General features: G+C 41.7%; 2 protein-coding genes and 1 long non-coding RNA gene across 9 annotated transcripts; 2 read left to right on the forward strand and 1 right to left on the reverse strand.

Annotated features, from left to right (window-relative positions):
- The first annotated feature begins 40,070 nt into the window (after positions 1 to 40,070).
- On the forward strand, positions 40,071 to 71,490 carry tp63 (tumor protein p63). 4 transcript variants are annotated; one of them, XM_079460926.1, is made up of 12 exons: positions 40,071 to 40,248; positions 49,661 to 49,909; positions 59,637 to 59,823; positions 59,923 to 60,038; positions 60,192 to 60,301; positions 60,398 to 60,522; positions 60,809 to 60,891; positions 64,607 to 64,731; positions 68,610 to 68,752; positions 68,891 to 69,041; positions 69,139 to 69,232; positions 69,450 to 71,490. In XM_079460926.1, the coding sequence occupies exons 1-12, from the start codon at positions 40,207 to 40,209 to the stop codon at positions 69,750 to 69,752; spliced, it is 1,728 nt and encodes a 575-aa protein (XP_079317052.1). In that variant the 5' UTR covers positions 40,071 to 40,206; the 3' UTR covers positions 69,753 to 71,490. The 4 variants fall into 4 exon arrangements, with proteins under 4 accessions (XP_079317052.1, XP_079317051.1, XP_079317053.1 ...); XM_079460925.1 differs by having other exon boundaries at positions 60,398 to 60,534; positions 69,450 to 71,482; XM_079460927.1 differs by having other exon boundaries at positions 60,398 to 60,534; positions 69,461 to 71,482.
- A 136-nt stretch (positions 71,491 to 71,626) lies between these two features.
- tbc1d23 (TBC1 domain family, member 23) lies at positions 71,627 to 218,584 on the reverse strand. Of its 2 annotated transcripts, XM_079460923.1 has the most exons (19): positions 218,514 to 218,557; positions 218,364 to 218,396; positions 195,822 to 195,936; positions 188,011 to 188,116; positions 180,451 to 180,655; positions 174,247 to 174,370; positions 168,161 to 168,285; positions 168,022 to 168,065; positions 167,771 to 167,874; positions 156,354 to 156,476; positions 155,069 to 155,158; positions 130,871 to 131,041; positions 130,076 to 130,118; positions 119,690 to 119,796; positions 110,858 to 110,994; positions 106,187 to 106,275; positions 80,898 to 81,033; positions 80,357 to 80,551; positions 71,627 to 72,029 (listed from the first exon to the last, which is right to left on the reverse strand). In XM_079460923.1, the coding sequence occupies exons 1-19, from the start codon at positions 218,549 to 218,551 to the stop codon at positions 71,945 to 71,947; spliced, it is 2,070 nt and encodes a 689-aa protein (XP_079317049.1). In that variant the 5' UTR covers positions 218,552 to 218,557; the 3' UTR covers positions 71,627 to 71,944. The 2 variants fall into 2 exon arrangements, with proteins under 2 accessions (XP_079317049.1, XP_079317050.1); XM_079460924.1 differs by lacking the exon at positions 218,364 to 218,396 and having other exon boundaries at positions 218,514 to 218,584.
- A 1,275-nt stretch (positions 218,585 to 219,859) lies between these two features.
- Positions 219,860 to 221,614, forward strand: LOC306896746. 3 transcript variants are annotated; one of them, XR_013786953.1, is made up of 4 exons: positions 219,860 to 219,905; positions 219,988 to 220,047; positions 220,127 to 220,211; positions 220,838 to 221,614. It is a non-coding gene; the product is annotated as an uncharacterized lncRNA (long non-coding RNA). The 3 variants fall into 3 exon arrangements; XR_013786954.1 differs by having other exon boundaries at positions 219,866 to 219,905; positions 219,983 to 220,047; positions 220,290 to 221,157; XR_013786955.1 differs by having other exon boundaries at positions 219,878 to 219,905; positions 219,983 to 220,047; positions 220,838 to 221,157.
- The last annotated feature ends 66,744 nt before the right edge of the window (positions 221,615 to 288,358 follow it).

A 288,358-nucleotide genomic window follows, 5' to 3' on the forward strand; every position in this document is an offset into this window, starting at 1 on the left:
AAGAACGTCCAAAAACGTATCTCCTTGCAGACTCTTGGTTCCAATGCAAAGTCAATGCAAAGTCAATGAGGACTGTTGGATATGAATGGGAAAATCTTTGAGGTGTGTTGCATGTTGAGCTTCGATCGCACACGCCCAAGATTTACGTATGCCAATGGGGGGACATAGTCGCCTCGACGTGTGCTTTTTCGGGACCCTGGGGTCTTCTGGGGTCTTACCGAGCCCGCATGCAGTTTATTCCCATTAATCCTTTTTGTGGCCTACTCAATGGAAGCCCATTCATTTCAATGGAAACTCTTTCCGATTGCACGTGGGAGGCTCCCCGCGTGGCTACGCAGTATTCTTTCGGCCCGAACTCGACATATGTGTGGCGTCACTGTCCCGACATGCGACAGACAATGTCCCGTGCAGTTATGAATGCGTTAAAGGTCAAGAGGTCATTGAACAGACTCTTGAATAATGATCTGAAGTGGTACAATGACTAAGTGTGAATGGGAAGCATTTAGAGGTGTTGCATGTTGTGCTTTGGTCGCATGCACCCGAGATTTACGCATGTCGACGGGGGGACTGAGTCGCACCGACGTGTGCGTTTTTGTGACCCTGGGGTCTTCTGGGGTCTTACTGTGACGAGCCCACATGCAGTTTATTCCCATTAATACTTTTTGTGGCCTACTCAATGGAAGCCCATTCATTTCAATGGTCACTCTGTTTGATTGCACGTGGGACGCTCCCCGCGTGGCTACGCAGTATTCTTTCGGCCCGAACTCGACATATGTGTAGCGTCACTGACCCGACATGCGACAGACAATGTCCCGTGCAGTTGTGAATGCGTTAAAGGTCAAGAGGTCATTGAACAGACTCTTGAATAATGATCTGAAGTGGTAAAATGACTAAGTGTGAATGTAAGGGAAACAATCAAGCTGAAGAAGGAGTCCTATCGGGCCTGGTTGGCTTGTGGGACTCCTGAGGCAGCTGACTTGTACCGGCAGGCCAAGCGGACGGGTGCCCGGGTGGTTGTGGAGGCAAAAACTCGGGCCTGGGAGGAGTTTGGTGAGGCCATGGAGAAGGACTATCGACTGGCCTCGAAGAGATTCTGGCAAACCGTCCGGCGCCTCAGGAGAGAAAAACAGTGCCCTACCAACGATGTTTACAGTGGAGGTGGGCAGCTGTTGACCTCAACTGGGGATGTCATCGGACAGTGGAAGGAGTACTTCGAGGATCTCCTTAATCCCTCCGTCACGTCTTCCATTGAGGAAGCAGAGGCTGAGGACTCAGAGGTGGACTCTTCCATCACCCAAGCTCAAGTCACTGAGGTAGTCAAGAAACTCCTCGGTGGCATGGCACAGGGGTGGATAAGTTCCCCCCTGATTACCTCCAGTCGCTGGATGTTGTGGGGCTGTCTTGGCTGACACGCCTCTGCAGCATCGCGTGGCGGTCGGGGACAGTGCCTCTTGTATGGCAAACCGGGGGGGTGTGTTCCAACTATAGGGGGAACACACTTCTCAGCCTATGGAAAGTCTATGCCAGATTAATGGAAAGGTTAATACGGCTGATAGTAGTACCTCGGATTCAGGAGGAACAGTGTGGTTTTCGTCCTGGCCGTGGAACGCTGGACCAGCTCTACACCCTATACAGGGTGCTGGAGGGTTCATGGGAGTTTGCCCAACAAATCCACATGTGTTTTGTGGATTTGGAGAAGGCATTCGACTGTGTCCCTCGCGGCATCCTGTGGAGGGTGCTTCGGGAGTATGGGGTCCGGGGTCCTTTGCTAAGGGCTGTCAGGTCCCTGTACGACCGAAGCAGGAGCTTGGTTCGCATTGCCGGCAGTAAATCGGACTTGTTCCAAGTGCATGTCGGACTCCGGCAGGGCTGCCCTTTGTCACCGGTTCTGTTTGTAATTTTTATGGACAGAATTTCTAGGCGCAGCCAAGGGCCGGAGGGTGTCAGGTTTGGGGACCACACGATCTCGTCTCTGCTCTTTGCGGATGATGTTGTCGTGTTGGCCCCTTCAAACCAGGACCTTCAGCATGCACTGGGACGGTTTACAACCGAGTGCGAAGCAGCTGGAATGAAAATCAGTACCTCCAAATCCGAGGCCATGGTCCTCAGTTGGAAAAGGGTGGCTTACCCACTTCAGGTTGGTGGAGAGTTCCTGCCTCAAATGGAGGAGTTCAAGTATCTTGGGGTCTTGTTCACGAGTGAGGGAAGGATGGAACGGGAGATTGACTGACGGATCGGTGCAGCTTCTGCAGTAATGCGGTCGATGTACCAGTCTGTCGTGGTGAAGAAAGAGCTGAGCCGCAAGGCGAAGCTCTCGATTTACCGGTCAATCTACGTTCCTACTCTCACCTATGGTCATGAGCTTTGGGTCATGACCGAAAGTACAAGATCCCGGATACAGGCGGCCGAAATGAGCTTCCTCCGCAGGGTGGCTGGGCGATCCCTTAGAGATAGGGTGAGAAGCTTGGTCACCCGGGAGGAGCTCGGAGTAGAGCCAGTGCTCCTCCACATCGAGAGGGGTCAGCTGAGGTGGCTTGGGCATCTGTTCTGGATGCCTACTGGACGCCTTCCCCAGAAGGTGTTCCGGGCCCGTCCGACCGGGAGGAGACCCCGGGGAAGACCTAGGACACGCTGGTGGGACTATGTCTCCCGGCTGGCCAAGAGTTTGCATGAGACTCTTGTATGAAACAGAAATCAGAGCTAAGAGATTTAGCATACAAAAAATAGCTTTACGTTTAACATCATTACGTAACCCTCGTGCGTTAATTGAGCAAACAGAAAGTTTAGGAAACATTAGAACAATAAAACACAAGAACTGTGACAACCTGTAAAAAGAGAATTATTCGTAAATAAACACGTTTGAGAGAGAGAGAAAGACAGAGAGAGATCAAGAGAGAACGAACAAAAAAAAGTTTTTTTCTAATAGACTGTTAATCTTTCAGTAATCATTAAAAAAATGTAGAGCTTTAACTTAAGTCAGAAACCATGACAAAAAAGGCAGAACAGTACCACTAGTAAATCCATCTAATTCAAATCATTCAAGCGACCTCCATGTCTTGCAAATGAAGTTCTTTGCCATCAACGTACGCCTTAGGTAAGTAAGCGTGTTGCCCTTGCTGACGGGCTCTCGACGAATGGCCAAAGTTTTACGCTGCATGCGATCCTCGGGGGACAAGTCTTCTGCGAAACGCAAATGATGCATATCAAGATAAGGAGAGTTCTTTGCAGCTTTCCAGAGAGCATCCCGAAAATAACGCATTGTGAACTGAAGAATAATTCCCCGAGGTCCTTTTGGACCAGAGGGCAGAGTTCCGTTTTTAAACTACATATATTCGTCCAGTGGGTGGCCTCCACCGTCACTAAAAGAGGTGGTTCTTCCACTGCCACTTATAGTGTGTTCACACCAAATGCGTATGAAGCATTATGCGCGAGTGATTTACATGTTAAGTCAGTGCAAAGATGCGATTACCTACTTGCGGTGCGATTCGTGCGAATGAGGCGAGAATCGCTCGAAAATCTGAACTTTTCTAATAAAGCGAATTTCACTCGTGAATGATGCGAGTAAACTCAAAATGTTCAAGTGTCTAACTACACGCGAATAGTGCGATTTACCGCGTTTGGTGTGAACACTCATAAGCCCTCGGACTCCTACTCACAGTCCTAATTACTTATACTGAAAATTCACACACTCGTACTCCCAATCCATGATAGGTACGGTATGATCTGTAGTTGTCTAGACAGTTTTTGCTCAATGCATAGGTCATTGTCCAGGTTGTGAGAAGAAACAGAAAACCACGGCCAGAATGGCTGGAACTTGTTCCAGTATCTGGTCTGCTTGTCCTGGTAGTCGTCTGGCATACCAATTTCGTGTCGGTTGTAGCACCACTCTCTCATTCCAGTGTTGGGGTTGGTTCATGAATAGTCTTCCTGCAGTGGAAGTCATTGTTTCTAAGGCAGCCTAATTTCCTTTCGTCATGTGATTGCTGCGTCCATGATGTAACTCTGAGCAGAAACTCTGTCGCTGAGAATCTGCAATCTTACTCTGGAACAACCCCTGTCTTGGGCTGTTTAATGAGTTGTGATAGCAGCAAGAGAGAGAGAGAGAGCGATGGACAGGAGAGAGATCCACATAATGCACATCCCTCTCATTAATGTCTGTCGCGTTCATAAATAAATGCCTATCAGTGTCTAACAGAATACAAGTATATTGCATGTCCCGAAAGGAAAAATGTCTTGGTTACGTATGTAACCTCAGTTCCCTGATGGAGGGAACGAGAAGTTGTGTCGACAGAATGGGGTTTGACTTGAGAACCTATCCTCTCTGACTGACTTGAAAAGGCCAATGAGAATGACATTTGCATGCCGGTCTCCACCCAGGACATATTAAAGGGAGCCGGCGTGCCGCATTCATTCACCTTTTGTGCTGAGGAGCCTGAGAATCGTGTCTCGACTGCTGCAGCAGGTGGCCAGCTTTGGAGAAGGGGAGAGCACGTGGGAGAACATGCGGACTACGAGGGAGTGCCGCGAGAAGGTGGAAGTTCACCTAGGAGAGGTCATGGGCCACCGTACGGGAGCCAATCATGAGGACACATCAGACGGAACCACCCTGGGGGGGTTACTATGTGTGGAGTTCTAGGCCCAGTTAGAGCCACCCGTGGGATGCTCAAGTAATCAGGCCTAAGGGGGCAGGGATGCTCCGCCCAGCCCGTCACCAAGGAGTCCTTAGTGATGGATGGAATGCCTACTCTTCGCCCAAATGGGGGAAGAAGAGAGGCTAAATAGCTCACTGACCCACCCCAGGGGGGGATGAAGCTTTCACAGGCGTACGGCCTGAGCCGGTGCCCTGGGTCGGTCTTTCCCTTGTGCAACTCTTTCAACACTTTGGCCTGGTGGACCTGCAGGATGGCTATAGCGTGAAGAGCCAAGGCATTGTAAGCCTTCGACACCAAGAATGCTGAAAACTTACAAGCCTTGGAAGGGAGCCTTGGTCGATCTCTCCAGGTGGCAGCCGTCTGCAGACACAAATGCAACGCGACGGCACGTTCCACCTGGGGCACATCGACATAGTCCTTGGCTGCCCCGTCGTCGAGGGAAGTGAGGGCGACCGAACTAGTCTGAGGTGCACGTGCCGAAAAGGGGGCGTTCCAGGTCTGACTAAGCTCTTCATGCACTTCCGGGAGAAATACCACCGGGGCCGACCGTGGCTTAGAGTCGCGAGAAACCAAGTATCCAACCACAAGTATTGGGGGATGAGACCGCGGACCTTACCTTGACGTCTTCCTCCGGGGGGCCACCTGAGGAGGGGGCGCCGGCCCGCTGCGGGGCTCACCAAACAGCCAACGTTGCGAGATGGGAGCATCTAGAAAGCGGACCTTCTCGGCGTCCCGCATCTGGGCAAGGTTGAGCCAGAGGTGCCTCTCCTGGACCACAATCGTGGACATCGTCCGACCCAGGGCCTGCGCCACCACCTTAGTCGCCCGGAGGGCGAGGTCGGTGGTGGCGCAGTGTTCCTGCATTACCTTTGGGTTGGTCTCCCCTCGTGTAACTCTTTCACTGATGGACGGCCATGGTGTGAAGAGCGGGGGCAGCCTGGTCCGCGGCACTGCAAGCTCCCGACACCGGGGTGCTGAGAACCCACAAGCCGTGGACGGGAGTCTAGATCGGCCCTCCCAGGTGGCCGGCGTTTGCAGCACAAGTGCACGCGATGGCACGCGCCACCCGGGGTACGTCGACGTAGCCCCTAGCTGCCCCCCCCATCGAGGGAAGAGAAAGTGACAGAGTCAGTCTGAGTGGGGGCGTTCCCAGTCTTACCGAGCTCCTCATGCACCTCGGGAAAAAAAGGCACCGGGGCTGGGCTTAGAGTCGAGTTTTCCGACATTTCGACGTCCGTTTCATCCCGAGCTCAACCTCCCGGGGGAGGGGTCTCCAAGGAATCATCCGGGTCGGAAGCCAGTACGTCACCCTCCGATGCTGCAAGGGACATCTCATTTTCATCACGCATCGTGTCCGAGTACGTTGGGAAGGAGCAAGACGGTGAGGTGCCGTCTTTTAGGGAGTAGCCAGACGAGCGAGACGGGGCATGAACGGTCCGCGAACCAGTGGCTGACGGATTAACGCTCACGGAAATCCCCATGTCACCCATGCTGCTCGGAGCCACCGCGGTCACAGGACGGGAAGTAAACGAGGTGGTGGCAGGCTTTTTAAAGAACACCTCCGGAACCGCTGAGTCGACACAACGTCGAGAGACCGACAGAAAGGGAACTACGGTTCTCAGGCAAATACTCAACCCGTCATGGACAGTTAAAATCAGTATAACCCACCAGTCCAACTTGGTTCCCCTAATTTCGGCAATAGCCCGGACGAAGATCCTATCTTCTTCATCGAATGATGTGAGGAGTATTTCGCTGTACGACCTTTAAAGAATAGTGACATTTTGGCTTCTTTAACTGCTGTACTTAAAAGGACTGCAAAAGATTGGTGGATGGCGGAGAAAGGGAATGTCCGTGATTAGAAACTGGAAATGGAGTTGGATAGCATTAAAAAACAGCCTTTATCACATCCTCAGGATTATATGAATTTCTGCGTCTTCCTTTTTGACTGAAAAATGCAGCAGCATCTTTTCAGAGACTCATGGAACATGTTTTGCGGGAGTTGAAAGGTAAATGTTGTATGGTTTACATCGTGGTGTATTCCAAAAATAGGCAAGACCATCTCCAACATCTCCAACAAGTTTCAATTGTTTCCCTAAAGCAGGTCTCACTCTCAACCTCAAAAAGTGTAATTTCATCCAACAATTTCTTACATTTCTAGGCCATGTTGTTTCAAGAGAAGGAATCAAAACCGTCTGCCGCCGCAGCTGGCCTTTTAGCCGCTGTCAGGCAGGAAGCAAATGGTGTCGCGGCCGTGTCCAATGAACACGGCCAGCCGTGACCGCAATACTGTTACCACGAACACTACTTTAGCACGCCGAAGCATGTGAGGTAGTTATTGTGCCTGTCTGTCTCGAGGATGGTGCGGTCGCACCCAAGACTACAACGGTGAAACATGCCTGGCGACATTTGCATGCTGCAGGAGAAATTGCTCTTTTAAAAATATGTTCTTTTAGACACCTCCGACCAGCTACTGAAAAACCCATGGGAATCGCAAACGCCAGGACGAGTTCCGCAGCTCTGCGTCGTAGATCCAGTAGGAAGAATCGAAGATCGCTCAGCATAAGCCTCGCAGGTTCTGAAGAACAAAAAGGTGAATGAATGGGCCCCATTCGCCAAGTTCATTGGCCTTTTCAAATAGTCGGAGATGACTGGTTCTCGAAACAACGAGATTCTGTCAGTCTCGACACAACGTCGAGAGACCGACAGAAAGGGAAATAAAAATTTGAGATATTTAACACACACAAACACATGCAAACATATAAGCTGCACAGATGCGTGAATGACAGCCACATCAAAATCTATAATTTTATTTTATTATTTGTTATCTTATCCTGATTTAAACCAAAGCGAATGTAAACCCTGTGTTTTAAAACTTGTCATTTGGCACCATCTAGTGGACTGCATATTAGTTCTTTAGGTTGTGCATTTTCTCAGACACTGTAAATCTATGGGATTTTCTCAAGCCAATGTAATTACAAAATGATCAAATAAAGCATGTTTTGTTATCCTTGGAGATTTTATTTGATAAAACATAAAATGTTCAATGTTAAAGTTATAGACAGAGTATGCAATTTCAGACAATACTTTAATCCATCCATTCAGCAATTTATATATTTTGCATTTATTTTATGGACGGTCACGTGTCAGGGTGGTGGTTACACTCTAAAAACTCCTGGGTCAAAAATAACCCATAATGGGTTATTTTTGACCCAAATCCTGGGTTAAAAAGGGACCAACTAATTTCTGGGTTATTTCAACCCAGAAAAATGGGTTATTCTTTTTGACCCAACTTCTGGGTTAAATACCTGACCCAAATGTTGGGTTATAATAACCCAACATTGTAGTTAAAATAACCCAACTTCTGGGTCAAAAGAACAACCCCAATATTTGGGTTGAAATAACCCAGAAATTAGTCCCTTTTTAACCAAAGGTCAAATATAACCCAACTTGGGTTACTATGCCAGTATCCCTTATTTCAGAAAATAAAACTTCAGACAATTACACTCTTCAAGCACTTTTACATTTTTATTGCATTCAATTAAATTCATTATAAAAAACACACACTTGGACCTATTCATTTTTAGGTCACACTGAAACAACACTAGAAAAAATAGAAAAATCAACAACTCTCAAACATTCTTAACTTATTCAAACACAGCTTAACACAATCAAACAGGTTTGCAATTAAGCAAGGCAGTCTTTAGAAACTTTACAGGTTTAGATTCCGATCCCTCAATCTTATAAACAACTTGCTGGAGAAACTCCCATGCGGGAGCACACTGCTTGGGGTAGTTGATATCAAGAACATAAAATGCCTTGAAGCACACGTCAACTGCCCCAAGCAGTGTGCTCTGAGGGAGTGCCTGACCAGCTAATATGACGAATGCCTGTGAAGCACATTGATGGGGATCTCCCAGCATCAGGACTGATGGGAATGGCTTTGCCTGCATGAGGTATTCCACCATATTTGTTCCAACCTAAAACAGACAGAGACAGAAAGATAGACAAAAGAAAGTGAATATTGTGTAGAAGGTGAATTGTAAGCAAGATAATAGACTACCAGTTTGTGTTATAATGCTGATACTAACTGTACAAGGAATTCAAATGAAATATGGTTCTTTGGTGTGTTCAATGTGTACAAGAACATGTGGATTGAGAACCACTCAGAGTAATAAAACTTAACATCTTTAACTTCACTTTCTAGTCAGATTGCTTACTTAGATCAGAAAAAAATTATATTGCATATTTGACTATTGAAGATTAATCCTATTAAACTAACAAAAGCTATTCAATCAAGAGCAGTGAGTGATGTCCTTGTCTTTTGATGTTTGACATTAAACAGACAGCAGTAAAGGCTAATGCCCCTTTAAGACCTAATGCACGAATATGCGTCATCTTTCTCGACTGTATAAAGTTCAATTAAGGCACATACAGACTATGCACCCGGTAGGGAGACACTGCCTTAGATGGCATCACCCAAAACTGAAATAAAAGAGAGAGGTACCTTGTTTTTTTTGTTTTTAAAAAAAAAACAGGATTCACCCTTTAGCTTTCACATGAAACGTGTCACTTGGTTTGCCTTCTTTCACCTGTACAGTATATTTAGAAAAAGAATATTCTCTCTCAGAGTGGTGCTGAGAAACTGGTCTATTGTACATACAGGCATTTGGTGTATAAACGCTGTCCGGGACTCTTCAGTGGAGTGCCGGATAGTCTTCTTCCCAACCCTGTAGACGGCCTGTGGCACCATGGTGGGTAGGAGTGTTAGCGCTAGTTCCCCTTTGGCATCTGTATGTTAACAATATTCTAGGTATCAGTATGTGTGTGGAAAAAAAAACGACTGTGTAGAAATATGTAAATGAACAGATATTTGTGTCTCAACAAACTGACAAATGTGTCCAAAAGGAAAGGAATCACAGGACCCTTGCCATAGAACACACAAAAGGTCAGTTTTAACTTACCCAGTGACATGTCCTCAACAGAAAGTGAAGGGAGTTTATTATCCTGCTTGGCCAAGTACAGGACCTTTTCAGCATATTCAGGGATCCAGGTCTCAAATAATTTAGGTGCAGCCTCACCATGCAGCACCTGAAAGTCCTGCACTATCTAAAAAAAACACAGGAAACAAAGGAAAATATTTGATATCCGCTCCTTCGATACAAAATGTAAATAAGATATTGCAACTATATGTTCCAGTGTAACCATACCATGCCCGGACTGGTGAGATGAGGGTACTCTGTGAGGAGTTCCAGTATGTTCTTGGAGCTATTAGCCCGGATCCAGTTGGCTCTGCATAACACTGTGTCCTTCATGTAGGACTGCACTTGGGTGAAAGGCTCTGAATTGTGTTTCAGCCATTCCTTCTGTTGGAGGGCCCTTTCTTCTGGAATGGTTGATTCTCCAGAGAAACACAAGAGATTACAAATAAATTTATGAGTTTTCTTCCTGTAGCCTGCGTTCAGACAGGGAAGCTAGCGACGGTTTTCAATTGATTTTAGTGGGGGTCGTGCATTTCACTGTTTCACTAGTTTCTCTGTTAAACTGATATATGGTATTGGCACAAGTTCAGTATGACAACTTTGAAAATCTTTTCAATATGCTTAGGGGGTGAGTGTCCAAAAATGCAAAGTGCCTGTTGTTGTGGCGTCAGCTATTTTCACTTTTTCTTTAGCTACCAAAATCAAGAAACAAACAACAGAGACGAACATACAAATCTGATCCTTTCACTCCTACATTGTATACATTTTCCGTCATTGATAATGTAAATAAACGACTTTTGGGAGTCTGTGTCACCTGGTATGTATGCCCTTCGTGAGTGGATGGCTTCAGGCATTTGTTGACTGGACCCACGGTTTGACCTCTTTCTAACGTTCCGTAGTCTTTCTTCGAGGAAGCCTGTGGCTGGGTAGTGGAACACTCCTCCCTCCTTTATTACCTTCCTGGCTTTTGTGTACCATATTTCCTGGAAAAAAAGATAGAACTTTCCTTATCCAAGAGGGACATTTTTAATCTTTTAACAAAGTTTTGCAGTAGAGATTACACACATCAGGTACAGATAAGGAACAATTAGGGGGTTAAAAGCAAAATTAACGGAAATGATACATGTACACATACAACATATTATGTATTGTATGACCCACTCATCTCATTAGACACCATTGTTTATTAAGTGCATTCATATGTTTGTAAAAAAAAAGTTTAAAGTTATAATTCAGCATCAATTTCCATATGAACCGAGATAATTAAACTCACATAGCCACTGTCTGATCCATCATTCAAGGTTGGGAATGTCTGCACCAATGATAGTGCCAGGGCGTTTTTTATGTTTGTGGATGGCCTGTAAATGTAAAAAAACACTTTAAATAAATAAACAAAGAATTGGCACATGAATGTACAGCCTCTAGATTTAAATATTTCCAGAAGAAAGACAATGTGAAAATATGAGGGACATTGACATTCAAATACTCAACCTAATAATGCAAGCACCGACAAAGATCCTGAACACAAAACAATTATGTTTACGTCTGTTGTCTAGCTTTAAAGGGGACCTATTGTGGTTTTCCTGTTTTTCAGACTTATAAATAAATTTCAGGCTGTGTTTTGTTGTCTGGGTCAGTTTCCGGGTTCAAGACGTACTGTTGTATGGATGAAGTCGACATTTTTTAAAGTAAACAAGCCAATTTTTGTACTTTTCATTTACTGGGTGTGACAACTTCCTTGAATGTGAGCAGAAGTGTCTCTCCCACCTCCCCCTGGGCTGCTGCATGCAGGGGTGAAGCACTAGATCTGAGTGCAAAGCAGGAAAGCGCCAGAATGGAGGAATACACATCTAGCTTCTATGCAATAGTAACAGAGTTTTTTGTTGATGTACATTTTCATGTGTGCTTCACTGAGGTCCAATACCATACTAAAAAGCCCATGAAATGAGCATAGTAGGGCCTCTTTAAGTTATACCAGATGTATGCCATATTTAACATACCTCTCTCCAAACCTCTCAATCAAGAAAGACACCAGAATTTGGGTCAGAGTGATCCTTTGTTTTCTATTGATGACTCCAGTGTCTTGAAGGTTATTCATTATTTCTGTGCCACTGGACACTGCAGATAGAACTTGTCGGATATCCTAAAATAAATGACAAGAATAGTTGTAGAGAATTCATTGCAATTTACCAATTTAACCCTGGCATACCAATTTTGGACAAAGTCACAAATAAAAACATGAATATTTGATATCCTGACCTGAAGTTTAAGGTAAAGGGGAAAAAGTACTAAAAGACTTGTAATGTATGCTTTAATAATGTATTAGTGCTTCATTCCATCCATCAACTTCAACTTGATCTGTAGTAAGGGCACATTTCCCCAGAACAATTAGCTACTGTGAGTGCCAATCTGTAAACAGAGAAAAAATAAACACTTACAAGTGGTGGAACTGCTTCTAACACCAACACTTGATTTGCCTGCGATTCTTCCAGGGGGCATATGGGGTCAGCATCATGGCTTCTGTATTCATTAGAAGTCGAAGGTTGAGGTGACGCAGCAGCTGGCGGAGCATTAGAACCCTTCTGAAGAAAAGAAAATATATAAATAATATTTTAATCTTTAATCTTTAGATTTAATGGGTTTGGCTACCAATGTACAGGCACAAAGTCAAAAAATATTATTTTGTCAGCAGTTGACTCTTGTCTTAAGTAACCAGTGCATCACAGATCAAGCTGAGTGTCATAGGGTTGTGTATAGTGTTTAGTTATAAAAAACAAAAAACCCACTTTTACTTACAGTCCAATTTATCCAATCTCAGTAGTCCAAGTAGTGTCCCCTCCAAGTTTGCCAAATATTTATGGCATTCATTGAGTGATTGGGGTGATACTAATCCTCTTTCACTGAGGTAGAAATACTTAAGACTAACTTAATTTGGTTGGTGTGTTCTCTCGTCAACAAAACAGTGGCAGTGGCCGTGTAAACTGCAGTCTAAAAAAGTCTGTAGCGCAGAGAGATGTAAGAAGTGTCATCATGTTGTCTATATGACTTGACTGCGTGTAATGGGTGATGATCAAGTAGCTCTTCCACATCAATAGCTAACAAATTCTTAGTGGGGGTCACACTGTACGCAAAAAGATGTTTTTCAAACCCCAGTGTTTCCCATTTCTGCACAACAAGCTTTATTCTCGACCTGCCCATTTGTTCCAGAACCAAAATGGTTTTTATTAGCCCAAACTGAGGGTCCCCATCTTTGTCATTGGACATAAACACCATCATGCCTGATCTATAAGTGGTACCCTTAACCGTGACCCTGGCCGGTACGTACAGCTCTGTGAAAAGTGGGAGCCCTATCAGACCACTTTGGATGTCTTTATAGCCTTCGAGGTTGGCTAGAAATGTTGTGTATCCTGGACCAATTTCTGTGTTGTGACTTAACAAAGACCCACACATGAAACTGTAGCACTGCATAATCTGGTGTCTATATGCCATTGTTTTACAGATGTTTCGGAAGTTGCAGGTGACATGACTGACACGTTTGAAGAATCCATGTTTGCCTTCAAAACGCATTGACCACAGCTGTATCAAGGGTCCGAGTTTTTGAAACACATTTGGATAATGGAGCATGAAATGATGTTTTGGCCGCAGATGTAAATGAGGATAGAGCTCTAAGAAAAGAGAGTGGTGGTCTTCAATGATTTTGCTCAGGTAACGTGTTGCTGCAAGAGTAACAGATGGTGAGAAGATGATCTCCATGGACATGAGTAAAAGTAGGAGAAGCTCCCATTCCTTACTATCAGTGGGGATGAGGTCACCTATCATTAAAGGCAGTAAACGAAGTAGGCACCACATCTGAGCTGCAGACTGTCGCAGAGGGCTGTCAATATTCTTGAGGTCACTCTTGCTTATTAACGATGGCTTGTTTCCCACATCAGAAAAGCCATAATCAAAGCTTGTAATGCGATAGTTAAGCTTATCTAGTGACATGTGCTTTTGCTCAATTAAAGATTTTAACACAAGCTTGACTTCGTATGCCCCTACCCCTTCCAGAATGTCATGCATTATATCCACAGCTACATTGTCTGTCACATGGTAGAAAGACAGGCTGTTAAGGACACTGTCCCTTTTAAGGCCAGTCTTAGAGGGGTTGTCTGTCTCCAAATCTGCCCTGTGAGTATTGGCATCACGCAAAAGGGCAAGATCTTCCTGTGTCTGTACTCTCAAGACATCTCTGTGTACTCTACACAGCCGACACACATGATTTCCACTGAAACTCTCACTATACCCAAGAATAGCATTTAAACCCAAATTGTCTCCGACTACCTGGACAACTGTGAATTTCACTACTCCTTGAAAGTCACGGGTGTTAACAGTGATGCCATCCTTCTCGAGACACTTTAATTCATCCACGATTGGGCGCAACACTGCATCAATGCCATAGGTCTTTGCGTCGTCTGATTTATAAACTGCTAGCAGGAAGTGTGACTGTAAATTGGACAGGAGATCTGTTGGCAAACTCTTCAGGATGAAATATATAAATCCTAACTTGTGAACTACAGTCTTGGACCCAAGAGGATTAACGGTTTCACAATCATCATTGTACAACAACAATGGCACAGACACCTCTTTCGAAAAGAGTGGATGTGATTTACAAAATTCTCCGTCAAACACATCCTGAAGACAATCCCTCTTTTTCCTTTGCCATTCCATCATTGCCTGTAAAATGCCAGGAAGTTCCAGAATCTTGACGAGGAGAGGCTTGAGCGGAATACGCTGATAGGTATCAGCCACAACAACTTGTCGGACACTGCCAGTGACTGAATCCCTCTGCTGAACATATGAGACGCTTGGTAAGACCTCCTCAACTGGCTGAATGAAGTTTCCAGAGTTTGTGAAATACTTTATCTGTTTGTAGTCTGTCTCCAATCCTTTGAAAGGCTCGGCTGCATCTGAAAACTCCTGCCGGAGCTCTTCTACCTGTGGGCTCTGATCGTGACCTAACCGACTAAACAGTGACATTGTCTTGGTTTTTAGTCTGTTCACAATGTCACCAATTAAACTTGAGGTGTGTGTAACCACATAGTTTATGTTAGTAAATGTCTGGGAAGACCTGGATCTTAGATGAGCTAGAAAAAGGGCTACTCTGTCTGTAATTCCCTCTTGCTCCAATTCATCCCAAACATCGTCTAACTGCTCTGCTTGTACAGCTTCAACTTGTTCTTGATTATCATCTTCATCAACATTAAAAACATTAGCAGGCTGATGCAATACATTGGCAGGCTGGGTCAGAGCCTGGTTCTCTTCGTGTTCCCTATGTAGGTGCCTTCTATATGAACGAATGAAGGAAAATGTTCTGTTACAACTGCTTTCACAACACTGAAAATATGTTGTTGAACTATTTACGTTGTGAACTGTGCGTAAATGTGATAAGAGAGACTTCATATCACCAGGGATTAGCCTTTTGCACTTAAAGCATGTATACGCCATCTGCCTGTTGATCAGCGGTGATGAAACCCCTTGCGCTCTAGTGGAGATAACTTACAAATTCTCTGAAGAGCTTTAGGAATTTAAGCCTGGGGCCAACTTTGGGGACAAGATGTTTTATAGTGTCCTCATCTAATAGAAGAAATGCCTCCTCATCTATGTCTTCACCTGAAAGACAGAAAACAAGACAACATGAGTATTGTTAACAAGTCGAGACAATTGTAAACCAATCATCAGACACTGTTTGATTATCAAGCTAACAAAATAATCAATTTTAAGGGAATGCTGTGGTTGTTGTTTTTTTAAACGTGGCCCAATTTGCTATTTAACTAATGTGGTTATTTGAAGCATTACACATTTTGTGTGAATGACAGTCTATACTGTCCATCTTTTCTTTCATTAACAGGTGTAATAATGACATTAATGCAAAGGTAAATATCTGGCAGATTATTATGAGGCGCCGTATAGGGTGTAAATCAAACTGCGCGTATGAATACATATATGAAAGCGTGCATACACACATATACATTGCTCACATATATATTATGTTAGTAATGCATGCATGTACACTTTTTCACGCATACATATAAACTCGATGCGTGTAAACACATCTATAAAACACTCGCACATACATATAAACTCTGGGTACACACACACACATCTATAAAACACTCGCACATACATACAAACTCGATGCGTGCAAACACACCTGTACAACACTCGCACATACATACAAACTCTGGGTACACACACACATTTTACATTTACATTTTTTCATTTGGCAGACGCTTTTATCTAAAGCGACTTACAAGTAGTTTTATACAGTGGCACATTACTGCAGAGCAATCAGGGGTAAGGTGCCTTGCTCAAGGGCCCTTCAGTCATGACCTGCTGGCACTGAGATTTGAACCGACAACCTTCTGATCACAAGACCAACGCTCTAACAACCAGGCAGTAAGAGTAAATGGCTCACCTCTAAAATTCTCAATCAGCTCAGACAGCCGCCACTCAGTAAGCTTATCAGCGACAAATAAGTCCATTTAAAATGACCTCGAGAAAACATAGCAAAATAGAGGTTAGCAACAATTTGAAGACATGACAGGCTTCTTTAAATCTCACTAGTTATACTAGTTATTCTCACTAGTTATTATACAGTGCCAGTAGAGCACTGTATAATATGATAAGAACAGCGCAGCTGGTTAACATTGTATTCCCTCGTCGCTCTAGCCGCGGCTAAAGGGTGTCGCCGTTAATTTCTATGAGTGTAAGTTACACACACCGGCGGCGCCATTCAGCGTCTGTCCGCGGCGCCCAGCAACGGCTAAGGACCTCGTTCAAAATCCTGCAGCGCCACAGAACGCCATGTACATAGTTTTATATTAAATGTACACTTATTTGTCTCAAATCGTCGTAAATGTATATACTGACTTCACCATGAGCTGCAATATATATTTAGTGATACATTAATTTACAGAAATCAGTTGTGCGAATGAAAATTGCTGATGCTATTGTATTTTCTGGTGATATTCTCAATTCATTCAGTTAACGGACGCTCTGAGGTAAAGTGTTCAGACTGCAGACTCATCAACGGTTGTATTTAATTATACAGTACAATCATAACATAGTAGCCTACTGACATTATCTTAATTCCGCAATGTCCTTAAACATAACAATATAGCTGGCCATAAACGGAGATACCTCGAGTAGGCGGCGCAGCGCGGCGCTTCTCGTCCGGTGTTCGACCCCCTTAGCGCGGCATGAAGTCGCTACTAGCTGCACTGTACTTATCGTATTACTACAAGTATTAGCCAAAGTAACGTATATCCATGTGTAAAAAGCATATTAACCATTTTGACAGCTAATTTTGTGAACTTATCTTTATTTTAATCATTCAAATTTGTCTGGGTGGTTAACAACAGTTTATTCTTTAGTGTAACAAACTCAAAACACATATTTATTTTGACTTTACACGGACTTTAAACTAGTTAGATGTTGTCGCGATATCCGCGGGCGGCTTATGCCGACCACTTTAAGTCATGGTCATTTTTTCAGCAAATGATGCCTAAACTAGCAACGGGGACATGTACACAGAAAAGTTAGGGTTACATCTACACTGAAAATACTTGCTTACCTTAAATACACGATGAAGTTGTCCTGAAGATTCCCAGGTCAAAACTATTCGAGCGGGAAGTGACGGTTATTTCAACCGTGAGAAAATTCCAGAACAACGGGGGGGGGAGGGAGGGAGGGGGGGGGGCTATTTGAAGCCGTGAACCCAGAATATGGGTTAATCCATGAAAAATAACCCAGAAACCTAAACAACCCAGGAATTGGGTCAAAATATTAGCCCTATAACCCAGAAAATGGTTACTATCTGAAAAAATAACCCATAATTTTAACCCAACACAAATAACCCAGAAAATGGGTTAAAGAAATAACCCAGGAGTTTTTAGAGTGTAGGATGGACAGAGGACCCAGGTGCAGACAGCGTGTAAGGGGTTAACACAAGACATTTAATAAATAAAAGCAAAACAAAAACCCACAAGGGGGTAAATAACAGAGGTATAAACATGACAGATGAACAGGAACATGGACTAACTAAACTAGACAGGACTAAATGTAACATTGACACAGGATATAATATTCTCTGCATCTATTTGTCATCTCTGTCTATCTCTGAATCTATTTATCAACTCTATGTATCTGAATCTATTTGTCATCTATCTGTCTGTCTCTGAATCTATTTGTGTCTGTCTCTTAATCTATTTATCATGTCACTGTCTGTCTCTGAATCTATTTGTCATCTCTTTCTGTCTCTGAATCTATTTATGATCCCTCTCTGTCTCTCTCTTTCTCTGAATCTATTTATCATCTCTCTCCTTCTGTCTCTGAATCTATACATCATCTTTGTCTGTCCCTGAATCTATTTGCTATCTCTGTCTGTCTCTGAATCTATTTGTGTCTGTCTCTGAATCTATTTATCATGTCACTGTCTGTCTCTGAATCTATTTGTCATCTCTTTCTGTCTCTGAATCTATTTATGATCCCTCTCTGTCTCTCTCTCTCTCTGAATCTATTTATCATCTCTCTCCTTCTGTCTCTGAATCTATACATCATCTTTGTCTGTCCCTGAATCTATTTGCTATCTCTGTCTGTCTCTGAATCTATTTGTGTCTGTCTCTGAATCTATTTATCATGTCACTGTCTGTCTCTGAATCTATTTGTCATCTCTTTCTGTCTCTGAATCTATTTATGATCCCTCTCTGTCTCTCTCTCTCTGAATCTATTTATCATCTCTCTCCTTCTGTCTCTGAATCTATACATCATCTTTGTCTGTCCCTGAATCTATTTGCTATCTCTGTCTGTCTCTGAATCTATTTATCATCTCTCTGACTGTATCTGAATCTATCTTTCAACTATATGTCTGTCTCTGAATCTACCTGTCATCACTTTTTGTCTCTGATTCTATTCATCATCTCTCTGTCTGTCTCTCAATCTATTTTTCATCTCTCCGTCTCTGAAATGTTTTATCATCTCTGTTTGTCTCTGAATCTATTTATCATCTCTTCCCTCTGTCTCTGAACCTATTTGTCATCTCATTCTGTCTCTGAATCTAATTTCAACTATATGTCTGTCTCTGAATCTATATGTCATCTCTTTTTGTCTCTGAATCTATTTATCATCTATGTCTGTCTCTGAATCTATTTATAATCTCATGAATAGATATGTCTCTGAATCTATTTGTCATATCTATGTCTGTCTCTGAATCTATTAATCATCTCTGTCTGTCTCTGAATCTATTTATCATCTCTACATCTGTCTCTGAATCTATTTATCATCTCTCTGTCTGTCTCTGAATCTATTTGTCACATCTCTATCTGTCTCTGAATCTATTCATCAACTCTATGTATGTCTCTATATCTGTAATATATTTTTGTCTCTAAATCGATTTATCATCTCTCTGTCTGTCTCTGAATCTATTCATCCTCTCTCTGTCTGACTCTGAATCTATTTGGCATCTCTTGCTGTCTCTGAATCAATTAATCATCTCTGTCTATCTCTGAATATTTTTATTACCTTTATGTATGTCTCTATATTTATTTGTCATCTCTTTCTGTCTCTGATTCTAACATTTAACTATTTGTCCGTCAACTCTATGTCTGTCTTTTTGTCTATCTGTCATCTCTCTGTCTGTCTCTGAATCTATTTTTCATCTCTCTGTCTGTCTCTGAATCTATTTTTCATCTCTCTGTCTGTCTCTGAATCTATCTATCAACTTTATGTCTGTCTCTGAATCTATTTGTCATCTCTCTGTCTGTCTCTGAATCTATTTGTCAACTCTCGGTCTCTGAATCTATCTATCAACATCTATTTCTGTCTCTGAATCTATTTGTCAACTCTTTGTATGTCTCTGAATCTATCAATCATCTCTTTCTGTCTATGAATCTATTGATCGTCTTTTTGTCTGTTTCTGAATCTATTCATCATCTTTCCCCCTGTCTCTAAATCTATTTATCATCTCTCTGTCTGTCTCTGAGTCTATTTATCACCTCTGTCTGTCTCTGAATCTATCTGTCATATATTTTTGGCTCTGAATCTATTTGTCATCTCTCCGTCTGTCTCTGAATCTATTTGTCAACTCTCGGTCTCTGAATCTATCTATCAACTCTATTTCTGTCTCTGAATCTATTTGTCAACTCTATTTCTGTCTCTGAATCTATTTGTCAACTCTTTGTATGTCTCTGAATCTATCAATCATCTCTTTCTGTCTATGAATCTATTGATCGTCTTTTTGTCTGTTTCTGAATCTATTCATCATCTTTCCCCCTGTCTCTAAATCTATTTACCATCTCTCTGTCTATCTCTGAATCTATTTATCATCTCTCCGTCTTTCTCTGAATCTATGTATTATCTCTCTGTCTGTCTCTTAATCTATTTATCACTTTTGTCTGTCTCTGAATCTATGTATTATCTCTCTGTCTGTCTCTTAATCTATTTATCACTTTTGTCTGTCTCTGAATCTATGTATTATCTCTCTGTCTGTCTCTTAATCTATTTCTCATATCTATGTCCAAGCCCGTAGGCAGGGGGGTTAGGGTGGTTCGAACGAACCCCCCTTCACTGCCAAAGGTCCAGAATTTAAGTACCACGAAACTCCCCGACAGCATGTCTCTCCTTCCTCCACCACTGTAACAAGTTCAATAAAAGGAAGGAAGAATGCTATTAATTAAATAAACAAACAATAAAACACAAAAGAACTGGTCCTCTGTCCCTAACGGTCCGGTCGCTCGTCCTCTTATGCTCCCAATCTCCTCCGTGATACGAGACCGGTAGCTGACGCTCGTTATGACTCACGCACCGGCCTTGAATCCCGGCTCGATCTGACGACTAAACCTTTGTTGAGGCAATGTAACCAGTTACGTTTGCCAAGTGGAAAAGTGAAATTCCTGGATTCCTTGTGACGTTACCAGCAAGGAACCGCAACGTTGTGACAATGTACCTATCAGGACAGGGTCACAATGTTATGGTTATTAACTGACAATGTCACAAAATTATGTTGTGGCAGTGAATTCAGGAATTTTTGTTTTCTAGTTATCAGAACGCTATGAGATTACATTGTCACAACGAAACTGTCAATGTCAGATAGTTATTCATATATAAATGAGGAATGCATACTCAAAATTAACATTATGTTTTGCTTCAACAACTGTCAAAAAATAAACAAATAAAAGCTTCTAGAAACGTGGAACAGGTTTATAACAATTAGCAGTAACTTGTAAAGAACAAACGCACTCACCGAGGAGGGGGACGGACTCGACGTCTGCCTCAGGTGTCTGGGTCTCTGGCACGCTGAGGCGGCATTCGTTGATATGTCATGCCCGCGCTGCGATTCGCTTTCGAGGGACACCAATTAATCCTGTAGTGAAAGCCGATGGAAAAACTTGGCGATTTCTTATTGGACTGAATTTCTTATGGTTTAGCTCCTCACTACTTAAGTGACCATCTCTTGTATTACAGTGCTTCACGTGCACTATGCTCTCAGGCGCCCGGTCAGTTTGTAATACCTAGGATTTCAAAATAAAGTGCAGGCGACAGATAATTTTCCTGTCTAGCACCTAAACTTTGGAACAGTCTTCCCCGCACTGTCCGGGAGGCAGACACACGCTGTGAGTTTAAATCTAGACTAAAGACGCATCTTTTTAATCTTGAGTACACTACACTTTCATAATATAAATATTATGAAGGTTTAGGCTGCACTAGTTAGATCAACCGGAATCAGGAAAACGTCTCGGTTTACGTATGTAACCTCCTTTCCCTTATGGAGGGAACGAGACGTTGTGTCGAACCGAAAGATGGGGTTTGCATTTTGAAAAGGCCAATGAAATTGGCATGCTGGACTTGGCTGGGATATCCGGGTATAAAAGGGATACGGCGTGCTCATTCATTCATCTTTTGTGCTGAGGAGCCTGAGAGCATCTCACGACTGCTGCAGCGGACGTCAAGTGTTGTGGTATGAAGGACACAACGTCTCGTTCCCTCCATCAGGGAACAGAGGCTATACACGTAACAGAGACGTTCCCTTTCTGTCTGTCTCTCAACGTTGTGTCGAACCGACAGATGTTTTTCCTACGGAAAACGCCACAGCACTATGCCGCATCACAATCTCTAGCGAAGTGATGCTGACTGGCCTGGGCGAGTCAGACGTGAGCGCTATCGCAGAATTGTAACCATCCAGTGGACAGGCAGGGGGTCCCAGAGCTTTGGCAAAGATGAACAGCCCCTGCTCGCAGCCACCACAGATGGAGGTCTTGTTTGATGTTGAACAATGCACAGATATGCAGCCGTTAATAACGTCAAAAGAACTTGAGTGGAGTGTAACTATTACATTTTGTTATGACTTATTTTAAAAGTTTGAAACCATAGAAGTCGACACAGATGAAACTATATCTGTTCAAAAAATTCTTGATTTGCTGAAACGCAAATACACTAGACTTGCATTTACACTCTGACGAGAGTCACTCTCACGAGCTTACTCTCTGGTCGCCACCATCCACCAGGGGCCGGAGCCTGCTTCGTCGGCCCAAAAAGGGATGAGCAGGGGGGCGCGGGAGCCAAAAGCGCACACCGCCTGCCAAAGGACGGAGCCTGCGTCCATCTGCCCAAGGGGACGGGGTCCCGCTACTGTCTCCCCACAAGAGGAGGAGCCAGCGCAAGGGGTCTAACCTTAGCAGAGGCGAGATCACTCCTGTGCTTCTGGAGAAGGGGGCAATCGAGCCTGTCCCTCTGGCCGAGATGTCTTGGGGTGACCCCTACTTCAACGTTCCAGAGTATGGTGGGAGCAGAGGCGCATCCTGGAGTCTGTCCGACACAAGGATTGGTTTGTGGTTATTGACCCGAAGGACACGTACTTCGTGTCTCGATTCTCCCCCGGCAGTCCACTTCTTTGGTTTTGCCCTCAATGGTTGAGCATACAAGTACAGCCTCCTCCCCCTCGGTCTGGCCCTGCCTCCCTGTTCCTCTACAAAGGTCACAGAGGCTGCCATCGCTTTCCCCGGGAACAGGGCATGCGTAGCTAACTATCTTGACGACTGACCTATCTTGGCTCACTTGTAGGATCTGTGGCCTACGCACAGGGACCTTGTGCCTGGAACCTCGTCTGATTGGACCTATCGGTCAACCAGGACAAGAGCTTGCTCTCCCCTGTCGGAGCACCTCTTTTCCCGGTATGGAACTAGACTCTGTTACCATGCAGCATACCTCACGAGAGCGTGCCCAGTTGATGCTGTGCTGCCTGGCCCTCATCAGTCAGCGGTCCCCCTGAAAGACTCAGAGGCTCCTGGGGCATATGGCATCCTCGTCGGCAGCCATGCCGCTCGGGTTGATGCATATGAGACTGCTTCAGCTTTGGCATCAGAGTCGGGTTCCCTGGAGAGCATGGCACAAGGCCTCCATGCTTGGCTAGGGTGTGGTGTGCAACGGGCAGGCAGTGTTCAATTCAGTGGCAATTTAATTGCCTGGAGTTGCTGACAGCTTGTCTTGCGATGTAGAGACCCACGCCACTCATTTGGCGCAAGTACATGCTGCAGACAGCATAGACGCCCTAGCGTACATCAACCGAAAGGTGGCATTCATTCATGGCAGTGTCTCGATGCAATGTCTAGAGACCGACAGAAAGGGAACTTCTCGGAAAGGATGTAACCTCAGTTCCCTGATGGGTGCCTCATAAGTTCCTCAGCTGAAAAAGGTGAATGAATGGGCACCATTCGCCAAGTTCATTGGCCTTTTCGCAGTATAATCGGAGATGATAGGTTCTCAAGTCAAACCCCATTCTGTCAGTCTCGACACAACAGACCTCCATCAGGGAACCGAGGTTACATCGGTAACCGAGACGTTTTGCATATAATTCTCAACCACTGTTAATGCAGAACTGGCAGTTAAATTTTAATACTGTGAGAAATTGGGAAACACCAACATGTGCCTGGATTTAACTGACAATTTTAAAACTAGTATATCTTAGAACTTATAAAAAAAAGCTTTTTCAAGGACCAATTTAATCCAACTAAAGCAGCAGTTTTACCGTTCTCTGCATATAAAGAGTTTTGACATAAACATGTCAAACACTGAACTTGTTCCTGAGGGCTTGCACCTTTGGTGAAAGTTTTTGTCTATCCCGGTTGAAGAATACCTTCTGGATTACCTCAAATGTAGCTTTGAGTTCTTGTGGGTAGCTGAGATTCAAGGCCTATGTACGTCCAAATAGCATGGCCACTGCTACACGATACCAATGTCCACAGGCCTATCCTCTGGTTGGTGCCCTTTGGGTCGGATGATATACTGTAGATCACCTGTCATTTATTACTCAGCCTCATGTCATGCCGTAAGACTTTCGTTTATCTTCGGATAACAAATGAAGAACTTTTTGATGAATTCTGAAAGCTTTATGTCCCTCAATAAACAGCTATGCAACTGAAACTTTAACACCTCAACAGATCATAAAACTATCTATATAAATCGAGCAAATTTTCTGAGACTCAATCGCTTTTTCTGATGAAGAGATTTAGGCTTTTACTCACCTACTGTCACGTTGAGTCAGAGACGTTTAGATCCAAATGCAGGGTTTATTAACAGAATGGTCAAACAGGCAGAGATCAACGACAGCGTAAGGTATGTAGGGGATATCCGAAATCATAAACAGTCACAAGCAGAGGTCAGGGCAGGCAGCAGAGAATCGTAGTCAATATCAAAGTCCAAAGTAATACACGGAAAGGATAAATACAGGAAAGGATAAATACAGGAAAGGATAAATACAGGAAAGGATAAATACAGGAAAGGATAAATACAGGAAAGGATAAATACAGGAAAGGATAAATACAGGAAAGGATAAATACAGGAAAGGATAAATACAGGAAAGGATAAATACAGGAAAGGATAAATACAGGAAAGGATAAATACAGGAAAGGATAAATACAGGAAACGCTCAGATATGTAGACTGGCTAAACAAGACTTTGCAGTGTTTGAATAAGTGAACATGGTATATATAGAGTGAGACTAACAGGGTGATGAGATACAGATGAATGTAATCAGTGATGATGAGTCCGGGAAGTGAGTTCTGGGAAATGTAGTGTGTGAGTGAGTGATGGTCTGATGTGGAGTGCCCTCTGGTGGTTCTCAATGGCACTCCAGCTGGTGATTGTTACACCTACAAACATTGATCAGCGAACATAAGCAGAAGCTCCGATTGTTTGAGTCTTCGAGAAGAGGTTTGTTCTTGTGCGTCATTCAGGTTCTGTTGAGCTTCTATATGTTCGATGATCAATGTTTATATGTGAACACAAGCCTAAATTAAATCTGTTCATCATATAAAGCAATTTAGTATCTTAAGAAAATTTGGAATAAGCTGAATTCATGTGGATTAGTTTTAAGATGTCTTTATGAACTTTATAACGCTTCAAAGTTGCTATTGCAAAGCTGTCTATGGAGGGACAGAATGCTGTCCGTTTTCATCAATAAGAATTTCAATTGTGTTCTGGAGATGAACAAATGTCTCACAGGCTTGGAACGACACGAAAGGGAGTAATCAATGATAGAATTTTTGGGGAGAACTTACCCTTGAAGTAATGAATTGACTGACCAACCAGTGAAATGGGTTGCATGATGTTTTTTATATTACAGTTTTTCTCAAATGCTAAAACTCAAAAGCCAATCCTCTAAACCAAATGTCCAGTTGTCTAAACACATTTACTAAATATAGCCATCATTTTCCAATATCATAAACACATTTTTTTTCCCGGGGTCGGTGCTCCGGCAGAGCTTCAACCAGATCCCGAGGGAGGCTGGAGACATTGAGTCCGAGTGGACCATGTTCTCCGCCTCCATTATCGAAGCGGCCACTCGGAGCTGTGGCCGTAAAGTCTCCGGTGCCTGTCGAGGCGGGAATCCCCGAACCCGGTGGTGGACACCGGAAGTAAGGGAAACCGTCAAGCTGAAGAAGGAGTCTTATCGGGCCTGGTTGGCTTGTGGGACTCCTGAGGCAGCTGACAGGTACGGGCAGGCCAAGCGGACTGCTGCCCGGGTGGTTGTGGAGGCAAAAACTCGGGCCTGGGAGGAGTTTGGTGAGGCCATGGAGAAGGACTATCGACTGGCCTCGAAGAGATTCTGGCAAACCGTCCGGCGCCTCATGAGAGGGAAACAGTGCCCTACCAATGCTGTTTACAGTGGAGGTGGGAGGCTGTTGACCTCAACTGGGGATGTCGTACTACGGTGGAAGGAGTACTTCGAGGATCTCCTCAATCCCACCGTCACATCCTCCATTGAGGAAGCAGAAGCTGAGGGCTCAGAGGTGGACTCGTCCATCACCCAAGCCGAAGTCACTGAGGTAGTCAAGAAACTACCCAGTGGCAAGGCACCGGGGGTGGATGAGATTCACCCTGAGTACCTCAAGTCTCTGGATGTTGTGGGGCTGTCTTGGCTGACACGCCTCTGCAGCATCGTGTGGCGGTCGGGGACAGTGCCTCTGGGATGGCAGACCGGGGTGGTGGTCCCTCTTTTTAAGAAGACTACAGGGGGGTCACACTTCTCAGCCTTCCCGGGAAAGTCTATGCCAGGGTACTGGAGAGGAGAATACGGCCGATAGTAGAACCTCGGATTCAGGAGGAACAGTGTGGTTTTCGTCCAGGCCGTGGAACGCTGGACCAGCTCTACACCCTCTACAGGGTGCTGGAGGGTTCATGGGAGTTTGATCAACCAATCCACATGTGTTTTGTGGATTTGGAGAAGGCATTCGACTGTGTCCCTCGTGGCATCCTGTGGAGGGTGCTTCGGGAGTATGGGGTCTGTGGTCCTTTGCTAAGGGCTGTCAGGTCCCTGTACAGCCGAAGCAGGAGCTTGGTTCGCATTGCCGGCAGTAAGTCGGACTTGTTCCCAGTGCATATCGGACTCCGGCAGGGCTGCCCTTTGTCACCGGTTCTGTTCGTAATTTTTATGGACAGAATTTCTAGGCGCAGCCAGGGGCCGGAGAGTGTCAGGTTTGGGGACGACACGATCTCGTCTCTGCTATTTGCGGATGATTTTGTTGTGTTGGCCCCTTCAAACCAGGACCTTCAGCATGCACTGGGATGGTTTACAGCAGAGTGTGAAGTGGCTGGAATGAAAATCAGTACCTCCAAATCCGAGGCCATGGTCCTCAGTCGGAAAAGGGTGCCCACTTCAGGTTGGTAGAGAGTTCCTTCCTCAAGTGGAGGAGTTTAAGTATCTCAGGGTCTTGTTCACGAGTGAGGGAAGGATGGAACGGGAGATTGACAGACGGATCGGTGCAGCTTCTGCAGTAATGCGGTCGATGTACCGGTCCGTCGTGGTGAAGAAAGAGCGGTCAATCTACGTTCCTACTCTCACCTATGGTCACCTATGGTCATGAGCTTTGGGTCATGACCGAAAGGACAAGATCCCGGATACAGGCGGCTGAAATGAGCTTCCTCCGCAGGGTGGCTGGGCGATCCCTTAGAGATAGGGTGAGAAGCTCGGTCACCCGGGAGGAGCTCGGAGTAGAGCCGCTGCTCCTCCACATCGAGAGGGGTCAGCTGAGGTGGCTTGGGCATCTGTTACGGATGCCTACTGGACGCCTTCCCCGGAAGGTGCTCCAGGCCCGTCCGACTGGGAGGAGACCCCGGGGAAGACCTAGGACACGCTGGTGGGATTATGTCTCCCGGCTGGCCTGGGAACGCCTCGGTGTCCCCCCGGAAGAGCTGGAGGAAGTGTCTAGGGTGAGGGATGTCTGGGCATCTCTGCTTAGACTGCTGTCCCCGCGACCCAGCCCCGGATAAGCGGTAGAAAATGGATGGATGGATGGATAAACACATTTCACATGAAGACACAATTCACAAAACACAATCCTCCATTCTCATAAATCTTAACACATTTTTCCTTGTTAAAACACAAGTTGCAACATAACTCTGCTCATATTCTCAGATGAAAGCTCATGTGATGCAAAATGCTTGCCACAGTCAGCAATATTTGAACACAATGAACACACCTGGCACCATTCATTACACACATCGACTCAAAATTTAAGACAATTGTTGCCAATGCTGTGACCACATGTATAAAAGCAAGTTCAGAGTGCACAGTTTGCTGAAGATTCGAGTCAGAGGAGGGAGAAGAGCTGGCTATGGAAGAAGAGGAGGAGGCCAACAAGGGAGAGGAGAAGGTCCAGGAGGAAGAGGAGGAGGCCAACAAGGGAGAGGAGAAGGTCCAGGAGGGAGAGCAAGACAACCTCGCACCATCATTACAGACAAGATGCGAGCAACAGTCATTGACCATGTCATTGTCCATGGCATGACAATGGCTGAAGCAGGACTAAGTGTCCGTCCAAACCTGAGTAGGTTCACCGTGGCCACCATTATCAGGGCATTCAGACAACACAACAGGTATTGTACTCTATTGCTTTCTTTGTCACAATACAATTTACAAGCCTGTGAAAGTAGTATATTTGTTTCAAATAAGTTGTTACTGTATTTGTAAAACATGTCAATTGACAACACATGTTTCTTTCTTTAGAGTTGAAAGAATGCCACATCGACACAAGAAACCCTCATTTTGGATATGGTTCGTGAGAACAACCTCATCAGACTCCGGGAGATCAGAGACAAAGTCACTGCCGATAATGTCAACTTTGAGAGCATTGATGTCAGCTTGGCCACAATAGACCGAGTTCTCTGGCGCCAAAAGATGCGGATGAAACAGGTCTATAGGGTTCCCTTTGAGCGCAAGTCTGCGCGACACAAAGACCTACGTTACGAGTATGTGCAAGTAAGTATACATCCATGTTCACAGTACAGTTAGTGGACATACTGTGTTACTCAGTGGCCTACATTGCTTCTGGACAATACTGTGCTACCTGATTGACTGTTGTTCTGAACACCTGTGCACTTTCACATTTTCACAGAGGATATTACAGTTGGACGCGATGGCCAGACCTCATGAGTACCTCTTCCTGGATGAGGCTGGCTTCAACCTGCAGAAACAAAGGCAAAGAGGCCGTAACATCATTGGCCAAAGAGCCATCACCTGAGGTTCCTGGCCAACATCATTGGCCAAAGAGCCATCACCTGAGGTTCCTGGCCAACGGGGGGTGGGTGGGGGGGTAATATCACTCTTTGTGCGGCCATGGGTTTGGAGGGGCTTGTCCACCGGCATTCTATCCTTTGGGTCTTACAACATCCAACGTCTCCTCACCTTCCTAGAGGAGCTAAAAGACATCCTCCTGGACCGCCCATCACATTTATGTGATCATTTGGGACAATGTAAGCTTCCACAGAACAAACCAAATCAGAGAGTGGTTTGTACAGTAACCACCTTTTAAACGTATGTCTGCCACCATACTCCGCTTTCCTGAATCCTATAGAGGAGCTCTTCTCATCGTGGAGATGGAAGGTTTATGACAGAGAACCATACACTAGATAGAACCACCTAAGGGCAATGGAGCTGGCCTGTGTTGACATCCCAGTGAAGGCCCTCCATGGATGGATTCGCCATTCCAGGGCGTTTTTCCCGCAGTGCCTGGCAAGAGACAATATAGCCTGCGATGTGGATGAGGGGATGTGGCCCGATGCAGCTCAGCGACATGATGCCGCACAGTGATTGTGGTGTGTGTGTGGTGTGGATAAAGTAAATAAAAAAACTTCACACCCTGATCATGTTTTCAAGAGTACTGTTGTGTGCAATAGATTCAGTTTTTGGATTGATTTGTGTTACAGTAGTGTACATGCAGAATTTACTATAGATTTATACTCTTCATATGAAACTCACAAATCTAAATGCCTAATGCTCTGCAGAGATCTAAGATCCATTACTGTAAAGTTTCTAAAAATATGCATTGGCAGTTATGAAACAAAGAACCTTCTCACAAATTGAGCATTGTGTTTTCAATTTCTTTGCTGTTGTGTGTAATGATGTGTATAGTGTTTACATTTTTGAAAGCTTGGAGCTGCTCTTTTGGTGTGAAAGTTTGAGTTTTGAAGTGAGAAGGTGTGGTTGTGTTTATGTAGCTTTAGAAAAGGGTGTTGTGTTTAGACATTGGGGAACATGGAGGAAACGTTTGTGAAATGTGTTTTAGCATTTGAGAAAAACTGTAATGGGACAGTGGAGATGGAATTTATCTGTTGAAATGAAAAAATCCGCACAAAATCAATATTGGGAGAGATTTACATGCATCAGGGAGCCGCTTTACTCCGTCACATGATCAGTGATCTCAGATTCTTGGTCCACTACTTATGATTCTACAGCTGACGTTTGATGAACTGGATGTAATTGTAGTGATCGTTATCCAACTGAATTAAAGGGTTTTTATTTATATAAAAACCTAAATGACAACAGAGGCATAATGTTAACATAGTGGTGTAATATTATAGGAAATCCCCATCAAGTTGGAACATTTCAGTGTTTTTTTGTGCAAGGTTCTCAGTAGAACAAGGATGCCCTTCAGGCAGGATCAACTTCCTGGCACCATTTATCAGTCTGAACAGAGAATATATTAAAAAACATATTACACATATAAGAATTAAGGCAATAAGTGCTTTTAAAATAAATGATTATTATTAATTTTGAAACAAAATAAGTTACATAGGGCACCTTGTTTCATAATTTTCTTCTTTAGAAAAAAACTTATTCTCAAAGTTATCTTGTAGTGTACAGCGTTTGAAAGTCACATCCTACTCAAGCCTCTGCACGCCTATGAGAAAATAATAATAACAATTTTAAGATTTGTTGCAATTTGGACAGGGAAAAAAGGACTTTATACTTACAGGCATGGACCGTGGAACGCATCTGAACAAGGGGGTTACTATAATTTGCAGTCATGCGGAGGGGGTGGGGCGCATATGCATTGAAACAGACAATATTACTGATATATTAAATAACGTTGCGGAGCACTTTATTTTATTCCGACACCACACAGTCACATCTACAGTACACACATGATGAACACGCACACATGCTTCCTCAGATTAACCCCTCTGATCCCACTCTAACATTCACACACAAGCCTATTTACACGTAAACGCACAGATGAAACTATGGCAAACACAAAGTACATCCAGTCTAGTCCACAACCACAACTCATCTTGCTGCCTTGAATCTAAATCAACATCATAATCATTATCATCACAAGTCAACACTCATATCAGATTGATATGCCGCACACACACACACCCAACAAAACAAGTCAAGTTTCCCGCTTGTTTCACACAATGTCAGGCAGTTAAACGTCTCGGTTACGTGTGTAACCTCTGTTCCCTGATTCGCCCTTGAGAACCAATCGTCTCTGACTATTTTGAAAAGGCCAATGAAATTGGTGAATGAAATTTGCATGCCGGGCTCCGCCCCCGGATATCCGGGTATAAAACGGGAGCCGGCGAGCTCATTCATTCACCTCCTCCCGCAGCACGGGGGGAAATCCTTTCCTCTGACCGAGGTTAAGAGGATGCCCCGAAACTTGGGCGGAGGTCTGGCAAACTGGATCGAGTAGCCGAGACGGATCGTGTTCTCCAGCCACCTTGACCCAGCAACCTAACCAAGCACTCAAAGACTGCGACAGGGGCACTAGAGGTACGATCTGCTTCATCGCCCCTGGGGAGGGCGGTTCGCTGGCTAGCGGTGCCGGCCCCACCTCGTGGGGGGGCTGGCTCCGCTGACTTACCTGCCTGGCGGTGGCGCAGCTCAACGCACCGTCGAGGTGAGAGTGCTGAGGGCTGCGCAATTTTATACTCGGCCTTGCGTGTCTCCACAACGCAACGTCGAGTTGCCGAACACCGTCCTGTGGAGGGTGAGTGCGGCTGAAAGAGGGACCCAGAGAGAGAGACTGCTCTTTTTGTGAGGAAGTGGGCGCTAGGCCCTGAAAAGGCTGCTGGGAGGCAGACGTTCCGCGGGACCTTTCGGCCGGGTCGCGGCGGGGCAGGATGTGCTTGATGGCCTCCGTCTGCTTCTGTACTGCCGAGACCTGCTTAGAGAAGTCCACGACAGTATCACCAAACAGCCCCCCTTGCGCGATGGGAGCATCGAGAAAGCGAACTTTCTCTGCTTCACGCATCTGCGCAAGGTTCAGCCAGAGGTGTCTCTCGTGGACCACTAGCGTGGACATCTTCCGACCCAAAGCTCGCGCTGTCACCTTCGTCGCCCGGAGGGCAAGGTCGGTGGCAGTGCGGAGCTCCTGCATGATCTTTGGGTCGGTCTTACCCTCGTGGAGCTCTTTCAGTGGCTTGGCCTGATGGACCTGCAGGATGGCCATGGCATGAAGAGCTGAGGCAGCTTGTCCAGCAGCATTATAGGATTTCGACACCAGCGATGCCGAAACCCTACACGGCTTAGACCGGAGTCTAGGTCGAGACCTCCAGGTGGCCGCCGTCTGCGGGCACAGGTGCACCGCGACTGCACGTTCAGCCTGGGGGACATCGACATAGCCCCTAGCTGCCCCACCATCGAGGGAAGAGAGGGCGACAGAGTCAGCTCGACGGGAACGAGCCGAAAAGGGGGCGTTCCAGGTCTTGCTGATCTCCTCATGCACCTCGGGGAAAAAAGGTACAGGGGGTGTGCGCGGCTTGGAGCCGTGCTCGGACCCGATGTACCAATTCTCCAGCCGCGAGCGCTGGGGCGTGGGCGGTGCGGTGCACTGCAGCCCGATGCTCGTGGCGGCCCGATAGAGCATGGCGGACATCTCGACATCTGCCTTTTCCTGAACTCTATCTCCGGACGGAGACGGCTCGAAGGAATCGTCAGGGTCGGATGCCAGAAGGTCGCCCTCCGATGCTGCGAGGGACATCTCATCGCCGTCACGCATCGAGCCCGATTGCGTGACGGAGGAGTAAGACGGTATGGAACCGCCTCCCTGGGAACGGTCAGACGAGCGAGACGGGGCGTGAACGGTCCGCGAGCCATCGGCTGACGGATTTACGGTCACGGAAATCCCAATGCCACCCAAGCTGCTCGCCGCCGCTGACGGCAGGGCCGTGGCCACCGCGGTCGCAGAGCGGGAAGCAGACGAGGTGGTGGCCGGCTCTCGAAAGAGCGCAGCCACCCGTGACCGCAACGTCTGTATAGCCATCCGCCCGCAGTGCGGGCAGGATGACTCCACGAAGGCTGCCTCAGCGTGTTGGACCCCCAAACACCTGACGTAAGCATCGTGTCCATCCCCCTCCTCAATGAGGGAACCGCAACCACGAGACCAGCGGGACATGCATCTTTTAGGAAATATCTCTTTCAGAAAACACCTCTGGAACTGCTGAAACGCCGGGGGGATGATCGCTGGAAGGGACAATCCGCTGCACCACGTCAAGAATTCAGCTCTAGTAGTCATTCGATGCGAAGGCTCCGAAGAACAAAAGGTGAATGAATGAGCTCGCCGGCTCCCCTTTTATACCCGGATATCCGGGGGCGGAGCCCGGCATGCAAATTTCATTCGCCTTTTCAAAATATTCAGAGACGATTGGTTCTCAAGGGCGAACCCCATCTGTCGGCTTCGACACAACGTCGAGAGACCGACAGAAAGGGAACCACTGATATTGAACTGATCTTGCTCGCTGTGAAGACCCAGTCCTCTGTACCCTTTTGGTCTTCATAAGCACAGCAGGGTCTGTTGTTGAGGCCAAAGTGGAAGCTGGAGTAGTTTGCTCATTTTGTTTTGCGGTCCCCCCCAGTTCTGCGGTTTATGGTTACAGGAACAAGTAACTTCACATATATTATGCTGCTATGTGAATGTATATCTTCAAAGTCAGCATCTGGACTGCCCCAATCAAGTAGCACACCAGTGGATAGGCATCTAACAGATCTGCATGCTCACCAATGACCAAATTTCTCAGATGTGATGCATTTTCTTCAAAAGCTCTAAAATGCTCTCTGTGCCAGCAACATAACTTCTTGCAAATTAAACTCAACTCCGCAAATACAGGGAGACCTGCGAGTAAACCATGAGCAAGAATCATTCCTGTTTTGTAACTAATTCCATTTGCATTGACAGACTGGGTCAGACTTGCATCTGGGTGTCACTGTTTGATGGTGCAAGCTATTTCCCTGTTCAACACATCAACTGGAATCAATTAATCATTTGTTACTTCAAATAATGGCTTCTTAAGGAAAGAGGAATGCAAAGGAAAAGCAATCATTAGCTGGTGCTTTGATGCTAGTGTGAGAGCTATGTTTTTAAAACAGTTGGTGTGACGAGCTATTGGTTTAAAGAAGCTATGCTTTGCTTCGAATCTCATCGTCCACATATTTTGGTGGTAAACCCTAGCAGCAACACTTATATGTGGGGGTGTTGATGTTTTTGGGAGGGTGTTTATGGATTTCCCCAGGTCATTCTAGAAAGTTTTGATTGAAAAAAGATGAAATAATATCTTTGTTCTGGTCCACTGTGTTAAATGTTATTTTTCTGATAATTGCATTTAGGCAGATGCTCTTATCCAAATCTTTATCCTGTACATTTTACATAGGTATCTGCAATCCCCTGGGATCGAACCCACAACCTTGCATTGTTAACACAATGCTATTACCACTGAGCTACAGGAAAGCAGGAATTGCCTAGTTTGCCCTGCTTAGCTACAGTGCTTGAGATCTATCTATACAGTAGTATTGTGTACATTTGTATTATAGATTCAAAATAATTTCAGAACAAAACGCTTTTGAGAAATATGTAAGACTAAAGTAAATGAATGAATTGTAAAGATAGAACAAAATTATAAGAAATCTACACAGCAGACTTTGGTGTAAGTTAGAGTTGTTTCTGTTTACAAAATTTGTTCCTACTCAAATTTATAAGAGTTTTCTCTTTTCTAGAGTTTAATCACACTTTAAAGTAGTTGTTATCTATTGATTCCTTTTTTAACTTCAAATTCCATCAACACATATTTTTCACATTGTTTATACACAACAGAACAGTGGTGGAAAGTAGCTGTGGCTAAGGCCTTGTAGAGTGTCTTTGCTCATGCAGGAGAATTAGGTCAGGTGTTGCCTCCCCTCCCAACAAAGGAATGCAGTTGTCCAGCTGTAAAGATGAGAGAAAAAAAGGAGAAATACTGAGCAACGCAGTGCCTCTCTGGCCTGAGGGATTATCTTTTCTCTTGATCTGGTGATTAATACCCCCTACACTTACAACACCACCCACCCCCATCATCTTCAGAGCAAAGATCGGGCGTGGTGCACTGCATGGCACGCTAACAACGCCGTCCTTTGCCAGCTAGTATTTTTGTTGATCAGAAAGCTAAGAACAATGGCAACCTGCCAATCACTATGGCAATGATGCTCATTAAAACCAGAATAGTTCATTTTAATGATAGACAATGGTATGTATAGTTGCCGATTACTTTTAACAACTGGCTTCTAAATAATAATAATAAAAACATGCTGTAGGATGAAAGAGGTGTGCCTTTATTATTCACTGGACTATATGTGTGATGTTGGGGGCCATAACCGTTTTCAATATTTGTATCACGCCACTTTTGAATGTTTTAATACGAATGCTCTTTCTTGGGGATGTGTGTTTTTTCTAGTGATTAATTGCGATGAATCGCACATAACTTTTATGTTTTAAATATACGTTTACATTCCAGTTTTTTCACATTTAATCTCCAAATTAATGTAGAAACAACAGATTTCTTTAACAGCATCGTTTTATGAACGAAAGCCAACATTCTGATATTAGTACTGCACTTGATGTCTCTTTTAAATGTTTATATTTTTTCTAACTGGTAGGAAATATGCAGAACTTAAATGAAGTTCTCAAACACTTTACAGTCTTTCATGCTAAATTCAACATTAGTGACAGGAGTCACAGCAACAGGTTTAATAATGTAGCCCCTTTAAGAGCTGCTGCTCTACCCAGATCTGATGCCTCTTCCATTTTCACAACTCTTTGCATTCATTGAAGATTTATTTTACATGTTGAAGTCTGTGCTTACGAAAATGGTAATTATCTCCTTGGATAAAAGCGTCTTCCAAATGAATAAGTCTAAAAAGTAATCTCGTGTAGAGATAGAGATCTTAATAATGGTGCACTGTCTAACAGATTCTTACAGATATTCACTGATGCAGCCTTTAGCCTGTGACTGTATACACCAGACGGAACCGCTGTCACGTTTTGCAGTGTCCCACAGCTAGAAGCTGTCCATCACAAACTGCTCCGAGACTCAAGGGTTGAAGATCTAAATGCAGCTTTAATCCACAAACGATACAGGCAATGGTTAGGGCAGGCAGAAAACAGACATAAATGATATAACAGGCAAGGTTGGGGCCGGCAGCAGAGGTTCTAAAACAATAATAAAATCCAGAAATCAAAACACAAGTAATCCAACAGAAGAATGCTCAGAAATGCATTGGGACACAAACAAGACTTTGCAATGACAGAAAGATTGAACCAGGGTTATATTGACAGAGGTAGATACACACAGGGGAGACCTCATTTTTCAGTGTTCGATGAGTCCGGGCAATGGGTTATGGGAAATGTATAATGAAATGTGAATAATGAAATGCGGGTGATGGGGAGAGTGCACTCTTGTGGAGCACGAGGGTGTCTACCTACACCGAACGCTTCAAAGCAACTGTTTCAAATTGAGCTGAAGTAGTTAAAAAGCCTTTACATGCCTAAGAGCGTGATTGTATAATTTAACGCTAGACAAACGATGACAAACAAACGAATGCTGTGTTAACTGCTTTAAAAAATTTTAATATGAAAATAATTAATTGCATGCGTTAACGCAACAATTTAGCATCTGCCACTCTGACCAACTAAGAGGCTGTTTACACGAGAGCGTTTTCAACTAAAACGGAAACCGTTTTATGTGCGTCTTAGCTGTTTATTTACACGACTGAAACAAAAACGACTGAAACAAAGACAGCGACGTCATATGCATGAGTATTACGTGTTCAGTCTGCAAGCATGCATGGGCATTCCCAAAACAATGGAGGTGTATGTTTTTGCGGCGTGACATCATCATTTCGCATTCAAAAAGTAGATTTACTGCATCACAACGACCAATGGAGGCATAGTATTTATATAAAAAAACTATAAACACACGCGACAAATGCACTTTTTGTTTAAAACAGGGTATGCGTATGTGCACAAGCACGTAGTGTTTCTTAATAGCGCAACATCACCATCCACTGGCCTGGCATACATAATACAGCGTTTTATTCATTTTTCCAGATCAGTGTAAATGCAGATCACTTTGATAACACTGTCGTGTGTATGTGAAACATATTTCAAGTAAGAAATATCAAGTCAGGTAGCATGGAGAGAGAAGGTATGTGTGTCCTAACATCAACAGCAAATAAATGTAAAATTAAAATAATTACATGTTGGAGCAGTTTCACAGCTACAGTAAAAGTGGTGAAGTCAAAACTAGTACGTATTTAGATGTGAAATACCCATGGAAGGGGAGACAATCATTTTAATATTGGGGTTATTTTTGCTATGCCTTTATTACTTGTGTAATTTCCTGAAAGCATAATAATTATGCATCTTTCTGGAAATAATGACAACTGTGAAGTTTTCAATGGATTGTAATGTTGTCTAGGTTTCATGGCTTTTTAGTAATTATTTTCTATTTACAGTCATTTGCTGAAAATGTTATTGTTCTACACATTAAGCCTCATTTGTGTTAGTTTCAGAAGTTTGTTGGAATACATCCAAGGTGGTGAGGCAATGTTTTGTTTGGACTGTGTTGTGTTCTAGCCCATGATTAGTCATTTGTAGTGTTCTTTTCAAGTAGAGCCTGACTCAGCATTAGGCAGGAACACATCGTTAAGGTGTGTTGTCTTACAGCTACCTTTCCAGTGTGTAACTGTTGTGTGTCTTATGTTTTATCCTAAAAGCTTCACGTTTTGTTTTAAGAAAGCTCTTGGTAGTTATTGGGGCGGCTTAAACTAATTTCAATGTTAGGAGTTAATATATCAGTGTGATTTTTTAGTCTTAAGATGCCCCCAGTGATGTTTGTTTGTGAAGTATGTTTAAAAAAATACTTAAATATCCTAATTTAACCAAGGCCTAGTCCTGGTTTAAGATAATACCTGTCCGGGAAACCACCCCATTGTGTTTTGGAAAGTGATATGTTTCCAATTCAGATCATCAGTTCATGCAGCTCTTTCTTCAACTCGAATTAAGATTTAACTTCACAATTAAGACTTGTAAATCACTGCTAAATTAGGGATAGCCCACCAGTTTGCTTCAAGCATGATGAAACTGCACTGCCCTAACAGACAAACTGCTCTACCGAGCGCGTTTCGCAAATATCTTATCTCCTTTGGCAAATAAGCTAAATTGTGACAACATCTCATGCCCTGCAGCCTCTGTAGTGCTTTGAAAGGAAGGGTGAGTGAGCTACTGGTTGCAATTCGCAATGAGTACATAAACATTATTGAAATTTCTATGTATCTTGCATGATTTTAGGACAAACCTAAGTTTATTTATTTAAACATTATTATTGCAGACAGCAGCAAAGTTAGATATTTTTAAATATTGTGTAAAAAAGTGGACTAAAGTAAACTACAATATTGTCTCCTTCTACATGAAAAATTTGTTCCAGAAAACAATACTGACAAAAATGCATGTTCACCTGTATTGCTCTTCTGTAAAAGGGGGTAATCCGGGGCACATTAGATCTCACAACAGGTGTCTTCTAAAACACTAACCACCTGACATATGATACCTCACTAATCCTGGAGTTCTAAACCAAAACAGTCCTTTAAGTATCCATATAGATCTAAGTGCAGCATCCTTTGTCTGAACCCCCTTCTTGCAGAAACTGCAATTTTAGCTAGTTTAACTGCCTAATTTAGTTATTTGTATTTCAATATGAATTACACATGTGTATATGTACACCTTAGAGGTAGGCGTAGAACTACTAAGTAGACAGAAAGGGCATGGCATTACTTTTTATCCAGTGCTAAATGTAAATATATATAATTTTGCAGATCATTCAATTTAAATATTTTGATATGGTCTTGAAAGTCGATGCCTCACTAAAGCAAATCCTTTTAGGAATTAATTTCTTCTGACTATGCAATAATTTGCGATTGGGATAATTTGGGATAGCCTCCAATTGTGACTGATTACACCTCTGACCCTAACATGACATAATATTTTTATTTAACCCCTCAGATGAACAAAAATATTTTGTGAGCTGATTAATAGAGCTTACTAAAAGCACATGGGGATATAAGAAATCATATGAAAGCCACACAAATATTCTGTAGGATATAAATGAAAATAAAACATCACTGATCATTCATTAAAATATCACTGATCTTGAGGTGTATAGTGAAAAGCTCCAGCCTTGCTGCTAGAATTTTTAAAATTTTATACATAAGAAAAAAGGTAGATATTTATCAGCTGCAATTTTAATGATTTTACACTTGTTTTTTTCATATTGTGTTTGGTATAAAATACCCTTAATTTACAAATGTAATTAATTAAAAAGTTAATTATATAAAAGCAGTAACCCAATGTTGTTGGATTTCAAGAGATTTATCCCCTGCTGTAGATTGTAGTCTATGTTTTAATAAAGTAATTGGATGCTAATTATTTAATGACATTTTTCGATTTTTTTCTTCTGAAGGAAAAATAAAAGGCATGTCTTTTTATAGTGGGCTGAGTTGGCTGGTTCTACCCTATCTGAAACATTAGTGTGTTCAAAACAAATCTACACCAGTTATCTAACCAGTTATCAGTTATATACAAGTTGTCGACTCTAGTCCTGTTGCTAGAGGCCCTCATGCTAGAGGCTCTTTGGGTGCTGGGGAGGGGCTCATTCTTATGCAAACAGGGGCTACAGTTCTTACTACAAAAGGTCATTTGCGCAGAGACATTGCAGAATTTAGGAATTATTCCAAAGCTACAGAGAAGTGTGTGTCTGTGGGCCCAGATATGTATAGTTGAAGTTCAACTAACATACAATTATTCATTTTATTTACTTTCCCGCCTGGGTTTGAAATGATCGAAAAATACAATTAAAATGGACTTTATGAATTGTATGTTTATTATAATAAAACAAATTTAAAGGTCAGTTGTACGATAAATATATTTTCAAAAAAGTATTTAGCCTTTAACTAAACATTTTGACAATCATCAAGTATCAGTTATGTTAGTAATAATCAAACTTGTTTAGGTGAATCAGTGTTCTTTCAATGATTAGTATGATTTATTCATGCATATTTTTTGAAAATTGAAAAATATAAAATGCTTTATTGCCATCTAAAAAGCTGAAATATATATAGCAAATAAACACATTCATTTTACAGCGCCTTAGTCTGAAGCACACTTTACAACTCCTTAGGGATAAATCTTAAAGGAAAAGCCAAAAGACGGGCAACACCTTCCTAAAAGTAGGGTGTGGTATCAGACGCAGGTATTGGACAGGTAATTCCTCAGGCCCTCCCTCTTCATTCTTGGTATATATGGCATTCCCATTGAATTTGTATAGAGACTTTAAGCCTGTCCCATTCACCTCTGTAGCCCACATCACGCTTTTTGGGCATAAAAGGAGAAAAACAAGGTTTAAGAATCCTGGAGCCTGTGGAGCAAACAGCGGCTGCACTTCTCAATCTCAGCGCCAATATGTTGTACCTGGAGAGCAATCCTCCCACATCGTACAGTGAGGTAAGGCCCTTGTGCTACCACTGCCCATCTGAAGAATAAGTTGGTCCCGTTCAATATTTTGGTACCTCAGGGAATAATTTGGAGCGTGGAAAAGTGGAAAGTTCTGCAAATGTTCTTCCAAATTTGACTAAAGAGAAAAAGTGGTAATTTTTTGTAGAGTAACTTTAATATTTGTCTGTGAGAAATCAGTAGTCAGAATGATGTGCTAAAAATCTATGTATTGCTAATATTGTATATTGGTTTGCCTGGTTGCTGTTTTGTCTGCAGTGTACTGCTGTTGGGGTGAGGCAAATAATGCATTTGTCTGTGGCTGTGAGACTGATCATTTTATTTGCATTGAACGATAGGCTGTGATTTAGTTTGCTCTGGGTAAAGTCAACAGAGTCTACTTTTCCTAGTATTAATATGACTGCTTATTTGATTATATGCTTAAATATTGTACTGTGTGAGTATTGATCGTTTTTAGAAGTTAAAATGATTTTTTTAAGCTTTATGCGTAGAATAACAATTCAATGACATCTCTTCAATATATAAATAAAGTAGAAGAAAATTTTATTAATCTTTAAAGCTAATATAATTGTGTTATTTTGTTAATTAAATAACGTTTCAACGATTATATTTTAAATTGCTCTAATGTCTATCTGTTTTGTAAGACTAATCCAAGAGTGATCCTACGTTTTTCACCATGTTGCTCCAATGCTTTTTTCTAAACAATTAATATCATTAAAATGCTCTCCTTTTCTCCTGAAAGAAAAATCATATCTATTTGGAGCAACAAAATGTTGTATTGGCAAATTAAGTTTTTAAGTCTGGTACAATCAAATGTACACATGTTACTGCCCTAATACTACGTTAAAGGTATAAATTACTAAAGCATCTTTTTTGTTTGGAAAGAGATGTGAAGATAAAATATTTACTAAAACAGTGCATTTTTGTATTAAATGGCAAAATTATATTGATTATGTGCTTATATAACACAGTTTTTTATGCGTTACATTTTTTTTTCATCTTAATGCGTGAATATTAATTTATTGACAATTCTTGCATATATAAGTAAAGCAGAAGAACATTACATTGATCTTCAAAGCTAATTTGTTATTTTGTTTAGTAAAATAAAGTTGCAACACTTATTTTTTAATTGTTCTAATGTCTAATACGTCTGTAGGTCTTTTTTTATAAACGAAGAGTAACTTATTTGCCAAAATACAATTCGATTTAATCTCTCAGCAAAAAAGTTTCTGCACAACTACAATTACATTTTGCCAGAAGACTTTTCAGTCATCCCTCAATGATTTCAATAAAATCTTACTAAAGCTCACTTAAAAGTATTTTTCTTTGAGCAAACACGACAAGCTGGATTGTTTGTTTTTTAAAGTCCCCCCCTTCCCCCCATTCCTTCTTTGCAGAATTTAGATCAGTGTGAGCCTTCAGAGCTTTTGTCAGCACAATTCTTTTTTACGCTTAGTGATTCATGTTGGAAAAAACTCTCCTTGTGTTTTAGAAAGCTAACCAATCAATTACCCACACGGTTTTGATGATTGCTTATAAAAACGGGGTTACTATACTAGGTGTTGTCTTTATACAAGCATGTTTTTTGTTGTAAGAGGAGTCATGAATTAAATAATTTGAGAGAATTATGTTTGTTTAAGTTTACTGCAGAAGTGTCAGAGAAGTTTTAAGACATACTGTTAAATTACCTGGTTGTAATTACCCCTTTAAGAAACTTAACTCAGATCAGTTGCATTTAATTTCATTTTCGTGGCCTTTTAGGTTTTGCTCTTGGTTTTCTTGTCATGTATCCTCACTGGTTAAATTTGGTTAAACTAGTTAAGCATCCCCCTCATCTAGTTATAATTTGTGAGGCCACTTTGAAAAATATCACCATCAAATTGATTTTGAGAAGTCTGGGAATTATTTTACATGAGGTGGATACAGATACAATCATCAACTCTGCCCATCCCACTGGGTATAAAGTGTAAAATATTCACACCCCTCCACCCTCCCTGAATTAGTACTTAATGCTTTCTACCCCTGTGGTCACTCATCAAGACCTCACAGATGTTTTCAACACCCAGCCCAAGTAACAGTCTGTCCAGGTCACTGGGACACACCCAGGAATTGCAACCATCCCCCCCACCACCAAGCGAGTTGGCAATACCAACTCCTGTCAGAACTGTTCAAACTAGAGCCCTTATTTTTTCAATTATTGTGGTCATTAGAATTCTTCAGAAAAACAAAGGTAGTGTTTTGAAAAAATCAGCCATACTCCTGCAGTTTAATTCCAAACCATTTTTGATTCTCTCAATGGTGGTTAAGATTTCTCAGTAAATACTAAAATTTCAAACATTTTATATCTGTTAAAATTTATAATACTGGGAATGTTAGGTTTCAGAGCGTATGTATCATATATATAAGACTTTTCATCAATTAAATCTTTAGTCCTCATTACTTCGCTATATTGATGAGGCTAGTGGCCTGTAGAAATAACGGGTGAGGATCTATTAATAACAAAGGGCAATGCACAGTTCCCATGACTCCTGTTGCCATGTTCCAAAGAAGGCAAGTAGAAATATAATAATGATTGTCATTTGAGAAAATAAAGAACATTCTGCATTTTCCTGACCTACTCCTTCAGTCACCTTTTCATTAATTTCCATTTATATCGACAAGATTAATAAATAAGGTGCCATTGTTTTATGGCTCTGTTACCTACACAAAGATTACCTCTGTTAATAACACCCTGTGTCCCTTGAAAAAATCAAGTAATCCATAAATTGGAATAATTCATACTTATCTTAAAAGAAACATGTAAAAAACAATTATTTTGTGCACACGAACACACACACACAGACACAAACAACTGAGAACGGGTAACTTCTCTGAACTAATATGCCGTGTATAATCAGTATATTTTTGGTCGGTGTGAGAAAAAACGCTTTTAAATCATTCTAAATGAAAGACAGTTTTGTAAGTGATGGTTGGGTTTTCTGTGATTAGGTTAGTATAAAAAACTCTCCATATAACATGGAAACCCAATGTGTGTGCGTGTGTGTGTGTGTGTGTGTTGGTTGGGTTTTCTGTGATTAGGTTAGTATAAAAAACTCTCCATATAACATGGAAACCCAATGTGTGTGCGTGTGTGTGTGTGTGTGTGTGCGTGTGTGTGCGTGTGTGTGTGTGTGTGTGTGTGTGCGTGTGTGTGTGTGCCACGAGTCTGCTCAGCCTGGAAACATTGAGTCTCAGGCTTTTAAGCACCTGTCAGAGGGAACAATAGACCAGGGAGCTAGGACTATGGAAGCATATTGTAAGTGCAGACACATATATGCACTCAAAGAGGTTCTAAACACTAGAGCTGTGCCCTGCAGCTTGAACAGGGCTCCTCAGACACATGTTTACTATGGAGCAATAAAGACATAATAGAATCTTTTAAAGACAGTAAGGGCAAACAATTCAACCAGTGCATCAGATCTCAGGTGTAGAGGAGTGTCCGTTCTACTTGCACTAAACCACATTAGAATTAATTTGAAATTAAAGCTTAAAGCAAGATGATCGAGCCCCAGTACCATCGCCAAGTAGTCAGGGACTTTAGGAACAGTGAACGGTTGGCATAATGCATTAAAGAAAGTATATCATAGCATGATATTTCGCCGCAAATTTGAGTGCAGCAAAACAATTGAACAAACCTCTGTTACTAATTCCAAACCGTCACGTGTTTAACATTAGTGCAGTGCTGATTCAGTGAAGTTATTAGTAAGAAATAATGGACAGCATGTGTGTGTGAATGAAAGACACTGTAAAAGCACATGCATCGTGAATGCATTATTCCCATTGCACTGCGGACGTTTCCGTTGTTTTTTTCGTTAATTGTGCTTGTTTACAGTAGCAAGTTCTCTCTCTCACTCTCTCTGTTTATATGGCAGGTCACAACCAACTTTCTCAGGTTCATATCGCCACCTACTGAACCAGCTGTGAATTGCAATACTGAGAGACACTGGCAAATGTGCGAGTTTTATTTCGTTTCATAACTTAATAGTTAGTTTAGTGGCGGAGTAATACAAACAGTGAAGCGGTTTCTGTGATAATACTGGTGTAATATTGCATGGCTCTCAGCCAGAAAGAACTGTTGTATAATAATATATTAGTTATTACCTTGGAATTAGGTTCTATCTGCCTAGTAGTTTTGAGATATTGAGCTTCAAAGTTTTTGCATTTCATATAGCAAAAATTATATGAGGAACAAATCTCTTTCATACGTGAAAAAGACAGGGACCCTAGATGTATTCTAAATGTACAATATCAAAATCCTCTAATATTTGTAAATGGGAATTTTTGGAACAGGTCAAACCCAGATTGAAACTTCTAATTTTGGAAAATCACTTTCTGCATAGAATTATAAGGTTCTATCTGCAAAACATTCACTAAAGCAATACGTTTTCAAGCAATACAAACAATTCACGTAGAATTTTTGTTAAAACATAAAATTAGTGTTGTAATAATGTGTTGAGATTGTAACATTTACAGGTGTTTATGGCACTTATTTCATATTTTAGGACACTTTTTTCTTGTACAAGGTAAGCATAAAAGGCGGTGCTAATTGTTTTGTCTTAAAGTTTTATCCACAGAAGGTGGGACAGGAACAATTACTTTCTAGAGTAAACTATGGCTGAAATAACAATAGTTAAAACTGTTGTGGCCTTTAGGGCTTAATATTGTATAACTGAAGGCATTAATTGCATTATGAAGGTGTACGTAAATATAGGAATTTGGAAGCTAGCGCTGCTGGCTAGTGTTGTGTCTATATATATATATATATATATATATATATATATATATATATATGTATAATGTATATATATATATATATATATATATGTGTGTGTGTGTGTATATATATGTATATATATATATATATATATATATATATATATATATATATATATATATATATATGTGTGTGTATATATATGTATATATATATATATATATATTTCTCCAGCAAAGTGTAGATTTACTTCACCAGTGCTATAAACACCAGCGGAGACCTAGAGCAAAATCTTAACACTCATTCACGGCGACGAAGGGTTTTTAAATGGCGCTTTTGGATCAGACCCGGGAGGACGAGTAGATGGTGGTACAACTTTGTCGATGGCGTTGTTGACGAGCTTCAATGGAAGGAAACCTTTCGAATGTCCAAACTTTTCGCCATCTTGTTTATGTGCGCACGCTTCTCTTCACTATGAATGAGGAGAAATGTAGCGCTCTGTATTATGGTCTCTTTAGCGACGGAGGTTAGTACTTGATCGCGGACTGTCATGATCGCGGGTGGTGAGACATGGACAGAGGACCCAGGTGCAGACATTTACACTTATTTATTTGGCAGACGCTTTTATCCAAAGTGACTTACAAGTAGTTTTTTACAGTGACACATTACTGCAGAGCAATCAGGGGTAAGGTGCCTTGCTCAAGGGCACTTCAGTCATGACCTGTTGGCACTGAGATTTCAACCGGCAACCCTCTAACCACTAGGCCATATATATATATATATATAGTATAATTACTTAATCAAAACTGCACTAGACTAGACTAGACTAGACTAGACTAGACTAGACTAGACTAGACTAGACTAGACTAGACTAGACTAGACTAGACTAGACTAGACTAGACTAGACTAGACTAGACTAGACTAGACACTTGAACTCACCACACAACCACAATGAACCAGCACAAGACAGAAGACACAAGCATTAAATAAGGGAATAATCAAGATGGGGACAGGTGCGGGGCATGAACTAATTAACAAGCAATAACGAGGAAACGAGAGGCCGGGAACAGAGACGAGACCGGAGAGAGCCTATGGCAAAGCAAATAAACCATAATCGCTTCTCTCCAGACAAAACAAGAGACTCTGTCATGATCCTGCCACTAAACCAAGAGAAACATGACATGATGCGGCAGAATCATGACACATCCGGCCCGCTGGGATGAAAATACACTCAACACATTCAAAATATATAAATCAGCAGGCCTTATCATACCTTCTGTTTATTTACACATCATCGTCATGTTCTGATATGTTTCTTACATATACGTTTCACAACTTAAGCACCCAAATAAAAGCACAGTGATGTGCAAACTATGATATTTTAAGCCATAAAGACATCTTCAATAAATTCATCTTCATCAGCGTTTTACAGAAACTATATGATCCATGCTTAATCCAATACAATTTATTTGTTATTAAATCTTGGTTCAGTGTAAAGCTGTTACAACCAGTTATTGGTGAAACTAGCAGTTGCATGAACGCAAACGGCACTGCAGATCGGTGTACATACAGTGATAAGGCAGTAATAAAGTCCTAAACATATTTCCAATGTGTTTTATAGTATCACACCTCTGATGTTTGATGAAATGACTTACACGCTTTAAAAATTACTCACAGGCGCAGTATCATCTGCTTGTGCTCATTACTTCTCTCTTCAACCCACTGACTGAATGGGACGTGTGAAATGGAAAGACCAGTTTACTGAAAAGAACATTTGTTTCGCGAACCAGCCATCACTATTTTTTATTTTTTACTTTAGCTGCTCTTATGCCTTGTGACTATATATGGCCATGCATCAGTTTCTGAGCAGATCAGATTCTCTTAAAAAGTCATCTGGTTTCTCTAAAAAGTTGCACTTGAACCTGAGATACTCGAAATACTGACACAGCAAAGTGTACTGTTCTACCCTTAGCAAAACTGTAACAGCTATCTTCGATCCCATGAGGCACTTTTGCCTTGTATTCAGTGCAAACTAAAGTATTGGATTGAGTATTCATTTTGAGGCACGACTTAACCTGCCCATGTTTGCTCTGACTTTGCTCAATGCTCTGGAATTGTAATGTGGTTCAGCCTTTGGCGAGTTGTAAAGGGACCCCTAATGTCGTCATCGACATGACGTCAAAATGACTGACAGAAAGGGAATGTCTCGGTTATGCAGGTTACGTTATGTCCCCTGCCACAGCGCTGAACTGACCGCACAAATCTGAGTGAATGAAGCATACCAGCTTCCTTAGCCGATATGGAAATTTCATTCACCAATTTCTCCTTGGCCTTTTTAAAAAAGAACAGAGGCGATTGGGTTCCATAGAACAACGCCCTAATGTTGTCAGGGACGGTTACATATGTTTCCAGGACATATACATGTTGATAGATGTAGAGAAAAGGTTTTTATTATTCACAGAAGAGATGTTTTAAGTTGTTTTTTAATGTTGTGAGAGATGGTTGACCAGACTGATTTAGGAAGAATGTTCCACCAACAAGGAGTTGTGAAGGAGACTGAATGGGAAAGCGATTTACTGCCCTTTTGAGAAGGAGATTGAGAACTGTTGATTCACGAGTTTGCCTTTGCAAATAAATACGTGGTACGTGTATTTCTCGTGTAGAAATATTACAATTCTTGTAACTTCGAAACAATTTACTAAGCATTGCATCTCATTAATCTTCTCCACTAACTAGGTAATATTTGTTGCATCTCAGGGCAGTTGTGGTGAAATGGTTAGAGAGACTTATAACCCAAAGGTTGCACGTTCTAATCCAAAAGTCTGGCAGGCCTGATTCCCAGGATAAGATTTACCATGTTATCTTGATCACTTTAATTAAGGGACATAATAAATGACATCAGACCTTCAAGGGTTTTTATACTATTTGTATTTCTTGATAACGTTTTTCTTATCCTGAGCCCCTACAGTATTGAAAGGCCTTTCTCCAAATGACAATTTGTTTTTAGTCTTTCAAGATTCTAGCTCATTTAACATTTGGAAAGCCCACAAAAAAGTGTCTTTGTCTGGGTGCCTATGTATATATTTTTGATACTGGTATAACACTTTAAATCTCTGCCTTTGTCACAGCAGACCTTTATCCTCTACTCCAAATTAATTATCATAGTGTACTGTTCTAAAAGTCATAAAACATGTTTTTCCAAAATTATGACAACTGTTACTACAACTGTAGTTTTCGACAATTAAAAGAGTCAGTTATCAGAAAACCAAATAAAGGTAAGGTTAAATCAGCATACACAATCAGCAATGAAATTAAATCCATATACACAATACGTATTTACTAAAATACTTCTTTAATAACATTTTAACTTTGAAAACTTTCCTGTTCGTTGACATCAAATAAAACATTGACCTAAAATATTTAGGAAAAATGTCAATGTTGCCTCAAAAATGAACTGTAGTAAGTTTAAAGCAGAAAAATTATAATAATAAACAAAAACTAAAATAAAAATGTATTAATCTTATATAGCAACATTAAAAATTAAACCAACGTATGAAATGCCAAAAATTGCTAAAACTTTAACTAAAGTTCTAAAAATAAAAGCTAATTTATAATATTAATAAAACAAAGTAAAACTAAAATCAAAATTATAATAACGCTGGTTAAAATAACTTTTGAAAACATCTCAGCAAATCTACACTTTATGTAACCAAGATAGCCATGAGTGTATATTTTAAATATTTAATACATATATTTTATCTCTATATTTAATTCAATAATTAATTTCTAGCGTTTATAGTTTATGGTGTCTTGTGAAATCTGTGATCCACTGATTAAAATTACCCTTTAAATTTGTTCTGGAACCGACATACCCAGAGTAAGAGAGGTTTGTTTTATCCAACGAGTACAGGGTTTAGCTGACAGTAATTTTACCGTGCTTTCTGGAATACCCCCCTCTTTATTTATTCCCAGTTCATCAGACCCATTGGATAGAAAAAGTTCCCGGTTCAATGTGTCAAAGTACTTTAAAAAACACCCATTGTCAGTTTTACGGATCATCAGGTCTAAGTTTGGAGTATGTTTTAAGTAACTGGGAAGCTTTTAATAAACAAAAGGGAAAAAATAATTATCACTTATCACATACCTTCTCTGGATCTGTTCCACATTTGTGGAATGATATGCCCGCTGCTACAAGATCAGCAGATTCTGTAGCCATCTTTAAGAATCGGCTGAAAACACATCTCTTCCGTCAGCACCTAACCGATTAGTTCAGACTCTTTTCTACTCTTTCTGTCCTTATATAAAATAAACCTTAGCTTTGTATACTGTGTAATGCTATATGAGACCAGTTTTAATGCACTTATGCTTTTTTTTGTCCTTATGTTGTGCCAATTGCTTCCATTGTTTACCTCATTTGTAAATCGCTTTGGATAAAAGCGTCTGCTAAATGACTAAATGTAAATGTGAACGGTTTGCCATTACATTATAGTTTTATGTATTAACACCAAAATAAGGCGTATTTGAGCTATTCAAACACATTCATGTATTGGGTAATATAACTTTTTTTATGCACATAAGGATACTAAATAAAATACTATAATAAATTAATATATATTTACTTCTTAATACTTGTTTTTCCTCTTTCCCTAGCCACAGTATACAAGTCTGGGGCTTCTGAACAGCATGGATCAAAATAATGGATCCACCTCCACTAGTCCCTACAACAACGAGCATGCTCAAAACAATGTAACAGCTCCATCACCCTATGCTCAGCCCAGTTCGACTTTTGAGGCCCTGTCTCCATCACCTGCTATCCCATCTAACACAGACTATGCTGGCCCACACACCTTTGATGTGTCTTTCCAGCAATCTAGCACAGCCAAATCAGCCACCTGGACGGTAAGACACAGCAGCTATGTTTATGTTTTATACAATGGGACTGTTTAATGCTTCATTCTGTTTGGCAAACCAAACATTCTAAGATGTGCCGGTTAGACTTAAAATCTATTAATAAATATGAAACAAATACAATAGGGGCATCTCAAATCGCGCACTTATGCACTATTTTGTAGTACAGTGGTTCTTAAACTGTGGTACGCTTACCACTAGTGGTACATGACACAACAGGAAATTAAAAACTCCATATTTTAATTTTGTGTTTTAAATACAATTTCAAATGTTATAAATGATCGATAAATAAGGAATACATCTCATATGTGCAATTTTAATATTCAAAATATTATTGTTTATTTATTATTGGTCAATGTAACTCAGGAGTAACAGGCAGCTCAAACACAGAGCGGGAAAGGACAGAGGCTTGTGAGACTCTCACTCTCTCTCTCTTCGGATGAGCTGCATGTAAATAAAGTTTTTTTGTATTTCTGCACTTGAACCGCTGTTTAAAGCTGTTGTTAATGCTGTAAAGGTTGTTCTAATCTCAGTGCCAGCAGGTCATGACTGAAGTGCCCTTGAGCAAGGCACCTTACCCCTGATTGCTCTGCAGTAATGTGCCACTGTAAAAAACTACTTGTAAGTCGCTTTGGATAAAAGCGTCTGCCAAATGAATAAATGTAAATGTAAATGTTTAGCAATAGCTGTAATGAAATCTGCTTTGGTTACCCCAGATTGGCAGTTCCATAAGCCAAGAAGAAAAGTAATTGAGGCAAATGTGGATGCATAAAGAGTGGAAGAGCGCAGAGTTTTAGCATTGCATTTTCTTCTACGTGATATAAGTGATTTACGAATTGTAGTGACAGTACGTATTTGAAAACACATAGTCAAAAGCGAAGAATAAGGAATATACAAGACACTTACAAAAGAAAATAGTTAAAGTGGGATACTCAAGTCATCGGTGTCTTTGGTCTTGACCCTTTTCGAACTTCACACGATGAGGCTGCCGCGACCGCTTATGCGGTGGTTAACCACACTTATATACCTGCCTGATTCAAGCAATTGAATACAGCAGGAAAACCTTCCAATATAACACAACAAACAAGGGAAAACAGCAAGAGACTAAACGAGGGTAAACGTGACTTCACCACGTGACACAGCGGTAGTAAACAAAGCAACGTTTCCTAGAAACGGACACTGAGGTAACATACAGTTTTGGCCAAGCGCCACAAAGTGGCTTGTATATAGGATTTAGAGAAATTTTCGATTGGCCAATCATTTATCGAAATCGACGGAGAGCATGCCAAAAAACTGATTTGATGCTGTATCTTCTCCAAATTGTTTCATGTTTGTGTATCAACACAAAATTTGGTATGTAGCAAATGGAGTGAAAAGGGTAATCAAAGTGTATCTTCACGACACTTTTGTGGACTGACACGAAACCTGGTATGTATAATGACTGGCACATCTTGTCTGCCTCTTAAACATTTATAGTCAGCGCCCCTAGTTTTAAAAAGTTCTAAATGCCTTTCCCTATGCCTTTAATCTTGTTGTTTAGAAACAACACATACATACACACATGCATAGAAGATTAAGAAAGAGAAAAAATCTATGTGAATATAAGTAAGATACATTTTGCTCATAAAACATCCGACTGACTGATCACATCTGCTGTGATACAGGAGATATCTGTAAATATAAGAATCTTGTTTCTCAGTGTTATACAGTATATCTGACAGAAGATATTGTCTTAAGTTATTGATATTGTAATAAGTGTTATCATAAAATGTTAGTTTAATGCAAATGGTTATCCGATGACAGACAGCAGTGCTCTTCTCTCATTTCAGGCTTGTGTCAAAAGCACCTACTGTCTGTGTGCATTTCAATTTCTCATATTTAAATTGACGTAATTTATATATATATATATATATATATTAAAGTTTTTACTTCTACTGATGGATAAAAAAACATCATAGTGAATATTTAAAAAAGGTTTGTAGAAACTATGACATTGGACATTTTTTATATACATCCACTGGCTAACATTTTAATGGGATAAATGCACTGGCGGATCTAGGGGTGGGGCCAGAGGGGCACTGGCCCCAGTTGAAATCTTGCTGACCCCTGAAGTGGCCCTGTCCTCTCAGCAGTGGCGGTTCTACATTGAATTGCACCCCGGGCGAGAACATCTTTGAGCGCCCCCCCCCCCCCCCCTCGAAAAAACTAAATTATGTCATATTTTTCTTGACCTAAACTACAGTGGTACAAATTGAATTTGTCATTAAAATGTAATTGTACCACTGTAGTTGAGGTCAAGAAAAGTATACATGACATTGTTATAAAACAATTTGACAGAGTATTAACACTTAATGATATTTTACTGACATTCAATTTGTACCACTGGAAAAAAAGTGGTCAGAAAAAGATTCATAACAGTTATAATGGCCTCATGACAGCCAATGTCAAAACCAATATGACAGTTAACCCAGCTGTAGTGGCCTTAATTCATTTATCTTCTTATTGGTTATTTGTAATCACGTGTTTTGTTGTGTTCACTTCCGTTTCCTTTATATCCGGTGTGTTATATTGTTTGTCGTGGTTGGTAGGGGGTGAGCGATGGGATGGCCAACTTTCTGTTGACCGTACAAGTAAAATGTTTGTTCTGTCAAATAAAACAACTGTGACGCGTACAGAAGTGTCCCCGTTTCTCAGTCTCTAAGGCAATATGGTTAGATGCCGAAACACCAGCTAAGTAGTGTCTTACATTCAATTATTAATCTGCTATGTTATGTTTTTATGACAATTATGACAGGTTAAGATGTATTGGTTAATGTAAAGTTGTCAACAAAGACCTCAAACAAACAATATTTGCATTAAAAATGTCATAATTGAGCGAATGACACTTAATGACAGTTGTCATAAACATGCATAAAACCTTCATATTCATGACATGTGTGATGTAGCAAATAAATAGCAAAGGTTATGTTCGTCTTAGAAACTAGCTACAGATTGGAAAATTCAGTTTGCTCATTACGGGACCTTACGTTAACCCAACTGATGGAAATAAATAATAATAACTGAACTTGTAACAGTTTTGTTGCAAAGCACAATATTATGGTGAAATTAGATCTCGTGTTTTTTGACTTAAAACCGAATTTGTTGTATAAGTGTTGTCGGTTCTACCTGCCCTGCGCGGGCCTCGAAACGGCGTCTGTCCGAATGAGAGTCGGGCGCTCTAACGACTAGGCTAAACACCGCAGTGTCATTTCACACAACATGGCAACATGGATACAGTAATCATAACACAGAGAGAACATTATAGTTGCATACCTTTATCTTTTCAGCATACAGGGGCGCCAATTTGCCAATTCCCCACACAATGAATGAATAGATAATAGATAACCGATTTGCGGCGGCCCAGAGTTTCTTTTACTACTCGTGCCGGTGCCGCCCCCCACGTGACATGAAAAAATGCCGCCCCGGGCGACTGCCCGGTTCGCCCGTGCCTAAAACCGCCACTGCCTCTCAGGGCTTCTGTAGCCTATACCTGATATGCGTTTTGGTCGATCTGATCACAAGTGGAAGTTGTTAAATACAGGTGTAAACGGGGTGCAAAAGGTTTTGAGCTTGTCAACTTTCTACCACTTTCAGAAGAAGTCTCAAACGCATTTGACAGGATTGTGTTTGTGATTTAGACGTTTATGCGGTTAAAGACGTTCGAGACCGCATATTCTCCGTGCGCTAGCCAGACAGGATTTAAACGAAACTAGTTAAAGACCTAAAAGGTTGGTTTTATAGACAAAAATACACAAAGCACAATGTTTTCTCACCATTCCATTCTAACACACACTTACAGTGTTCAGCGTGGCCTCGCGGCTGTAAAAGCACAAATAAAAAGCTTTCAGTACGTTTTTCCGTCATCTCCGGTCCGGTCGCGTTCATAGGTAAACTGCATGCGTTTATTTTGTTCATCAAGTTAGCGCTAACAATTTCTGCAAACAGCTGCTTAATAGCGGTATGTTTTTACTGTTGTCGTGCCCTTAAAAGTGAATACCTATTTAACACGTTAAAGTACAAAAAGCATGTGGTGGTTGCTGTCACTTAACTTCTCTTTGTCTAACATTTTTGCTACTTAAAACCTCTCTCTGGATAATTATTTGATCAGGCTGATCATCCATCCACGAACGGCCATGGTAGGTGATTGCATTTCTGGGGTCAGCCTCGGTAGTGTTTGGGCTGTTTGAGGCAGCAGTTGTGCGCCTGTCCAGGATTCCCGTAGCACGGAACACAATTTAGGGCACCCACAATAGATACTGGTGCTGCTAAAACAACTTTCCTCTTCTCAGGATGTTGGTCTTTTTTCTGTTTATTCACAGACGTTGTGCTCATATGTATTGGATAGGAAAAGCAGCGCATCTTTAACTTGACGCTTCACAGCCGACCACCCAGATTGTCAAACCGCTGTGCCATGACATGATGCTATGTATCTGTTTCTGATCATTTTTCTGCACATTTTATTAAACCTCATCAGTAGCAAGTTTAAAGTGTATCCCTAACTGAGAGACTTGGTCCCCCTCTGTAAGTTATAGCCCTTGCTTTAAAAAATACTCGATACTGGATACATGTGTATCAATGATTTTGGATCAGTTGATCTTTAGTGGATTTTAATGTGGTCTTAAAATCGAATTTTCTGTAATGCTATCTAACATCTTTGAGTAAACAAGTTGAGTGACGCTTAGATTGGTTTGCAAGACAATCCCTCAGTGTTCATTGGCTGCAGTGTAGTGTGGGATTGTGACATTTACCCTATTCCCACAACAGCCTTTGTCATCTTTACTCATTAATTTCGAAAACACAGCAGTTGACAGACACCTGACTGTACTTATAGAAGAGATCTGGGTGTGAGAAAAACACCACACCCCATTTAAAACATCCCTACTCATTCATAGCCCCATTTAAAACTAAGTTGTGTAGCCCCATTTAAAACATCCGCACTCATTCATATTTTTTATTTCTCAAAGCATTTTTTAAGAGCTTAAAAATACAATTGCAGTGTATTTTTGCCGTGTTCATTCTATTTTTCTATTTAGCAAAATGAGAGGTATCGTCTGTATAAAATACACTTAATAAAGCCACATTCTATGTGAATTTAGGGTCTTCCCTCAAAAGTGTTTTTTATACCTTAGCATTTTTTGGAAAACATGTATTACACAGATGTACTTTATATATCACTCATTCTGCATACAACTATGTTGGTTTAAATGCAACCAAATAAACCACTTATTTTGGTTACCCTAGCTGTCTGCTTGTGCAGTAGATCTGTTTGGAATATGTTTGCCACATTTAGGGATCATGTAAAAAGTACTTTCATAATCTGCAATCATATTCAATTTATTCAGGAAAATGAAAACATTAAAACATAGCCAGTGATGTTCCGTTTCCATGTTCTAAGGTTTTAAAGTAAATAGTAATGACTTTTTATACTGTGCATACTGTATGTTCTATCCCCTTACCCTCACCATACACCTAAACCTAACCATCACAGAAAACTTGCAAAAAAACAGCTTTTTGTATTTTCAAATTGACAATTTAGATTGATCTATTTGCTGGTTTTCTCTATTGTCTGTAGGGTTTACCAGGACCACACACACACACACTTCCTGGTATTGCATACTATCTATCCTCATTTTCAGAATTTTTTCTGTTGATGTCAAAGACAGACCATACATTACACCTATACATTACTTTAAGTACAAAAAACAGTCCACATATTCTGTCTAAGAAAAAAGGCTATGGATAATAACAATGGATTAAAAATACTTGTGTAAATACTCCATGCCTTTCACCAGAATCCTGCAGTTCTAAAGGGTTTACTCCACACTAAATAAATTATGTTTGTCGACTGCATCTCCCATAATGCCGCAGGACACAGAGATAGAACAAGCAGAGAGAAAAGGTAAGTAGGGGGAGGGGGAAGCTCTCAAAGACATAAACGAATGTTCCAGGGAAATGTTGGCAAGATGCAACTTGTCCTTAGAACATCTGCAGGCTCAACCCACACCCCTTAAGATGGAGCTGAGACTTGTTTGCGTCAAATAGCTTGTTAAGACCTGTCAGACACTGCCACGTAAAACTCTAAAACCGCAAGTAGAAGAACACAAAAAGAGGTTATTTTCTGGGGTGGAAATGGTTTCTAGGAAAGGCATTTCTGGAAAATGCCACTTCTCAGAAAGGTTCTGTTTAGATATAACATTGTTTTCCTACTTGTACATTTCAACAATAAAGGATTGACTTCACAATAAGGGGCCTTAAAAACGTCCATGAGAGAGATAAGTGGACTGAGTTTAAAGATTGGTCTGACAGCTCCTGAATACTAGTCATGCCTGCTTTAGATCATGTGCAATGTTGTAACCGTTCTCTTTTTCATTCAGTTGAGACACTATAGAACATTCTTCAATGGAATGTCCACATTCAGAGTATATTTTAATGAGACCAGAAATACAAACACCTTTATTTTCAACAGTAGAATTAATGTATTTGTGATAAGAATTTGGCAGTATTCAGGGCAACTAGTCAGGAAAATTAGGGAAAATCCAGTGTATTACACAAAAGCTTATCACTTGTTCTCTGGGAAAGATCACATTTCGAAGCATAAAATTTAATGGCAGGGCATTGACTAGTTCCAGGATGCATTGGGACATTTGTTTACATTAGTAGACAAAGTATGAATAGATTTGCAAAAAGAGGTCCCTACTAACACAGTGTTAACAGCATTGCTGGCTTTAAAACCAGTAGAATTTGTTATCAAAGATCTGAATACACCCATGACCTCATCAGTTTACCCACTAATGTTTTAAGACAGATTTAGTTTGCATGCTTAAACAAGCAGAACTAAACTGTAAATAATGTCCCTGTATTTTAACAGTAAGTTACTGGCAGCATGGTTGCCAACAAGTTACTCTATTTCAATTTACAATACCTGTACAGTATATATTTCCAATTCAATTCCCACCAAATCGCGATTTAATTGATGTGGCTATTGGGATTGTGAAATTGCAAAAACTGTGAATATGTTTTATGCTTAATTGTGAAGCCTTGTGATCAGTGGGAAATGCTGCTCCATCTGAGTCGCTTATAACGTGCATTTAAAAAAGCCCCGTCAAACATCATCATTATAAATTTACTTTATTGTCATGGAAATACCTGAGAAAGCTTGAAAAAAGTGCTAGAAAGATGAAAGATGCCAGATGCGACACAGATAGGAATACGCCACTTCCAGTTTAAACGCTTAATTCTTCTTCTGTGGAGCACTGGCATTTCTGCGCGAGAGCGCCCTCTGTCTTTCGACTGCCAAATAGTGTGCTGTTTCTTTTTGATTAATCGTGCAGCATTATTTTAAGGCACACAAAATATTACAGTATAGTTACAAAACAGTATTTTTTGTATTTATGTATTTGGGTCGATTGGGGGGCACGTTTTTACAGTACATATTACAGCAAAGGTTAGAGCAAGACCAAAATGTACTGTACATTTTCAAATTAAAATCAAATCACTTTTATTGTCACATCACCTCACTACAAGCATATTGGGGAGTTAAATTCTTGAGAGCGTGCTCCAGAAAGTGTAGAAACAATTTACATATAGACAGTACCATTTACATAATTATACAGATGACAATGTGCAATATATACACTGTGTACTATTAGACATACTTACAGTTATCAATGCACATAATTCTACATTAGCCTATGTACACATATTTACACACAAGCAAATTTCCGAAAATAACAGCAAATATTTGTTTTAATCTTTTCAACTGGACCAAAAACAGAAAATAGATTTCATTTTCTCTGCTAATGAAACCGGTTTAAGGAGAAGCAGCAGGCATGATGATACATGTCAGGTATGAGGTCAGACAAGACCAGAGGCGCCACAGTGTTGGGCCAACCCGTCCCACCATGCTGAGACAAGAATAAAGACTTAGCCCGTAGCCCTCTTCTGCTCAAACACACACTACAGTTACAAAGTTGTCACAATATGTGCAGTACTGTTTGTGTGTATGTGTGTGTGTGTGTGTGTGTGTGTGTGTGTGCGCGCACGCATGTGTGTGCATATCTGTGGTCCTTGTAAACCCTGCGAAATAAAAGCAGCACTTTCTGGACCGTTTGGGAAAGCTTATATGTCATACAAAATGAACAATTTATTTGAAAATGTAAAAAATATTTCTGTGATGGTTTTGTGTAGGGGTAGGGTTAAGGGATATAATAAACTGTTTATGCAATATAACAATAAATTTCTATGGAGAGTCCCCTTCGCTGTACTTTTAATTAAATATTGTGTTGTTAAAGTAAATGAAATAATTATTTTAAACAAATCACAAAATATATAGATACAAGGTTTCAGAAGGACAGCAGCAATATTATAAGGTTGTTTAATAAAGTGCACAGGAGTGTAACATTTTAAGGCAGGCAAAGAAGTATGCAGGAAGGAAAAGGTCTTATCATCTTGAAAGACATGCAACCGTATGTTCCTTGACATCTATCAAGCCAACCTTTCCAATGAGTTTCTGTAACATTTCCAGGTTGTGCAATACACATTGAAGCACATGACTGGGATATAATTACATGTTAACATCACTGGGCCCCTCCCTGTGTAAAAGCCAATGCATCCAATTTAATAGATCATTGTGTGGCCTCACCCTGTGTATGTTTTTTTCCCTACAAGCAGCAGCTCATGGTTGGCCAAACACGGCAGCCTTTAAACATATTCCTATTGTGGACCAGGCTGTAACGTATTATTTGTCTGCTGTACAGTTGGGCATTTTAACATGAGGGTTCTATGTAATTGACTCCCTTTTTGTTGGCTAGTCGATGAACTGCAGTGCAAGTCACTTCCTTATTGGTTTAATTTGAGAGACTGGAATGTTGCAGCTTGTTTTTTCATAAAGGGATATACAATTTTATTTTGTGTCCTATGTCATATATTTTGTCTATCATCAAATGCATATTGTGTAGGAAAGCATTTTCCTTTCATTTTTGGCCAAATAAACTTTGCTCTATCTTCAGGAAATGGCCATGATTTCTTTATATCTATGTGTTTGTTTTGTTAAGATTGTGTAATACTCTTAGTGCTTGGAAGCAGGTGTTGGGATTGATTTGAATACTTCTTGTCACAGGTTAATAGAAATGGAATTTAAAGTAGCATTGTTCTTTAGAACAGCCTTAGGCAACATTCACAGCTTTAATAATACTGTTTGAATGAATGTGGCAGGAAGAAAAATCTTATTTTCCCATGCACTTGTTTTTAATCTACGTATGCTCTTTTTGAAAGATGTGATGTGGAACCAGCCATTATAATGTATTCATTGTTGAGAAATGAACTTTTGATTTCTATTCGTCACAAGGTTATTGTGACTTTAAAGGAATAGTTCACCCAAAACTGAAATTAATGCCATACTTTATTTACCCTCATACCATTGTAGGGCAATGTCTTACTTTCTTCCAAATCTTGTCTCCCATTCCATCATCATAAAAGTAAACCGCACAATCCCATTTGTGAGTAAAAACAATTAATAGCATAGTATAGGATGTAAGCATTATACATGACTATACTCGCACAAAATGGCCACATGCAGGCTCCATGAATCTAAACTTTTAACTAGAATTTTCATTGTCTTGTGACCACAAGGACAAATGAGATTTAAAAATTCTCAATAATGTTGTCTTTTTCTCTAAAGTATTCCACAGAGCTAAAGAAGCTGTACTGTCAGATCGCCAAAACCTGTCCCATTCAAATCAAGGTTCTTACCAGTCCACCCCAGGGTGCAGTCATACGAGCCATGCCTGTTTATAAGAAAGCTGAGCATGTTACAGAGGTGGTCAAACGGTGCCCGAACCATGAACTAAGCAGAGAGTTCAATGATGGTTTGTAGAAATATAATTCAGTTAATTATATTGAATGCTAGTTTAAACTTGTGATGATAACTGTGATGTTATGATTAACTGACCTTTCTATTTATATAGGCCAAATAGCTCCACCCAGTCACCTGATTAGGGTTGAGGGGAACAGTCATGCCCAGTACATGGAGGATTCCATTACTGGGCGTCAGAGTGTGCTGGTACCTTATGAGCCCCCTCAGGTAAGTCTCACACCAATGCTTTCTGAAAAAGATTTCCTATGCCAGGGTTTAATTTAACATTCTTTAAATCTCAAGCTATCCTCAACAGATATTTCTCACAGCTCTATAAAAATCAAAGGCAGTAGTGTATCACACAGTTGTTCTGTTAAACAGGTGGGCACAGAGTTCACAACTATACTCTACAATTTCATGTGCAACTCCAGCTGTGTTGGTGGCATGAACAGACGGCCGATCCTCATTATCGTCACATTGGAAACTAGAGAGTAAGATAGATTAAAAAATACATGCAAAAGATAAAATAAATTGTTCCACACATGCAAAGTGGAAAAAGGGAGTAGAAACATGTATGTTCTTTACAGTGGCCAGGTTTTGGGCCGACGGTGTTTTGAGGCCCGTATCTGTGCATGTCCTGGACGTGACCGCAAAGCAGATGAAGATAGCATCCGCAAACAACATGTCAGTGACGGAACAAAGAGCAGTGAGGGTATGAAACGCCGTAAGTAATGCTGGAGGCTGGTGACTGGGCTTGGACTAACGCACACATACACACAGCCTTGCATTGAACATGCATAAACATAAATTAGGTTTAAACGATTTGACAATTGATGTACAATCGTAGAGAAAGTATCAAAAGAGAATTAGGGATATGCATAAACACAGACGCTGCTTTTACCGACACCTGAACTTTTCCTTCTGTACTGTGCTTCAGCTCTGTATGTCCTGTTAAAATCTCTCAGCTGCTTCAGTTCCTCCATGTATTTCTTCCATAGCTTTCCGCCAAGCATCTCACCTCTCCCAGATGTCATCAATTAAGAAGAGAAGATCCACTGATGAGGAAATTTTTTGTCTGCCTGTGAGTTTCTGCAGAAATCTAGCACCAGAGATCTATTATCAATTTTGACATGAATATATGTTAATTGCTATTGATAATAGGCCTCATTATGATCAATGATCGACAGTTGCAGTACATACAGTGGGAAGAAAAAGTATGTGAACCATTGTCAATTTCCTGGTTTTCTGCTTGAATGGGTCATGAAATGTGATCCGATTTTCACCAAAGTCACAGATATCAACAAACACAATATTTCTAAGCTGATTAAACACAAACAGTCATAATCTTTCATGACTCTGTCTCTAAAACCATTCTGTAGTAGATATTGCTTCAATGTTTAGGGTCATTATCATACTGCATCACCCATCTTCTTTTGAGCTTCAGCTTGCAGACAGCCACTTTAAGATTATCTTGAAGATATAAAACATTGGATGACCTATAATTTCCTTCTTTTAAATTCTAATAAAACAGAAATATTACTTATCGGACCTAAGACACACAAACCAAATATTTCTGATTATAAACTGCAAGTTGAAGGATGTACTGTTACTCCAACAAATACAGTAAAAGATCTAGGCGTTATATTAGACAGCAACCTGTCATTTCGAAATCACATCTCAAATGTCACAAAAACAGCCTTTTTCCACCTAAGAAATGTTGCCAAGTTACGAAATATTCTGTGTGTTGCTGACGCAGAGAAGCTTATTCATGCATTTATGACCTTAAGACTTGACTACTGTAATGCGCTACTTAGTGGTTGTCCTGCATCATCAATAAACAAACTACAGTTAGTTCAGAACGCAGCTGCCAGAGTTCTAACCAGGACCAGAAAATATGATCACATAACCCCAATGTTATCAACCCTTCACTGGCTACCCATTAAGTATCGTATTGACTTTAAAGTTCTTTTAATCACTTATAAAGCCTTAAAGGGTTTAGCCCCTACCTACCTAACAGAGCTTCTATCATACTACAACCCATCACGCTCTCTAAGATCTCAAAGCGCAGGACTTTTGATAATACCTAGAATAACTAAATCCACCAAAGGGGGTCGAGCTTTCTCATATGTAGCACCTAAACTCTGGAACAGCCTCCCTGATATTATTCGAGGATCAGACACACTCGCCCAATTTAAATCTAGATTAAAAACGCATCTTTTCAGCCAAGCATTCACTTAATGCAAATATGCTAAATAAACCACCAGGAGATGCTGACATTAGATATTATTTACTAGAATAATTGGATTTATTATATAAAACACCATGTAGTGTGTTTTACCCTTTCTTGGGTTTTTCGTTTTTCCCCTGTAAAGCTGCTTTGGAGCAATGCAAATTGTGAAAGGCGCTATATAAATAAAATTGAATTGAATTGAATTGAATTGAATTGTAGGATTTTCTTATTAAGTTGGGAATTCATTTTCTCCTCCACAATGGCATGCGGTCCAAGTCCACAGGCAGCAAAGCAGCCCAAATTATGATGCTACCTTCACCATACCATACTGTTGGGATGATGTTTTCAATTTTGTACGCTGTTTATTTAAATTCATACATAGCGCTGCTGGTATTCTATTTTTGTTTCATCTTTCCACAAGACATTTTCCCAGTAGTAATGTGGAGTGTCAATGTGATCTTTGGCAAACATTAGGCATGCTGCAATGTTTTGTTTGGAGAGCGACGACTTTTTGGTGCCCTTCGATAGAGACAATGCCTGTTTAATGTTTTACATATGGTTTACTCGTGAACGGAGATGTACAAGTCTTTAGCTGTTACTCTTGGGTTCTCTTTCTGCTCCTTGAGCATTCTGCGTTGTGCTTTTGGAGTCATCTTGGCTGGGCGCACACTTTTAAAGAGAGTAGCCACAGTAACATGATGAATATCTATGATGAAATCTTTGGAATTACTCTGTAACCTTATTCAGCTACAGACATATCGACAACTCTTAATCGTAGGTCTTCTACAATATTTTTTGAGGCATAGCTCACATTAGATAAAGCAGCTTGTGAATAGCACGCTGGCACTGTTTGGGTGTTTTAAGACACCTTTATTCTCCTTTCATTGATTGGACTTGAGTGACTTTTGCCACCATGACGTTGTATGTTTAACCCTTGTGCTGTGTACAAAACCCTATAACACTTGTGATGTTCCCGGGTCAAAATGAACTGGCTACCGAAGATATATTTTAAATCCCTTGTTATGTAATATCATCACCAGATATGGGATTAAATATTTTTGTCAACTTGATTTCTTTCATGTAATATAGATTTTGTGTTTCTTTGCCAAATAAGATTCATCGTAGACCTAGTTAATTTTCAGTCAAATATTGAGGGGTTTAAACTCAGAAGGATAATATTTTGACAATATTAAATCAAAAAAGATGAAAATTTGCATGGTTGTTCACACTAGCCTGCTTTAATGTTTAACCAGAAAGTTTGTTTTGAAATGCTTTTATTTCATACAGTATGGCACAGAATCACACTTGTGGTGTTCCCAGGTAAAAATGACCTATCTATCAAAGATTAATTATAAATCACTCGATATGCCATATTATCACCAAATATTGGATTCAATCTTTTTGTCAACTTGTTTTCTTTCATTTAGGACTTGTTTCGTGATCTCTTTTAAACTGATTAATCATAGGCGTCATTGAAAACGTAAAAATGACCAGCCATTGAAAGTGTGAGATCACAAAACTCAGGACCTTTATTTTGAAATCATTACATTTTCTGAATAAAGGTGTGAAGTAACAATTATGCTGTTTCTGTGTCAAATCTGACCATTGTGACATACAAGACAGAACACATTAACGCAGTGGATTTATTTATTATTTAATGAGATATTTTCAAAAGTATATACAAATACTTATACTTTTTCATGCATAACTATGGTGTGTAAACTCAGATCATTTAGGCCTTCGATTAATTAGTTAAAAAAAGAAAAACAAAACCAGTCCTAAATGAAAGAAAACAAGTTGCCAAAAAAATTGTATCCAATAATTGGTGATAACATTGCAAAACGTGTGATTTATAAGCGGAACAACACAATGTGGGGGAAAAATGCAACCAAAAAATATTTTTTTTTGTGAGAGGTTGTTATAGACTTTGTGATCAAAGTCACCAAATTCCAGTCCAATCCAATAACAGTAATTCAAATTTTGTTTCTATCAGTGTTAATGGGTTTGCTCAATAAAGACATGAAAGATCATGACTTTTTCTGTTATATTTGATTAGAAATAAAATTTTTGTTGATATTTGTGGATTTGGTGAAGATCAGATCACCAATTTAACCAAAAAACTATGAAAATGACAAATTTAAGCAGAAATCTAGGAAAATAAGTCAGTTGAATTTTAATAGAAATCTTTACATTTTCAACCTCAAGAATGTCACCCAACAGCAATGTGAAAGACTGCAAATACATGTGGAAGTTGTGAAAAATGTTGTATTCATTTTTTTAATTATCCAAAAATGCATAAATACGTAAAAAATAGTATTGTGTTGTTTGAACATTTGCACTTTGCAGGGTTTTCTTTGCAGTATTCAAGATCAATGCATATTTTTTTGTTATTTAGACCATTTTGTTCAAGTTTAATTTCAGCAAACATAACAAAATTGGAGTGGTCTCTTATTTTTTTCCACGGCTGAAACACAAATAAAACATAATTCATAATATTTATTTAAAATACAAATGAAGAATGTGAGAATCTGACATGCATATTTACCACTCTCTCTTTGTGCTCCAGATTAAGGGTCGTGAAATATATGAGATTTTGGTGAAAATCAAAGAGTCTTTGGAACTCATGCAGTTTCTCCCTCAGCACACTATTGAATCATACAGACAACAGCAACAGAACCTACTGCAAAAACAGTGAGTATATGCAAAAAGCTTTGCCAGTAAGTGAATAATAAAAAATGAGGATGTTTTTCCATACTTTCAAATTAATAGAAAAAAGATTGTTAGGGTCCCGGTACGGGCAGCACCCCGTGGTCGCTCAAGCTACCGGCACTGCCACTGACCCAGAACGGGGGGGGGGGGGGGAGTACTGTCATAGTCTCATCTGTACCCATGCCTGTGTCATCCTCCACGCTTCATCACCAGTTATAATCAAGCTGATTATAAAAAGGCCTTAAATAGCAACACACATCCGAGCGAAAACCAAGCCATGAGGTCAAAGGAACTCCCTGCAGAGCTCAGAGACAGGATTGATGTAGGGAACAGATCTGGGGAAAGCTACAACAAATTCTGCCACACTGAAGGTTTCCAAGAGCACAGGGACCTCCATAATTCTAAAATGGCCCAGCTAAGTGACAAAGAACTGATGATCATAGAGATCCTGTGTGGAGATGGAATTTTTTTCCAAAAGGACAACCACTGCAGCACAAAATCACTGCGCCAAATTACTGCATCCCTCCACCAATCTGGGCTTTGTGGCAGAGTGGCAAGATGGAAACCTCTATCAGTGCAAAACACATGAAAGCCTCTTGGAGTTTGCACAAAAGAATCGGAAGGATTCTCAGACTGTAAGGAATAAGATTATCTTGAGGAGAATTTCTGGAGGAAACCAGGCACCACTCATCACCTGCTCAATACCCTTCAAACAGTTAAGCGTGGTGGTGCTATGGGGTGTTTTTCAGCAGCAGTGTTGAGGGAAAGATGAATGGAGTAAAGTACTTTTCAGCGATATCCAATCTGTTCTGCAGTGCTGAGGACCTCAGACTGGGCCAAAGGTTCACCTTCATGCATGGCAATTACTCTGATCACACAGACAAGACAAAACAGTACTGGCTTAGGGACAATTTTGTGAATGTCTTAGAGTTACCCAGCTAAAACACTTACTTAAACCCTATCAAACATGTCTGGAGAGACCTCAAAATGGCTGTCCACTGACGTTCCTCATCCAACCTGACCAAATTTGAGAGTATTTGCAAAGAAGAATGGCAGAAAATCCCCAGTCCATGTGTGCAGAGTTTGTTATCCCTTATCAAAAATAAGTATACTTAAGTAAGGTTCAAGTATATTTTTACTTTATATATACGTTGTTATAAGTATACTAATATACTGTTAATGGACTAGAGGTATACTTGAAAGTAGGGCTTTGTTCAAAATATAGATACGGCGATACATAGTCATGTGCTCCTGACGATGCCGCATCAAAATACCTGCCTCCATACCGATTCTGCAGCACTTTTGAAATTAGCCAATTATAATGCAAAAATTTTGTATAACAATTATTAGTGTTGAAAAGTATCTGATCTGAGTTTATCTGGTTCCGTACGGATCGCCCATCAAGATTCTACTGTATAATGCATGTGACCTGCGGATTAACTGCAAAGTTTTACAATCCTAAAGTGAAAGTTTAAGAGCATGCTCTTTTACCTTATCTCTGCATCCGTAAGGGCATTATACATGAAAGCGCTTTCACATATCATTCACTTCAATGGTTGCATTTAAGGCAAAGTGTAAAGTTAGTGTCGTGTAGATGCTAATTCAACACACATGAACACAGCACTGCTTTTGCCATATACACTATAAAACTATTCATACAAAAACTTTATCCATATCGGGATATATATCGGATCATGGCCTTGTATCGGGATGCGTGAAGTTGTTTGTGATACACAACCCTACTTTAAATTGTACTATTTGAATACAGCTTGGGACTACATTGACCCACTTTTTAGTCTATAAAAGTATACTCTCAAGTGTACTTTAAGTGTAACAGTGGTAAACTTTTGAGAACACAACTAGTTTAAAATTAAGTTTTTCATTTGTACTACAACTATACCCCAAAGTAAACTGATACTGGTATACTGATAGTTAACAAGTTCAAAACTTTTAGCACAAGTTTAGAATGTGAAAGTACACTTTGAAGTAGTTTCCATACTGCAATGATACTTGTAGGTTTTCTTTAGGTGTACTGGTTGTTTATTAGTTCATTACTTGTAGCACAGTTGCCATTTATAAAAATACAATTTAAAGTTTACTCTCAGCTCAACTTATTTTAAGTATGCTTGTAAGCTTCCGTTAAGTGAACAGATATACTGATAGCTAACTAGATCAATACTTGTAGTACATTTGGAAGAACACTTCAAGGTTTATTCTTCCTAAACTACTTGTTCACCTATGTTTGTATTTTTATGAACACACTATTTAGATATAATTTTTGACCTTTATAAACATGTAATTTAACTAATGATTTTCAGTCACCTGTACATGAACAGTTAGTTACATTGTATTATAGTATTGTAAAGCTGGGAAAGTTGTGAATTAAGGTGTAGAAATACATTTGAATTGAAAAAAAAATTATTTACTTATGTTGGTTTAACTTACTTCACAATTAGGATGCTCCTAGTAGTTTTCCTAGTAGGGTGAACACCTATATGTTAAATTCATAAAATAAGTAGTAACAGAAGAATAAAACAGGGAATTATACAATAGATACAATAATAAATACAAAAAGTAATAACCAAAGAGAGTCAAACATTTTATTTTCTTCCAATCCAAATCAGACTTGATATTATGTAAACTTAACGGTGTAAATTATAAGACAGTTTGGAAAAACTAGATGGAAATGTGAAGATTCTGCGGTATATAAAACTCTAAAAAATAACTTTCTATGGCAAAACTTGGCACTCGGTCTAGGTGTTTCTAAGTGGTTGCTATGTTGCTGCCAAGACATTCTGAGTCATTGCAAATGTGTTTCAAAGGGGGTTGCTAGGGTGCTCTAAATCATTGCCAGGGCATGGCTCGATAGCATCATCAAGATCCTGTCTATAGGAATATTTGCCCACCAGACGAACATCATATGCACGATTACTATTTATAAAAGAATTACTGATACTGAATTTGGGATTTTCCTTAGTTGTTCGTCAGAATCACCCATTTTGAAGAAATAAACATTTGAAATGTATCAGTCTGTGTGTAAGGAATGAATATAATATACAAGTTTCCCTTTTTGAATGGAATTAGTGAAATAAATCAACTTTTTCATGATGTTCTAATTATGTGACCAGCACCTGCATATAATTAGAAAGTTCCAATCCTCTAAAATACACACCTGTCCAGTTTATAATAATATAAATTATGTAGAAACAGTGATTTATCTAAAATAAGGTCTCTAAAATAAGGTTTTTGTGTTTTTTTTTGGTCAGCAATAATCTGCAAAGTGTCTGTGAATTTATTGAAACTATTTAAGTTTGGAATGTGAATAGTTTAATGTATATTCTCCTTACATTTTGTGATCGTTAACAGGCTCAAATAATTTTCCACTTTCTTAAACACAGTTACACCTTTCGTGAAGTGTCCCAGACTTTTAGTTTAGGTTTTTAAATAGTTCAATATCATGTAATGTCCAAGTAGAACAATTATGTGTTGATAATGCCATATTTGCCTCTGGCTGCCATATTTACGTTTGTTAAACTATGGATAAGGACCAGAATTTTATGAAGTATACACAAGTTTGCATTTCCATATAATGAATTGAGAAAAGCTTGTGTATTGGGCGTGCTGTCCGAGGGGAGGGCTCAGAGTCTGGAATTTTTGCCCTGAGCTCAGGCCCTAGCCTGAACCCAATGGTTAGAAGTGCAAAAAGGGGGTGGTGGGGGATACTAGAAAGCTGTCGAAGAACAGAGAACAGGGGATTCAAAGGATGGTTAAATGATGTGCTCCTCCCGAACTATGTTTATAAAACATAATTCGGTATCTAGGGATCAGTATCACAACCTGTATCTTCCTCTCTCCCTCAGGAGCTCTCTGCCATCTCAACCTACCTTCGGTTCCAGCTCACCCACGCTCTGCAAAAACAAGCTCCCATCAGTCAGTCAGCTTATTAACCCCCAGCAACGCAACACACTCACCCCATCAAGCATGGCTGGAGGACTGGCTGATAGTAAGGGCTCTTTTTAATCATTTAGACTTAGGTTTTTACCACTGCCTAAATGTATTGACGATTATTACTATAAGAATTTTTAAGGAACCCTCAAAAAATTAAGGGTGTTAAAGTCTCAACTCTTTCGTCTCCCTTCAGTGACTCCCACCATGATGGGTGGCCCTGTTCCCATGAACACAGACATGAGCGTCCTAAGCCCAACCAACCCTATACAGCCTCAGTTGCAAATGGTGCCCTCATCTCACTGTACACCTCCACCACCCTACCCAATGGACAACAGCATTTCCAGGTAAACAAATCTAATGTGTTCACTTCAGAAATCAGAAATTACTAGTCAAATATAAACACATAATACTTCCCCCATATTTTAAATCTATCCATTGTAGCTTCCTGTTGAGACTGGGCTGCTCAGCTTGCTTGGACTATTTCACTGCTCAGGGTTTGACCAATATCTACCAGATTGAGAATTACAACTTGGAGGTGAGGGATTTGCCTTTTCCCTTAGCCTTTTAGAATGCATGTTTGAAAACATACAGATCCAGCTAAGCTTGTAGCTTTAGGCCAATGTATGTCTGAACTGACCTAGAATGTATCAAAATATAGAACTTCCAGTTAGGCATTGTGTCTCAGCATTGATGGAGAGAGATCAGAACAGTGGCTGCTGTTTTAATGAGCTCTGTGGTATACCTATCCACAGGACTTGTCCAGGCTGAAAATTCCCACAGAATTCCAGCACATCATCTGGAAAGGCATCATGGAGTTCCGACAGACCATGGAATTCTCTCCACCTCCCCACGTCTTGCGCACCTCTAGTGGAACATCCACTGTCAGTGTGGGATCCACTGAAGCGCGAGGTGAGCGTGTAATTGATGCTGTGCGTTTCACCCTCCGTCAGACCATTTCCTTCCCCCCTCGAGATGACTGGACTGATTTCTCCTTTGACCTAGCTCCTGATTCTCGCCGTAACAAGCAACAGCGCATCAAAGAGGAGGGTGAATGAACGTGATGCAATAGTTGTCAGCGCGTGTTTATTGTACACATTCCTTTAATTTTAACACACTTTGGTGTTGGTCCGAATCGTTTCACAGTTTTCCTCTGCAAGTGATAAAAAACTGTGAGCTTCATAGTGCTGTAGTTCACATAAAATTAAATATGCAGATCAAATGCACTTAAAATTCTCAGTTTCATTTTTCCTCTGGTGGATTTAGCTCTTCTTTTTGTTTCAAGTCTTTTTTAATAAATGTAAGCAGCTGTGGCCATGGGAAATGGTGCTTTGCTAATTCATCTTTACTCTTTCTTAAGACAAAGCACTTAAGAAGTAACTGTTACTACTTGCTAAATTAAACACTGAGCTTTTGGGAAAACTTTTTACAATAAAGTTTTTTTTGACATGGCCATTTTTTATATTTCCCTCCAGTATGAACTTTAGTGTTAAATATTTGTAATCTTGTTGTGATCATTCAGGCAGAATAGCCAACTGTAAAATGTTGACATTTGTCAGTTTTGATTATATACATTTCAAAGCACATGGATCTTTATTCTTACAAAAAGTGTTATTCATCCTTTTAAATTTGTGGTGTAATACTGTTGCCATGTAATATTGTAAACCCTTTCTTGTATCTATTAGTGGTACATCACAGTGTATTAAATTGCTCCTTATGGTTGTTAAAATGCATATCGCTGCTGTCCTTCAGAAACCTCTATATTTTGTGATTTTTCTTTCTTGCTATAAATCATTACAATTTATAGTCACCCTTTATGTTTATTAATAGGTTTTGCAAATACCTAACCAATTAAAAGTATTAAAAAGTGATTGTCAACGTTTTTACATGAATTTAATAAAGTCCTGTTTTTGTAATTTCCTGAAAATTTGGACATCAGATGGTTCAGAAGGACAGTGACAATATAAAGAAATGCTGTTCATTGGCCAAAGTCTAAAAGTGATTTACACTGGCCATTCCTTCAGTATTTGTTTTTACCACGTTTTCAAATCACATTATATTTGTTAGCAACGTGGCATTATTGTACAGTTTTTTACACTTTTTAATTTGACTTTTATTTGACAGTTGAGAAAAAAAATCTGAATTATACTTTAAATAAGGATTTTTTTTGTATATATTGCTTGTTTTGATATAAACCAAAATAAAAAAGTTGCATTGTTTCTGTGTTTGTAGGGAAAAATCATATTTTCAATAGTGACTTGAAACTATGTCTTTAAGTAACAAAAGCATTAGGCACAAGATTGCTAAAAAGATGTTTATAAGGGACTGTGCCGGTCTTAAAATGTAATGTTCAGAATCTGCGTAGTGAGACAAAAATTTTTTTTTTCTTCCAGTCAAAGTATGTAGCATGTGCCTAATGTTTTTCTGACATTCATTTGACATGTGTTGACATTTCGTACGGTTATCATTTATTATGGTAAATGGTCTGTGTACACATTTTTTTTATGTTAACCTGGTGTATGAATCTAGTCTCATCAGTATCAATACCTGTTACCCTCAATAAATGTTGGTACACTTTTGACACATTTAACAACTCTGTAATTTTTTTTAGAACACTTGGTAGAAAGATTTGTTAAATAAGAATGTTAAAAGAGACACTCACAAATCTGTACATACAACAACTGTTGTTTGGAAGTATTTGTCATATTGGTACTGCATCTTGTCTGCAAGCAATATGTAGAAAAGCATTCTGTCTCAATAATAAAGATAAATTGTACCTTTTACTCTGATACCTCTCACCTGTCTCCATGTAAATTAGCTCTGCTGGAAAACTGGTCTGATAAATAAGAAACTCTTTCCAGTTACAAATAATGCAGGAATATCTATCACATCTTCTAATGGCAAAAAGAAATAATAATAGTGGACATAAGTAAAGAGTTCTGAATCTTTTATAAAAAGTTACAGCTTGTCATTAAGGCATGATACAGAGAAATAATAAATCTAAACTTTGTTCAGTTCCCAAAATAGAGAAAACAAAAGCAAAATAGACAAACTAGGCTGATATTGACATATTCAAGTCCAAAGTCGTCATCCTGTCAAATGACATAGCAACAGGCCCAAAGAGTCATCACACGGAGATGTGCTTCAAGTGGGTGGGTGGTCAGCTGTGGGATTCTTCTTCCCTTTCAGGTTGATTTAGCTGTGGTTATGGCCAGGAGGAATACAATGAAGCATCTCTGATATTTCCTTTCTAAGAGCCCTCCATAGCATCCAGGACTTTCATAATTTGCTGTTTAATGGCCTTAGTGGCATCACCTGCATTGGGAATTAAATATCTGCAAAAGAGATGGAAAAATGTCAGAACACTATTTATAAAATCATTTATTTTGTTTGGCAATTAACCTGCTAAACTGCGGGCCATTTTTTGGATTTCGCCTGAATTTGGCATACCCAATTATACATACACACCATATCCACATACAGTGGTGTAAATACAAAATTTTGGTGTCATATTCCAGGAAACCCCTCCAAATTGTATAAAACACTGCTGAAAGTGATAAACGTTATTGTATTGTATGTCAGTCCTATGAAAAAGGCACAAAAATAAAGGCGCTTTTTTTCTAAAGTCTGTTTTAGTTATTACACCGGGCCCGAGGCCCAGGAACCTGCAGACAATTGTTCTAGATTCCAACAGGTCTCAAAAAATAGAGGGAAAAATAAAAAAAATTCTATCATGTGTTATGCAATTATTATTCTAAAGCACTCAAGTGGCCTTTGTTCGTAATTTCCACCTGAATTTGGCATACCCAATTTTAAATAGACTCCATAACCACATACAGTGGTATAAAGTTATTTCTCAACTGCTTGCTGTCTCACGTCACAGAACACACAAAATGCACAACATGTGATAATCCTTTCTCCCAAACATCATAAAATATAGACTGTGTCTGTCCCCCGGATTAGCAAACATAAAACCTCTCAAAGGTAATTTAATTAACATTAAACTAACTAAACATGAACAAAATACAGATAATCAACTGTTATGACTCGGATTACTAAATATTAGATCTCTCTCTAATAAAGCACTTTTTGTTAATGATATGATAACAGATCATAAAATAGACATGCTCTGTCTGACAGAAACATGACTAAAGCCAGATGATTAGATTACTTTAAATTAGTCTGTCCCCCAAGACTATTATTATAAACCTAAAAGGCAGAGGGGGGAGGTGTTGCTGCACTTTACCGTAACTCTTTTAGCATTTCCCAGAAGTCTAATCCTAAATGCAATTCTTTTGAAGTCATGGTACTTCATGTATCAACACCTAATACTAAGGAAAAAACATCTTTAAAATATATTCTGGCTATACTATATAGGCCTCCAGGGCTCCACACAGATTTTATAAAATAATTTGACAGAGTCCTTGTTGTTGGTGACTTTAACATCCATGTAGATTATGATACAAATGCTTTAGGAATGGCTTTTAAAGACACTCTTAACTCCATGGGCGTAAGACAAAATGTCAGAACCCACTCACCTTCGTAATCATATTTTAGATTTAATACTGTTTTGCGGTATAAATGTGAATGACGTAAAAATCCTTCAGCAGAGCGAAGACATCTCGGATCATTATCTGGTATCATGCTTGCTTCACTACCCTACGGCTGCAAATCAAACTCCTAGATACAAATATGGTAGAACAATACCTGACTACAAAAGGTGCATGGGTAATAACGTTGAAGATCTTAACTTTGCTATTGAAAATTTTTACGCCGCCACCTCGGAAATGCTAGACACAGTTGCTCCTCTGCGCTTAAAGAAGATAAAGAATTATGGCCCGACACTGTGGTATAATGAACACACTCAGACTCTAAAGAAACCGGCATCAAAAAAGGAGCGCAACTTTAATAAAACTAAATTAGAGGTATTTCGTACCGCAAGGAAGTATAGTACTCGAAATTACAGGAACCAAAAATAAATCGTCAGCAACTTCTGATTCTGTATACCAGCATAGCAGTGATGAATATATGAGCTATTTCATAAATACAATCCAAGATATTAGAGAAAAAAATATATAACTATGCAACCAGTGAAACCCGCTGAACACATGACTAACTACAGCGCCCCGAGCAGAAATTTTGATTATTTTCTACCACAGATCATGATGAACTATCTAAAATCATTACATCATCTAAATCAACTAAATGCATGCTAGAACTTATACCTACAAATCTACTGAAAGAGATGCTCCCGGAAATTATAGATCCTCTTCTTAGCATTATTAACTCATATCTGACACTAGAACATGTGCAAGCAGGGGTCAGCAACCCAAAATGTTGAAAGAGCCATATTGGACAAAAAAAAAAAACAGCTGTCTGGAGCCGCAAAAACTTAAAAGCCTTATGTAAGCCTTATAATTAAGGCAACACATGCTGTAAGTGTCTATATTAGCTTTATTACCCCCAGTATCAAAATGATAAGTAGGCTACAAATACATAATGAGCATTCATGATTAAATGTTTATTTTCCCCTGCATCGCATCCTGGAGAGAATGACGCACCACGTGACTACTATGCTGTACGATGGTGCTTTAGGTTTAACTTCCATTATAATTTTAATGTATTATGTTTCGTTGCATTGATGAAATTAAAGAAATACAATAAAGAAATCAGATTTTTGATGTCATTTTTACTTTAGGATTCGAAAAAACAACAAAATGTGCAACGTGCATATAGGCATCCTGTAATTTCATACATCCCCATGGAAATAAAATGCAGTCCTCTTCAATCCTCAACAATACAATAAAATCCTCTTCCCCCAAACAACCCCCCTCCCATCCCTTCCCTTATCTGGGCAACAGTTGAGTGCAGCCTTTTGAAACGAACTGGAAAAGTTTTTAAAACATGCATAAAACATGCATTAAAACAGTATGAAACACACTAAAAACATAAAAGCAGCCCAGTCATGCCCATGACAAAAATAATAGTTTAATTTCGATTTCAAGTAAGTCAGTGCAAGGGTAAAATGCAGCATCATCCTCTTCTCTTTTGACACGCACAATAATGCAGCTATCCTCGGACCTGAGCAACAAAACACAATAATATCCCTATGTGTCATTCCAACTATATACTGACAAAAATCAGAAATCACTTTATAAAAAAGCCACTTTGTTACTAAATATGTGCCTATGACAGGATTGTGTTCTTACCCATTTAATGTTTCTATAGATATAGTTAATGTTTTCGGACATCACTGGACGGCTTCTCAACATCGGGCATGTAAAATGTAACTTTAATCTTCACGCAGGACTGCAAGCTCTCATTTGTGAGGCGGGTGCGGTATTTGGATTTGATGTAATTCATGTTTGAGAATATCTGCTCGCACAGGTATGTTGATCCAAAGATGGATAATACTCCAAATGCATATTTCTTCATGTTCCTATAACTGTCAGGAAGAGCATGCCATGTTTAAACACAAGTTTCTCGATAGTTGGGAGGCTTTCAATTTCGCTCCATTTGTGGCTTTGGGCAAGCTTGGCTTTCTGGCGAGTGACGTCTTCAAGCTCGGCTGTCAGACTTTTGAACTTGGACACCCACAAATCTTTGTCAGCTATATCGGCCATTTCCATTTCAAGGTCAGCTTGAATTACTCCTGGGAATGTGGTCAACAAGGACGGGTCAATCTCCAGGGGAGTGACAGGGAAAGATAGTGTCATTTTTTCCTTTCGGAACTCGCTGAATCTGCTCCCAAATGCAGTTTGCATATCTACGATCGCACCTTGTAAATAATCACCGTTGAGTTTGTGATCGCGATGGGCTTCTTTGAACTCTCTCAGGGAGGGGAATTGAGAGAGCGTGCCTCGATGTACATCTCCGGCGAATACAGTCAGCTTGCGCTCGAATGACAAAACAGCTTCCAGCATTTGCAGTGCAGTGTTTCCCCGCCCCTGGAGACTTTTATTCAGCATGTTTAGGTGACTTGTGATATCCACCATAAAGTGCAGTTTTTCCAGCCACTCTGTCTCTTCCAGATGCGGGTAGTTCAGGTTTTTGCTTTTCAGGAATGTTTTCACATGTTCTAAACAAGCAACAAAGCGACGCAAAACCTCACCTCTGGACAGCCATCGGACTTTGTTGTGTAGCAGGAGATCGGAATATTCACTGTCAACTTCATCTAGCAATGCACGGAACTGACGGTGGTTTAATGCTTTTGCAATTATCTTGTTCACCATCTCGATGACAAGCTTCATCACCTCCATACACTCCGGTGGGAATGTTTGTGCACACAGTGCTTCTTGGTGCAAGAGACAGTGAAATGCAAGCAGATTTCGATCCAACGCTTTCTGTAATAGTGTCACAAACCCCTTTTGTGATCCCCTCATACTGGGCGCCCCATCTGTAGCCACTGAAATCAGGTGGTTGGTGTTTATTCCATTGTCATTTAAACACTTCAGCACAGCTTCACACATGTCCTCTCCGCGTGTTTGGCCTTTCAGTGGTATTAATTCGATCATCTCTTCTTGCAGCCCATCAGAGTTAACATACCTGCATAACAGCGCTGCCTGTTCAATATCGCTCACATCACACGACTCATCACAGGCAATTGAGTATGCTGGAGCTGAATTAATGTCCTTGATTTGCTGATTGGTGATGTTGCCTGCCATTTTAATGGCCCTTTCCTTCACTGTCTTTGCGGAGAGAGGCATATCTTTAATTTTCTGTATTATCTCGGTTTTGTTTTTGAAGTCTGAAAATAGGTGCTCTGACATTTTAATGAATGAATCCTTCATGTAGTCACCATCTGTGAACGGTTTCCCACACTTTATTATCTCCCGGGTTGCAACAAAACTAGCAGCAGTAGTGGAGTTTGGAGATGCAATCCACTTCTTAAATTTGTCTTTGCGCTCCTCTAATTTCTCCAGAAGTAATGCTATCGCACTTTTTCTCTCACTCCCAACTGGGTACTTGGCTGCAAATGTAGCATGCCTTCCCTGGAAATGTCTTTCCACATTACTCTTTTTGTTATTTGACAACTTCTCATTACAAAGCAAACATGCAGGCAATCCTTGCACATTGGCAATGAAAGCAAATGATTCGGTCCAAGAACTGTTGAATCCTCTGTTCTCCTCAACTATCTTTCTCTTTTTCCCTTTGGGATCCATGGTCACACCCGCCGGTTTGTTTGTTTGTCTGTCAGCCACCGGTCTGGCATCACGCGCGCCGCCGCCGATCTGACAGAAACGCGTGTCGCAGTATATGACGTAAATCTTCATTGACAGAAATGTTGAAATTAAATATTATACACATTTTTACAACGTTGAAAAACTTTAAGAATGTTTGTTATGTTTTTCCTCCTACAGAAATTATATTTAAATTTTCATATTTTTGAAAAAGCTCCAGGGAGCCACTAGGGTGGCGCTTAAGAGCCGCATGCAGCTCTAGAGCCGCGGGTTGCTGACCCCTGGCCTAAACCATATAATGTGGCTGTTATAAGGCTCTTTTAAAAAAAAAATCTCAACCATGGAGAACTAGTTAACTACAGACCTAATTCGAATCTACCTTTCTTATCTAAAGTTCTGGAAAAAGTAGTCTCAACTCAATTATAATCCTTCCTCCAAAGGAAAGATTTGCATTCTGGATTTAGACCAAGGTTGTATCTCCATATTGGTGCTGCTAGATCTTAGTGCTGCATTTGACACCATTGACCACAGCGCGCTCCTACATAGACATTTAGTCATTTAGCAGACGCTTTTATCCAAAGCGACTTACGAAGAGTTCGGGGAGCAATTAGCGATATGTCGTACAAAGTGCAATAGTACAATACAAAGTGCAATAGTACAATGAAAATGATGATAAACCTATCTATATGTACACCGTTATTGTACATATAGATATTCTATTAAAAAATCCGAAACTTCACTTAAACTTCACTACTAAAATGTTCAGGTTTGAGGGTTTGTTAACATTTTGGATTGACCAAGAGCACTGCAGTTGTACAATAACAAAAGTAATCCTCAAAAATAGAACTTGCCTAATAATTGTGCACACAGTGTATATGCATACATATGTTGCAAGAACAAAGTGAAATTATATCATTTACAGAAATATATCTGGGGAAAAAATGTAAAAGCTGTAAATGGTTTCCATACACATTAAGCGTTACTTTATAAATTATAAAAGCCTTTACAAATCTTTTTGTTATAATTGAAAAGGGAAAGGATCTGCCGCCTGCACTTGATTTAGAAATTCTAGGTATTAAGAATACAAGACAAGTTCACTCAAGTAGTGAGGAGCAATCACTTTATAGGCAATAAGCAAGATTTTAAAGTTAATGCGATGCTTTATAGGTAACCAGTGAATGGTGGACAGAACCGGTGTAATATGCTCATACTTTTTGGTATGTGTAAGAACTCGAGCTGTTGCATTTTGGACCAGTAGGAGTTTTTGTAATAAGCCTGCAGGGCAACCACCTAATAGTGCATTACAGTAATCTAGTCTTGATGTCATAAAGGCATGAATAAGCTTCTCTGCATCTGATGGTGACAGCATGTGACGTAGTTTAGATATATTTTTAAGATGGAAAAACACAATTTTACAGGTGTTAGGGACATGGTTCTCAAATGACAGAGTACAATCTTATAAAACACCAAGATTCTTTGCTGAAGATGAGGGTTTTATGGAACATCCATCAATAGTTAGTCCCACAGGACTGCCACATACTGGATGTTTTTTCCTTTTCACACCATTCTTTGTAAACCCTAGAAATGTGTGTGTGTGTGTGTGCGTGCGTGCGTGTGTGTTTGTGCATTGTTAGCTGTGACCTAGTGGCTAGAGCGTTGGGCTTGTGATCAGAAGATTGCCGGTTCGTATCTCAGTATATATAAAAATTACACTTAGATGTACATTTAATAAAAAAATAATTCATCATATACAGTGAGAGAGCAAGAAAAGCTGGGTAGTCTCCGGGTTGCTCATTGCTGGTAAGTTTATGCCTGGGTGGGCTTCGTCTGGGCTTCACCCTGTGAGCTGTGGTGCTGATCCCGCCACTGGGCTTCCCCGACTTATTTGCCCTACCTCTTGTGAAGTATTGGTCAATGCAAGGCCCCCCACTTATCTCTCTCAAGTTGCGTTAAGACTATAGCTCGAGCTGCAATGTTTCCTTGAATAACAGCGCTTTTACAGCAGGGGTTTTATTGTGTGTGAACGGATTTACTTGCTAGAGTGCATCTGTAGACTGCATCACATGGGGTTGCAGGGAGTATTTTTGACTTAAGGGACGAAAGGTGGTAAAGGAAAGATTAGGCGGAAAGCCCTAATATGGAGATTGAGTGAGTGTTTTATGCAAATGACAAAACTTGTGCACTCGGCCGCTCATTTTGAATACTCCAAATACACTACCATTAGGATGAGGTTAAGAACAAATGTTCTTAAATGTAAGCAAAGCCTTTACAGGATTAACAACAAATGTTCTTAACAAAATGCGTATGCACGTGTTGTAAATTAGGCGGAAACTTTAGCAAATTCTTCAAAAAACTGGACTTCTGCAGGCCACAACCTTACGAACACAACCTTCAATAATAAAATCAAGGTCCGCACCATTTAGCATCACAAACAACTTAATGTGAGATTAACCAAATATGATGTTAATTTTAGTAAAGCTCTAGGAGGAGTTTGGTTAAATATGACACCTGGAAAACGGTAAAATTGCACAGAACTTGAGTGGAAATTGAAAATAAATGTTTTTCTCGTGCGTTTAGAGCTTGAGATGATAGACAAGTAAGTTCCAGCACTACCCAATTGTGTTAGCAAAACAGTGATTGGTAGGCAATAAAATGAATGCAGGTGAAATGTATTAGGATTTTGTTATTTATTTATATGTGCCACATTCCCTGTTGCCAGCTTGTGGCGCTATGACTAAGTGAACAGACTCTTATCAAACATGTGAAGTTTGGGGCTGGTCGGACATTGTGTGCCTGAGCTACTTTAGCTTCCTGTTTCATGGCAAAACATCCAACTTTGTCAGGCTGCCACGGACATGCCCTTCAATGTAAAGTCAGGATCTTGCAACGTATCATCCCAAAGGTCTGAAGATCATTCTGGCCAAATATGACATTGTGATTAACTCTAGATCAGTGTAAAACATGCCACTTCCAGTTGCCCTCAGGTGGTGCTATAACTGTTAGTAAATATTACCATGTATATGTCTTCACACCAGGACTCTTATCAAACGTGAAGTCTGGGGCCTGTTGGACATTGTATGCCTGAGTTCCAATAGCTTACAGTTTCATAGTGAAACGTCAATCTTTAGCATGCCGCCCATTAACATTCTCCCACGAAAAGTCAGGATCTTCGCAATTTTGCACCACAAAGGCCTTTAGGTGAGAATGACCAAATATGATGTTGATCAGATCAAAACTCTAGGAGGAGTTTGTTAAATAATAATAATTTATTTCAGCAAATAAATGCGTGCTTTAGTCACAGTTTATTTGTTTCACCTATTTGAAAGCAGCCTTTTTGCTGAGTGTTCCACGACTCATGGAGGCATGCTGTGGTGTGTTCACGTGGGAAATTGATGTTAATGCATACCCTCTATACAGTACACTTGTATTTGGATTGATTTATACAAAGGTCACTTAGTGTTTTGGTGTTAAAGTAAACATACCTCTCTACAGCCACTATCCCCACCCCTGCAGCATTGTTTTTGCCAAACTTGAACGTGATAAGCTCTGGGTGCTTCTTCTTAGAAGTGATCTTCACCACAGAGTTTAAGGCCTGTCTGGACTGAATGTAAGCAAAGCCTTTACGGGATGCAACCTCTCTCAGACAGTATATGTGTGTTGCAGTGATAAGAAGATGACTGTGGAAGACAGAACGGTTCAATTACACACAAATAACAAGGTTTAGAAAATCTTAATTAAATCATAAGAATGTTTTTCTCACTTAAATAAATTAAATTCCACCATTGAATTCAGACAATATCACTTTATGTTTGTTTTATGCTTTATGTTTGCCATATTGTTTTATGTGATAACATTCTTCTCTTGTGTTATATCGCCAAGATAGAATATCAATGAACATCAAAACCGCAATGTATTAGCACAATTTAAGCATAAACATTGTCAACTTTGTTAAAATTCTTCATTAATTAAAAGCTTAGGTAGCTACATCAGTTCTATGTCTTATATTTAGGCAAGCAGCCTCACCTTGGGAACATGTGTCCAGTCTCCTTAACCTCGTTGCATGGAACATGATGCTTTACATCTGGTTTGTTTATCCAAGTCTGAATATTGACAATCTCTTTCTTGTCATCATCTGGAACTGATGTACTGTCAATGTCATCTAAAAAGTGGGAAAAAACAACAACAAAGAAAGTGAAATAAAGAGGCAAACCCTGAGGAACACAGGTTAACTTGACTGGAGACGAGGTCAAATGTCCAATTTTAACTAAATGCAGGCCCATATACTGTATCTAGCTAGAGAACATACTGTCGTCATGTTAACAGTTGTGAATATTGCACCAGATGCTAATGCTAGCTCGGCCATTGGATATTTACATGACACAATCAGTAATCAGCAGAGGTTTTATCCTGATGCGGTTCACATCAATGCAAGGGATTTTAACCATTCAAATTTATAGGCTCCCTAAATTTCACCAGCACATTAAGTGTGCTACCAGGGGAGCAAATACACTGGACAAGGTCTATTCTAACATTAAGTTGGGCTTTAGGGCCAAACCACTATCATATCTGGGCCTGTCAGACCATATGTCTGTGTACTTAATTCCAGCATATACCCCATCAGGAAAAGAGCTCCTACCATAAACAAAATTCTAAAAACCTGGCCTGAAGGTGCTTCCCAACAGCTGCAGGACTGCTTTGAGTCAACAGACTGGGAGGTTTTTGAACACCAGAACCTGGAGCAGTACACAGCAATGGTCTTGGGATACATCAAGCACTGCACAGACAATGTCACTGTGGACAAATATATCCGGGTCTATTCCAACATGAAGCCCTGGATGACAAAAAAGGTGCTGCGCCTGCTTAGGGAAAGGGACATAGCCTTCAGGTCTGACGATCAGGCATTATATAGTGCTGCTAGAGATGACCTGAAGAGAGGGATTAGGGATGCCAAGGCTGCCCAGAGGAGGAGGATCGAGGACTGCTTCTAGAGTAACAAGCCCAGGCAGATGTGGAAGGGTGTCCAGCACATGACCAACTACAGATCTTCCCTTTTTGGAGGTGGAGCCAATGGGGACAGCCAAAACACATCCACCAGCCCACAGCAGCCACATCCTCATGGTGGAGGAGCATGATGTGAGGAAAGCTACGGGTCCTGATGCTGTCTGTGGACAGGTGCTGAGGGACTGTGCAAGCCAGCTGGCAGGGGTCTTCAACAAGATCTTTAACCAGTGCCTCTCTCAGGCTGTCGCTCCATCCTGCCTAAAGACCTCCACAATCATCCCAATCCTGAAGAAGAACACCATTAGCTGTCTGAATGACTACCGTCCAGTTGCATCACACCTATCATTATAAAGCTCAATGATGACCTGACCTGGAGCACCAACACCACTGCTACCATCAAGAAGGCATATCAGAGACTGTACTTTTTGAGAGTTCTTGGGAACAATCAACTTGCACAGGAACTGTTAGTGTCCTTCTTCTGCTTCTATCACATATTGCATTTGTGTGTGGTTTTCAAGCTGCACAGTCGCAGAGAGGAAGGCGCTCCAGAGGGTTGTCAACACGGCCCAAAAGCTTATCCCCTCCTGGATGATCGGTATAGTTCCCACTGTCTCAGGAAGGCAAATAATATTCTCAGAGATCCATCTCATCCCGGACAGACTCACTTTGAACTGCTGTCCTCAGGCAGACGTCATAGATTAATGAAAACTATAGTTTCTACCCCAGGGACATAACTGCACTGAACACAACAAAGATTTAAATATTCAGTAATTATCTATAGTACAATTATTGTGCAATAATAGGGAAACGTGTAATGACTGGTAGAAATGTGAAAGTAATTGTGAATTATTACTATAATTTGTATTGCTTTTCTTCAATTTCATTGTACTCGTACAATGACAATAAAGATATTCAATACTGTACATGTGGTAGAATTGACAATAAAGCAGACTTTGACTTTGAAAACAACAGCAAAGGATACTGTGATCATGTGATGGAAATTTTCATGACGTGGGTTTCTTCACGCTAATCTCTGTAAAATTTGATTCAAGACTGTCTATCTTGTTGTTCTTAAATTCCTGAGAAATGTTTTGCTACGTGGCAGACCACTCAGCTCCTTTACCCTTGAGCAAAGACCAAGAGGTTCTGGTGAAGATAGGAGATGGCGACACATTTTTGTTACCAAAGATACGTTCTTGCTCAAGGGAGGGGAGAAGAAGGGGTGTCATGTTTGGATCTTATAAAAGCCCTGTAAGTTAGAAGGAGGGCACCTTCTCTCTGCACCATGCTTGTGATGCAGACTGAATGTCAATAAATATAAAATACCTTGCAAGGTAACTCATCCTCTCTGTGTGTTGCATTTGTCTAAAGTGTTTAAAAACTCACTTTGATTAAGGAATAAGAAAATTCCACAACAATTTGGCGACGAGGTATGGGATCACAAGGCTGACGGAGAACGGACTAGAGTTGACTGATCATCCTGGACATAGCAAATCCAGCTCTAACCCCATACAGGGATGAGAGAACTTTACTCCGGACTCCAAGCTGACGTGATCCCAAAAGAACTCAGTGCAAGGCACAAAAGTGAAAAACGGTGAGTCAAATACATATATTTTAAAGAGTCTGAAAAGAGAAGTGACTACTCTAAATCGAGATAGATTTTAAAGAGTCTGAAAAGAGAAGTGACTACTCTAAATCGAGATAGATTTTAAAGAGTCTGAAAAGAGAAGTGACTACTCTAAATCGAGATAGATTTTAAAGAGTCTGAAAAGAGAAGTGACTACTCTAAATCGAGATAGATTTTAAAGAGTCTGAAAAGAGAAGTGACTACTCTAAATCGAGATAGATTTTAAAGAGTCTGAAAGAAAAGGAGAAGTGACTACTCAGAAATTAAAAATGGGACAAGGAAGATCCCATATGGAGATGGATAAATCAACATACAGAGAAATGAGGAAAAGGTGGGGAACGGGAAGTTTACAAGGTCTACCCTATTTAATAGAAAAAGCTAACTTTCCAGAAAACGGTACATTTAGTACCACAAAATTAGGGAAAATAAGAGAACACATGGGGAAAAAATACATATTTAAAAAGTCTACAAAAGAAAGGGAAAAATATGACGCGGCGTGTAAATGTTTAGAATTATGGGAAAAGCAAGCAAATAGACGTGACCATGTTTTTAAAGAAAAGGCTTTGGAAGAACTTCCACCGCCGTGTCATACACCCCCACCGCCGCATGCTCCATTGTACCCTGTTTTGCCTGAGTATATTGATTTAACCCCTCCGTCTCCTTTACCCCCATCTATGACTTGTTACAAACACCAACCGGAGGATGATTGTGTCCCTCCTCACCGACATCTGAACCCGATCGAGGCAGCTCCAGTGCCCCCACCAGTGTCTCCACCTGCACCAGTGCCGTCTCCACCACAGCCCGTGGTGCATCAAAAGCAAGAAAGAGCGCGTCCAGCACCGACAGACAAAGAACTTTTGACATTTTGCAAAGAATTCTCACCCTCAATGAAAGAATTAGAGAGACTACTGAAAGTCAAACTGAAACCATCTGACCTAAGAAAGTTACAGGGTAAATGGCCTGTGGAGGACTATAGAAGGGAACATGTCAACTGGTCGCATGCAGACAATGCAGAGTACAGGAGAATTCTGGAAGAATTCTTAGAAGGACTAATAACTACGTTTCACAAATCTCTGAACCTGGACAAGATTGCTGCTTGTGTGCAAAAAACGGATGAAAGAGTGGAGGATTTCTTGGCCAGACTGGAGGAAGTATTTAAAGAACATTCTGGACTTCAACCTGATGCAGACGGACCAGACATTGGTCCGTTCGAAGGACATCTCAGATCCGCTTTTCTGCGGAACCTCAGAGAAGAGCTGAGATGAGAAGTGGAAAAATCATGCATCGAGCCAGATCGCAAGAGAATGAGTGAGATTGTCCGTCATGCTGTACACGCCGAAAGACAAACAGGCAAGAAAGAGCTTCAGAAGAAAAACACACAAGATAAAGAACTCCACATGGCTCTAATGAATATCGGAGGAGAACACGGAAGAATAGGAAGATGGCGAGGGAGAGGAGGTTTTAAACCCTCTAGTAATTATGATCCAGAGAAGTGTTTCAATTGTGGAAAGACGGAGCACTGGCGAAATGATTGTCCTGAGCCTATGAGACCACTGAGGTCAAAACCAAAGGTAGATGGAAGTGAGGAGGTGAGGCATCATTCCGAGGGTGGTGAGTATGATTTCCCTTAGCATATGCAATGAAGAAATGCTTTTTCCTACTGTATGCAATGAAGATCTGCTTAGCTCACATTCCATGATAAATGAAACCGCTTTCTGAACTTTGCTAAAATGCACAATGCTCGTGTGCAACAAACTGCTTGAATTTTTGATAGATTCAGGGGCAACAAATAGCCTACTGTGATTCACAAGAAGTGTTTAAATTTGCCAGAGTCTAAACTAGCTGTGTTTTCCCTAAATGCTAGTGGCTCTAATGTAAAATAACTTATGTCAAAAGTGTGCAATGCGAGTTGGGGAGTGTCAAATTTCAACACAGGTTTCTCATGTCTGACTGCTGCCCGATTCATTGGTTGGGCAGAGTCATAATGTGTATGATGACAGATTGAGCATGATACCAACACGACCCGAGTGCAGCGCTCGTACAGCTGTACGATGTAGTTTTGAATTACGTAAATATGATGTAGAAAGTGTAGCCTCACAGAACCTCATGACGTTGATTACAATGGTGTGGGGAGCTGTGGGTGTTTTGCTGACAAATATGCGCACGCCATAGAATGGGTTAAAAGGGATGACGTGCAATATTCAAATTTGTTGCATGCCCATCGTGAGAATCATGCCTGTCTGTCAGCAACAAGGGGACTTGAAGTGTTTTCACACACAAAAAGATTAATGAAGAAATTTTGGGAAAGGTGCCCTTTCAACTGTTGGTAACAGGAAAATATTATGTTGGGTTGATTAGGAACTGTGAGCCTGTTGTGATAACGCCCAAGGGTAATTTTCATCCACGCAAACAGCAATTCCCCCTCAAAACAGAGGCCTCAAACCATAAGGCCAATATTTAATGAGTTTAAAAAGATTAAAAAAATAAAAGCATAGTTGTGCCATGCCCAAATTCACCTGTGCGCACACCTTTTGTTTCCAGTTAAAAAGATCAGAGAAAAGGGAGCACCCGTTGAATGGCGGTTCGTGCAAGATTTGCAAGCAGTTAATGCCGCAGTACAGCCACGAGCACCAAACGTACCCAACCCGTATACCATTCTCAGTCAAATTCCGCCTGAGACGAAATGGTATACAGTGATTGATTTGTCAAACGCGTTTTTCAGTGTGCCAGTACACCCAGACTCACAATACTGGTTCGCCTTTTTATTTGATGGCAAGCCATATACATTCACACGTCTATGCCAAGGGTACTGCGAATCACCGACCATTTACAACGAGGCACTGCGACAATCACTGGAGCCATTCCATCTCCCGAAGGGGGTGGCATTGCTTCAGTATGTGGATTACATTCTTTTATGTGCACCCACCAAAGCGCAATGTGAAGAACACACTGTACGACTGCTCACTCATTTGGCACACGAAGGACACAAAGTGAATATCTCCAAAGTCCAGCTGGCAAAACAATTTGTTCGTTTTTTGGGTCACGAAATTACTGACCGTGGCAGACAGCTGTCCGCAAAGCGCGTGTCTGCAATTTCAGACATTGCACGCCCAAAAACAAAGAAGCAACTAATGACATTTTTAGGGATGACCTCTTACTGTAGGAATTTCATTTTGAGGTACACAGAGATGGAAAAACATCTCACGGTATTGATTCACGGGAAGCCCATGACTGCAAATGCGCAGATTGAATGGACTGATGCAGGGGTTGAGGCTTTTGGTAATCTCAAGCGAGCTCTGCAATCTGCGCCTGCGCTAGGTATCCCAAACCCAGACAAACCATTCACACAAATGGTAGACGAAAAAGACGGCACAATGCTCTCTGTGCTGCTCCAAAAATACGGAGACCAGCTGCGCCCCGTTGCTTATCTTTCATCCAGATTAGAAAGTGTGGCACAAGGTCTCCCACCGTGCCTGCGCGCAGTAGCAGCGGCAGAGAAAGCAGTGCTGGCCTCTAGGGAGTTTGTTGGTTATTCTCCCCTTACTGTGTTTGTTCCCCATGCAGTGGCCATGATTCTGTTAGAACAACGAGTGTCACATTTATCTACAGCGAGGTGGCTGAGATATAATCTGACGTTGTTGGAATTGCCAAACATCACGGTAAAGAGATGTTACACACTAAACCCAGCCACGTTGCTGCCACTTCCTGACAATGGAACACAACTGTGTTGCCACTTTAGAGCAAGTCTGCTCGCCACGTGTTGATCTCAGAGACGAACCTCTGCTAAATGCAGACTTGACTTTCTATGTAGATGGCAGTGCACGAAAAGATGAGGCGGGAAAGAATCACGTGGGGTTCGCTGTTGTGTCTGATTTTGAAACAGTACAGTCAGGCCGCCTGCCTGACCATTTCTCTGCTCAAACAGCAGAGCTCATTGCACTCACACGCGCATGCGAATTGGCAGAGGGTAAAAGTGTCAACATTCACACAGACAGTAGAAATGCATTTGGTGTAACTCATGATTTTGGCACACTGTGTAAACACAGAAACTTTTTAAAAGCTGATGGTAAAAACATTCTTAATCACACACAGGTTGCTGATATGCTATCTGCCATTCTTCTCCCATCAGTCATTGTTGTGTGTGACTATGCCACACACACTTTTGTATCTGAAACTATTTTTTGCAGGAAGCCGACGAGCTGACCTTGCAGCAAAGCAAGCAACATCGGAGCCACAGACAGATTTTCTCCAGAAATCACTAACAAAACTCTTTCTCTTGCAGAGATGCAAACATTTTGCAGAACCGGATAAGCGTGCACTCTGCAAGGAGTGCTCATGTAAATACACAGACAATGTAGGAAAGACATGCCTCCCACTGCAAAAAGGTGTCCAAGGAGTGGCAACTCCAACCGTAGGCCATCAAAATGGCATCCACAATGGCTCTTCGCAATGGTCGTGCAAGGAGTGCTCATGTAAATACACAGACAATGTTTGGGCCAAATGGCCTCACCTGTTTGCCAAAACATTTTTTCTCTGCTTTTGCGATTTTGACGCATGGCCTAGACCACGCGTCAAAAGGGGGGATGTTACAAGGCAATGTGTTTTTGTGTTTTTGCTCTCAAAATATTTGTGCAGGTCAAAGGAGCAGTAGCAAATGGAGCTGACAAATCATTACACAGCTTCCAGGAAGTCGTAGGAAAGACATGCCTCCCACTGCAAAAAGGTGTCCAAGGAGTGGCAACTCCAACCGTAGGCCATCAAAATGGCATCCACAATGGCTCTTCGCAATGGTCGTGCTGACTGAAGCGACAGGAGGGGCACTATTGGTGCTCGCAAAGGGAATCAACTGTTCGAGTCGGGGACACATCGAACCCCGAGAAATTAGAGATTATAGAATTTTGTTTCTGTGCAACACTATATTCAAAGTTTAATAAAATGGTATGGGGAGGGACAGTGTTACCCTAATTCTGCTAGGTACTGGGGAACAAATATGTATTTATGTAGAGGTACGTGTACCTCAGGTGATGTTGTGGATAAGGCAACAAAATTTGAAAATGTGGGCAATTATGTTCCCTGGGACGGCCAAATAAAAAGGAAAAAGACGGTTCAGATATCAGTGGAGCCAAGGAATTTTCAGGCAGAGCAGGCAGAAAAAGAGGCACAGGGAGTAAAGGCTAGGACATGGATAGATCCAGGAGAAACGAACGTAGATATAGAAAGGCAATAAGGCATGAGCATTGGCTCTGATGCAGAAGAAAGAGGTAGGAGTGAATGACAGTTGTTGGTGGTGTATGCAACTCGAGCAGGCTTGGAAAGTCAGTCCTCTGAAATTAGAGGATGAGAGAAGGCTGAAGGGTCAATTACCCTGCAAAGCCACTACCCTGTTGACAGTTGCAAACAGCACCAACGAAGCAGAGGCGGCACGAAAGACAGACTGCAAAGAACCAGGTGGTAAGTACAGTAACAGTTTTGACACCAGGCCTCTGAATATACACCCCAGGATAGGACATGTTTGCCTGTGTAGAGCGAAAGGGGGGCAACTCATAGGAACATCAGAATGCAAAAACATAGTGAAAACCAATGATAACCAACCAAATTGTTCATTTAATAGTTGGAATTTCACCTGCCCGTTCTCAGAGGACGAGGTAGGCCTAAGTGGCCTAGTATGGGTCTGTGGGGAAAGAGCATTCCACAGACTGCCCGTTAGATGGACAGGCTGCTGTTATCCAGCTCTCCTGTCCGTAGGAGCAGCTGCCTACGCACCTAGAAAAATCAGAGAAAAAAGAGATTTGCTCGACGTTGACAGCATGCCCAGTACCTATGAAGGGGCATGTCTGATGGACCCCTGGACGTCCCCACAGGGCACTGTCCTGTGGAATATTTTTGGAGGTCTTGGTGGAGCTATAAGCATGACAAAATTGGACAGATTGGCTTGGCAGGTTTTAGCATTGGCAAACTCGACTGAAAAAGCTTTGGGTCTATTGAGCGAGGAGATGGCACAGATGAGGGAAGTAGTTTTACAGAGTAGATTAGTTTTAGACATGCTTACGGCAGAGAAAGGCGGTGTGTGCAAAATGCTCGGGGTCAGTTGTTGTTTCTATATTCCGGATTATGCTGATAATGTCACAGACATTATAAAACACATGAAGAATGCAATCAGGGAACCGGATGATATGACTAACAGTCTGTTGAAATGGTGGAATAGCCAAGGTTGGGGGGCGTGGCTGATGCAGGTGGCATTACCCATTCTAGTGGGATTATTATTTCTTATAATTATGTTACCATGTTTAATTTACTGTTTTCAAAACTGTTTAAATAAAATACTATTAGGGAGCATGGCTGCAATTGAACAAAGGTTCATGATGCAGACCATCGATCTCACGGAAGGGGAATTTATTGAGTACGATGACAACGGCCTATGAAATCTGTAAGAGAAAGGGCAGTGCTCATCTTGCAGGTTGAGGCATAAAGATTTTGGTTATCATATATGATAAAAGATGGGAATGTGATGGAAATTTTCAAGACGTGGGTTTCTTCACGCTAATTTCTGTAAAATTTGATTCTAGACTGTCTATATTGTTGTTCTTAAATTCCGGAGAAATGTTTTGCTACGTGGCAGACCACTCAGCTCCTTTACCCTTGAGCAAAGACCAAGAGGTTCTGGTGAAGATAGGAGATGGCGACACATTTTTGTTACCAAAGATACGTTCTTGCTCAAGGGAGGGGAGAAGAAGGGGTGTCATGTTTGGATCTTATAAAAGCCCTGTAAGTGAGAAGGAGGGCACCTTCTCTCTGCACCATGCTTGTGATGCAGACTGAATGTCAATAAATATAAAATACCTTGCAAGGTAACTCATCCTCTCTGTGTGTTGCATTTGTCTAAAGTGTTTAAAAACTCACTTTGATTAAGGAATAAGAAAATTCCACAACAATCAACAAACAGCGGTAGGTAAAAATGATCTATTTACATAAAAAATACTATTTCTTCAGGGCTCCCTAAAGTGCGTGCCCTGCATGCCCGTCTGTTACGTCACTATTTCTCTTATTACAAGGTCTGCATATTCCACTCCACGTTTTCCATTTAATGCTTTTCAAAGTCTTTGTCCGCATTAGTCTTAATTTCACAAATGAAAGTAATGACGAAAAATATTTGTGAGCACTATTTTCCCAGGACAAAGATAGGACGAAAAGTAAGCCCATTAAACGATAATTAGGATTATTACACGGCTCGTAGGAATGCTTGATTCTGATTGTCCAGTCACGACATTTGCAGGTTCGTTATTGAGAGATAAAAACTTCGCAAAACTTAAAACACACAGTAACCTGGATGCAGCAAATCATTTTGACAGGCTTGTTTGGACAAATTAAATGTAAATATATCTTAACAACATACATGACACTATATTTACAAATTAATAAAACAAATTACCCGTTCGTAACATTTGAAAGTAAACGGCTTTTCCTCACGGAAGGTCTACATTCAATAATAATTTAATTAATAAAATTTCACATTTATGTCCAGTTTTTTTCTCATGTGGCAAGTAGCTGTGTAATAAGCGTGATCATTTTCAAGCAGTCGGTTGTTATTGTGAAATAAGCCCCTTCAGTGTGATACAAGAACCTAATCCTGATCACAATGTCAGGACTTATTTCTGCGATAATAGTATCCCTTATCAATATCAGCACGCAATATTGTTGACAAAAAAATATGAGACAAAAATGTAGATATAAATAAATAAAAAATACCCAAAAGCTCTTTTTAGTCTTTGTCGAAAGAAATAGAAGATAAATACAATTTTTTGTATTTTATTGTATATACAATACAATAAATACAACAAAGAGTGTCTGCTGTACAATGTTTGGGGTTGCCAGATCAGCTTTTTGGCAACCAATCAGCTTTTGGTTCAGTTTAAGGATATTCCCCCCTCTCCCACATGTCATACAAGGCCAACGTAAGGCAAAATTCCATTGGACAGCAATTAAGACCTACCGCCATTAAAACAGTAACGTCAGTAAATTAAGTGATTCTTCATTTTATTCCATACCAAACAGGGTTAAAAGGTTAAAAAATTTATCAAGTCAATAAACAAGAAAGAGTTTAGCGATCTCAAGCCGGTCTGTGTTCTCTCATGAACTGCTCGAGCAAAGTTGATCTCCACGAGAACTGAGTCCATTCGCGACGGTTATGTTTCAAGGGTACTTCTCGGTCAGTCGCTTTGTTTCTGGGGAATGGTCAATATTTTGCAGGAACCAGGAAGATGCTAGTAATTTGCGCAAGAACTTAAGGGAGCGGTTGGTTGTCTATGATTAGGTATATGCACTTATCAAACCTCTGAAATTCGGAAATACTTCTGGGATTAAGCTAGATGAAGTTGAATAAACTATGCACATTGTCACAGTGCTACATTGAGACTGTGACTATACACACACACACAGACCCATTTACCCACATACAAATATGGACTTGTGTTGTGTTGGTGTAATGAATATATGTTTAATGTCTGTAAATTGATTTACTTTGTTGCTTTGTGCCCATGTGATGTGTTTGCTGTTTTGTCTACCAGGTTCATACCTGTAAAAGTAATTTGTTAGTTTTTATATGCATATGTGTTGTATGGTTAGTTATATGTGAAAGTGTGTGTGTTTATTTTATTAGCTTGTATTTGGTTTAATAATTTAGAATGTTTGAATGTTATATGTACTTAGTATACCTACCTCCATTTTCTTGAACATGGTATGATCCAAGGGCGGGGCCTAGAATATAAAATGGCTCCCAAACACTCATTCAAGGTGGTGGATGAAGTATATTGGTGTTTATTGTAAAGACAGTTTGAACTGGAAACTATAGAAGCTGATCAGGTCCATAGGATTTAGCTGAACAAGCCTGTAGATATTGTACAGTTTATTTTTTTCTTTAGTTTTTTTGTCTCTGTGTTACACTGTTTTGCTGGATTCTTTTTGCACTTTGGAGAAGAGGAAACAATAAATCAATCTCTTTCCACCTCAAAAGCCTTTGGTCACTGTCCATACCCATTGCTCGGGTCATCCTGTTAACACACATGATTTGACACTCTATTGATTTGTGCTTATTGGTAGAGATAAGAGATACTTATAATGAAATTATAGTCATGGTACTTCATGCATCAACACCTAATACTAAGGATAAAAAATCTTTAAAATTTATTCTGGCTATTGTATATAGGCCTCCAGGGCACCACACAGATTTTATTAAAGAATTTGGTGGGTTCTTATCAGAACTAGTACTGGCTGCAGACAGAGTCATTGTTGTTGGTGACTTTAACATCCATGTAGATAATGATACAGATGCTTTAGGAATGGCTTTTAAAGACACTCTTAACTCCATGGGCGTTAGACAACATGTGTCAGGACCCACTCACCTTCGTAATCATACTTTAGAATTAATATTGTCTTACGGTATAAATGTGGACGACGTAAAAATCCTTCAGCAGAGCGAAGACATTTTGGATCGTTATCTGGTTTCATGCCTGCTTCACTACCCTATGGTGGCAAATCAAACTCCAAGTTACAAATATGGTTGAACAATAACTTCGACTACCAAAGGTGCGTTTCGCCTCAAATCTCTAGCATGAGTAATAACGTTGAAGATCTTGACTTTACCATTGAAAATTTGAATGCCACCTTCTCGGAAACGCTAGACATAGTTGCTCCTCTGCGCTTAAAGAAGATTAAAAATGACAGCCCGACACCTTGGAATAACAAACACACTCAGGCTCTAAAGAAAGTGGCACGAAAAATGGAACTTTAAGAAAACTAAATTAGAGGTATTTCGTACTGCCTGGAAGGATAGTATTAGAAAATACAGGAAAGACCTAAAAACGTCTAGATCCACCTACCATTCATCACTATTAGAAGAAAACCAGCATAACCCTAAGTTTTTATTTTCATACAGTGGCTAAATTAACCAAAAATAAATCGGCAGCGACTTCTGATTCTGTATACCAGCATAGCAGTGATGAATTTATAAACTATTTCACAAATAAAATCCAAGATATTTGTAATGGAAATTTTCTAGTCTAGCTTCTTGATGTGTCTATCTATATGTTTATGAAGTTTTTATCTATGTTTTCTTCTCTATGTTATCATGTTTTTCTCTATACGCGTCATACCACTCTGCCTTTGCCCTCGAGCAGAGGCCAAGATGTTCTGTTTGGAATAACGGGCATCACTTCTCGGAAACCAGCTCGGGATTCTGGCTAGGGGGCAAAGGGAGGGGGTTTCACGTAATCATATATATACTCTGGGTGTAGGAGGAAAGAGGGCCTTTGCTCTGCACCATGCTCATTGCTTATGATGCAGATTAAACGACAATAAAATACTTTGCAAAGTACCTGATGTCTCTGTGTGTTGCGTTTGTCAAAATTGACTCACCTTGATTAAGGAATAAGAAAATTCCACAACATATTAGAGAAAAAATTATAACTATGCAACCAGAAGTGAAACCTGCAGAACAAACGACTAACTACAACGCCCCTAAGGAGAAATTGCGACTATTTTCTACTATAGATCAAAATTAACTCTAAGATCCTTAGATCGTCTAAATCAACTGCATGCATCCTAGACCCTATACCTACAAATCTACTGAAAGAGATGCTCCGAGAAATTATAGATCCTCTACTAAGCATTATAAACTCATCTCTGACATTAGGACATGTGCCTAAAGCATATAAAAAAACGCATCTCGACCCTGGAACTACAGACCTATTTCGAATCTACCTTTCTTATCTAAAGTTCCTCCAAAGGGATGAGATTAATGAAGATTTCCAGTCTGGATTTAGAGCACATCACAGTACAGAGACTGCTCTGATTAGAGTTACAAATGATCTGCTTATGGCGTCTGACCGAGGTTGTATCACCTTATTGGTGCTGCTAGATCTTAGTGCTGCATTCGACACCATTGACCACAGCACGCTCCTACATAGACTCGAAATTTATTTCGGTATTTAAGAAATAGCTTTGAAATGGCTTAGATCTTATTTATGCGACCATTTTCAATATGTAGCAATAAACAATGAGGTATCACTCAAATTGCCGGCTCAGTCTTCGGGCCTATGCTCCTCGCATTATACATGCTACCTCTAGGCGATATAATAAAGCGACACAGAGTAAGCGTTCACTGTTATGCTGATGATACGCAACTTTATATTTCCTCGAAGCTTCATGAAACACAGCAATTCCATCGAATAGTGGAATGCATAGTCGATATAAAAAAGTGGATGAGTAGCATTTTTTTATTACTGAAAACTGTATTACTAAGTATTACTTATTGGACCGAAAACCGCCATACGTAACAACCAAGAATACTGCTTAACTATTGATTGATGTTCCATAAAACCCTAATCTTCAGCAAAGAATCTTGGTGTTTTATTCGATAGTACTCTGTCATTTGAGAACCAGGTCGCCAACACCTGTAAAATTGCGTTATTCCATCTTAAAAATATATCTAAACTACGTCATATGCTGTCACCATCAGATGCAGAGAAGCTTATTCATGCCTTTATGACATCAAGACTAGATTACTGTAATGCACTATTAGGTGGTTGCCCTGCAGGCCTATTGTAAAAACTCCAACTGGTCCAAAATGCGGCAGCTTACACGTACAAAAAAGTATGAGCATATTAGCCTGGTTCTGTCAACCTTGCACTGGTTACCTATAAATCATTGCATTAACTTTAAAATCTTGCTTATTACCTATAAAGCCCGGCTTGGTTTAGCTCCTCACTACTTGAGTGAACTTCTCACGTATTACAGTCCCATCACGTGCACTGCGCTCTCATGCGTCAGGTCAGTTGGTAATGCCTAGAATTTCAAAATCAAGTGCTGGAGGCAGATCCTTTTTTCTTATCTTGCACCTAAACTTTGGAACAGTCTTCCCTGCACTGTCCGGGAGGCAGACACACTCTGTCAGTTTAAATCTAGACTAAAGACGCATCTTTTTAATCTTGCATACACTACACTATCATAATATATATATTTCAAAGATCTAGGCTGCACTAGGTAGATCAACCGGAACCAGGGACACTTCCAATAACAACTGATGCATTTGTTGCATCAAAGAGTGCAGAACAGCACTCTACTCTCAGCCAGTCTTGTCTCATTGTTCCAAGGTTACCAGAGCGGGCAGGATGCAGTCCAAGGTTACCGGAGCGGGCAATCTATTCCCAGACCTGACAAATGATGGACGAAGGACGTGGCGACTCTACAAAACTTCAGTCGCTATTAGATTATTAATGATAATTTTAAATCTAACTTTTTTATTTTGCCTTGTTGTGCAAGCACTGTTGAGATTGTGCAGAGGCAACAGTTTTTGCCAGAGGGGAACTGGAATCCCCTGGTTAGGCCTGGTTTCCCTCTGAGTTTTTTTTTTCTCCTCCAATGGAGTTTTGGGTTCCTCGCCACCGTTTGCATACTGTTTTGCACTGTTTGCCTGGCCGGGGGGCTGCTAGAATTTGATAGTCTTATTTAATTAACACTGCATATAGGAATTTATTGTGTCAGTTTAAATCTAGACTACAGACGCATCTTTTTCGATCAGACTGACTCTGTCACTTTCTCTTCCCTCGATGGGGGGGCAGCTAGGGGCTACGTCGACGTAACCCGGGTGGCGTGTGCCGTCACGGTGCACTTGTGCTGCAGACGCCGGCCACCTGGGGGGCGATCTAGACTCCCGTCCACGTCTTCTGGGTTCTCGGCACCCCGTTGTCGGGAGCTTGCAGGACCAGGCTGCCTCCGCTTTTCACACCATGGCCGTCCTGCAGGTCCATCAGTGAAAGTTACACGAGGAGAGACCGACCCAAAGGTAATGCGGGCCCTGGGTCGGACTATGTCCAAGATTGTGGTCCAGGAGAGGCACCTCTGGCTCAACCTTGCCCAGATGCGAGATGCCGAAAAGATCCGCTTTCTTGATGCTCCCATCTCGCAGGGTGGGCTGTTTGGTGTGCCCCGCCGCGGGCCGGCCGCCTTCCCGCTGTCGAGGTCCCATTTGGGGTCTGCTCCTAAACAGCCCTGGCCGCCTTAGGCGGCCCCTCTCCTCAGGCGCCCCCGGAGGAATACGTCGAGGAAAGGTCCGCAGTCTCATCAGCAGCTGCCGCAGAAGCACAAGCGCTCTTGATGAGGTGAACCCAAGGAGAACAAGATTGGGCTGGGATGGTTCCTGCGCCGTCCCAACATCTGCTGGGTCCCTTTGGGGACCTGGTGCCCACATGTTCACAAGAGCTTTCGTTCCCCCTGGGTCTTTCTGACAGCTGCTCTCACCCTCTGCGGACGGTGTTCTGTGACTCGACATTGCGTCACGGTGACGTGCAGTGCAGAGTATAAACATAGCCAGCCCTCAGCACTCTCACCTTGACGGTGCAGGTTTTACAGCCCGTACTTCGTCGTCGCCAAGAAAGACGGAGGGTTGCGCCCTATTCTCCATCTGCGTACCTAAAACAAGCACCTGCAGAAGCTGCCGTTCAGGATGCTCACGCAGAGGCGCATCTTGACGTCTGGCAGACGTCAGGATTGGTTCGTAGCCACCGACCTGAAGGACGCATACTTTCATGTCTCGATTCTCCCTCGTCATCGGCCATTCCTACGGTTCGCTTTGAGGGACGGGCATATCAGTACAGGGTCTCCCATTCGGCCTGTCCCTGTCTCCACGGGCCTTTAAGAAGGTCGTGGAAGCCGCCCTCGCTCCCCTCAGGGAGAGCGGTGTGCGGGTACTCAACTATCTCGACGACTGGCTTATTTTGGCACACTCGCGAGATCGGTTGTGTACACACAGGGACTTGGTGCTCCGGCACCTCGACCGATTGGGATTACGGGTCAACCGAGAGAAGAGCCAGCTCTCCCCGGTGCAGAGCTCCCTTTTTTCTCGGTATGGAACTCGACTCTGTCTCCATGACGGCACGACTCACCCTAGAGCGTCAGTGCTGAACTGTTTGAGCCTTCTCAGACAGCAACCAGCGGTCCCCCTGAAATTATTTCAGAGGCTCCTGGGGCATATGGCATCCTCGGCGGGGGTGGTCCCTCTCGGGTTAATGCACATGAGACCGCTCCAGCACTGGCTACAGAGACGAGTTCCCTGGAGAGTGTGGCACACAGGCAGCAGGCGTATCGTCATCACGCCTCTCTGCCATCACATCCTAACCCCCTGGTCTTCAATTACCTTTTTTTACGGGCCGGAGTCCCCCTCGGGCAGGTCTCGAGGCGAGTCATGGTGTCAACAGACGCCGCCTCGCAGGGGATGTGGTGTGCAACGGGCACGCAGTATCGGGTCGGTGGACGGGCCCCCGCCTGCGCTGGCATTCAATTGCCAAGAGTTGTTAGCTGTTCTACTTGCACCCCTGGTGCAGGGCCAGTAGGTGCTGGTCAGGTCGGACAATACTACTGCCGTAGGGACCGCCAGGGTGGCGTTCGCTCACGGCAGTTAACGCAACACTCCAGACGCCTCCTCCTGTGGAGTCAACAGGTGACGAAGTCCCTGCGAGCCACACACATCTCGGGTGACCTGAACCAGACAGCCGATGCGCGCTGTCGTCAGTCAATTTCTCCACCCCCGCGCAGTTCAGCTCATTTGGGTGCGGTTCGGGCAGGCGCAGGTGGACCTGTTTGCCTCTCTGGACACCACCCATTGCCCGCTTTGGTACTCCCTGACCGAGGGCCCCCTCGGCACGGATACCCTAGTGCACAGCTGGCTTCTGGATGGGATGAGTGGTCTGCCCCCTGCGGTGGTAGAGACCATTACACAGGCGAGGGCCACGGCCACGAGGCGGCTGTACGCCTTTAAGTGGCGCCTCTTCTCGTCCTGGTGTTCTTCTCGCGGAGAAGACCCACGGAAATGCTCAATCGGGTACGTGTTGTCCTTCCTACAGGAGAGGCTGGAGAGAAAACTCTCCCCGTCCACACTGAAAGTCTATGTAGCCGCAATTGCCGCTCATCACAAACCAGTTGCTGGCAAGTCCCTGGGGCAGCATGACCTGGTCAGTAGGTTCCTGAGGGGTGCGAGAAGGCTGAATCCGGCCTGTCCGCGCTCCGTTCCCTCTTGGGACCTCAATGTGGTCCTGGCAGGCCTTCAAAGGCCCCACTTCAAGCCCCTAATAGGCCGCTCTTCCTCACCTCTTGATGAAGACGGTCCTCCTGCTGGGGCTCGCTTCCATCAAGAGGATAGGAGGACCTACAAGCATTTTCCGTATCCCCAGATTGTCTTAAATTTGGGCCCAGTAACTCTCACGTGATCCTGAGACCCCGGCCTGGCTACGTGCCCAAAGTTCCCACCACTCCCTTTCGGGACCAGGTGGTAAACTTGCAGGCGCTCCCCACTGGGGAGGAAGACCCAACCCTGTCTGTGTTGTGTCCGGTACGTGTGTTGCGTCTCTACCTAAACTGCACGCAGAGCTTCAGAGCTCTGAGCAACTCTATGTTTCTTGCATGGTGCCAGCACGTGAGACCGGCGGCCGGTAGGGTGTACGCCTGCGAAAGTTGTTGTTTTTGACCCATCATGTTATATGTGGCCTGTATCACGAAGCGAGGTGAACAAACACGGAGTTGCAGAGAAAGTTTTGACAAAACCAGACAAAGCCTCCCCCCCTTTCCGGGCGGGTCAGTGCGCTAATTCTGCCTCACTTCTTTCCCCTCGGGGGAAGAACGGGCATTCCGAAGAGTTTTGCTGAGAGTTTACTGCGAGCGCGTGGTTTGAGCGCATTCAAATCTAATACATCGTCTATGCTTGTTATATCTTGAAGAATTGTGTCTTAAATTGTTATTAAGCGAGGGTGAAACCTATCCTTAAGTATATCATAAACAACAATCGTTATTAAACGTACTGATAAATTTTTTTTATCGGATCTGTCTGTGTTAGCCTTTAGGCTGCTAGCATTACCAGCCTGCATAGTGCTTAACTCGCTGTTCTCATTATTACATCACTAATAATGGCTAATGCTAATGCTTCAGACCTGTTTGTACCTTCGAGTGCGGATGAGGAAACGCTTGCGCTTCAGTCGGAATTGGAGGCTGTGGAGAAGTGAACAACGTCAGGATGCGGCAGTCGGACTTCAGGAGTCTGATCAAGACGGTACGCAACGCATCGCAGCGAGGATCATCGTATCAGGACCGCTTTCTACCTACCGACGATGGAATGAAAAGTTCAGTAGACTTTTTTCGCTTAATCAATGGTTGATGTCATGGTGTATTGAACAGAAGCTGCTCTTTGTTAATAATTTTGATCTGTTCTGGGAGCGACCTAGGCTCTTCCGCCCCGACAGCCTGCACCCCAGCAGCATCGGAGCGGCTGTCCTGTCCGACAACATCTCGGAGACGCTACGCACCTGTTGACTATGTCTCCCTCAGGTAAGTCTCCCTCAAGTAAGTCAAAACTTTAACCATAGTCTGTGCTCCTCAACTGCTATAAATGTTACTGTTTCCAAATATATAGAGACCGTATGTGTTCCCCGAATAATACTACAAAGTAAATATTTTGGTAAAAGTCAGAGAAAAAATCTGATCGTGATTAAACCTGAAGACAATGTAATAAACAACCAAGACCAATTCATAAAGTTCGGCCTACTTAATATTAGATCACTAAATTCAAAGGCATTTATTCTAAATGATGATCACGGACAACAGTTTTGATATACTCTGTTTTACCGAGACCTGGCTTAAACCAAATGATTATTTCGGTCTAAATGAGTGTACCCCACCAAGCTACTGTTATATGCATGAGCCACGTCCGGTCGGTCGGGGTGGCAGTGTCGCTACAATATTTAGAAACTTTCTTACTGTAACTAAGATAACAGAGCATAAATTTAAATCATTCGAAGTGCTTGCGTTGAACATAAGTATTCCTACTAAAAGTAAAAAAACATTGATTTCTTTTACATTGGCTATGGTGTATAGACCCCTTGGTCCCTATACTGATTTTCTGAAAGAGTTTGCGGACTTCTTATCGGACCTATTGGTTAACGTTGATAAAATACTAATTGTCGGAGATTTTAATATCCACGTAGATAGCGCTAACGATGCATTAGCACTGGTGTTTACAGAACTACTACAATCTTTTGGGGTAATACAACACATTAAAGGACCCACTCATCGATTTAATCATACACTAGACCTGATTATATCTCACGGAGCCGATCTAACCAATATACAAATTGTTATAAAAAGGCACTAAAGGCAGCAAAGGCTGAGCACCTCCGTAACCTCATAGAAACCAACAAAAACAACCCAAGGTTTTTATTTGGCACAGTCGCTAAATTAACAAATAAACAGACTCCACCTGACCTGGCTATTCCGCCGCACCTCGGTAGAAATGAATTCATGATATTTTTTACAGAGAAAATCGAAAACATTTGTGGCAAAATAGTTAAAACTCAACCTCCAAATCTGTCCTATGAATTAGCACCAACCATCGCTCCAAAAGAAAGGCTACAGCGTTTTTCACCTATAAAACAGGAACATTTAATTAAACTTATTGCAACATCTAAACCAACAACTTGCTTATTAGACCCCATACCAACTAAATTATTAAAAGAGCTACTACCTGTTGCAATTGAGCCCATTTATAACATTATCATCTCGTCAATTAATCTAGGCCATGTCCCAGGACCCTTTAAAGCTTTATTTATATAGCACTTTTTACAATTTTCATTGTTACAAAGCAGCTGTACCAGAAAACATTGACTATAAGTAAAACATAAAAGGTTATGGAAGTCAAAACACAGGTCAAATATCAGACACACTATAAATTCCTATATGCAGTGTTAATTAAATAAGACTATCAAATTCCAGTAACCAGTGGCGGTTTTAGGCACGGGCGAACCGGGCAGTCGCCCGGGGTGGCATTTTTTCAAGTCACGTGGGGGCGGCACCTGCACGAGCAGTAAAAAAAACTGGGCCGCCGCAAATCGGTTATCTATTATCTATCATTCATTCATTGTGTGGGGAATTGGCAAATTGGCGCCCCTGCATGCTGAAAAGATAAAGGTATGCAACTATAATGTTCTCTCTGTGTTATGATTACTGTATCCATGTTGTCATCTGAAGGGCTAATTTTCGTTTATCGTAATTACCGTTTATTAGCCTTTTTGCAGTGTGACAAGACGCTGCGGTTTTTAGCTTAGTCGTTAGAGCGCCCGACTCACATTCGGACAGACGCCGGTTCGAGGCCCGTGCAGGGCAGGTAGAACTGACAACACTTATACAACAAATTTGGTTTTAAGTCAACAAACACGAGATCTAATTTCACCATAATATTGTGCTTTGCAACAAAACTGTTACAAGTTCAGTTATTATTATTTATTTCTATCAGTTGGGTTAACGTAAGGTCCCGTAATGAGCAAACTGAATTTTCCAATCTGTAGCTAGTTTCTAAGACGAACATAACCTTTGCTATTTATTTGCTACATCACACATGTCATGAATATGAAGGTTTTATGCATGTTTATGACAACTGTCATTAAGTGTCATTCGCTCAATTATGACATTTTTAATGCAAATATTGTTTGTTTGAGGTCTTTGTTGACAACTTTACATTAACCAATACATCTTAACTTGTCATAATTGTCATAAAAACATGATATAGCCGATTAATAATTGAATGTAAGACATTACTTAGCTGGTGTTTCGGCATCTAACCATATTGCCTTAGAGACTGACAAACGGGGACACTTCTGTACGCGTCACAGTTGTTTTATTTGACAGAACAAACATTTTACTTGTACGGTCAACAGAAAGTAGGCCATCTCATCGCTCACCCCCTACCAACCACGACAAACAATATAACACACCGGATATAAAGGAAACGGAAGTGAACACAACAAAACACGTGATTACAAATAACCAATAAGAAGATAAATTAATTAAGGCCACTACAGCTGGGTTAACCGTCATATTGGTTTTGACATTGGCTGTCATGAGGCCATTATAACTGTCATGAATCTTTTTCTGACCACCTTTTTTCCAGTGGTACAAATTGAATGTCAGTAAAATATCATTAAGTGTTAATACTCTGTCAAATTGTTTTATAACAATGTCATGTATACTTTTCTTGACCTCAACTACAGTGCTACAATTACATTTTAATGACAAATTCAATTTGTACCACTGTAGTTTAGGTCAAGAAAAATATGACATAATTTAGTTTTTTCGAGGGGGGGGCGCTCAAATATGTTCTCGCCCGGGGTGCAATTCAATGTAGAACCGCCACTGCTAGTAACGATGTAAACAAGGTTTTACTGCTTGGTGATTTTAATATTTACATCTGTTCCTCAGGTAAGCCTTTCCAAATACGTTAAGAACCTTATGGACTATTACAGATATGGAGATCAGAGAATTAGTTCTTTCTAATCATTAATCTCAGATTTTCACTACTATCCTCCTTTGTCAACCAAGTACTGCATCTACTCAGATCTGTATGACTCGCTATTTCTCTCCTACAGCATCTGAGGACTTTGCTACTATGGGTTGAACGACCTCAGATTTTTTAAGTAGACTATTACGTGATAAATCTCACGTCGAGGACATCATTAATAAATAAAATAAGAGCTAGGGAATGTTTTGCAACAAGATTTGATGGGTGTGGGTAGTAAGACAGTTGTGTGTTTGGGCTGCGGTAGAATGGCATGACTCCCGCAAAATACAAATAAATTGTTGCTCATCTATTGCAAAAGAGCAACAACAACTTCGCTAAAGTAAAACTAAAGAACAAGGTCGTGGTAGCGGGGGCTATGCAGTAAAAGAGCAGGTGGATCCCTACAGCAGCCTAACATTACTTCAGATCTGAAACGTGTGTACAGACCAAAGTTTCCTGACATCACAACAAGTGTCATATGCACTAATAGACGAAAAAAATGAAAAAAACGTGTTCAGTTTGTTTGTGAAAGCCTGTGACTTTAGAATGTCAATATATTTATTTGCCTAATGCAGCAGACGCTTTATCATAGCAGACTTACAAACACAGCACCTCAGTGACACAGCAGCCAATATGAGAACATTTTTATTTATTGTGTTTCTTTCATATTTTAATAAATGGGGAACAAGTACAAAAATAGCCTATAATTTTCAAGGATCTGTTTATAGAAACTAGGGCAGTGAAACGTTAAGCTTTATCGCAGAGCTTTTGCAGCATCAGAACAAATTGTGAATGTAGCGGATGAAAATAGACACATTGTGAATGATGCGTGCAGAAGCAGGACAAGATATTATATATTGTTGCCGGGAGTGTGACAGAATTCCGCTGAAGTGGGTAGGAATGACACGCAATGGAAAGTTGCAGGTCTCTTGGAACAGTCAGCAGTCTTCTTAAAGGTACAGTGTCAAAAATCCAATGACCCAAAAGTTTGTGCAACCCCTACTATTGTGACAGTATGGCAGTTGATGGATTATAAGCAACAAATTGGTCTCTTATGACTTTTTAAGGGAATCCACACAGTTGTGCTTTTCCACTCAATCCATAAATTATGGATTACCTCAGGGATAGGTTCTAGGACTTCTACATATACATGCTGCCCCTTGGAAACATTAAAAAAAACATGGAATTAGCTTCCACTGCTATGCTGATGATACACGGCTATATATCTCATCAAGCCCAGATGATACCTAGCTATCCAAACTGGCAGAGTGCATCGAAGATATATAACATTGAATGACTTGTAATTTACTTATTTTAAATACTTATAAAACAGAAATAAGAAATATTACTTATCGGACCAAAGACACGTAAACCGAGTATTTTGGATTATAACCTGCAGGTTGAAGGATGTACTTTTTACTCAAACAAATAAAGTAGAGGAGGCGTTATATTAGACAGCAATCTGTCATTTCAAAATCACATCTGAAATGTCACAAAAACAGCCTTTTTCCACCTTTGAAATGCTGCCAAATTATGAATTAGTTTGCAGAGGAGGGCCTTCAGTTCGTCTTTAAACTCTCCTTGCGCTGAATACATATCCACTGATTTGGGACGTAATATCCACAAGGTTCATTTGATTAAAAACAAATTCCCCCATGGCAATCCAAAATTTCAACAAATACCCGCTTCTCAAGATTCCGCCATTTCCACCGTGCTCTGACTTCTGTCTCTCCGTTCTCCGATGTAATTTCCTCTCTTTTATCCAATATCCGCCGCCTTTTCTCCAGACTTTTAATTTTTCGTTAGAATAAATTATAAGATTAATTATCAAGATTAATTTGTTACAGATTTGTACCTTCTTTGTGACTTTTTCGTTTGCTGAAAATTGTGTAACATTTAGACATTTGAAGTATGCGAGGTGAAGAGCGTATCCGTTACACTACCCATTAAGTATCGTTTTGTCTTTAAAGTTCTTTAATCACTTATAAAGCCTTAATTAGTTTAGCCCCTACCTACATAACAGAGCTTCTATCACACTACAACCCATCATGCTCTCTAAGATCTCAAAACTCAGGACTTTAGATAACACCTAGAATAACTAAATCCACCGAAGGGGGTCGAACTTTCTCATACGTAGCACCTACACTCTGGAATAGCCTTCCCGACACTATTCGAGGATTAGACACACTCGCTCACATCTTTTCAGTCAAGCATTCACTTAATGCAAAATATGCTAAATAAACCACAGAGAGACTGCATTTATAAGAAATGATGTACTAGAATAATTTAACTTGTTATTTAAACACCATGTACTGTTTTTTTTTTTTTTCTATTTTCCCCTGTAAAGCTGCTTTGGAACAATGGTATAGATTTTATTGATCGTCTGAAACCTATTTCTGTCAGCTTGATAGTATTCCAGCAAGCGTTTTAAAACAAATAACCTATATTATAGGGTCTGATATCTTGTTTTTTTATTAATATGTACTGGCACTGTTCCTGAAAAATGAGTAATTTTCGACTTCCTCTTTTCATCTCTCTCCACTGTCTACCGGTTGAAGTCCATATCAGATTCAAGTCACTGATGCTAGCCTATAGGACCATCACTGGATCTGCCCCCGGCAAACTTGCACACCCTCCTACACCCCATCAAGAGCCCTACGTTCAGCAAATAAGCGGCGTCTTGTATTGCCTTCTCAAAAGGGCAGTAAATCGCTTTCCGACACATTCTCCTACACAACTCCTTCCTGGTGGAACATTATTCTTAACTCAGTCCGGTCAACCACATCTCTCACAACCTTCAAAAAACGCCTTATAACCCATCTCTTCTGTGAATACTTGACAGAAAAATTAAAGAGAGAGTGATTTCTCTCAACAGGTATTGTTCTAGCTTTTGTTGAAACCTGTAACTTGGTATGAGCACTTATTACTCCTGTATGATATATCACTTTAGTGCTCCCTGAACTCGCTTTGGATAAAAGTGTCTGCTAAATGACTAAATGCGAATGTATCATTGGGTCAAATGCATTTCAAAGGTGGTGCGAACTCTGTGATCTGAAAGGATTGAAAAAGGATGCAGGCCACATGTGACATACGACTCAAAACATCCGACTCATCCTCACAGTTGAGCAATGACGAATCGCAACTCGCGCAAAGAAAATACCTCCGCACATCACCTGCGGTAGCATTTACAAACTAAGATGGCAACAAAGAGGCCATTCTACTGGCTTGCCAGTTTAAACAGTCTACCTATTATTCTCAAGAAACCTTAAACATTCGTTTTACATAAGTGAAGGAACCTGTATTTTATTAATTTACCTGTGTCATACTCTTCCTCATCACCAATGCTGAAAACTGGCTTGACACCTCGGTACAGTTTTCCCACCCGATCACTGCTGCTCACGTGCCTGAATGAGAAAAGAAAAGTGAGCAAGTCATGCATAGAAATGGAACCACACGGTCTTTCATAAAATATTCCAAGCCTTTTCCATATCGTGTATTCTTTCTAGTCTTATGCATGCTGAAATTAATTTGATTTCTCCTTGTTCGGCTATTTATAAGTCTAATCTACCCATCCGATTATTGAGGCTTTTGCACCTTGTTGTTAACCCTCTGTATTTTTCCTTGTATTCTCTACATTGTTTTGCTTGACAAACATTGACATATTGACCTCTTGGATAGTGTTCTTCACTTGTCTGGACGTTGTGAATGTGTTTTTCTTTATCATGGAGAGGATAATGTCATCATCAACCACTTTTATCTCATATTGCTGAGCGCAGCGGTGTGCTTTTTTCAACCTTGTTATTGATTTAAGCCCTACACCTGTTCCCCTCTTGATTTGGTCCCTTATTTAATGCCCTTGTGTCTTCAGTCTTGGGCTGGTTCATTGTGGTTGTCGGGTGAGTTCTTGTCTTGTTAGTTTAGTGTAGGTTGTGTTAAAATGTAATGTAAGTTTAGTTATTCCATGTTCCTGTGTCCATGTCATGTTTTGTTATGTTTTGTATTTATGTATTTAAGTGTGTTAACCCCTTATCCGCTGTCTGCACCTGGGTCCTCTGTCCGTGTCTCACCAATCGCGATCATGACAGATATATTTGGGGTGATATATGTATTTTCTATATCCACTGTATGTGTGAGTCTGGATGTCATGGAGGGGCTTGCTGTCCACTGCTCACCACATGATTAGTGGGGTCCCTCAGGGACCGGTGCTTGGACCGCTGCTTTTTTCCTCATCTACATGACATCCTTGGGACCCACCATGGGACACACGGCTTCTCGTATCACTGTTATGGTGACGACACCCAGATCTACATAACGTTTCACCCAGACGATACCACTGTAGCAGCTCACATAACAGCCTGCCTAAATGACATCTCAGCTTGGATGAAAGAGCATCACCTCCAGCTGAACCCAGCCTAGACAGAACTATTGCTGTTTCCGGCACACCCCACGGTGCAACACAATCTCACCATCCAATTTGGCAATTCCACAATCACTCCCTCAGAATCAGCCAGGAACCTAAGAGTCATATTTGATGAACATCTGTCCTTCAATGATCACATTGCAAGACAACGCGATCCTGCCGATATGCCTTGTAAAACATTTGAAAGGTTAGACCCTATCTCACTGAGCATTGGGCACAACTCCTTGTCCAGGCCCTGGTAATCTAAAGGTTGGACTATCACTGGATCTGCATCAGCATACTTTCACACCCTTCCTTTACTACATCAAAAACCCTGCGTTCAGCAAAAGAGCGGCACCATGTAATGCCTTCTCATAAGGGCACTGAATCGCTTTCCCACTCATTCGCCTTCACAACTCCTTCCTGGTGAAACATTCTTCTTGCTTTGGTATTTATAATACGTAAACCTCTTACAAGTAATTTAATAAACGTTAAACAAATTATACATGAACAAAATACAGATAGTCAACTTTTAGGACTGGGATTGCGAAATATTCAATCTCTATCAAATAAAGCACTTTTATCAACGATATAATAGCAGATCATAAAATAGACATGCTCTGTTTGAAAGAAACATGATGATTATATTACTTTAAATGAGTCTGTCCCCCGTGATTATTATTATAAACATGAGCCTCGACTAAAAGGTAGAAGGGGAGGTGTCGCTGCACTTTACAATAACTCTTTTAGCATTTCCCAGAAGTTTAATCCTAAATACAATTCTTTTGAAGTAAAGGTACTTCATGTAACAACAGCTAATGCTAAGGATAAAACTTCTTTAAAATGTATTCTGGTTATTGTATATAGGCCTCAAAGGCACCACACAGATTTTCTTAAAGAATTTGGTGGGTTCTTATCAGAACTAGTACTGGCTGCAGACAGAGTCCTTGTTGTTGGTGACTTTAACATCCATGTAGATAATGATACAGATGCTTTAGGAATGGCTTTTAAAGACACTCTTAACTCCATGGACGTTAGACAACATGTGTCAGGACCCACTCACCTTTGTAATCATACTTTAGATTTATTATTGTTTTACGGTAAAAATGTGGACGACGTAAAAATCCTTCAGCAAAGCAAAGACATTTCAGATCATTATCTGGTATCATGCTTGCTTCACTGGCCTATTGCTGCAAATCAAACTCCTTGTTACAAATATGGTAGAACAATAACTTCAACTACCAAAGATGCGTTTATTGATAATCTGCCTGAATTGTCAAACATTTCTAGCATGAGTAATAACGTTGAAGATCTCGACTTTATTATTGAAGATTTTAACGCCACCTTCTCGGAAACCCTACACACAGTTGCTCCTTTGCGCTTAAAGAAGATTAAAAATTACAGCCAGACACCGTGGTATAATGAACACACTCAGGCTCTAAAGAAAGCAGTACGAAAAATAGAGCACAACTTTAATAAAGCTAAATTAGAGGTATTTCATTCAGCATGGAAGGATAGTAAGCGAAAATACAGGAAAACCCTAAAACGTCTAGTTCCGCCTACCTTTCATCACCAATAGAAGAAAACCAGCAAAACCCTAGGTTTTTATTTAACACAGTGGCTCAATTAACCAAAAAATAAAATCGTCAGCGACTTCTGATTTTGTATACCAGCATAGCAGTGATTAATTTATGAACTACTACACAAGTAAAAGATATTAGATAAAAAATTATAACTATGCAACAAGAAGTGAAACCCTAGCTGAACAAACAACTAACTACAGGGCCCATAAGGATAAATTGCGATTATTTTCTACCATGGATCATGATGAACTATCTAAACTCATTAGATCATCTAAAGGAGATCATCGTGGACTTCAGGAAGGCGAAAGGAGGCACACACGACCCCATCCACATTAATGGGATGGCTGTTGAACGTGTTTCCAGTTTTAAGTTCCTGGGGACTCATATTTCGGAGGATCTGTCCTGGACCACCAACACCTCATGCCTGGTCAAGAAGGCTCACCAGCGTCTCCTCTTTCTGAGGACACTGAAGAACCAACCGTCTTCAACTATCCTGGTGAACTTCTATCGCACTCTGTCAGTTTAAATCCAGTCTAAAGACACATCTTTTTACACTATCATAATATAAATATTTCAAAGGTTAAGGTTGCACTTGTTAGATCAACCGGAACCAGGAACACATCCAATAACAACTGATGTATTTGTTGCATCAAAGAGTGCAGAACAGTACTCTACTCTCAGCCAGTCATGTCTCATTGTTCCAAGGTTACCAGAGCGGGAAGGACTCATTCCATGCCCAGACCTGATGATAGCTGTGATGATAGAGCTGGATAAAGAAGGACTTGGCACGTCTTTACTACACAATTTCATCCACTATTCGATTATTAATGATAATCTTAAATGTAAAGAATTTTTATTTGACCTTGTTATGCAAGCACTGTCGAGCTTGTGCAGAGGCTGCAGCTTTTGCCAGAGGGGAACTGGAATCCCCTGGTTAAGCCTGGTTTCCATCCGTGTTTTTTTGGGTTCCTCGCCACTGTTTGCATACTGTTTTGCATACTGTTTTTCACTGTTTGCCTGGCCGGGGGGGCTGCTAGAATTTTTGTTTTATTTAACATTGCATATAGGAATTTATAGTCTGTCTGATATTTGACCTGTGTTTTGACTTGCATAACCTGATGTGTTTTGCTTATAGTAAATACGTTTTCTTGTACAGCTGCTTTGTAACAATGAAAATTGTAAAAAGCGCTATATAATTAAGTTGACTTGACTAATTAAAGATGTAAAATAAAATAAAAACTACTATTTGGAACCATTTTCAAGTGTTCAATGTTTTTGATCAATGTTTTATTGCTTTATTCACAACTTTACAGAATTAAAGCTCTTTTAGTCCAAGATAAATCATGATAAATAAGATAATTATGTTCCTCAACAAAAATAAAATATTAGCTATAATGCATATTAATATTCCATTCCATGAGTTCCATTTATGTCATTTTAAGACATGAAGAAAGGATTATCACAGGACAAACTTTAGCATATGGTATTTTAAGCCTTAAAGATGAGTTTTAAGTGACCAAATTGAATGCAGTGGGACTTTAAGTGTCACACAAAATATTAAATTATTTAAACTAAATAATTTTGCCCACATATGCAGTTTTGTTTCTTTTTGCACCAAGTACATCTTAATGCCAACCCCGTTAAACAAAGAGGAGCACCTCACCACTCTCTTTTCCTTAGTGTACTGACTTGATCCACGTTTGACTTGTAGGGCTGCTATAGCGTGCCACTGGTGTTGTCTAATTTAGCCTTGTTCGCATTAGTAGGGCCGCGTGAACTAAAGCTAAACTTTTATGAAGCCCATTTGAGCTCGACTGATTAAATCAGTTTATTCAATCCAATTAAAGTATTTGATTTTAATCGCTGCTGCTTTAGCAACTGTTATGAAACAGAACTCAGGTTACACATGCGGTGTTAAACACATAAAAATTTCACAAATTCCAGCAATTACTTATAAAAAACGACTGAATGCTTTAAGGAGCAGACTTAACAGAAAAAGCTCACCTGTCCACAGGCGTGGAAGAATTTTCAATGAAGCTGATGACCTTCTCTTTAACATTTACTGACTTTGACTTGAGTGCAAAAGTCATCTTGTTGACGAGTGATTTAACTCCTTTGTCATCTGCATTATTAAATTCCCCCTATATTAAGACAAAAGAGAATATGATGGCATATACAATTCTGTCAAAACAACAACCTAAGGTGTGGGACTTTTGTACCACTAGCATCAGAACAACAAACGTACAAAATTATTGATGAAATAAAATATAAAAAAAAACATTTTAAGAATTTTTGTTTCTTAAAGAAATTAAATTATATGTCATTGTTGATGCCCAAAATGGATTGACACAAAAAAGTTACAAATTCTCCTTGAAAGCATCAAATGTCAAGTCAAGTCATAGCGGAGCGTAGCCTCCTTGTTAGCGTGTCCGTCTCCCAAGCTGGTGTGGACCGATTGTCGGTTTAAGACTTGCTTGGAGTCGGTGTAAGACCTGTGACAAACAGCTAAACCAGAAATTAATGATACAATGCGACAACAGTAGGCCTACACACTGTCTTTCAGCAAATACTTGAGGGCAGATCTGACATTTTAAATTCAAGTGTGACGAAATAGTGTTAATCATCTTTGTTCTGTTGAGGAGATTGCTGATTGGGTGCACCTGGAACCTGTGAGCCAGGGGAGATAAAACTTCACTTGGTCAACTCGGAGGGTTGTCTCTGCAATCCAGACTTCAACCATGGCCTGATCACGCCGACTGCCATATCTTGTTTTGGGTTTACTTAGTTTATAGAAACTTACCATCTACATTTAACGAGTTATGTTTGGTTACTCTTTTGTTAAATAAATCACTTTTGATTATTTATGCCGAACCTTGAGCCAGGTTGTGACACTTGTTTGAAAAGTTTTTAGTCTGAACATTGTAAATCTGCAAGATTTACCACACTATGCAGGCTGCTCTGCGTTGTATGGGAATATTAACAGCGCGCGCCTCCTGCCTCGGCTCAAATTTAGACCCCAGCTGAACTGCACCTGAGAGGACCGCTAATTTCACAACAGTGGATTAAAGAGTTGTATAAATTGCATTTTAAATTACTCGTAAGCTGACAGAATGCCGTCTGACAAGAGTTACAACGCTTTTATGTTGCGTTTCTTTACTGTGAGATTCTAGAATCTTGGTCATTGATGGTTCCCATGAATGCCATGGTTCCCATACATTTACTCGCTGCAAGTAACCTAGGAGGATAATATATGTTTCCCCAGATGATATATGCTTCCTTAAAAGGATGTATCTCATGGTGTGTTATAAGTGGCACCGACGTATAACCAAGCACTAATAAATTGTCCTAGACAGGAATAACTAACAATGTGTGATATATGCGCTGTGCACCAATGTGAAGGATTTGAGCCCAAATCTCACTTCCTCTTTTGCATATATATAAACTGAACCCATTTGTAATAAACTTTGACTTTGAGTGAACTGTACTTCGGTGTCTGTTTCATTCTTGGTCCCCGGGCTCGGTTCTTCTGATTGTTCCATCGACTAGACTCATCAACTCGTAAAAGCTATTATCTAGACAAAGTAATAATCTTACACTTACTGACTGGAACAAAGTAATTTTTAAGGTATTAATTTATACAGCGGGGGGATCGGCATCAAGATATTTCATTCAAGTGAAACATATAGCCTAAGGGGTTTGTATAAAATACATAAAATGTTCTTTAAGTCATTATTTGGTTTTATTTTTATATTATTTAGCACCGGTGGCTGTTCAGAGCAGAGTGACCATGGCAACCGGAAAATGCAATGAAGATAGAAAACAGCTAAATAATGACAAACGACCAACCTCACCACATTAAGTAATGCTCATTTCAAAGTGTTTTTGTTAATCTGTAAATTATTTTGTAACATGCTTAAATCTTATGTTATATACGCTGTCTTTATGCTGTTTTATAACTATTATGTATTTAAATAGAAGTTATACAACTTGCTGTTAATTTATATAAACATGTTCCACGTTTCTTGAAGCTTTTATTCTTTTATTTTGACAGTTGAAGCAAAATAATAAAATGTTATTGTGTACTGTTGTACATTAAATTAACTGAAATTTGAGTATGCATTTGTCTTTTCTATATGAATATATTAATTACTATCTGATGTTGTCACAGCGGTATGATTATGTAATCTGATGACCGCACCCTCGTTGTTACAACGTAATCTAGTAACATTGTGACAAATGGAAGTGAAATTTCTGGATTCAACGCCACCTTGGTTTAAAAGGAGGTTAAAAAAAAGATTAGATGAATTTGTATAATTACAGGGTTTTTCTGCACAAATGCTGCCAACTAAATTTCTGGTAGAAACACATTTAAAACTGCATTTTCTCAGATGGGGGCCTATAGACTGATTTGAAATCTCCCTTACCTGTCAAAAATACTAGAAAAAGTAGTGTCCACTCAGTTGTACTTGCTCTTACAAAATAATGACATACACGAAAAATGTCAGTCAGGCTTTAGTACATCGCACTACTGAAACTGCGGTCATAAAATGACAAATGACCTGCTTATAGCAACAGATAAAGGTAACATCTCACTCCTAGTCCTGCTTGACCTTAGTGCTGCGTTCGATACTGTATACCATAACATACTTCTAGATCTCTTGCACAATTAAACTGGTACTGAAGGACAGGCACTACAATGGTTCAGATCTTACTTATCAGACAGACATCAATTTGTCCATTTAAATGGGGAATCATCAAATCTAACGCAAGTAAATTATGGATTACCTCAGGGATCCGTTATAGGACCCTTGCTATTCTCCATATACATGCTGCCCCTTGGAAACATTATTAAAAAACATGGAATTAGCTTCCACTGCTATGCAGATGATACTCAGCTGATGATTCCTCCCTGCTATCCAAATTGGCAGAGTACATGTAAGATATAAAACATATGATGACTTTAATTTCCTTTTAAATTCTAATAAAACCGAAATATTACTTATCAAACCAAAGACACGTAAACCAAATATTTCGGATTATAACCTGAAAGTTGAAGGATGTACTGTTACTCCAACAAATACAGTAAAAGATCTAGGCATTATATTACACAGCTAATATATACCTGTCATTTTGAAATCACATCTCAAATGTCACAAAAACAGCATTTTTCCACCTTAGAAATGTTGCCAAATTACGGAATATTCTATGTGTTGCTGACGCAGAGAAGCTTATTCATGCATCTGTGACCTCAAAACTTGACTACTGTAATGCACTACTTCGTCCTTCATCATCAAAAACAGAAAGAACGATCACATAACCCCAATGTTATCAACCCTTCACCGGGTACCCATTAAGTATCGTATTGACTTTAAAGTTATTTTAATCACTTATAAAGCCTTAAACGGTTAAGCACCTACCTACCTAACAGAGCTCCTATCACACCACAACCCATCACGCTCTCTAAGATCTCAAAACTCAGGACTTTTGATAACACCTAGAATAACTAAATCCACCAAAGGGGGTCGAGCATTCTCATACGTAGCACCTAAACTCTAGAATAGCCTTCCCGACACTATTTGTGGATCAGACACACTCGCCCAATTCAAATCTAGATTAAAGACACATCTTTACAGCCAAGCATTCACCTAATGCAAAATGAACCACCGGGAGACTGCATTGGAAACTGCATTTATTAGATAATATTTACGAGAATCATTTAACTTGTTATATAAACACCATGTACTGTGTTTTACCTTTTTTGTTGTGTTTTTAGTTTTTACCCCTGTAAAGCTGCTTTGGAACAAAGCACATTTGAAATGTGCTATATAAATAAAATTGAATTGAATTAAAACAATCAAACGGGTCAACAGTTTGCCTGTATTGCATTTATACAGGTCTCTTCGTTTTCATTAATATAAATAAGGAATTTAATTAATTGGTTTAGGACTTATTTGTGATTTGTTATTATTTGTTTATGAAAGGTAATTAGAAAGTTGAATTGCGCCAAAGTGCATCCGTTAAACCACCAGATTAACATTTAAGCAATTTATCAATTTGTAAAGGGGAAATATACATATAAAACACAAACGTAAATAAACTCAATTTAACAGTCAATTTAAGAACAAAGCAAGGTCAATGTTAATGTTACATTAGCTGTACAATAATGTACAACATGTTTAATTGTACATGAAAGTCGGCTGAGACTATTTTGCGTGCTGTGCATGGTATTCTGTCTCTGGGGTCATGGGATACAGAAGCATCTCAAGTATCCAAGCTGAGTGCTTTAGAATCTGGGCGATGCCAGTCAGCCATCCAGGTATGTCTCACCTTCTTGTCTATGAATACTGAGGATTTGGACATACTATTCGTTCGCCTACTGCTTTTTGCCTACTTATAGTATGAAAGTATGCGATTTCGGATTCAGCCATAGTCTCTGAACTTAATACAGGCGAATACAACAGCTAACGGCTCCTTTTCTTATCTGCGTGTAACTGGCTTCTCAAGATCATAGTATGCCAGAACACATGGGGTGCAGATTTATTAGTTTTGATTTTAGTTTTATTAATATTTTAAATTAGCTTTTATTTTTTGTTTTTGTTCATTTTTGATTTAGCAATTTTGGCATATGCTTTTGTCATTTTATAATTTATTGGTTTCATTTTAATGTTGCTTTATAAGATTAATACATTTTTATTTTAGTTTTTGTTTAGAATTATAATTTTCAACATTTCAATTGAGTTCAATATTTTATTTGTTTCAATGAACAGTAAAGTTTTCGAAAAAATTTTTAGTAAACTAAAATAACCTTGGTGGGGTGGATAGGCATGACCAGAGGGTGTCGAATGCATGTTGGTGCTGCTTAACCAGCACCATGCAGTAGTTTTGCATGTTAGCTTTCTGAAGGGCCCAGCAAAGTTACATAATTTGCGTTCCCAAAAGACACTGTAGCCCATGGACGTCCTTGGGGGCTGGCCTCTCAGAGATCGCTTTTGCTTTGGCAGGATATGCTTTTAGGCCGTCTCTTGTTAAGATGTGCCCTACATCACTGACCGGGCTCAGACGAAATTTGCATCTTGCATGGTTCATCTTGAACTTAATCTCCCTTGCTCAGTTCAACACTTTTTTCAGGTTGCGCAGCATTGCAACCTCCTTCGATGACATTGTTGATGATGACTGCATAGGGGTTCCCTGAAAACAACTGCTCCATGGCACGCTGAAGTTTATGCCGAAGGGCTTGCAAAGAAATCTGTAGCGCCCAAATGGTGTGCTGAATGTTGTCATCATAGAGGATTTAGGGTCAAGGCGTATCTGCCAGAAATAAATCTTTGCATCCAGGACAGATAATATGGTCGCCCCTGACATCTGTGATGCCTCCTCCTCTACAATACGCATTGGGTGATGAGGTCTTTTTAGAGCTGTATTGAGATCTTTCAGATTGAAACATAGAATTCCTGTTTGCTTTTATGTAACCACAAAACACAGTTCGAAGGCTCTCAGAATGCTATGCATACGGTCCAGCTTTTATACGATCCACAAGCCAGGGGGATACGATGAGCGGGACGAACCACACACTGGGGTCCAACTTCATGGAGTGTGTGATTGGAAGTTCTCCAAGCTTGTATTCTGCAAAAAGCTTGTATTCTCTTCAGTGCTGCTCTCCATATCGACAAGGTGTACATGCAGGCTTATTGTGACAATCCCCATGTCTAAGCATGCACAAAATCATAACAGTGCTTGGACATCTTGATCCACCAAGAAGAATGGGAGCGAATGATTTTGTCCATTTATACTACATAAATTACCAAGCCTTTAGCTTCGATATTGTTTCCACCATAAGCTACAAGGGTGTCAGCAATTGCCTGACTGGTCACTCATTACTGGAAATTCACTTGAATGTCTTGTTTGGCATTACATTTCGCCCAGTTGTCGACTTACACCTCAACTGGAATTGCGTTTATGTGTAGGGTGACAACTCCTCCTAGCCCGGCCACCGGAGGGTAAATAATGTTGACACACTTCCAATTAAATTGATTGCATCTACATTGGTTGCTGTCTGTGATGTGGCCAAAGTTTTATTATTCTCCTCTGTAACTTCGTGTATACAATTTTTTTATGGGTTTAGCGAGAGTCATGTCGCTGTCCCTTAGCAGTGCTTTCCCTAAGCTTTCACTGTTAACGCCACATACTATAATGTCACAGATCAGCTCATCGATCGACTCTCCAAAAGGACAAGGTTTAGCTTGAACCCTGAGACCACTGATAAATGCCTCAATACTCTCATCTTGTTTCTGGTTTCTTGAGGAACTTTTTTTTTCAATTGTTTTATTTTTTTGAGGGTTACAGATTTCACGAAACTTCTGTTTCAGGCACTCAGGATCTTCTGTTCTCCTGAGTGCCTGAAACATCTTCTGGTATTGCAAACAGGATTTGTCTGTTCTCACTGGGTTCAGGTACCTCCCCTGCATAGACGAACGAGCAATCCTGCTCTATGGCTTGAGGTCCTGCGAGATTGAGGAGTATATAGGGGTGACCCCGAATAGTCGATGATTCGATGCATCGATATGCTGAGCCTGATTCGACCACCGATCTCACAGTCGAATCTTTGTGGTTATTATAAAACAACAATCATACCATTTTGGCAATATGGGGGTGCTCAATTTCCCACAGAACTACTGGTTTTGTACGGTTATATTAAGTTATACAGCTTTTAATTGATAATGCTGTTAAAAAAAACGTGAAAAGAAAGAAGCGTTCAATAAATATTTTTAACGTGTGTGTGAATAAATCCAACCACCCCTGTGGCAGATTTAAGTTTCACTTTCCCTGATCCGTGACAGACGAGGAGCATCTTGGCCAGGGATTTCTTAACAATGTCTGGGATGAGAAAATTTTAAGTGTGGATGCACTTTGAAATGGTAAAAAATTATCCAAAAAAGTTAAATGCAAGTTGTGCCAACAGCTCATGTCATACCATTCATCAACAGCAAACATGGCTTTCCACTTAAAACGGGTAAGTTTCTTACCAATAAATACGTTTCACTTTTCCATATATAATGGCGCTTTTGATTTACGAATAATAGTATCATATGTTGTGACTTAAAATATGTTCGTCTTTTTTCTAGATCCACCCACAGTATCAGACTGACGACGGCAGTTCATCTAGCAGTACCGGAGTTACGCCAAAACTAACTCAAAGAAAGCTAGATTTGAGACCGCCATTGTCCGAGAAAAGGAAAAGAGAAATCACGGACAAAATTGCAGAGTTTATTGCGCTCGATATGAGGCCAGTGAATGTTGTGGACGGTGAAGTTTTTATTACTTTATTACTGAAACATGGCGACTGGAAAATTTTGTGTTAGCAACCCAAAAAATGGAGGAAAGTCATACAGCAAAACATATTTCACAAACACTGAAAGAAGTAATTTCTGATGGGGACATTACAGGTACCAAGATCGTTTCTGTTGTCCATGACAATGCAACTAATATGGTTGCATGCACCAATCAACTGGCCCAAGACCCATCATGGGGAACTGTACAGGGAGTCCGTTGCACGGGGCATACACTTCAATTGTGCATTAACAGCGCATTAATAAAGATCCGTGTGTCGCACTGTTGCTTTTGCAAGTCGCCTTGTTTCAAATCTTCAAAAAAAGCGCAAAGGCCACCACAGCACTTGCAGAAAAACAAGGAGAACTGAATTTTGCATATTATAAACTTGTGGAAAAGATGTTGCCACTCGATGGAATTCGATTGGTATTGCAAAGCTTTAATACTATTTATTTAAATATAGAGTTTCTATTGACCATTGTCACAGGTACATGGCAGTTCTCGCTGTGATGTGTTGGTATTAAACAGAATCTGTATTAAAACAAAGTAACCTGATTGTATTGAATGTGTTTGTTTACTTTTTGCTATATCGGATAAGCACCCACCCACTGGCAAAAACACAAACGCATTTGACTTGACTCAAAACGTCATTCAGGAGGAAGAGTAAGGACAAGAACACCATACAGGGACACTGTATGGCATGTTGAATTGATGTATTTTCAAAGAAAATGTTACTGCAGTATTTTTACTTGTTAAAAGACATGTCAACTTCTAATTAAAATGTCCATTGAAAATAATTTACTTGTTTGAAATTCTCAGTGTGATTGTTTAGCAATTATGAAGTAATTGTATATTTTACATGAATAATGTATTTCAGTGTTTAAAATTTATGATTTATGAAGGACATACTTCTTTGAATCTCAGCGGAAATGTGTATTTTCATACCATATATATTGCATTGTTTTATTTGTTGTTTGACAAATTTCAATAAATTGTCAGAAATAAAAGTCAGTTGGTTTGTGAAAAAAGGTTTAAACATATACATTGAATTTAACATATATACAACATTAAATAAATGCACTGGGTGTGTGGGATTTATCACTATAAAGTGTTAGGTGTGTATAATAATTTTTGTATAATAACACCTTGAGTGATAAAATAAAACACTGTTTTCAAAATAAACACTTTATTCAGTGTTGTTTTAACAATAGCAAAGATGGACCTGTATGTTCAACCGGAAAGTGTTAATCTTAACACCCATGTTGATAGATCTCCCAACATATTTTTGCTGTGTAGACAGGTTCTCAAGACCCACATAAATATATTCTATTTTAGTACAGTATAGTTTTATTTCCTTTGTAAATATATTAAATAAATTAAAACATTGTCAACTCTGCGACCTACAAGTGGGCCCTGACCACATAAAAAAAGACCCTACATCATTAAATGTTGTATTTTAAGTTAGTTTCACACACACACACACACACAGACACAAACACAAAAACTCACATCTGCTGAGCTGAAGCTGCTGTGGGATCCCGAGGTGCTCACAATCCAATGAACATAAACATTATCCGACCCTTCAACATTAATATCAGCCAGGTGCTGCTGCAAAGCTGTACATTAAAGAAAAAAGTAGAATATTAGGGGTATTTTATTATTATGATGATTGATTATTGTGGCCTAATCTAATGTCTGTAAGATATTATTTTTAAGGGGACAGTGGGCAGTGTGTTCAGCCGATGTGATCGTTCTGCTAATGCATCATGCCACTTTCACACTGGATTCACGTAGTAGCTAGCTAGCTATGTAGAAACCAGCTGAAATTTGAAATGGCTCACTGGATGACACAGTTTTAGACTCAGACAAACTGCTGCGTGTTTTCTTTTCTTAAATTACCAAACTATATGCAAAAAAAACCAATAAAGAGAAAATCTCATTTGATGTTGGAAATATTGGATAATATTCCACACTTTCTTCCCGATGCAACAACTACTCATTTGAATACCTTGCTGTAATTATTACTTCTCCTACTCCGCTCAGTATTGTCATAGTTTACCGACCCCAGGTCCTCTGCACAACTTCATTGAAGAATTCGATGTTCTGCTCTCATCATTTCCGGAGGATGGTGGATCTCTCGTAGTCCTTGGGGACTTAAATATCCAGCTGGACAAACCCTACGCTTCTGACTTCCACACTCTCACTGCCGCGTTTGACCTCACACGCCTCGCCACAGCCGGTACTCGCAGATCAGGAAACCAGCTTGATCTCATCTACACCCGTAACTGCACCACGGACAACATTAAAGTCACACATATTCACATTCCTGACCACTTCTTCATCACTTTCAACATGCATTACGCAAACACAATCACCTGTATATTTTAGACGGAACATTCACTCTCTCTCCCCTAGCACCCTCTCTGCTAAAGTGTCATTATTCTCTTCCCTCCAACTTTGCATCTCTAGATGCTGACACTGCCACGAAACCTTATGCTCTACACTTACATCCTGTCTAGATAATCTCTGTCCTTTGTCCTCCAGACCAGTTTGTGCCACATCCTCCTGCCCTTGGCTGTCTGACATCCTCCGTGAACAACGGAGTACACTCAGGGATGCGGAAAGACTACCAATCACTACTCTCCTCTTTCTCTGCTAGTGTTACTATGGCGAAAACATATTTTTATACCACCAAGGTGAGCAATGCACCTAACACACTGCAGCTTTTTAAGACCTTTAACTCGCTTCTTTGCCCCCCTCCTCCTACGCCCACTACCTCTTTGACTGCTGAGGACTTTGCTGTATTTTTCACTGAGAAAACATCATCCATCAGCAAACAATTCTCAGCACCGCAGACCTCAGTACACACTAGCCTCACTTCTAACACCGAACTCTCCTCTTTCACCCCACTGTCATACAATGAGGTCACCCAACTTCTCTCTCGCCGCCCCACCATCTGTCCGCTTGACACATCCACCACACTCACACACATCATCAACACCTCCCTGCTTACTGGCACTTTTCCATCCAAATTGAAAAAGGCCCAGGTCACGGGCTTACTCAAGAAACCCACATCGGACCCTACCATTATTACCCTTCTATCCTTGGTCCTGATTCTGCTAGACCTATCTGCAGCGTTTGACACGGTCAATCACCAGATACTGCTAGCAACCCTGTCGTCCTTAGGAATTTCTGGCTCCCCTCTCCACTGGTTCCAATCCTACCTCTCCGGCAGATCATTCAGGGTGTCATGGAGGGGCTCGCTGTCCACTGCTCACCATATGATCACTGGGGTCCCTCAGGGATCGGTGCTTGGACGGCTTCTTTTTTCCATCTACATGACATCCTTAGGACCCATCATACGGACACACAGCTTCTCGTATCACTGTTATGCTGATGACACCCAGATCTACATCTCGTTTCACCCAGATGATACCACTGTAGCAGCTCGCATAACAGCCTGCCTAGATGACATCTCAGCTTGGATGAAAGAGCATCACCTGCAGCTGAACCCGGCCAAGACAGAACTTCTTGTGTTTCCGGCACACCCAACGGTCCAACAAGATCTCACATTCCAGCTTGGCAAGTCCACAATCACTTGGAACCTTGGAGTCATATTTGATGAACAGGATTCCTTCTATGATCACATTGCAAAGAAAACGCGATCATGTCGATATGCCTAAATTAACATTCACAAAGTTAGACCCTACCTCACGAAGCATGCGGCACAACTTGTCCAGGCCCTGGTCATTTCAAGGTTGGACTACTGCAATGCTCTCCTTGCTGGTCTTCCTGCAAAGGCTATCAAACCACTTCAGCTGGTTCAAAACGCAGCAGCAAGCCTCATCTTTCAACAGCCCAAAAGTGCTTATGTGACACCCCTTTTCATCTCTCTTCACTGGCTACCTGTTGAAGCCCGGATCAAATTCAAGTCACTGATGTTTGCATACCGGACTATCACTGGATCTGTGCCGGCATACTTTCACACCCTACTACACTCCTACACCCCATCAAGAACCCTGCGTTCAGCAAACGAGCGGCGCCTTGTAATGCCTTCTCATAAGGACACTCATTCTCCTTCACAACTCCTCCCTGGTGGATCATTCTTACCAATGCGGTCCGGTCAACCACATCTCTCACAACCTTCAAAAAACTACTTAAAACACACGTCTTCGGCGAATAGTTGACAGAAAAATGAGAAGAAAAAAAAGAACACGTACACTAACCCTCTACTCTCAACAGGTAGTGGTCTAGCTTTTGTTGAAACTAGTTACTTTGTATTAGCACCTATTGTACTATTGCTCTTTGTGCTTATTGTTTCCCGAACTCTTTGTAAGTCGCTTTGGATAAAAGCATCTGCTAAATGACTAAATATAAATGTAAATTTAAAATGTCCCCTTTAATATATATCATCAACATCAGACACCAATGCTTATTTTCCTACTCAAGTCAACTTTATTTCAGGGCTCTGAACCGGTGCAAGTAACAAATAATTGCAAAACTTGCATTCATCCACGATTTAGTTTAAGAAGAATTGTATTTTTTAGTTTTCGATTATCTAAAGAAATGTATTTAATATATAAAATTATTGTATATTAAAAAGCAATGTTTATCTTTCCCTTTGCTTTCATAAAGAAATCTGGATATTCATATTGAAAATAAATCAAAATAGAATATTTAAATTTCCAACTTGCAGTGTAATTCTTGGTAAAGTCTTCAGAATTTTTCACAGGATTAAGATAAGGCTTTTCAGGAAACTCATAGTTAAATAATGCCACACACACCAATTTTCACCCAAATTCACTTGCAGTGTATATCAAATAAAACATCAATCATATGAACCATGAATGTACAGAAAAAAATTTTTAACAACAAAATTGAACAACATCATTAAGTGTAAAACATGATTTGTATATCATCTGGCAAAGGACTACATGTATTCCTCAGTGTAATTTGTACTCAATCTTAAATTCATTACACTTAAATTAATGCTAGTGAATTTTTGAAAGAGTGTGGATTTTGTGTGGATAAGTTTACAAGTTTAAATAATTAATATGATTAAGTTATAGGCTCAAAAGGCAACACTTTAAGAAATGTTTAGTCATGTTTTATAGCAGTTCAATTAAACTATTATATTTGTTAGATTTTTTTTTATAAACACTTGTTAAAACAACACCACATTATACATTTATGAAACTTCACCTGAAAATATATTGTGTTCATCTATGATGTTTTTAGTGATTTCACCAAAAAACTTATTCCCCTGTCAGATGCTGAAGTGTGACATTCAGTTTGACATTCAACAATAGCTACGTTTAGATGGACCAATGTAATCCAATAAATCCACTCTGAAGGTAAAAGCTCCATACAGCAAAAACACGTCAATCAGATTAAAAATGCCAAAAACCGATTGAAAGTTTACAGTCGGGTTGTAATGGATGGTTTATGTCATTTGTAATCCGCTTGATAGGACATGTAAACAACGAAAATAAAATAAGGGCGTATGATGCACAGAACGGAGCAGCTGTTGCTAAAGAAACCCAAAAAAATAAATCTGAGGTATATACAGTATATAAGTATAAATATACTGTCGTGCAAAGTTGTTCTTGTAGTTTAAAAATATTGCTCAGACAAAGAGGGTTAGGTGTCAAAAAGATAACTTTATTTGCTCATGCCAAACAAAGTGAGATCTTCCCAAAGCAGCTGAAAATACAGTGTTCTTCAGCCCATATTTATAGTGAAACTGATGCAACTGATGTCTTCTGTTACACCAATCGGGTAAATTCCTGTTATCTCTTATTTTTAATAACCCTGCTTCTGCCACCAAAAGATCCCAGGCAACAGGATACGCGTTTAATCGTGGTTGGCACATTATTATCACAAGTCAACCAATAAAGAATGAGTATTTCATAGAGAAATCTCATGTGGCCTTATTTGGACACTTTTCCGGGGTCTTCCTACTAAACATGATTTATCATTGTTTTTTTTTTTAATTAGCTCATGTTTGAGCAGCCTAGTGAATTCATGTTTAGCTGGCGTCCTTGGCTGCATGCGATAAGTTAAATTTAATTACATTTGTCCACAAAAGTGTGTGTGGTGTAAATGCAGGTGTTCAAGTGTTCAAACCGTGTGTAAAAGTATTTTTTTGTAAATAATCATTAAACAGGTATACTGATTGTAACATTAAGTCATTAAAGTCATTCGCTCACAATCATCTTTGAACAAATGTGGTTTCTGATTATATTACTAATACTCCCACATATTGTAATGTCCCTATTAAAACTTCTTAATACTAAAACAGGTAGATTGTAACTGTGGTATATAATACTGCACTTTGCATGTGAAAGCATCATCAAAACATCTCAAAACAACCCATAAATTACACAATAATACTTGTCATCTCTAAATGAACATATTAATGTTTTATGCATTTAAAACGTAAATAACTTCACTGGAGTGAGTTTTTTACCGCAAATTCTGAGTTTCTGTAATGGTCACCAGCTGGAGTGCCCTTGAGAACCACCAGAGGGCACTCCACATCAGACTTATCATTCACTCACAAAACTACAATCTACCATAACTCACTTCCCAGACTCATCATCACTGAATACATTCATCTGTCTCATCACCCTGTTAGTCTCACTCTATATATACCATGTTCACTTATTCACACTGCAAAGTCGTGTTTAGCCTGTCTAGAATTTCCGAGCGTTTCCGTGTGTTTGTTCATCCCGTGTTTTATCTTGGATTGTTTATTCCGACTGTGATTATCTGCTGCCTGCCTCGACCTCTGCTTGCTATTGTTTCTGATTTTGGATATCTCCTGATATACCTGACGCTGTACTCTGATCTTTGCCTGTTTGACCATTCTATATATTAAAATACTGCATATGTATCCGAACGTCTCTGACTCCTTGTTAAAGTTTCTTTGTAAAACATGATACATTTGTAGATGTGCAAACATAGGCTAAAATATCGAATACAATTTTATTTATATTCGTAGTGGGCAACAAAACATTTTTTTAATTATCTTTTACTTGCATGTGCTTTGGAGGGATTTACCATTAGGTTTTACCATGGTAAGTCGTAGTTACGACATCGCTTATTTTATATGTAGATAGAGGTTTCTCAGGTGTGCTTCACTAGCCGGAAATGTGCATTTATATAAAGAATGGCTTAACATTTAAGTTCGCCCATGTACACCCAGCCCCACAAAAGAACATTCAGTGAAAATTTTACAAAAAGATTTGAAAATATTATCTCTGATTATACCTGTCAATTTAATCATAGAAAGAAAAATAATATCATCCTATGGATAAGTGTAGACATTCTGAAAAGCTAAAGCAGATTATTCCTAGAATAATTTGGAATCAGTTAAAAAAAACAAGATTAGAATAAAAGACTAGACCTTGAAAAGGGAAATCAATAAACAATCCAGCTGAGGTGGCAGAGATTTTTAATCATCATTTTATTGATTCCGAAACTATTACTAGTGGTTTTCCGCCTGCGTATATTAATGTCTGTCCAGTCATAACAGTGGAGACTGTTTTTAGAATTAGGCCTGTTAGTGATTCTGATGTTATGAAAACAATTAGATCTCTCAAATCACCTACTCAGAAAAATACCCAACGGAAACTGCAAATAGTTTTTTATAAGAAATATTAAAACTTAAAATTTTATTTAAAAAAAAATATTAAAAGGATTTGAGTCCCGGCGGCGTAGTTTGTTCCTGATGGTAGCCTTTGTTACTTTGGTCCCAGCTCTCTGCAGGCCATTCACTAGGTCCTCCTGTATGGTTCTGGGATTTTTGCTCACCGTTCTTGTGATAATTGTGACCCCACGGGGTGAGATCTTGCATGGAGCCTCATATCGACCCCACCTTTGACAGCTCTTTGGTCTTCGCCATAGTGGAGTTTGGAGTCTGGCTGTTTGAGGTTGTGGACAGGTGTCTTTTATACTGATAATGAGTGGAGGACAGAGGAGACTCTTAAAGAAGAAGTTACAGGTCTGTGAGAGCCATACATACGTGACCAAATACTTATTTTCCACCATAATTTGCAAATAAATTCTTTAAAAATCAGACAATGTGACTTTCTGGATTTTTTCTCCTCATTCTGTCTCTCATAGTTGAAGTGTACCTATGATGAAAATCACAGGCCTCTCTCATCTTTTTAAGTGGGATAACTTGCACAATTGGTGGCTGACTAAATACTTTTTTGCCCCACTGTATATGAAAAGGTCATTGATTTAGAACATCTGAATTACATCATAAATAATAGTAACAATAAATAGTAACACTTAAATAGTAACACTTTACATTATACATCAAAAACCTTATCAAAATGACCTCATTAAATATCATTATGATATCATATGATATCAATTTATTTATCATTTCGGAAAATTGTTCTGCACCATACATGTCTGATACACTTATACAAAAAACGGAATACAAATCAATTTCCCCAACCACCCTCCACCCCCCCACACATTCACAACGTTCAGACAAAACAGAAAGAAAAACACAAACCCCACTACACATGGCTGGGATAACAAAGCGTAGTTGTAAGTACTGTGACAGTTCAGCTGGAAAGAAAGTAACTTTTTGTTCATCAATGTAATGCTCGTTGGAATAAATTACTTACTGGCCCGATTTGTTTCAAAAGAAGGTAACCTAAACCTACTCTTTGATGGCAACACCTCATATGCCTGATGTAGGGGATGTAACGTATCATTATTTATTGTTTGACCTTCTTCAACACCCTTCTTTCACAGGTAATAGCCATACTGTCTAGTTTTTTTGCCAAGTCTGTTTTTGTTGGTCACTGATAAAGAGAATTACCAGGCAACACAACAAAACAGTAGCATGTTCTCCACAAATGAGTGATAAAAAAGTAACTCATCATATCTCTATCTACTCTAAATTGTCTTAGTCTCCGCAAAAAATGCAGCCTCGGCAGCCCCTTTTTATAGATGGTGTCAATATTGCTGTTCCATTTCAACTTATTATCTATTATTGTGCCTAAGTACTTGTACTGCGCCACAATTTCAACATCCTCTCCATTTATATGCCATACACTGATGGGGCTGGCTCTCAGTTCTGTTATCTATTATAATTTCCTTTGGTGTAGGTCCAGCTGTCTTTATCTAAATATAAATAAAACAGTCTACGAATTGATCTACCCAGCCCCTGTAGTTGGACTCGTCCCTATTCTGTTTTAACCCCACTATTGCTGTGTCATTCTAGGCTCTTCAACACAATTGATATTAGGGCGACTGGACGATAATCATTTAAATCGGCTGGTCTTACTACCTTAGGTACTGGTGATATGAGTGAAGACTTCCTAGCTTTAGGAATGTAGTGTGTATCTAATGATTTTTGAAAAAGCTGGCAGAAAATTATGCTTAGTTGTTCACTACATTTCTGCAGAATCCTTCCACTTATTTTATCAGTGCCTGGTGCTTTTTTGGATCAATTTGACTAAATACTCTACGCACCTCCTCTGTTGTAATGGTTGGAGGAGTGCCAAACTGTAGCTGCTGTCTAATGGCATCACGCTCCCTAAGAAAGTCTGATGTTTCGAACCGTGCATAAAAAGCAATCAATTCATTTGCAAATGCATGATCATCTCTATTTGTAACTATGTGCCTTTTCTTCTCTTCCTTCCCTATCATTGTATACATCCCTTGCCATGCATGTTTCAGGTTATTCCCCCTCATTTTCGCCTCAATCTGCAGTTTATATCTCCGTTTACAGTCATTTGTTATTTGTCTAATCTCCTTCTGAATCTCTTTCATTTTAAGCATATCTCTCTGTTCAAAAGCTCCCTTCTTCCTATACAGTGCAGTTTTTAAATTTTTTATTTACCCAGGGTTTGTCATTTGGAAATGTCCTAAAAGTTTTTTCTGGGATTATAGAGTCCACACAGAACCGAATATAATCAGCCACTACTGAAAAATGTCCCACACAGTACAATCAAAACAGCCCCTAAGGCATTCAACAGACTCAGTAGTCCACTGTTTGACTGTCCTTATCTCGGGTTTGCTAGTCATTAGCATTTGTCTATACTGCGGGACGAGCTGAATTGAGTTGTGATCCGAGTCTCCGAGGGGTGCTTTTGCGTAGCCCTTGTAGGCGTCCTTAATATTCCCGAAGCATAGATCAAGTGTCTTTTCCCTCCTTGTCGGGCACTTGACGAATTGATAGTAATTGGGCAGTACGCTTGTGATTGAACATCCATTTAAATCTCCAAGAACAAACTTCGGCGCATCAGGTGCCATGTTTTCTAATCTAGCCATTGTGTCGTATATCCTATTTGCCGCAACCTTAATATTAGCGCAGGGATGAATATATACCACAGTGACAAACACCTGACCAAATTCCCTCGGTAAATAATAAGGTCTTACCGACAGCGACAATATCTCAATATCCTCCGAGCAATAGGAGTCTCTTACTATGTAATTTCCACACCAACCCTCATTTATAAATACACATACTCCCCCACCCCTTCTCTTGACGATTACCTGTTCATCACGGTCCAGTCTAATCGGGTCGCTAAACCCTGTGATCCTGAGTGTTGAGTTATCAGTCGTGTCTTTAAGCCATGTTTCCGTGAAGCACAACAGACAACTTTCCTGATACTCTGCGAGGTACCTCACAGCGTTCCGTAGCTCCGTAAGTTGCTTCACCAAGGAACGGGTATTAGCCAAGATGACAGTAGGTAGAGGTGGCTTGCTCCCCCATGCGCGAACTCTGCGCCGCATGCCCCCACGCCGGCCTCTTTTCCTCGGTGCTGTGGGTGTCCGTGTGCACTCCTCAGGCAGATCAACTGGAAAGTTTCCGCTGTGCAGATCCCTTAGCTGCTAGAGTTGATTCCGGGTATAACGTAAAACCCCATATGTTGTAGCAGCGGCCGATGCACAGCCTCCCCGACTCAATGAAGGGATTGTCGACAGCAACAGATGAATCGCCAGGACGATATACATAAACTGCGTAACAGAACGCATCTTGACCTTGTTTGCTCACTTCTGACTTAGCAAACACACTTTTCCAACATGTAGTTCGGGGCTTTCACACGTGCTGCAGGCACTCGTCGCCACGGTGCAGCGCCGGAAGTGTTCTTAAAGAAGAACCATTAAAAGAAGACCTTAAGATCTAGTTCTTTTTTCATACCGGCAGGAGTTAAAGAATTAAGTTTATGAATCTAAAATCCTTCGTGATGATATAACTTCTTCTACACTTTGATGGTATTTTTTTATAAATGTGATGGCAAGATATGGTGTTTTAGTGTCGTTCAGAAGATCATCATTACATTCAGGTATATTCGGAATGTGAAATATTGTAAATTATTGTTAATATCAAACTGATGTCACACTTCAGCAACTGATAGGGGAAGAAGTTTTGGGGTGAAATCACAAGAAAAAAAAATTCAGAGATGAACACAAAATATTTTCAGTTGAGGTTTCATAAATGTATTACGCGGTAACAGTCCTTTCAACAAATGTTTGTAACATTTAAAAAATATATATAATAGTTGAATTGAACTACTGTAAACCCCAAGTCATGACTAAACATTACTTAGTGTTACCTTTTGAGCCTATAACTTAATAATATTGTATTAATAATTGTATAAATGTAATGTATTGCTTTTAGTTAATATGTTTCATGTAAAGCTGCTTTGTAACAATGAACATTGTAAAAACCACTATATAAATTAAGAACAAGTATTTAAACTATAGCAAGGCTTTAAAAAGCATTAAAAACTGCTATAAAAGTGCTACAAAAACTGTGAAATCATGATAAGATTGGTTACCCAAAGTGTGCAGCCCTTATTGAGGCACGGTACTGTTTTGCATGCATCACATGAAACAGAAAAAAATATAAACATTACTCACCCATAAAGCCACCCTTTGCTATGCTCACATACTCTTTGTTTTTCTAAAAGAAAAGACAGTTCAAAGTAAGTACAATAAATGTAACAGGTGAATTGTATTTAAAAGGGGTCAAATGGTACAATCTCATGTTTTCCTGTATCTTTGATGTGTTACAAATTTTTCCAGCATATACAGTATAAGACATGAAAAATTGCAAAAATGTAAGTCTCAAACCAAAAGAGATGTTCTATTTAAAAGCTGATCATAAACACAATTAGAAATCAGTGGTTAAGATTTATTTACAACACTGTTCCAAAACAATACAACCCCAAAATCCGAGTGTGTGCAGCGCCTAATAGTTAGACCAAATAGTTTAAAAAAAAAACTTCCTGCTCTTTTACACTCTGCTGAAGTCGCGCTGGCAAAGCTGATTGATCAGCTTGGTCAACTGTAATTTCTGGATCATATTCAAGCATGAACTCACTCGATACCGATGACATTATAAGCTGTCATTATATTGTGGAAGCTGATGTTCCGAATATGGTAAGTGACATTACATTTCCGCCACATGATTGAGGTATTCGGTCAATCATAATGCACTGGGTAACTGGCCAATCAGCACACACCGCACTTTTCACAACGATGAGCTTTGTAAAAATGTATGCGTTTCACAAAGGGTGTGGCAAAAAGGAGCAACAGTAATGTATGGTATGTGAAAACTAATATGTTAAACCACACAAAATAATAGCCATGGAAGATCACACCTTTAAAGGACTCTGAGTAAATGTATTATGTAGCAGCAGATGCAGTTCTAACCTGTAAAAAGTGAGCAAGTACCATGTTCATGTACATATCCTCTTCTTCACGTCCACTGCCCATGAAGCACAGATGCTCACCACTGGCCACTGAGGCTGACTCAAGAGACTGCTTTTGAGCCTCAAGAAGAGACTTCACAGACAGGGCAAACTCAGAAGGATTATGAAGCATCTGTAATGCAGTACAATAACATAGTTAACATATTTAACATATTTAACTAAACTTACTGTTCTGCACAAAGAAAGAAAATACAGCTAGTTTCTAAAATGCACAATTTATGCACAAACCTGAGGCCCATTCTTTGTACATCACTTACTATATCTGAGATCGAATGACACATACAAGATGATATCAATTAAGATCTGGCAAATGTGGTTCTTCGAAAGCACCTGTTGAGTATGATTAATATAGCTGGATGAAATTGTCTGAGATCATTGTGTGCTCACACTGCACACTGATCATGCCCCTACTTAATAACTACGTGTTTGGATGTAACCACCAGGTTGGCTGGTTGTTACATCCAAACACGTAGTTATTAAGTAGGGGTTATTTTTAAAGGCAGCACAAACATAGAGTACTTGCAAAATGTTTATTTAAGAAGACCTCTTTTTTTTCTTTTTTAAGCAGTTACTATGCAACTGATAAATTAACTTTAATTCACCTTTTCTTTTAACTGCAATGAGATGCTATTTCCCCTTTCCACAAAATAAAGTGATTTTAATTTACATTAGTGTTCATTGCATAGGAAATTAGAGAAGTTTAGTATTTCAATAAAATTTATTCAATTTCATAAACACATGTATACTGCTTTTGGGGGGTGCATTTTTGCCTTTTTGTTGGACAGTACAGTTTCGTTGAGCGGACAGGAAACTATAGGGTGTAAAGAAGGTAAGGTGATTGGCAAAGTACATTGAGCCTGGATTGGAACACAGGCCGCCATATACACATTTGCAGCACGTATCGGAGCACTGTCCACTAGGCTATCGGCTCTGACTACTGCCACATCATCAGACGTACCTGTATTCATTTAACCGCAAATGGCAAACACAGGGTAACATTCAATTCAATTCAAATCAGTTTATATAGCACTTTTCACAATGTGCATTGTTCCAAAGCAGCTTTACAACAGGGGAAAATAAGAAAAAACCCGAAAAACACAAAAGAGGTAAAACACATTGCATGGTGTTAATATAACAAGTTAAATTATTCTATTAAATAATATCTGATAAATGCAGTCTCCCGGTCGTATATTTAGCATATTTGCATTAATTGAATGCTTGTCTGAAAAGATGTGTCTTTAATCTAGATTTAAATTGAGCGAGTGTGTCTGATCCTCGAATAACGTCGGGAGGGCAATTCCAGAGTTTAGGTGCTATGTATGAGAACGCTCGACCCCCTTTGGTGGATTTAGTTATTCTAGGTTTTATCAAAAGTCTTGAGTTTTGAGATCTTAGAAAGCGTGATGGCTTGTAGTGTGATAGAAGCTCTGTTATGTAGGTAGGGGCTAAACCGTTTAAGGCTTTTTAAGTGATTAAAAAACCTTTAAAGTCAATATGATACTTAATGGGTAGCCAGTGAAGGGTTGATAACATTGGGGTTATGTGATGGTATTTTCTGGACCTGGTTAGAACTCTGGCAGCTGCATTCTGAACTAACTGTAGTTTGTTTATTGATGATGCAGGACAACCACTAAGTAGCGCATTACAGTAGTCAAGTCTTGAGGTTACAAATGCATGAATAAGCATCTCTGCATCAGCAACACATATTTCGTAATTTGGCAACATTTTCTTTTTTTTTGTTAAATGATCTTTTTATTTAGAAAGGCAAATTCCCATCACATACATTAAATACAGCTTTAGTTGTTCAAGTACATAGGTAGGAAAGGATTAAAATGTTTTAGATTAATTTTGTCTATATTGCCCTTCTAAAATTTTCTTTTACAGACCATTACTTATTTACCTACATTTGAGAACATTCATTAAAAAAAACATAAGCACAGCATTTCCAGTAATTAACACATTACATAAAAAGAGGGTAGGTCTTCACAAAGCTTAAGTACCATTAAATGAAATCAGATCTAATTGGTTTTACATTCTCAGTCCATTTGGACCAGATCTTATAACATTTTTCTTTTTCAACCTTGAGGGTATAGGATATCCTTTCCATGACATAAATATCATAAATAATTTCAATCCACTCATCATTAGTGGGCGAATTCACGTTTAACCATTTCCTCGTGAACAGATTTCTTACTGGCTGCCAATGGTATCGCCAGTAGTTTCTTATCGTCGATGTTCCATGTTTCAAACCTTACATCGCCCAAGTACATAGTTTCACATTTAAATGGAATGTTTACATTAAATAATTTTTTTATATGTTTGTGAATCTCTTTCCAGTAAGGTTTTATAATCTGGCAATCCCAAAAATATGGCAGTGATTAGCTTCATTAGATCCACAGCCTCTCCATTGCCTTGGTATCGTTTCTGAATGGGTGTGATAAAAAAATCTTACAATGTGTTTCCAGCAAAACCCCAGCCATGTGTTTGACCCGGTTGATACCCATTGTAACAGGCATATTTTCTCCCATCTTTCCTGTGTGATTTTCATTTTTATTTCACTTTCCCATTTCTTCCTTATGTAATCTGTATTTTCTTGTTTAGATAATTGTATAGCATTATATAATTTGGATATAATTTTGTTGTTTGGTCTGGGTTAAGTTAATGATAAAAATACTTCCAGGGACCCTGATTTATTTGTTCCTAACACTTCTTTAAGATTTTCATTAAAGTGATGTCTCACTTGCAGGTATCTGAAAAAATCATCTTTTACAAGTCCATAATCTTTCTGTACGTTTTCAAAACTCTGGAATGCCCCTTGAGGATAAATGAATGAAAGGTACTTAAACCCTTTGAGATCCATATCTTAAATCTACAATCGATTATGTTTGGTGCAAAGTCAGAATCGTACGCACAACCTCTCATAATTTGAGATGATTCTGCTAATTTACAAATTTTAACTATTGCCTGCCATGACTTCAGGGAGCTGCTGTTGTAGAATAATCTGGGATAGCCTGTTCCTCTCGTAATTTGTTATCACTCAGTAGAGCTGTTATTGGAATTCTGTTGAACGTCGTACTTTCTATTTCTTTCCATATTGCAGTGTATTTTGGTGAGCAGAGGCAGACTAAAGATCTCAATTGGGCTGCATGGTAGTAGTCTTGTAAGCAAGGAAGTCTCATTCCGCCCTTCACTTTTCTTAATTGTAGTGTACTAAGTTTAATTCTGGCCCTTTTCCCTTGCCACATATACCTTGCTATTAAACCTGTCCCATTCTATGAACTGCTTAGATGGTATTTTGACTGGCAGACATTGAAAAAGGTATGGCATCCTTGGAAGGATATTCATCCTGATTGACTCTATCCTGGAGCTTAGATAAAAAAAGGAATAACATTCCATCTATGTATATCAGATTTTATCTTTGAATTGAATGGGCCGTAATTGATGTCGTACAATCTTGAGAGATCTTTAGGTAATAAAACACCCAAATATTTAATAAATTCAGCCTCCCATTTCCAATTATACATTGTCTTAATCGAGAATAGAGGGTCATAATTAAATTTTAATATTTGTTGATATAAATTTTATAATCCAAAATGGAACCAAATTCCTCTAGTAATACTTATCAATAAATCGTCAGCAAATAGGGCCATTTTTTGTTCCCCGGATTTCATTGTTGCCCCCTTTATATCCGACCTCTGCCTAATCAATTGACTCTATAGACTATTCTATAAGTTCTATAGACAGGGCAAAGAGGAGCGGAGACACACAACACCCTTGTCTCGTTTCTCTTTGTAAAATAAATTAATTGGTTAGGTCTCCGTTGAATTTGATTCTAGCTGTTGGTTTATTGTATAAAGCTGCAAATGTGTCAATTATAGTCGTATGAAAGCCAAATTTTAAAAGTACTTTCTATAGATATGACCACCTCACTGAGTCGAATGCTTTCTCTGTATCTACACTTAGCATCAGTGTCTCCAGTTTTTGTTGTGTGATTTGTTTCATAAAGTGCAGCGTTTTCCTGATGTTATCTTGGGTCTGTCTTTGTCTGACAAAGCCAGTCTGGTCCTTATGTATTAGTACTGCCAATATCAGTTATATTCTTTTAGATAATATGGAGGTGAATAATTTATAATCATTGTTTAAAAGACTTACAGGACAATAGTTCCCACAATCCAATTTATCTCTCCCCTCTTTAGGTATGACCGAGATCATTGCTTACATCCATGAGGGGGGATATTTTAATTTTCTAGAACCCAATTAAACGTTTTTAATAATGTTGGAATTAGTTGATATTGCATTGTTTTGTACCATTCTGTAGGAAATCCATCGGTCCGTGGACACTTCCCCCCTTCATTATCTTGATTGCTGATTGTATTTGTTATTTTTTTATTTTATATATTCATTTCCAATTTTGTTCATCAGTGAGATGTTCTGACCGGAAGTCATTTGGCAACATTTCTAAGGTGGAAAAATGCTGTTTTTGTGACATTTGAGATGTGATTTCGAAATGACAGGTTGCTGTTTAATATAACGCCTAGATATCTTACTGTATTTGTTGGGGTAACTGTACATCTTTCAATTTGCAGGTTATAATTCGAAATATTCGGTTACGTGTCTTCGGTTCGATAAGTAATATTTATGTTTTATTCGAATTTAAAAGAAGGAAATTACAAGTAATCCAATGTTTTAAATTATTGATGCACTCTGCAAATTTGGATAGCTGGGAGGAATTATCTGGTCTTGATGAGATATATAGCTGGGTATCATCTGCATAACAGTGGAAGCTAATACCATGTTTTCTAATAATGTTTCCGAGGGGCAGCATGTATATTGAAATAGCAGGGGTCCTAGAACCGATCCCTGAGGTAATCCATAATTTACTTGCGTTAGATTTGATGATTCCCTATTTAAATGCACAAACTGATGTCTGTCTGATAAGTAAGATCTGAACCATTGTAGTGCCTGTCCCTCAATACCGGTATAATTGTGTAAGCGATCTAGAAGTATGTTATGGTCTACAGTATCGAACGCAGCACTTAGGTCAAGCAGGGGCCTGTACCATGAAGCTGGTTTAGGTGGCTAGCCAGCTATGTTTCAGTTTAGTTTGTGCCGACCCTGGGTTTTAGGTACCATGAAAGTAGCTCTGCTTTATTCGGTGTTCGTCGCCATGGTATCTTACGCTGCACGGCTAACCTGCTCCGGGGCAGGCTATGTTCTGGATTCGAGATCTCAGACTGAAGTTTGACCAATCAGCTGTGAGCAAAGAAACATAGAGGTGACGTAACTGACTCACAGTGCGTGTTAGAATGGCTAGTTATTTTTTATACGGTTTAATCAAATAAAAATACTAATATAAAAATATATATTACAAATATAAAATCAAATATTGTTTACTATATAGGTAAAATCTGATTTTACAGATTTCCTGGCTTTCCCTTACACTCACATGAAATTCAATTTACTTACTTATATTCCACTTTTATTGTATCACATGTATTTGCATTGCATTTTTTACATTCTTGTCTGTGGTGCAGAACATCTAGGAACACTTCCAGTTTCACTGTATTAGGACATTTTTCCTTGTCCTGAACCGTAGTTTTTATTAAGGCTTCAATGAAATGACTGACCCTGGTTAATGGCGCAAAGACTAGTCTATTAAAGGTAGAGGCTTATGCATTCTGTTGTAAAAGCAGGCCGTTTTATTAAGTGTAATTCTTATATTTTCTTCCGCTTCTCTGTGTTGCAGAACACACCGCTATTTTATAATTCTGAGCTCTGTTGTCTTTCTGCAAAAAAATTAAATAGTTTTTTTTCTGCAGAGCATCATATCAGACTAAAAGGAGACCAACATGCAACCAGTCCGCGTTATTTTTGGGGCAACTTGTTTGACATGCACCATCAGTACACGGTGCATTCATTGATTTTAAACACGTAAGATGTCAGATGCAGAAGCTGTGTGTTGTCATTTGCCTGTCAAATTAGCCGTTTACAGCTTTAACAAATTTGTACAGAAGTTCAGAAATATATGAGAATTAACTTTAGCTGCACGCAATTCCTCTCATGTGTACTCGGAAGGGAAATGATGAAGCAGATGTAAGGTTAACTTTCTTGCTTCTGCTGCCTGAATGGATGTTTTTGTCCGCACGCAGGTTAAAATTGCAATATGCGGGAGCTTCAATGAACATTGTTGTAATATTTCTGTACCCATGCCATACATAAAAAAGTTGCCCGCAAGGACACGGACCCCTTGTAGTTCCACCGAGGACCCCGCGGATCCTGTTTGCCCTACAGCACTACAGTGAATGTGTGTACTATATAGTCGTTTAACTTGCACATTTACGCAATCAGCAGTGTTTCCGAAACACTTCTCTCTTGCGTAGACAGCAGAAACATATCAGTCCATGGCTGAAATTCATTTTTGTGTTCATATTGTGGAAATCGCTTTATCCATTTATAATGCGATTGGTTTAGCCATGCTGACGTCACTCGTTCATGTGCACGCGCGCGCAAACTAATCTTAGCTTCAGGATCAAAGCTTGAGTTGACAAAGAAACTCCATGAGCTGCTTCATGGTACCAACAAAGCTCGATCACGTTGGTTTGGTTTTGTCAACCCAAAACTAATCCAACTACCCTGAGTTTGTTCAGCTACATTCATGGTACAGGCCCCAGGACTAGAAGTGAGATGTTACCTTTATCTGATGCTATAAGCAGGTCGTTTGTAATTTTTATGAGCGCAGTTTCAGTACTATGATGCGGTCTAAAGCCTGACTGAAATTTTTCAAGAATGAGCATAACTGAGTGGACACTACTTTTTTCAAGGATTTTAGACAGGAAAGGGAGATTTGAAATCTGTCTATAGTTTCCTAGTTCATTTGGGTCCAAGTTAGGTTTCTTGATAAGAGGCTCAATGACGTCCATCTTAAAGAGTCCTGGGACATGGCCTAGATTAATTGACGAGTTGATAATGTTATAAATGGGCTCAATTGTAAAGTGTAGTAACTCTTTTAATAATTTAGTTGGTATGGGGTCTAATAAGCTAGTTGTAGGTTTAGATGTTGCTATAAGTTTAATTAAATATTCCTGTTTTATAGGTGAAAAACAATGTAACCTTTCTTTTGGGGCGATAGTTTGTACTAATTCATGGGACAGACTTGGTAACATGCATTCCTTGTATAAAAAGTCTTTAAATGTATATACAGTTTGCAATTTAAAAGACAAACTCTTCATTGTGTTCTTTGGAAGGTCAATGTCTTGATGTCGCGCCGTTTTACAGTTTCGGTCTGGTAGCTAAGCTTAGCCACTATGTTGTGCTAACTTTAGTAGATGTGTCCTGCTGAATTCAGTCGAAATATGGAGCATACAGTGAGGGAAGTAATTATTTGATCCCCTGCTGATTTTGAAGTTTGCCTGGTTACAAAATTTTTTTAACATTTATTTAACTGATAGAGACAGAATATAAAACAAATCAGGGGAATTTTTTATTACTGTATAAAGATTATTGTAGTGAGCTAGGCGGGACCAGAGCCGGGATTCGAGGTCTCGTATCACAGAGGAGATTGGGAGCATAAGAGGACGAGCAACCGGATCGTCAGTGAGACAGGACCAGGCCTTGATTTTATGTTAATGGTTTGTGTGTCCCCTCATGGGCGACTGCCGGCTATCTATTTACGTTTGATTTTATTAATTACAATTTTTCATTGTATGTACGCCGGTTCCTGTCTCCTTACTTCATTTTATTGAACTGTGTTACAGTTATACATTGATTTGCATTTCAGTCAGTGAAATAAGTATTTGATCCCCGAGCAAAGCATAACTTTGTACTTTGTGGAGAACTCCCTTGTTGGCAAGCACAGAGTTAAGACATTTCTGATAGTTGGTCACCAGGTTTGCACATGTGTCAGGATACATTTTAGTCCACTCCTCTGTAAATCTTTAAGGTTGCTTGGCTGTCTCTCAGCAAATTAGAGTTTTAGCCTCCTTCCCATATTTTCTATAGAACTAGAACTTTAATGTGCTCTCCTTAAACCAGTCTTTGGTTGTCCTGGCAATACGTTTTGGGTTTTTGTCATGTTAAAAGGCACATCCACGACCCATCTTCAGTGATCTTGTGAAGAGGAGGAGGTTCTCATTAAGGATGCGGTTAAGTAATTGTGTACCCGTAGCAGAGGAAAAAGGCGGAAAGCATAATGTTTCCAATACTGTGCTTCTCTGTAGGGATGGTGTTCTTGTGGTCATAATCAGCATTTCTCTCCCTCCAAAAACAGGAGTACATTTTGGTGTCACAGCACTTTCTCCAAAGATTTTTCTGAATCATTTTGATATTCATTGTCAAACTTCAGATGAGCCAGGCAGGCCGACCTTACGGGTGCTTCAGGATTTTAATCTGTTTTGGTATAGCGTGTTACCAATGGTCTGCTTGTTAACTGTGGTCCCATCGGTCTTGAAATCATTAACAAGCTTCTTCCGTGTAGTTCGGGGGCTGATCTTCAACCTTTCTCATGATCATCTTTACCCCATCGGGGAAATCTTCCAGGGAGCTCCAAACCAAGGGCAATTAACAGTTATTTTGTATTTCTTGTATATCCAAATAATCGCACCAACAGTTGTCTCGATTTTTTTGGTTGATTTTCGGTTTCTATCAGTTAAAATAAACCTACCATACAAATGATAGACCCTTCATTTCTTTGTAAGCAGGCAAATTTACAAAATCAGCCGGGGATAAAATAATTATTTCCCTCACTGTATATACTTTAAGTAGTTTTTCCAACCGCAGCAGCGGTCGCAGTAGTCTTTTGAGCAGCCCTCATCGCGTGAAGACCAAAGAGTGTAAAGATGTGTGACTCTACCTGCGCTACTCCACCGAGCAAGGTAGAGATAGAGGTGGTGTACTGGTAGAGGTGGCGTAATTGCAGTACAGTATATACCCGGTACCTGTACATCTTTTTTTATACAGTCAGACAAATGTATGAGAATTTTGATTTAGGGTGATATTAACATGCATGTAAATCAGAACACCTGTGCTGTCCAAGAATTTTCTTTCACTTTTGGACTGTTTTAATCAGTCTCACATTACACTCACTTTTGTAATCTTTCCCACTCGCTGTAAAGGCCAAACACTGGATTAAGTCATGGCTAATTATTTGTTTCTCTCTAACTTTTCCATTGTGGATGTAGGTCTTTTAGACCAATCAGTGATGATCTTTGACATTGAGATATATATATATATATATATACATCCACTAAGCGAACAACTAAGATCTATTGACCTTAATTGTCATTTTTATGAAGATGAAACACATATTCATTCAAGACCATGTCAACATGTGGACGTTGTGCATCTATCTAACTGTGTCGATGTGATCAAGAACTGGATGTGTGATCATTTTCTGTCTCAAACTGAAGTAATGCTTATTGGCTCTCTTCATCAGCTGCGAAATGCAGGCTCTATAACTGCATATATCAATGGTGCTGCCTTGGAGTTTCAAAGCAGTCATTTTTTATGCTTCGCTGTCATTTGAGCCTTTTATTCAGAATACGGTTAAGACATCCTTTTTTCATCTGAGCAATATAGCTTGTTTACGTCCAATGTAGTCCTTTTCGGTTGCTGGGAGGTTGATTAATTATTAGATATATATAAATAGTAGATATTTACTATAGTTATGTCTTCCTTGTGGAGTTTCTAAAAAAATCCATTAACAAACCACAATATGTACAAAACTCAGCTGCTGGAATTCTGTTTGGGGCCAGGTCTGGTGATCATATTGTAGTCTTTACACTGACTCCCTGTCAGATTTTAAACCCTGTGTGTTTTTTAGGTAACCAAGACACAGCTTCGCTCCATGAGTGATAGAGCATTCTTCTCATTTGCTCCTAAACTCTGGAACTCTCTCCCGGATGTTAGCATAGCATTACAGGCTTTCTTGTTTACACTGTTAAATATCATCTCGCCTTCTAGTTGTCTTGTTTTCTAACTGTTTCTCTTTTAAGCGTATATATTAAGATTCACAGAGCAACCTTGGTAAATTGGAATTACTCTTCAAACCTGGTGAGTTATGGCTTCTCTTATTATTGTTACTTGTACCTCATGTCAAATGTTTAGCTTGGCCTTCTCTGTCAGCGGCGAGGGCTTTACATGCGATAAATGCAGGGAAATAGTTAGGCTGACAGAGATCATCTCAGAATTAGAGTCTCGCATCCAAATTTTAAAAGTGTGAATGTGAGACGGCATAGTCGCAGGTCAAAACATAACTCAACCGTTCCGGTTACAGTCTCAAACAGGTTTGCCCCATTCAGTGATGCACCAACTGAGAAACCTTTCTATTGTATTGTTTGGAACGTTAACAGAGGCACCAGCCACCATAGTCAAATGTTTACCGGGAGCCAGAGTGCCTGACATCACATAAAATGTAAATGTGCTGGCTAAGGCTAATGTTAAATTCGGTAAGATTGTAATGCACGTCGGCACAAATGATGTTCGACTCCGTCAATTGGAGATCACAAAAGATAATATTAAAGAGGTGAGTGAGCTTGCAAGCACGATTTCAGACACTGTAATATTCTCTGGCCCCCTCCCTGTTTACATTGGTGATGAGATACATAGCAGATTATCATCACAAAATGTCTGGTTGTCTGAGTGCTGGCTACAGAATGAAAACCATTTTTGTAAATAACTGGAAGAGTTTTGAGGGAGACCTGACCTGTTGAAAAGTGATGGTCTCCACCCCTACTGGGCTGGTGCTTTCCTCCTGTCTAGAAATATGGCACATAGTTTTAATGCTAAAAAACTTTACTCACTGGGGCCCAGGTCAGGAAGCAGACAGAATGGCATAACCAACGGTCTGCTTGATGTCTCACGTAACAGAACACACAAAATGCACAACATGCGATAATCCTTTTTCCCTTTCGGCTATTGAGTTCCCGCACGTGGTCTGCTCTCCCAGCAGCCCCAGCCTTCTTTGGCGTCGATTCCGGTTCTGGTGCCCCTTTCAGGTGGCCCCCCGGAAGAAGACGTTGAGGGAAGGACCACCCATAGAGATCGACACCATCGGACCTGACCCCAGCCATTCCATCGCTGGCCGGTTCAACTGGGAAGGTCCCTCCCCCCTTCCCAACACCTGCTGGGCCCCTTCCATCCATCACATCACCAAGCACTTATGGCTGAGGGCTGGGCGGAGCAGCCCTGCCTCCTGTGGCCGGGTATCAGCAGAGTTATCCAAGTATAGCTCTAACCGGACCTAGTGCCCCACACGTAGTAACACCTTGCGGATTTCCGCACATTCCTCCCATGAGTCCTCCCCGACCGGTGAGACCATGTTGGTTTCTCCACTGTACTCCTCCCTACGGCGGGAATTTGTCTCCTTAGCGCACATTCCCATTGAGGGAACAGTGCTTACCCAGTGGCCCTACGGTACCGGACGGCTTCTCGCCATTAGAGAAACTGTGCTCTGGATGGTTACAATTTCGCGAAAGAGCTAACGTCTGACATGCCCAGGCCAGTCAGCGTCGCTTCGCTAGAGATTGTGACGCGGCACAGTGCGGTGGTGTTTTCCATAGGAACCCCATCTGTCGGTTCGACACAACATTGAGAGACCGACAGAAAGGCAACGTCTCTGTTACGTTGGTAACCTCTGTTCCCTGATGGAGGGAATGAGATGTTGTGTCCTTCATGCCACAGTCCATGCCCAGACCTGACAAATGCTGTGATGATAGACCTGGACAAAGGACGTGTAGACTCTACAAAATGATTAATGATAATCTTAAACCTGATTTTTATTTTATTTTGCCTTGTGCAAGCACTGCCGAGCTTGTGAAGAGGCTGCAGCTTTTGCCAGAGGGGAACTGGAATCCCCTGGTTAGGCCTGGTTTCTCTCTGAGTTTTTTTTTCCTCCAATGGAGTTTTGGGTTCCTGGCTACCGTTTGCATACTGTTTTGCACTGTTTGCCTGGCCGGGGGGGCTGCTAGAATTTTAGAGTTTTATTTAATTAACACTGCATATAGGAATTTATAGTGTGTCTGATATTTGACCTGTGTTTTGACTTGCATAACCTTATATGTTTTGCTTATAGTGAATGTTTTCTTGTACAGCTGCTTTGTAACAATGAAAATTGTCAAAAGCGCTATATAAATAAAACTGACTCGACATCATGGAGGCAAATTCACAAGCGAGTTTTAAATCTCTTCTTAAAACATTTTATTTTAGGATTGCTTTAACTTGACTGGATTACTTCATTGTTGATGTTTTACAAAGCGTTTTTAACTAATTTTGTTATTTTACCTGATGTGATGTCTGCTGTGAAGCGGACTTTTATTTTTAAATGTATAATTTTTTTATATAATTTCTTAAAGTGCCCCTGTGGTGAAAGTTTTTAATGTTGTTCATACGTCTATGTGGTGATTTAATATGTTTTAAGGCGGGGACTAATTTGCATGTTCATGAATCCACGTATACTAAATGAAGCAAAATTACAGTTACGTTCAAGTAACTTTAAGGCATCAGGGAATTTGTTATTCTTATATGTAATACTAGTGTTTGCTATAATTTTTGTCTATTTGAACTATAACTGCTATATTCTCTTCTGTGCTCACTGTATGTTTACAAATTCCTTCTATAAATATAAGGTAAAATCTCATGCTCCACACCGAAGGCAGCAAAATCTTCTGTCAACCCTGTGCTTGAGAGGGTGTGCTACAATGGTTCCAATCATACCTTTCAGGTAGGAGTGAGGACTCGAAACTTCTACATCTCACCACTGCACATTTCTGTGCAGCACGGTCCAAAGGTCTAACGAGTGTAGCTTGGAAAAACATGACCAGATTTGTCAAACGAGCAGCAATTTCTTTTTTCAGATGCTTTACAATAAGTTTTGAGTGACTGCTAGGGCCTTATATAATAGGTCACATGTCTATTGAGGACAATCACTACAAGTGTACGTACAGTTCATAGGACTGTCATTGACTTCCAATTGGGCAAGAATAATAATACCAGCAGAACCAGTACTACAGAAAATACTTTTAGCAAATTGTGCAGAGTTACGATGCGCATGTACTTTATATTATTTTGCTGTCGTGATTGCTTCCATTGCTCGGAATTTTGTAAGTCGCTTTGAATTCCTAAATGAAAATGTAAATGTGTAGATTTCTTTAAAGTGAATTTTGTTGCAGATAAAAAGCATGTTTGTCTTGTCTTTGTTCAGAAAAATCCTATCAGTTGCAGAAAAGTCAATTCAAATCATGATATTGTTCTGGCTAGGACTGCATTATAACAGATGTGGGTAAGGGAATGTGTCACTAAATATTGCTACAGTCATAGCCCATGCCTCCAAGCAAAATACAATTATTATATGTGTAAAGGAAAAATGCAGCTCAGTTAGGCCCAGCATACAGTACGTGTATGTGATACATTGTGCCTGGTTCTTCTTTTTATCCAACCACATTGAAATAATGAACATAAATGTGACTCGCTGAAGATTACAATGCTCACATCCCAGCCATTTTGCATCAATCCTGGTAACGGGTAAACACACCACTTAAAAGATTTTAGTCCGTCAAATGTACTTTTTTTTCTTACAAACTATTGGTTATATGATATTTAAATTATTCTGAAATATTAAAATTAATTGTAGTCTACCTGTTGTCAGTATTGTATTATATTAAAAGAATTGCCTTCATTGAGACCCTAAGGTACAGTGTCCTCCACTATTATTGGCACCCTTGGTAAATTGAGCAAATAAACAAATAAAATTGTTATGTGACATAGCTGGTTGTGACATTAAAAGTTTAAGGGTTAGTTAGCTGATCATCGCAACTTTCTGTTCCAAAATCAGAGGTAACTTTCTGAGTTTGTAAGTTACCATGGCCACTCACTCTCTGAAGATAACCATGTTATGTTCCAGGGTTAGTTAATTTTAAGGAAATGTTGCAAAGCTTCTGGGTTGTCTGCACATTGTAACGTTTCCTGCATTTGGTTGATTCAAGTATTATTATTAGACAGAGTTAATGTCATTTAATCAAACCAAACTTTTCCATTCAGTCAATAAACTTACAAAGGCCTATGTATATAAATAGCCACGGACCATTTTGTTATGAGTTGAAATTCAGTTTAAATAAACAGCCTTCACAGAGAGAAAAAACAAAACAAACATCCATCCATCCATTTTCTTCCGCTTATCCGGGACCGGGTCGCGGGGGCAGCAGTCTAAGCAGAGATGCCCAGACATCCCTCACCCTAGACACTTCCTCCAGCTCTTCCGGGGGGACACCGAGGCGTTCCCAGGCCAGCCGGAAGACATAGTCCCATCAGCGTGTCCTAGGTCTTCCCCGGGGTCTCCTCCCGGTCGGACGGGCCCGGAACACCTTCCGAGGAAGGCGTCCAGTAGACATCCGTAACAGATGCCCAAGCCACCTCAGCTGACCCCTCTCGATGTGGAGGAGCAGCGGCTCTACTCCGAGCTCCTCGCGGGTGACCGAGCTTCTCACCCTATCTCTAAGGGATCGCCCAGCCACCCTGCGGAGGAAGCTCATTTCAGCCGCCTGTAGCCGGGATCTTGTCCTTTCGGTCATGACCCAAAGCTCATGACCATAGGTGAGAGTAGGAACGTAGATTGACCGGTAAATTGAGAGCTTTGCCTTGCGGCTCAGCTCTTTCTTCACCACGACGGACCGGTACATCGACCGCATTACTGCAGAAGCTGCACCGATCCGTCTGTCAATCTCCCGTTCCCTCCTCCCCTCACTCGTGAACAAGACCCCGAGATACTTAAACTCCTCCACTTGAGGAAGGAACTCTCCACCAACCTGAAGTGGGCAAGCCACCCTTTTCCGACTGAGGACCATGGCCTCGGATTTGGAGGTACTGATTTTCATTCCAGCCGCTTCACACTCTGCTGTAAACCGTCCCAGTGCATGCTGAAGGTCCTGGTTTGAAGGGGCCAACACGACGACATCATCCGCAAATAGCAGAGACGAGATCGTGTGGTCCCCAAACCTGACACCCTCCGGCCCCTGGCTGCGCCTAGAAATTCTGTCCATAAAAATTACGAACAGAACCGGTGACAAAGGGCAGCCCTGCCGGAGTCCGACATGCACTGGGAACAGGTCCGACTTACTGCCGGCAATGCGAACCAAGCTCCTGCTTCGGTCGTACAGGGACCTGACAGCCCTTAGCAAAGGACCACAGACCTCATACTCCCGAAGCACCCTCCACAGGATGCCGCGAGGGACACAGTCGAATGCTTTCTCCAAATCCACAAAACACATGTGGATTGGTTGAGCAAACTCCCATGCACCCTCCAGCACCCTGTAGAGGGTGTAGAGCTGGTCCAGCGTTCCACGGCCTGGACAAAAACCACACTGTTCCTCCTGAATCCGAGGTTCTACTATCGGCCGTATTCTCCTCTCCAGTACCCTGGCATAGACTTTCCCGGGAAGGCTGAGGAGTGTGATCCCCCTGTAGTTGGAACACACCCTCCGGTCCCCCTTCTTAAAAAGAGGGACCACCACCCCGGTCTGCCATCCCAGAGGCACTGTCCCCGACCGCCACACGATGCTGCAGAGGCGTGTCAGCCAAGACAGCCCCACAACATCCAGAGACTTGAGGTACTCAGGGCGAATCTCATCCACCCCCGGTGCCCTGCCACTGAGGAGTTTCTTGACTACCTCAGTGACTTCGGCTTGGGTGATGGACGAGTCCACCTCTGAGCCCTCAGCCTCTGCTTCCTCAATGGAGGACGTGACGGTGGGATTGAGGAGATCCTCGAAGTACTCCTTCCACCGACCGACCACATCCCCAGTTGAGGTCAACAGCCTCCCACCTCCACTGTAAACAGCATTGGTAGGGCACTGTTTCCCTCTCCTGAGGCGCCGGACGGTTTGCCAGAATCTCTTCGAGGCCAGTCGATAGTCCTTCTCCATGGCCTCACCAAACTCCTCCCAGGCCCGAGTTTTTGCCTCCACAACCACCCGGGCAGCAGTCCGCTTGGCCTGCCGGTACCTGTCAGCTGCCTCAGGAGTCCCACAAGCCAACCAGGCCCGATAAGACTCCTTCTTCAGCTTGACGGTTTCCCTTACTTCCGGTGTCCACCACCGGGTTCGGGGATTCCCGCCTCGACAGGCACCGGAGACCTTACGGCCACAGCTCCGAGTGGCCGCTTCGACAATGGAGGCGGAGAACATGGTCCACTCGGACTCAATGTCTCCAGCCTCCCTCGGGATCTGGTTGAAGCTCTGCCGGAGGTGGGAGTTAAAGATCTCTCTGACAGGAGACTCGGCCAGGTGTTCCCAGCAGACCCTTACAGTACGTTTGGGTCTGCCGAGTCTGTCCAGCTTCCTCTCCTGCCATCGGATCCAACTCACCACCAGGTGGTGATCAGTTGACAGCTCCGCCCCTCTCTTAACCCGAGTGTCCAAAACATATGGTCGCAGGTCAGATGAAACGACCACAAAGTCGATCATCGACCTGCGGCCTAGGGTGTCCTGGTGCCACGTGCACTGATGGACACCCTTATGCTTGAACATGGTGTTCGTTATAGACAAACTGTGACTAGCACAGAAGTCCAATAACTGAACACCGCTCGGGAGTTGCAGAAAAGTCAATTCAAATCATGATATTGTTCTGGCTAGGACTGCATTATAACAGATGTGGGTAAGGGAATGTGTCACTAAATATTGCTACAGTCATAGCCCATGCCTCCAAGCAAAATACAATTATTATATGTGTAAAGGAAAAATGCAGCTCAGTTAGGCCCAGCATACAGTACGTGTATGTGATACATTGTGCCTGGTTCTTCTTTTTATCCAACCACATTGAAATAATGAACATAAATGTGACTCGCTGAAGATTACAATGCTCACATCCCAGCCATTTTGCATCAATCCTGGTAACGGGTAAACACACCACTTAAAAGATTTTAGTCCGTCAAATGTACTTTTTTTTCTTACAAACTATTGGTTATATGATATTTAAATTATTCTGAAATATTAAAATTAATTGTAGTCTACCTGTTGTCAGTATTGTATTATATTAAAAGAATTGCCTTCATTGAGACCCTAAGGTACAGTGTCCTCCACTATTATTGGCACCCTTGGTAAATTGAGCAAATAAACAAATAAAATTGTTATGTGACATAGCTGGTTGTGACATTAAAAGTTTAAGGGTTAGTTAGCTGATCATCGCAACTTTCTGTTCCAAAATCAGAGGTAACTTTCTGAGTTTGTAAGTTACCATGGCCACTCACTCTCTGAAGATAACCATGTTATGTTCCAGGGTTAGTTAATTTTAAGGAAATGTTGCAAAGCTTCTGGGTTGTCTGCACATTGTAACGTTTCCTGCATTTGGTTGATTCAAGTATTATTATTAGACAGAGTTAATGTCATTTAATCAAACCAAACTTTTCCATTCAGTCAATAAACTTACAAAGGCCTATGTATATAAATAGCCACGGACCATTTTGTTATGAGTTGAAATTCAGTTTAAATAAACAGCCTTCACAGAGAGAAAAAACAAAACAAACATCCATCCATCCATTTTCTTCCGCTTATCCGGGACCGGGTCGCGGGGGCAGCAGTCTAAGCAGAGATGCCCAGACATCCCTCACCCTAGACACTTCCTCCAGCTCTTCCGGGGGGACACCGAGGCGTTCCCAGGCCAGCCGGAAGACATAGTCCCATCAGCGTGTCCTAGGTCTTCCCCGGGGTCTCCTCCCGGTCGGACGGGCCCGGAACACCTTCCGAGGAAGGCGTCCAGTAGACATCCGTAACAGATGCCCAAGCCACCTCAGCTGACCCCTCTCGATGTGGAGGAGCAGCGGCTCTACTCCGAGCTCCTCGCGGGTGACCGAGCTTCTCACCCTATCTCTAAGGGATCGCCCAGCCACCCTGCGGAGGAAGCTCATTTCAGCCGCCTGTAGCCGGGATCTTGTCCTTTCGGTCATGACCCAAAGCTCATGACCATAGGTGAGAGTAGGAACGTAGATTGACCGGTAAATTGAGAGCTTTGCCTTGCGGCTCAGCTCTTTCTTCACCACGACGGACCGGTACATCGACCGCATTACTGCAGAAGCTGCACCGATCCGTCTGTCAATCTCCCGTTCCCTCCTCCCCTCACTCGTGAACAAGACCCCGAGATACTTAAACTCCTCCACTTGAGGAAGGAACTCTCCACCAACCTGAAGTGGGCAAGCCACCCTTTTCCGACTGAGGACCATGGCCTCGGATTTGGAGGTACTGATTTTCATTCCAGCCGCTTCACACTCTGCTGTAAACCGTCCCAGTGCATGCTGAAGGTCCTGGTTTGAAGGGGCCAACACGACGACATCATCCGCAAATAGCAGAGACGAGATCGTGTGGTCCCCAAACCTGACACCCTCCGGCCCCTGGCTGCGCCTAGAAATTCTGTCCATAAAAATTACGAACAGAACCGGTGACAAAGGGCAGCCCTGCCGGAGTCCGACATGCACTGGGAACAGGTCCGACTTACTGCCGGCAATGCGAACCAAGCTCCTGCTTCGGTCGTACAGGGACCTGACAGCCCTTAGCAAAGGACCACAGACCTCATACTCCCGAAGCACCCTCCACAGGATGCCGCGAGGGACACAGTCGAATGCTTTCTCCAAATCCACAAAACACATGTGGATTGGTTGAGCAAACTCCCATGCACCCTCCAGCACCCTGTAGAGGGTGTAGAGCTGGTCCAGCGTTCCACGGCCTGGACAAAAACCACACTGTTCCTCCTGAATCCGAGGTTCTACTATCGGCCGTATTCTCCTCTCCAGTACCCTGGCATAGACTTTCCCGGGAAGGCTGAGGAGTGTGATCCCCCTGTAGTTGGAACACACCCTCCGGTCCCCCTTCTTAAAAAGAGGGACCACCACCCCGGTCTGCCATCCCAGAGGCACTGTCCCCGACCGCCACACGATGCTGCAGAGGCGTGTCAGCCAAGACAGCCCCACAACATCCAGAGACTTGAGGTACTCAGGGCGAATCTCATCCACCCCCGGTGCCCTGCCACTGAGGAGTTTCTTGACTACCTCAGTGACTTCGGCTTGGGTGATGGACGAGTCCACCTCTGAGCCCTCAGCCTCTGCTTCCTCAATGGAGGACGTGACGGTGGGATTGAGGAGATCCTCGAAGTACTCCTTCCACCGACCGACCACATCCCCAGTTGAGGTCAACAGCCTCCCACCTCCACTGTAAACAGCATTGGTAGGGCACTGTTTCCCTCTCCTGAGGCGCCGGACGGTTTGCCAGAATCTCTTCGAGGCCAGTCGATAGTCCTTCTCCATGGCCTCACCAAACTCCTCCCAGGCCCGAGTTTTTGCCTCCACAACCACCCGGGCAGCAGTCCGCTTGGCCTGCCGGTACCTGTCAGCTGCCTCAGGAGTCCCACAAGCCAACCAGGCCCGATAAGACTCCTTCTTCAGCTTGACGGTTTCCCTTACTTCCGGTGTCCACCACCGGGTTCGGGGATTCCCGCCTCGACAGGCACCGGAGACCTTACGGCCACAGCTCCGAGTGGCCGCTTCGACAATGGAGGCGGAGAACATGGTCCACTCGGACTCAATGTCTCCAGCCTCCCTCGGGATCTGGTTGAAGCTCTGCCGGAGGTGGGAGTTAAAGATCTCTCTGACAGGAGACTCGGCCAGGTGTTCCCAGCAGACCCTTACAGTACGTTTGGGTCTGCCGAGTCTGTCCAGCTTCCTCTCCTGCCATCGGATCCAACTCACCACCAGGTGGTGATCAGTTGACAGCTCCGCCCCTCTCTTAACCCGAGTGTCCAAAACATATGGTCGCAGGTCAGATGAAACGACCACAAAGTCGATCATCGACCTGCGGCCTAGGGTGTCCTGGTGCCACGTGCACTGATGGACACCCTTATGCTTGAACATGGTGTTCGTTATAGACAAACTGTGACTAGCACAGAAGTCCAATAACTGAACACCGCTCGGGTTCAGATCAGGGGGGCCGTTCCTCCCAATCACGCCCCTCCAGGTGTCACTGTCGTTGCCGACATGGGCGTTGAAGTCCCCCAGTAGGACGACGGAGTCCCCAGTCGGCGCACTTTCCAGCACCCCTCCCAGAGACTCCAAGAAGGTCGGGTACTCTGCACTGCCGTTCGGCCCGTAGGCACAAACAACAGTGAGAGACCTAACCCCGACCCGTAGGCGCAGGGAAACGACCCTCTCGTTCACCGGGGTAAACTCCAACACATGGCGGGAGAGCTGGGGGGCTATAAGCAGACCCACACCAGCCCGCCGCCTCTCACCATGGGCAACTCCAGAGTGATGAAGTGTCCATCCTCTCTCGAGGAGTGTGGTTCCAGAGCCCAAGCCATGCGTAGAGGTGATCCCGACTATCTCTAGTCGGAACCTCTCAACCTCCCGCACCATCTCAGGCTCCTTCCCCGCCAGCGAGGTGACATTCCACGTCCCTAGAGCTAGCTTCCGTGTCCAGGGATCGGGCTGTCGAGGCACTCTCCTCCGACTGCCGCCCGATCCACAATGCACCGACCCCCTATGGTCCCTCCCGCACGTGGTGAGCCCACGGGAAGGCACAAAACAAACAAAAAAACCTTATTCATTTTTGCGAATCTGTATATTCGTGGTTCAAGTTCAACAAGTCATAAGCATAATAAAGACATGGAAACAGGAGCAGCTTAATAGAATGTGTCCACAATATAAGCAATGTAATCCAGCCACCAAACAAAATTCACTTAAATCCAGAACATACAGTTCCTTTGATTTGGGAAATCATTTTTGCTGGATTAAAGTAGCAAAAGAAATTGATAATATTATATTTAAGCAGCAACAGTAACCACAGCCGCTGTATTTACTAACAACCTCTCTTTCAGACAGTGAAATCCAATTCCGTAACTCCGTGAGCATTGAATTAAATAGTTTTCAGACTCCCCTCCATCAGGATACACACTTGTTAAATAACGGATGTAATGATTGGACTCGCACCGTATCCAACCAAATAACTGGAACTGCTGTATAAAAATACTAATGCTGCATACATTTAAAGGTATGATGGATTTGAATAACAATGAGAACGAGTAGTGATAAAGAATTTGTTAACATATAACTGGGGAATAAAAGACATTTCTAATGATGAAGAGCAATAGATTCAAAATAATTTAAGAAATGCTGGTTTATTAAATTTTCATTGTAACATCGTCACAGCATGTGTGCACTTTTGATGAGCGCCAAGTGGGCATGGAAGCACAGATTAGGTAAAATATTTATAATTTTAAAGTATTTTGATGATTACCTTTCCAGCCACAACGATTGCGATTGAGCATTCACAACGGATTAATTTATTAGTTACAATTTAAAATAAAATACTCGTTAATTAAAATAATGTGAGCAGTTCTTAATCAATTTAAAGCTTTATGTGTTTACATGGAATACTGTCCATACCTTTAATTAGGTTTATTATTAATCTCCAAATAAAAGTAAAGTATGCACACCTTACAATTATTCTACCTTCAGAACAATTTCTGAAGCATTTGAACCACATGACTCTTCCCACTAACTAGGTATTATTTGATGAATCTCAGGGTAGTTGTGGTGTAATGGTTAGATATATTTATATCCCAAAGATTGTACTTTCGAGTTTTATTATAGGTTATCACCTTTTGCATATTGTTTACCGATGTAATGTCCCTTTATTAATTTAATTCAAATATATAATAAATTACATCAAAAGACCTGACATATTGGACATTTTAAACCTCTACCTGTCACAGCAGACCTTCAGCTTCTACTGCAAATGCATTATTATACATAGTGTAGTGTGTTGAAAGGTATCACACTAGTTTCCAAAAGTATGACAACTGTAGCAGTTTCTACAAGAAAAAGAGTCTCCATTAATATGACTACATCAGCAACGGTTGCAAATAAAACAATGCTGAATCAGATTTGAGAAACCAAATAAAGGAAGATTATTTTAAGGAACATACAGAAATGGAAACAAAATAGGTTTAATGCTGACTACAAAATTAGCAATGTGATCAAATACATATACACAAAACAATTTTGGTAAATTACCGCGGTAGACACTTTAAAATAACAGTTACAAACATCTCAAAAGAATTACACTATGTAAAAAAGATAGACATGATGATTATATATTTTAAATATTTAAAAAACTTACATATATTTAAACTAGTTTTATATTTAATCAAATAATACATTTATAGCGTTTATAGTTTTTAACACATAAATTATTATTTTTTATGTTTTTTAATTCTGCACTTTAAACACTGATCAATGCAGATTTAAGTATTCGGTGAAAAAAACTTTTGTTTTTTTACAGTCAGAAACTTGAAAACTTCCCTTTTTTTCCATAGTGACTTGTGATATTTGTGATCCATTGACAATGTCTCCATGTTGTTTCTGTGAGCATGCGCTAACTCTGTGTATGTTTTGTGAGGTTGATTAATCTTACTCTAAGCAAGGTTTGGGTTAACCAAGCCAGAGTTTAAGGTTTAGCTGATGGTAAATTAATCATGCTTTCTGAAATACCACCCCCTCCAGAACCTCTGGTATAAAAGTAGTTGTGGTATATTTAACTGTGGACAAGAGGCACCTTTTTTATCCCTGTGTGTACCAAACCCATCTTGTGTTATTCCTGCCAAAAAATAAAGGCCATAGACCCCAGTCCTGTTTGAAGTTCCGGTATGGCAGATTCATATGATGGAGTTTATTTTGCGTGAGAGCAGACGTGTTGAAACAGTGTTTTTCAATACAACTTAAATTACAACTTGTGTCCCAAATAACTTGTGGTGATGGAGTCACTACAAGATTGTTTTCAGTTATTGTTTGTTAAGAGCGCAGTGGCGCCAAACAGGAAATCTATAAATAAAACCGTGAGGTGCTTCCCGGCCTACGCCGACCCGGTCTCCTTTCTTCCATACCACAACAAACTGTATTACACTCAACAATCTTTATTAGATTGAAACTATATTTTTTGGTTTTATCCATTGAGATGAATGATTAAGAGGCTTTTGTTTCTAGACACCTTGGTGTGCTAAGAAAATTTTAATATTAATGGTAATATACTTGGGAGATATTTTACTTTAATTTCTAGGGGTGCCAATAATTGTGGCCAGTGTATTAGGGGGGGGGGAAATCACATTCCCCCCACTTCAAATTGTGTTAAATGAAATGTTGAAATTTTGTAGATCCAAAACGAGAAACAATTGAGATTTGTTTTTACAGCCTTCTTTGCTCATATTTACCAAGGGTGCCAATAATAGTGGAGGGCACTGTACGTGTGTTAAATCTATGGCATCAATCACTTTTGGGAAGCCTAAAGGATACATATCAAATTTACATTGACATGATCATGACTACCTGTTCTTCAGTTGCATTAATAATATTAATATGTGGAGAAATAAATCAGAGGTACAGGCTGGGGTCTCTACTTAAATACCACAAAAAACAGTGTTACAAGTCTACAATAGTGCACAAGAATTCACACCGTCTGTGCTACTGTTACAGCTTGACTTTGCCTTTTAACATGAAGGTCCAACAAAGCAATAGCGTTAATATCTCCCTCACAAAAAAATGTGATTGTACTAAAAGCTGAGATGTCACATATCACAGTAAGTCTGTAAAGATCTTTGTATATATCATGCACCTTGACCAACAACTTACTTGTTCAAATAAAGTGGAAAGTACTGTGACACGGTCACAATCTAATCTTGTTTACATGAAAAAACTGTTCCTGAGCAGGTTTAAGCTTACGGACCTGTTTCTATAGCGACATACAAAGAATTGGCCCCGTTCTTCCCTACCAATGTTGATAATTAAGGAAGTGACTCATTAGCACAATAGAGGGCAGTTCACCAAAATGCGTTTATCTTAAGAGCAACTAAAGCACAATAAACACATTAAGCAAAAAACGACACATGTTATTGGCTATATTTTCAGGCAGAATCCCAAATCAAACTATAATGAAAGAAGACTTTAGGTCACGACTTCTTAATAATTCTAAAGAGGAAATGTTAGCTTACAAGCTTGCGTACTGCATATTTAAATAAAGCTACAATAATGACTGTGTTCTTAACATATAATAAGTGGTTTATCCTAAAACTAGAATACAATTCTTGATTTACTTTCATAAAATATCAATTTATTTACCAGGTCAGAGTCCAGGTGAAAGGCAGTGGAGAGGTGCCCAGCATTGTACTGCTCTGCAGGACGGCAGTCAACTACAAAAAACCTCACACCCTAAAGCACAATGATAGAAATACAGCATTATCCGAAGGGACAGATTTACAACTACACAATAAAAACATAATAAGCTCCGACATCAACATGCAACATTTGTAATTTCAACATTAACGCCTCATCTTATTTAATCTTAAATGTAGTGATGCAACGAAATGGAAATTCTGTGCCAAAACTGATACCGAAAATTCAGGATGAACTAGGCCGAAAACCAAAAATGACTTTAAAATTTTTGTGCACCAAGTTATTTTAATGACACCAACAGGCAAGACACAGAGGGGCAGTAAGCCTGTCAATGTAAACAGGCTTAAAATGGGCTCTGAGTGATTATCAGCACCTGCCGGATCACAGTCCACATGAGCAACATCATCAGTTGATTGATTGATCAGTTGAAAGATTGTTCCGCTGATCATTTAAATTTATATCTGCAGTCTGTTGTGTTTGAAGCTGAGCTTCAAAACACGCGCATTACAGAGCTTGCGTGTTATTTTCTGTCCGCTGGTTTTGAACGTTTCTTGTTATGATTATTATTTTTAGCCTTTATTATAGCGGGCTCACAGGATCATCCTTTGATAACAGCTAGAGTGAGCGTGAACAGTGAAGGCTGGGGTGTCAGATTTTTCGTCTTATATTACAGTCCATTTGTTTTTTGGTCTGAAACCGATAATGCCATTTTCGGACGGAAATGTTTGCCAGTCCAAATTTCGATGCATTACTTGTCAGATGTGTAATTTCTTGGAGGATCTATTGACAGAAATGCAATATGGTATAAATAACTGTCTTCAGTGGTGTATAAATACCTTACATAATGAGGAATTACGTTTTCATTACCTAAGAATGAGCCATTTCTATCCACATACACCGCAGGTCCCCTTGCATGGAATTTGCCATGTTGTTTACTTGTTTTACCCTAAACTGACAAACTGCTCTACAGAGCACATTTTGAAAATAAGTTTTCTCCTTCACCAAAGAAGCAAAAACGTGACAACTTCTTCGTCCTAAATCAGTCACCGTAGTGTTTCGAGAGGGAGGTTCCAATTCGCAACCTCACTGCTAGATGCCACTACATTTAGAACACTGGACCTTTAACTTTGGACCATTTTGATAATTTTTCCAAAAGCTTTTAAAATGCATTAATCAAGAAATGTTTGTAAAATACACATAAGACTGTGGGAGTACTTTTTGAGGGACTCACAGGTTGTAATTCGTGGGCCTGCAGGATCTCAGGGACAGATACAGGCAGACAGAGTGCCTGACTAGGGTCTATGTCCTCTTCTTTCAGAGCCACAAGACTGCTGCCAAACAGATTATGGTTCTCCTACAAAAAAATGCACATGTTAATGCGTACATTTTAGTGGGGCTGCACAACATTTCAAAATTAGGTCAATACCAAATGCAAACGGGTTTCAGAATTGACGGGTCAATTCCACTAGGCACTGTATATAGTGTGTTTTATTTCATATGGGGATGACATTGTGTCATGTGTGCACTGTGCCTGTGTGCGCGTGTCTGCGCATCCGTGAGCATTTGATTGTGTGTCTATGGGTGTTAGTACGTGCACACATTGTTTGTGTGGAGTGTTTTGTATGTGACTGTCTGATATTTGACCTGTGTTTTGACTTGCATAACCTTATATGTTTTGCTTATAGTCAATGTTTTCTTGTACAGCTGTTTTGTAACAATGAAAATTTGACAAACACGACAAGTTGAGTTTTTACCAAACAGTTATATTTTTATTTCATCTGACCATATGACATTCTCCCAATCCTCTTCTGGATCATCCAAATGCTCTCTTTGTTACTTTGGTCCCAGCTCTCTGCAGGTCCTTCACTAAGTCCCCCGTGTGGTTCTGGGATTTTTGCTCACCATTCTTGTGATCATTTTAAGATTTTGCGTGGAGCCCCAGATCGAGGGAGATTATCAGTGGTCTTGTATGTCTTCCATTTTCTAATAATTGCTGCCACAGTTGATTTCTTTACACCAAGCTGCTTACCTATTGCAGATTCAGTCTTCCTAACCTGGTGCAGGTCTACAATTTTGTTTCTGGTGTCCGTTGACAGCTCTTTGGTCTTGGCCATAGGGGAGTTTGGAGTCTGACTGTTTGAGGTTGTGGACAGGTGTCTTTTATACTGATAACGAGTTCAAACAGGTGTCATTAATATTACATTAATAATGTAACGAGTGGAGGACAGAGGAGCCTCTTAAAGTTACCGGTCTGTGAGACCAAAAACTTTTTTTCCACCATAATTTGCAAATAAATTCTTTAAAAATCAGACAATGAGATTTTCTGGATTGTTTTTTCTCATTCTGTCTCATAGTTGAAGTGTACCTATGATTAATATTACAGGCCTCGCTCATATTTTTAAATGGGAGAACTTGCACAATTGGTGGCTGACTAAACACCTGTAACCCTGTCCCACTGTAACCCTCCTTTTTCTAACTATTTAGTTTGTTCCTAAAGTTTTACTCTTGGTTCCCCTCAGCCCACATACATTTCCTAAACACACTATGCCACTTTATGTATACAACCAGGGAGACTTTGAAAAGGAAACAAAAATAGTGTACGAGACTATACTCATTTTAATAGTTATTTTTTATAAGGATAAAGATAATATTTTCCACCTTTTAAAATATTTATTATAGTATTTTCTAAAATATTACCCAATTACCTTATCTCTGTTTGATTGAACTCCCAATTTCCATACCTTAAGTCTTATTATAATTTAATTTAAATTAATATCCTGATATATCTCCATATAATTCAATTTCTTTCAAAACTAAGGGTAATTATATTTCTACTCTGTAAAATAAAAAAATCATATTCATATACAATGCAAGTTATGTTCCTCATCTTCAATTTTAAGACCTTTTATTAAAGAGTTCCTTCGTATACTCTTAGTGCTTAGGGCTCTATACATAAAGCAAATGTCAGAGAGGACAAGGGATCCCCTTGTCTCGTTCCCCTCAATGATGCAAATTGTTCTGAAATAACTCCATTGGCTTTAACTCTTGGATTTGGTTGATTATATACTAAAGCCTTTTCAGCATCTAATGTCATTGTTAACACATGCTTCTTAGTTTTAGTTGCATAAAAATAAGATTTAAAGTTCTTCGTAAATTAAAAATAATACAATTATTCACAAATCATGTTTGATTAGAGTAAATTATTGTTGATATTATATCAGCAAGTCTTATAGCAATAATTGATGTGAAGAACTTCTGGTCCACATGTAATAAAGAAATTGTTCTATAAGATGAACATTGTATAAAGGCCTGTTTCCCTTCTTCCCTTCATTGCCAAAGCCCTGGAGCGAGTTGTGTTCAACCAGCTCTCCTCCTTTCTCATGCGAAACAACCTCCTGGACAGCAATCAGTCTGATTTCAAGAGCGGTCATTCGACAGAGACTTCACTGCTCTAAATCATCGCAGCTCTGAGACTGGCAAAAGCATCATTCCATGTCATCTGTGCTCATCCTACTGGATCTGTCTGCTGCTATTGACACTGTGAATCATCACATCCTCCTGGCTTCTCTCAGTGCTATGGGTTTTTCTGGAATGGCGTTGCAATGGTTCGAGTCCTACCTCTTGGGTAGAGTATCCTGGAAATGTGAGGTCTCTGCGTCCCAACAGCTCAACACGGGTGCCACAGGGCTCAGTGCTTGGACCGCTACTCTTCTCCATTTACATGACATCCCTCAGCTCGGTCATTCAGAAGCATGGCTTCACCGCTATGCAGACGACACACAACTCTACTTGTCATTTCAACCAGACGATCCGACGGTCTCTGCTCGCATCACGGCATGCCTGAGTGACATCTCGCTTTGGATGAAGGATCATCACCTGCAGTTGAATCTTGAAAAAATGTAACCGCTTGTGATCCCAGCCAACCCAAAGATTCACCACAACCTTGCCATTCAACTAGGCTCATCAGCTATTACACCATCCAGCACAGCCAGAAACCAGAGGGTGGAAATTGATGATCGGCTTAACCTCACAATTCATGTTGCCAGCATCTCCCGGTCCTGTAGATTCATCCCCTACAACATTAGGAAAATTAAACCTTTCCTATCAGAGCACACTAAATCCTAATCCAGGCTCTTGTCTTGTCCAAACTGGATTATTGCAATGTGCTTCTGGCTGGACTCCTTGCACAATCAAACCTCTCCAGATGATCCAGAATGCGGCGGCAAGAGTGGTCTTCAATGAACTGAAGAGAGCGCATGTAACTCCGCTCTTCATCAGGTTACACTGGCTCCCTGTTGCCGCCCGCATAAAGTTCAAAGCTATGCTCCTGGCCTACAAGACCACCACCGGGTCTGCACCATCATATCTCAACTCGCTAATGCAGACCTATGTTCCTGCCAGATAACTGCGGTCTCCAAAGGAACAACGACTAGTGGTACCATCCCAAAAAGGAAAAAAGTCACTCTCCCGTACCTTCTCTGGATCTGTTCCACATTGGTGGAACGATCTACCTGCTGCTACAAGATCAGCAGACTCGGTTGCAATCTTGAAAAAAACGTCTGAAAACCTATCTCTTCCGTCAATACGTCGCTGATTGATTTAACCTAACTCTTTTCCCTTTCCTTCTTATTCAAAATATAATAATTACTAACCTCACTATTCTTAGCTTTGTATACTGTGTTAGGCTTTAATGGACTAGTTTTGATGCACTTATGTATTTTGTTGCCAATTTTGTTATAATTGCTTTCAATGTTTCCTCATCTGTAAATTGCTTTGGATAAAAGCGTCTGCTAAATCACTAAATGTAAATGTAAAATGTATATGGTCTTTCCCGTCATTTAACTGTTCTCTGGTCAAAATGACCCAGCTACCGAAGATACAGTAACTTTTAAATCCCTTGTTATGAAAGCTTTTTTTCAGATGAACTGGGCCTACGATAAATCAGTTTGAAAAAGAAACACTCAACCAGTCCTAAATTTAATTCAAAATTTGGTAAAAAAAATGCATAACGTGTGATTTATAATCTCTTCTTGGTAGGCGGGAACACCACAAGTGTAACAAGGTGGGGAAAAACTAAAAAACTTTTTGATAGAGGTAATTTTACTAGTATCTTAAACATCTGGTTTATAAAGAGACTGATCATAATATCGAAATTCTTAAGAAATGAGAAGGTTAAAAAGGCCCTAGATAAAATAGAAGTTGTTGAAGTTGAAAAGATTTTTTCTTCATGCTTCTCTATAAAGAAAGTTTATATTCTAAATTAGATTTCTCTTACTGACTTGCATTTTCCATTATTCATTTGCTATTATTTTCCCTCTCCCACAATATTACTTGTGTCAATTTTCTGTTATTATTATTCTGTATATAATTATTATTATATTATATATTTATTATTCACAACTCCTTACCCTTAGCACATAATTTTTGTAGGAGCCAGGTAGCATATCATTTCTGTAGGAAAGCTATAGTTTTTTTATATAGTACACGTAGTTCACAGAATAGTACACATTTTTTTGGTCACTTACAGTGATTAAGGCACCAGGTGGCGGCGGAAGTTGTAAAAGTATATCCTCTGTTCACTTCGTGTGTGTGTTTAGGAGAGAGGGGGTTACGGTGGAAGGCTTATTTTTGCAGACCGCTATATAAGGCTTCAAAATACAGTTTATCATGACTTTTGGATGCAGAAAATGGATGCACAACCTTGTTTGTTCTTGTGCAAATTACCTACAACTACACCTCTCCAAGACAGAACTCCTGTTTATACCGGCCCACCCATCAATTGAACATCACATTACCACCACCTTACCATTTAGTTCAGATCCTCAACTATAACACCCACTAATTCTGTGAGGAACCTGGGGGTGATGATTTACGACCAGATGAAATTCACCTCTCACATCGCAGCAACTACTTGAACTTGCAGGTACATGTATGTGCTCTACAACATCCGGAAAATCAGGCCGTCCCTCTCGGAGCATGCCACTCTAGTCCAAGCTCTAATCATATCAAGAATAGACTACTGCAATTCTCTCCTGGCCGGCCTTCCAACTAATGCAGTCAAGCCCTTTTAATGATCCAGAATCTAACTGCACGTTTAGTTTTCAATCAGCCTAAAATAGCCCATGTAACACCCCTCAGTGGCTGCCAGTTACCGCCCACATCAAGTTTAAATCGCTGACACTGGTCAATCCAACTGATTAAAAAAAAAAACACTCTGGAGACTGAACTCAAACATTCTGAAAAACCCAACTATTAAAGGCAAAATGAAAGATGAGATTCAGCTGTACTTAGAAAATTATGATAATGAAGAAGTGACCCCACCTATTCTCTGGGATGTATTAGAAGCGGTGATTAGGGGCAGAATAATAGCCATATCCTCATATGAGAAAAAAATTAAGGGAGTAAAACTCAAACAATTGGAGGACAATTTGAAAAGATTACAGAAACACGCAAAGTCTCTCAAAGATGACAATAAACAAAAGACTAAAGAACAAAAAAATAGATGAAATAAACACTCAGGAAATTCAAAAAAGCTCCTATTCACAAAGCAGCAATACTATGAGGTAGGTGGAAAATCACTAGGATTATGACACGGGCCTACATGTAGCAAGGACAGCCAAACCTGCAGACCAGATACCACCCGGGAGAGAGTTGTCACTTCACTACCCATTTGTCCCAAGGGAAGTACTACCTATAAGGAAACACAAAGGCTGACCGGGGCCCAGAATTAATGACATAGCTGGAAATAAGCAGGGAGAGCAAGCTAAGTTTAGCAAGAGCTAAGAAAGCAAACTCAATTTAATTAACTGTGTTCTTAGATAGGGAGCAGTATAGGGAATAACTGAGGGATGAAACATGCAAAAATTGCAACATTGAAACACGGAAAATAGAAATTGAAACCAAGAAATCTGAAAACAAATTATCATTATAATAACGAATTACTGAAAATAAAATAAATGAAAATAAAGAAATGATAAAAACAAATAAACAAATCAAATAAACTGAGGAATCAAAATAATCAACTGGTATGAGGGAATTTAAAGACTGGAAGGGCTGACAGAGTGCCCACAAGGTGGCGTGGTCGAGCCACGCCCAAGGGAAGTCAGGTAGGAAGGGGTGGAGTTAGGAAAATGTTAGTCACTTATGACAGACTGCCCTCTGGTGTTGGTAAGATATAACACCCTACCCTAGACTTCAACGTGATTTAGATTAGAACTCGTTTTAAACAAAGACCTCAACAGTCACTTAAACTTAAACACTCCAGCGGCAATTGCTGTTGAAAAGAATGCACATCAAAAATACGTCAAAACACAGGTCACATAATGAACTCCGAACTGGGTATAGGAGTTCAAAACAAATTTTCCGCTGGGGATCGTCACCGATGGTGACACTTGATCTTGGCGGATCAAAACGTTACGCGTCAGATCATTATATGCCCTGCCGCGTGGCAGGATCTCTTTGCTGCCCAAAACGTTACAAAAAACACAAAACAACTTCGCCGTCGTAAAATTTACTCTATCAAGATTTCATAACGTTTCCTTTTAACGATCGTCGTATACGATTTTTACTGTATAAAAATATAATGGAAACCGTATCCTCAAGCCTTCGTTTACCCAAAGAGAAAACGAAAAAGCACGCATTAGTTTAGCTAGACTAATGGTTAAACTTCGGGAGCGGTGCAGTAGTTGAGAGACATTACCATGACTCAATCTAACTTACACAAAATTCGGCCATATACACAAAATAGGAAGGAACTCGCTTCTTCTCTATTTCCTTCGTGCTAAAAAAGATTTATTAACTTAATTTAGGGCGGCAGTATTGAGACTCACTATTAAAGATTTATTCCTTTTATAGGGTCACCTTTAAAAAGCAGTTACCTGGACCATCATTAACAGAGACCTGTTTCAGCACAGAAACTCAGCACGCCTCACAGACAAATGCAAACGCAAATGAAATGATTTTGGTCTTTGCTCACAAACAACGTTTACAACTGCCCGCGCATTCTCCAACCAATATATGTAGTTCATCTCGGGCAACTTAAGAAGTTAACCACAGTAAGATATGTATAATTAAGGGTGATAAACCATACCCATCTTTTACACTTTACCTGATGCAGCAGAATCAATAATAGCGACAACTAAAATACACTCGTCCAGCTGGTGATCAGCACACCGACTATTAACTCTAAGAAATATCACCTTCCTGGCCTTGGAAAACAATACTCTTACTGTAATACAGTACCACTTCAGTCTTATAATGAAATCAAGCAGTTTCAAGTGACGATAAGATGTGATCAGTAACGCAGAAACAATTCTAGCGTGGCATACAAATTGGGGTTTATTGACTACGTAAAAGGGGAAACAAACCAACTAACTAAACAATGAAGAACACTAAGACAAACACACATGAAACGTAAAAGCAGTAAAGAATGAAAGTAATAGACAAAGTAAAAGTGGCACTATTACATCAGCAATTCACATCTGCATAAACCATCACGGACAATCTCCTTATTAAAAAGGGGCAAAGCTTATGCGCAGCTATTTAGAAATAGACCAGATACTTGCATTGGCTTTTAGATGTGCTGGGACAAGTTCTGGTTTGTGCTGATGGAAGTCCTGATGCGTTTAAAGCGAGCGGTGAGTCCGTTGGATTCTCCCTGAGAACCGGATTGGCTGACAAAGGAAGAGCGAACTTAGCCAAAGCAAACTGCCGGAAAAAGGGTCTCGAGAGATTGAATGAACAGCAACGAGCGCATTTTCTTCCGTGCACAGATGTTTTAACCCTGAGGGCATCACGTCCCTCCAGAGTGGGCGATCCAATGTAGTGAGCGATGATTTTTGAGCGGGAAACATGTTTCTTTGTCCGGCTCAATAGCTCATTTGCATTTATGGTCGCCTGGAAGTTTTGGCGCTGTAATATTCTTAGACGAAGATAAAATGAGTATGGTATAAAATACATTACTGTGCTATACACCATCATTTGAAGAAGGAAAAGGGGAACATTTATATATGAAACATGATAGGGTTATTAGAACATGCTTTATACAAGAACACAATTATGAGCCTAGCTATGGTAAAACACATATGCCTTTGATATTATAGTTAGGCTAGCATACCATGGGAACAAACATACATGGTAGAGATACATTTATTTACACTTTAAGCCTTTCTTAGGTGGCGAGAGGGGAGAAAGAGACATTCTTTGGTAGAATTAGAATCTCACTCTGTTCCTGGCGCCACATGGCTTTTGTCACCATACGACACATTCGGGACCCCCAAGAATACCTTTGAAGCTCGGGGAGAGTGTCGGAATATGCCCTGATCAAACCAGAAAGGGGATAACTGACATTTTACGATCTCAGGTGTTGACCTTCTGGTCCGACCCGACTCTACAGCAACAAATAAAATAGATAATAGTCTAGAAAAAAATCAGCAGTGCTTCCTAAAATAGTATAAAGCATTATATTCTAAACCACAGGGAAGCAACAACAAGCAGATCGATGCCTTTTTGGCCCAGATTAACCTCTCACAGATCACTGATGTACAAAATGAGACATTAATATCTAAAATAACAAAAGAAGAAATACAATCAGCAATCAGGGGAATGAAGGGGGGGAAGTGTCCACGGACCGATGGATTTCCTACAGAATGGTACAAAACAATGCAAGATCAACTAATTCCAACATTATTAAAAACGTTTAATTGGGTTCTAGAAAATTAAAATATCCCCCCCTCATGGATGAAAGCAATGACCTCGGTCATACCTAAAGAGGGGAGAGATAAATTGGATTGTGGGAACTATTGTCCTGCAAGTCTTTTAAAAAATGATTATAAATTATTCACCTCCATATTATCTAAAAGAATAGAACTGATATTACCAGTACTAATACATAAGGACCAGACTGGCTTTGTCAGACAAAGACAGACCCAAGATAACATCAGGAAAACGCTGCACGTTATGAAACAAATCACACAACAAAAACTGGAGACACTGATGCTAAGTTTAGATACAGAGAAAGCATTCGACTCAGTGAGGTGGTCATATCTATAGAAAGTACTTTTAAAATTTGGCTTGAAGTATTACACAACCTACTCAGACACTCCCAAATATAAACAAAACTTAAATATTAAAATGACCCTCCAGAATTTATTAAGACCATGTATAATTGGAAATGAATCTATTAAATATCTGGGTGTTTTATTACTTAGGGATCTCTCAAGATTGTACGACATCAATTACAGCCCATTAACTTCAAAGATAAAATCTGATATACATAGATGGAATGTTATTCCTTTTTTGGGCCTAAGCTCCAGGATAGAGTCAATCAGAATGAATATCCTTCCACGGAGGTTATACCAATGTATTTCAATGTCTGCCAGTCAAAATACCATCTAAACAGTTCATAGAATGGGACAGATTAATAGCAAGATGTGTGCGGCAAGGGAAAAGGGCCAGAAATGTGATCACCAAATACACTGCAATATGGAAAGAAATAGAAAGTACGACGTTCAACGGAATTCCAATAACAGCTCTACTGAGTGATGATAAATCACGAGAGGAACAGGCTATCCCAGATGATTCTATAACAGACAGCTTCTTGAAGTCATGGCAGGCAACAGTCAAAATTTGCCGATTAGGAGAAGCATCTAAAATTATGAGATGTTTTGCCTATGATTCAGACATTGCATCAGACAGAATCATTTAAGATATGGATCTCAAAAGGTTTAACTACTTATCATTCATTTATCCACAAAGGGGCATTCCAGAGTTTTGAAACCCTACAGATTTTTTGGATACCTGCAAGTGAGACATCACTTTAATGATAAAAATGAAAATCACACAGGAAACATGGGGGAAAATATGGGGGTCAAACACATGGCGGGAGAAAATTAATAGAGACTGTGTCTATCTTCCGGATTAGCAAACATAAAATAATGCGTAAACCTCTCAAAGGTAATTTAATTAACGTTAAACTAACTAAACATGAACATAATACAGATAATCAACTTTTACGACTCAGATTGTATTGGATACAATATTAGATCTCTCTCTAATAAACCACTTTTTGTTAACGATATGATAACAGATCATAAAATAGAAATGCTCTGTCTGACAGAAACATGGCTAAAGCCAGATGATTACATTACTTTAAATGAGTCTGTTCCCAAAGATTATTATTATAAACACGAGCCTCGCTTAAAAGGTTATTCTAGGTATTATCAAAAGTCTTGAGTTTTGAGATCTTAGAGAGCGTGATGGGTTGATAGTGTGATAGAAGCTCTGTTAGGTAGGTAGGGGCTAAACCCTTTAAGGCTTTATAAGTGATTAAAAGAACTTTAAAATCAATACGATACTTAATGGGTAGCCAGTGAAGGGTTGATAAAATTGGGGTTATGTGATGGTATTTTCTGGACCTGGTTAGAACTCTGGCAGCTGCATTCTGAACTAACTGTAGTTTGTTTATTGATGATGCAGTACACACCACTAAGTAGCGCATTACAGTAGTCAAGTCTTGAGGTCATAAATGCATGAATAAGCTTCTTCGCGTCAGCAACACACAGAATATTTCGTAACTTGGCAACATTTCTTAGGTGGAAAAAGGCTGTTTTTGTGACATTTGAGATGTGATTTTGAAATGACAGGTTGCTGTCTAATATAACGCCTAGATGTTTTACTGTATTTGTTGGAGTAACAGTACATCCTTCAACTTGCATTTTATAATCAGAAATATTCGGTTTGCGTGTCTTTGGTCTGATAAGTAATATTTCTGATTTATTAGAATTTAAAAGGAAATAACAGGTCATCCGATGTTTTATATCTTCAATGCACTCCAATTTGGAAAGCTAGGAGGAATCATCTGGTCTTGATGAGATATATAGCTGAATATCATCTGCATAGCAATGGAAGCTAATTCCATGTTTTTTAATAATGTTTCCGAGGGGCAGCATGTATATGGAGAACAGCACGGGTCCCAGAACCGATCAACGGCTAATGCTACAAAAGAATGCAGGAGTCCACTCAGGAAGCAGAAGTAAGGAGATACGAAACGTTACTTCTACATCATCTTATAAAACGTGTAAATCATATAAGTATATTTGTCTTTCTGTTAGACTGTTGCACCCCGTTTTGACTGTAGTTTTAACTACAGTCTTCAAACTTGGAACATATAGTGAAATAAAATTGGTATACTTACTTGTCAAGTACAGTTACAGTATATTTGCTATTTACATGTATTCCCTACAACTTTTTAACCGTTACTGTCATGTTTTCTTGCACAAAGTTTTATGGAAAATGTGAAATTAGCATAAAAATAGTAATGCAGTATAAAAATCACTTCCTGGTGAAAAAAGCCACTCAACAATAGTGTTAAATTTTTTATCATTTATGACAAGTCATGCTCATTCCATATTTAGTAAATGACTAAGGATCTATTTTCACATGCACATGTTAATTAGCTCCCCACATACTTTGTTTAGGTATCAACATTGTCTTCATAATTTATAAGATCATGGGCCAGATTTAGGTGCAAAATATTGCAATGCCGCAATTTAAAAAATGCACAGATGCGAGTGAATATTTCAGTAACGCATCACATTGTTGGGTAGCTTTAAACTTATATTTGACAGAACAGTTCTGTCTAATTCTTACCTTTCTGAGAGAAAGTGGCGTTTTGTTATTGTAATACTGTGCTAATGAAAACAAGTCTTCAACATCATCTGCTTCTAATAATGATGGTGACTGTTCCAGTATTTCTGTAACAAAAATATACAGCTATACATTTATAGCTATACACAGAAAATAACAGATATGTGCAACTTTTTTTACTCAAGTACTTATGTTAGTGTTCATTTAAAAATACTAAACAATATTTTACTGAAAAAATGCCTAAATGAATTTACTCATTATCTCCTCTTTACTTTCCTCCTGGGCAAGAATGTTGTCTCTGCACACAAGAAAGCAAACACCGAAGTTGAATTATTACAATATAGAAAAGTACTATAAGTTCATTAATCATATATGTAGTCAAACATAACGTACTTGGCATTGACGAGGATGATGAGCATGAGGAAGAAGATGAGAAAGGGGTCAGCTTGTTGGAAGTAAACATCCCATAATGCTTGTGTGACCTCAGGGAGACAGTGGCTAGAAAACAGACTCCCCAGCTACAGGAGGAAAGAACACAAGGAGTGAGGCCGTTTACACAAAAGCATTTTCAACTGAAAACATTTTATGCGTTTTGGCCGTTCATGTACACAACAACAGTATTTTACGTGACTGAACACAAACTTTGACTGGTGTCACATGCATGCATATTGCATGTACGTTTAATATAATATTCCCAAACCATTATGCCGCCCTCCGGTACTGTGTGCTTGAGCTTCTCCAGCAAAAAGTGGATAAACTGCGGAGACACATTGTTTAAATTCGCCAGACTTTAAAGACATATGCGCCGACCAAGGGCATTAAAACATACTTTGGGCTTAAGTTTAGGTACATAGCCATGTATTTCTTTACAAAGCAACATAAAAATCTTACTATTACTCAAACATTATTGTAGCTGACAATGGGAAGTCCCGGTCTCCTTTCTCAGTTGTAAACAATATTTTGAGACCCCTGGATCCTTTGCCACCTGATGGCTATTCCAATAACCTATGCAATCAAGGTATGACCTTTTTTGAGTCAAAGGCTAGAAATATTCATCAACAATTAGTTAGTACCCCATGCCCTGAATCAAGTCAATTAAACTCTGTGCTTTCTACCTTTACACTACATACTACCACTGAGATAAGTAAATCTAAATAATTGACATGTCAACTTGACCCAATACCTACTTCCTTGGTTAAAGTTTGTTTACCTGCTCTGTTGCCATTGATCACAATGGACGTAGCTTGGCAGATGCCAATTGATGATGCTTTGAGCCATGAGTGAAACGTGCCCACTCCCATGTCTCTACAATGTTCTGATCCAGAAATATAGGTCTTCCTAAACGGTTGTTTAGGTTATCTGTTTGGCTGCAACAGGCATGGCGTCATAGCATCATAAAGAACCTGGGAAACTGATTGGTTGCCCGAGTTAAATGAGCCCACCCTTCTCTATGACACTCATTATAAAGGCCCAGATCGATATATTTGCAGAACAGTCTATGGCAGGGGTCGGCAACCCAAAATGTTGAAAGAGCCATATTGGACAAAAAAAAAAAAAAACAGCTGTCTGGAGCCGCAAAAAATTAAAAGCCTTATATAAGCCTTATAATGAAGGCAACACATGCTGTAAGTGTCTATATTAGCTTTATTACCCCCCTAGTATCAAAATGATAAGTAGGCTACAAATACATAATGAGCATTCATGATTAAATGTTTATTTTCCCCTGCATCGCATCCTGGAGAGAATGACGCACCACGTGACTACTATGCTGTACGATGGTGCTTTAGGTTTAACTTCCATTATAATTTTAATGTATTATGTTTCGTTGCATTGATGAAATTAAAGAAATACAATAAAGAAATCAGATTTTTGATGTCATTTTTACTTTAGGATTCGGAAAAACAACAAAATGTGCAACGTGCATATGCATCCTGTAATTTCAGACATCCCCATGGATATAAAATGCAGTCCTCTTCAATCCTCAATAATACAATACAATCCTCTTCCCCCAAACTATATACTGACAAAAATCAGTATCATCTGTGAACTGAACGTTTTCCCACGCTTTATTATCTCCCGGGTTGCAACAAAACTAGCAGCAGTAGTGGAGTTTGGGGATGCAATCCACTTCTTAAATTTATCTTTGCGCTCCTCTAATTTTCCACATTGGCAATGAAAGCAAATGATTTGGTCCAAGAACTGTTGAATCATCTGTTCTCCTCAACTATCTTTCTATTTTTCCCCTTGGGATCCATGACACACCCGCCGGTTTGTTTGTGTGTCTGTCAGCCACCGGTCTGGCATCACGCGCGCCGCCGCCGATCTGACAGAAACGCGTGTCGCAGTATATGACGTAAATCTTCGTTGACAGAAATGTTGAAATTAAATATTATACACATTTTTACAACGTTGAAAAACTTTAAGAATGTTTGTCATGTTTTTCCTCCTACAGAAATTATATTTAAATTTTCATATTTTTGAAAAAGCTCTAGGGAGCCACTAGGGCGGCGCTTAAGAGCCGCATGCGGCTCTAGAGCCGCGGGTTGCCGACCCCTGGTCTATGGGATCAGTTGCTAGGTTGCTGTAAATAGTTGCTAGGGCATGGCTTAATTGCTTCATCATGAAACGGACACACTGATCAGTTGCCCGAGTACAATGAGACCACCCCCTTGTCTCTATAGGCATGTTCGACCTCATGCAGCGCTCTGCAAACCAATCGGTAAGATTAGCCACTTGCAGTCGATGAAGGAGCCGAGACATTCTCATAGTTTTGTTCTGCTCAAGATGCATTCAACGCATTTACAGCTCATTCTGCTATCATGTCAATCTGTCTTTGATGCCTTGAATTTTAAATAATAAAATATTGATATTCATAATTTCAGTAATTGTTAACTATGTATGTAGTGTTATATTATTCTCTAATTTTCCGTTTTATGTATGCATTCCTCGCTTCCAATGAAACTATTATTAGGTTACTTTGATATGACTTTCCATTTTCTAAACTTTAGCTTATGACTCGAAACATATCCGCACAGAAAGAAGAACCCAGCTTAAAGTCGGAGGTTTCTTCCTTTGCACTGAACTGGTTGCTTGCGCAATTCAATATTATAGTCTGTTTTAACTTACTGGTGGTCCAACAGTTGTTTCAATAACGATTGATAAAAAACTTTGACGCTATAAATCTCATAATTCTGTGACTTTAACCGGAAAATCAAAGGGGAGCCACATCTACTACAGATTTATTTCTAATTAAAAAAACTATGCCGATGGGGCAATTTCGGGTGGCTCTTATGCCTAGGGGTAAAACTTACACGCATTATGAGGTATGTTTTTACAAAGCCCAATTTTTCACCTGTCCTATGAAAACCGTATACAGGATGGCTTATAAAAGTCATAGCACACCTCACCTTAAGCCGCTCGATTTGAGCCCTAGTTTATGGGCCTACGAGAAACTGTGCGAGACAAGTTACGTGCCGAAGTTTTGTCCCGAACAATAATAATAAGCCGGCACTATTGTAATAGTGATGCTTTGCTTTGCAAGCATAAACCTGCAGGATAGTTAAAGAAGAGTTATGGGAATGGCTTGGCAGACGGCAATTAATGATGCTCCAAGCCACAAGTGAAATGAACCAACCCCCATGTCTCAGTGATGTTCTGTAGATACCACAATTGTCACATCATAGTCATCGTCATATTGAATCTTATTAAAAATATTAAAATACAACATTTTCTAACTCAAGTTTCATGATTTGAACATCATTTTGTTTATGAGTTTTAGAAACATCCCTAACAAAAAGTTATTCAAATCTTTTTTGATTGATAATGGTTTTTATATACCGTGTCAATGCATTTGAAGATCAGCATACCACAAACGGTCATGTGTCTGCATTTCTGCAAAACTTTAGGGGCAGTCAGGTTTAGATTTTTAATTGTTTGTATTTGCTAGCATCTATGATGTCATCTAGCTGAACAAGATTTACATGATATCCAGCAGATAATCAGGCCCAAAACATTAAATATACAGCAGTAATGTATATAATTTTACACATGGGGTACGTTTTATCCCTGTATGAACCAAATCCATTACAGGGATTAAAAAGTATATAATAAAATTATATACATCGCTGTACTGTATATTAAATGTTTTGGGCCTAATTGTCTGCTGGAGATCCTGGATATCTTGATCAGATAGATGGCATCATGGATTCTAGCAAATACAAAACCGATATAAAATCAGACTATAAAACCTTACTGTCCCTACTAGCAGTCATGTAATAGGCCAAGTTTGGATCTTCCAACAGGTTAATGATCGAAATACAAACATCAAAATAAAAACAAAATGGGCCATTGAGCACAAGACAAAGCTTCTGCCATGGTCATCCCAGTTCCCTGACCTGACCTGTAGAAAATGAGTGGGGAGAACTGAAAAGGAGAAGCACTAACATGGAGCTGGAAATCTGAAGGGTATTGAGTAATTATGCACGTAGGAATTGTCTATGATCTCTTGTAAGGTGTTCTCTAAACTCATTAGGCATTATTGGTGAAGACTTGGGGCCCTATCGTACACCCGGCGCATTACAGTGCAAGGCACACGTGTATTTGCTAGTTTAAGCCCGACACAGATCTCATATTTGCGCCTATAGGCGGGTGGGTACACAGTGCTCATACATTCTGCTTATTAAACACAGAGGGACGCGCAAGAGCACATAATAATGCCAATTATTTATAAAAATGAATTACAATGTAAAAGATTATTATTGTGGACTGAGATAAAAATCCAGCTTGTCCTGTAGATTGTCTGCATGCCCGCTTTAACCTCTCGCACGAGCAGACACATTTCTTTTCTGGAGAAGTGTCTGCTCTTCTGAATTAGCAAATCCAACATGGCGCGAGCTCAACTGGCTCTTACAGGGAATGGAAGATGACACACTAATTGGTTTATTGCATGTAACGCCCAAAAAACACCCTTTACTCATTAAGAGAATAGTGACCACCTGTTTAAACCATGCACTAAGGTACGCCAACCGTTTCCTGTCGCTAAACTAGCAATTCTGGATTCGGGCACTTCCTGAGTGCACCTGTGCCGTGCACTTTTATCTCGGCAAAAAGAAGGAAACAAATAGTACTGAATTAAAGGGTATGATTAATTATGAGCAATGTGTATTTAAAGAAAACATTAATTTTAAAAATTAGATCCCCTATTTAAAAATCTTATTCTATAATGAAAGGTTAGATTTTTATGCTGTTTTAAAATAGAATATGCAAAATCTTAAAAGTACAGATTTATTTGTACAGCCTTCTTTGATCATATTTACATTGGGTATGAAAAATATGTACTCCACTGTAAAAACTTACTCAAGATTTCCTATCGAATAGATGGAAGCTTTTCCAATTCCTCGAAATAAAAAAATAAAACCAAGACAAGCCAAATCACACAAACTCTTAAGACTGGCAACTGTAATATCAGTATTAGTAAGAGACTCAGCTTTATTTGTCCACTCAATTAAGTAAAGGTCAACTTAATAAAAAAAATTTTATATGAAATAATCACATCTTCTTAATTTCAGGTTTTGTTTTTTTAATTAGTTTGAATTTGATATAATCCATAATGCCATGTATGTCCAACAAGATGTCCACAAGACACCAAACCAATCTAGTGTTCTTCCCGTCATAAAATATCCTCATAGAACCCAGTTTTTTTTAAAGTTTGATTATGCCAAATCAATATGGAGGAGTTTGTTTTTGCATGAGCCAATATGTTTTTCATTAAAGTCAAAATTAACTTTGCGTTTTAATCGTGTTCAGTGTTTGTAAACACCATAGTAAAATGAGTTTTAACCACCCAGCCAAATGTGAATGATAAAAATCACCAAATTAAAATAAGTTGAATAAATCTTGATAGGAATTGTCAGCTCTAAAAATGCTGGGGTGTGTCCGCTGTCTGTGCAGAAACTACTATCTCGTATGAAAGCTGTTCTGTCTCTCAACTGTCAAATAAAGATACAACCTAAAATGTGAAGAGTTTAGGGAGGATTTGATTTCTAAACATTTGAATCTGAGTACTTGTGCATTTCAAACAGTTTGGATAGAATGCGATCTGCAATCTGAAGACTTTATATGATAAATAGTTATATAAATGTTATAAAGCAATATTATCAGGTTTACCCATCCCCTATCTTTTGTTTTAGTATTATAATTCTTATTATGATGATTATTAATCTTAATTTACATACAAATATGCAACCATTGCAGCCTTACTGAGCAACCGTGCCAACGTCTTTTGTGCCACCTGGTGGTGAATTTGTAAGGAACTTTCCCCTTGTGACTTTGTGGCAATAGGCATTTTGGTTGACAAGCCACTATATGTCTAGATTGTTTTTAAATGGGATGTTTTATATTGTTGTACAACTGGTATATATGTCTATAAGTCTATATATGGTATGTCTAATGTTGTAACATTTTAAAAGAGAAAGACTAACCCAATGGATGGCATAAGAATCAGGAGTGATCTTTTTTGTATCCAGGAATGAGCATAGCTCAGGCTCATGGTATTGAAGCAGGAGTCTAAACAGATGAAATGGCCGCCCCTTCACAACACAGTCTCTGCAGAGAGAAATGACACATAATCATGTAAACTGACTTTGAATAAATTATACTTTAGACATTGTATGGATTACACATTGCAAATTTTAGAAACAAATTACATATAATAATGAAATAAATAATTAAACATAAAACAAGGCAACTTAATCTTTCTATAGTTAAATCATGGTTATTTTTGCCAGTTTATTACCATTTGTATTAGAGGAGGTTTACAAAATATTAAAGGTCTCATTAGTGATTTCTGATAACAGCTGCTGATATTTTAAAACAGCGACCAAAAAAAGAAACACTCCCTGCATTGAGAACAACATTGTCAAACTTCTTTTGGTCACGGTTTAAATTTTATTTTAATAAAAAGCAAGTCATTACATAAAAAATATAGTTCAAAGCAGCAAAATTTCACAACCATGTAGTTGCATCCAACCAAACACCATTTAATTTACATTTAGTCATTTACGTTTATGGATATACAATTATTTATAGCGGAATGCGTCAATCGTCCAACCCGACCAATGGTAAGAACGATTCAACGCTCTGCTGCCATCTCTGATTTGACTATGTTAGAAATGTTATAGTCATGTATTCAATGTCTGTTTAAGCCAAATTCCTAATTGATTCCAGTGCTGCTGAAAAGTTCATAGCTCACCCACTTCTCACGGAATTACATCTGATCCGGAAACAACCATGGCTCAAGCAACACAACCCTGCCATAGAGTGGAAAACAGATAAATTGCACGCTGAGGAGTAGGGCTGTCAACTTTAGTCGTTTAGTCGACTAATCGGTCGATGCCGTCTTGGTCGACTGACATTCTCATTGGTCGACCAGTTGCCTATTTTTTTTAGACTATGTTTCATCCCCAACTTTAAATACTTTAATTTCGGCTATTTAAAAAAAATCACTTAATTTTCAAAGAATTGTATTATTATTATAGTTGTATGTATTATTGATGTCTTTTCGTTGTTGTTTTATAAATGTTCTATGACGATTGTTTAATAAATGTTCAATCAAAATGCAAAACATCGCGTCTTTTTTTTTTTTTTTTTTTTAGTCGACTGATCGCTGCGCAGGACAGGACTTTGGTCGACTAAGCATTTCTTTGGTTGACTACAGCCCTACTGAGGAGAATGCGTTCACAGCAACCTGAAGTGCGCAGAGAAGGCCTCTGCGGTCCCAGCCCAGACATCCCTGTCTCCATCCAGATCCCTCCTGAGTACAGGGCGTTCCAGGATGTATTCAACTTCCCCCTCACTGACCATTGAGCTGCTACCTGGGCCGGTTACCCTAAGGTCACATTTATTCCCTCTCCATCCCGGAACAGAAGGCCATGGATGAATACATCTGAGGCATTGCCTCTAGTCATTGTGTAATAGATACACCTGTGTGTTTTCCTATAAAAGTGAATCAGGGCCCGTAATTATAAAGCTTCTCAAAGTGCCATTTTAGTTTCTTAAGTGCTGAGAATTCCAAACTTAAGTATAAAAGCATGTTATCAAATTTCTTAAAGCTAAGAATTATCCCATTTGTTTGAGACAGTTCGAGAGGACTCAAGTTCTTAGGATTTGCCACAGAGGAGATGGAGACATTGTGGACAGAGGAGTTGGACAATGGAACCATATCATTCCACATTATACACGCATGAATGCGTACTCTCCTGCATAAGCGTAATTGCAGGTGGCACTTTTTATGAATTTATAAAAGGCATTTATAAATAAAACAACATCTACACATAATTTTTCATAAATTCACAATTTATACATCATTAGTACTGTTGCGAGTTATGCTGTATTGCTATGGATCATCTTGTTGATCTATTCTCGCTATGGTGTATATTTTTGTAAGAAGATTCAATAGAGGGAAGGAAGGAGACAGGAACCGGCGAACATAAACTAACTTTTAATTAATAAATAAAATCAAACGTAAATAAACACACACAAACCACAACATAAAATCCAGGCCAGGTCCTCTCTCACTGACGGTCCGGTCGTTCGTCCTTTTATATGCTCCACAATCTCCTCCGTGATACGAGACCTCGCATCCCGGCTCTCGTCCCGCCTACCTCGCTACATACCCCATCGCCCCTCACAGGCCGGGGTACCACGAGACTGTGCTTGCTCCCCCCCTTCCCTCGGGGATGGGGGTTGCCCAGCCTCGGCGGACTATCCCCTGGGGGTATGTACTGACGAGACGAGAGAACAGAGACGGGAGCACTCCGAGCGACCGGAATGAGAGAGGGGAAAAAAATAGTCCAGTTCCCCGACATGCTGCCACTCGGTCCTCAACCAGCCGGGGTACTCTCCTTCGCAGTGCCATGCGGTGGCCCTGATTGCCAGACCTCGCGCCCCCGGCGGTGGCCCCTCTGGTAGGGAGACAGTAGCGGGTTCTCCACCCCCTGGTCCTCCCCCTTGGGCAGACGGACGCAGACTCTGGCCTCTAGCAGGCGCTGGCCGCTCTCTGCACTTCCGCCCCCTCATCCTCCCCCTCGGGAGAAGCTCCTTCCTAGGAGGTAATATCTCAGCTCCAGAACTGCCCACTTAATGGCCAGGGCCTCTTTCTCCACGGTGGCATAGCGGTACTCGGCTGGGGTCAGCTTCCGACTAATGAACACCACCAGGTGTTCTTCTCCGTCCTTTGTCTGGGAAAGGACTGCCTCCAGGCCGGTGTCGGAGGCGTCGCACCTGTCCTCTGCCACCACCCGGCGGAGCATCCTCTTCAGTGTCTGGTTGAAACGTTCTACTAGGCCGTTGGTTTGAGGGTGGTATACCGACGTCCGGAGCTGCTTCACCTTAAGGAGGCGGCAGAGTTCCCTGTTCCATCAGGACATCCCGGGTGGTGTAGTCCACAATGATTAGGATGGGGACAGTCTTGGAATTTCTATTCCCAGAACTATTGAGCTGCCGTGGTAGGAGGTATGCCTACGGCGGTGCTCTGTGGCGGTGATAATGGTGTCTTCTTTTTAGAGGCTTGGTGGTTCTGCCGGTCATCAGATGCTGGACTTTTTAAACAGAAAAGAGAGAGAAACAGGGTCAACATCATAGAGCTTCTGGAGATGTAACTCCCTGTCTCTCGTCTCTCTCCGTTTTTTATATTCTCTGGGAATTGGCCGCAGGTGCTGATGATCGGCAGGTGAAGGCGTTGATTCCCTCTGTATCCATCCGCTGATTGGGAACGGGCCAACTCGCCACACAAGTATTCACAAAAGAGATGGGTTTAAAGTAGTTTTTTTAATGTTGTGAGAGATGTGGTTGACCGGACCGCGTTAGGAAGAATGTTACACCAGGAAGGAGTTGTGAAGGAGAATAATCGGGAAAGTGATTTAATGCCCTTATGAGAAGGCATTACAAGGTGCCACTGATTTGCTGAACGCAGGGTTCTTGATTGGGTGTAGGAGTGTAGTAGGGTGTGAAAGTATGCCGGTGCAGATCCAGTGATAGTCCTGTAGGCAAGCATCAGTGACTTGAATCTGATACGGGCTTCATCCGGTAGCCAGTGGAGAGAGTTGAAAAGGGGTGTCACATGAGCGCTTTTGGACTGTTGGAAGACGAGGTGTGCTGCTGCGGTTTGATAGACTTTGCAGGAAGACCAGCAAGGAGAGCATTGCAGTAGTCCAACCTTGAGATTACCAGGGCCTGGACAAGGAGTTGTGCCGCATGCTCCGTGAGATAGGGTCTAACCTTTCGAATGTTGAATAAGGCATATCAACAGGATCGCGTTGTCTTTGCATTGTGATCATCGAAAGACAGCCGTTCATCAAATATGACTCTGAGGTTCCTGGCAGCTTCGGAGGGATGATTGTGGAATTGCCAAATTGGATGGTGAGATTTTGTTACACCGTGGGGTGTGCAGGAAACACTAGTAGTTCTGTTTTAGCTGGGTTCAGCTGGAGGTGATGTTCTTTCATCCAAGCTGAGATGTCATCTAGGCAGGTTGTTATGCGAGCTGCTACAATGGTATCGTCTGGGTGAAACGAGTTGTAGATCTGCGTGTAATCAGCATAACAGTGATACGAGAAGCTGTGTGCCTGTATGATGGGTCCTAAGGATGTTATGTAGATAAAAAAAAGGAGCAGTCCAAGCACCGATCCACGAGGGACCCCAGTGATCATGTGGTGAGCAGAGGACAGCAACCCCCTCCCTTCCTAAAGATGACAGGGTTGCTAGCAGTATCTGGTGATTGATCGTGTCAAACGCTGCAGATAGGTCCAGCAGAATCAGGACTGAGGATTTGGACAGTGTTTCTGTGACCGATAGCAGTGCAGTCTCAGTGGAGTGGTTTGTTTATTCTGTATTAGAGCATACATGGATATTAGCCCCCGTCAGCTAATGACCGAGGGAGAAAAGACAAAAACGTTAAGCTACTAATGTATAAATCAACATCAGAAGTAACAATCTGGATAAAATGCATTGCACAATGGCTAAAACCGTGTATAATATATTTGAAATGGTTTGGTATGCATGTTTGTATTGTTTCTGACAAACAATATTAAAATCTATGAAAATACACCAAATAGCGTATTTATTTTCTTTCATATTTTAGCATTTTATATATATATATATATATTTTTTTTTTTCCAAGTTATTTTTCATCATAAGCAAGGTCATGTTAATTCTTCAATAAAATTTGGGAAAAATCTGTGGAATAGTATGAAATAGATTTATATTTGGATAAATTTAAACACGTGTAAATGTGTTAAGAGATAGTCTTAAAATGAGCAAACAGCATCTGCAAGATGTCTTGGAGATGAAAATGCAGACATCAAATAGATGTATGCCAGATGTACATGTTATATCAGGGAGTCTATAAAAGACACCTGTCCACAACCTCAAACAGTCAGTCTCCAAACGCCACTATGGCCAAGACCAAAGAGCTGTCAAAGGACACCAGAAACAAAATTGTAGACCTGCACCAGGCTGGGAAGACTGAATCTGCAATAGGTAAGCAGCTTGGTGTAAAGAAATCAATTGTGGCAGCAATTATTAGAAAATGGAAGACATACAAGACCACTGGTAATCTCCCTCGATCTGGGGCTCCACGCAATATCTCGAAATAATCACAAGAACGGTGAGCAAGAATCCCAGAACCACACAGGAGGACCTAGTGAATGGCCTGCAGAGAGCTGGGACCAAAGTAACAAAGGCTACCATTAGTAACACACTACGCCGCCAGGGACTCAAATCCTGTAGTGCCAGACGTGTCCCCCTGCTTAACCCAGTACATGTCCAGGCCCGTTTAGAGAGTATTTGGATGATCCAGAAGAGGATTGGGAGAATGCCATATGGTCAGATGAAACAAAAATAGAACTTTTGGGTAAAAACTCAACTTGTCGTGATTGGAGGAGAAAGAATGCTGAGTTGCATCCAAAGAACACCATACCTACTGTGAAGCATGGGGAGGGAAACATCATGCTTTTGGGCTGTTTTTCCGCAAAGGGACCACGACGTGTAAAAGAAACAATGAATGGGGCCATGTATCGTGAGTAAAAACTTCCTTCCATCAGCAAGGGCATTGAAGATCAAACGTGGCTGGTTCTTTCAGCATGACAATGATCCGCCCGGGCAATGAAGGAATGGCTTCGTAAGAAGCATTTCACTGGCCTAGCCAGTCTCCAGATCTCAATCCCATAGAAAATCTTTGGAGGGAGTTAAAAATCTGTGTTGCCCAGCGACAACCCCAAAACATCATTGCTCTAGAGGAGATCTGCAAGGAGGAATGGGCCAAACTACCAGCAACAGTGTGTAAAAACCTTGTGGAGACTTACAGAAAACATTTGACCTCTGTCATTGCCAACAAAGGGTAAATAAAGTATTGAGATGAACTTTTGTTATTGAGCAAATACTTATTTTCCACCATAATTAGCACATAAATTCATTAAAAATCAGACAAAGTGATTTTCTGGATTTTTTTTCTCATTCTGTCTCTCAAAGTTGAAGTGTACCTATGATGAAAATTACAGGCCTCTCATCGTTTTAAGTGGTAGAACTTGCACAATTATCCTTTTAAGTATATCATCTTTTTATTAAGGTGATATGGTGGTGCTTGGTGCCATATAGTGTTGCCCAAGACAAAAAATATGAATCCATACCTTGGGATATATTTATTCATGATGGTGTAAAAGCAATTATAGAGGTCTCTGCAGGGCAACTGTAAGCTCAGAAGTGGTTTGAGGAGATGATGCCAACTGAGATCTGGAGTAAAGGTTACATTTCTGGACTTGCAGTAAAGGGTGATTACAGACTCTACATCTGATACCAGGTCCCGTCCATCATCCACTGGTGTGCCCGGCTGATCTAGATGCAGAAGTTGAAAGAAGAAAAAAAGTTGGCATCATAATACAAGAGATCTCACATATATATTCTGACATATATCCTTAGTACAGGTCTCTTGTACGACAGTCAAATGTTGAGTATGATGTCTACAGCCAACGTAACTTCCTAACAACACTTACAGCCAACAAAACGTCAAAAATATTCTTTCGGTGGAATTGGCTATAGTGCTCGAATTAATAGTAGGCCTTAATTTAGTTGTTCCCAGCAAGTTTGAATACAGGTAAGCTTCAAAACTGCTCATCAGAAACATACTTTTTTTTGTTTCATTTGACCAAAGAACCCATCGTATTTGAGGTTCCAGTAGTGTTTGTTACTTTTCAAATGTTCTGCGGTTTCTATGTTTGCATTTACATTTAAAGGTGCGAAGCTGACCTGGATACACATTGCTCAAGGTTTTGGTGACAGCCCAGGCCATTTCATTTGTTTGCAGGGGAGGCTATGGGTGTTGCAATGGGCATTTTGACCCAAGAGCATAGTGGCAGACCACGTCCCGTTTCTTATTTGTCCAGAAAATTAGACCCGATAGTACATGGTATGCCTGCATTTCTTTGTGCAGTGGCTGCGGCTGCAGATATGGTAAGAATGGCTGAGAAATTTGTTTTATCACATCCTTTGATTTTATACACCACTCACCAGGTGGGTGTTATTTTGCACAATTTGAAGACACAGCACATGACGGCCCAGAGGAGATCTGGCTATGAAGTAATGCTGCTAGCCATGTAAGATTTTACCATTAAGCCCACATTGGTTTCTCGCCTAGCAATTCAGTCGCTGTATGGCTTATCCACATTGGTAACTGAAACTTTACCTCATGATTGCTTGAATAATATTGAGCGCTCTACTTCGGCCAGGGTCAAAATGAAAGATACGCCCCTGGATGGAGGGGAGCACATATATATATATATATGGCTCATGTTTCATGTTCAAGACCATCTGACGGAGTGTATCTGTGTGGATATGCCATTGTGACAAAGGAGGGTAATAGGGTGGAGGCATATCGCCTGAACCATCATCCAGCACAGGCTGCAGAAATAATTACATTAACAAGAGCCTGTGAGTTAAAAAAAGGCAAAGCCAGAGTTGGTGGAAGATTTATTACAAGCTGTAATGTTGCCATCCGAACTAGCTGTAGTGAAGGTCAAGGGACATGCGTCAGGAGATGAAACAGACGCTGTTGGTAACTGAAATGCTGATGAAATGGTCAAATGGGCCACGGAACATGCAGCGTTTTCCCCATATCAGAGAGCACAGAGTAGGGACATAGAAACAATGATGTTCACACATGTATCATGTGTTCCTGACATAGATTTGAAAATGTTTGCAAAGTCAATCCACACAGGGAGACGTGAAACATTGGGCAGACAATGGATGCGCCCCTGATGCTAACAGTTTGATAAGACATACAAACAGCATTACAAAAGCTGTCTTTGGTGGTATTGATAAGATATTCCCCCGGTATTTCGGGATGATTAAATGCATGTATTGTATACAGGATACATAAAAAATGGTCAGACTAATTGTAGACTCATGTTTGATATGCGCCAAAAAACCTTCACAGAAAAACGCAACATGACTCGTTACAGTTTCCAGAAGCGCCTTCTCAGTGCCATCAAATTGATTTATCTCATATGCCAGCGATCGGAAATCTAAAATTCATGGTAATTATAGTGGAAAGGTTTTCAAAATGGCCTGAAGTTTTTGCATGTGTGAAGTAGGATGCGAAAACAGTTGTGAAATTACTGTAGAAATAAGTTATATCTGCGTTTCTTCCCTAGGAGACATGGAGGTGATCCTGGATGACTACGTGATTTCCCTTATTGATAAACTGAATTCTGTGTGTGCTGGTGTTTCTCTTTCTCACCCTATTGCGTCAGATAAGCCCACCCATAATTTCGTCAGGCCAACAGGTACTGATTCAGAGTCTGAAACTAGTCGCTGTGGGGGAACAAAGATATCTGGGGCCAGCTAAAGTTGTCGTGGTAACGAGAAATGAATTGCTGACGGATCATTAACCGCAGTGGATTCATGCATCCAGGCTAAAGCATCCGCAACATCTGCATCACCAATTAACACTGTAGGGCCTAAGAAGCTTGCCCAACGTGTGTGACAGGGCACTTGTGAGAGGGCTTGCACCAGACAGAAATTCCTTGCTCTTGTAGTGAGCGAGTGGGCCACCTGTCGTCTGAACATAGGGCCTGATATATAGCTTCCAAATCACCTCTGAAGGTTCCCTTTACACATTTGGGTCTAAATTGTCCAATATGTCAGTCAAATTTCTGGTATTGATCCTGGCCGGCGCACAAGCAATTAAATTGATAAATGATTCATGGTTAGACCATGACGATCCACCACAATAATATGCCACAAACATGTGGTGGAGATTGGCTAATTACACCGTAAAGTCAAGTGACGTGAAATGTTATTTTTATGTATGTACTTTATTACCACATAGTTCCCACTCTGCTAGACTAGATGTAAAGGTGCCGAAGTTGGAATACCATATATATTGTGAGCTGTCTGCTGTTACTTTGCTTTCTATGCTTTGGAAGAACCAGAAATGTTTTTGGGAATCTATTATTTCAGGTGTTGGGGTATCTACAAATTGAAGTTGAAATTACCAGATATTGATTAAAATAATGAATGACATCACTAGAGTATTTTATCAGATAAAAGAAAAAATGAGAGGTTTAAGATTAATGACATTACAAAATAGACTGGTACTAGACCAGCTAACAGCCTCTCAAGGTGGTCTATGTTTTATTGTTGGCGATAGTTGTTGTACTTATGTTCCAGATAATGATGCGGATGGGCATTTGATCGACCAGGGCATTAAGAACATCACAAGAGCAGTTGCGGAGATGACCAGTCGAGAGAGGAATGGAGATCAATGGGACTGGCGTTAGAGTTTTCCCAGCCCGTTCCATAAAATCGCACATTGGCTGATTTTAATCGTTATAATTATTTCATGCATTCTGGTTTTGCTTTGATAATGGCCCTGTATTATGGCTATGATTTGCCGTGCATTAAAATCATGTAAGTGTGATTATGAAAGGTTAACATGTTGCTCAGGCAAGACCAGGGGATAAGATGACCACAAATCCAGATGTAATGCAAGGACAGAGGTAAAACATCTGCTCAGACCAGATGTGGTCCTTAGATTAGGAATTTTCTTTAATATTTAGCATTTATACTTTTACCGCTTATCATGGATGCGGAAATTGAACTGGCAAGTCATAAATTACTTGAGGACAACTGTTAGATTTAATTTCCACATAAATAAATACAAGCATGACAATCCCTGACAACCACCCATGTTGTGAGGGACCACCCACGTTGTGTTGACCTTTTGACCGTATCCACCCACCAAGTGGCACCATATTTTCATATTTACACATATGTCATGCATGAATGAAAAAACAGGGTTTTAAAGGAAAGGATGACATATAAACGGTCCTTTAAAGGACAATATGATTGGTGGTGTTGGTGGCAATGGATTCTTGTTTCCCACCTGTGACAAACGTGGGACCGTACCTCTCGCTACATCTCTCACTAAACAGAACAACAACTTATGTTAAGAAAGTGGCTTGAATTTAGTAGTATATATTTGTATAAGATGAAATACAAAAACAAGCTTTATTTATCATTATCGGTTTTGTTTAAAACATATCTCAGACCATTCTCACATGCTACTCCAGCAGATCCCCTCACGGAATGCGTGGCTACTTAGAAAACCCTCCATGTAAATGTGTGGCCAAATAAATTTTTGTGCATGCATGCGTGTTCAGGTTTCTGAAAAATTTAAAAATCTGAGTATCCATTCTTAAAGCTATGTCTACAACTCTGTATAATTAAAGCAGAAACCCACATGTTTTTCCTGTATGGAGCAGTATCTGTAATGATGTTGTCCCATCCTGTCTGTTTTCCTTCTGTCTGAGAAGATGCCACCACCAACCAAGGGTGAAAGAATATCTTTATTGCTAGTGTTCATAGCATAACATTGTGTTCATTTATTAATTTTTATATCATGTCTCCAGGTTCTACGTATTATAGAATAAGTCTTAATAAGGTTTTCAAAATGGTATTTTACATTAAAGTTAAATGTGATCTATCATAAGTATTCTTTAACACACACACATCTTGTAATTAAGAGTTGCCTTTCCACATCTGTTTAAGTTTAAAGAGCTTTCTGGGGACAACCCCAACACCTAGATAACAGATCTACTAGTCAAGTCAAGTCAGCTTTATTTATGTAGCGCTTTTTACAATTTTCATTGTTACAAAGCAGCTGTACAAGAAAACATTGACTATAAGCAAAACATAAAAGGTTATGCAAGTCAAAACACAGGTCAAATATCAGACACACTATAAATTCCTATATGCAGTGTTAATTAAATAAGACAATAAAGTTCTAGCAGCCCCCCGGCCAGGCAAACAGTGCAAAACAGTATGTAAACGGTGGCGAAGAACCCAAAACTCCATTGGAGGAGAAAAAAAACCTCAGAGGGAAACCAGGCCTAACCAGGGGATTCCAGTTCCCCTCTGGCAAAAGCTGCAGCCTCTGCACAAGCTCGACAGTGCTTGGACAACAATACAAAACTTCAGCCGCTATTAAGATTATTAATGATAATCTTAAATCAAACTTTTTTTTATTTTGCAGAGTCGCCACGTCCTTCGTCCAGCTCTATCATCACAGCATTTGTCAGGTCTGGGTAAGGATTGCGCCCTGCCTGCTCCGTTAACCTTGGACTGCGCCATGCCCGCTCCGTTAACCTTGGACTGCGTCATGCCCGCTCTAGTAACCTTGGAACTATGAGACAAGACTGGCTGAGAGTAGAGAGTAGCTTCTCTGCATCTGATTGTGACAGCATGTGACATAGTTTAGATATATTTTTAAGATGGAAAAACGCAATTTTACAGGTGTTGCCTGGTTCTCAAATACCAGTACTATTGAATAAAATGCAAAGATTCTTTGCTGAAGATGAGGGTTTTATGGAACATCCATCAATAGTTAAGCAGTATTCTTGGTTGTTACGTATGGCTTGAGTGATAGTTACAATCAGCTGTGCGCGCACCAGTCCCGCATATCTTACGTTTATGTTTATGTTTTATAGCCAGCAGTCTACCGTGTGGTGGCTGCCGGTCTTTACTTCCGTGTTTATTGTTTGTTTATCTTTGATTAAAGTTTATTAAATGTTCGCCGGTTCCCACCTCCTTCCTTCCCTTTTATGGAACTTCATTTTAATGTAAGTAGCATTTTGAAAACCTTATTCAGACTTATTCAAAGATATGTACAACCTGGTGGCATCATTTAAAAAATATTCATTAAATTTAAGGACTGTGTACTGTTTTTCTGGCTGTTTAACCAAAATCTGCTTAATGTGTTTTAAGGAATCACCCAACTGCATGCTGTAATGCTATGAACACAAGCAATAAATATATGTTTTCAACCTTGGTTGGTGGAGGCATTGGTGGAGATATACAGGAAAACCGACAGGATGGGGCAAAATCACTTAAAGATACTTCTCCATACAGTTAGGAAAAACATGTGGGTGCATGCTTTAATTATACGGAGTTGTAGATACAGTTTTAAGAATGGCCAAATAAAATGAATAATCTGAGTATCCACACATTTTCATGGAGGATTTTCTAATTAGCCATGCAATCCGTGAGGGGATCCGCAGGAGAAGCATTTGAGAATGGTATTAGATGTTTACACTTTCACACACTAACATGCCAAAAAAAGGCTTCTGATCAATTTGTGTGTTAAACTGATAAGGTAAAACTGACATCAGTGTTTCAGTTTTTTGCTAAGGGCTAAAAGCTCAAGTTATATTAAGGTAGGACATTCTCCACAGAAGTGGATGGTGACAAGAACTTTGTTTCACATTTGAGGGTGGGCTGTTTAGATCTATCAGCATACACAACATATCAAATGGATAGTTATTAGATGAGGAATCTGACATCAAACTTATTCATTTATTTCTTTAAGACAGGACATTAAATGTAATGTCAGTTTTGAGAAGTTGGTCTATATTGCTTTCATGTCGTCTTTTGCTCTAATGGCAAGGTATCCAAAATACACATTAAGGTGTTTGTTTTAAGCCTACTATACCCTCGTCTATTTGCTTCCATAGATTCAATCTAAATGAACCAAAACAAACGATCTGCACATTTAAACATAACATTCCAAGGGAAAATACTCTTTTCATACCCAGATAGCACACGTTTGTTGGCCGACGTCGGCCTAAAAGCAGAAAGTTGCCCCCCAATAACATAAGTATCGGCCAGGCATAGGCGGATAAATCAGCTCGTTACATATGCTTTGGGTCACCTCATTTCCGCAGGCCGATGCCACGCTTATCTGTTTGCGCATGCAGATTCATCTTTTTGCAACCCACCAGAGGGGCGACGCAGAAACTTGGCATGCTGTGGAGGCAGAGACCACACTTAAGATGAGCTAATGAGTAAAGGTAAGCTGATTGAACTACAGCAGTTTTGACTGGTGCTAAGGCAGTGCAATTTGAAACTGCAGGTTTTTATACTAAAAACAATGATGTGTTACTTTGCAGTTCTACTGTAAATACCCCTAAGCCACACTGATTCCGCTCAGTTCATTTTACATTTCAAAGGTCTCTGCAACACCAGTCAAACATCATTATAAATAACTATTTTCATTAGCTTTTGAGGAAGCCTTCTCGAACAATAGCGATAGAAAGGTGCTCATAGGCATAGGAAGTATGTTTGATATAGCACTTTTACTTCTGGTTTTATCTGGAGTTTCTGTACCCTCTTCTGCTGAGAGCACTCTGGATTTCAGATGCAGCAGCATTTAACCGTACTTTAATTAAAAACAACCGCCAAATCGAGTGCGTTTTATTTCCGATTTAAGTGAGGCTGCTGAAAATATGCAATATATGTATGCACTTTTTTAATGTATACATACAGGGCACCACCATCCATGCAAATATGTAACAATGGTTAAAAAATACGGGCTTGGCTTTTTTGACTTTGTTGCTTGCTCAAACAGACATTATTAAAGCTGTAACTGGACTCAGTTTTTACACGATTTACACCAGCAAGTAAATATGATTGTTGACAAACATTCACAGTCTGGGATATAAATTAGGCTACATTCACTCGAAGTAGTAGATATGATGATGATGATCAAATGTTTTGACTGTTGGAATATTATTGCAGTTTTAAATAGCTATGTTCTATTCTTTCAATATGGAACATCATCCACATTCATATAACCAATTTGCAGTAAATATGTAATATTCATTCAATAGAGCACAATGAAATGAATGATTATTCACCAACGATCTGCTGACTGCAGCTGTGAATGAGTGTTTGTTCTGGCAGGTCCAAACCCCCATCCCATGAGGACAGACTGTCTCCTTTCCCAGAAACATTCAACGCAGTCTGTCAAGACAAGAGATCAGCATTAGAGCCATGCACTGGGAAATGAAGCAGAATTTTCTTCTATGCATTTTATCTGCATTTGAGTTAATATTTCATTATTTTATGTACTTAATTCACTTATTACACCCATAATGACACAGTGGACAACAATTTTACGGACAAGTGAAAAATGCTTAATATTTGAATCAAATAGAATATAAAACAAACAAAAATTTTTTTATCAAATAACTTGAGGACAATACGAATATTAAATAAAAAATTTAAATTCTATGTAATATATTCACTTATTACACTCAATGAAGTTAGCTGACCAGTGTGTGGGACATGCCAAAATCACCTAAAACAAATCAAAGAAAATGGCATAAAAAGAGAAAAAACATTTCAAAATCCTTTTTATTGTAGTTGTTTGTGGGTAAATATGTGGACATGTATAATAAAACCTCAGACTGTCATTATTGTGCATTATGTTCATGATGGCTCAGTGATGAGGAAACCAAAGGCTATTTATAGTGATATTGACCCAGCTACAGTCTTTATCCAATTGCAGATCAACAATGCTTCAGAAAAGTACATGTATGTGATCCAAAAAGGTCTTTAAGCCTGGGTGGGAAAGAAAATACAGTAAGGGTATTGTTGGCGCGCTATAAAAACCACAGTACGGGTATTGTTAGCCTGCTGCAAAAAAGAAACCATCACAGAAATGGTGATGGTTTCCATTAAAACCATTAGGAAATACATTGTTTTGTGTGCTTGAGCCTTATTCTAATATGAATTACTGTTGTTCCAGGGCTCGACATTAACGGTTGTCGAAATTACCAAGTAAATGGTTTGTAATGGGCAAGTGAGAGAATTTTACTTGCCTGACCGGACAAGTAACTTGAAAAACAAAATACTATGCTAAAATAATTAGGTCTGTGCTAATAATAATAATAGGATGCATTAGACAGAGCTGTGTGTTTTTATGAATTGCGTTTGTGTCAATCAATGGCACGCTGCACAGTCCATTTAACTAGATGGGGATGCGGAATCCTGTGATGTCATCTGGAGTTAATGAGATGCACAGTTTAACATACTACACGAGTGATGGTCAAGGATTTGTCTGCATTTGCACTGTATGAGGATATAAACACATGAACTTAATCTCCTGAGTTGCTCTGAGAGTTTATTTTACAAGCTTTTTACTGTTTGAGTGAAGCTATCATCAAACACACACTAACTCAGGCGTCTTCCCGATGACCTGTCAAGATAAAAGTCCTGTTAATTTGAACCCCTAGACAAAAAACTACTGTAGTATTAGATGCAGGAAATTGTAGAAGCCTTGTAGTAAATTTAGTAAACACTGTAGTAAACTACAGTAAGGTTTAAAAACACTAAAGCATCTAGGAATTTTACTGCAATTTACTATAGTGAATATCATTTATGTGGCCAAATATACCTCTTTTGTAGTTAAACAAAATACACAGAACATAAACAGAACATAAACTAAAAATTATATGGCCCTAATTTATCCATTAATGTCATTTGTAAGTTATATACTTATTCATGTGATGAACTGTCCTTGCATATTTTTTTTATGATGACAACAGACGTTTTATACTGTTTGGCCTCTGTAGCAACAAAGCTATGTGCAAAAAATCATAGAGAATATTTACAGGTGGACGCAGCAGACAAAATGCTTCTAAGTAAACTTGAACAATCAGGATCCGAAACCATCATATTGATACTTCAAATGAAATATAATTTTGTATAACATAAGTAATATTTGTACTCGTGAATGACAAATGTACATGAAAATGCTTGATGTCAAGCCCTGCTGTTCTATTGGTTCCCATCTTCCAGATTACATCTCACCAATAGAATCCATCTAATACCAATAGACACTTTATAGTCTAAAGAGTAAGTAACATTAGATCATGAAAATTACATTTCATGCAGTGTGTTGTGTTGCCGTGTTTGAAAGTAAGCAGTCTGCCAAGTTGTAAGTCCGAAGGAAAATGAATAGTTATAGGCTTGTAAAAAAGGGTGTCGACTCTGAATCACGCAAACGAGACGTGACCTAGTCCAAGTCTCTAACCGTCGCATATCTACATCACAAGAAATAGTCCACGCCTACATTTTGTACTGGGACTGCCGCGAAAACTTCACTCTCCTCCCCCAAACACTGTCGCTCGTTCGTGATGCGTGTGCATCATGTCTAGAACATGTGTTCTACGTTGTGAAAAAGTCAGTTTTATTGAAACTACCAAAGGAAGAACTTCTGAGGAAACAATGGTTCAATTCATTTTACAATGAAAAAGGAGTATAACCGCAGGGTTTTACTGTGCGCGTGTCATTTCACTGAAGTTTGCTTTAATAATCTTGGCACGTTCACTGCAGGATATGTTAAATGACTATGCTTTAAAAAGGGGGAAATACAAACTTTATTTGGGACTGTTAGCTCCATCGAATCACAACCTGAAAGTGGCAATTTATTTTTGTCTACAAATATCAATATTTGTGTACCTTATGTCGGTGTTAAGCTAATGCATATAACAGTAACGTTAACATGTACCATTATTTCTGGGGTATTACAGTTTGTTTATGTAGCTACGAACTCTGCTATTTTAATAATCAATTTATTAACTGTTAAATTATTTATTTCAAGAACTGTATCTCTATTGTGATAACATCTGAAGATATGAACACCATACACTGTATGCCGTGTCAACTAGTCCAAGTATAATACGGTTACTAGAGAAGCGTAAATGTCCTTTTTGCACCTAAAAAGATATATTGGGAAATATATTGGGAAACATCGTGCTCCAGTCGTGCAGGAGTTTCTTGTCGATTATCATCTTCGGATGTTTCTTCGTCAGACTCGGCCTTAAACTGCTATCTATACACTGTATATAATATCCAACCACCTGTAAACCGTAATCCAGTAATGATGATAGGCGTTCCATTTGCAACAGATGACATTTGACGACCATCACCACGAGTGTGCCAAATTTCATAATGTGCAAAAGTAATTTCTGAATATATAAATACATTTTAACCATGACTTGTTTGTCATTTGTAATTGTGAATAATAATAAGAAACTATGTGGGGCTGTATCCAGTTGAACAAAATGATTATATCTGAGATGGTACAATTAGAAATTTTATTAATAAGGTTGAGATCAATAGCTAAGCAAAATAGTACAGCGCTACTTTTTGAAGCTACTTTCTAAAATGTTCCATGGACTGGTGCCTTGCCGTGGCGGAACAGCTTGTGAGTCACAATGACACTTTGAGCTAAGCTGGCGGGGGCTTTGTACCCCTGGTAGCTTCAAGCAGAGCCAGACAGGTCAAAGGCGAGAGACCAGACGAAACCCAGTCCACTCTGCTAGCCCGGCAGCAGGGGTTGGTATGCGGAGTATCAGAGCGCATTTGCTGTCACAGCACCTGAGTCGGTCTGTCTCAGCCGCCCGGTGAGCAGAAGAGCACCTCGCCAATGGTAACGGGACAATAGACCTAATTAGCTGGTCACTGCGGGGCAACTCATAGTTACACCAACCGTCACACACCTGTGTTCCGTTGGAATCTGTAGAATTGAGTCCAGAGGTGGAAGTTTGACCTGGGCACGCATCCTTTCACTAAATTTTGACCGGGCGCTCTCTACTATGAGCATGTCACCTCTCCATTAAGACATCTAACATTCAGCATCCACGAATAGCAACTCGGGAGCACTCTGTTCTTAAGAGTGCTGTCGTTGCTCGGCAAGGTTCGCGTGTTCGGCAGGCGTTACATTGTCGTCATCCTGCAACTGTCGCATACACCTCCATCACATGCTGGAATGTGAGTTCTCTTGGCGTTAATGCTGACATGGACTGCGTCTCACCTCGTAAATCAGCCTTAATTGATATGCAGAACTACTCTGACTTAACATCTCCATGGCTCCCCTGAGTGAAAATTGGCTGACCTGTGTTGGTACTGTCCGGGAGAAAAACTACACTTTATTCTGGAACGGATACCCAGACGGTACAAGACCAATGCATGGTGTTGGCTTTGCAATCCAAAACAAACTACTGTCCGAAGTGGAAAAACCTGTACCCATCTCTTCGCGTCTCTCCTCACTGCGCCTGCACACAAACTGTGGCCCAGTTACAATCATAGCCACTTACTCCCCAACAACATGGCAACATGAATGATAACGGTCTGCGCTTACTGGAACTCTGCAGCACCCACAAACTCTGTGTCCCTTCCTCATTCTTTAAGGGCTCAAGGTCCTCCAAAGTCACCTGGCGTCATTCAATTCAATTCAATTCTATTTATATAGCGCTTTTCACAATTTGCATTGTTCCAAAGCAGCTTTACAGGGGAAAAAACTAAAGGGTAAAACACGCTACATGGTGTTTTATATAATAAATTCAATTATTCTAGTAAATAATATCTAATGTCAGCATCTCCTGGTGGTTTATTTAGCATATTTTGCATTAAGTGAATGCTTGGCTGAAAAGATGCGTCTTTAATCTAGATTTAAATTGGGCGTCATCCACGTTCTAAGCGCTGGCAACAACTTGACCATGTACTGGTGAAGCGTGAGAATTTGAGGGAAGTAACACACTGCCGATCACTGCATTCAGCAGATTGTGACACTGATCATGCCCTTCTACGTTGCAAACTAAGGATGGTCCCAAGTAAGTTTCATTATGCCAGGCCCAAGCCTACTCCTCGTCTGGATGTTTCTGCAATCTATGCTCCTGCGTCGCATCATGCGTTCCAGGAACTACTTGCTTCCAGCTTTGACTCTCCACCTTCTCATGCGGACATTACGACTGCCTGGCAGCACTTCCACTCTGTTACCACAAAGGCTGCATTCTCCATCTTTGGAAAGCAATCCAAGTCACTGGTTCAAAACCCATGCCAGCCTTCTTCGTCTTACCTGCAGCATAATACTCACTCAAATAAGGCAGCATTGAAGCAGGTATGCCGTAATGTCCAACGGGTCACTCGCACAGCCATGCATCTGACATCCGAGGTGTCTTTGAATGTCTGAAAGAAGCCATGGGCCCAGTTCCTAAAAAATCCTCTCCACTCGAACTTCTGACTGATTTGGAATCGCAATTGGCAAGATGGGCAGAGCACTACAGCCTTCTCTATGCTCAGCCTGTCACAGCCAACATACTGGCAATAACTGCTGCTGTTCCTCAGCTCCCCACCATGTCTGATCTGGATGCAGACATTACCAGAGGAAGTCAAATCTGCAATTAAATCGATGAAAATTAACTTGTCTCCCGGAGCTGACGGCATCCCCCCCCCTGAGGCTTATAAGGCAGGCAGTGATGTCCTTGCCTCTGTCCTACATCATCTGGTTGAGATGTGCTGGAACAGTGGATATTTCCCAGATGTCCTTAGAGATGCCGACATCAATCACCATCTATAAAAACAAGGGGGACCACGCAGACTAACAATTTCAGAGTAATATCTCTGCTCAGTCTTGCTGGCACGATATTTCCTCGCACTATTCTAACACTAACTACAAATCTTTGCTGACCATATCCTCCCTAAAAGTCAGTGTGGGTTTCGTGCTGGCCGGTCCACAGCAGACATGGTGTTGTGTCCGTCAACTACAGGAAAAGTGTATTGAACAGCATAAACCTCTGTTCTTGGTGTTTGTGGACTTGACCAAGGCCTTTGACTACGTTAGTCGATCTGGACATTTTCTCATCCTACAAAGACTTGGCTGCCCTCCAAAGTTACTGAAGGTGATCGAGTTTCATGAGGGCATAAAGGCAACTGTACAATCTGAAGGCACTCGTTCTGATGAGTTCCAGATAAGGTGTGGAGTAAAGCAGGGATGTGTCCTTTCTCCTACCCTCTTCGGAATCTGCTTCTATACGCCGCGCCTTCCCTGATAACTCGGGTATCCTTCTACACACCCGCAGCTCAGGAAAACTGTTCAATCAGGCCAGACTGCGGGTGAAGACTAAAGTACGCCATGTTCTGGTACGTGAGCTGCTTTATGCTGATAATGTTGCCTTTGTTGCCCATTCAGAGGCAGATCTACAACTACTCTGCTCATCTTTTCCCGCTGCATGTCTTAAGTTTTGTTAGCAAGGATAACTGTCTTTTTAAGACTAATCTGCAAAGTCCTTGCTAACTCTAAACCCTGCAGTATACATTACCAACACATGTCTATCTGTGGTAGACAAATTAATCTACCTGGGTTCCGCAGTATCAAACAATAATAATCTTGATGCAGAGCTTGACATGCGCATTAGGAAGGGCATCATATGCAGGTGAGACATGGACAACATACAGGAGGCACGAACATCGCCTCAATGCCTTTCATTTTCGCTGCCTGCGTTTCATAATAGGTGTATGCTGGAAGGATCATGTGCCAAACTCTCTCATACTTGAGAACTGGTTCCAGTGACTTGTACACCATCATTTGTGAACGCCACCTCCGCTGGAATCAGGCATATTAATCAAATGAATGACACTCGCCTTCCAAAAATGTTACTATATGGCGAGCTGGCAAAGGCAAACAAGGTCGCCCCATCTACATTTTAAAGACGTCATTAAGAGGGATCTTTAGGCCTTCTCCATCAACCTGGATAACTGGGAGACACTTGCGAAGGACAGACCGAACTGGCGTGCAGCAATTAACAAAGGCCGCACAGACTCTCAGGAGGCATACAAGTCATTTTTGGAAGAGAGACGCTCAAAACGGGAAGCAGTTCGTCACACTGGACATAAACGGCCATAGTTCTTTCTTAAAAAAAAAGTAATGAATTACTGGAAAAGCTAAAAGGTTTTAAACATATTTGAGCCAACGTAAGGCTACTGAAAACTGTAGTTAAGTTGGTTAGTAGCATTGTTACTTTAGCTACTCCCCAACACCAACCCCAAAAGAAGCGTTCAGCGACAAGAAAGCACTGGTAAGACATTACAAATAAGTCATTTGAAATAAAGTATCAGTGTACACTTGGTGCTTTTTACACTTCTTTAATTCCCATTGAGTTTAAGCCTTCTTGCAAGTAGCCTCATACTCGTTGCTTGCACAGGCCAACCAATCTCTAGATTTCACATCTTTGAGTCAAATCACATTAAACTTACATCTACCCATCTTTTCTCTTCTGTTTGCGTGCACAGGAGAAGAACACAAAACTGTCATAAATGTAGCAACCCGCAGATTGTTATTTACGCGAGCGAATCCACAAAGAGAAAAGAAAACATAATATAACGTTAAATATATTGTTTTCATTTGGTAAATATACTTAACTAAAGGTGCATTCGGGTACCTCGTATCGCTGCTTGCAGCTATATATATATTTTTGCTGTATTTCTGTAATATATGCTGTGATAAACATACAATTTCAATTAATTGTATTACTATATTAATAATATGTATATATGTATTTATATATGTAAATTTGAGTGGTGGACTATTGAAATTAACTTGTAGAATGGTACAGTACAGGGGCGGAGTTAACTCTTAATGGACCCAGAGTGCAGTATAATATAGGCTGATGTGCTGCTTGTGGAGAGATGGTCAGATCTCTTGGAATAAGTTGATTGTGCCACAGTTTATTTTGTATTTTTTTGTTCGGTCTTTTTTTATCTATGGCTCACATCACTGTGGGGACTCGCATTGAATGGCACCAATAAAATTCACCCTAAAAACAAGCAGTTTCCCTTGTCACCTGTGGCCTCCGTCCGCCCGAAGCATTTTAACACTTACCATCCATAATCTTGCCCGCAGTATTGGCGGTAGGTTTTGGACCTGGATAACACAATCTTGATCAGCGTCCAGATCACATCTTGCCAAAGCAACAGCATCAGACATATCCTGATCCCTTGAGAACACACAATAAGTTAATCCATGAAACAGATGTATTTATACAGATTGAAGATAAAAAAATATTAAGCAGATATGCCGTATGTGTTTTATGAGTATACATTTACAAAGATTAAAGTAATTCATGAATGTGCAGCACAATTTATATGTACAAAATCAGATTCATTAATTCAAAACACAATTCAAGAACACACAAATATTTTCCCCAAATGCTCACACAAATATATCTTAAAATAAAAAAAAAATAAAAAAAATTATATTATCAGGTTCTGTGAATTTTGTTACATGCATTTACGGATTAAATCTAGATTTGCAAATCGTCACACGTGTGTGGATTGTTTAAAATTTTTGTGTGTTTTTTAGACTTTCCTGCCACAGTGAGATTTACATGTAACTTTCTTTAAGGATGGTCTGTACAGCCAATCACATTGAGCATACAGTCGGTAACATAAGTTTTGAACATGTCACCATTTTTCACAGTACATACATTTCTCAAGGTGCTGTTGAAATTTTCAACAGATTTCAGTAACAGTTAAAATAATCAATACATACAAAGAAAACAAAACAAGTAACTTCCCAAATTAAGTAATGTACTATAAAATGGAATGTTACAGGAAAATAGTATTGAACACATGAAGAACGGGAGGTGCAAAAAGAGATGGTAAGCTAAGACACTAGCTGAAATCTATCAGTAATTAGAAAGCAATTCTGCCCCTTGTCAGTGGAAATTAAGACCAGATGGTTCAGCCCCAACTGATGGCATATAAAAGGCTGTCTCATTACCAAGGTGTCATCTCATAATGGGTAAAAGCAAAGCTCTCTCAAGACCTTATTGTTGCGAAATAAACTGATGGAGCACTGATGTTGGGGCCATAATCCGGAAGTGGAAAGAACAATTTCAACATAAACCAACCACGACCAGGTGATCCTCGCAAGATATCTGACAGAGGAGTAAAAATAATAATCAGATGAGTGGTCCAAGAGCCAAGGACCACTCGTGGAGAACGTCAGAAAGATCCGGAATTAACCGGTACAATTGTTTCAAAGAAAATAATTAGTAATGCACTCAACCCAGGGCTCCAGACTGCCACTAAAACTGTCGCATTTGCGCCTAAAAATATTAATTTGTGAGTGATATTTATGCAGAGATCGCCACTGGCGACCATGCAAATGTACTCGTTTATACATTGTTTCCAACGAAAACGCAGTACAAGTGTACCACATGCCAACGGGGAGAGAGAGACGAGGCTGAAGGGAAATCTCACTTCCCGACTCCAAGAGGTTCTCTAGCCACAGACTAGACTCTTTCCTCGTAAGAGAGACCGACTCTCATGTCTTGTAGTGCCTGAAGATCTCAGCAGAAAACTCCATGTAATTCCATGGATTTCAGAACTTGTTATTGACTAATATACAAGCAAAATATGAGCGCATTGCTATGATGCGCTGTTTGCTGTGACATATTTATGTGAGCCTGAGGACGAACAATATGACAACTAGATCATTTCAAATCCTTTCAAAGTGAGAACAAATGATATGCTAATTCTCTTGTTAAGTTTTATGTGAAGTAATCTTCACATCAAAATATTTTAATATTACAAACTAAAATCAATATAATAACATTAACACAACCCCCTTATTTTGCTTTAAACTCTATAAGCAATTTAATGTTTACTCTTTCATAAGAGTATTTTTGCACCTTTTCTGTTGGTTCAAATGAATTCAGAGTACAAATTTGGTCTGTGTTTAAACCGTTGTTTTAGCATCAATCAAGAACAAAACGTATCTGCCTCTTTTAAATAAGCAGAGCCAAATCTGCTGTCAACTGCATTAAAAAATATACAGTACAGACATTTTAAGACTGTTTGAACACATTTACACAATTATATCAGCGGCTTCGCTAGTCAGTGGCTTTGCTAGTCAGCGACTTCGCTAGTCAGCAGCGCCGGTCTTCTCCCTCCTGCCATCCAGCGACACTAAAAGAGAAATTTAAGTAAATTTACAAGCAGGGTGTGGACTGGTCTCCCTCAGAGGAACCCGCTTGCAGCCGCCTGGACAAATGGTTCTTGCCGGGGCACCGTCAGACCCCTCGTCAACAGACTTCACCGTTCTTCCCGGATGCTCACAACGAACTCACCAAGTCATGGCGTGCCCCTATGCGGCCCGTCTACCACCCTCTTCTTCCTCCGCTCTCACCTCGATTGACTGCACTGAGAAAGGCTACGAGAAGCTGCCCCCCCAGATGAGTCGATGGCCGCACATGTGTCCGCCCACGGCCATGGATGGACGGCAAAGGCAACTCATTTCTTTAAGCCATGCAGAACCACCTCGGCCCTCGCTGGATGCGCACTCTCATCCGCCGGCCAAGCGGCTTCACCACTACACTCCATCACAGTGCTCCAGGTGTACCAGGCTAAACTCCTCCAAGGAATGGACGAGTCCGGTACTGACCTTGCACTCTTCAGAGAGCTAAGGAGCACAACAGATCTTGCTCTACAGACCACCAAGGCCATGGCCCAGGCAATAGGCAGATTGTGAAAAAGGACGACCCTTTTCAGAAGGATAAAACTGGCTGCTCGAGAATCAGCCAATCAGGAGCGTCAATGTGCCCAGCACCAGCGTGCGGAAGGAGACAGTTAAGTTTCGGTTTTCGGGAAAAGTTTGGAAGAGAGCGTTGGTGTTGAGAGACTGTGAAGTTTTATATTTATATTTGTTCTAATACTGATCGTACTCATTTGCGAGTTTCTAGAACTGTGTGCGTGCAACTACCAGTGAGTATACTGAAGTTTGTTGTTATTTTCACCTCAGATTGGTGTCGTGGCATGTTGATTATTATCGTATAATAGCGGAGCTCATTTAGCACTGCTAGCGGGTTTGATTCTTATGAATGCTGATAACTAATGAAGCTTTAATCTGCAAGCTTAACATGTCTTAGTTAAAATAAAGTATTTTCTCCGTTGTTCATGCACAATGTGTAACATTGTTTGATTTAAGGAGTAACTTTGCAGTTAATACCTATTTCATGTTCAGCCAAATGTAGTATGTTATATTGTTACAGTTATTGCGCAGCTAATTAATCTTTGAACAGGTATATATTATAACTGTATTTTCTAAGGTTGTATTCGCTTAGATGCAGTGTTATAATAAATGCTTATTACTATAGTCATACATAACAAAATGAGGATTTAATCTTTAATTGTTTTGGTTTAATTATATACCTGTTAGGCATGTTATAACTATTTAACATTTACTGATTTATGCCTGTACCTTTGTTTCAGAACCACACACACCTTCATACTCAAATCTTTATTCCAATAAACACCTCAACGAACATCTTGTCTGCATTCTAATCGATGCTCCCTGGCGGCCATAAACCTTTAAAGACCAGTCAAATTATACAGTCCTTTCCAACAAACATAACACAGATCAATGGCAAGTCTCGTGATGCTCGAGCACCATCTGTGGCTGATGCTTGCGGAGATCAAAGCGGCTGACAAAGTCCCCTTCCTCAACGCTCCGATTTCTACTACCGGCCTCTTTGGAATGGCAGTGGAGGGTTTCGCAGAACACTTCATGGCAGCGCAGATATCCAAGCCAGCTGTGAATCAGCAGCTAATAAAAGCCACTGCTGCTCAGAAGGCTACAGGAGCGGAGACACGCCAGAGCTCCTGCTCAGGGGAGACGCTTCCCCCACCCGCAACGACAGGAATGCAGGCCTAAGATCACGCTGGACCCTGCACCTCAGGCTACTTCCTAAGACCAAGGTGAGGAAGAGAAAGGGAACAGGTCCCACTACGGCTGGACCTCCTTCAAAGAAGGTTCTTGTGTGCACCGTCAGTTCCGGTGCTTTGGTACCATGTTGTAAGAACAGGGTCTGTTCTAACTGTTATAGCAAAAAATTCAATAAAAAAAACTTTGTCAGAAAAAAGCAACCTTTCTCTTCCACTCTCCTCTGGAGTCAAGCCCCCGAAAGGTGACGTACATCCTCATTGCACCCAACCCCTTGCCACACGGACAGAGGCCTGGCGGGCCATCCCCAGGGTTTCGGATTGGGTCCTGGAAATAATATCTAGATGATATTCGCTCGCAGACCTCCGCAGTGATCCCCACCTGAGTGCAGAGCACGAAAAGCAATTTAGCAGCAGAAGCATACAGAATTGTGTAAATCGTGTCATGTTGAGTTTTAGTACAGTGTTAAACTGAGAAATCGCTTTTTATTTACTTCCGCTCTGTCACGTAGCGAAACCGTGTGTAGTATTGTTCGTTCTCGGGCTAGTTTAAATGGTTTGCTTTGTGTGCGTGTATCATCTGAGGGCGGGCCGAAGGCGACGCAATGCTAATAATCTGCACAATGTATCACTGCTACCAACTGCCCCTTCTACTTTCCCAATAGGATTATGGAACTGCCAATCTGCTGTGAACAAAGCTGATTTCATACAGCTTTTGTTAAACATTCTGGTCTTTCCATTGTAGCACTTACAGAAACATGGATCAAACCAGTGGACTCTGCCACTCCCGCTGCCCTCTCCCATAACCATACTCTCTCCCACAGCCCTCGCTCGCATCATAGGAAGGGGTGAAGGCACCGGTCTACTTATCCCCAAAGACTGGACATTCAAACAGCTAACACCCGTGTGTGACAACAGCTCCTTCGAGTTTCATGCTGTTACTATCACCCACCCTGTTAAAAGTCCTTTTGTAGTTATATATCGTCCCCCAGGTCAGCTTGGACATTTCTTGGAGGAGCTGGATGTGCTTCTTTCATCCTTCCCTGAGGATGTTACTCCTCTGGTGGTACTAGGAGACTTCAACATCCACATTGGAAAGCCACAGGCTGCTGACTTCATCAACCTGCCCGCATCGTTTCTCCTCAAACAGGTTTCCACATCAGCAACCCACAAGTCTGGAAACCATCTAGATCTGATCTTCACAAGGTACTGCTCCACTCATCACTCTCAGGTCACCCTGCTGCACACGTCTGATCACATATTCGTCACCCTCGAACTCACTGCTCCGGACATCGCAGATGTCTTAACGATGGTCACTTTCCGGTACAACCTGCGGTCCCTCCCTCCCTCTTGTTTTTCCTCTGCTGTCTTCTCTGCACTCCCCCCTCTGAGGAGCTCTCTCTTTTTGAATACGGACAATACCACAGACACTCTTTGTTCCACGCTTACATCCTGCTTGGACAACCTATGCCCTCTTGCATCTGGACCAGCCCGTGCATCCCCGTCGGCTCCCTGGTTACCGGATGTACTGCGTGAGCATCGTGCCAGCCTCCGGTCAACTGAGAGAAAATGGCGCAAGTTAAAAGACCCTGCTGACCTCTCTCTCCGCCAATCTCTTCTCTCTACTTTCTCTGTTGACGTCACCTCTAAAAAAACGGATTACTACCACTCGAAGATCTGCAACTCTCAGGACTCTTGCACGCTCTTCAAAACCTTCTCTGCTCTCCTCTGTCCGCATGCTCCAGCACCTTCATCCGAGTTAACATCTGCTGATTTTGCATTGTTCTTTGTAAAGAAAACTACCGACTTCAGCAGCCAGTTTTCTATATCCCACAGCCTTCAAAGAGGCCGGCATCACACCGCTACTGAAAAAACCCACCCTCGACCCTACACTGCTAGAAAACTACAGGCCTGTTTCCCTTCTTCCCTTCATTGCCAAAGCCCTGGATCGAGTTGTGTTCAACCAGCTCTCCCCCTTTCTCATGCGAAACAAACTCCTGGAAAGCAATCAGTCTGGTTTCAAGACCGGTCAACCCACAGAGACTGCACTGCTCTCAGTCATCGAAGCCCTGAGACTGGCAAAAGCATCATCTATGTCATCTGTGCTCATCCTACTGGATCCGTCTGCTGCTTTTGATACTGTGAATCATCACATCCTCCTGGCTTCTCTCAGTGCTATGGGTGTCTCTGGAATGGTGTTGCAATGGTTCGAGTCCTACCTCTCTGGTAGGTCATTCAGAGTATCCTAGAGAAATGAGGTTACCGTGTCCCAACAGCTCAACACAGGGTTGCCACAGGGCTCAGTGCTTGGACTGCTACTCTTCTCCATTTACATGACATGCCTCGGCTCGGTCATTCAGAAGCATGGCTTCTCCTATCACTGCTATGCGACGACACACAACTCTACTTGTAATTTCAACCGGACGATCCGACGGACTCTGCTCGTATCGCGGCATGCCTGAGTGACATCTCGCTTTGGATGAAGGATCATCACCTGCAGCTGAACCTTGCAAAAACGGAACCGCTTGTGATCCCAGCCAACCCAAAGATTCACCACAACTTTGCCATTCAACTAGGCTCATCAACTATTACACCGTCCAGCACAGCCAGAAACCTGGGGGTGGTAATCGATGATCGGCTTAGCCTCAAGTCATGTTGCCAGCACCACACGGTCCTGTAGATTCATCCTCTACTAAACTAGGAAAATTAGACCTTTCCTATCAGAGCACTCTACGTAAGTCCTAGTCCAGGTTCTTGTCTTGTCCAAACTTGCAATGCGCTAGACTTGCAATGCGCTTCTGGCTGGACTTCCTGCTTGCACAATCAAACCTCTCCAGATAATCCAGAATGCGGCGTCAAGAGTGGTCTTCAATGAACCGAAGAGAGCGCATGTAACTCCGCTCTTCATCAGGTTACACTGGCTCCCTGTTGCCGCCCGCATAAAGTTAAAAGGCTCCTGGCCTACAAGACCACCACCGGGTCCGCACCATCGTATCTCCACTCGCTAATGCAGACCTATGTTCTTGCCAGATCACTGCAGTCTGCAAAGGAACAACGCAGGGCTCTAGAGTGCGACTAATTTGGTCGCACATGCAACCTAAATTCTCAATGGTGTGACTTAAAAAAAATCTAAGGTCGCACCGGTGCGACCAGCCGTTCAACGGAGAAAAAAAAGTCTCCGCGACTCAAGTCTCCCTGTCACACATAAGTCCCATTACGTGGTCTAATTGGCCCTGGTCCAGATATTCCTGTACGTGCGTTTACATTTGAAATCGCGTGAGGTGCAATCAAACAGATATAGAGGTAAGTAGAAAAGATGAAAAGAACAATTGAAAACTTTTTCGATAAGAATCCGTGCAATAAACGTAAACAATGTTCTGACACGGAGCCATCAACCTCCCAGGTTATGTCAAGCATTGATCCGGAGACGGCATTCTATAATGACGGCATTCTACGATCGAGTCCGAGCCGACTGAAATTAAAAGGGGGAAAGTGTATAGGTTTCGAAGGGAGTGGCTTGACAAGTTTCCCTGGCTAGGATACAGTAAAGCTGATGAAATAATGCACTGCATTTACTGTAAAGAGTGTGGGAAGACCATGGCCGGCAAAAGTGCATTTGTGACTGGTTCTAATACATTTAAAATTGAAACGCTGAAAAAGCACAATGCATCTATAAAACGCATTACATGCACAAGTGTGCCCTCTCCCCGCTGCCTTTCAGCGGCAAGCAGCAGCAAACAGATCATCAGACGAGGCTGAGATGATAATCAAGTTTAACGTTGCCTACAATATTGCAAAGGAAGAACTTCCCTAAGTTCAAGTCCGAAATAATTCTTATGAAGAAAAACGGCTTGAACGTAAACACGACGTACAGCAATGATTTATAATGATTTATCCAATTTATAAGAGTCATCGCAGATACGTTGAAAAAGAATACGTCTGTGCATGTTGCGACTAGTCCGTACATGGCATTCCTAATCGACGGAGACACAGATATCGCCACAAAGGAATGCGTCATTGTGTACTGTCGTATCTTACGTCGAGGAAGACCGGTGAACATACTGATTGGACACGTCGATGTTGCGCATGCCCATGCCCAAGGTAAGCCATATCATGTCATGTAGCCTATGTAAATAATATGCCTACCGTCTGGTTACTACATTAACCATATGTGATATTCTTATTATTGAAATAAAAAAAAACATTGCATTATAAACTCTTGATCTGGGAAGTAAATGGTTTTATAATTTCTATTTGTTTAATTAGGAATCTATGTTGCCTCAAAGAAAGCATATGCTGCTCTCGGGGGCCAGTGCAGTAACTGGCTGGAGAAAATTATTGCTCTGGGAGCTGATGGTGCTGCTGTTAATTTGGGCAGCAAAGGGGGTGTCATAGCCCTTGTGCAAAAAGAGGCAGGTGACCACATTGTGCCTTTCCACTGTATGCCTCACAGGTAAGACTAGAACTGATACTTAAGGTATAACTGACACCTTAAGTCACCATGGGTTATTTTCTTTTAAAAAGCAGATGTATCTACATTTAGAATTAATAATTCATTTTAAAATCAATCTTTTCAGATTGGAATTGGCAATGTTGTCAGTGCAGAGGGACAATCCAATGATGGGGCAATTGTATGATCTTCTACATTTAATTTGGAAGACATACCATTTCAGCCCAAAATCAATGAGAGAGCTCAGGGTCATTGGGGCTGACTTGGGGGTAAATGTGCTGATGCCATCTGGGGTGAAGGGGACAAGGTGGCTCCCACATGTTTCAAGGGCCCTGGAGACCTTTCTTAAACCAGGACAGTTCACTGCTGTATACTACCATATGGACCATTTGGCAGGCTCCTCTGCCAATGCAGACATTGCAGGCCGTGCTACAAAGGTCAGTTCATTCTTTTAAGAATATTACTTTCATTAAAGACACTTTTTATTGGAATTTAGTTAATCAGGGTTCTATGTGACTCATTTCTACTTTTGTATGATACAGGTTAAGAGATCAATGGAAGATGCCACTTTTGTGGCCTTTTGCCATTTTATTGCAGACGTGTTCAGTGGCATTACTAAGTTTAGCCTCCTACTTCAGAGGAATGAGATCATCCTAACACAGGTAACTGAGATGAAGTGAGATGTGTAAATTTGAATTGTGTTTTGGGTCATTATCAGCGGTGTTCATAATAGTGCACTGTTATACAGTGGCGGCTGGTGAAAAATATTCTCGGTGGGGCTGTGCCATACTTTTTTTGTTTCCGTAACCATCGCAATAATATTTAACACAAACTGCAGGACAGCAGTGCTCAGTGAAATAGTCAGTAATTATTTAATGCCAATATTAAAAAGTTGAGGCATTCGTACACAAAAACATAAACATCATGATGCACAAACACAAGCCTTTTATTTGCATTTAAACTGAACTTGTAAACAATTGACTATTTCTACATATAAGTAACATCTTTTGGAAAGGCTGTTGGTGCCATTGGTAGTAAATAGGCAACACAATATGCATGCTGTCAGAACAGAGTGGAAAGTGGACAATAACATTAAATTATTATAAAGTTTATAGGAATTCTTACACTGTATAAAGGATGTATAATATAGAAATGGATATCAAGTGGCTGAACTCAAACCTTTGACTGGAAGAATTGCATAAAGTATTTTATGATCAAACTAAATGTAACTAATTGTTAATGTGCTCCAGAACTGCAACAATTAATTGATACAAAACATATAAACATATATTGCACGGAAAGCAAAATAAAGCATTAGCATGGGTGCACCCAGCTAGCCAAGCCTTCCTGGTGTACCAGCTACGGGAGAAGCCGCGCATATACTGCTTCCCTTTTTCGCTAGCCTGCTGTTTGATTGAGAGGTCAGGTTGATCTGGGCCCAGCTCTTTCACCCGAACTTTCTCCGACAAAGTTCTCCTCTCAAACGGATCTTGGAGGAGAGATTTCACCGAGTTAGGGTTGGGTCTTGGAGGAGTAACGTCCGCGCTCGCCATTGTCGTTTAGTAAAAATGGCGCCCCTAGAGCCCAGTCCTTATTTTATCAGGGCTTGGGGCGATAAAATGATCGCCCTTCTTGGATTCTATTTAAGAACGCTGATTGGCTAAATTTTATGTCATACATTCATATCTTAAATTAGCAATTGGCTTAACTGCTACATAGACCCGCCTCCTTGGGGCGCTTTCTCTATCGCCCCAGAGCTGATGAAGCGGTCAGACAGGCAGAGGAAAGGTTGCAAATATGATTTTGTATCATATTTTACATGTATTACTGGGTGCATTCCATATTTAAAACACACAAATATTGACATACTGATGTTTTTCTCATTATTATTACTATTTTTGTTTTAATTGTTTTAATTTTTTTTTTTGTGGCTTAAGGGGGGCGGCGCCCTAGCGCCCTCTATTGGCCGGCCGCCACTGCTGTTATATCTAAACAGGCAGTTTGCGGCTTAGAAAAACTGCTGGTGACCACAGAGGCAATGATTGCGAGACACAAGCCTAGTGGAAGACTGTCAGAGTTCCTGGCTGACATGATGCTGCAGAGAAGGCAGCAGCAGGAAGAGGGTGAAATGGCAGTCTACAAATTCCAGGTATATGTATGGTTCTATCTCCCATTTAAAGTGAGAACAGTCTATTTTTACAAATATTTCTAATATCTAACAAAAATCTCTATTTATGGTTTATGCAACATACAGACAATAACACTCAAAGGATGTTGGATGCAACAATCAAATCCACTGTGAAACATCTGAAAGCAAGATTCAGTTGCCTTCTAGGCAAGTGTAACCCGTCTTAAAAACACATGTTGATGAGAAATATTATTACTCATTTACTAAAATGTATTGGTTGTTTCAGACTCACAAAAACCCTCCCCTGTTGAAAGAACAAAGGCTATAAATTGTTTTAACATTTTCAATCATGATAGCTGGCCAGAGAACCAAGAGGACTTAGTGGACTATGGGGCTGACAACCTTGCATTTCTCTTGAATCACTTCTCCACAGTCCTGAGAAGGTAGCTGGTGGATTACTACACTATTATGTGTGCTGCTGGTATATATTTGTTTTTTTTTATGTGAACATTGATTAGCTTTGTAATCCACATCATTTTCAGAAATGGTGTAAACACTGAGCTTGCAAAAGAAGAGTTTGTGGACTTGAAGCTGTTAATTGCCAGGATGTTCAAAGACAAGACCTACCTCAGCCTTTGGGAGCTCATGTTGACCAGAGAGCCCTCCTGTTTGCAATACAAGGTCAGTTTGTTCTTAAGATTGTATTAGTTTTGCTATTAAACACACATTTCTTAAATACATCTCTTGAATTTATTTTTTCACAGAACATCCTGCACCTTGTACACATCATGCTGGTCCTTCCGGTCTCAGCTGCAGTTTGTGAGAGAGGATTCTCTGCACAGTAGAGGATCAAATCAGACACTAGAGCATCCCTTCTTTCAGACACAGTGGAAGATCTGATAAGAATCAGTATAGGGGGGCCAAGTCTGGAAGACTTTGATGCTAGAGAGAGTGTGGCCAGCTGGTTAAGCCAAGGCCAAAGATCAAGAAGGCCAAACTACAGGAGTTGGCCATCAGAGGGGCATGTGACGGCAATGGAGGATAGTCCATAAGACATTGAGCCACGAGATGTTCAGTTTAAAGCCCTTAAAACACTTAATTTAGATTTATTTAATTTATCTGAAGATGTTGTAAATCTATATTTGAGTTCAGTAAAGCATACTTTTTCAGTAAGTTACCTTTCTTGTGGAATTGTATTTCAAATAAAAAACTTTGTTTTGACCAGATTGTTAGTTAATCATTAACAAGTCAATATCGCTTATATGGACAGCGATTTATAAAAAAGTGAACTTGTAAAACTGCAGTGTTAAATGTGATCCGGTCGAAAATTTGGGTGCACCAGTGCAACCAGTGCAAAAAGTTAGTCTAGAGCCCTGCAACGACTAGAGGTACAGTCCCAAAAAGGAAAAAAGTCACTCTCCCGTACCTTCTCTGGATCTGTTCCACATTGGTGGAATGATCTACCTGCTGCAACAAGATCAGCAGACTTTGTTGCCATCTTTAAAAAACGCATCTCTTCCGTCAACACGTCGCTGATTGATTTATCCTAATTATTTTCCCTTTCCATCTTATTCAAATTTTTTTAAAATGAAATTAAAATTACTAACCTCACTATTCTTAGTTTTGTATACTGTGCTAGGCTTTAATGGACTAGTTTTGATGCACTTATGTATTTTGTTGCCAATGTTATAATGGCTTCCAATGTTTCCTCATCTATAAGTCGTTTTGGATAAAAACGTCTGCAAAATGACTAAATGTAAATGTAAATTCACACGTTCTGCAGGAGTTGAGGAACTTACTGGACAAAGGAGCCATAGAACCTCCGGCCTCATCCTCGATCTCAGACATCTGAACCGCGCCCTTATGAAACGGCATTTCAGAATGATTACACTGAAACGGATCCTTTGCAAATACACCCAGAGGGAAGTGTATTTCTCCCTGGATCGAAAAAAATCTGAACTTTGGTGAAAACCAATCAGGAGCTTGCTCTAGTAGGGAAGTGATTATGACATAGCGAGCGGAGGCAGAAATCTGAAACAACAATGAAGGACTGCGCCTCTGAAGGATCTGATGGACCCAGACAAGGCGCCGAACGAGTCTACATCTATCTTCAGCCTTCCATAGCACATAATGCGCAGCTACCTGCGCAACAAAATCCATGTCCGCCATTTCGCAACAAGACTGCCAGAAGCCCCTCCCATGACGCAAAATTCACTCACGAATGAAGCGAGTGAACTCAAAATGTTGAAGCGTCCAACTACACACGAATAGCGTGATTTAGGTGTTAACACTATGACATTGTGTCTGCTACGGCAGGTGTGACTTTCAGTACATCAGATGGGAGGTGGGCGGAATTTCTCTTGGCCAGAGTGACTTACAACAGAGGAGGCTGCATTAGAGCCAAATAACATGTTTCAAAAATGTATTAATATATCGGCTTTAAAAATGACTGATGTCGATAATCATAGAAAAATGCATATGTACTTATCCTCCTGTCAGCTGTCAACAACATGACACTTCTTGTCCGGTGTGTGACTGTTAATTTTACATGCCGCTTTGTTTGTTTACATTGCACTTAAAGCTCACTGTCACCACTATGGCCTTGATTGTGAATGCACATGCAATATACACTGTTTGGTATCTCTGCAATAGTTAATCTAGTACGTGTTGTAGCCTGCGTGTGTCTGATCCCTATCAGGGCTCTTTAAGCCCGTGCACCGCTGGTGTAACTAAGTTGCAACAGTTCCGTTCCATGCAAAATAAACATGTGTTGTAACAAAGCCTTTAGGATTAATTAACCGTGATGCTCCGATCCGATATTTGTATTGGGTGTCTGCGTCTCTACTGAATAAAATGCTAGATCACGTATCTGAGACAATTAGTCCGATCGGACTTAAAATTTCTGCTAGGCGATGTAAAAGTATAACACCGTGACATTATATGCAATCAGCATGCTCTGTAAGAAGGTGAACAGGCTAACATATTGAGCATACAGCAGCTAACAGCATTGAGCAAGGAACAACATCTGCAATTTAGAGGTATTTTACAACAGCTTTGCATATATTACAAACAGCGGTGAACCATATTGGCAGAGTAAATGTTCCAAGGTAGTCTAGTTTAAACTGTACAGCTTATACTAGTCAACACTGAAAACAACACGAAAAAAAATTAAAACATTTCAAATAAAAATGACTTATTTTAACGTTTCGTTTAAAAACATTTTAAATGACATACTTAGACAATATGTTTGAAATAACATACTTAGACAATATGTTTGAAATAACACATTATTAATCGTTTTTAAAAGTTTTTTTTCATTTGTGCCAATTGCAGCATGCTCAGAAATGACCACTTGAAAGAAGAGTTGTGGGGGAGTTTTGAAGGAGGGAAATGGTAAATGTTTAAATTGCAATGTATGAAAGACGGATTGACATTATTTGATGGCAGAATGAGCTGCAAATGCGGTGAATGAAACTGAGATGAGAATGTCTCAGCTTCTAGATTTACAAAACTTTCAAATGTATTTGATTTTAATGTTTATCACAAAAAAGCGCTTGAATAAATGTAATCGCTTTGCAAGGACTAAGCTAAGATTTAATCGTGCTGAGTTTGCGCAGATTTCTCAGACTGAGGTATTGTTCACAAACATTGAGCCCTCGTTTCCATGACAATAATATGTAATGGGCTCTTCAGATTACACGTTTTTAGCCCAATTTTGGCCCCATTTGCCCGTAGGATATCATTGTAATTTGTAAATAAATTTTCTCATGACTAAACATAACTTTACCTCAAGTTCTGTCTGTAGAATGGACAACCCATATTGTCACCGTATTGCAATCCAGGAACATGTCCCCTGTCAGATTTATTATCTTTTTCTGCACTTTTCTGATGACAAAACAGCCAGTAGAAAACACGTTGCTTCAATTCCCATATCAATATCTGTTTATTTTTAAACTGCAGCCGCTTCTTTCGGAAAGTCAGTCAATGACATCACCTACGCAGTCAATGTCACCCACGTTGTGAAAGACGAAAACCTTTGGTAAATCTTGACATGTCGTTCACAAGAAACAAAGTCAAAATCGCAAATTGTGTAATCTGGAGAGGCCATAAAATTATATTTTCTTAAATCACATGCGGACTCCAGTGTTTAGACTACGTATGTTCTAAAATTTTGCTTATGAGCAATCTGCTTCATTAGCTGCTTGTTCATTTGCTCTGTGCAAGATCAAATGTATTTCTTGTTCTGTACTTTGTGTAAATTTTTTTGTTTACACACATTGCTTTGCTTTATAAAAAAACATGATATAAAGTAGGACCTATATCTGATCTACCCTAATCAAACTTGTTCTTAAATTACAACATAAATGATGTTGAATGAAAAACATTTTGTTTAATCAAGTAAACAAATAATGAAACTTTCTTTTTTGAGCTTTTAATTAATTGTTGTTAAATATATTAAGTTGCATGATTTTAGTGTAATAGACACACTTTTATAAAATGAAATTGAACTCTTAAGAGTCCTAAAAAAACAACCAAATACAATAGATTTAAAAAGGTTGTATAGCCTACATACTGTACCATTCTGCTAGGTACGTTTTTTTTTGTCTGTAAACGAAACTTTTATGTCTTTAGCCGGCATAGTTTCAATCCTGTCTGGCTAACGCGCTTCTCATGTTTACGCATGATATCCGTATGCGGTTTGTAGGTTTGTCAAGCCAATGGTGTCACAATTACATTACAGATTAAACGCGTTTATATCTAGATCATTTAGGTTCTTAGGTGGCCAAGCCAGGAACTCTGGATGTTAGCGTGAAGGATTTGTCATTGCTGACTGAATCATTTGACATTTCGAGGCCCTCTCGGACCACTGGACAGTTTTTGCCAGTCTTGTTCTGCTTATCTGTATCGTTGGGTAGTTATAGATTCATATTGCAGTACTTTGTGTGGTCAGTAGGGATGGGCCGGTATGAGATTTTGACGGTATGATAACCTTGCACAAACCTATCATGGTTGCACGGTTTCACAGTATTACTATAACATCTCTTAAATGTGTTATTTTTTAAATAAAAACAACTTTTCCACTGAACATAATACATTTTATTTTGAAGAAACCTATACAACATTTTGGAACCGTAAACATGTCAGGTTAAATAATTTAAATGAATATGCGAGTTCTTCTAAATTAAATTTGTCATCACAATAATGCTCTGAAATCCATTATTGTTATTTCAGTGTTGATGCGCACACACACATATAGCTATAAACAGACAGTAGGAGAGAAAGAGTGCGAGATTGCTAGTGTTTTGCATACACATAAACGGGCTCTTTCTGTACATTACCAGCAGTTTGCGTTTTTAAATTTTGTTATTGTTAACAGATGTAACGTTACACAAATTACGGGAGCCTTAAAAGTATAAACGTGAACGTGATATCAGCTAAATTGGTTTATTAGACTCGTCCGCGCTCTGTGAAGTAACGTGAGGGAGGAAACTAGTTCATTAGCCATGTTATGTGTGTAACCGGTCCCGGGCCTCTATGACGGCATTACAATGCCGAATGGGAGACGGGCGCTCTAACGAGGAGGCTAAAGACCACAGTCATATCATATTTGACGCATTGCCTCCCCGAGCAGCCACTCTTATTAAAAGAAATGTACAAGTTGGATGTCCTTCCTCCTCCTAGCCGCTGCCGTCTGACCTTTTTCGGTACCCAAAAAATTCCCACACGGCAGACTTTTTGGACGGGGGAAAAAGTTCGAAAGATTCACCTCCTTCGGCTATCCTCCATACACGTGACTCACTCCCTCTGACTGCGTGTACCAACCTGAGAGGGAGGGGTCATGCGACTCGTTACGTTCACACACAACCTGAGGGATTCCTGTAACTTACTTTTCAGGAGCATACTGCAGAGACTGTATAGCGGACATTTTTAGTGGTTTTGAAACCACGGGTTTAATATTCCCGCGGTAAACCGTGAAACCGGTTATCGGCCCATGCCTAGTGGTCAGTAAAAAAAGAAAGTCTGGATTGAGAGATCTTTTTAATCAACAGTATCAATATTCAGTTAACAACTTGCACTTGACTGTTGCAGCTTAACTCACACATAGACGTTCATGCAATAAAAAGGACGAACAAACAGTAATAGATTTTACATTTATCCAAAGCGACTTACAAGGGCCTTTTAGTCTATGCATGTAATTTATCAGTAGCCGTGTGATTTTATTTTCCATATTACAAAAATGTATTGACTAAGGAGACGCAATAATGTTGCGCAATGATTATAATGTAACAAGCATGAACTTAAAATCGCTCAGTGGTAAGAGCGTGGCGATAACAATGCCAAGGTCATGGGTTTGACCCCAGGGGATTGGACATAGAGATATCGGACTACAGAGTGCTACAGAGAGTCATCGTTTCACCATCAGACGGGTGCCAATAGGAGAGTTTTGTAAATTGTGAACTAATTTTAATTACAAAATACGAACGATTTTAACCCTGAATTATGTGAAAACTCAGAGAGTGAACCTCGTTTTGGAATACCCCCCATGATCTGTTTATGAAGTTCACTTGAGGAGTTGTTCTGCAAACTGACATGTTGAAATAACATAAATGAAAAGGCAAGTATAAAGCATTCAAATAATCAAAGTGAAACTAGGGCTGGGCGGTATACCGAGTTGGAGGAATACCGAGTTGGAGGAATATCGATATGTTTACCCAACGCGATGCGGGATTAGCCTATATCGTTCATATCGATATGGTTTGATGCAGTGCACGCGCTCGCTCTGCGCGAACCAGATCGCGCATACTTGCCTGCTCCAGCACACAAGGTAGCTTGCGACATGGAGGAACACATTCCGCCGGTCACCACTACAGACAACTTACTGGTTAGTAAAAGAATGGTTCACTCATTTGGAGGTGGTTTGGATTTAATAGTTCCGATGAGAAGCAAAAACAGCCAATCTGTAGGGAATGTAATAAATCCGTTGTATCACAATGTGGAAGCACATCAAATCTCTTCCACCACTTACAAAATTACCATAAAGTACAATGAGTGTTTACAACTTTGTGCTACAACTTCACCCACAAAGACCACGCAACTCAAAACATCTGTCCCGAAACAAAGCTCTCTGGAAGCTTCTTTTACCCGAAGTGTGCCTTACGAAAAGAAAAGTCGCAAGTGGTGCGATATAACTAAAGCTTATCACATTGCTAAAGACATGGTTCCTATTGCAACAGTGGAACAAGAAGGTTTTAATACGCTGCTAAAAACCATTAACCCAAGATACCAGTTACCCAGTCGCAAATGCACAGTGATATCAGACGGAAGCTTTCCGAGCGGCTTGCAAAAGTGTCTCATTTCGCGCTAATATCCGATCCAGGATATGCAAGCCATATAAGAGTTTGACAGTTCATTTACTTGAAGATTGGGAAATGAAAACTGCATGTCTTCAAACCAGCTATTTTCCCCAAGACCATAACAGGGAGCATATAGCTGAAGCTCTACAGGATGCACTTATGAACTGGAAGCTTGACGAAAAGGGAATGGTTGCCATAACAACCGACAATAGCCAACATTATCAAAGCAGTGGAACTGAAGAAATGGCAGAGGATGCAGTGCTTTGGTCACAGACTTCATCTGGCAATTGGTAAGAGCAATGTTTTTATTTAACATAAATTGTAAAGCATAGTAAGCTAAATGCTAGTAAAATGATTGTTTACAGTAATGACCGACCGTTTACATTTATATGCTTAACCAGGGTTTCATCACACAGTCTGAAACAATCTCGTTAGATTTCAAATGTATAATCCGTTCATTTCCGTATTTAAATATTCAATAAAAAAAAAAAAGTGTAGGATTTTGTATTACATAGAATGAGAGACTTTGCGGCAATCCCCAAACCCGGTGGTGGACAGCGGAAGTAAGGGATGCAGTCAAGCTGAAGGAGGAGTCCTATTGGGCCTGGTTGGCTTGTGGGACTCCTGGGGCAGCAAAAAACCCAGGCCTGGGAGGAGTTTGGTGAGGCCATGGAAAACGACTATCGACTGGCCTTGAAGAGGTTCTAGCAAACCGTCCGGCACCTCAGGAGAGGGAAACCGTGCCCTAACAATGCTGTTTACAGTGGAGGCGGGCTGCTGTTGACCTCAACTGGGGATGTCGTCGGACGATGGAAGGAGTACTTCGAGGATCTCCTCAATCCTACTGTCACATCTTCCATTGATGAAGCAGAGGCTGAGGGCTCAGGGGTGGAATCGTCCATCACCCAAGTGGAATTCACTGAGGTAGTCAACAAACTCCTCAGTGGCAAGGCCTAAGTACCTCAAGTCTCTGGATGTTGTGGGGCTGTCTTGGTTGACACGCTTCTGCAGCATTGTGTGGTGGTCGGGGACAGTGCCTCTGGGATGGCAGACTGGGGTGGTGGTCCCTCTCTTTAAGGGGACCGGCGGCTGTGCTCCAACTACAGGGGATCACACTTCTCAGCCTCCCCGGGAAAGTCTATGCCAGGGTACTGGAGAGGAGAATACGGCCGATAGTAGAACCTCAGATCCAGGAGAAACAGAGTTGAATGCTGGACCAACTCTACACCCTGTACAGGGTGCTGGAGGGTTCATAGGAGTTTTCCTAACAAATTCACATATGTTTTGTGGATTTGGAGAAGGCATTCGACTGTGTCCCTCGCGGCATCCTGTGGAGGGTGCTTTGGGACTATGGGATCCGGAGTCCTTTGCTAAAGGCTGTCAGGTCCCTGTACGACCGAAGCTGAAGCTTGGTTCGCATTGCCGGCAGTAAGTCAGACTTATTGTTATGGACAGAATGTCTAGGCGCAGCCAGGGGCCATAGGGTGTCAGGTTTGGGGAACACACGATATCATCTCTGCTCTTTGCAGATGACATTGTCGTGTTGGCCCCTTCAAACCAGGACCTTCAGCATGCACTGGGACGGTTTGCAGCCGAGGGATGAAAATCAGTACCTCCAAATCCGAGGACATGGTCCAGAGGTCGGAAAATTTGTGGCTTGCCCACTTCACGTTGGTGGAGAGTTCCTGTCTCAAGTGGAGGAGTTTAAGTACCTTGGGGTCTTGTTCACGAGTGAGGGAAGGATGGAACAGGAGATTGCCAGACGGATCGGTGCAGCTTCTGCAGTAATGCGGTCAATGTACTGGTCTGTCGTGGCTCGATTTACCTGTCAATCCATGTTCCTACTCTCACCTATGATCATGAGCTTTGGGTCATGACCGAAAGGAAAAAAGATACCGGATACAGGCGGCCGAAATGAGCTTCCTCCGCAGGGTGGCTGGGCGATCCCTTAGAGATAGGGTGAGAAGCTCTGTCATCCGGGAAGAGCTCAAAGTAGAGCCGCTGCTCCTCCACATCGAGAGGGGTCAGCTGAGGTGGCTTGGGCATCTGTTCCGGATGCCTCCTGGACACCTTCCTCGGAAGGTGTTCTGGGCCTCTCTGACTGGGAGACCCCGGGGAGGACCTAGGACACACTGGAGGGACTAAGTCTCCCGGGTGGCCTAGGAACGGCTCGGTGTCCCCCCGGAAGAGCTAGAGTAAGTGTCTAGGGTGAGGAATGTCTGGGCATCTCTGCTTAGACTGCTGCCCCCGCGACCCGGCAGCGGATAAGCGGAAGAAAATGCTTTAACCAGAAATTCCTAATATTTTGTAACTTGTTGCTTGAGAAAAATAGCTTTCTCTACATCATGTAGATGTAATGCATTTAATGCTTCAAAGGACGTTTCATATACACACGCAAGAACACACACAATATCATTGTGTATTACACAGAACGGCTTTCACAGCCAATGTTAAAGTCAAGGAAGCTGTTATTTGACCCTTGGTTATGTAAGGGATAATGTACATGCAGCCGGTTGATGTCGGAGAAATAAGCCCCGACAGTGTTATTAGGTCCCAACGTGAAGCGGAGGGTCTTGTATCACACTGAAGGGGCTTACATCCCGATAACAGCCGGCTGCTTGTACATTATCCCATTTATTACACGGCTTCTTGCCATATGAGCAAAAAATTTGACATAAAATATGAATTAGAAAATTTTTATGAGCTAATTTTTACTGAATGCAGACCTTCCGAGAGGAAAACAAATTTAGATTCAGTTTTAAAGTAAGAAACGACGTTCAAACGTCACAAAAAGGCAAATTGGTTTAATAATTTGTAAATATAATGTCATATGTTAATAAAATACATATTTATAATAATTTACTGTTTTTTTTTAACCAAAATTATTTGCAGGATCCGGGTTACAGGGTGTTATTAGTTTTGAGTTTGAGCAGAGGACTGTGGTGAAAGTGAAAGCTGATGATTAAGCGCGTAACTGTTTGAAATGTTTACAATCTTTTTTAAAGCAGCCATAAATGGGGGGGAAACACATTGCATTCTTTCATTGCCAAGAAAACACAGACATCAATTTCACTTACCACCTGCAGTTCATATCTGGCATCGTTTAGCTCTGGCACTGCTGCTCCATCTATCCGTTTCAACAGACCTCCAAATTAGGGATGCATCGGTATCGGTCCTGATACCAAGCTCATGTACTCATACTCGTAAAAATTCCCTGATACCTCACGTGACGTAATTGACAGAACGTTTCAGTGCACACAGAGAAACCTGCCGTAGCAGACACAATGTCATAGAGTGTTCACACCTAAATTACGCTCTTCGTGTGTATTTGGACGCTTGAACATTTAGAGTTTACTCGCTTCATTCGCACGTTGAATTCACTTCAATCGCGAGTGAAATTTGCGTCATGGGAGGGGCTTCTGGCAGGCGGCTCCATTCTTGTTGCGAAATGGCGGACATGGATTTTGTTGAGCAGGTAGCTGCGCATAATGTGCTACAGAAGGCTGAAGATAGACGTAGACTCGTTCGGCGCCGTGTCTGGGTCCAGAGGCGCAGCCCTTCATTGTTGTTTCAGATTTCTGCTTCCGCTCGCTATGTCATAATCACATCACTACTCGAGCAAGCTGTTGATTATTTAACACGGATTTTTCACGCTCAATTCGCTGATTAGTTAACGCGGCGCACATTTTCGGCAAAGTTCAGATTTTTTCAACTTTGCATTGTCTTAACATGTAAATCACTCTCTATTAATGCTTCATTCGCACTTAGCAGTGTGGAAATATTTAAAAATCAATGTTGATCCACGCATGGCAATCTGCATGCTTATGTCCTCGGCTTTGCCCTTTGGAGGTTATTGGACACTGTGGAATTTTTGATAAGCACATAAAATTGATTTATTTTTTCATAATGAGTTGAAGTTGTTAAAAATAAAGATGCTGATATGTCCAAATCCAGCGTTATAGCCACCGTTTATATAACATTCATCACCCAAATGCAACGAACAAACAATACAGCTTAACCGCTCTCTCGCTCTCTCGCCGCAAGCATTAAGCACATTTAACATTGTAAAGACGACAGAATGCATGAAACACCGTTGCACCACTCCTTTAAATACAATATCTCGCTTGGCATTGAACTTGAGCTTTATCATTTTGCATATATTATACATACAGCCACTAAACTAAAGTTTGAAAATTGGCATCACAGGGAATGGCGCATTTACAGTTCATTTAAAGTAAGTGAATGAATGAATGATTACAAAACAGCATTTACAAGCTCATTGTTACTGACTGGACATAAGAACATAATGGTTTGTCTGTATATTATTTTATGTCTGACAACAGAAACATATGTAAAAGGCTTTATTGGGTTACGTTATTCAGTTGTATAATACAGTTAATTCAGAAAGTAAACGCATGTTCGTCGCGATGACGCCGCAAACTAGCATATTAAGAACATAACATCAAATTGAACCGTAGTGACAGGAAAGCATAGATTATGAAGTATTTTTTATGAGCCTGTAAAAGTTTAACACAACCTCCGATACTTTAATTCCAGCTCTATTTCGCGAAAAGCTACGCTAACACCTTCCCAAAGCTAATCGAACAAAACCAAGCCCTATAAACGAGGCAAATTCATTATACAGAAGCAAAGGCAGCAACTTCATCATACATGAGACCATATAAGTCGCCATAAGAATGAAAGGGTGTTGTTAAACTGCTAAGGAAACTGGTGGTCTTCTATCAATACACTGACAGTGTTGCTTACCATAATCGACATCGCTGTCTCCCTGTCAAACGGCTGTGGTATATCAGTTAAAGGTTTTTAAATAACAATTTTTGGGTTTTATATTCCAAGCTCCAGTATCAGACTCGGTGAAACGTTCTCTGTTAAAACTGTTAATTTATGGTTTCTTACCAGCTGCCTTGAAGTACATCCCCTAGTGCATTCGCCATTGTTGTGGCGACGCCGAATATCCACGTCAAACTGTCTTCTTCTTCTTGAGATTTATTGGCAGTTGGCAAACCAGCTCATAGCAGCATTACCGCCACCTTCTGAACTGTAGTGTAGTGCCAATATTTGGCCATTTATTTTAACACTATTTATATAGCTTCCCCTAAAGAAAAAAACACATAATCTCTCCATCAATGCTGATTCTCTTGAATTATTTAAATTTTCAAGAGAATCAGCATTGATGGAGAGATTATATGTTTTTTTCTTTAGGTATATGTGTATTTTATTCTTTAGTATATGTTTTTTTTCTTCGACACCCCACTTAGAATATTTTTTTATGTAAATTGCGATTTTACTTGTATTAGTGTTTCCTTCATAGGCGTAATTTACCGACATGTCCCCACCACTTTTTGCCAAAGTCAATTTTGTTCCCAACACTTATTTTATTAGAAATAAAAAAATATGGAGTGTCTATTTACAGTGCAAATAGCCCTGTAAGCAGAGGCAATTTATACTAACTTCGCCCCCAGTTTCAGACTGGAATAGACAAAATGTAAGGCACATGCAATCTGACAATCTGTGTTCTGAGCCCGACCCCACTCACAACCTGTAAGACGCTATACAATTTCCAGCAAATAACGGCCTTTAACAGTGTACGTTCAGCTGATTGGGTAAAAAGCACAAAAAAAGTGACGGAACACCAGTTTGTCTGAGCAGTTAATGCAGTACATTTACCAGAAAAGACAGTCCATCAACTATTGTGTGAAGGCAACATTTTTTAATTATTAGTAGGCCTATTATTGCTATTATATTGTTATATTACTACTATTATTATTACTTTTGTACATAATATGTTGTGGGCTCATGTTTTAGAATGAATTTAAATAAAACGCATTAGTAGAAATATTTTTAACTCAGAAAAACGGCAGTACGTGGTGTCAACAGAGAAGTCAGTCAGGGCTGTGTGCGCGCAATGGTCAGTCACCATGGTCACAGACCCCTGCTTCGCGTGCTGGTTATGTGAGCAAGAACTTCTGACAGAAGTAATATTATATATTTTTAATTGCACAATGTATACAATTATACATTGTGATATACTACCAAATGACCAAAAAAGTAAATGCATAAAAAAAATGTATCTGTGCTGCAGCTGCGTGAGTTCAGGAAACTACATCATTGCTACGTCAAGATTGCGCCATGTATTCTACGCATACTAGTGTAATGGGATTAGGTGATTGACAGCAGGGTTAGCCTATCAGCGAGTAGTACCTTCCATTTAAAGGCTGATTGGCTGTTACCTGGTATGCGTCACGTCCGATTTCCCCGTTGTTTTGATCGCGTTGACTCTGATTGTAGGTAAGCGTGCTATGTTTTAATGTGATAATTCTTGGAATTGTTGTTGTGCGTAGTTTTAAATTGTTTTTATTAATCAGTGCAGCTTTGGTGCCGTGTTGCCCGGCGTACTACTTAGTGGGTTTGATGACTGTTCACCTCTCAGGTACATTTATGGTTAAAAGCTTGTGATCTAGTGCGAAAATGGTTGCGTGGGTTTAACATGCTTTTCGGGTATCAAATAGGTGTGATTCCCTGTATCCTATTGTGTTCGCGGTGGGCATGACTGACCTGTCCGTTAAGTGTGCTATCTCGCTTGACAACCTGATGGTAAGTGTTTTAAACGTAACTATGACTAAGAGTGGGCATAGTATTATAATGGGTAACATCTCCGTTTGTTTATTATAGGATTCTCCCTCTCGTTCTATGCCGTGATTTTACGCTGCGATTAAAGTGCTGCAGTTTATACGGCCAGTGTATACGCGACCATCATCGTAAACAAAAGGGACTGCTCGCTGGGTTATAATCGGGGCGTTATATTTTCCCGCTTCATACATCTCTGCCTTGTGTGGAAGGACTATTAAGCTCCTCCTGCTTGCAGCGGAGCTAGCTCCCTTCTGTTGTTTCTGTTATTTAACCTTTTTCTTTTGTTTTGTTACTTTTATTTCCATGAATTACGGTTTGTTTAGTTTTATTTATTTGCTTTTCTCTCTGCTCCTTATTGTAAGGGCAGTAAATTGCTCCTAGCTTGGGATATCTGTGATCAACCATCTGTTTGTGAAATCCTATTGGTGTGTGAGCATCTACTGAGTTAAAGTCTCGTAGTAGACCAACAATTGATCTTCCTAAGCTGGATTGGTTTTTTTCTTTATGTTTGTCATTTACATTTATTAATTTGGACTCTATTAATGTCAACACTGCCATCTTTATTGTTATAGTTTCTTATTATTTTGCAGGAGCTGAGGTCCCACGGGTGGATTGCTCCATTCTGGTGGTGGTCCTTTATCGTGTGCAGTGTACACTCGAGTGTGTGATAGTGTGATTAAACTGCACGGGTGTGAGTGTCGTGTGGAAGTGTGTCCCGTAGAATCGAACTCCCCAGTGCTTCCTGCCGTTGGGAGCTTCAGCCCTGCTGGTATTTAGATTTGTTTTACAGCTGCTCTATATCAAGTTGGTTTGTATGTGTTTCTGTTTGTTTTATTTGAAGTGGGGTTTCAATGTCCCATCTAACATTTTAAAGGATTTTCCTATTAATAAACATTTGTATTTTTGTATTACTCACGTCTTTTGTCTACTTCCATGAGGGAACTGAACCTGTGTGCTTTGCTCATAGTTTGAGTATTTTTCCCTGGGATTAATTCCTAGGGTGGCGTAGTCGGACTCTTTATTCGTGAATAGAACTTACTCTGTGTCTCAAATTTCACCACCTCGTCACACTAGCTAGCTAGCAGTACAAAATAAGAATAACAACGGGACTTACAAAGATTAGATGTAAAGTTCCATACAGAGAACATCTTAACGATAAATAACATTTGCGTTACTTAGCAAATATTAAAGCAATTCGACGCTTGAACGCAAAAAAGTTAGCTGGTGGTCTCTACTGCGCATTATCTTGCCATCATTAATGTACGCTTTGTTTAAATATATCTTTTTATTTATTTAACATTATCTGTTACAGTATGTGAAAAGAAAAAACAATTCTGCGTTAAATTTGGACCAAATTTAGACGGACCAAAAAAAGAAAAAATATTGAAGTCCATTTTCATCTAAATTTGCACCAAATTAAGATGGACAAAAAAGACCACATTTTAACGTAGATTTTTGGGCTAAACTTGCACCGAATTTAGACGGACCAAAAAAAGACGTCACAATGACTTCTGGTGCTGGGTGGGCATATGTCCCTGTAAAAGTCACCCAATATGACATCATCATTTTTGTTCTTATAAACAACAGCATCTCTCCAATTATTTCAAAATTCCTTTTTGCCATTCATTCTTCTGATCATTCCCCATATATCTGACAATTGTGTCTCCCTATTTCAACGCAATACTTCCTTTAATATCTATGTTTTGCTGTGCTTTTTTCCGTACTATTGCTTGTGCCCTTTTAATACTTTATCAACATTTCTAATGAATTATCTTTCTTTAATTCCCTCAATGCATTATGCTTTTTGATTGCATCCCAACAATTTTCATCCCACCAAGGAACCTTTCCCTTGATTCTATTACTTTCATCAATTTCTGTCATGAATCTGCCTTTGTGTCATGTCTATTCTTGGTCTTGAGGCAGATTCATGACAAAGTCTTATGTTTTATGTGAGAGAGAGATGTGAGTTCGATCGGCTTTTCTTGCTCTCTCTCTGGTCGGTGTCTTTGTTCCCGCCATCTCGTTTCCTCGTTTACCTTCCCTGACTATTTCAGTACCCGCACCTGACCCTTGTTAATTATCATTTGTCTGTCTCCCTTTAAAACATCCTTGTGTTCATTGTCCTGTGCTCGTTCGTTGTACCTGTTCCCTGTACATGTTTCCTGCCTTGTATGTAGAGTTCCTTGTTCGTGTTCTAGTCTGCTATATGTTAAGTTATCTAGTGAGTTTTGTGTTTGGTTATTTTTGCCCCCTTTGTGGGAAGTGATTAATTTCTGTTTTTGATATCTTGTTTAAACCCTTACTGCTGCCTGCACTTGGATTCTTCCACCCCCGATTCGTGACAAATTTCTGTTATATTGTTTATCAAAAGTTCAACACATCTAGTTTCAATCAATTCTTGAAACATATCCCAATCTGCTTCATTAAACTTCCATCTTGCTATTTCTTCCAACTAATCCTGATACATTTCTATTCCAACCTCAATCGACAGTGGATGATCACTACCAATAAGAGTTTCTCTTATTATATCCTATTTACGCTTGCTATATCTCTTGATACCACAGTTAAATCTGTTGCACTTTCTTCATTTCTCATTCAGTTATACCTGCTCCTTCTTTCGTTCATACAATGTAAATATTTCTCATCTAAAAATTCTTCTACTCCTGGCCTGGTGATGCAACAGATTTATTTTTGATTAGGGTTGTAGGGCTGGAAAAAATTATAGGAATTTATTGCTGTGCCACAACCCACTCTTTCGTCCCAAAAGGCACCATTTGCTCTTCTAAAGATCACAGGGGTGCAGAAATAGTGATCAACCACTATTGCCAGAGATATTTGATTATTGTGGGTCCAGTACAGTGAGGTGTTAAAGGTGGCCCTGATTGGTCAATTTGAATGTATCATGTTAATTTAGTCAAATGGTCAATGAAAGGATAAAAAGGAAATCTAAGATTAGCTCTAGGCTTTTTTCTTGTATCATCGCTCCCTTCTTCTATAAACTTACCAAACCTCCATCTTATGTTGCCCTAGCTTCTGAGGAACTTTGCACTTCATTCTTGGCTCACTTGCTAGAAAAGACAGATGCTGTAAACCAGTGCCTGTCTAATGATGCTATGAATACTAGATATCTGCCGAATCAACCTGGTCAATCCCTGCCTCTCTTTTCTCTGACTTCTCCTTCTTCTGTCTCTGAGTTAATCTTGACATCCAACCCTTCCTTCATCTTGTCGTCTTGACCCTGCTCCTACTCCTCTTCTGAAACTTTGCCATTCAGTTATCTCTAACCTATATCTCAATTCATCAATGCATCTCTTACCTCTGCTATATTCCCTCTGCCCCTCAAAACTGCTGCTGTTACCCCTGTTCTCAAGAAACCCAACCTTGATCCCTCAGTTTGATCTAATTATCGTCCTATTTCAAATCTACACTTCATAGCTAAATTATTAGAAAGTACTGTTGCCTCCCAGCTGCAGTCTTTTCTAGTAAAAAATAATCTTTTCGATCCGCTTCAATCTGGTTTTCGCCCTCTACATAATACTGAAACTGCACTAGTTAAGGTTCTGAATGATCTGCTTCGCTCTGGTGACTCTAGTTCTCTGTCTATGCTCCTGCTGCTGGACCTCAGCTCTGCCTTCGATACGGTCTCCCATGAACTACGCATTTCTCGCCTTTCGGATGTGGGTATTTCCGGTGCTGCTCTTTCTTGGTTTTCTTCCTATCTCTCTGACAGGCTATTCTACATTTCACTTCAGGATTTCCGCTCACCTACTATCCCACTGAAGCAAGGTGTCCCCCAAGGATCCATTGTCTAGGGCCTTTATTATTTATTATTTATATAATACCTCACGGTTTTAATTATCATTTTTATGCTGATGACATTAAAATATATACTACCTGTACATCAACTCTATCTATCACACACGACAAAATCTCTACTTGTGTGCATGAAATAAAAGATTGGCTTCATTCAAATTTTCTAAAACTTAACATGGACAAAACTGAGATTATTTTCACCGGACCTCCGACAGTCACTAATAAAATTCCTTCCAATTTCACCTGTGAGAACGCTGGCTCTCAAATCAAACCATCTAGTACTGTTAAAAATCTCTGTGTTACGACAGCATACTGCTCTCCGTCACGGTGTACTGTATCACGGTGTACTGTATCACGGTGTACTGTATCACGGTGTACTGTATCACGGTGTACCTCACTGCAGCGGAATCGGTTCGTTGTATCACTGCACTTGTACTTTCTTTCATATTAGTGTATTTTATTCATAGCATACATTGTTACTTATCACTGCTGTTGCTAAACTTATCCTGATATCTCAATGACCATCTCCTGGTTATTTACTGGAAGATCTTAAACCAAAACACTCAGTGCCATTAGCATAGCACAAGCGTGCTAGCGGGCTTTCTGTTTACACTGCTAAATATCATCTCGCCTTCTAGTTTTCTTGTGTGCTAACGGTTTCTCTCTTAAGCGTATATACTAAGAATCACAGAGCAGCCTTGGTAAGTTGCAATTACTCTTCAAACCCGGGTGAGTTATGGCTTCTTCTCTTATTATTGTCACTTGCACCTCATGTCAAATGTTTAGCTTAGCCTTCTCTGTCAGCGGCGAGGGCTTTACATTTACATTTACATTTATTCATTTGGCAGACGCTTTTATCCAAAGCGACTTACAAGTAGTTTTATACAGTGGCACATTACTGCAGAGCAATCAGGGGTAAGGTGTCTTGCTCAAGGGCACTTCAGTCATGACCTGCGGGTACTGAGACTTGAACCAGCAACCTTCTGATCACAAGCCCAACGCTCTAACCATTAGGCCACAGCTGACCCCTTTACATGCGATAAATGCAGGGAAATAGCTAGGTTGACAGAGAAGATCTCAGAATTAGAGTCTCGCATCCAATCTTTATCTGAGGATAGTAAGAATTGTGGGAATTAAGATCAATATAGATCAATATATAAATGGATGATTCATTTTGTTTTAATGAAATGTATTTTCCTATGTGACATAGTTGCAGACAAAGGCTGGTTTCAAAAGTTCCCCCAGCTGTAAGAATGTGTTTTCAGAGATCGGAATGTGGTCAGTATGTGGGGGGTTGTCAGAAGAGGCTACCTGGAGAATGGGGGATGGTAGCCCAGACCGGCTCCCAAAGGAAGCGGCCCAGAACTGAAGGGAAAAGCATGTTCTGTTTATGTGTATGTGTAACGAGAAGCCTCTTCTTTTTGGGGGATGGAATGTGCACACGAAAAGGGAAGCACACACACAATGTATTTTGTGGAACGTGTTGTTTTACAGATTTTGAAAATGGAGTCAGTTCGAGGTGGCGGCACTGATTGGCTGCCGAAAGAAAGAAGAACCGCCTAGAATTTAAGGAGGAGGTCACAGATTGGCTAGGAGGGAACAAAGAAACCAGAAGAGAAATCGACGTCACATTCTGTATTTAAATGTTTTTCTGGTAAACTTTCGGGGTTGTTGGTTCAGCTCATTGTGGAGCTAACAACCCAGCGCGCTGTTAAACTTTTAAATCTGATAATAAACTTCACTTATTTTTGTGAAAAATTGTCTCTTCAATACCTCAAATTTTTGAACATGCAGGACTGAATGAAAAGTCCAACAGAATGTAAGGAGCTTAGAAAACACTTTGGATGCGAGCAATATTAGCGCGCACAGTTCGGTTCCGGTTGAACAACCCCCGCAGCTGGGAAGCTTTGTGACTGTGAGACGGTGTAGTCGCAGGTCAAAACACCACTCAACCGTTCCGACTACAGTCTCGAACAGGTTTGCCCCGCTCAGTGACTCACTGACTGAGAAACCTGCTGAAAGTGCCCTAGTTATCGGTGATTCTATTGTTCGGAACGTTAACATAGAGGCACCAGCCACCATAGTCAAATGTTTACCGGGAGCCAGAGCGCCTGACATCAAGTCAAATTTAAATGTGCTGGCTAAGGCTAATCGTAAATTTAGTAAGATTGTTATTCACGTCGGCACAAATGATGTTCGATTCCGTCAATCGGAGATCACAAAAGATAATATTAAAGAGGTGTGTGAGCTCGCAAGCACGATGTCAGACACTGTAATATTCTCTGCCCCCCTCCCCGCTTATCGTGGTGATGAGATACAGAGCAGATTATCATCTCTAAATGGCTGGTTGTCTAAGTGGTGCCTGCAGAATGATATAGTTTTTATAAATAACTGGAAGAGTTTTGAGGGCAGACCTGACCTGTTGAAAAGTGATGGTCTCCACCCCTCCTGGGCTGGTGCCTTTCTCCTGTCTAGAAATATGGCACATAGTCTTAATGCTAAAACTTGACTCACTTGGGCCCAGGTCAGGGAGCAGACAGAATGGCTTAACCAACGGTCTGCTTGCCGTCTCACGTTGCAGAACACACTAAATACACAACATGCGATAAAACTTTCTCCCAAACATCATAAAATAGAGACTGTGTCTGTGCCCCGGATTAGCAAACATAAAATAATGCGTAAACCTCTCAAAGGTAATTTAATTAACGTTAAACGAACTAAACATGAACATAATACAGATAATCAACTGTTTCGACACGGATTGCTAAATATTAGATCTCTCTCTAATAAAGCACTTTTTATTAACGATATGATAAGAGATCATAAAATAGATATGCTCTGTCTAACAGAAACATGGCTAAAGCCAGATGATTATATTGCTTTAAATGAGTCTGTCCCCCAAGATTATTATTATAAACACGAGCCTCGCCTAAAAGGCAGAGGAGGAGGTGTTGCTGCACTTTACCGAAACTCTTTTAGCATTTCTCAGAAGTCTAATCCTAAATACAATTCTTTTGAAGTCATAGTACTTGATGCATCAATACCTAATACTAACGACAACAAATCTTTAAAATTTATTCTGGCTATTGTATATATGCCTCCAGGGCACCACACAGATATTATTAAAGAATTTGGTGGGTTCTTATCAGAATTAGTACTGGCTGCAGACAGAGTCCTTGTTGTTGGTGACTTTAACATTCATGTAGATAATGATACAGATGATTTAGGAATGGCTTTTAAAGACACTCTTAACTCCATGGGCGTTAGTCAACATGTGTTGGGACTTACTCACCTTCGTCTTGACTTTACCATTGAAAATATTAATGCCACCTTCTCGGAAACGCTAGACATAGTAGCTCCTCTGCGGTTAAAGAAGATTAAAAATGACAGACCGACACCGTGGAATAATGAACTCACTCAGGCTCTAAAGAACTTTAAGAAAACTAAATTAGAGGTATTTCGTACTGCCTGGAAGGTTAGTATTAAAAAATACAGGAAAGCCCTAAAAATGTCTAGATCTGCCTACCTTTCATCACTAATAGAAGAAAACCAGCATAACCCTAGGTTTTTATTTAATACAGTGGCTAAATTAACCAAAAATAAATCGTCAGTGACTTCTGATTCTGTATACCAGCATAGCAGTGATGATTTTATGAACTATTTCACAAATAAAATCCAAGATATTAGAGAAAAAATTATAGCTATGCAACCAGAAGTGAATCCCGTTGAACAAATGACTAACTACAGCGCCTCTAAGGAGAAATTACGTTTATTGTCTACTATAGATCACGATGAACTCTCTAAAATCATTAGATCATCTAAATCAACTTCATGCATGTTAGACCCTATACCTACAAATCTACTGAAAGAGATGCTCCCAGAAATTATAGATCCTCTACTGATTGTGGTGGGGCGCTAATGAGAAAGGTTCACGAATGAACCAGTTAATTTACTCCAGTTAATATCCGACTACGCCACCTGGGAGGGTTAGACCCAGGAACTAAAAGTAAACCCCACGAGTTAAGATCACACAGATTCGTTCTCTTCATAAATTAAGGTAGCCGAGAGCATGGGTATCCAGTACAAAAATAGTATTTATTAAATAAGTCACATAAAAGACAAATATAAAAATAGCTTGGAGCGGCGCAATTTAACGGTCCAAGCACGCCATAGTATACAAAAGAAAGAAAAGTTACAAACTCAAATGAAAGAATAACCATAAACAACAACAAAAAAATATTCTTGTTATCAATAAACCAAAAATAAAGACCTTAAACAAAAAGAATCATGGAATGAAATTAAATGCACATGCACAGGGCTGGGGTTACCCACTGCAGTGAAGGTCGTCTGTACTGGTTGTAGAACAGCACACACCACTGTGAGCTCGGATCACACACACGTCAAAAGTGTCACACGACACAGCAAACCTTAAAGTAGCACCACCACCACTAGAGACCTTTCACCCGTGGGACCCCAGCTCCTGAAAGAAAAATAAATAAATAAAACAAACACGACACATTCCATAAATATATAACAGAATCAAAATCACAAAACAAACCAATACTCAACTTAAATAAGAAAAAGATGATCAGTAATGGTACAAAGTCAAAATAAAACAAAAGAAAAAGAGAAGAAATAATCAAACAGAATAAACTAACACAAAAGTACGTAGACCAAGACGGCCTGGCTCCGAAGGGAAGCAACTGTAAAGCCTCCCTTGCAGCTCAAACAAACAAGGTGGGCACCGACAGCCTTCCAAACCCAGAATACCAAACAGATAGCAATAGCTTAAGCGACAGAAGCGCAGAGTATTCAATAGCAGTAGCGTTAATGTAATTTTAGCGGCAGAAACCGCAAGAGGCGGTGACCGCAGCACACAATGTTCAAGAGCAGTAGCTTGAATGTAGCTTTAACGGCTGGAAGCACTGAGTGTTCAATAGCAGTAGCGTTAATGTAGCTTTAACAGCAGGAAGCGCTCAGGGTTCAATAGCAGTAGCATTAATGTAGCCTTAGCAGCAGAAACCACAGAGTGTTCGGTAGCAATAGCGTTAATGTAATTTTAGCGGCAGAAACCGCAGAGGCGGTGACCGCAGCACACAATGTTCAAGAGCAGTAACTTTAATGTAGCTTTAGCAGCAGGAAGCGCTGAGTGTTCAATAGCAGTAGCGTTACTGTAGCTTTAGCGGCTGCGTTGCGACCAGGCAGTAGATATTGCAATCACCGGCAACGAAAGCAGGAGACAAACTAGAGGCGAAAAAGGGAGGATCCTACAACAAGAATAAACATTGTTATAAAAAAAGTAACCATTACCCGCTAGAGTTTCCCCCAAAGCATCCCCTGGTAAACTTACCAAACCTCGGTAAATTAACTACACACAGTTCATGCCAGGACACACAGTCTTCACTCGACCCGTTGCTAAACTGGAGTACAGGGACTACACATTATTTAAACCCCCCGCCAACAGCAAGCCTCAAGGAGTTAACCATCAAATTTGCTTACATACCTGAATTTAAAGCAGTCAGTAAATCCACTATATCAATGTACGAGAAACGCCAAACGAAAAGAACAGGCTGGGATGCAACAAACAAACTGTCAATACCTAGGGATGGTGATTAAGAAGAGTAAAGGCTGCGACATGCTACATGCTTAACCGCACATACCTGACATATTTCGAATCTACCTTTCTTATCTAAAGTTCTGGAAAAAGTAATCTCAATTCAAATATGCTCCTTCCTCCAAAGGAATGAGATTAATGAAGATTTCCAGTCTGGATTTAGAGCACATCACAGTACAGAGACTGCTCTGATTAGAGTTGCAAATGATCTGCTTATGGCGTCCGACCGAGGTTGTATCTCCTTATTGGTGCTGCTAGATCTTAGTGCTGCATTCGACACCATTGACCACAGCATGCTCCTACATAGACTCGAAAATGATGTCGGTATTTAGGAAATAGCTTTGAAATGTCTTTGATCTTATTTATGCGACCGTTTTCAATATGTAGCAATAAACAATGAGGTATCACGCAAATCGAAAGTCCAGTACGGTGTACCACAGGGCTCAGTCTTAGGGCCTATGCTCTTTGCATTATACATGCTACCTCTAGGAGATATAATAAAGTGACACAGAGTAAGCTTTCACTGTTATGCTGATGATACGCAACTTTATATTTCCTCGAAGCCTCATGAAACACAGCAATTACATCGAATAGTGGAATGCATAGTCGATATTAAAAAGTGGATGAGTAGCAATTTTTTATTATTGAACTCGGACAAAACTGAAGTGTTACTTATCGGACCGAAAACCGCCCTACGTAACAACCAAGAATACTGTTTAACTATTGATGGATCTTTCATAAAACCCTCATCTTTAGCTAAGAATCTTGGCTTTATATTCGATAGTACTCTGTCATTTGAGAACCAGGTCGCCAACACCTGTAAAATTGCGTTTTTCCATCTTAAAAATATATCTAAACTACGTCATATGCTGTCACCATCAGATGCAGATAAGCTTATACATGCCTTTATGACATTAAGACTAGATTACTGTAATGCACTATTAGGTGGTTGCCCTGCAGGCCTATTACAAAAACTCCAACTGGTCCAAAATGCGGCAGCTCGAGTTCTTACGCGTACAAAAAATTATGAGCATATTAGCCCGGTTCTGTCAACCTTGCACTGGTTACCTGTAAAGCATCGCATAAACTTTAAAAACTAGCTTATTACCTATAAAGCCCTGCATGGTTTAGCTCCTCACTTCTTGAGAGAACTTCGAACGTATTATAGTCCATCACGTGCACTACGCTCTCAGGTGTCAGGTCAGTTGGTAATACGTAGAATTTCAAAATCAAGTGCAGGCGGCAGATCCTTTTCCTATCTAGCGCCTAAACTTTGGAACAGTCTTCCCTGCACTGTCCGGGAGGCAGACACACTCGGTCAGTTTAAATCTAGACTAAAGATGCATCTTTTTAATCTTGCATACACTACACTATCATAATATATATATTTCAAAGATCTAGGCTGCACTAGTTAGATCAACCGGAACCAGGGACACTTCCAATAACAACTGATGCATTTATTGCATCAAAGAGTGCAGAACAGTACTCTACTCTCAGCCAGTCTTGTCTCATTGTTCCAAGGTAACCAGAGCGGGCAGGATGCAGTCCAAGGTTACCGGAGCGGGCAGGGCGCAATTCATTCCCAGACCTGACAAATGCTGGACGAAGGACGTGGCGACTCTACAAAACTTCAGTCGCTATTAGATTATTAATGATATTTTTAAATCTAACTCTGTTTTTTATTTTGCCTTGTTGTGCAAGCACTGTCGAGCTTGTGCAGAGGCAGCAGTTTTTGCCAGAGGGGAACTGGAATCCCCTGGTTAGGCCTGGTCTCCCTCTGAGGTTTTTTTTCTCCGCCAATGGAGTTTTGGGTTCCTCGCCACCGTTTGCATACTGTTTTGCACTGTTTGCCTGGCCGGGGGGGGGGCTGCTAGAATTTGATAGTCTTATTTAATTAACTCTGCATATAGGAATTTATTGTGTGTCTGATATTTGACCTGTGTTTTGACTTCCATAACCTTTTATGTTTTACTTATAGTCAATTTTTTCTTGTACAGCTGCTTTGTAACAATGAAAATTGTAAAAAGCGCTATTTAAATAAAGCCGACTTGACTTGACTTGACTTGTTTGACTCCTCTCTATCTTTCCACTCTCAAATTAATTCTATCACTAAATCAGCATTCTTTCATCTACGTCGTATCGCTCAACTCCGTCCCTTCATTAGTATCTCAGACGCTGAAACTATCATCCATGCTTTTGTCACATCACGCCTTGATTACTGCAATGCATTTTTCATTGGCTTATCTGTCAGCTCCATTTCCAAATTGCAATATATTCAAAACTCTGCTGCTATAATACTCACCCACACCAAGCGTTCTGCACATATCACCCCAATTCTGCATGATCTTCACTGGCTTCCTGTGGCTTATCGTATTACATTTAAAATTCTCCTTCTCACTTTTAAATCTCTGCATGGCTTGGCTCCCCCTTATCTCTTAAACCTGCTCCTCCCCTACCCCCCGACTCACACTTTACGATCCTCTGACTCTTGCCTTCTCGTTGTCCCTCGGCATCGCCTTGCTTCAATGGGGGGCCGATCATTTAGTGTTGTTGCACCCAAAATGTGGAACTCTCTCTCCCAATCTCTCTGTTCTGTTAACACTATTTCTGAATTCAAATCCATGCTCAAAACTCATTTATTTTCTGAATGACATAATTCATAATTTTTTCTTTTTTTTTCTTTATTATTATTTTTTATATAGGTGCTGCCCCATTCACCTAATTATCATCTACTGTTGTTTTATCTGCTGTCTTTGTCAACTGCCTTTATTGTTGTTTGTTTATTGTAAAGCGTCCTTGAGCCCTGGAAAGGCGCTATATAAATAAAACGTATTATTATTATTATTTTTATTATTATCTGCAGACTAGTGTTCGTTTAATGTTCATATTTAAACACTCCATATTGGAATACAACATAGTCATGCTCAATATAGTCACTCCCTCCCACATATATAGCTAGCATATATAGAGGGGATTTACAGTAAAAGACCCGTAGACCAGTTATGATGACAGAAGACTCAGAGTCTTAATAGAATAAAAAATGTATTGAAGAAATTTTGTTTTTTAGTTTTGCAAGTGGAAAACAGCTTCAGCAATCTCAAGGAGTACTATAATATGAATTTAAAGCATGACGTTACGTCTGTTTCGTGATTTTCCACTCTTTCTCACTTTCCTGAATCAAAACAACACATGCACAAACTGCTCAAGGGTAGGTGTGTGCAAACAGAAGATGTTTTTCGTATATGATGATATAGTCCCTTTTCACAGTAACACTGACCTAGTAGGACATTACGCATGTAAGGGGAAAAGACAACGTGATAGCTGACACTCTTTCTAGAGTGTAACATGACGTCGGTGTGGTATGTTTCTCTCTTCTCTCTCTGTTCTTTTTGCATCTCTAGGGCCCAGAGGTGTTAAAGGACGAGGTGGGGTGAAGATGACGCTTCCCAGGTGGCTGGATTACTTTGTTGTGTTCTTCGGTGGTGCTTGATTATCTTTTTTTTTTTTAGATTTGTTGCCGAATCTTTTTTTTAAGGAGGGAGGTGTTACGACTCCCTTTTCTTCCCTGCTGGGGGCGAAATGACCTGGGAGGGCGTTGTTGACTGTACACCCCTGCTGACTGATTTCACTGATTGCGGAGAGAATAAATGTTGGACTAATTCATCTCGCATCACTTCCTCTGGGGAATGCCAGTCTCCAGAGAAGTCACCAGGGCACCAACCGTTAAGTCTGTTTATCTTTGTCAATATTCCTTACCTTTTGGATTATTATTTCTTTATTTAAACCCCTAGACATTCTGCTATATTATTTTGTAATGGATCATCTTTTATTGTAATAAATCAGCTTGCAAGTCAAACCATCTGTGCAAGTGTGATCCTATTTTATGTCACGGCCGAGAACGAGCTGGCCGTAACAGAGCCTAAGCATTCATTAGAGACTTAAACCATTAATTATTCTCTACTTTCTGTATCAGAAAAGGTTGGAGTTAGTCGTACTTCAATAATCAATTTAAAATAAGATAATGCTGAATAATAATTGCTTAATATTTTTAGAAACTACATAAAAGTATACATATTTGAAGGTCCCTTCAAGCTATAGTCACTGCACCTATTTCAGTCATTGGTACAAATTGCAAAAGGGTGTAAATTTACATGAAATACACATTTACATTTACATTTATTCATTTGGCAAATACACAGTTCAATATCATCTTGCTGTTAACGTTTTTTAGTCTTTAACTTTCAGAAACAATTTGTATGCACTGAAAACAGCTTTTGGTGACATATATCATCAGAGGAGCATTATTGTAATGAAGCACCAGAAGGCTGAGGATCCATTTGCACACTTTATAATACACAATCGTGTATACGCCCTGCTACACAGCGCAGACGTTACTTGGGCAACAGGTGGATTCAATCCCTAATTAATTCTCCATAGGGGTTAGCATAAAGATGGGTGACTGGGATTGAGCACTCTCTCGCTTCGCTTTCACTTCTCTCTCATATCTTCCTTTCTATATATGTAGATATAGATAATTGTATCTTCCCTTTAATCTACCCTTGTTCATATTTATTTCTAGTTCCAGATATTGTTTATTTAGTTACTATATGCGCAAGTTTATTCCCTTAAACGCTGGTTTTATTTAGATTTTTTATTAATTGTTTGTTTGATTTTACAATAAATTGGTTTATTACAGTTTGTTGTCTGCCATTTTTATGTTGCGGTATACGAGCCAGCCGTAACATAAAAATGGGGTCTCGTCCGAGATTTTTGAGCGTTAATTGTTTTTGAGGGAGTATTTTTATTGTCTTTTAAGGATTTCTCGTAAGGATCGGCTTTTACTCCGATTGGTTAGAGTTTTCCAGGGCTGCATGTGAGGGGTCCTTCCGGGCTGCGAGTAAGGGGTCCTTCCATCGGAACACTGTTTGTTGTTTTGTTGATTTTTGTTTGTATTTTATTTGGAGTTTTCGAAAGGAAATCCTTGGTGGGGGTACGCTTCTCGGGCAGCTGAACTCATTTGGAGAACGGTTGTTACGAGGTTCAGCATTTCAAGTCGCCTCGAGCACGGCAGTCCTTTGAAGACTAGCTAGGATAGTTAGTTTCAACAGTCAGGCATATCGGAGATGTAAAGCCGATGGGAAATCCTGGTGTAACAAGACCAGATGGTACTTGGAATGAGGACGCCAGCAGGCAAAGTTCTGGGATAATTTAACATCCCACAAATATCTTCAGAAATCATACCATTTCAGGCAATAAACAACAATGATAATAGGAACCAAGCAACATACAACAACGCTCAACAAAGTCCAAGGTGAATCAGTCCGACTTAAATTGTGTGACAACCAAACATTGAAAGGGTGTGACGAATGTGTAATCAAAGATGGCGGGTGAAGTGTGCGGTGCCTGATAGGTAATGTAGTTTTCAAAAGTCCGGGGATTGAGAATGGGGATAGACAGGAAGAGGATGACGATCTTTGGGGCCTGGTTTGATGAGCGGGCGCGCTTACAGTACCCCCCCCTCCACGGTCCGCTGGAGTGGACAAAACTTGACGGCGTGGACAACCACGTAGGGAAATGACTGACGGACGTCAGACTGACGGTTATCCTGAGTGTGGTGAGGAAGGCGGGACGAGAGACGTGACGCGCACCGGTTCCGCATCATTCACGGAGGAGATCGGGAGCTTAAAAGGACGACTGGCAGGACTGTTGACGAGAGAGGACCGGGCCCGGACATTGTGTTTAGTTTGTGTGTATGTTTTATGGCCGGCAGTCTACCGTGAGGTGGCTGCCGGTTACTTCCGTGTTTATTGTTTATTTAATTAAAGCTTTATTATTTGAATGTCCGCCGGTTCCCGCCTCCTTCCTGCCCTTCTATGGATCTTTGCTACACTGAGCTTTTCGAACAACGTCTTCAATACCTTGGAGATAAATTGGGGACCCCTGTCCGACACTATGTCCTCAAGTATGCTGAAATTACAAAAGACGTTGGTGAACAGGGCCTCGGCGGTCTGGAATTGGATTGGATTGGATTCAATTTATTGTCATTACACACATACAAGTACAGTGCAACGAAATGTATTTTTAGAAGAAGATAAAGCATAACATGGGGAAGGTGAGGAGAAAAACATGTACACAATACACCATAGACAAGACTTGCAACAGGGATAAGTAATCCAGTTCCGACAAGCAGCCATCTGATCCTGCTGCCATGGTGGCGCCGTATACAGACCCGCTTGTCAGGCTGACGGGTCAAAACGACGGAGGCGATGGATCTGGGGATGGGAGACCGCCCTCGAGTGCGGCCTATGTTTGTGTGTGATAGTCTGTGTTATAGTCTGTGCAGGTGTTTCATTAGAATGGGGGAGGGACGCAAGAGCGTCTCTCCGTACTGCTCCACTCAGGGTTGAATTCCAGCAGCAGCCTTGGCCAAGGCTGATACGGGGGAGTCGAAAAAGATAAGTTTGGTTGTTTAGTCTTGGGGCGAGCAACCGCATTCCATTTCCACGGCTACCCTCTTGTCCATTTTGGCCATTTTGGCCTCCAACAACATCAATTTTAATTTGCAAAGTCGTGAGCTTCTCCGTGATAGAATCCATATTGCGGTTATTAGTCTCATTTCCAGAGCCGACCGCTCTTCCCACGACTTCCATCATAACGGGCAGCCTTGTGAGACTTTTGAGAGCTGTTACCGTTACAAGACGAGACACGAGATCAGCAGGAAAAAAAAGGGGAGGACGGGAGCAAGAAAAATGCGGCTGCCTCCGTTGAGAGAGCGAAGAGGAGAAAGTTTACGAGAGTAGTAGGCACAGGGATGAAGTCGAGGAGGGTACCGCACCAACTCCTGTCGAGGACGTGTCAACCTCTACCACAAAGGGGAAATCAGGATCAGGGAGCACCAAGGTAGGAGCTCGGCTGAAGGCCTCCTTAAACTTCTCAAAGGCTGCCTCAGCCGTCGTAGTCCAGAGCAGTGACTTGTTCTTCTTACCGGTCATGAAAGTTAATGGTGCGGCTACTCAGCTGAACCTGGCGATGAATCTTCTCTAAAAGTTAGCAAATCCTAGGAACCTCTGCATTTCCCTGACCGTCTTCGTCGTGGGCCACTTCCATACTGCGTCTACCTTGTGAGGATCCATGGACACTTGATTGTTCGAGATAATATATCCCAGGAAATGGATGGTGCGGTGGTGAAACTCACACTTCTCGAGTTTCAGGCAGAGGTGGTGAATGCAGAGACGTTGGAGCACGGTGCTGACTTGTATCACATGCTCTGACTGGGAACGAGAGTAGATCAGGATGTCGTCGATGTAAATCACTACAAATTTTCAGGTCACAAAAGACAGCAGGTGCATTGACTAAACCCGAAGGGCATGATGCGGTATTCATAATGTCCCGTAGGTGTGATGAACGCAGTCTTTCACTCAACCCCCGGGCGTATTCAGATGAGGTTGTAGGCACTCCTTAGGTCTAGCTTGGAAAACATGGTAGCTCCACGGAGTTGTTCTAGGGCGGCCGGGATTAATGGCAGGGGATATGAAAATCTTTTGGTGTGTTAGTTCAGGACTCGATAGTCTATACAAGGTCTTAAGCCTCCATCCTTTTTCCCGACAAAGAAAAAGCTAGAAGCGGCAGGGGATACTGATGGTCGGATAAATCGTGTTTCCGGCACACCCCGTGGTCCAACACGATCTCACCATCCAGTTCGACAATTCCACTATAACTCCCTTTATTCCTAAATACCTAGTTTTTCACGGCAGAATTCAAATTCAGAGGAATAGGCCCAATATTGCGTCATTCTCCGTGACTACGTTACACAAGGGTATTGGTGAGCAAAGATATTTATTTTGTTCAAATATTAAGTAAATGTACACGTTGTTGAAGAAGTATGTATAACTTAAGTTGTTAATGTGTATTGATTTTGAATGTTATCCTGTGTTTGTTATGTTGTGGAAAGTTGTTCTTGTAGTTTCAAAGAATTGCTCACACGAAGAGGGTCCATGTGTCAAAAAGTTTATTTGCACATGCCAAACAAAGTGAGATCTTCCCAAAGCATCTAAAATTACAGTGTTTTCAGGCCCATAGTTACAGTAGAATTTCTGACAGGGGGGCTCCTTTCGAACCAATCAAACACCTTACTGTTATCTTTTCATTACATGACCTGACTTTCCACCAATAGATTTCCAGCAGTCTGTTTTTACTTGTGGTTAGCCAATCGTCCTTTTTAAAAAAACATAATGCCCATTGTATACATCGTTTCAATGTTCTTAAGACATGTTTGTTAAAAATGCAACTCATGCTTAAAATTGTATACATATGATGTCCCTGCGGCTATAAAGTAATAAACAGTAATTTGAAATATCCTGCTGAACAAATGGATTTCCAACAGGACAAGACACAGTGAGAGCACAATATCTCATGTGCCCATATTTGGACACTTTTCCGAAGTCTTCCGATTAACTCTTATTAACGATTAGCTCATGTTCAGCTGGCGTCCTTGGCTACTTGTGATAAGGCTTCCTTGCTGCATGCGATAAGTTAGTTTTAATTAAATTTGTCCACAAAAGTGTGTGTGGTGTATGTGCATGTGTTCAAGTTTTCAAAAAGTGTTGATCATGCGTTTTTAGACAACCCTGAATTTTTTAAATGCTGTGCTCTGCCATGCTCTTAAACCATAAGTGTGAGTATATATGTTTGATAAATGTAAATAAATGATACTTGATTATGGCTTAGTATGCTGATCATAGCCCTTAAATCATTGCATAATCAACTGCATAGTCTTAGTCATTCCTCTTTGGTTAAATGTGGTTTCTGATTATATTACGATAAGTTAGCATTACTCCCACATATTCTAATAAGTTAGTATTACTCCCACATATTCTAATGTTCCTATGAATACTTCTTAATACTAAAACAGGTAGATTATAACTGTGGTATATAATACTGCACTTTGCATGTGAAAGCATCATCAAATCATCTCAAAACAACCCAGAAATTACACAATACAGCCCAGTAGTCAAAGGCTCGTTTTGACCCCTCCCGACTTCCAGAGACATGCTCTTTGCACTCCAAAGCGCATTTTGTGCTAGAAGGCCTCAGAGGAGCATGAACAAGTGAGTTTTGCAAGGGAGGGAGCGCAGTTAGTTGCGAACCCTAACCCTAGCAGCCCAGTAGTCAAAGGCTTGTTTTGACCCCTCCCGACTTCCAGAGACATGCTCTTTGCACTCCAAAGCGCATTTTGTGCTTTTTTGTGCTAGAGGGCCTCAGAGGAGCATGAACAAGTGAGTTTTGCAAGGGAGGGAGCGCAGTTAGTTGCGAACCCTAACCCTAGCAGCCCAGTAGTCAAAGGCTCGTTTTTACCCCTCCCGACTTCCAGAGACATGCTCTTTGCACTCCAAAGCGCATTTTGTGCTAGAAGGCCTCAGATGAGCATGAACAAGTGAGTTTTGCAAGGGAGGGAGCGCAGTTAGTTGCGAACCCTAACCCTAGCAGCCCAGTAGTCAAAGGCTTGTTTTGACCCCTCCCGACTTCCAGAGACATGCTCTTTGCACTCCAAAGCGCATTTTGTGCTTTTTTGTGCTAGAGGGCCTCAGAGGAGCATGAACAAGTGAATTTTGCAGGAGAGGGACCGCAGTTAGTAGCGAACCCTAACCCTAGCAGCCCAGTAGTCAAAGGCTCGTTTTGACCCCTCCCGACTTCCAGAGACATGCTCTTTGCACTCCAAAGCGCATTTTGTGCTAGAAGGCCTCAGATGAGCATGAACAAGTGAGTTTTGCAAGGGAGGGAGCGCAGTTAGTTGCGAACCCTAACCCTAGCAGCCCAGTAGTCAAAGGCTCGTTTTGACCCCTCCCGACTTCCAGAGACATGCTCTTTGCACTCCAAAGCGCATTTTGTGCTAGAAGGCCTCAGATGAGCATGAACAAGTGAGTTTTGCAAGGGAGGGAGCGCAGTTAGTCGCGAACCCTAACCCTAGCAGCCCAGTAGTCAAAGGCTCGTTTTGACCCCTCCCGACTTCCAGAGACATGCTCTTTGCACTCCAAAGCGCATTTTGTGCTAGAAGGCCTCAGAGGAGCATGAACAAGTGAGTTTTGCAAGGGAGGGAGCGCAGTTAGTTGCGAACCCTAACCCTAGCAGCCCAGTAGTCAAAGGCTTGTTTTGACCCCTCCCGACTTCCAGAGACATGCTCTTTGCACTCCAAAGCGCATTTTGTGCTTTTTTGTGCTAGAGGGCCTCAGAGGAGCATGAACAAGTGAATTTTGCAGGAGAGGGACCGCAGTTAGTAGCGAACCCTAACCCTAGCAGCCCAGTAGTCAAAGGCTCGTTTTGACCCCTCCCGACTTCCAGAGACATGCTCTTTGCACTCCAAAGCGCATTTTGTGCTAGAAGGCCTCAGATGAGCATGAACAAGTGAGTTTTGCAAGGGAGGGAGCGCAGTTAGTTGCGAACCCTAACCCTAGCAGCCCAGTAGTCAAAGGCTCGTTTTGACCCCTCCCGACTTCCAGAGACATGCTCTTTGCACTCCAAAGCGCATTTTGTGCTAGAAGGCCTCAGATGAGCATGAACAAGTGAGTTTTGCAAGGGAGGGAGCGCAGTTAGTTGCGAACCCTAACCCTAGCAGCCCAGTAGTCAAAGGCTCGTTTTGACCCCTCCCGACTTCCAGAGACATGCTCTTTGCACTCCAAAGCGCATTTTGTGCTAGAAGGCCTCAGAGGAGCATGAACAAGTGAGTTTTGCAAGGGAGGGAGCGCAGTTAGTTGCGAACCCTAACCCTAGCAGCCCAGTAGTCAAAGGCTTGTTTTGACCCCTCCCGACTTCCAGAGACATGCTCTTTGCACTCCAAAGCGCATTTTGTGCTTTTTTTGTGCTAGAGGGCCTCAGAGGAGCATGAACAAGTGAGTTTTGCAAGGGAGGGAGCGAACCCTAACCCTAGCAGCCCAGTAGTCAAAGGCTCGTTTTGACCCCTCCCGACTTCCAGAGACATGCTCTTTGCACTCCAAAGCGCATTTTGTGCTAGAAGGCCTCAGATGAGCATGAACAAGTGAGTTTTGCAAGGGAGGGAGCGCAGTTAGTTGCGAACCCTAACCCTAGCAGCCCAGTAGTCAAAGGCTCGTTTTGACCCCTCCCGACTTCCAGAGACATGCTCTTTGCACTCCAAAGCGCATTTGGTGCTAGAAGGCCTCAGAGGAGCATGAACAAGTGAGTTTTGCAAGGGAGGGAGCGCAGTTAGTTGCGAACCCTAACCCTAGCAGCCCAGTAGTCAAAGGCTCGTTTTGACCCCTCCCGACTTCCAGATACATGCTCTTTGCACTCCAAAGCGCATTTTGTGCTAGAAGGCCTCAGAGGAGCATGAACAAGTGAGTTTTGCAAGGGAGGGAGCGCAGTTAGTTGCGAACCCTAACCCTAGCAGTCCAGTAGTCAAAGGCTCGGTTTGACCCCTCCCGACTTCCAGAGACATGCTCTTTGCACTCCAAAGCGCATTTTGTGCTTTTTTGTGCTAGAGGGCCTCAGAGGAGCATGAACAAGTGAGTTTTGCAAGGGAAGGAGCGCAGTTAGTTGCGAACCCTAACCCTAGCAGCCCAGTAGTCAAAGGCTCGTTTTGACCCCTCCCGACTTCCAGAGACATGCTCTTTGCACTCCAAAGCGCATTTTGTGCTAGAAGGCCTCAGAGGAGCATGAACAAGTGAGTTTTGCAAGGGAGGGAGCGCAGTTAGTTGCGAACCCTAACCCTAGCAGCCCAGTAGTCAAAGGCTTGTTTTGACCCCTCCCGACTTCCAGAGACATGCTCTTTGCACTCCAAAGCGCATTTTGTGCTTTTTTTGTGCTAGAGGGCCTCAGAGGAGCATGAACAAGTGAGTTTTGCAAGGGAGGGAGCGCAGTTAGTTGCGAACCCTAACCCTAGCAGCCCAGTAGTCAAAGGCTCGTTTTGACCCCTCCCGACTTCCAGAGACATGCTCTTTGCACTCCAAAGCGCATTTTGTGCTAGAAGGCCTCAGATGAGCATGAACAAGTGAGTTTTGCAAGGGAGGGAGCGCAGTTAGTTGCGAACCCTAACCCTAGCAGCCCAGTAGTCAAAGGCTCGTTTTGACCCCTCCCGACTTCCAGAGACATGCTCTTTGCACTCCAAAGCGCATTTTGTGCTAGAAGGCCTCAGAGGAGCATGAACAAGTGAGTTTTGCAAGGGAGGGAGCGCAGTTAGTTGCGAACCCTAACCCTAGCAGCCCAGTTGTCAAAGGCTCGTTTTGACCCCTCCCGACTTCCAGAGACATGCTCTTTGCACTCCAAAGCGCATTTTGTGCTAGAAGGCCTCAGAGGAGCATGAACAAGTGAGTTTTGCAAGGGAGGGAGCGCAGTTAGTTGCGAACCCTAACCCTAGCAGCCCAGTAGTCAAAGGCTCGTTTTGACCCCTCCCGACTTCCAGAGACATGCTCTTTGCACTCCAAAGCGCATTTTGTGCTTTTTTGTGCTAGAGGGCCTCAGAGGAGCATGAACAAGTGAGTTTTGCAAGGGAGGGAGCGCAGTTAGTTGCGAACCCTAACCCTAGCAGCCCAGTAGTCAAAGGCTCGTTTTGACCCCTCCCGACTTCCAGATACATGCTCTTTGCACTCCAAAGCGCATTTTGTGCTAGAAGGCCTCAGATGAGCATGAACAAGTGAGTTTTGCAAGGGAGGGAGCGCAGTTAGTTGCGAACCCTAACCCTAGCAGCCCAGTAGTCAAAGGCTCGTTTTGACCCCTCCCGACTTCCAGAGACATGCTCTTTGCACTCCAAAGCGCATTTTGTGCTAGAAGGCCTCAGAGGAGCATGAACAAGTGAGTTTTGCAAGGGAGGGAGCGCAGTTAGTTGCGAACCCTAACCCTAGCAGCCCAGTAGTCAAAGGCTCGTTTTGACCCCTCCCGACTTCCAGATACATGCTCTTTGCACTCCAAAGCGCATTTTGTGCTAGAAGGCCTCAGATGAGCATGAACAAGTGAGTTTTGCGAGGGAGGGAGCGCAGTTAGTTGCGAACCCTAACCCTAGCAGCCCAGTAGTCAAAGGCTTGTTTTGACCCCTCCCGACTTCCAGAGACATGCTCTTTGCACTCCAAAGCGCATTTTGTGCTTTTTTGTGCTAGAGGGCCTCAGAGGAGCATGAACAAGGGAGTTTTGCAAGGGAGGGAGCGCAGTTAGTTGCGAACCCTAACCCTAGCAGCCCAGTAGTCAAAGGCTCGTTTTGACCCCTCCCGACTTCCAGACACATGCTCTTTGCACTCCAAAGCGCATTTGGTGCTAGAAGGCCTCAGAGGAGCATGAACAAGTGAGTTTTGCAAGGGAGGGAGCGCAGTTAGTTGCGAACCCTAACCCTAGCAGCCCAGTAGTCAAAGGCTCGTTTTGACCCCTCCCGACTTCCAGATACATGCTCTTTGCACTCCAAAGCGCATTTTGTGCTAGAAGGCCTCAGAGGAGCATGAACAAGTGAGTTTTGCAAGGGAGGGAGCGCAGTTAGTTGCGAACCCTAACCCTAGCAGTCCAGTAGTCAAAGGCTCGGTTTGACCCCTCCCGACTTCCAGAGACATGCTCTTTGCACTCCAAAGCGCATTTTGTGCTTTTTTGTGCTAGAGGGCCTCAGAGGAGCATGAACAAGTGAGTTTTGCAAGGGAGGGAGCGCAGTTAGTTGCGAACCCTAACCCTAGCAGCCCAGTAGTCAAAGGCTCGTTTTGACCCCTCCCGACTTCCAGAGACATGCTCTTTGCACTCCAAAGCGCATTTTGTGCTAGAAGGCCTCAGATGAGCATGAACAAGTGAGTTTTGCAAGGGAGGGAGCGCAGTTAGTTGCGAACCCTAACCCTAGCAGCCCAGTAGTCAAAGGCTCGTTTTGACCCCTCCCGACTTCCAGAGACATGCTCTTTGCACTCCAAAGCGCATTTTGTGCTAGAAGGCCTCAGATGAGCATGAACAAGTGAGTTTTGCAAGGGAGGGAGCGCAGTTAGTTGCGAACCCTAACCCTAGCAGCCCAGTAGTCAAAGGCTCGTTTTGACCCCTCCCGACTTCCAGAGACATGCTCTTTGCACTCCAAAGCGCATTTTGTGCTAGAAGGCCTCAGATGAGCATGAACAAGTGAGTTTTGCAAGGGAGGGAGCGCAGTTAGTTGCGAACCCTAACCCTAGCAGCCCAGTAGTCAAAGGCTCGTTTTGACCCCTCCCGACTTCCAGAGACATGCTCTTTGCACTCCAAAGCGCATTTTGTGCTAGAAGGCCTCAGAGGAGCATGAACAAGTGAGTTTTGCAAGGGAGGGAGCGCAGTTAGTTGCGAACCCTAACCCTAGCAGCCCAGTAGTCAAAGGCTTGTTTTGACCCCTCCCGACTTCCAGAGACATGCTCTTTGCACTCCAAAGCGCATTTTGTGCTTTTTTGTGCTAGAGGGCCTCAGAGGAGCATGAACAAGTGAGTTTTGCAAGGGAGGGAGCGCAGTTAGTTGCGAACCCTAACCCTAGCAGCCCAGTTGTCAAAGGCTCGTTTTGACCCCTCCCGACTTCCAGAGACATGCTCTTTGCACTCCAAAGCGCATTTTGTGCTAGAAGGCCTCAGAGGAGCATGAACAAGTGAGTTTTGCAAGGGAGGGAGCGCAGTTAGTTGCGAACCCTAACCCTAGCAGCCCAGTAGTCAAAGGCTTGTTTTGACCCCTCCCGACTTCCAGAGACATGCTCTTTGCACTCCAAAGCGCATTTTGTGCTTTTTTGTGCTAGAGGGCCTCAGAGGAGCATGAACAAGTGAGTTTTGCAAGGGAGGGAGCGCAGTTAGTTGCGAACCCTAACCCTAGCAGCCCAATAGTCAAAGGCTCGTTTTTACCCCTCCCGACTTCCAGAGACATGCTCTTTGCACTCCAAAGCGCATTTTGTGCTAGAAGGCCTCAGATGAGCATGAACAAGTGAGTTTTGCAAGGGAGGGAGCGCAGTTAGTTGCGAACCCTAACCCTAGCAGCCCAGTAGTCAAAGGCTTGTTTTGACCCCTCCTGACTTCCAGAGACATGCTCTTTGCACACCAAAGCGCATTTTGTGCTTTTTTGTGCTAGAGGGCCTCAGAGGAGCATGAACAAGTGAGTTTTGCAAGGGAGGGAGCGCAGTTAGTCGCGAACCCTAACCCTAGCAGCCCAGTAGTCAAAGGCTCGTTTTGACCCCTCCCGACTTCCAGATACATGCTCTTTGCACTCCAAAGCGCATTTTGTGCTAGAAGGCCTCAGATGAGCATGAACAAGTGAGTTTTGCAAGGGAGGGAGCGCAGTTAGTTGCGAACCCTAACCCTAGCAGCCCAGTAGTCAAAGGCTAGTTTTGACCCCTCCCGACTTCCAGAGACATGCTCTTTGCACTCCAAAGCGCATTTTGTGCTTTTTTTGTGCTAGAGGGCCTCAGAGGAGCATGAACAAGTGAGTTTTGCAAGGGAGGGAGCGCAGTTAGTTGCGAACCCTAACCCTAGCAGCCCAGTAGTCAAAGGCTCGTTTTGACCCCTCCCGACTTCCAGATACATGCTCTTTGCACTCCAAAGCGCATTTTGTGCTAGAAGGCCTCAGATGAGCATGAACAAGTGAGTTTTGCAAGGGAGGGAGCGCAGTTAGTTGCGAACCCTAACCCTAGCAGCCCAGTAGTCAAAGGCTCGTTTTGACCCCTCCCGACTTCCAGAGACATGCTCTTTGCACTCCAAAGCGCATTTTGTGCTTTTTTTGTGCTAGAGGGCCTCAGAGGAGCATGAACAAGTGAGTTTTGCAAGGGAGGGAGCGCAGTTAGTTGCGAACCCTAACCCTAGCAGCCCAGTTGTCAAAGGCTCGTTTTGACCCCTCCCGACTTCCAGAGACATGCTCTTTGCACTCCAAAGCGCATTTTGTGCTAGAAGGCCTCAGAGGAGCATGAACAAGTGAGTTTTGCAAGGGAGGGAGCGCAGTTAGTTGCGAACCCTAACCCTAGCAGCCCAGTAGTCAAAGGCTCGTTTTGACCCCTCCCGACTTCCAGAGACATGCTCTTTGCACTCCAAAGCGCATTTTGTGCTTTTTTGTGCTAGAGGGCCTCAGAGGAGCATGAACAAGTGAGTTTTGCAAGGGAGGGAGCGCAGTTAGTTGCGAACCCTAACCCTAGCAGCCCAGTAGTCAAAGGCTCGTTTTGACCCCTCCCGACTTCCAGATACATGCTCTTTGCACTCCAAAGCGCATTTTGTGCTAGAAGGCCTCAGATGAGCATGAACAAGTGAGTTTTGCAAGGGAGGGAGCGCAGTTAGTTGCGAACCCTAACCCTAGCAGCCCAGTAGTCAAAGGCTCGTTTTGACCCCTCCCGACTTCCAGATACATGCTCTTTGCACTCCAAAGCGCATTTTGTGCTAGAAGGCCTCAGAGGAGCATGAACAAGTGAGTTTTGCAAGGGAGGGAGCGCAGTTAGTTGCGAACCCTAACCCTAGCAGTCCAGTAGTCAAAGGCTCGGTTTGACCCCTCCCGACTTCCAGAGACATGCTCTTTGCACTCCAAAGCGCATTTTGTGCTTTTTTGTGCTAGAGGGCCTCAGAGGAGCATGAACAAGTGAGTTTTGCAAGGGAGGGAGCGCAGTTAGTTGCGAACCCTAACCCTAGCAGCCCAGTAGTCAAAGGCTCGTTTTGACCCCTCCCGACTTCCAGAGACATGCTCTTTGCACTCCAAAGCGCATTTTGTGCTAGAAGGCCTCAGATGAGCATGAACAAGTGAGTTTTGCAAGGGAGGGAGCGCAGTTAGTTGCGAACCCTAACCCTAGCAGCCCAGTAGTCAAAGGCTCGTTTTGACCCCTCCCGACTTCCAGAGACATGCTCTTTGCACTCCAAAGCGCATTTTGTGCTAGAAGGCCTCAGATGAGCATGAACAAGTGAGTTTTGCAAGGGAGGGAGCGCAGTTAGTTGCGAACCCTAACCCTAGCAGCCCAGTAGTCAAAGGCTCGTTTTGACCCCTCCCGACTTCCAGAGACATGCTCTTTGCACTCCAAAGCGCATTTTGTGCTAGAAGGCCTCAGATGAGCATGAACAAGTGAGTTTTGCAAGGGAGGGAGCGCAGTTAGTTGCGAACCCTAACCCTAGCAGCCCAGTAGTCAAAGGCTCGTTTTGACCCCTCCCGACTTCCAGAGACATGCTCTTTGCACTCCAAAGCGCATTTTGTGCTAGAAGGCCTCAGAGGAGCATGAACAAGTGAGTTTTGCAAGGGAGGGAGCGCAGTTAGTTGCGAACCCTAACCCTAGCAGCCCAGTAGTCAAAGGCTTGTTTTGACCCCTCCCGACTTCCAGAGACATGCTCTTTGCACTCCAAAGCGCATTTTGTGCTTTTTTGTGCTAGAGGGCCTCAGAGGAGCATGAACAAGTGAGTTTTGCAAGGGAGGGAGCGCAGTTAGTTGCGAACCCTAACCCTAGCAGCCCAGTTGTCAAAGGCTCGTTTTGACCCCTCCCGACTTCCAGAGACATGCTCTTTGCACTCCAAAGCGCATTTTGTGCTAGAAGGCCTCAGAGGAGCATGAACAAGTGAGTTTTGCAAGGGAGGGAGCGCAGTTAGTTGCGAACCCTAACCCTAGCAGCCCAGTAGTCAAAGGCTTGTTTTGACCCCTCCCGACTTCCAGATACATGCTCTTTGCACTCCAAAGCGCATTTTGTGCTTTTTTGTGCTAGAGGGCCTCAGAGGAGCATGAACAAGTGAGTTTTGCAAGGGAGGGAGCGCAGTTAGTTGCGAACCCTAACCCTAGCAGCCCAATAGTCAAAGGCTCGTTTTTACCCCTCCCGACTTCCAGAGACATGCTCTTTGCACTCCAAAGCGCATTTTGTGCTAGAAGGCCTCAGATGAGCATGAACAAGTGAGTTTTGCAAGGGAGGGAGCGCAGTTAGTTGCGAACCCTAACCCTAGCAGCCCAGTAGTCAAAGGCTTGTTTTGACCCCTCCTGACTTCCAGAGACATGCTCTTTGCACACCAAAGCGCATTTTGTGCTTTTTTGTGCTAGAGGGCCTCAGAGGAGCATGAACAAGTGAGTTTTGCAAGGGAGGGAGCGCAGTTAGTCGCGAACCCTAACCCTAGCAGCCCAGTAGTCAAAGGCTCGTTTTGACCCCTCCCGACTTCCAGATACATGCTCTTTGCACTCCAAAGCGCATTTTGTGCTAGAAGGCCTCAGATGAGCATGAACAAGTGAGTTTTGCAAGGGAGGGAGCGCAGTTAGTTGCGAACCCTAACCCTAGCAGCCCAGTAGTCAAAGGCTAGTTTTGACCCCTCCCGACTTCCAGAGACATGCTCTTTGCACTCCAAAGCGCATTTTGTGCTTTTTTTGTGCTAGAGGGCCTCAGAGGAGCATGAACAAGTGAGTTTTGCAAGGGAGGGAGCGCAGTTAGTTGCGAACCCTAACCCTAGCAGCCCAGTAGTCAAAGGCTCGTTTTGACCCCTCCCGACTTCCAGATACATGCTCTTTGCACTCCAAAGCGCATTTTGTGCTAGAAGGCCTCAGATGAGCATGAACAAGTGAGTTTTGCAAGGGAGGGAGCGCAGTTAGTTGCGAACCCTAACCCTAGCAGCCCAGTAGTCAAAGGCTCGTTTTGACCCCTCCCGACTTCCAGAGACATGCTCTTTGCACTCCAAAGCGCATTTTGTGCTTTTTTTGTGCTAGAGGGCCTCAGAGGAGCATGAACAAGTGAGTTTTGCAAGGGAGGGAGCGCAGTTAGTTGCGAACCCTAACCCTAGCAGCCCAGTTGTCAAAGGCTCGTTTTGACCCCTCCCGACTTCCAGAGACATGCTCTTTGCACTCCAAAGCGCATTTTGTGCTAGAAGGCCTCAGAGGAGCATGAACAAGTGAGTTTTGCAAGGGAGGGAGCGCAGTTAGTTGCGAACCCTAACCCTAGCAGCCCAGTAGTCAAAGGCTCGTTTTGACCCCTCCCGACTTCCAGAGACATGCTCTTTGCACTCCAAAGCGCATTTTGTGCTTTTTTGTGCTAGAGGGCCTCAGAGGAGCATGAACAAGTGAGTTTTGCAAGGGAGGGAGCGCAGTTAGTTGCGAACCCTAACCCTAGCAGCCCAGTAGTCAAAGGCTCGTTTTGACCCCTCCCGACTTCCAGAGACATGCTCTTTGCACTCCAAAGCGCATTTTGTGCTAGAAGGCCTCAGAGGAGCATGAACAAGTGAGTTTTGCAAGGGAGGGAGCGCAGTTAGTTGCGAACCCTAACCCTAGCAGCCCAGTAGTCAAAGGCTAGTTTTGACCCCTCCCGACTTCCAGAGACATGCTCTTTGCACTCCAAAGCGCATTTTGTGCTTTTTTTGTGCTAGAGGGCCTCAGAGGAGCATGAACAAGTGAGTTTTGCAAGGGAGGGAGCGCAGTTAGTTGCGAACCCTAACCCTAGCAGCCCAGTTGTCAAAGGCTCGTTTTGACCCCTCCCGACTTCCAGAGACATGCTCTTTGCACTCCAAAGCGCATTTTGTGCTAGAAGGCCTCAGAGGAGCATGAACAAGTGAGTTTTGCAAGGGAGGGAGCGCAGTTAGTTGCGAACCCTAACCCTAGCAGCCCAGTAGTCAAAGGCTAGTTTTGACCCCTCCCGACTTCCAGAGACATGCTCTTTGCACTCCAAAGCGCATTTTGTGCTTTTTTTGTGCTAGAGGGCCTCAGAGGAGCATGAACAAGTGAGTTTTGCAAGGGAGGGAGCGCAGTTAGTTGCGAACCCTAACCCTAGCAGCCCAGTTGTCAAAGGCTCGTTTTGACCCCTCCCGACTTCCAGAGACATGCTCTTTGCACTCCAAAGCGCATTTTGTGCTAGAAGGCCTCAGAGGAGCATGAACAAGTGAGTTTTGCAAGGGAGGGAGCGCAGTTAGTTGCGAACCCTAACCCTAGCAGCCCAGTAGTCAAAGGCTCGTTTTGACCCCTCCCGACTTCCAGAGACATGCTCTTTGCACTCCAAAGCGCATTTTGTGCTTTTTTGTGCTAGAGGGCCTCAGAGGAGCATGAACAAGTGAGTTTTGCAAGGGAGGGAGCGCAGTTAGTTGCGAACCCTAACCCTAGCAGCCCAGTAGTCAAAGGCTCGTTTTGACCCCTCCCGACTTCCAGATACATGCTCTTTGCACTCCAAAGCGCATTTTGTGCTAGAAGGCCTCAGATGAGCATGAACAAGTGAGTTTTGCGAGGGAGGGAGCGCAGTTAGTTGCGAACCCTAACCCTAGCAGCCCAGTAGTCAAAGGCTTGTTTTGACCCCTCCCGACTTCCAGAGACATGCTCTTTGCACTCCAAAGCGCATTTTGTGCTTTTTTGTGCTAGAGGGCCTCAGAGGAGCATGAACAAGGGAGTTTTGCAAGGGAGGGAGCGCAGTTAGTTGCGAACCCTAACCCTAGCAGCCCAGTAGTCAAAGGCTCGTTTTGACCCCTCCCGACTTCCAGAGACATGCTCTTTGCACTCCAAAGCGCATTTGGTGCTAGAAGGCCTCAGAGGAGCATGAACAAGTGAGTTTTGCAAGGGAGGGAGCGCAGTTAGTTGCGAACCCTAACCCTAGCAGCCCAGTAGTCAAAGGCTCGTTTTGACCCCTCCCGACTTCCAGATACATGCTCTTTGCACTCCAAAGCGCATTTTGTGCTAGAAGGCCTCAGAGGAGCATGAACAAGTGAGTTTTGCAAGGGAGGGAGCGCAGTTAGTTGCGAACCCTAACCCTAGCAGTCCAGTAGTCAAAGGCTCGGTTTGACCCCTCCCGACTTCCAGAGACATGCTCTTTGCACTCCAAAGCGCATTTTGTGCTTTTTTGTGCTAGAGGGCCTCAGAGGAGCATGAACAAGTGAGTTTTGCAAGGGAGGGAGCGCAGTTAGTTGCGAACCCTAACCCTAGCAGCCCAGTAGTCAAAGGCTCGTTTTGACCCCTCCCGACTTCCAGAGACATGCTCTTTGCACTCCAAAGCGCATTTTGTGCTAGAAGGCCTCAGATGAGCATGAACAAGTGAGTTTTGCAAGGGAGGGAGCGCAGTTAGTTGCGAACCCTAACCCTAGCAGCCCAGTAGTCAAAGGCTCGTTTTGACCCCTCCCGACTTCCAGAGACATGCTCTTTGCACTCCAAAGCGCATTTTGTGCTAGAAGGCCTCAGATGAGCATGAACAAGTGAGTTTTGCAAGGGAGGGAGCGCAGTTAGTTGCGAACCCTAACCCTAGCAGCCCAGTAGTCAAAGGCTCGTTTTGACCCCTCCCGACTTCCAGAGACATGCTCTTTGCACTCCAAAGCGCATTTTGTGCTAGAAGGCCTCAGATGAGCATGAACAAGTGAGTTTTGCAAGGGAGGGAGCGCAGTTAGTTGCGAACCCTAACCCTAGCAGCCCAGTAGTCAAAGGCTCGTTTTGACCCCTCCCGACTTCCAGAGACATGCTCTTTGCACTCCAAAGCGCATTTTGTGCTAGAAGGCCTCAGAGGAGCATGAACAAGTGAGTTTTGCAAGGGAGGGAGCGCAGTTAGTTGCGAACCCTAACCCTAGCAGCCCAGTAGTCAAAGGCTTGTTTTGACCCCTCCCGACTTCCAGAGACATGCTCTTTGCACTCCAAAGCGCATTTTGTGCTTTTTTGTGCTAGAGGGCCTCAGAGGAGCATGAACAAGTGAGTTTTGCAAGGGAGGGAGCGCAGTTAGTTGCGAACCCTAACCCTAGCAGCCCAGTTGTCAAAGGCTCGTTTTGACCCCTCCCGACTTCCAGAGACATGCTCTTTGCACTCCAAAGCGCATTTTGTGCTAGAAGGCCTCAGAGGAGCATGAACAAGTGAGTTTTGCAAGGGAGGGAGCGCAGTTAGTTGCGAACCCTAACCCTAGCAGCCCAGTAGTCAAAGGCTTGTTTTGACCCCTCCCGACTTCCAGAGACATGCTCTTTGCACTCCAAAGCGCATTTTGTGCTTTTTTGTGCTAGAGGGCCTCAGAGGAGCATGAACAAGTGAGTTTTGCAAGGGAGGGAGCGCAGTTAGTTGCGAACCCTAACCCTAGCAGCCCAATAGTCAAAGGCTCGTTTTTACCCCTCCCGACTTCCAGAGACATGCTCTTTGCACTCCAAAGCGCATTTTGTGCTAGAAGGCCTCAGATGAGCATGAACAAGTGAGTTTTGCAAGGGAGGGAGCGCAGTTAGTTGCGAACCCTAACCCTAGCAGCCCAGTAGTCAAAGGCTTGTTTTGACCCCTCCTGACTTCCAGAGACATGCTCTTTGCACACCAAAGCGCATTTTGTGCTTTTTTGTGCTAGAGGGCCTCAGAGGAGCATGAACAAGTGAGTTTTGCAAGGGAGGGAGCGCAGTTAGTCGCGAACCCTAACCCTAGCAGCCCAGTAGTCAAAGGCTCGTTTTGACCCCTCCCGACTTCCAGATACATGCTCTTTGCACTCCAAAGCGCATTTTGTGCTAGAAGGCCTCAGATGAGCATGAACAAGTGAGTTTTGCAAGGGAGGGAGCGCAGTTAGTTGCGAACCCTAACCCTAGCAGCCCAGTAGTCAAAGGCTAGTTTTGACCCCTCCCGACTTCCAGAGACATGCTCTTTGCACTCCAAAGCGCATTTTGTGCTTTTTTTGTGCTAGAGGGCCTCAGAGGAGCATGAACAAGTGAGTTTTGCAAGGGAGGGAGCGCAGTTAGTTGCGAACCCTAACCCTAGCAGCCCAGTAGTCAAAGGCTCGTTTTGACCCCTCCCGACTTCCAGATACATGCTCTTTGCACTCCAAAGCGCATTTTGTGCTAGAAGGCCTCAGATGAGCATGAACAAGTGAGTTTTGCAAGGGAGGGAGCGCAGTTAGTTGCGAACCCTAACCCTAGCAGCCCAGTTGTCAAAGGCTCGTTTTGACCCCTCCCGACTTCCAGAGACATGCTCTTTGCACTCCAAAGCGCATTTTGTGCTAGAAGGCCTCAGAGGAGCATGAACAAGTGAGTTTTGCAAGGGAGGGAGCGCAGTTAGTTGCGAACCCTAACCCTAGCAGCCCAGTAGTCAAAGGCTCGTTTTGACCCCTCCCGACTTCCAGAGACATGCTCTTTGCACTCCAAAGCGCATTTTGTGCTTTTTTGTGCTAGAGGGCCTCAGAGGAGCATGAACAAGTGAGTTTTGCAAGGGAGGGAGCGCAGTTAGTTGCGAACCCTAACCCTAGCAGCCCAGTAGTCAAAGGCTAGTTTTGACCCCTCCCGACTTCCAGAGACATGCTCTTTGCACTCCAAAGCGCATTTTGTGCTTTTTTTGTGCTAGAGGGCCTCAGAGGAGCATGAACAAGTGAGTTTTGCAAGGGAGGGAGCGCAGTTAGTTGCGAACCCTAACCCTAGCAGCCCAGTTGTCAAAGGCTCGTTTTGACCCCTCCCGACTTCCAGAGACATGCTCTTTGCACTCCAAAGCGCATTTTGTGCTAGAAGGCCTCAGAGGAGCATGAACAAGTGAGTTTTGCAAGGGAGGGAGCGCAGTTAGTTGCGAACCCTAACCCTAGCAGCCCAGTAGTCAAAGGCTCGTTTTGACCCCTCCCGACTTCCAGAGACATGCTATTTGCACTCCAAAGCGCATTTTGTGCTAGAAGGCCTCAGAGGAGCATGAACAAGTGAGTTTTGCAAGGGAGGGAGCGCAGTTAGTTGCGAACCCTAACCCTAGCAGCCCAGTAGTCAAAGGCTAGTTTTGACCCCTCCCGACTTCCAGAGACATGCTCTTTGCACTCCAAAGCGCATTTTGTGCTTTTTTTGTGCTAGAGGGCCTCAGAGGAGCATGAACAAGTGAGTTTTGCAAGGGAGGGAGCGCAGTTAGTTGCGAACCCTAACCCTAGCAGCCCAGTTGTCAAAGGCTCGTTTTGACCCCTCCCGACTTCCAGAGACATGCTCTTTGCACTCCAAAGCGCATTTTGTGCTAGAAGGCCTCAGAGGAGCATGAACAAGTGAGTTTTGCAAGGGAGGGAGCGCAGTTAGTTGCGAACCCTAACCCTAGCAGCCCAGTAGTCAAAGGCTTGTTTTGACCCCTCCCGACTTCCAGAGACATGCTCTTTGCACTCCAAAGCGCATTTTGTGCTTTTTTGTGCTAGAGGGCCTCAGAGGAGCATGAACAAGTGAGTTTTGCAAGGGAGGGAGCGCAGTTAGTTGCGAACCCTAACCCTAGCAGCCCAGTAGTCAAAGGCTCGTTTTGACCCCTCCCGACTTCCAGATACATGCTCTTTGCACTCCAAAGCGCATTTTGTGCTTTTTTTGTGCTAGAGGGCCTCAGAGGAGCATGAACAAGTGAGTTTTGCAAGGGAGGGAGCGCAGTTAGTTGCGAACCCTAACCCTAGCAGCCCAGTAGTCAAAGGCTCGTTTTGACCCCTCCCGACTTCCAGATACATGCTCTTTGCACTCCAAAGCGCATTTTGTGCTAGAAGGCCTCAGATGAGCATGAACAAGTGAGTTTTGCAAGGGAGGGAGCGCAGTTAGTTGCGAACCCTAACCCTAGCAGCCCAGTAGTCAAAGGCTCGTTTTGACCCCTCCCGACTTCCAGAGACATGCTCTTTGCACTCCAAAGCGCATTTTGTGCTTTTTTGTGCTAGAGGGCCTCAGAGGAGCATGAACAAGTGAGTTTTGCAAGGGAGGGAGCGCAGTTAGTTGCGAACCCTAACCCTAGCAGCCCAGTAGTCAAAGGCTCGTTTTGACCCCTCCCGACTTCCAGAGACATGCTCTTTGCACTCCAAAGCGCATTTTGTGCTTTTTTTGTGCTAGAGGGCCTCAGAGGAGCATGAACAAGTGAGTTTTGCAAGGGAGGGAGCGCAGTTAGTTGCGAACCCTAACCCTAGCAGCCCAGTTGTCAAAGGCTCGTTTTGACCCCTCCCGACTTCCAGAGACATGCTCTTTGCACTCCAAAGCGCATTTTGTGCTAGAAGGCCTCAGAGGAGCATGAACAAGTGAGTTTTGCAAGGGAGGGAGCGCAGTTAGTTGCGAACCCTAACCCTAGCAGCCCAGTAGTCAAAGGCTCGTTTTGACCCCTCCCGACTTCCAGAGACATGCTCTTTGCACTCCAAAGCGCATTTTGTGCTTTTTTGTGCTAGAGGGCCTCAGAGGAGCATGAACAAGTGAGTTTTGCAAGGGAGGGAGCGCAGTTAGTTGCGAACCCTAACCCTAGCAGCCCAGTAGTCAAAGGCTCGTTTTGACCCCTCCCGACTTCCAGAGACATGCTCTTTGCACTCCAAAGCGCATTTTGTGCTAGAAGGCCTCAGAGGAGCATGAACAAGTGAGTTTTGCAAGGGAGGGAGCGCAGTTAGTTGCGAACCCTAACCCTAGCAGCCCAGTAGTCAAAGGCTAGTTTTGACCCCTCCCGACTTCCAGAGACATGCTCTTTGCACTCCAAAGCGCATTTTGTGCTTTTTTTGTGCTAGAGGGCCTCAGAGGAGCATGAACAAGTGAGTTTTGCAAGGGAGGGAGCGCAGTTAGTTGCGAACCCTAACCCTAGCAGCCCAGTTGTCAAAGGCTCGTTTTGACCCCTCCCGACTTCCAGAGACATGCTCTTTGCACTCCAAAGCGCATTTTGTGCTAGAAGGCCTCAGAGGAGCATGAACAAGTGAGTTTTGCAAGGGAGGGAGCGCAGTTAGTTGCGAACCCTAACCCTAGCAGCCCAGTAGTCAAAGGCTAGTTTTGACCCCTCCCGACTTCCAGAGACATGCTCTTTGCACTCCAAAGCGCATTTTGTGCTTTTTTTGTGCTAGAGGGCCTCAGAGGAGCATGAACAAGTGAGTTTTGCAAGGGAGGGAGCGCAGTTAGTTGCGAACCCTAACCCTAGCAGCCCAGTTGTCAAAGGCTCGTTTTGACCCCTCCCGACTTCCAGAGACATGCTCTTTGCACTCCAAAGCGCATTTTGTGCTAGAAGGCCTCAGAGGAGCATGAACAAGTGAGTTTTGCAAGGGAGGGAGCGCAGTTAGTTGCGAACCCTAACCCTAGCAGCCCAGTAGTCAAAGGCTCGTTTTGACCCCTCCCGACTTCCAGAGACATGCTCTTTGCACTCCAAAGCGCATTTTGTGCTTTTTTGTGCTAGAGGGCCTCAGAGGAGCATGAACAAGTGAGTTTTGCAAGGGAGGGAGCGCAGTTAGTTGCGAACCCTAACCCTAGCAGCCCAGTAGTCAAAGGCTCGTTTTGACCCCTCCCGACTTCCAGATACATGCTCTTTGCACTCCAAAGCGCATTTTGTGCTAGAAGGCCTCAGATGAGCATGAACAAGTGAGTTTTGCGAGGGAGGGAGCGCAGTTAGTTGCGAACCCTAACCCTAGCAGCCCAGTAGTCAAAGGCTTGTTTTGACCCCTCCCGACTTCCAGAGACATGCTCTTTGCACTCCAAAGCGCATTTTGTGCTTTTTTGTGCTAGAGGGCCTCAGAGGAGCATGAACAAGGGAGTTTTGCAAGGGAGGGAGCGCAGTTAGTTGCGAACCCTAACCCTAGCAGCCCAGTAGTCAAAGGCTCGTTTTGACCCCTCCCGACTTCCAGAGACATGCTCTTTGCACTCCAAAGCGCATTTGGTGCTAGAAGGCCTCAGAGGAGCATGAACAAGTGAGTTTTGCAAGGGAGGGAGCGCAGTTAGTTGCGAACCCTAACCCTAGCAGCCCAGTAGTCAAAGGCTCGTTTTGACCCCTCCCGACTTCCAGATACATGCTCTTTGCACTCCAAAGCGCATTTTGTGCTAGAAGGCCTCAGAGGAGCATGAACAAGTGAGTTTTGCAAGGGAGGGAGCGCAGTTAGTTGCGAACCCTAACCCTAGCAGTCCAGTAGTCAAAGGCTCGGTTTGACCCCTCCCGACTTCCAGAGACATGCTCTTTGCACTCCAAAGCGCATTTTGTGCTTTTTTGTGCTAGAGGGCCTCAGAGGAGCATGAACAAGTGAGTTTTGCAAGGGAGGGAGCGCAGTTAGTTGCGAACCCTAACCCTAGCAGCCCAGTAGTCAAAGGCTCGTTTTGACCCCTCCCGACTTCCAGAGACATGCTCTTTGCACTCCAAAGCGCATTTTGTGCTAGAAGGCCTCAGATGAGCATGAACAAGTGAGTTTTGCAAGGGAGGGAGCGCAGTTAGTTGCGAACCCTAACCCTAGCAGCCCAGTAGTCAAAGGCTCGTTTTGACCCCTCCCGACTTCCAGAGACATGCTCTTTGCACTCCAAAGCGCATTTTGTGCTAGAAGGCCTCAGATGAGCATGAACAAGTGAGTTTTGCAAGGGAGGGAGCGCAGTTAGTTGCGAACCCTAACCCTAGCAGCCCAGTAGTCAAAGGCTCGTTTTGACCCCTCCCGACTTCCAGAGACATGCTCTTTGCACTCCAAAGCGCATTTTGTGCTAGAAGGCCTCAGATGAGCATGAACAAGTGAGTTTTGCAAGGGAGGGAGCGCAGTTAGTTGCGAACCCTAACCCTAGCAGCCCAGTAGTCAAAGGCTCGTTTTGACCCCTCCCGACTTCCAGAGACATGCTCTTTGCACTCCAAAGCGCATTTTGTGCTAGAAGGCCTCAGATGAGCATGAACAAGTGAGTTTTGCAAGGGAGGGAGCGCAGTTAGTTGCGAACCCTAACCCTAGCAGCCCAGTAGTCAAAGGCTCGTTTTGACCCCTCCCGACTTCCAGAGACATGCTCTTTGCACTCCAAAGCGCATTTTGTGCTAGAAGGCCTCAGAGGAGCATGAACAAGTGAGTTTTGCAAGGGAGGGAGCGCAGTTAGTTGCGAACCCTAACCCTAGCAGCCCAGTAGTCAAAGGCTTGTTTTGACCCCTCCCGACTTCCAGAGACATGCTCTTTGCACTCCAAAGCGCATTTTGTGCTTTTTTGTGCTAGAGGGCCTCAGAGGAGCATGAACAAGTGAGTTTTGCAAGGGAGGGAGCGCAGTTAGTTGCGAACCCTAACCCTAGCAGCCCAGTTGTCAAAGGCTCGTTTTGACCCCTCCCGACTTCCAGAGACATGCTCTTTGCACTCCAAAGCGCATTTTGTGCTAGAAGGCCTCAGAGGAGCATGAACAAGTGAGTTTTGCAAGGGAGGGAGCGCAGTTAGTTGCGAACCCTAACCCTAGCAGCCCAGTAGTCAAAGGCTTGTTTTGACCCCTCCCGACTTCCAGAGACATGCTCTTTGCACTCCAAAGCGCATTTTGTGCTTTTTTGTGCTAGAGGGCCTCAGAGGAGCATGAACAAGTGAGTTTTGCAAGGGAGGGAGCGCAGTTAGTTGCGAACCCTAACCCTAGCAGCCCAATAGTCAAAGGCTCGTTTTTACCCCTCCCGACTTCCAGAGACATGCTCTTTGCACTCCAAAGCGCATTTTGTGCTAGAAGGCCTCAGATGAGCATGAACAAGTGAGTTTTGCAAGGGAGGGAGCGCAGTTAGTTGCGAACCCTAACCCTAGCAGCCCAGTAGTCAAAGGCTTGTTTTGACCCCTCCTGACTTCCAGAGACATGCTCTTTGCACACCAAAGCGCATTTTGTGCTTTTTTGTGCTAGAGGGCCTCAGAGGAGCATGAACAAGTGAGTTTTGCAAGGGAGGGAGCGCAGTTAGTCGCGAACCCTAACCCTAGCAGCCCAGTAGTCAAAGGCTCGTTTTGACCCCTCCCGACTTCCAGATACATGCTCTTTGCACTCCAAAGCGCATTTTGTGCTAGAAGGCCTCAGATGAGCATGAACAAGTGAGTTTTGCAAGGGAGGGAGCGCAGTTAGTTGCGAACCCTAACCCTAGCAGCCCAGTAGTCAAAGGCTAGTTTTGACCCCTCCCGACTTCCAGAGACATGCTCTTTGCACTCCAAAGCGCATTTTGTGCTTTTTTTGTGCTAGAGGGCCTCAGAGGAGCATGAACAAGTGAGTTTTGCAAGGGAGGGAGCGCAGTTAGTTGCGAACCCTAACCCTAGCAGCCCAGTAGTCAAAGGCTCGTTTTGACCCCTCCCGACTTCCAGATACATGCTCTTTGCACTCCAAAGCGCATTTTGTGCTAGAAGGCCTCAGATGAGCATGAACAAGTGAGTTTTGCAAGGGAGGGAGCGCAGTTAGTTGCGAACCCTAACCCTAGCAGCCCAGTAGTCAAAGGCTCGTTTTGACCCCTCCCGACTTCCAGAGACATGCTCTTTGCACTCCAAAGCGCATTTTGTGCTTTTTTTGTGCTAGAGGGCCTCAGAGGAGCATGAACAAGTGAGTTTTGCAAGGGAGGGAGCGCAGTTAGTTGCGAACCCTAACCCTAGCAGCCCAGTTGTCAAAGGCTCGTTTTGACCCCTCCCGACTTCCAGAGACATGCTCTTTGCACTCCAAAGCGCATTTTGTGCTAGAAGGCCTCAGAGGAGCATGAACAAGTGAGTTTTGCAAGGGAGGGAGCGCAGTTAGTTGCGAACCCTAACCCTAGCAGCCCAGTAGTCAAAGGCTCGTTTTGACCCCTCCCGACTTCCAGAGACATGCTCTTTGCACTCCAAAGCGCATTTTGTGCTTTTTTGTGCTAGAGGGCCTCAGAGGAGCATGAACAAGTGAGTTTTGCAAGGGAGGGAGCGCAGTTAGTTGCGAACCCTAACCCTAGCAGCCCAGTAGTCAAAGGCTAGTTTTGACCCCTCCCGACTTCCAGAGACATGCTCTTTGCACTCCAAAGCGCATTTTGTGCTTTTTTTGTGCTAGAGGGCCTCAGAGGAGCATGAACAAGTGAGTTTTGCAAGGGAGGGAGCGCAGTTAGTTGCGAACCCTAACCCTAGCAGCCCAGTTGTCAAAGGCTCGTTTTGACCCCTCCCGACTTCCAGAGACATGCTCTTTGCACTCCAAAGCGCATTTTGTGCTAGAAGGCCTCAGAGGAGCATGAACAAGTGAGTTTTGCAAGGGAGGGAGCGCAGTTAGTTGCGAACCCTAACCCTAGCAGCCCAGTAGTCAAAGGCTCGTTTTGACCCCTCCCGACTTCCAGAGACATGCTATTTGCACTCCAAAGCGCATTTTGTGCTAGAAGGCCTCAGAGGAGCATGAACAAGTGAGTTTTGCAAGGGAGGGAGCGCAGTTAGTTGCGAACCCTAACCCTAGCAGCCCAGTAGTCAAAGGCTAGTTTTGACCCCTCCCGACTTCCAGAGACATGCTCTTTGCACTCCAAAGCGCATTTTGTGCTTTTTTTGTGCTAGAGGGCCTCAGAGGAGCATGAACAAGTGAGTTTTGCAAGGGAGGGAGCGCAGTTAGTTGCGAACCCTAACCCTAGCAGCCCAGTTGTCAAAGGCTCGTTTTGACCCCTCCCGACTTCCAGAGACATGCTCTTTGCACTCCAAAGCGCATTTTGTGCTAGAAGGCCTCAGAGGAGCATGAACAAGTGAGTTTTGCAAGGGAGGGAGCGCAGTTAGTTGCGAACCCTAACCCTAGCAGCCCAGTAGTCAAAGGCTTGTTTTGACCCCTCCCGACTTCCAGAGACATGCTCTTTGCACTCCAAAGCGCATTTTGTGCTTTTTTGTGCTAGAGGGCCTCAGAGGAGCATGAACAAGTGAGTTTTGCAAGGGAGGGAGCGCAGTTAGTTGCGAACCCTAACCCTAGCAGCCCAGTAGTCAAAGGCTCGTTTTGACCCCTCCCGACTTCCAGATACATGCTCTTTGCACTCCAAAGCGCATTTTGTGCTTTTTTTGTGCTAGAGGGCCTCAGAGGAGCATGAACAAGTGAGTTTTGCAAGGGAGGGAGCGCAGTTAGTTGCGAACCCTAACCCTAGCAGCCCAGTAGTCAAAGGCTCGTTTTGACCCCTCCCGACTTCCAGATACATGCTCTTTGCACTCCAAAGCGCATTTTGTGCTAGAAGGCCTCAGATGAGCATGAACAAGTGAGTTTTGCAAGGGAGGGAGCGCAGTTAGTTGCGAACCCTAACCCTAGCAGCCCAGTAGTCAAAGGCTCGTTTTGACCCCTCCCGACTTCCAGAGACATGCTCTTTGCACTCCAAAGCGCATTTTGTGCTTTTTTGTGCTAGAGGGCCTCAGAGGAGCATGAACAAGTGAGTTTTGCAAGGGAGGGAGCGCAGTTAGTTGCGAACCCTAACCCTAGCAGCCCAGTAGTCAAAGGCTCGTTTTGACCCCTCCCGACTTCCAGAGACATGCTCTTTGCACTCCAAAGCGCATTTTGTGCTAGAAGGCCTCAGATGAGCATGAACAAGTGAGTTTTGCAAGGGAGGGAGCGCAGTTAGTTGCGAACCCTAACCCTAGCAGCCCAGTAGTCAAAGGCTCGTTTTGACCCCTCCCGACTTCCAGATACATGCTCTTTGCACTCCAAAGCGCATTTTGTGCTTTTTTGTGCTAGAGGGCCTCAGAGGAGCATGAACAAGTGAGTTTTGCAAGGGAGGGAGCGCAGTTAGTTGCGAACCCTAACCCTAGCAGCCCAGTAGTCAAAGGCTCGTTTTGACCCCTCCCGACTTCCAGAGACATGCTCTTTGCACTCCAAAGCGCATTTTATGCTTTTTTGTGCTAGAGGGCCTCAGAGGAGCATGAACAAGTGAGTTTTGCAAGGGAGGGAGCGCAGTTAGTAGCGAACCCTTACCCTAGCAGCCCAGTAGTCAAAGGCTCGTTTTGACCCCTCCCGACTTCCAGAGACATGCTCTTTGCACTCCAAAGCGCATTTTGTGCTAGAAGGCCTCAGAGGAGCATGAACAAGTGAGTTTTGCAAGGGAGGGAGCGCAGTTAGTTGCGAACCCTAACCCTAGCAGCCCAGTAGTCAAAGGCTCGTTTTGACCCCTCCCGACTTCCAGATACATGCTCTTTGCACTCCAAAGCGCATTTTGTGCTAGAAGGCCTCAGAGGAGCATGAACAAGTGAGTTTTGCAAGGGAGGGAGCGCAGTTAGTTGCGAACCCTACCCTAGCAGCCCAGTAGTCAAAGGCTCGTTTTGACCCCTCCCGACTTCCAGAGACATGCTCTTTGCACTCCAAAGCGCATTTTGTGCTAGAAGGCCTCAGAGGAGCATGAACAAGTGAGTTTTGCCTAACCCTAGCAGCCCAGTAGTCAAAGGCTCGTTTTGACCCCTCCCGACTTCCAGAGACATGCTCTTTGCACTCCAAAGCGCATTTTGTGCTAGAAGGCCTCAGAGGAGCATGAACAAGTGAGTTTTGCAAGGGAGGGAGCGCAGTTAGTCGCGAACCCTAACCCTAGCAGCCCAGTAGTCAAAGGCTAGTTTTGACCCCTCCCGACTTCCAGAGACATGCTCTTTGCACTCCAAAGCGCATTTTGTGCTTTTTTGTGCTAGAGGGCCTCAGAGGAGCATGAACAAGTGAGTTTTGCAAGGGAGGGAGCGCAGTTAGTTGCGAACCCTAACCCTAGCAGCCCAGTTGTCAAAGGCTCGTTTTGACCCCTCCCGACTTCTAGAGACATGCTCTTTGCACTCCAAAGCGCATTTTGTGCTTTTTTGTGCTAGAGGGCCTCAGAGGAGCATGAACAAGTGAGTTTTGCAAGGGAGGGAGCGCAGTTAGTTGCGAACCCTAACCCTAGCAGCCCAGTAGTCAAAGGCTCGGTTTGACCCCTCCCGACTTCCAGAGACATGCTCTTTGCACTCCAAAGCGCATTTTGTGCTAGAAGGCCTCAGAGGAGCATGAACAAGTGAGTTTTGCAAGGGAGGGAGCGCAGTTAGTCGCGAACCCTAACCCTAGCAGCCCAGTAGTCAAAGGCTAGTTTTGACCCCTCCCGACTTCCAGAGACATGCTCTTTGCACTCCAAAGCGCATTTTGTGCTTTTTTTGTGCTAGAGGGCCTCAGAGGAGCATGAACAAGTGAGTTTTGCAAGGGAGGGAGCGCAGTTAGTTGCGAACCCTAACCCTAGCAGCCCAGTAGTCAAAGGCTAGTTTTGACCCCTCCCGACTTCCAGAGACATGCTCTTTGCACTCCAAAGCGCATTTTGTGCTTTTTTTGTGCTAGAGGGCCTCAGAGGAGCATGAACAAGTGAGTTTTGCAAGGGAGGGAGCGCAGTTAGTTGCGAACCCTAACCCTAGCAGCCCAGTAGTCAAAGGCTTGTTTTGACCCCTCCCGACTTCCAGAGACTCGCTCTTTGCACTCCAAAGCGCATTTTGTGCTAGAAGGCCTCAGAGGAGCATGAACAAGTGAGTTTTGCAAGGGAGGGAGCGCAGTTAGTTGCGAACCCTAACCCTAGCAGCCCAGTAGTCAAAGGCTTGTTTTGACCCCTCCCGACTTCCAGAGACATGCTCTTTGCACTCCAAAGCGCATTTTGTGCTTTTTTGTGCTAGAGGGCCTCAGAGGAGCATGAACAAGTGAATTTTGCAGGAGAGGGACCGCAGTTAGTAGCGAACCCTAACCCTAGCAGCCCAGTAGTCAAAGGCTCGTTTTGACCCCTCCCGACTTCCAGAGACATGCTCTTTGCACTCCAAAGCGCATTTTGTGCTAGAAGGCCTCAGATGAGCATGAACAAGTGAGTTTTGCAAGGGAGGGAGCGCAGTTAGTTGCGAACCCTAACCCTAGCAGCCCAGTAGTCAAAGGCTCGTTTTGACCCCTCCCGACTTCCAGAGACATGCTCTTTGCACTCCAAAGCGCATTTTGTGCTAGAAGGCCTCAGATGAGCATGAACAAGTGAGTTTTGCAAGGGAGGGAGCGCAGTTAGTTGCTAACCCTAACCCTAGCAGCCCAGTAGTCAAAGGCTCGTTTTGACCCCTCCCGACTTCCAGAGACATGCTCTTTGCACTCCAAAGCGCATTTTGTGCTAGAAGGCCTCAGATGAGCATGAACAAGTGAGTTTTGCAAGGGAGGGAGCGCAGTTAGTCGCGAACCCTAACCCTAGCAGCCCAGTAGTCAAAGGCTTGTTTTGACCCCTCCCGACTTCCAGAGACATGCTCTTTGCACTCCAAAGCGCATTTTGTGCTTTTTTGTGCTAGAGGGCCTCAGAGGAGCATGAACAAGTGAATTTTGCAGGAGAGGGACCGCAGTTAGTAGCGAACCCTAACCCTAGCAGCCCAGTAGTCAAAGGCTCGTTTTGACCCCTCCCGACTTCCAGAGACATGCTCTTTGCACTCCAAAGCGCATTTTGTGCTAGAAGGCCTCAGATGAGCATGAACAAGTGAGTTTTGCAAGGGAGGGAGCGCAGTTAGTTGCGAACCCTAACCCTAGCAGCCCAGTAGTCAAAGGCTCGTTTTGACCCCTCCCGACTTCCAGATACATGCTCTTTGCACTCCAAAGCGCATTTTGTGCTAGAAGGCCTCAGAGGAGCATGAACAAGTGAGTTTTGCAAGGGAGGGAGCGCAGTTAGTTGCGAACCCTAACCCTAGCAGCCCAGTAGTCAAAGGCTCGTTTTGACCCCTCCCGACTTCCAGAGACATGCTCTTTGCACTCCAAAGCGCATTTTGTGCTTTTTTGTGCTAGAGGGCCTCAGAGGAGCATGAACAAGTGAGTTTTGCAAGGGAGGGAGCGCAGTTAGTTGCGAACCCTAACCCTAGCAGCCCAGTAGTCAAAGGCTTGTTTTGACCCCTCCCGACTTCCAGAGACATGCTCTTTGCACTCCAAAGCGCATTTTGTGCTTTTTTGTGCTAGAGGGCCTCAGAGGAGCATGAACAAGTGAATTTTGCAGGAGAGGGACCGCAGTTAGTAGCGAACCCTAACCCTAGCAGCCCAGTAGTCAAAGGCTCGTTTTGACCCCTCCCGACTTCCAGAGACATGCTCTTTGCACTCCAAAGCGCATTTTGTGCTAGAAGGCCTCAGATGAGCATGAACAAGTGAGTTTTGCAAGGGAGGGAGCGCAGTTAGTCGCGAACCCTAACCCTAGCAGCCCAGTAGTCAAAGGCTCGTTTTGACCCCTCCCGACTTCCAGAGACATGCTCTTTGCACTCCAAAGCGCATTTTGTGCTAGAAGGCCTCAGAGGAGCATGAACAAGTGAGTTTTGCAAGGGAGGGAGCGCAGTTAGTTGCGAACCCTAACCCTAGCAGCCCAGTAGTCAAAGGCTTGTTTTGACCCCTCCCGACTTCCAGAGACATGCTCTTTGCACTCCAAAGCGCATTTTGTGCTTTTTTGTGCTAGAGGGCCTCAGAGGAGCATGAACAAGTGAATTTTGCAGGAGAGGGACCGCAGTTAGTAGCGAACCCTAACCCTAGCAGCCCAGTAGTCAAAGGCTCGTTTTGACCCCTCCCGACTTCCAGAGACATGCTCTTTGCACTCCAAAGCGCATTTTGTGCTAGAAGGCCTCAGATGAGCATGAACAAGTGAGTTTTGCAAGGGAGGGAGCGCAGTTAGTTGCGAACCCTAACCCTAGCAGCCCAGTAGTCAAAGGCTCGTTTTGACCCCTCCCGACTTCCAGATACATGCTCTTTGCACTCCAAAGCGCATTTTGTGCTTTTTTGTGCTAGAGGGCCTCAGAGGAGCATGAACAAGTGAGTTTTGCAAGGGAGGGAGCGCAGTTAGTTGCGAACCCTAACCCTAGCAGCCCAGTAGTCAAAGGCTCGTTTTGACCCCTCCCGACTTCCAGAGACATGCTCTTTGCACTCCAAAGCGCATTTTGTGCTAGAAGGCCTCAGAGGAGCATGAACAAGTGAGTTTTGCAAGGGAGGGAGCGCAGTTAGTTGCGAACCCTAACCCTAGCAGCCCAGTAGTCAAAGGCTTGTTTTGACCCCTCCCGACTTCCAGAGACATGCTCTTTGCACTCCAAAGCGCATTTTGTGCTAGAAGGCCTCAGAGGAGAATGAACAAGTGAGTTTTGCCTAACCCTAGCAGCCCAGTAGTCAAAGGCTCGTTTTGACCCCTCCCGACTTCCAGAGACATGCTCTTTGCACTCCAAAGCGCATTTTGTGCTAGAAGGCCTTAGATGAGCATGAACAAGTGAGTTTTGCAAGGGAGGGAGCGCAGTTAGTTGCGAACCCTAACCCTAGCAGCCCAGTAGTCAAAGGCTCGTTTTGACCCCTCCCGACTTCCAGAGACATGCTCTTTGCACTCCAAAGCGCATTTTGTGCTAGAAGGCCTCAGAGGAGCATGAACAATTGAGTTTTGCAAGGGAGGGAGCGCAGTTAGTTGCGAACCCTAACCCTAGCAGCCCAGTAGTCAAAGGCTCGTTTTGACCCCTCCCGACTTCCAGATACATGCTCTTTGCACTCCAAAGCGCATTTTGTGCTTTTTTGTGCTAGAGGGGCTCAGAGGAGCATGAACAAGTGAGTTTTGCAAGGGAGGGAGCGCAGTTAGTTGCGAACCCTAACCCTAGCAGCCCAGTAGTCAAAGGCTCGTTTCGACCCCTCCCGACTTCCAGAGACATGCTCTTTGCACTCCAAAGCGCATTTTGTGCTAGAAGGCCTCAGAGGAGCATGAACAAGTGAGTTTTGCAAGGGAGGGAGCGCAGTTAGTTGCGAACCCTAACCCTAGCAGCCCAGTAGTCAAAGGCTCGTTTTGACCCCTCCCGACTTCCAGATACATGCTCTTTGCACTCCAAAGCGCATTTTGTGCTAGAAGGCCTCAGAGGAGCATGAACAAGTGAGTTTTGCAAGGGAGGGAGCGCAGTTAGTTGCGAACCCTAACCCTAGCAGCCCAGTAGTCAAAGGCTTGTTTTGACCCCTCCCGACTTCCAGAGACATGCTCTTTGCACTCCAAAGCGCATTTTGTGCTTTTTTGTGCTAGAGGGCCTCAGAGGAGCATGAACAAGTGAGTTTTGCAAGGGAGGGAGCGCAGTTAGTTGCGAACCCTAACCCTAGCAGCCCAGTAGTCAAAGGCTCGTTTTGACCCCTCCCGACTTCCAGAGACATGCTCTTTGCACTCCAAAGCGCATTTTGTGCTAGAAGGCCTCAGAGGAGCATGAACAAGTGAGTTTTGCAAGGGAGGGAGCGCAGTTAGTTGCGAACCCTAACCCTAGCAGCCCAGTAGTCAAAGGCTCGTTTTGACCCCTCCCGACTTCCAGAGACATGCTCTTTGCACTCCAAAGCGCATTTTGTGCTTTTTTGTGCTAGAGGGCCTCAGAGGAGCATGAACAAGTGAGTTTTGCAAGGGAGGGAGCGCAGTTAGTTGCGAACCCTAACCCTAGCAGCCCAGTAGTCAAAGGCTCGTTTTGACCCCTCCCGACTTCCAGAGACATGCTCTTTGCACTCCAAAGCGCATTTTGTGCTAGAAGGCCTCAGATGAGCATGAACAAGTGAGTTTTGCAAGGGAGGGAGCGCAGTTAGTTGCGAACCCTAACCCTAGCAGCCCAGTAGTCAAAGGCTCGTTTTGACCCCTCCCGACTTCCAGATACATGCTCTTTGCACTCCAAAGCGCATTTTGTGCTTTTTTGTGCTAGAGGGCCTCAGAGGAGCATGAACAAGTGAGTTTTGCAAGGGAGGGAGCGCAGTTAGTTGCGAACCCTAACCCTAGCAGCCCAGTAGTCAAAGGCTCGTTTTGACCCCTCCCGACTTCCAGAGACATGCTCTTTGCACTCCAAAGCGCATTTTGTGCTTTTTTTGTGCTAGAGGGCCTCAGAGGAGCATGAACAAGTGAGTTTTGCAAGGGAGGGAGCGCAGTTAGTTGCGAACCCTAACCCTAGCAGCCCAGTAGTCAAAGGCTCGTTTTGACCCCTCCCGACTTCCAGAGACATGCTCTTTGCACTCCAAAGCGCATTTTGTGCTAGAAGGCCTCAGAGGAGCATGAACAAGTGAGTTTTGCAAGGGAGGGAGCGCAGTTAGTTGCGAACCCTAACCCTAGCAGCCCAGTAGTCAAAGGCTTGTTCCCTTTCGAGGGAACTCTACACTGCGTCAATGTTGACACTTTGGGGAACGCCAGCAGCGTGACGCATCTGAATACGTTGTGTGAAACTAATCTCGCGACTTATCGTCGCGCCGCGATTTATCGTCGCGCCGCGATGACGTCACTATGACGTCACGAGTGACGCGCGGCACCGGAAGGTATAAATAGGAAGCGGACGCAATGCAAATCAGCTTCTGCCATTTCAGCAAAGCGCTCTGTGTGTGTGAAGTTTATTGTCTGTTTGTTTACGACGTTGTCTAGATTGTTTATTGAAAACTTTATTAGAAATGAGTAGACAAAAGATCTTTAAGCCATGTGTTTCCCCTTGTCCTCGTTTTATTACGGGTGGGGATACACATGAACTCTGTGTTGAGTGTTTGGGATTTGAGCATGCTAAGGCAGCTCTTAAGGGGGATCCCTGTGAGCATTGTTTGTGGCTATCACTAAAAACACTCAACTCTCGTGCTGCTTTGTTTGATGAGTCAGGCAAAATTCGCCAGCCTCACGGATCGGGACCCGCTACTGCCGAGGCAGCGCGGCGTCTCCGTTCGTGGGGCTCGCAGATGGATGTTTATGAGGGTGTTGAGACGGCTTCGGCCTTTTCTCAACCCCCCAGTTCCATTGCCTCTGGAAGGGATACGGGAGCCCGCATGGCGGCTTCTCCCGCCCCATCCAGAAGCCCAACGCACTGCTCTAGCTCTGAGGAGTTAGAGAGTGTTGGTTTTCATGCACGGGACCTAGATGAGCCCAATGAAATTCCCCTTTCCCCTGGGTATGAGGAGCTGTTAGAGGTTGTTGGCCGGGCGGTAGCCAGACTTGGCATTGACTGGCCCACAGAGTAACAAGAAGTTTTGTCTGTCAGTAAATTGGATGAAAGATTCTTGGAAAAGCGGGTACAACCTCAGCGTCGGGGGTTGCCTTTTTTCCCCGATTTACACTCAGAGGTGTCCAAATCGTGGAAAAAAACATACTCTTCTCGCATTTCTTCCACATCCACGAATTTTTCGAATGTGTTAGGGGCTAGAGATAAGGGGTATGGCATGATGCCAAGGGTAGAAGATACGTTGGCCGTGTATCTTTCACCAGATTCGGCATCATCTTTGAAGTCCCCGACATTGCCCTCCAAACCATGTAGAGTGACATCTAATTTGGTAGGCAAGGCATATATGGCTTCAGGTCGGGCTGGATCATGCCTACACACCATGGGTCTATTGCAGGCATACCAGGCCGACTTGCTGGGGGATATTAAAGAGGGCGAGGTAATAGATCCAAGTCTGCTCAACGAGTTGAGAACAGCAGCAGATCTTACTCTTCGGGCCACTAAGGAGACAGCCCAAGCTGTTGGGCGCTCCATGTCAGCACTGGTAGCCACAGAGAGACACCTGTGGGTAAATCTGTCAGGCATTAAGGAGAGAGATAAAACTGTGCTGCTTGATGCACCTCTCTCCTCGGAAGGCCTCTTTGGTGGTGCGGTCGAGACAGTTGTTGACCGTTTCCAGGAGACAAAACGCCAGGCTGCTGCGTTTCATAAGTATTTACCTCTCCGCTCTTATCCCCAGGGGTCTGCAGTCCAAGGACAGCCCCAGCCATCTACAAGCTCCTCATATAGGCAGCAGCAGAAACAGAGTGTAGCTACTCGAACCCCCCCTCAGAGAGCTTGGGGGTCGAGGCAGCAACCTCCTAAACCTGCTAGGCAGGCGAAGCCGGATCTGAGGACTGTCATCGTCTCAAACCGGAAGGCTGCTGCAAAGAGGTCCTGATGGGTTTTCAGGACATCCGAGGGCGGCTCCTCTTGGAGGACTGAAAAGTTCGATCCTTCCAAGAAGTCCTCAGAAAATCTTTACGTTAACCCTGCCGTCCAAGACGTTTCGGGGCACGTTAGTTTCTATTACATGGAATCATCAGAGTCTACCCGAAGATGATGTAGACCTAGTGAATCTGCAAATAAAATCAACAGTCCGACCATTCCCTGCCGGTCAGCCGCTTCAGGGCATCGGGCTTCACACAACCGACATCAATGTCGAGAGGTTGACCCCATAGCATACCTTTCTCCACGAGTGGAGAAAGCTTTACAAATTCTAATGGGGTAGTAGAAGGGTAAGAGTTGTCTCTCTTGGTGAAAGGGGCCATAGAATATGTTCCCCCCCATGAGAGTCAGATCGGCTTTAAACAGCCGGTACTTCACAGTCGGAAGAAGGATGGAGGGCTGAGGCCCATTTTTATATCTGAGAAATCTCAACAAATCTGAAGAGATACAAGCTCAAGATACTCACTGTCCCTATTATTGTGGCCGGAATCAGATCAGAAGACTGGTTAACCACAATAGTGCTGAAATTTGCATACTTCCACACTCTTATCCTTCCTCAATATCGGAAGTTTCTCAGGTTTGCTTTCGGGGGCAAAGCTTACCTATATCGAGTTCTTCCATACGGCCTTGTTCTTTCCTCACGCACCTTTACAAAATGCATGGATTCAGCCCTTGCTCCTTTGAGACTTCAAGGGATCCATATACTAAATTACATAGACAACTGGTTAATATTAGTTCAGTTTCACAATATGGCGATTCGACATTGAGATCTCGTTCTCGACCATATGAAGCGTGGGGGGTTACGGCTCAATGCCAGAAAGAGCAACTAAACTCCTCAATAGAGGTAGTATAGGATTCGGTCACGATGCAGGCACGATTGTCCCCTGCACGTGTCGAATAGATCCTGACAGCGGTGTCCAGGATCAAGTAAGGTCATGCTTACACTGTCAAGCATTTCTGTGAATTTTTTGGTCTAATGGCGGCAGCGTCCAACGTGATTCCTTTGGCCTCCTGCACATGAGATCTTTACAGTGGTGGCTAAAAGGCAAAAGGTTTTCCTCGAGAGGTAACCCGTTCTGTATGATCAGGTTAACGCGCAGATGCCTTCGTTTCCTGGTTATATGGAAGAATCCTTGGTTTCTCAATCAAGGGTTGAAATTGGAGTGCAGCATCACCAACTGCACAAATATTGCCTGGAGATTAGCTGTACTACAAGTACTGAGGTACTTCCTTCCAGTCCTTAGAGGCCATCATGTTCTTATCAACAGAATACGACAGTTCTCTTACATAAATCTTCAAGGGGGCCTGAGACTACGCCCTCTCTACAGACTGGCGCACTAGGTTCTCCTATGGGCCCAGGAGAAGTTTACATCGCTCAGGGCAGTGTACATCCCTGGAGTCCAGAATGTGGGAGCAGACAAGCTGTCAAGGCAGGGGCTGAGGCCCGGGGGAGAGGAGACTCCATCGACCTGTTTGCGTCCCAAGAGACGTTTCATTGTCCTCTGTGGTCTTCATTTACACGCCCAGCTCCGTTGGGACTGGACGCCCTGGTACAGACATTGCCACAACGGCATCTGTAAGCTTTCCCTCCGATCGCTCTGCTCCCAGGACTTCTAGAAAGAGTCCGACATACATTAAAGTGTATGTGGCAGCTATCTCGGCCTGTCACCCCCTATACCCGAGGGTTCTCTGGGGAGACATCCCTTAGCTGTTCGGTTCCTGCATGGAACCATGAGGATGAGGCCTTCATCTCAGGTGAAAGTTCCTGCTCTAGACTGTGATTCTAGAAGGGCTTTCCCAGATGCTTTTTAAGGCCATTGACTCTAGCTGGGACATTCATTTATCCCTCAAGCTAGCCTGTCTGGTAGTCATTACCTCTCTTTGGAGCTTTATCAGCTTCTCAATCTGGTTTGGAGTTAGCTCCAGGCTTTTCATCCTCCACCTCACGAGATAGCGGATACCGAAGGTAATAATTGTCATGCCCTGTCTGGGCGTTAGAAGAATATGTGCGCAGGTCTTCTTTATGACAAAATTCTCACAGACTGTTGGTCTGTTTTGGACCTCGTAACAGAGGTCAACCAACCTCTAAGCAGCCCATTTGTAAATGGATGATAGAGGCAATTTCTTTAGCTTACGAGGTGCGTGGAATACCTTCACCTCTGCTAGTAAGGGCACATTCAACTCGGAGTATGGCTTCCTCGCGGGCCCTTCTGTCGGGCGTCTATGCAGGATGTTTATATGGTACTACAAACTGGACCTCTTTTCTTTACCTGGAACCCAGGCACTTTTGTCCTGAGATGTGCGTGGACACCTTCACACTTGGACAGACACAATGCATTATGGCGTAGTGGGCATTTCGTTCCCCAAAGTGTCAACATTGACGCAGTGTAGAGTTCCCTCGAAAGGGAACGTCTCAGGTTACGACTGTAACCGTAGTTCCCTGAGACAGGGAACGAGACACTGCGTCGTTGTGCCATAACTCCCTGTGCCTGGAGCATTTGCTTCAATAATTTTGCAGAAGCTGATTTGCATTGCGTCCGCTTCCTATTTATACCTTCCGGTGCCGCGCGTCACTCGTGACGTCATAGTGACGTCATCGCGGCGCGACGATAAATCGCGGCGCGACGATAAGTCGCGAGATTAGTTTCACACAACGTATTCAGATGCGTCACGCTGCTGGCGTTCCCCAAAGTGTCAACATTGACGCAGTGTCTCGTTCCCTGTCTCAGGGAACTACGGTTACAGTCGTAACCTGAGACGTTTTGACCCCTCCCGACTTCCAGAGACATGCTCTTTGCACTCCAAAGCGCATTTTGTGCTTTTTTGTGCTAGAGGGCCTCAGAGGAGCATGAACAAGTGAATTTTGCAAGAGAGGGACCGCAGTTAGTTGCGAACCCTAACCCTAGCAGCCCAGTAGTCAAAGGCTCGTTTTGACCCCTCCCGACTTCCAGAGACATGCTCTTTGCACTCCAAAGCGCATTTTGTGCTTTTTTGTGCTAGAGGGCCTCAGAGGAGCATGAACAAGTGAGTTTTGCAAGGGAGGGAGCGCAGTTAGTTGCGAACCCTAACCCTAGCAGCCCAGTAGTCAAAGGCTCGGTTTGACCCATCCCGACTTCAAGATACATGCTCTTTGCACTCCAAAGCGCATTTTGTGCTTTTTTGTGCTAGAGGGCCTCAGAGGAGCATGAACAAGTGAGTTTTGCAAGGGAGGGAGCGCAGTTAGTTGCGAACCCTAACCCTAGCAGCCCAGTAGTCAAAGGCTCGTTTTGACCCCTCCCGACTTCCAGATACATGCTCTTTGCACTCCAAAGCGCATTTTGTGCTAGAAGGCCTCAGAGGAGCATGAACAAGTGAGTTTTGCCTAACCCTAGCAGCCCAGTAGTCAAAGGCTCGTTTTGACCCCTCCCGACTTCCAGAGACATGCTCTTTGCACTCCAAAGCGCATTTTGTGCTAGAAGGCCTCAGAGGAGCATGAACAAGTGAGTTTTGCAAGGGAGGGAGCGCAGTTAGTTGCGAACCCTAACCCTAGCAGCCCAGTAGTCAAAGGCTCGTTTTGACCCCTCCCGACTTCCAGATACATGCTCTTTGCACTCCAAAGCGCATTTTGTGCTTTTTTGTGCTAGAGGGCCTCAGAGGAGCATGAACAAGTGAGTTTTGCAAGGGAGGGAGCGCAGTTAGTTGCGAACCCTAACCCTAGCAGCCCAGTAGTCAAAGGCTCGGTTTGACCCATCCCGACTTCAAGATACATGCTCTTTGCACTCCAAAGCGCATTTTGTGCTTTTTTGTGCTAGAGGGCCTCAGAGGAGCATGAACAAGTGAGTTTTGCAAGGGAGGGAGCGCAGTTAGTTGCGAACCCTAACCCTAGCAGCCCAGTAGTCAAAGAATCGTTTTGACCCCTCCCGACTTCCAGATACATGCTCTTTGCACTCCAAAGCGCATTTTGTGCTAGAAGGCGTCAGAGGAGCATGAACAAGTGAGTTTTGCCTAACCCTAGCAGCCCAGTAGTCAAAGGCTCGTTTTGACCCCTCCCGACTTCCAGAGACATGCTCTTTGCACTCCAAAGCGCATTTTGTGCTAGAAGGCCTCAGAGGAGCATGAACAAGTGAGTTTTGCAAGGGAGGGAGCGCAGTTAGTTGCGAACCCTAATCCTAGCAGCCCAGTAGTCAAAGGCTTGTTTTGACCCCTCCCGACTTCCAGAGACATGCTCTTTGCACTCCAAAGCGCATTTTGTGCTTTTTTGTGCTAGAGGGCCTCAGAGGAGCATGAACAAGTGAGTTTTGCAAGGGAGGGAGCGCAGTTAGTCGCGAACCCTAACCCTAGCAGCCCAGTAGTCAAAGGCTCGTTTTGACCCCTCCCGACTTCCAGATACATGCTCTTTGCACTCCAAAGCGCATTTTGTGCTAGAAGGCCTCAGATGAGCATGAACAAGTGAGTTTTGCAAGGGAGGGAGCGCAGTTAGTTGCGAACCCTAACCCTAGCAGCCCAGTAGTCAAAGGCTCGTTTTGACCCCTCCCGACTTCCAGAGACATGCTCTTTGCACTCCAAAGCGCATTTTGTGCTAGAAGGCCTCAGATGAGCATGAACAAGTGAGTTTTGCAAGGGAGGGAGCGCAGTTAGTTGCGAACCCTAACCCTAGCAGCCCAGTAGTCAAAGGCTCGTTTTGACCCCTCCCGACTTCCAGAGACATGCTCTTTGCACTCCAAAGCGCATTTTGTGCTAGAAGGCCTTAGATGAGCATGAACAAGTGAGTTTTGCAAGGGAGGGAGCGCAGTTAGTTGCGAACCCTAACCCTAGCAGCCCAGTAGTCAAAGGCTCGTTTTGACCCCTCCCGACTTCCAGAGACATGCTCTTTACACTCCAAAGCGCATTTTGTGCTAGAAGGCCTCAGAGGAGCATGAACAATTGAGTTTTGCAAGGGAGGGAGCGCAGTTAGTTGCGAACCCTAACCCTAGCAGCCCAGTAGTCAAAGGCTCGTTTTGACCCCTCCCGACTTCCAGATACATGCTCTTTGCACTCCAAAGCGCATTTTGTGCTTTTTTGTTGCTAGAGGGGCTCAGAGGAGCATGAACAAGTGAGTTTTGCAAGGGAGGGAGCGCAGTTAGTTGCGAACCCTAACCCTAGCAGCCCAGTAGTCAAAGGCTCGTTTCGACCCCTCCCGACTTCCAGAGACATGCTCTTTGCACTCCAAAGCGCATTTTGTGCTAGAAGGCCTCAGAGGAGCATGAACAAGTGAGTTTTGCAAGGGAGGGAGCGCAGTTAGTTGCGAACCCTAACCCTAGCAGCCCAGTAGTCAAAGGCTCGTTTTGACCCCTCCCGACTTCCAGATACATGCTCTTTGCACTCCAAAGCGCATTTTGTGCTAGAAGGCCTCAGAGGAGCATGAACAAGTGAGTTTTGCAAGGGAGGGAGCGCAGTTAGTTGCGAACCCTAACCCTAGCAGCCCAGTAGTCAAAGGCTTGTTTTGACCCCTCCCGACTTCCAGAGACATGCTCTTTGCACTCCAAAGCGCATTTTGTGCTTTTTTGTGCTAGAGGGCCTCAGAGGAGCATGAACAAGTGAATTTTGCAAGAGAGGGACCGCAGTTAGTTGCGAACCCTAACCCTAGCAGCCCAGTAGTCAAAGGCTCGTTTTGACCCCTCCCGACTTCCAGAGACATGCTCTTTGCACTCCAAAGCGCATTTTGTGCTTTTTTGTGCTAGAGGGCCTCAGAGGAGCATGAACAAGTGAGTTTTGCAAGGGAGGGAGCGCAGTTAGTTGCGAACCCTAACCCTAGCAGCCCAGTAGTCAAAGGCTCGGTTTGACCCATCCCGACTTCAAGATACATGCTCTTTGCACTCCAAAGCGCATTTTGTGCTTTTTTGTGCTAGAGGGCCTCAGAGGAGCATGAACAAGTGAGTTTTGCAAGGGAGGGAGCGCAGTTAGTTGCGAACCCTAACCCTAGCAGCCCAGTAGTCAAAGGCTCGTTTTGACCCCTCCCGACTTCCAGAGACATGCTCTTTGCACTCCAAAGCGCATTTTGTGCTAGAAGGCCTCAGAGGAGCATGAACAAGTGAGTTTTGCAAGGGAGGGAGCGCAGTTAGTTGCGAACCCTAACCCTAGCAGCCCAGTAGTCAAAGGCTTGTTTTGACCCCTCCCGACTTCCAGAGACATGCTCTTTGCACTCCAAAGCGCATTTTGTGCTAGAAGGCCTCAGATGAGCATGAACAAGTGAGTTTTGCAAGGGAGGGAGCGCAGTTAGTTGCGAACCCTAACCCTAGCAGCCCAGTAGTCAAAGGCTCGTTTTTACCCCTCCCGACTTCCAGAGACATGCTCTTTGCACTCCAAAGCGCATTTTGTGCTAGAAGGCCTCAGATGAGCATGAACAAGTGAGTTTTGCAAGGGAGGGAGCGCAGTTAGTTGCGAACCCTAACCCTAGCAGCCCAGTAGTCAAAGGCTCGTTTTGACCCCTCCCGACTTCCAGAGACATGCTCTTTGCACTCCAAAGCGCATTTTGTGCTAGAAGGCCTCAGAGGAGCATGAACAAGTGAGTTTTGCAAGGGAGGGAGCGCAGTTAGTTGCGAACCCTAACCCTAGCAGCCCAGTAGTCAAAGGCTCGTTTTGACCCCTCCCGACTTCCAGATACATGCTCTTTGCACTCCAAAGCGCATTTTGTGCTAGAAGGCCTCAGAGGAGCATGAACAAGTGAGTTTTGCCTAACCCTAGCAGCCCAGTAGTCAAAGGCTCGTTTTGACCCCTCCCGACTTCCAGAGACATGCTCTTTGCACTCCAAAGCGCATTTTGTGCTAGAAGGCCTCAGAGGAGCATGAACAAGTGAGTTTTGCAAGGGAGGGAGCGCAGTTAGTTGCGAACCCTAACCCTAGCAGCCCAGTAGTCAAAGGCTTGTTTTGACCCCTCCCGACTTCCAGAGACATGCTCTTTGCACTCCAAAGCGCATTTTGTGATTTTTTGTGCTAGAGGGCCTCAGAGGAGCATGAACAAGTGAGTTTTGCAAGGGAGGGAGCGCAGTTAGTCGCGAACCCTAACCGTAGCAGCCCAGTAGTCAAAGGCTTGTTTTGACCCCTCCTGACTTCCAGAGACATGCTCTTTGCACACCAAAGCGCATTTTGTGCTTTTTTGTGCTAGAGGGCCTCAGAGGAGCATGAACAAGTGAGTTTTGCAAGGGAGGGAGCGCAGTTAGTTGCGAACCCTAACCCTAGCAGCCCAGTAGTCAAAGGCTCGTTTTGACCCCTCCCGACTTCCAGAGACATGCTCTTTGCACTCCAAAGCGCATTTTGTGCTAGAAGGCCTCAGAGGAGCATGAACAAGTGAGTTTTGCAAGGGAGGGAGCGCAGTTAGTTGCGAACCCTAACCCTAGCAGCCCAGTAGTCAAAGGCTCGTTTTGACCCCTCCCGACTTACAGATACATAAGCTTGTTTCTGACATTCTAACAGTTCTGCTTTCCTCCGTCTTCATGGCGACGCTGATTGCGCCAGGGGTGATCGTCACAGTCACAAAAAGCAGTGATCAGCTCAGAAAGCTTGTTTCTGACATTCTAACTGCTCAATTAGAGCATTTTAGTAATGAAAAGTGTTCTTTGTCAAAACTGACATTCTCATCATCCATTGATGCACTTTGTCACAAAATGTAGTTCTCAGCTCAGAAAGCTTGTTTCTGACATTCTAACAGCTCAATTAGAGTATTTCAGTAATGAACAGTGTTCTTTGTCAAAACTGACATTCTTATCATCCACTGATGCACTTTGTCACAAAATGCCGTTTTCAGCTCAGAAAGCTTGTTTCTAACATTCTAACAGCTCAATTAGAGCATTTTAGTAATGAACAGTGTTCTTTGTCAAAACTGACATTCTCATCATCCACTGATGCACTTTGTAACTAAATGCAGTTTTCAGCTCAGAAAGCTTGTTTCTGACATTCTACCAGCTAATTAGAGCATTTTAGTAATGATCAGTGTTCTTTGTCAAAACTGACATTCTCATCATCCACTGATGCTTTTTGTCACAAAATGCAGTTTTCAGCTCAGAAAGCTTGTTTCTGACATTCTAACAGCTCAATTAGAGCATTTTAGTAATGAACAGAGTTCTTTGTCAAAACTGACATTCTCATCATCCACTGATGCACTTTGTCACAAAATGTAGTTCTCAGATCAGAAAGCTTGTTTCTGACATTCTAACAGCTCAATTAGAGCATTTAAGTAATGAACAGTGTTCTTTGTCAAAACTGACATTCTCATCATCCACTGATTCACTTTGTCACAAAATGCAGTTTTCAGCTCAGAAAGCTTGTTTCTGACATTCTAACAGCTCAATTAGAGCATTTCAGTAATGAACAGTGTTCTTTGTCAAAACTGACATTCTCATCATCCACTGATGCACTTTGTCACAAAATGTAGTTCTCAGATCAGAAAGCTTGTTTCTGACATTCTAACAGCTCAATTAGAGCATTTTAGTAATGAACAGTGTTCTTTGTCAAAACTGACATTCTCATCATTCACTGATGCACTTTGTCACAAAATGTAGTTCTCAGATCAGAAGGCTTGTTTCTGACATTCTAACAGCTCAATTAGAGCATTTCTGTAATGAACAGTGTTCTTTTGTCAAAACTGACATTCTCATCATCCACTGATGCACTTTGTAACAAAATGCAGTTTTCAGCTCAGAAAGCTTGTTTCTGACATTCTAACAGCTCAATTAGAGCATTTTAATAATGAACATTGTTCTTTGTCAAAACTGACTTTCTCATCATCCACTGATGCACTTTGTAACAAAATGCAGTTTTCAGCTCAGAAAGCTTGTTTCTGACATTCTAACAGCTCAAATTAGAGCATTTTAGTAATGAACATTGTTCTTTGTCAAAACTGACATTCTCATCATCCACTGATGCACTTTGTCACAAAATGCAGTTTTCAGCTCAGAAAGCTTGTTTCTGACATTCTAACCGCTCAATTAGAGCATTTTAGTAATGAACAGTGTTCTTTGCCAAAACTGACATTCTCATCATCCACTGATGCACTTTGGCACAAAATGTAGTTCTCAGATCAGAAAGCTTGTTTCTGACATTCTAACAGCTCAATTGGAGCATTTTAGTAATGAACAGTGTTCTTTGTCAAAACTGACATTCTCATCATCCACTGATGCACTTTGTAAAAAAATGCAGTTTTCAGCTCACAGAAAGCTTGTTTCTGACATTCTAACAGCTCAATTAGAGCATTATAGTAATGAACAGTGTTCTTTGTCAAAACTGACATTCTCATCATCCACTGATGCACTTTTTCACAAAATGTAGTTCTCAGATCAGAAAGCTTGTTTCTGACATTCTAACAGCTCAATTAGAGCATTTCAGTAATGAACAGTGTTCTTTGTCAAAACTGACATTCTCATCATCCACTGATTCACTTTGTCACAAAATGCAGTTTTCAGCTCAGAAAGCTTGTTTCTGACATTCTAACAGCTCAATTAGAGCATTTCAGTAATGAACAGTGTTCTTTGTCAAAACTGACATTCTCATCATCCACTGATGCACTTTGTCACAAAATGTAGTTCTCAGATCAGAAAGCTTGTTTCTGACATTCTAACAGCTCAATTAGAGCATTTCAGTAATGAACAGTGTTCTTTGTCAAAACTGACATTCTCATCATCCACTGATGCACTTTGTAACAAAATGCAGTTTTCAGCTCAGAAACCTTGTTTCTGACATTCTAACAGCTCAATTAGAGCATTTTAGTAATGAACAGTGTTCTTTGTCAAAACTGACATTCTCATCATTCACTGATGCACTTTGTCACAAAATGTAGTTCTCAGATCAGAAGGCTTGTTTCTGACATTCTAACAGCTCAATTAGAGCATTTCTGTAATGAACAGTGTTCTTTTGTCAAAACTGACATTCTCATCATCCACTGATGCACTTTGTAACAAAATGCAGTTTTCAGCTCAGAAAGCTTGTTTCTGACATTCTAACAGCTCAATTAGAGCATTTTAATAATGAACATTGTTCTTTGTCAAAACTGACTTTCTCATCATCCACTGATGCACTTTGTAACAAAATGCAGTTTTCAGCTCAGAAAGCTTGTTTCTGACATTCTAACAGCTCAAATTAGAGCATTTTAGTAATGAACATTGTTCTTTGTCAAAACTGACATTCTCATCATCCACTGATGCACTTTGTCACAAAATGCAGTTTTCAGCTCAGAAAGCTTGTTTCTGACATTCTAACCGCTCAATTAGAGCATTTTAGTAATGAACAGTGTTCTTTGCCAAAACTGACATTCTCATCATCCACTGATGCACTTTGGCACAAAATGTAGTTCTCAGATCAGAAAGCTTGTTTCTGACATTCTAACAGCTCAATTGGAGCATTTTAGTAATGAACAGTGTTCTTTGTCAAAACTGACATTCTCATCATCCACTGATGCACTTTGTAAAAAAATGCAGTTTTCAGCTCACAGAAAGCTTGTTTCTGACATTCTAACAGCTCAATTAGAGCATTATAGTAATGAACAGTGTTCTTTGTCAAAACTGACATTCTCATCATCCACTGATGCACTTTTTCACAAAATGTAGTTCTCAGATCAGAAAGCTTGTTTCTGACATTCTAACAGCTCAATTAGAGCATTTCAGTAATGAACAGTGTTCTTTGTCAAAACTGACATTCTCATCATCCACTGATGCACTTTGTAACAAAATGCAGTTTTCAGCTCAGAAACCTTGTTTCTGACATTCTAACAGCTCAATTAGAGCATTTTAGTAATGAACAGTCTTCTTTGTCAAAACTGACATTCTCATCATCCACTGATGCACTTTGTAACAAAATGCAGTTTTCAGCTCACAGAAAGCTTGTTTCTGACATTCTAACAGCTCAATTAGAGCATTTTAGTAATGAACAGTGTTCTTTGTCAAAACTGACATTCTCATCATCCACTGATGCACTTTGTCACAAAATGTAGTTCTCAGATCAGAAAGCTTGTTTCTGACATTCTAACAGCTCAATTAGAGCATTTCAGTAATGAACAGTGTTCTTTGTCAAAACTGACATTCTAATCATCCACTGATGCACTTTGTAACAAAATGCAGTTTTCAGCTCAGAAAGCTTGTTTCTGACATTCTAACAGCTCAATTAGAGCATTTTAGTAATGAACAGTGTTCTTTGTCAAAACTGACATTCTCATCATCCACTGATTCACTTTGTCACAAAATGCAGTTTTCAGCTCAGAAAGCTTGTTTCTGACATTCTAACAGCTCAATTAGAGCATTTCAGTAATGAACAGTGTTCTTTGTCAAAACTGACATTCTCATCATCCACTGATGCACTTTGTCACAAAATGTAGTTCTCAGATCAGAAAGCTTGTTTCTGACATTCTAACAGCTCAATTAGAGCATTTCAGTAATGAACAGTGTTCTTTGTCAAAACTGACATTCTCATCATCCACTGATGCACTTTGTAACAAAATGCAGTTTTCAGCTCAGAAACCTTGTTTCTGACATTCTAACAGCTCAATTAGAGCATTTTAGTAATGAACAGTGTTCTTTGTCAAAACTGACATTCTCATCATTCACTGATGCACTTTGTCACAAAATGTAGTTCTCAGATCAGAAGGCTTGTTTCTGACATTCTAACAGCTCAATTAGAGCATTTCTGTAATGAACAGTGTTCTTTGTCAAAACTGACATTCTCATCATCCACTGATGCACTTTGTAACAAAATGCAGTTTTCAGCTCAGAAAGCTTGTTTCTGACATTCTAACAGCTCAATTAGAGCATTTTAATAATGAACATTGTTCTTTGTCAAAACTGACTTTCTCATCATCCACTGATGCACTTTGTAACAAAATGCAGTTTTCAGCTCAGAAAGCTTGTTTCTGACATTCTAACAGCTCAAATTAGAGCATTTTAGTAATGAACATTGTTCTTTGTCAAAACTGACATTCTCATCATCCACTGATGCACTTTGTCACAAAATGCAGTTTTCAGCTCAGAAAGCTTGTTTCTGACATTCTAACAGCTCAATTGGAGCATTTTAGTAATGAACAGTGTTCTTTGTCAAAACTGACATTCTCATCATCCACTGATGCACTTTGTAACAAAATGCAGTTTTCAGCTCAGAAAGCTTGTTTCTGACATTCTAACAGCTCAATTAGAGCATTTCAGTAATGAACAGTGTTCTTTGTCAAAACTGACATTCTCATCATCCACTGATTCACTTTGTCACAAAATGCAGTTTTCAGCTCAGAAAGCTTGTTTCTGACATTCTAACAGCTCAATTAGAGCATTTCAGTAATGAACAGTGTTCTTTGTCAAAACTGACATTCTCATCATCCACTGATGCACTTTGTCACAAAATGTAGTTCTCAGATCAGAAAGCTTGTTTCTGACATTCTAACAGCTCAATTAGAGCATTTCAGTAATGAACAGTGTTCTTTGTCAAAACTGACATTCTCATCATCCACTGATGCACTTTGTAACAAAATGCAGTTTTCAGCTCAGAAAGCTTGTTTCTGACATTCTAACAGCTCAATTAGAGCATTTTAATAATGAACATTGTTCTTTGTCAAAACTGACATTCTCATCATCCACTGATGCACTTTGTAACAAAATGCAGTTTTCAGCTCAGAAAGCTTGTTTCTGACATTCTAACAGCTCAAATTAGAGCATTTTAGTAATGAACATTGTTCTTTGTCAAAACTGACATTCTCATCATCCAATGATGCACTTTGTCACAAAATGCAGTTTTCAGCTCAGAAAGCTTGTTTCTGACATTCTAACAGCTCAATTAGAGCATTTTAGTAATGAACAGTGTTCTTTGTCAAAACTGACATTCTCATCATCCACTGATGCACTTTGTCACAAAATGTAGTTCTCAGATCAGAAAGCTTGTTTCTGACATTCTAACAGCTCAATGAGAGCATTTCAGTAATGAACAGTGTTCTTTGTCAAAACTGACATTCTCATCATCCACTGATGCACTTTGTAACAAAATGCAGTTTTCAGCTCAGAAAGCTTGTTTCTGACATTCTAACAGCTCAAATTAGAGCATTTTAGTAATGAACATTGTTCTTTGTCAAAACTGACATTCTCATCATCCACTGATTCACTTTGTCACAAAATGCAGTTTTCAGCTCAGAAAGCTTGTTTCTGACATTCTAACAGCTCAATTAGAGCATTTCAGTAATGAACAGTGTTCTTTGTCAAAACTGACATTCTCATCATCCACTGATGCACTTTGTCACAGAATGTAGTTCTCAGATCAGAAAGCTTGTTTCTGACATTCAAACAGCTCAATTAGAGCATTTCAGTAATGAACAGTGTTCTTTGTCAAAACTGACATTCTCATCATCCACTGATGCACTTTGTAACAAAATGCAGTTTTCAGCTCAGAAAGCTTGTTTCTGACATTCTAACAGCTCAATTAGAGCATTTTAATAATGAACATTGTTCTTTGTCAAAACTGACTTTCTCATCATCCACTGATGCACTTTGTAACAAAATGCAGTTTTCAGCTCAGAAAGCATGTTTCTGACATTCTAACAGCTCAAATTAGAGCATTTTAGTAATGAACATTGTTCTTTGTCAAAACTGACATTCTCATCATCCACTGATGCACTTTGTCACAAAATGCAGTTTTCAGCTCAGAAAGCTTGTTTCTGACATTCTAACCGCTCAATTAGAGCATTTTAGTAATGAACAGTGTTCTTTGCCAAAACTGACATTCTCATCATCCACTGATGCACTTTGGCACAAAATGTAGTTCTCAGATCAGAAAGCTTGTTTCTGACATTCTAACAGCTCAATTGGAGCATTTTAGTAATGAACAGTGTTCTTTGTCAAAACTGACATTCTCATCATCCACTGATTCACTTTGTCACAAAATGCAGTTTTCAGCTCAGAAAGCTTGTTTCTGACATTCTAACAGCTCAATTAGAGCATTTCAGTAATGAACAGTGTTCTTTGTCAAAACTGACATTCTCATCATCCACTGATGCACTTTGTCACAGAATGTAGTTCTCAGATCAGAAAGCTTGTTTCTGACATTCAAACAGCTCAATTAGAGCATTTCAGTAATGAACAGTGTTCTTTGTCAAAACTGACATTCTCATCATCCACTGATGCACTTTGTAACAAAATGCAGTTTTCAGCTCAGAAACCTTGTTTCTGACATTCTAACAGCTCAATTAGAGCATTTTAGTAATGAACAGTGTTCTTCGTCAAAACTGACATTCTCATCATTCACTGATGCACTTTGTCACAAAATGTAGTTCTCAGATCAGAAGGCTTGTTTCTGACATTCTAACAGCTCAATTAGAGCATTTCTGTAATGAACAGTGTTCTTTGTCAAAACTGACATTCTCATCATCCACTGATGCACTTTGTAACAAAATGCAGTTTTCAGCTCAGAAAGCTTGTTTCTGACATTCTAACAGCTCAATTAGAGCATTTTAATAATGAACATTGTTCTTTGTCAAAACTGACTTTCTCATCATCCACTGATGCACTTTGTAACAAAATGCAGTTTTCAGCTCAGAAAGCATGTTTCTGACATTCTAACAGCTCAAATTAGAGCATTTTAGTAATGAACATTGTTCTTTGTCAAAACTGACATTCTCATCATCCACTGATGCACTTTGTCACAAAATGCAGTTTTCAGCTCAGAAAGCTTGTTTCTGACATTCTAACCGCTCAATTAGAGCATTTTAGTAATGAACAGTGTTCTTTGCCAAAACTGACATTCTCATCATCCACTGATGCACTTTGGCACAAAATGTAGTTCTCAGATCAGAAAGCTTGTTTCTGACATTCTAACAGCTCAATTGGAGCATTTTAGTAATGAACAGTGTTCTTTGTCAAAACTGACATTCTCATCATCCACTGATTCACTTTGTCACAAAATGCAGTTTTCAGCTCAGAAAGCTTGTTTCTGACATTCTAACAGCTCAATTAGAGCATTTCAGTAATGAACAGTGTTCTTTGTCAAAACTGACATTCTCATCATCCACTGATGCACTTTGTCACAAAATGTAGTTCTCAGATCAGAAAGCTTGTTTCTGACATTCTAACAGCTCAATTAGAGCATTTCAGTAATGAACAGTGTTCTTTGTCAAAACTGACATTCTCATCATCCACTGATGAACTTTGTAACAAAATGCAGTTTTCAGCTCAGAAACCTTGTTTCTGACATTCTAACAGCTCAATTAGAGCATTTTAGTAATGAACAGTGTTCTTTGTCAAAACTGACATTCTCATCATTCACTGATGCACTTTGTCACAAAATGTAGTTCTCAGATCAGAAGGCTTGTTTCTGACATTCTAACAGCTCAATTAGAGCATTTCTGTAATGAACAGTGTTCTTTGTCAAAACTGACATTCTCATCATCCACTGATGCACTTTGTAACAAAATGCAGTTTTCAGCTCAGAAAGCTTGTTTCTGACATTCTAACAGCTCAATTAGAGCATTTTAATAATGAACATTGTTCTTTGTCAAAACTGACTTTCTCATCATCCACTGATGCACTTTGTAACAAAATGCAGTTTTCAGCTCAGAAAGCATGTTTCTGACATTCTAACAGCTCAAATTAGAGCATTTTAGTAATGAACATTGTTCTTTGTCAAAACTGACATTCTCATCATCCACTGATGCACTTTGTCACAAAATGCAGTTTTCAGCTCAGAAAGCTTGTTTCTGACATTCTAACCGCTCAATTAGAGCATTTTAGTAATGAACAGTGTTCTTTGCCAAAACTGACATTCTCATCATCCACTGATGCACTTTGGCACAAAATGTAGTTCTCAGATCAGAAAGCTTGTTTCTGACATTCTAACAGCTCAATTGGAGCATTTTAGTAATGAACAGTGTTCTTTGTCAAAACTGACATTCTCATCATCCACTGATTCACTTTGTCACAAAATGCAGTTTTCAGCTCAGAAAGCTTGTTTCTGACATTCTAACAGCTCAATTAGAGCATTTCAGTAATGAACAGTGTTCTTTGTCAAAACTGACATTCTCATCATCCACTGATGCACTTTGTCACAAAATGTAGTTCTCAGATCAGAAAGCTTGTTTCTGACATTCTAACAGCTCAATTAGAGCATTTCAGTAATGAACAGTGTTCTTTGTCAAAACTGACATTCTCATCATCCACTGATGCACTTTGTAACAAAATGCAGTTTTCAGCTCAGAAACCTTGTTTCTGACATTCTAACAGCTCAATTAGAGCATTTTAGTAATGAACAGTGTTCTTTGTCAAAACTGACATTCTCATCATTCACTGATGCACTTTGTCACAAAATGTAGTTCTCAGATCAGAAGGCTTGTTTCTGACATTCTAACAGCTCAATTAGAGCATTTCTGTAATGAACAGTGTTCTTTGTCAAAACTGACATTCTCATCATCCACTGATGCACTTTGTAACAAAATGCAGTTTTCAGCTCAGAAAGCTTGTTTCTGACATTCTAACAGCTCAATTAGAGCATTTTAATAATGAACATTGTTCTTTGTCAAAACTGACTTTCTCATCATCCACTGATGCACTTTGTAACAAAATGCAGTTTTCAGCTCAGAAAGCTTGTTTCTGACATTCTAACAGCTCAAATTAGAGCATTTTAGTAATGAACATTGTTCTTTGTCAAAACTGACATTCTCATCATCCACTGATGCACTTTGTCACAAAATGCAGTTTTCAGCTCAGAAAGCTTGTTTCTGACATTCTAACCGCTCAATTAGAGCATTTTAGTAATGAACAGTGTTCTTTGCCAAAACTGACATTCTCATCATCCACTGATGCACTTTGGCACAAAATGTAGTTCTCAGATCAGAAAGCTTGTTTCTGACATTCTAACAGCTCAATTGGAGCATTTTAGTAATGAACAGTGTTCTTTGTCAAAACTGACATTCTCATCATCCACTGATGCACTTTGTAACAAAATGCAGTTTTCAGCTCACAGAAAGCTTGTTTCTGACATTCTAACAGCTCAATTAGAGCATTATAGTAATGAACAGTGTTCTTTGTCAAAACTGACATTCTCATCATCCACTGATGCACTTTTTCACAAAATGTAGTTCTCAGATCAGAAAGCTTGTTTCTGACATTCTAACAGCTCAATTAGAGCATTTCAGTAATGAACAGTGTTCTTTGTCAAAACTGACATTCTCATCATCCACTGATGCACTTTGTAACAAAATGCAGTTTTCAGCTCAGAAACCTTGTTTCTGACATTCTAACAGCTCAATTAGAGCATTTTAGTAATGAACAGTGTTCTTTGTCAAAACTGACATTCTCATCATTCACTGATGCACTTTGTCACAAAATGTAGTTCTCAGATCAGAAGGCTTGTTTCTGACATTCTAACAGCTCAATTAGAGCATTTCTGTAATGAACAGTGTTCTTTGTCAAAACTGACATTCTCATCATCCACTGATGCACTTTGTAACAAAATGCAGTTTTCAGCTCAGAAAGCTTGTTTCTGACATTCTAACAGCTCAATTAGAGCATTTTAATAATGAACATTGTTCTTTGTCAAAACTGACATTCTCATCATCCACTGATGCACTTTGTAACAAAATGCAGTTTTCAGCTCAGAAAGCTTGTTTCTGACATTCTAACAGCTCAAATTAGAGCATTTTAGTAATGAACATTGTTCTTTGTCAAAACTGACATTCTCATCATCCACTGATGCACTTTGTCACAAAATGCAGTTTTCAGCTCAGAAAGCTTGTTTCTGACATTCTAACAGCTCAATTAGAGCATTTTAGTAATGAACAGTGTTCTTTGTCAAAACTGACATTCTCATCATCCACTGATGCACTTTGTCACAAAATGTAGTTCTCAGATCAGAAAGCTTGTTTCTGACATTCTAACAGCTCAATGAGAGCATTTCAGTAATGAACAGTGTTCTTTGTCAAAACTGACATTCTCATCATCCACTGATGCACTTTGTAACAAAATGCAGTTTTCAGCTCAGAAAGCTTGTTTCTGACATTCTAACAGCTCAAATTAGAGCATTTTAGTAATGAACATTGTTCTTTGTCAAAACTGACATTCTCATCATCCACTGATGCACTTTGTCACAAAATGCAGTTTTCAGCTCAGAAAGCTTGTTTCTGACATTCTAACAGCTCAATTAGAGCATTTTAGTAATGAACAGTGTTCTTTGTCAAAACTGACATTCTCATCATCCGATGATGCACTTTGTCACAAAATGTAGTTCTCAGATCAGAAAGCTTGTTTCTGACATTCTAACAGCTCAATTAGAGCATTTCAGTAATGAACAGTGTTCTTTGTCAAAACTGACATTCTCATCATCCACTGATGCACTTTGTAACAAAATGCAGTTTTCAGCTCAGAAACCTTGTTTCTGACATTCTAACAGCTCAATTAGAGCATTTTAGTAATGAACAGTGTTCTTTGTCAAAACTGACATTCTCATCATTCACTGATGCACTTTGTCACAAAATGTAGTTCTCAGATCAGAAGGCTTGTTTCTGACATTCTAACAGCTCAATTAGAGCATTTCTGTAATGAACAGTGTTCTTTGTCAAAACTGACATTCTCATCATCCACTGATGCACTTTGTAACAAAATGCAGTTTTCAGCTCAGAAAGCTTGTTTCTGACATTCTAACAGCTCAATTAGAGCATTTTAATAATGAACATTGTTCTTTGTCAAAACTGACTTTCTCATCATCCACTGATGCACTTTGTAACAAAATGCAGTTTTCAGCTCAGAAAGCTTGTTTCTGACATTCTAACAGCTCAAATTAGAGCATTTTAGTAATGAACATTGTTCTTTGTCAAAACTGACATTCTCATCATCCACTGATGCACTTTGTCACAAAATGCAGTTTTCAGCTCAGAAAGCTTGTTTCTGACATTCTAACCGCTCAATTAGAGCATTTTAGTAATGAACAGTGTTCTTTGCCAAAACTGACATTCTCATCATCCACTGATGCACTTTGGCACAAAATGTAGTTCTCAGATCAGAAAGCTTGTTTCTGACATTCTAACAGCTCAATTGGAGCATTTTAGTAATGAACAGTGTTCTTTGTCAAAACTGACATTCTCATCATCCACTGATGCACTTTGTAACAAAATGCAGTTTTCAGCTCAGAAAGCTTGTTTCTGACATTCTAACAGCTCAATTAGAGCATTTTAGTAATGAACAGTGTTCTTTGTCAAAACTGACATTCTCATCATCCACTGATTCACTTTGTCACAAAATGCAGTTTTCAGCTCAGAAAGCTTGTTTCTGACATTCTAACAGCTCAATTAGAGCATTTCAGTAATGAACAGTGTTCTTTGTCAAAACTGACATTCTCATCATCCACTGATGCACTTTGTCACAAAATGTAGTTCTCAGATCAGAAAGCTTGTTTC

Source organism: Barbatula barbatula (genome assembly GCF_947034865.1).
Source record: "Barbatula barbatula genome assembly, chromosome: 7".
NCBI lineage: Eukaryota > Metazoa > Chordata > Actinopteri > Cypriniformes > Nemacheilidae > Barbatula > Barbatula barbatula.

Excerpts from the sequence above, each read along its gene's own strand:
- tbc1d23 (XM_079460923.1), bottom strand. The coding sequence starts at position 218,551 with ATGGCGAATGCACTAGGGGATGTACTTCAAGGCAGCTG. Across the intron at positions 218,397-218,513 it reads GATGTACTTCAAGGCAGCTG|CCGTTTGACAGGGAGACAGC; the intron begins GTAAGAAACCAT and ends GATATACCACAG. Across the intron at positions 156,477-167,770 it reads CGCCACTTTCTCTCAGAAAG|GAGAACCATAATCTGTTTGG; the intron begins GTAAGAATTAGA and ends ATTTTTTTGTAG.
- tp63 (XM_079460925.1), top strand. The coding sequence starts at position 40,207 with ATGTTGTACCTGGAGAGCAATCCTCCCACATCGTACAGTGAG. Across the intron at positions 60,535-60,808 it reads CAGTGAGGGTATGAAACGCC|CTTTCCGCCAAGCATCTCAC; the intron begins GTAAGTAATGCT and ends TTTCTTCCATAG. Across the intron at positions 69,233-69,449 it reads TTGAGAATTACAACTTGGAG|GACTTGTCCAGGCTGAAAAT; the intron begins GTGAGGGATTTG and ends ACCTATCCACAG.